This window comes from Topomyia yanbarensis, chromosome 3, assembly GCF_030247195.1.
Source record: "Topomyia yanbarensis strain Yona2022 chromosome 3, ASM3024719v1, whole genome shotgun sequence".
In the NCBI taxonomy this organism is placed as follows: Eukaryota; Metazoa; Arthropoda; class Insecta; order Diptera; family Culicidae; genus Topomyia; species Topomyia yanbarensis.
This window is the reverse complement of record NC_080672.1, coordinates 35,575,407-35,831,933: the sequence shown is the minus strand read 5'-3', so window position 1 is coordinate 35,831,933 and position 256,527 is coordinate 35,575,407. Positions and strand designations below refer to the sequence as shown.

The 256,527-nt window shown below is 38.7% G+C and overlaps 4 protein-coding genes across 12 annotated transcripts; 3 read left to right on the top strand and 1 right to left on the bottom strand.

Moving 5' to 3' along the window:
- Positions 1 to 20,483: 20,483 nt before the first annotated feature.
- Positions 20,484 to 157,570, top strand: LOC131690467 (gamma-aminobutyric acid receptor alpha-like). Of its 7 annotated transcripts, none has more exons than XR_009305583.1 (11): positions 20,484 to 21,068; positions 98,697 to 99,093; positions 107,737 to 107,978; positions 112,969 to 113,278; positions 113,494 to 113,561; positions 120,587 to 120,807; positions 127,571 to 127,653; positions 136,661 to 136,879; positions 156,138 to 156,279; positions 156,351 to 157,378; positions 157,433 to 157,570. XR_009305583.1 is itself a non-coding variant. In XM_058976259.1 (11 exons), exons 4-11 carry the CDS (start codon positions 107,967 to 107,969, stop codon positions 157,087 to 157,089), a joined length of 1,794 nt encoding a protein of 597 aa, XP_058832242.1. In that variant the 5' UTR covers positions 20,484 to 20,974; positions 21,052 to 21,068; positions 98,697 to 99,093; positions 107,737 to 107,966; the 3' UTR covers positions 157,090 to 157,570. The 7 variants fall into 7 exon arrangements, 6 of the variants coding, with proteins under 6 accessions (XP_058832242.1, XP_058832245.1, XP_058832241.1 ...); XM_058976259.1 differs by having other exon boundaries at positions 20,484 to 20,974; positions 21,052 to 21,068; positions 156,351 to 157,570; XM_058976262.1 differs by having other exon boundaries at positions 98,697 to 99,089; positions 107,829 to 107,978; positions 156,351 to 157,570.
- Positions 157,571 to 161,854: 4,284 nt separating this feature from the next.
- LOC131692044 (glycerol-3-phosphate phosphatase-like) lies at positions 161,855 to 163,248 on the bottom strand. The gene is made up of 4 exons (XM_058978880.1): positions 163,096 to 163,248; positions 162,926 to 163,041; positions 162,700 to 162,860; positions 161,855 to 162,630 (listed from the first exon to the last, which is right to left on the bottom strand). Exons 1-4 carry the CDS (start codon positions 163,113 to 163,115, stop codon positions 161,968 to 161,970), a joined length of 960 nt encoding a protein of 319 aa, XP_058834863.1. The 5' UTR covers positions 163,116 to 163,248; the 3' UTR covers positions 161,855 to 161,967.
- A 3,186-nt stretch (positions 163,249 to 166,434) lies between these two features.
- LOC131693815 (DENN domain-containing protein 5B) lies at positions 166,435 to 236,000 on the top strand. Of its 3 annotated transcripts, none has more exons than XM_058981959.1 (13): positions 166,435 to 167,553; positions 217,584 to 218,109; positions 218,172 to 219,189; positions 219,251 to 219,504; positions 219,566 to 219,775; positions 225,505 to 225,700; positions 225,760 to 226,027; positions 232,592 to 232,930; positions 233,153 to 233,285; positions 233,347 to 233,743; positions 233,804 to 233,922; positions 233,981 to 234,625; positions 234,683 to 236,000. In XM_058981959.1, exons 1-13 carry the CDS (start codon positions 167,316 to 167,318, stop codon positions 234,870 to 234,872), a joined length of 4,533 nt encoding a protein of 1,510 aa, XP_058837942.1. In that variant the 5' UTR covers positions 166,435 to 167,315; the 3' UTR covers positions 234,873 to 236,000. The 3 variants fall into 3 exon arrangements, with proteins under 3 accessions (XP_058837942.1, XP_058837943.1, XP_058837944.1); XM_058981960.1 differs by lacking the exon at positions 232,592 to 232,930 and adding an exon at positions 232,432 to 232,467 and having other exon boundaries at positions 166,436 to 167,553; XM_058981961.1 differs by lacking the exon at positions 232,592 to 232,930 and having other exon boundaries at positions 166,436 to 167,553.
- Positions 236,001 to 244,336: 8,336 nt separating this feature from the next.
- Positions 244,337 to 247,977, top strand: LOC131689281 (glutamine--fructose-6-phosphate aminotransferase [isomerizing] 2-like). The gene has a single exon (XM_058974260.1). The coding sequence runs from the start codon at positions 245,275 to 245,277 to the stop codon at positions 247,300 to 247,302; it is 2,028 nt and encodes a 675-aa protein (XP_058830243.1). The 5' UTR covers positions 244,337 to 245,274; the 3' UTR covers positions 247,303 to 247,977.
- Positions 247,978 to 256,527: the final 8,550 nt, after the last annotated feature.

Below are 256,527 nucleotides of genomic sequence, written 5' to 3'. Positions count from 1 at the left end.
GTTCAAGGTTGTGCCATGAATTTTGGACATCATCATTTTTCTAAAGCGTTCAGATCTTATAATTATCATCATCATTATTTCAGAGAGTCATTTCTAAAGATCGTTTAAGTGTTATATTCAATAGTGAATTATTTCCAAAGGTCGTTTAAGTTTTATATTCAAGTAGATTTAAAACCTGTGACCGCCGAACAAACATTTTTTTTTGTTGATGCTTTAGATCACTCACTCTCTGCCATTATTTTTTTTACTTCTTTACTCGCTGATTTTTAGATTGTTACTTCTTAGTATTAATCGAGTCCGTAAACAATTAGGGACAATACTATTTTTGTTACGTTGTGTTTCCAACTTCTGACGACGTCGGTAGACGCGCAAAAGTTTATCGTTTAATTTATTTCTATTTCTTCCATTATTGGGTACTACCACAGAAATTTTTATTGCACGTGCAATTTACAATTTCTGAAATTTCCACAACGTCTCTTTTTGCTTTATATAGTTCACTAACTAATTCCTCGTAGACTATTTTGGGAGAGCCAAACACCTCACTAAGTTTGTCCATAATTTCTTCTACATTTTCTGGGTCCAACATAAGCTGTGCCTCGATTGGTTGGTTTTTTGCCCAGCTTTCCCAGCGCATAAGTGTACGTCGGTAGACATCCATGATTGGGTACTACCACAGAAATTTTTATTACACGTGAAATTTGCACAATGTTTAATGGTGTTACTTTCCGCCTGAAAAAACTTGCCAAGGTCCAGAAAACTCTTGAGGGTATAATTTAATTCTTGGAGAAGTTGAGGAAGCAGCAACTTAAAATCTGAAATGGAGGATTCCATTTTGCCTATCATACACAATAAGTTGGTCTCGTTTCAGCACCAGTACTATAAGTATCCTATCCTCGCTCTCTGCTACTGCGGTAGACAATTGTGCCTACCCGTGACTTGCTGTCAAATCACCTTTTGTCGAGAATTACTGCTTTCTTCACGGTTTTTATGTGATTACGACTAGGTTAGCCGTTCTGACGTTACCATTACTAAGACAAATCCCTCGATTAGTTTTTGACCAGCTTTCCCAACGCATAAGTGGCCGCCTGGATTATCTAATTTATTGTTGCTTCTTAATAAACAATTGGCTATGTCGATCCTTTACCGCCTTGTCTGACACTACAGGTGCCCAATTTCTTTACTTCTTTAATCGCTCCTTTTTGAATTTATATCCCATCCATAGTTGGGTACTACCACAGAAATTTTTATTACACGTGAAATTTGCACAATGTTTAGTGGTTTTACTTTTCGCCTGAAATTTTTTTTCCAAGGTCCAAGGAAAGGATAAAATAAGAAATATTGATTATAAGATAAAGATAAAGTATCTTTTAAAGTATTTTAGATAAAGTATCTTTTGATCAGTTTCTAACAGTGTTTCCAATTCTAGAGAATGAAACGAAATCATTTTGACATATAGTTGAAAACTATTTCAAATTCTGTTAAACAATTTTTTTAAGATTGTGCTCTGCTCCTCTCTGGAGCCACCAAAATGTCGATGCGATTTAAGACCTTCTTGACCTAGCTTTGCAACGACGTGTTACTGAGCTTCGCACTACTTCTATGCTCTTCTTATTGATTTTTTCTCGTTTCATCATAAGTACGATTATCCTCATTCTCTGCCACAGAGGTAAACAATTGTGCTTATCTTTGGCCTGCTGTCAAAGCACCTTTTGTCTAGCGTTACTTCATGTTGGAGGTACAATTTGTTTTATATTGTTATGGCTAAATTAGTCTTTCTGACCTATAACGGTTTTTGGCAAGCATTTTTCGTTTAGTTGATTGGTTACTACCACAGAAATTTTTATTACATCTGAAATAGAGGATTCCATTTTGCCTATCATACACAATAAGTTGGTTTAAAACTAACACTAGCAAAATTATTCTATAAATTTAGCTGTTCGATACAAACTGGCGACTAACGCGTTGCAGTTTCACGCTGTCTCCCTCTCTCTTACGCTCGGGCTGAACGTGCCAACCATTTCGTTTCGTTATTCTTAGTCTGTTCAAGGTTGTGCCATGAATCTTGGACATCATCATTTTTCACCTTTTGTCTAGAGTTACTTCTTCACGTTGGAGGTATAACTTATTTTATATTGTTATGGCTAAATTAGTCTTTATGACCTATAACGGTTTTTTGGCAAGCATCTAAGCGTCCAAATTAATTTATCCTTTTCTTCTTCTAAACTTTTCTTCTTCCTGGAATACTATTCCATTCTTTAATTATAATAGAATTTAAATTCACTACAGATGTAGATGACTCTCGTGTCGTGTTCGTTATGCGGTAGGTCATCTACCTGCGACCACTGAACAAATTATTTCTTGTTGATACTACTTGATTGGGTACTACCACAGAAATTTTTATTACATGTGCAGTTTGCACAATGTTTATTGGTTTTACATTCCACTTGAAAATAACTTGCCAAGGTCCAGAAAACCCTATAGAGTATAATTTTATTCTTGGGGAAGTTGAGGAAGCAAAATCTGAAATATGTTTCTCCTCTCAAATGGAGGATTCCATCTCACCTATCATACACAATAAATTGGATTATAACTAACACTAGCAAAATTGTTCTAAAAATTTACCTGTTCCTTCAAAACGAGTTGGTGTCGTCTAACTAACTTAGAAAAATTACACCGCATATGTTTTCCGGTCAGGCAGCAGAAGCAAAGGCGGTTCCTTTTGATGATGTTTTGCTTCTCTTCCATTGGCATCCTCTGGAACTCTTTGCAGCCTATTTGTGAGACTCTCCGCATTGCTCACATTCTGGTCTTGGTGGTGTTCTCCTTTTTGGTGTTTCTTCAACCTCAGAGTGTGCGTTGATCCTATCGTCCTCTTTTTTCGTAAAGTGCCGCTGAATTCATGACTCTGTTCACCTTTCCATGTGGCTCAATCCACCTGCTGAGGATTTCCAAAGTTAGCGAACGTCTGTTTGTTTGGCGGGTTTCTACCCATTTTTTTGTAGGCGGAACGATGCGAACTTTTGTGTGTCCGTGGAGCCGACACACAAAAGTTCATAGTTTAGTCTATTCATATATCTTCCATGATTCCATGGTACAACCACAGAAATTTTTATTACAAGTGCAATTTGCACAATGTTTAGTGGCTTTACTTTCCGCCTGAAAAAAATTTGCCAAGGTCCAGAAAACCCTAGAGGGTACAATTTAATTCTTGGGGAAGCAGAGGTGCAGTTTCACGCTGTCTCTCTCTCTCTCTCTCTCTCTCTCGTATGCTCGGGCTGAACGCACCTTACCCACCACTACCAAGGTGGAGCCACCATTTACCTGTAATCTGCTGCCTCTGATGTGATGATCGTGAACACCGATGGCACTCGTGGTTCTAACCTACATTTTAATTCTAACAGAATTTAGACAGGAAAGCTTCATTTCGTTTCATTATTTTGAGTCTGCTGAACAACAATTGCATTGTTTTTATGGCGATGGGCTCGTGTATTTTTTTCTGACACATTTTTCTTCGCCAGCGCTGACATCAACGGAACTAAGGCCGTTCGATGTGTTTCCGAGAGGCCATTCTGATACTTTTCAACTGTATTCTTATCTAGTTTATCCAGAACCGCTGTTGCATGGTGCCGATTACAGTATTTTCCGTATAGTGGCAGTAAATCACACCTCTCAGGTAAAGCCTTATTTTTAGATAAACAATCCATTTCGTTTGGATAGTACTACTTATATGTAAAGCACATTTTCAATTAACTTCCAGCTTGCTAGAACTTGATTTCTTGTCCCATAATATTTTTTTGCCTGATCTTGATGCAGATGAACTCTCTTCTCGTCACTGAATGATCTCGGTTTCGCCTGTGACGCCGCTCTACATACTTTGGCCGTAGACTTTAACCAATTGCTCAGATCTGTTACAGTGCGCATACAATTTTTCAGAGCATTTGACTGTGAAGTCTTTACACACTTTAATCGTAGATTGAACGGTAATTTTTTAACCGTAACGTTGCTTCTAACGTAGTCATATTATTGACTAAATTTTCAAGGGCGTCTGAGATTTCCACAACGTCTCTTTCTTCTTCATATAGTTCGTTACCTAATTCCTCGTAGACTATTTTCGGAGAGCCACCTCACCAAGTTTGTCCATAATTTCTTCTGCATTTTCTGAGTCCAACATAAGTTGTTGAACACACTTTAATGCTTTATTTTTCAGTACTGTCTTGAGCCTGGTTAGATTTTCTATGTTATTAAATTGACCTTCTCTTGTGGTCTCTTCTAAAATCTTTCTAAACTTAGACCATTCTCTGGTATTTCCACTAAACTTGGGCAAGGCTACTAGCGCCTGCCTTTTTAAATATATACTCCAGTCAGACGAGTTTGCTATCATACTCGCATTATGGAAGGAATTCACAAAAGACGACATTGTCCTCTCGTGCATTTGCATTAGCTTAATCAGTACTCCGCTATTGCCATCTTGTGCTTGGAGTGCTTTATTTACGCAATTCTAAGATTCTGGGCGTGCTAGTCGCTTATCCATCTTTACGCAAGATAGATGGAACCATCTGTCGCAGTCGGAGCAGGTTACCATCTCGACCATTGCACGATCTTTTTTTTGTGCAAAGCCGACAATGGTTGTTAGGATTCGACACGAATTCCATATTAATAGAAGTATCTTTTAATCAGTCTCTAGCAATCTTTCCAATTATAGAGAAAGAAACTAAATCATTTTGACAAAAAAAAACTATTTCAAATTCTTTTAAACAAAAATTTAAGGAAGATTGTGCTCCGCTCCTCTCTGGAGCCACCAAAATGTCGATGCAAATAAACTGCTGCACAGTGGCACGACTCAGAACACAATGTGGACTAAAGTCCAAACTTTTCCGTATCGGTTCATATAGGACATTTTTATATAATTTTGGTACGCTGAATTCGTTTTCGATATCAAAGCATTTCAAAAATAAACATTTACTATTCATTAGGGTGTCTCAAAAATATTTTTTTTTCTAAATCGTTCTAAAAATTTGTGTATATTAATTTTCGTGTGCTAAATCGTTTTTTATATTTGTAAAAAAAAATCATTATACATTAGGGTGGCTCAAAAATAATTATTTTGTTGTGAAGGTTCAAAAAAAATTTAAACACATTTTTGTGCGCTGAATTCCTATGTTGGTTATAAAATAGAAATTAACTTTATTTCTTATTAGAGTGGCTCAAAAGTAAATATTTTGTCTTCTATAATGATTTATTTCAATTGTAATTTTGGAATTTTTTTTCCGTATTGAAACGAATTGATTGACATCTCATTATGGGGCTTCAGAAATGACTATATTATTTTTAAGGATCAAATAAGATGTGATTGACTAATTTTGGAACGTTTAATTCATTATTGGGTTACTTGGTATGAAAACCAAATTTTCTTTCGTTTTCAAAATAAACATTTTGAGCGTCTTAGTGGAATACTGATTTACATTCACTAATCAACAAGATGGTTAACGATTTTGTTTTCGCAGGTGTGTTTTAAGTTACTTAGATTGCTTATTTCATATCTTAAATAAAAATAAATCCAAAATCCTTTTTTCGCGTATATGGTTCATTTAAAAATGGTCTTATTTTATTTGGATAATATCGCATACCCTTAAGGTTGCACAGAGAATGCGCAAAATTCGCAAACGAAAAAAGCAGTTATTTTCCACACCGTATGTCAGATCTTCATAAAAATCAATCAGCAGTACTGTAACAACATTCTATATACGCTGATTGATTTTTATGAAGATCTGACATACGGTGTGGAAAAAAACTGCTTTTTTCGTTTGCGAATTTTGCGCATTCTCTGTGCAACCTTAAGCTATATGAGTGATATGCAAACTCGGATAAAATAGTCTCACCAATGACTAGAACTCTACTGTGTTCACTCAATTTGACAGTTATTGCGTAAGTTAGCAAAAATAGTTTATGAAACATTTTATGACACATATCAGATGGTTGAAAATATTTACTGAATTTTAAACATTCTTAATTCCTTTACCACTTAAAAACCATACTTCCCACTCGGCTCCTTACTCTTGATCACTACTAAAACCCTGGTAGATCATGCTCTAAATGCTATTTGAAAGTTGTGCATAAATTAGTGTCATTATTCTAGTTATAAAGTGAATATTCAAATTAAATGTCAGTAATAACCATGCGTCTCCATTCACAGTTTTTTCAAATTTTGACTACTTATCGCAAGTTTTCGCAAAACTAGCATAGGTTCATTTTAAAGAGAAAATGAAAAGCTTTCAAATGAGCATAGTGTGATCGCGGGCATTCATGGGCGTCGTTGTTGTTTTCGCTTTAGAAGTTCGAATTTAATAAAAATTCATGACAAACAGTTATCTAAACACTAACTAAACCAACTAGTGACTTATTTTTAGCGATTTTACGATGTAATTTTAACACATGGATAATTTTGGTGAAGTAATGCAATTCATAAAATCAACGGTTTCTTTGAAAAACGAGAATAACCGTATGTAGTACCTATGGTCAAATAATGCAAAAAACACTTGAGTTATGCCCTTCAAAAAGCTGTCAAAAATTCATTTTGCATTCAAATCACCTAAAATCTCGCGAAAATGTCTCTGATGGCTCAGCTGATACGAGAAAAATACTAATGAGAATATCGCATAACCTTCATATATGGACTTAAGTCCGGGCTCGTCCCACTGTGTGCTGCCGTAAACGGTTTATCTGATGCATTCACAAATCTGTGTAGTTCTATTTTTTTTCTACGTTTCCAGGTGTTATGCATCTTGGAATTGATAGATTTTTGCTTCTTTGATAGTCTTCATTTATGTTTTCCAACGATCATGGAAGTGAATTGGTATCATGTAATCCCATTTAGTAGTAGCTTTATGAAGTTCTTGCATCAAAATTCTTCCATGGCTCGACAGGTTGGATAACAGTCCCGACGGATCGTAAATACTCATTATGTCGACTAACACTTTTCTCATAGATGTGGTTACATCTTTCAACAACTTGTCTACGTTTTTATTCCACTTGATTTGATTTGCGAAGCAATCGTGAACATTTTGCTCCAATTGACATAACTTGCAGAATATATACGTCGGTTTTTTGGCCTTGTTTAGCATTCTTGCCAAAAAATCTATTGTGAGCCTGGATCATCTTTCATAATCTCAACTCTGTGGAACATCTCTTGTATATAAAGGATATTCGCTTAATTTTTGCAACTTCATGAAACACTAGACGTGGTTTTGCTTTGTTTGGATTTTCAACTACGAAATGAGGTAAGTAGAATGTCCTTGGTGATGTTCTTCTAATTTCAGTAGGCGTAAGTTTGCGTATGCATCCTTGGATTCGTATTCCTTGAATGTTTGTTTAGTCCTATCTTTGAGTGTAGGGTCTTTTTCTAACTTGTTCTCCGTTATCTCGAGACATTTCTTTGCTGTTGGGTAACTTTCGGGAAAAATCATGTTGTTGATTTCCAAAGAAGTCCAACTTCATATCTGCCATTTGCATATTTCAATATTTGTTCGATGTTTGTTTCCATTCTTTTGTTCTCCTTTGATATTTGTTGATTTTTGCTGATATTGACGTCTTCTGTCGAAAAATTCAAATTTACACGTAATCATATTAGTCATTTCTTCTTCTTGTTGGATCATTGAGAAGTGGTTTTGAGTTGATGTAGATATGTTCCCAAAGATGATCCATCGCAATTTCGATCTGATGACTATCTGTTCATTAAGTTTAACAACTCGCCTTTTCCAGTGGGATTAACAAATGACTGTGTTCAATTCCAATCAAAATTATAGGTTTTGCATCTTGGTAACCAGTGTTGGTTACATCATTCAGATATGCAAACTTTTTTTTGTAAATCGTTGAACTCTAATCATTGTATTGGTAGCTGCAGATTTTTTATCGTTCTTACTCCGTTTAGGGTGCAATTTCTTATCGCTGGCTCACAGATTCCTATTTAGACTGTAGTTTTCATATTGGCTGACGTCTTGAGTCCATTTGAGATGAAGTGGATCGCTTACGCTTTTTAGGGACAGTTTGCTTGCGACACTTTCATCTATTAATAATCCTGCATCTTTGAATGCATATGTTTCGACGTATTTTGAATCATTTTTCAAGACAGCCGGTGTTGTTGGATTAGTTTTAGTTTCTTGAAGCGTTTCGTGAAGTCATGAATGGTATGTCTTTTTACAACCGTTGATTGTACATTATCGAGCTCGTATACAGTTTTTAAGAAAATGAGGAAAAATGAAAATGTCTTGAACATTCTGTTATCTAGTCTAATCTAATTTGCAGCTTCTCTTGTTTTACAGAGTATAAATGCGTATTAGATATAGTTGTGTAAATTGCGTTAAATTTGCCTCCGATATTGTGTCTATCGTTTGCCAAGGTTTTATTAACGATACCTTCGTATAATACTTCAAATTCGGTGTCTTCACATTTTTCTTTAAAATTTACATCCCTTGTTTTTTTTCGGAATCTAAACATCTCTAAACTGAAAGTGCTTACAAACCGTTTATTAGATTTAGTTCATCGCTTTCAATGTCAATTGTTGCTGCATAGTCGTACAACGTAATTTCATATTCGTAATACACTAAAGCATTAGTCCAGGTGTAGAGCTACGTTCTATAAACTCCGCCTTCACATGTACTTCCCTTCACACTACCAATAATAAGTGCTTCTGCTCGCGTAGTTCCATTCCGTATCAACTCTCTTAAATTAAAATCAAGGCCCTTGATTCATTTGATTCATTTAATTCATTTGATTCACTTGATTCATTTGATACATTTGATACATTTGATACATTTGATTCATTTGATTCATTTGATTCATTTGATTCATTTGATTCATTTGATTCATTTGATTCATTTGATTCATTTGATTCATTTGATTCATTTGATTCATTTGATTCATTTGATTCATTTGATTCATTTGATTCATTTGATTCATTTGATTCATTTGATTCATTTGATTCATTTGATTCATTTGATTCATTTGATTCATTTGATTCATATCTTTAATTTTATGCATTTCATGTTCAGTCATTCGTTTTATTTCATTCAATTTGTTAGTATGAGTCAATTTATTCTATTAATCTTATAACTATTTCTAAATATAATCTTAATTTTTATTTAATAACCTAATCTAATTTGATTCGTGTATTTTATAATTTTGATTTACATTAATTTTTCTACTCATTTTATGAATTTAAAAACCTATTATTTCATTTTTTGCTTTACTTTTTTATTTCGGTCGTTTTGTTGATTTCTATGATTTATTCAGTTTATTCGAGATTTTATTCGTGCACGACTAGAAACTGTTTTCATCCCACCTCTAGTAGGGTGCCTACTTCTCGTGAGTTCTTCAAACTAATGCAATGTAAGAAATGTCTCATCTCACTGCTAGGTGGATTAAATCGGTTTTTCAAATGAAAATCTGAGTCTATTTTGATTTTTGAAAACAGAAAACATCTATGAATATTGTTTTTCTAAATATTTTAATGTAAGGACGCATGCAACATAACTGATAAGATTAAAGAAGAAACAATCATGGATATCTCAGATCAACTAATATTTATAAATTTTCATTTATTTTCACTTGAAATTGTAAACAACCATTAGTCATTAAATTGTAGATTACAAAAATCATCATTCAGGTTGTGAGAGAAAAAAATTCTCATAGAGCAGCTAGGTATCATTCGACAGACACTTCGTTTGTCGAACCATTTACAAACTTGTTAATAAAAGGCCATTTTTATGTTTGATAATCAGAAAGGAATAGAAAGTAAAGATCAAGATACTCGTAAGGACACTCGCTACTGATACATATGCAAAATTAAGACAGTGCTTCCCAATTAAACCTTTCTTTAGTAAAACAAGCAAAAATATCAAAAAATCTACCGAACAGAATAAAGAAATATTAGTGTAAATTATACAAAAACATAGGACACTAAAGTTTACTTTAACAAATAGCTAGAAGAATTAAACCTGTGAAATCATTTTTTAGGATTCTTTATGAATCATAATAATGAAACTATCCATGCATAATTCAATTTTTCAATAGCCCTGATTTATTTAGTAAAAAACCTACTAGCAGTACGAAGGTAAATAACATAATTGTACAACACAACAACTAGAACTATCACCAACCACATCACTAACATCGATCATCAGCACGACACTGCTTTAAGAACAGATTAACTCACATCACATCACACAGAGATGAATTTGCCATAACATCTCTTTCGGCGAATTTACTGTCAACGATTTCCGACGCTATCATCATAAAACACTAGATCGCATTGGCCAACCTGCACCCACTTCGAAACCAGCGGCCAAATTATGCATCCAAACCGAATTGTCTTGTTCATAAAAACTCCTATACAATAAATCTTTCGTTTCGAGATGCGCAATGTCAATGTAGAACAAATTGGCTCAATCGGCACGAATACACCTGTACTATGTTGCCATGGCCGCACCATAGTATATCGAAGAAAAGGTAGCCAGCAAAGGGTTGTGCGCAATTTTTATCTTCTGTTTTAACTTCGCAGACGATTTTAAGCGCACAGGACAATTGCTGGGCAAATGGTACGACTACTACTAACACAAAGAAGATTCCGATGAGAACGTACGGCGTCTTGGACTGTTAGTTGAGTGTGACATAGTAAAAAAAAGTATGACTTACAGTGCGATCGTATGTTCCGGCTCGATTGTAAAAACAGTTTGTGGATCGTCCATTGTAAAGTTGGAAGCTAGCTCTTCAATCGAATTATATTGGGAACTTTTGAAAAAACGTCATGATTTTCATACCAAGAATTTTAACATCGTTTTGCTCGGCGGCACTGCTCTTCTGAAGAGTGTAGCTATTGGACGAATCCTCTAATACTGCTAGGTGATCCGTAATTTACACTTCAGCGTAGTGATTGTTGGACGACACCTTGTAATTCAGATTGAAGTCTGTGGTCTACACTGTTAAGCCAAACAGATCAGCAAACAACGAATGCTGAACCTGCCTTTCTTTCGAAGGAACAAGTTGGTCAAGAACAGTATCCAGTTAAACGGTTTTTTGGAGCACACATCTAACAGAGATCTGACAAAATATGAACGGATAATCGGTGCAACCAATTATAAAACTCTGGCGGACTTCTTGTATACTGTCATCGAAGGGAGATTATTATTGGTAAGCCGTGAGGAATCGTTTTTGGAAAAACTGCTGACACCTTGGTGTTTAAATAATATAAGAAATCAACAAGTGAATTTTGGTCATACGTCTCCCAACCTTTGAACGGAACGGATCGTTATATTTCACAGTGGTGTTCGGTGTGTAAATTTTAGTGAATCAAGGTCATCCTTTGTTCGTTCGTTAGCTGCCGTTCTGCTGGTGCCGACAGTAAATCCAGTACATTGTTTTCGCTGGTGCGGAACAATCGACGTTGTTTGCAGATAAGTTTTGCTTTATTTTTTTTCCTCGTTTGCTTTCTTTCCTTTTCCCTACTTTACTCAAATCAAATAATAAGACACATTCCCGTTTATATAACGCTCTGCCCTCGTGCTTAAATGGCCGAGGGCGAAATACCATCTGATGTAATCATGGAAGTCCCTGATCCCCCTAATACTCGCATTGCTCCCCGTATAAAGCAGTACCCAGAAGGTTCCTCTGGGCCATGGGTGGTATATTTTCGGACCGGAGAGAAACCGGTTAATATATTAAAACTTTCTCGAGATCTGACTGCTAATTACCCGGCCGTAACTCAGATAACACGTGTTCGGGCAAACAAGATACGTGTTCTAGTGAGTGATCTCGGCCAGGCAAACGCGATTGCTTGCTGTGAGCGCTTTACGCGGGAATTTAAAGCGTACGTGCCTTGTGTGGCCTGTGAAATCGATGGGGTAGTGTCCGAACCGGGCCTGAAATGCGAAGAACTGTTGGAGCACGGGGTTGGCTGCTTTAAGGACCCCTCTCTTGAACAGATTAAGATCTTAGAATGCAAACAATTGTATACCGCAAACACCGAGGGAGGTAAGACTACCTACTCTCTATCAGGCTCGCTTCGGGTGACATTCGCCGGGTCCTCTCTTCCCAACTACATCCTCCTTGACAGGGTTCGCCTACCAGTTCGCCTGTTTGTACCGCGGGTCATGAGCTGCAGCAATTGCAAGCAGTTGGGCCACACAGCCACATATTGTGGAAATAAGAAACGATGCGGCAAATGCGAAGGAGAGCATGAGGATGACTCTTGCGACAAAGAAACTGAAAAGTGTATTTGCTGCGGGGGCCCTTCACATGCTGTTAAATCGTGCCCTGCGTACAAGCAGCGCGGGGATAAAATTAAGCGCTCCCTTAAAGAACGCTCAAGGCGTTCTTATGCAGAAATGCTAAAGAATGCTTCGCCATCTGTCCTGTCCGAAAATCCCTATGCTGGTTTGGCTAACGTTGAGCAAGAATCTGACGACCCACGAGAGGGAACATCTTTGGTTAACCCAGGGGAATCCAGGAAGAGGAGAAATCCAGCCTCCCCTACATTGCCTCGTAAGGGTGCCAAGGTGTCGTCCACTCAGAGTGCGCCATCTACAACCAATAAATCCAACGGAAGTGATGCACAAAAGCCGAAGCAATTTGCTCCAGGACTTGGAAATATTAATTCTAACAAGGAGTACCCACCACTTCCAGGGACATCCAAAACCCCAAGTGTCCCCTTTTTTCAAACAGATACTCAGTCCAGTAGCGGACTAATGAAATTTTCTGACATAGTGGACTTAATTTTCACAGCTTTCAATGTTACTGATCCTCTTAAAAGCCTTCTGATACGTTTTCTCCCTATAGTGCAAACATTTTTGAAGCAGTTGACTACTAAATGGCCCCTCCTTGCAGCGATCGTATCCTTCGATGGCTAAGTCATCGAACGAGGTCACCGATTCGATCACTGTTCTACAGTGGAACAGCAGAAGTATCCTCCCGAAAATCGATTCCTTTAAATTTTTACTAAATTGTTTAAAATGTGATGCTTTCGCATTATGTGAAACTTGGTTAACTTCCGATATAAATCTCAACTTCCACGACTTTAATATAATTCGTCTGGATCGAGAAAACCCCTATGGAGGAGTACTTTTGGGGATCAAAAAGTGCTATTCTTTCAACCGAATTAACCTCCCTTCGACACCAGGCATTGAAATTGTCGCTTGTCAAGTTTTAATCAAAGGTAAAGACCTTTGCATTGCTTCCATCTACATTCCTCCTAGAGCCTCGGTAGGGCACCGAACGCTTTGTAATATCACGGAATCCTTACCGGCACCGCGGCTAGTTCTGGGAGACTTTAACTCGCACGGTACGGTATGGGGCTGTCTTCATGATGATAATAGATCAACATTAATCCAAGATCTTTGCGATAATTTCAACATGACCATCTTAAACACGGGAGAAATGACGCGGATTCCTACACCACCAGCACGCGCAAGCGCGTTGGATTTGTCGCTTTGCTCGACATCGCTACAGTTAGATTGCATGTGGAAGGTGATCCCTGATCCCCACGGTAGCGATCATTTGCCTATCGTGATTTCAATTGCTAACGGTTCAAGACCATCGAAAACAATCAATGTCTCATATGACCTCACACGGAACATTGATTGGAAGAGTTACGCGACCGCGATATCCGTTAAAATCGAATCCACTCAAGAACTTCCTCCGGAGGAAGAGTACAGGTTTTTGGCTGGCTTGATTCTCGACAGTGCGAATCAAGCTCAGACTAAACCAGTACCCAGCGCGAATACCCATGGACGGTCTCCCACCCTGTGGTGGGATAAAGAGTGCTCAGAGCTGTACGCGGAAAAGTCCACTGCATATAAGGCCTTCCGGGAAGACGGGTTACCCGCTAGCTATCAACAGTACGCGTCGTTAGAAAGGCGAATGAAGAGTCTAATGAAAGCCAAAAAACGCAGTTATTGGCGCCGGTTCGTCGACGGGTTAACGAGAGAAACAGCGATGAGCACTCTTTGGGGTACGGCTCGACGTATGCGTAATCATAATAGTACCAACGAGAACGTGGAATATTCAAACCGTTGGATATTCGCTTTCGCCAAGAAGATCTGTCCGGACTCTGTCCCGGTACAGAAAACGTACCGCGCCGCGTCTTCTCACGATACCGCGAACGAAACACCGTTTTCGATGGTGGAGTTCTCACTTGCTCTCTTATCGTGCAACAATAACGCCCCAGGGTTAGACAGAATCAAATTCAACTTGCTGAAGAATCTGCCTGACACTGCAAAAAGGCGCCTGTTGAATTTATTTAACAAGTTTCTTGAGGGTAACATTGTCCCTTATGAATGGAGGCAAGTGAAGGTCATCGCCATCCAAAAACCAGGAAAACCAGCCTCCGACCACAACTCGTATCGGCCGATTGCAATGCTGTCCTGTATTCGGAAGTTGTTCGAGAAAATGATCATGTTTCGCCTCGACAATTGGGTTGAAGCAAATGGCTTACTGTCAGATACACAATTTGGCTTCCGCAAAGGCAAAGGGACGAACGATTGCCTTGCGTTGCTTTCTACAGAAATCCAAATGGCCTATGCTAACAAAGAGCAGATGGCATCAGTCTTCTTGGATATTAAGGGGGCTTTTGACTCAGTTTCTATCAACATTCTGTCAGAGAAGCTGCACCAGCATGGTCTTTCACCAATTTTAAATAACTTTTTGCTAAACCTGTTGTCTGAAAAGCACATGCATTTTTCGCATGGCGATTTAACAACATCGCGATTTAGCTACATGGGTCTTCCCCAGGGCTCATGTCTAAGTCCCCTGCTCTACAATTTTTACGTGAATGACATTGACGATTGTCTTGCCAATTCATGCACGCTAAGGCAACTTGCAGACGACGGGGTGGTCTCTGTTACAGGGCCCAAAGCTGCCGACTTGCAAGGACCATTACAAAATACCTTGGACAATTTGTCTGCTTGGGCTCTGCAGCTGGGTATTGAGTTCTCCACGGAGAAAACTGAGTTGGTTGTTTTTTCTAGGAAGCGTGAGCCGGCGCAACTCCAGCTTTTATTAATGGGTGCAACGATCAACCAGGTTTTCACATTTAAATATCTCGGGGTCTGGTTCGACTCTAAAGGTACCTGGGGATGTCACATTAGGTATCTGAAACAGAAATGCCAACAAAGGATCAATTTTCTCCGAACAATAACTGGAACATGGTGGGGTGCTCACCCAGGAGACCTGATCAGGTTGTACCAAACAACGATATTGTCGGTGATGGAGTACGGGTGTTTCTGTTTCCGCTCCGCTGCGAACATACACTTCATCAAACTGGAGAGAATCCAGTATCGTTGCTTGCGCATTGCCTTGGGTTGCATGCACTCGACCCATACGATGAGTCTCGAAGTGCTGGCGGGCGTTCTTCCGCTAAAAAATCGATTTTGGGAACTCTCATATCGATTGCTCATCCGATGCGACATTCTGAACCCGTTGGTAATTCAAAATTTCGAGAGGCTCGTCGAGCTTAATTCTCAAACCCGTTTTATGTCCTTGTACTTCGACTACATGGCACAGAGCATCAATCCTTCTTCGTACAATCCCAACCGTGTCCGTTTCCTAGATACTTCTGATTCTACTGTATTCTTCGACACATCCATGAAGGAAGAGATTCGTGGAATCCCGGACCATATACGCCCGCAGGTGATCCCCAATATATTTTATAATAAATTCCGAGAAGTCGACTGCGACAAAATGTTTTACACTGACGGATCAAATCTCGATGGGTCCACTGGCTTCGGTATTTTCAACAATACTATCACCGCTTCATTCAAGCTGAATGATCCCGCTTCAGTTTACGTCGCAGAGTTAGCTGCAATTCAGTACACCCTTGGGATCATCGACACTCTGCCCACAGATCACTACTTCATCGTTTCGGACAGCCTCAGCTCTATCGAGGCTCTTCGTGCGGTGAAGCCTAAAAAGCAATTACCGTATTTTCTGGGGAAGATACAGGAGTCCTTGTGTACGTTATCTGAAAAATCTTATCAGATTACCTTTGTTTGGGTCCCCTCTCATTGTTCTATCCCGGGCAATGAAAAGGCCGACTCATTAGCAAAGGTGGGCGCATTAAATGGTGACATATACGAAAGACCAATCTGCTTCAACGAATTTTTTAGTACTTGTCGTCAGAGGACGCTCAACAGTTGGCAAACCTCGTGGAGCAATGGGGAACTTGGACGATGGCTACATTCGATTATCCCAAAGGTATCAACGAAGCCTTGGTTCGGGGGGATGGATGTGGGTCGGGATTTTATTCGTGTAATGTCCCGACTTATGTCCAATCACTACACCATGGATGCGCATTTGCGGCGTATTGGGCTTGCGGAGAGTAGTCTGTGCGCTTGTGACGAGGGCTATCACGACATCGAACACGTTGTCTGGGTGTGCGCCGGGTATTGTGACGCCAGGTCTCAGTTAAAGGAATCCCTTCGGGCCCGTGGTAGACCACCCAATGTACCAGTCCGAGATATGCTGGCAACTCGTGATTTCCCCTATATGTCCCTTATTTATACCTTCATAAAAACGATAAATATCCCAATTTAGCCCCTCTCTTTTATTTCTCGTTTTTAGAGTTTCCTCCTGCCTTGTGGAACCGATCAGCTCCAGAGTGCCACTATGTAACCGCCATCGCCCTTACCACTACGCCTGCATAGAAGGAAACTGAAGCGAGAGCGACTCGAGGTCCGATGACTTTTGAAAGATTCCCCGCGGGTCCGAAGAATACCATCCGCCAATCCGGTACTCGACGACTTACTATACTGAGGCGCAAATTTGATACGCTGATCCCCCTCCCCCCCCCCCCGCTGTTCGAGCGAAAGTTGCAAGTTTTGCTCTTCTTTCCCTGTCTCTCCCCTGTCCTTGATACAACTGCTGCTACACTGATGCGGAAATAAGCCACCCTTTGAATATCTTGACCAAGCATAAGTTTTAGTTAAAAAATTCAAATTAGTATTCTGTATTCCTAGTTTTAAGATAGCTATAATTTTTACTCTTTATTGAAACTCTTGTCCTCCATCTTGTAAATAGAATTGAATCCCTAGTTTTAAGATTTCTGTGAAATTTCTCATAAATATTTGTTCCCCCTTTTGTGTACTAAACTATATTGTTAGTTTTAAGATAACCGTAAAATATTTCGTAAAATACTATTACTCCCCCTCTTGTATATCAAAGTGAATCCCTTGTTTTAAATTTTTTCATAAAAAAATCTTTTGGACCTCTTTTGTATATTGAATCTTATTTCTAGTCTTAAGATAGCTGTAAACTTTCTTTTCCTTTGTAAAAAAATATTTCAACATTGTAACCTCCTAGTTTTAAGATATCCAAAATGTAAAAACAAAAGCATTTGGCACCGCCAAGCTAACGCATTTGTGCCTATCAAATAAACGAAATGAATAAAAAAAAAAAAGTGAATTTTGGAATAAAAGATAAGTTTGTTTATTAAAATAAAAATTATTTACTAATATTTGACTACTACATCTATTATTAAACAAGGTATCACAACTCGAATATCCAGAAATGATTGCAACAGACATACTGCCCATTAAAGTATAAGAGTCCAGTGGCGGATCCAGGAGGAGGGTCTTGGGGGCACGTACCCCACCCCCCCCCCAAATTTTTTAATTTCTTGAGAAATTTTAAAATAGTTTCTATTTTAAAATTATTCTAAGTTCAAAATCATTCCAAATCAGATTCGATTACCAAAACTGATTTTAATTAAATGAGGGTAATACGTATTGTACAATGAACATTTTAAAGTCGAAATTGTGGACCCCCGAAATTTTTTCTGGATCTGCTCCTGTAAGAGTCCCATAGTGAAAAACATCAAGCCGAGAAAAACGCTGTTCAAGATTTGCATTTTCATTGAGCCTTATGGATGGGACAACCATGTTTTGGTTTTTTTTCTCGATATTTTCTAAACAAATCTGGTAATCTTATTTGTGCATTGCGATTCAGTGACATAAATCTATAGGGGACTATTATGCTTTTATGGGTAGCATAGATGCAATGTAATAACTATTATAACAGGTAAGTAGGCTTCTATGCTTGAACATTTGTCGAAAAACGAAAAGGTGAGTAATAAAGTGGCTCGTAATGGCCCATTTTCAGCTCCGCGCTTTTCGATTTCCTTCTGAACAGGGCCGTCGGATGACGTGGGTTGTAAGAGTAGTACTACCTATTCGGAAATATTCGAGTGGGTAATTTCCCACTCGAAACATTGGGATATGTCTGTAGTCTTGGATGGCCAGGCGGTCATTCTGATATTTAGTTTTCGGTGTACGGATTACATTCTGACAGGGTGTGAGTTACTCCATATCACCAGAGTTCCCGGTCATGTCGCCATAGAATGTGTTGTCCAGTGGATATGAGAGCTTTCTTTTTAATTGATTCAATTGAAGGCATGGACCTAGACTTCTGGAATCGAGGATAGAGACTTCCGACCTTGACCGATCCATGATTGCGCGAGTGTGAGGAACTGCAAGTTAACGCTTGAGACCGCGTTTGAATGTTTATAAGTGCTGAGACGTTTATATTACCACCGGGATGTTATCATGTCTGCGAGAGCGCGTGTGTAGGTTGCGTGGATGATCGCGAACGGTTCAAGCATTTGTATGTTTGTTTGTCGCGTGTATGTGACTTTTTGTGTATAAATTCGATTTTTATGTCGCAATGGAACGTGTAGTTTAGTGGATATGAGCATCATCTTTTTGATTGGCCCACCTGTAGGCATTGGACTTATGCTACTAGGGCCACGAATAGCGGTTTCTGGGCGAAACCGATTCATGATCGCGCGAACACGGGCATTTGGAGGTTCACTCTTGAGACCGCGTTTGGCAATTTATAAGTGCTAAACCGTTCACTTAGTCGCCAGGGTGTTATTCTGTTTGCGAGAACGTGGGTGTGGTTGTGCATTAGGACATTGCAAAATATTTTTTTTTTAATTCTCGAAGACCCCTCTCATATTGTGACAAATGTCAAAGTAAGCTCAGATGCCAAATTTCACATCATTTGGACAATTCTAGACTCCCGCCCATTTCGCTTGAAATTTTTGAAATTCTTACTATAGGAAAATATGGAGGAAAAATATATTAAATGCTATAACTTTTAAAATAGCAATCAGAAAGTTAAAATTTATACTTTTTTAAAGGAAATAACCTTAGTATTTGAATGGAGATGTTTCTGTTTCTAGAAATATACAGGAAAGTGGGGTAATTCATATTAAATTTTATCATTTTCTCGTGCATATACCTCTACTATTCTTCACTCAATTTTAATAAATTGTACCTTGTTTAACTTGAAAAATCCTTAGGAACAAAATAAAAATAGATTCGTTACCTGTAAAACTCTGAAACATTAGGTTATCTGACATGTAGTCTCTATTTCACATTTTTATCATAAAATCTCACATAATAACTTCATTTAACAACAAAATTCTTATTTAATTTACTACTTTTAATGTAAAATACGCTCACTTCAATTGCAGATGAGACGGGAAATGTCACCCATTAAAAACTGCACATCGCGAAAGACCCTTTGTACGTTAATGTATTCGATCATGTGTGCGTTTGTATGTCACGTGTGCTAACGTGTATGTCACTTCATGTGTATAAATTCTATTTTATAGTTTTGATTTGCTTAAAACCCGAACCCTAAAATTCCCAATTTGAAAAACCCAGATCTGACCCGAACCCGTGAAACTTGAATGTATAGAACCCGAACACGACCCGGTTTTCGGTTTTCCAAAAACCCAACCATCTCTACTTCACTGTACACATTTATATTCAATTTAATTAGAAATGAAGAAGCCTTATCGGTTTTAAACGGTGCGTCATTGATCAAGCATAAATGAAAAAACTTGCAAATCGGCTAACATATTTTAATTCTATAGCTCATAATGTGCTACTAGGTCTGAATTGGGCTTTATTGTTTTCATAATTGTTTTCAAACTACCATACCATTCCACGTGTTGCACCAGAAACGCCGCCGCATCAAAATACAAAACAAACATCTTCGGGTATCTTCGTTTTCCGTTTGCCACGTGCAAAAGCGCGCGCATCAGTTCCCAGTATCCTTATTATGGCGCCTTTTCACACAACCAGCACGCAGCCATTCTAACCGGCATATGAGCAGCATCTGTGGATGTTCATCCACTCACCCACCACCCACCAGATTCACTTCACATCATGTTCGGTGCCTTTGTACGCTCTGAACTGCCGGTGTGCTTCGTCGCCTTGCCTACACGTGACTGTATAGCTGCCACAATGATGAAGGGGACGATGCACGCAACGTGGAAAGCATTTTTCCCACCCCTTTCATTCATGCTGGTTGGTTGCTGTTGTTGTTGCTGCTGCTGCTGCTGCTTTTGCTACCGCGCTGTAGGACAAGTTTCACACGTTGTGAGCTTCTGAGTGGTGTTTCGTGGAAAGCGTTCTTCAGTTGCTGTTGTGATTTCCTCGCGGTCGAACGCGGTTTCGGGAAGCTTAACAGTTACCCCACAGACTCTTGGACTCTGGAAGGATTAATGAAAGTTGGTGACTGACATTGGCTGGTGGAAAATTGAAGTGTCTGCTCTTTAATCTTTTTTTGCCTCTTGAAGAAAGGAGGAGTTTTCCCGGCAGGCAAGAATGATGACAAGGTAATGTGCACATAATGAGTTTTAGCCCGCGGGAAGATTATGGGGAATTCAATTATAAACAATTAAGTGAAAAAGTGGTACGTTTTGTTCGCGTATTTCTTTGTCGTCGGCATTAAACAAATATAGTTACGTTAGAAGTGCATTTTTGACCCTTTCAACATTTACTAAGTTGTGGTATAGGAGAAAAAAAGTCTTCGACCCGTCGGTCACGTGCGGTTTGAAAGGGGAATGTTACCCAAAAGTTCAAGAGTTGGTTTATTTTGACTCCCACCACGATGTAAGCAAAACCGAAAGCCCGAAACTCAGGTATTTTACTGCAACCCTTGCTACCGTTGGATAGAAACGAATTTAATCGAAAGATAAATTAATTTAACGGGCAACAGGAAGGATCAAAGTGCAGGTAAGTTGGAAGTTGTCGAGATATTAAATTAAACAAAAATATTGCTTTTGATCAAATTGGTTTGAAATATGGACAGTTATGAACATGCATTTTTATTTTTTTTGTGAATGCACAATCTATCTAGTGTTGATTTCTTGTTGATTCCTGTATCGGAATGAATTAAAGATCAGGACCAATAATTATCCCAAAAATATTTATTTGGGCGAATCTTTCGATATCTGGCTGTTTGGCTGTTAATCTAGATCATTCTAAAACATTCCAGATAATGTATGCAGGGCCGGCGGAAAGCGTGGGTAGTATGGGTAGTACTACCCACTCGAAAATAACCGAGTGGGTAATTACCCACTCGAAATTTTGAACCATTTCAAAAAATTTAGATGTGCAACGCATGTATCTCGCACTACACATTTGAAAACATTGATGTACCTTAAATCCATTTGCATAAACGAACGTGATTTAATGTGAATGTAATGTAATTACGCTATGCTTTCTACCCACTCGGGCGTAAAGTGTTTCGCCGCCCCTGCATGTATGTGCTCGAAAAGTAACTTGTGAAATAAGTAAACAAATCAGAAATTGACGCCAAAACATACTATTGATAGTTTTAAAACGACTGACAATAATGAACCAAAGTTTTGGGAAATTTAAAAAAAAATTTAGGTGAAATTGGACATCTTTGATCAAATTTTCTCAATTCGATCAAAAATGCTCATCTCTCATGCTCTCTTTTGAAATTTCACAAAACTTTGGTTTTAAGCTGTGAAGTCCCGTTTTAATTTTTTTTGACATTAAAAATGTCTTACTCCACTATCTGGGGCTAGGTGTCATTCTAAAATCTAAACTATCTCCCATGTAACGAAACTATGTAAGGTTTGCACGCTTATAATTCCGATATTACTAGATGGATTTTAATCATTCATCCACCAACCGATTCAGAAACACCTAACTTAAATATTGGTAATAATTTAATATCTCCCCAATAAAAGTAGACTTTTGGAAATTGGTAAAATTAAAAAGTTCACAAAAAACGGGAAAAATACCATTCGTGAGGCAGATTTCTCAGACACAGCCGTCAAAAGAGGGCAGCTTAGTTGCTCAATGAAACACGAAAAGTCATAAATAGAAGCAACGCATGTCCGTTTAAATCAGTTGTTGCTCTTATCCCACACGAGCAACGTCGTCTCCGGGCGATGCAATAAGCGCTATCGATTTTCGGTAACGTTGGCATTTGCACACACTCGCACCTAAGTGACTAAACCATATACGGTTAGTTTATAAATAGAGGTGACGCGTACCCGTTTGAATCAGTTTTTGTTCTTATGTCGAACGGGTAAGATCATGGCTGCAGCGTCTGGGCACTACAATAAGCGGTAGACGCTATGCATTTTCGGCAGCGGTGGCCGTGTGCGGATTTGTCGGGTACCAGCATGGTGTCACAGAATGATTTGCAAAGTGGGTGGGCGGGGTGGTTTGGATTTAATTCAATACGGTGTGTGCTGCTTAAGGTTGCACAGAGAAAGCGCAAAATTCGCAAACGAAAAAAGCAGTTTTTTTCCACACCGTATGTCAGATCTTCATAAAAATCAATCAGCAGTACTGTAACAACATTCTACATACGCTGATTGATTTTTATGAAGATCTGACATACGGTGTGGAAAAAAACTGTTTTTTTCGTTTGCGAATTTTGCGCTTTCTCTGTGCAACCTTGAGTGTTGCGTTTGAAAAAAATATATTTATTTTTACGCATGCGTGTGCGTTGTAACTTGTTAATCCATGTTTACGGCGCTTTGTAGCTGCGTAGGGTAAAGAGCCAATTGGTTTTCATGTTTCATATTTCGGTAATATGTTTTTTATCAGTAAGGCATCTGACAACGTGCTTCTGTAGTTATTGCACTGCTCAGCAGCGTAGTATTTTATGTAGGAGAGTACACTCAGGTTTTTTACGCGGATTTTGAAATTTACGCGGTTTTCATTAACGCGTTTTTTGACATTGCACTATCTGGGGCAGGGTGTCATTCTAAAATCTAAAATCAAACGATGTCACGTTTTTGCGTCACTATTTTGAACGCTAATAACTTGCTTATTTATGAACGGATTTCCGTCTGGTTATCACTAAACAATTCAGAATTAACTGAAATTATGTTTTATTGCTATAGTGTTTTTGTATTTCAATAGTACACTATTGAAAAACAAGCAAAAATGAACAGATCTCGAAAACGTGAAAACTCTCATACATCAGTCAATCTATCCCCGGCAACGCCGTCGAAAGGGAGCAGCTTAGTGATTCAAACGAACACGAAAAGTTATAAATAAATGTGCCGTGTGCCTGTTTGAATCAGTTGTTGCTCTTTTGCCAGCCAAATAACATCGTATCTATAGCGTCTCGTACGACAGATTTGAGCACCTAGCACACTACGCTTCTATGAATGAATGAATCATCCTCGACTATTTAAAGAATATCATTTCTCGAGCGACTTCATTCTCCCGTCGATCGTCGGGCCGTAAAGAACAGCAGTAGCAATCATGCATGTTGACAATGCACTGCGTAGAGTGCTGCATTTGATCACTGCTACCGCTGGGGGTGATCCGATGTAAAAAGCGCGCGGCTGGAAGAGTTGCCCAACCTCAGTTGAAGCCGACTAATTGTTCCATTCTGCATGTTATTGGTAAATTAAAAACCCTTTTAAGGGCTATAACAAACAATGAAGAACAAATTTGAATATTTCCAATCATTGACAGCGATAATTCAATTGCGCAGTTTATATTCGTTATTTGTTGCTTGCACACGCGCAAGCAATCTGAAATTTGCAACAATCTGTTATTTGTTTAAATTTATCCTTCCGAAACAATACAAAAATGGGCAGCTACTTAAAGTACATTTAGAGGCTGAAATTGGTGAAAACCTGCGATTTATTAAAAAATAATCTTTCGGAAACATAATCCAAAATTCTGCAACGTTTCAGAAAATTGGAGAATGTAGCAACACTGCCAACTAGCGAAAGCCGTACCAAAAAGAATCCGCAAATTTTTGTTCGTTATTCTGCATGAAGGCAGTCCTTCCATCAACAATGCGAAAGTGATAAAAGCCGATGTCACGTTTCGAACTATCAGTATTTCAAATTATCTGTTGAAGGGGAAGGTTGTTTGTTTCTATCCAATTTTAATTATTTATCCGATGTAAGTAGCGCGTGGCTGGAAGAGACGGCAAACCGTTATTGCGGCTGACTGTTGGTTCCATTTCGCATGTTATTTTTGTAAATTAAAAGCCCTTTTCAGGGCTATAACCAACAATGAAGAACAAGTTTGAAAAATTCTTGACGATGACAACGATAACCTAATTCCGCCGTTTATATTCGTTACTTGTTGCTTGCGCGTACATTGACAATCTGAAATTTACAACAATCTGTGATTTGTTTAAAATTATCCTTCCGAAACAATACAAAAATGTACAGTTATTTAAAAGTATATTGTCATGCTGAAATTGGCGAAAATCAAGCCAAATCCAAAAGTCTACAATATTATAGAAATCGGAGGATGTGAAAAATCCGCAAATATTTTTTCGTCATTCTCGTGAAGGTAGTCCTTCCATCATCAGTGCGAAAGAGATAAAAGCCGATGTCACGTTCCAAGCTATCAGTATTTCATATTAGATTCTGAAGGGAAGGGTTGTTTCTTGTTATTTCGAAATATTTATCTGATGTAAGTAGCGTGAGAAGGCAGACCTTGTTTTGCAGCTGACTAATTGTTCCATTCTGCATGTGATTTTTGTTAAACCAAAAGCCCTTAGTTAGTTTAGTACTTTTCATTCCATAGCACGCGTGTTTGTGGATTCCACAAATAGTCCTTTTCAGGATTCCACCAATGGACTCCAAATATAGAACATTTCAGAGTTAATGTTAATTATACTACCGAATATATAAAGATACATATGTTAAACTTTCTTTGTTTACGAATAGTTTGAGTTATGACCAGTTAATTTTCTATCATGCTTGCAAACATTTAATTTGATAGCAGGTATTTAAAGATAGATGTAAGGTTTTGTTTGTGAGCATCATTAATTGATGTTCCCATTTCATGGATTTGAATAAAACTTTTTTAAAACTTGAATTTATCACACTATAGGTTATCGATTTTAATTTAAAAATTCAACAATTATCTCTAGTGAAGAATAGCATGCCTGTGTGTAGTTCTAAAACAGTCTATGGAATTAAGGGGTTTTAATTTGGCCACGGATAATATTGATTGCTTATAAAACTGGCTACATTTTTAATGTCATCGTGGTCGTGTCTTGTACACAACCCTTAAATTTTTTACAATGATTTAGTTGGAACCCTAAATTCCTTTCATATTTTGATTTAATTTGCTTCCAAGCCCAGTTCGTTGGGAAAATTCGATCAAAGCTGCCCGTTTTCACCTAAAAGATGTTATTTTTAAAAATTTCACAAAACTTTGGTGTTAAACTGTGAAGTCCCGTTCCATTTTTTTTTGTTCAAAAAGTTCTTCACAATGATTTAGTTGTAACCCTAAATCCCTGCCATCTTTTCATTTGTTCTGCTCCCATGCCCAGTTCGCTGGCATCAAAATAATTTTTTTGGAGCTAAAAATATTTAAATTTGTTTTTAGCTGTTTTCGTTTGTTTTGACACTAGATGCTTTTATGGTACTGTTATGTCGTTTTATGGTACTGTTATGTCGTTTTCGTTTTTGACTGTGCACTACACCGGTGTAGTCGGTGCTACACTCATTCAAACTTGGGTGTAATCAGTCTGTCTCTTTTTTTGCACTACACCGGTGTAGCACCAGGAAAAAAACGAAAACGCCGTTAGAAATATTTCGACAAAATAAATGAGATTTTCAACATTTCATGTACTCCCTCCCCCTTCAGAAATCAGAAATCAGTAGCGTCTGGCTCAAATGGCACGTTCCCCAGGTTGATCGCCGATTCGTGCCTTGCCAAAAATCGTCTTTTCATCGTTTTCTGATGGGAAGGATTGAAGTGGTATGCTTAGGGGAAGGAAAATAACGACACAGAACCATTAAAACAGAGCATTCTGACCCCCGGAGGGATGCTGAACGATCTGTAGGTGTTACAATAGCAGAAATCAAACTTCCAACCCCCGCAAGGATTTGGAGTTTTTATTTAGGCAGTGGGCGTATATACACCCCCGAGATAACAGAATGATCCCCGAAGAGATATTGTCATTCAAAAGCGGTTAGGCACAATAGCATATCCTTCAGTTTCACCCCTCCCCCCTTTGGATTTTTTCGAATATTATGAAATCAATATTTATGTAATTATGCATTTTATGTAAGACTTTATGCGAAAATTTAAGATGGCCATTTTTCTTCATATCTTCCCTCTTGAACACCCCTAGTTCTCCATACAAACTTTTGTTTTAAATTGTGAAGCCCTGTTCCATTTTTTTTTTTTCAAAAATTTCTTCACCCAAACATTCGTCATTTATTTTTAGTTCTGCTCCCCGATCGTTTGTTGTGTAATTGCAGAAGGTCCGCGTTTCGGGCATATTCCAGAACTAAAACCACTTCGGTGATTACTGAACCAATTTTCACTAACCCAGTCTCAAATGAAAGGTATGCAGTTCGGTGTTCGACCCCCATCTATTGCTCCTCTTCCTTCCTTTCACACCCCTCCCACCACTCTCTCTCTCACCCCCACCCCATAGACACCTTATGAAATCTACTTGTTAGGAGTCTGGAAATTCTTCTTATTACTTTTTTGAGATACGGTGAAAAGTGCCAGATTGGTGTGGAGTTTTTTGAAAAAAATACGGCGATCTTGAAAAACGAAAAAAGTACTATGCTATATTTCACCCTAAGGAGGAAAATTTGGTAAAAACCAAAATTTCTCACTAGGGTGAAAATTTGTTGGTAAAAACCAGTCTTTGTACAGGAGGGCACAAATCCTTATTTCATACTATGTTGCGTTTCGGCTTCGCCTCTTCAGAAACCGACACTAACGTATTGTCGGAATAGATTAGCGCCGGCTTGACGCAAATCCCTTAAAACTAAAACACACTATGTGTTTCAATCAAACGACTGATCAAACGTGATGTCCCGTTCGAGCAGAAGTTCTGTTTATGCCACACATAGTGTGTTTTAGTTTGAAGGGATTTGCGTCAAGCCGGCGCTAATCTATTCCGACAATACGTTAGTGTCGGTTTCTGAAGAGGCGAAGCCGAAACGCAACATAGTATGAAATAAGGATTTGTGCCCTCCTGTACAAAGACTGGTTTTTACCAACAAATTTTCACCCTAGTGAGAAATTTTGGTTTTTACCAAATTTTCCTCCTTAGGGTGAAATATAGCATAGTGCTTTCGCATAGGCCTGCTAAGCCAAGACAAGTTTCGGCTTCACTTGTGTCTCATCGGCATAAACAGAACTTCTGCTCGAACGGGACATCACGTTTGATCAGTCGTTTGATTGAAACACATAGTGTATTTTAGTTTTAAGGGATTTGCGTCAAGCCGGCGCTAATCTATTCCGACAATACGTTAGTGTCGGTTTCTGAAGAGGCGAAGCCGAAACGCAACATAGTATGAAATAAGGATTTGTGCCCTCCTGTACAAAGATTGGTTTTTACCAACAAATTTTCACCCTAGTGAGAAATTTTGGTTTTTACCAAATTTTCCTCCTTAGGGTGAAATATAGCATAGTGCTTTCGCATAGGCCTGCTAAGCCAAGACAAGTTTCGGCTTCACTTGTGTCTCATCGGCATAAACAGAACTTCTGCTCGAACGGGACATCACGTTTGATCAGTCGTTTGATTGAAACACATAGTGTGTTTTAGTTTTAAGGGATTTGCGTCAAGCCGGCGCTAATCTATTCCGACAATACGTTAGTGTCGGTTTCTGAAGAGGCGAAGCCGAAACGCAACATAGTATGAAATAAGGATTTGTGCCCTCCTGTACAAAGATTGGTTTTTACCAACAAATTTTCACCCTAGTGAGAAATTTTGGTTTTTACCAAATTTTCCTCCTTAGGGTGAAATATAGCATAGTGCTTTCGCATAGGCCTGCTAAGCCAAGACAAGTTTCGGCTTCACTTGTGTCTCATCGGCATAAACAGAACTTCTGCTCGAACGGGACATCACGTTTGATCAGTCGTTTGATTGAAACACATAGTGTGTTTTTAGTTTTAAGGGATTTGCGTCAAGCCGGCGCTATTCTATTCCGACAATACGTTAGTGTCGGTTTCTGAAGAGGCGAAGCCGAAACGCAACATAGTATGAAATAAGGATTTGTGCCCTCCTGTACAAAGACTGGTTTTTACCAACAAATTTTCACCCTAGTGAGAAATTTTGGTTTTTACCAAATTTTCCTCCTTAGGGTGAAATATAGCATAGTGCTTTCGCATAGGCCTGCTAAGCCAAGACAAGTTTCGGCTTCACTTGTGTCTCATCGGCATAAACAGAACTTCTGCTCGAACGGGACATCACGTTTGATCAGTCGTTTGATTGAAACACATAGTGTATTTTAGTTTTAAGGGATTTGCGTCAAGCCGGCGCTATTCTATTCCGACAATACGTTAGTGTCGGTTTCTGAAGAGGCGAAGCCGAAACGCAACATAGTATGAAATAAGGATTTGTGCCCTCCTGTACAAAGACTGGTTTTTACCAACAAATTTTCACCCTAGTGAGAAATTTTGGTTTTTACCAAATTTTCCTCCTTAGGGTGAAATATAGCATAGTGCTTTCGCATAGGCCTGCTAAGCCAAGACAAGTTTCGGCTTCACTTGTGTCTCATCGGCATAAACAGAACTTCTGCTCGAACGGGACATCACGTTTGATCAGTCGTTTGATTGAAACACATAGTGTATTTTAGTTTTAAGGGATTTGCGTCAAGCCGGCGCTAATCTATTCCGACAATACGTTAGTGTCGGTTTCTGAAGAGGCGAAGCCGAAACGCAACATAGTATGAAATAAGGATTTGTGCCCTACTGTACAAAGATTGGTTTTTACCAACAAATTTTCACCCTAGTGAGAAATTTTGGTTTTTACCAAATTTTCCTCCTTAGGGTGAAATATAGCATAGTGCTTTCGCATAGGCCTGCTAAGCCAAGACAAGTTTCGGCTTCACTTGTGTCTCATCGGCATAAACAGAACTTCTGCTCGAACGGGACATCACGTTTGATCAGTCGTTTGATTGAAACACATAGTGTGTTTTAGTTTTAAGGGATTTGCGTCAAGCCGGCGCTAATCTATTCCGACAATACGTTAGTGTCGGTTTCTGAAGAGGCGAAGCCGAAACGCAACATAGTATGAAATAAGGATTTGTGCCCTCCTGTACAAAGATTGGTTTTTACCAACAAATTTTCACCCTAGTGAGAAATTTTGGTTTTTACCAAATTTTCCTCCTTAGGGTGAAATATAGCATAGTGCTTTCGCATAGGCCTGCTAAGCCAAGACAAGTTTCGGCTTCACTTGTGTCTCATCGGCATAAACAGAACTTCTGCTCGAACGGGACATCACGTTTGATCAGTCGTTTGATTGAAACACATAGTGTGTTTTAGTTTGAAGGGATTTGCGTCAAGCCGGCGCTATTCTATTCCGACAATACGTTAGTGTCGGTTTCTGAAGAGGCGAAGCCGAAACGCAACATAGTATGAAATAAGGATTTGTGCCCTCCTGTACAAAGATTGGTTTTTACCAACAAATTTTCACCCTAGTGAGAAATTTTGGTTTTTACCAAATTTTCCTCCTTAGGGTGAAATATAGCATAGTGCTTTCGCATAGGCCTGCTAAGCCAAGACAAGTTTCGGCTTCACTTGTGTCTCATCGGCATAAACAGAACTTCTGCTCGAACGGGACATCACGTTTGATCAGTCGTTTGATTGAAACACATAGTGTGTTTTAGTTTTAAGGGATTTGCGTCAAGCCGGCGCTAATCTATTCCGACAATACGTTAGTGTCGGTTTCTGAAGAGGCGAAGCCGAAACGCAACATAGTATGAAATAAGGATTTGTGCCCTCCTGTACAAAGATTGGTTTTTACCAACAAATTTTCACCCTAGTGAGAAATTTTGGTTTTTACCAAATTTTCCTCCTTAGGGTGAAATATAGCATAGTGCTTTCGCATAGGCCTGCTAAGCCAAGACAAGTTTCGGCTTCACTTGTGTCTCATCGGCATAAACAGAACTTCTGCTCGAACGGGACATCACGTTTGATCAGTCGTTTGATTGAAACACATAGTGTGTTTTAGTTTTAAGGGATTTGCGTCAAGCCGGCGCTAATCTATTCCGACAATACGTTAGTGTCGGTTTCTGAAGAGGCGAAGCCGAAACGCAACATAGTACGAAAAAAGTAGTTTTTTTCCCACACCGTTGGAAAAATCTTCATGAAAATGAATTAATGTATTCGGGGCATTGATAAAGTACCATTGGTTACAGACAACTCAGCAATTGCCACAAAAATGGGGTGCTGACCACCGATTTTAGTAACCATTTTGATAACTGAATAAAAAAAAATGTGGCAAACATTTCGGTGGCATTCCATTTTTGAAACTCAAATAGCATTAATTCTTTTCATAAATTCATAAATAATACGCGCGTACTTTTTTGATCGATTTACTTCTTTCTATAACACAAATCAAATGATCAAAAAAAAAATTAAGTCGATTTTCGCTTGTTCAAACAATATTTTGGTTTTAGAATAGAACATACGAGTCTTTTTGCTCGGCACAAAAAGAACGTGCTTATATGACACAAAAAATATTATTTGTCAGAATGACCATGTCAGTTTTCTGTCAAAAGTTACGTCGGGGTGCCAACAACCGATCACGTTCCCCTACGACGAATTTCGCTTAAAATCGTATTCAGAGTTGGCAGCACCCTCTCAGATTTTAATAAAACTTTCTGTACATGAGAACCTTGTCACAAAAAGCCACTTTGCGTACTTTGTTTTTCCAAAAATGATCTAGACTGTCTTTTGAAAAGGGTCAAACTTTTTTAACCATTTTTTTTCAAATGGCTCTAGTCTAAAAATGACAAATCCTACAAAAATATATTCTGGGAGTGATTTCCACAAAATTAGTTCAATTTTTGAATGAAAATGTTGAAAAAATTCTTCATCGACTCCTACACTGAAAAAAGCGATTTTAAAAATTTAAAGTCGATTTACAAAAATCCCCATCTTTGATTTGGATGAAATTTTGTTCCAAGATAGGTTATGTTCCCTACCTACCGTCAAAAATTCAAGTTGGACACTCAAGGAAAGGAAAGGAAAGGAAAAAAAAAATATTTGAAGAACACTTTTCCTTGTCCAAACTGAATTTATTTTTTCTGTGTATTTTTATCGAAAACTAAACCAATGAAAGTCATAATCATCTTAGAATTCAATTTCCCAACTGCTAGTTGCCTGATGTATGTTAGAAGTATCAGTAACAAATTTGGTATATAGGGGAGACCGGGGCTAGTTGGCGGTGTTTTCAGTTTTCAATTTTTACCGCTTTGATGTAGGAAGATCTTGGCTGTTGGCAACATCTCTGATTTTTTTAAGGGTTTGATGCATTGTCTCCATTTTTAGAGAGAAAAATATGTGACGCGGAAAACCCGCCAACTTACCCCGGCCCAGGGGTAAGTTGTCGGTATGTGTGGATACGCCATAAACTAAGCAATCAAATGGAGATTCAATTACTTCAAGGGTCCTTTTGGAACGTGCTGAATGTCTTTTCGAGAAAACTGTATATTAACCGACATTTGCTATTATATTTCAGCTTTAATACCCCGACATTTTGAATTTGACGCGTACTCCCTATTCAAAAGCAAATTTTCGAAATTCTTCATGCAATTGGCCGCAATAAATGTCTCCTACATTTGCGAGTTACACAAGAAAAGATTTTCTTACTTTGGAGTGAATTCCAGAAATAAAATTTTTTGATGACTCTTTTGCACTGTAAATAGTACCGCCAACTTGCCCCGCGTGCAGCACCGCCAACTTACCCCAACCGCATATTTTATAAAAAACTATTTAAAAAATAACTTTTGTTTGTGGATAGATGCAATATCTATACGGATACTGAAAGCTCCTTTCACACGCTATCGAAAAATATAATCATTCGGGAAACAGATTGAAAATCACCCTAAATAACGCTAAGTATTTAAAATTTAGAAAATTTACTTGGCATGCTCGAAAACACAATATCACCCACAACTTCCACCAAACAAATCGTTTTGCAACAAAAACACATTGGATAACGGGTTTCACATAACTTGAGGTACACAAGAAGAAGCACCGCTATATGTTTAATGGAAAGGGAGAAAAAGGGATTCCGCCAACTTACCCCAACCACCAACTAGCCCCGGGCTCCCCTACTCATAACAAATTTAAATGAAGACAAGGATAAGCCATTAAGCATCATCGATATATGCGAGATTTAACTAAATACCACTTGGTCGGTGTTAAGTCAGACCGGACTAAGTGATAAAATATTCATTTCGAGAAAAACGAGTTAAAAGTTTGAATCGCAGCATCCTTTACAGTATAATTGAAAATTGTTTCCATAACTCTTGTTTATTATTACATATTTCAAATCTGCCAAAAGTCGAATGTAGCTGACGAAATTCTTTATCCAGTGATATCATTATCTCATTTTTTGATGTTTTGCGACTTAGTCCAGTCTGACTTAACACCGACCACTTGGCCGTGTACGAAGAAGTATCATGTCTATGTACCCGCCCGAGAAATAGAGAATGATGGTGTAGTCTCCAACAGGAGCTTAATTGCGAAATATGGGGTTCGCTCCTTCAAGAACCCTTTGCTTCGGTAAGTGAAAATTCTGGTTCGTGAGTAATTGTGTTCAGGAAAAATCAAGGAGTATATGAAAACAACTTATTTTCCAGCAGTCTCATTTCGAACCTTTCGCCGAATCTTCTCTTTCAAACTTCGATCTTTTGGACATGGCTAGTCTACCTGTTCGCCTTTCTGTGCCGCGAGGCATGAACTGCCGTTGTTACAAACAATTGGGCCTACAGCGACTTATTGTAGAAACAAGGCACGCTGTGGAAAATGCAGAGAGAATTATCAAAATTTTCCTACTGCGGAGAGACTCCGCATGATCTCTCGACATATCCCGCATATAAATTATGTGGGGACAAAATGAAACATTCTTTTTAGGAACGCTCCGATAATGCAAAAGAGCGCTACGCCACCGACAACGACTAATTTCTACATTTCCTGTACACTAAAGAGCGAGAGTCTGACCATCCCATTGTGGGAACAACTTCTAATGTGCCTATAAATTTCCGAAAGAGGAAAATCAGTTTTCTCTCCTAAGCTTCCTCGTAAAGGCTTGAGAGTGTCCCTTGAAAGGTGCTGCTACAAAACCGAAGTAAGTGGTTCCTAGTCTCGGCAATCTTAAAAACTAGCAGGAATTTCCACATAGTACATCAAAAACCTTAAGTGTCCCTATATTGCACTCCCTACATTTTCCCCTAGGTTTTTCACAATGCATTTGCACTACGATCAAACATCAGACGAAACGAGTACTCGACGCGAAGAACCGTGGTGGGCAGAAATTGCTTAAAATTATACGCGAAAGGGACTTTTGAACGTCGGATCGCCCGAATTTTTCCCAATATATGCGACGCTACAAATGGAAATAAAAAACTTGATGAAAGCTGAAAAACGCGATTATTGGCACGGGTCTGTTGAGGGATTAACGGACAGCTCATCAGAGAAACAATGTTTCGTCTGGTGGCTAGGACCTACGTTGTGTATTCGATTCATCTTGTGATTGGAATACATGGAATGTTCGTCGTATGATGACAGCTATGCATCGCTTTTATGCTAATTATTATGACATTAGTGGTGAGTGCAATCATAAAAGAGGCTGTGCTGCCAACATTCTTCCCACAAAATTGATGGTTTTGTATGTACCTATCAACGACCATGCCCACATCGTTACAGTTACAGGAGGCTCTCCGTTTGATGGATCATGGAAAACTCTCTTTGTATTTCCTGGGGAAAGCATTGGAGTTATTGAGTACTTTATCTGAAAAATCATAGCATATTACCTTAATTTGAATTCTGATATGATATTCATGAAAGACTGCGTAACTGCGAGTTTGAAATATTTCTTCTAAGAGGATGCTCGTAAATTGACAAATTTCGTGGATCGATGAAAGTTCAGAAGTCCCAAAGGTATCAACAAACCTTGGTCCAAGAAAATGGATGGGGTCATGTACAATCATTATACGTAGAAGGCCCATCTCCGGCGTACTGAGATCGTGGAGAGCGGTCTCTGCGCTTGTGGTGGCGGTTATCGTGATATTAAACATGTTGTCTGGTCGTGCGCTAAGTGCTCTAGTACCAAATCTCCGTTAAACGAATCCCTTCTGCCTCGTTCCAGTCCAGTCCGAGATGCTATACCGAATTCGTTACTGATACTTTTTGCATGTATTAGGCAACTAGCAGTTGGGAAATTGGATTCTGAGATGATTATGACTTTCATTGGTTCAGTTTTCAATAAAAATACACTAAGAAAAAAAAATCAGTTTCTACAAGGAAAAGTTTTTTTCAAATAACTTTTTTTCCTTGAAAGTTCCCAACTTGAATTTTGACGGTAGGTAGGGAAAATAATTACCTATCTTGGAACAAAATTTCATCCAAATCAAAGATGTCTTTTTTTGTAAATCGACTTTAAAATTTTTAACTTCGATTTTTTTCAGTGTAGAAGTTGATGAATAATTTCTTCAATATTTTTATTCGAAAATTTAACTAATTTTGTGAAAATCACTCCTACAACATTTTTCTATAGGATTTGTCATTTTTAGACAATAGCCATTTGAAAAAAATGATTCAAAAAGTTTTACCCTAGACTGTGATCATTTTTGGAAAAACAAAGCATGCAAAGTGGCTTTCTGTGACAAAGTTCTCATGTACAGAAAGTTTCATTAAAATCTGAGAGGGTGCTGTCAAGATTTGTTCGAGTTGGCGCGAAATTCGTCCTACATTATAATGTACAAAAGTTTAGATCAATTCGCTTCACCCAATTTCTAAAAAAAATCTTTTAATATTTTTTTACGTTGAAATCCTTACCCCTCCCTTAATTAAACGACACTATGTTATACACATCACTCCGCATAATCTAAATTATCGTGATTCAATTTGCCAACAAATTGAATATTTAATGGAACTTCTAGAAAAAGGCCAATGTTTCTATGTGCAGCGTACTATGTTATTGTTCCTAATTTTAATAGGAATAAAAGCTCTATCCGCCAAAGTTACCAGGTGTCTAATTAAGCCAAACTCAATAAAATAAGGACCGGTCAACCTCCACTCGACCCCAGCAACGAAAGATTCTGATGAAACAATAAAAATCAATGCCTTCCTTGTCGCTTTAGCTTCCGTCATTGCCCCCTCTTTTTTCCGTTCCGGTTTTCAGTCAGCTGTTCACCGTCAAATGATAGGGATACGCACCCAAATTAGTTTACTACCGAGTGAACATTTTTTACATCGTTTTTCTTTTCTTCTCCTAATAGGATTTTGTAGGCGTACTGATTTTACCATCTATTATTGAAAATAAGTCTTCCTCATTCTACAGGATGTGCCGTAAATAAATGTAAAAAAGCTACCATCATGTTTTAAGCGTACTTTTTGACGGGTTCGCGACGTTGGGCATAAATACGTTAGGCGTAAAGTATGTTAGACATAGTGGACGATAGGTATAATTTACAATTTTTATTAAAGAAATTTTACCCTTGGGCTCGTTTTGGTTAGGTTAGTAAAATCTATGCTATGCTACACCATTTTTCGAGTGGCTTTAACGAGAGTTTGAAAAATGAAAATTACGATGAAGTTTTTTCACCCTTAGAAGCGTAAGTTTTTTTCTTTGTTCCATGCTATTATACAAGTTGTGCTCTTCTTTTGGCAATAGTGTGAACAGCTTTTGTCAAAAAACAATTCAAGGTTTTTGGGTATATTATCGTTGATAAATAGTGAGCAACAAAAATGTTATTTTCGTACACTCAGGTTTTTTTTACGCGGGGGATACGAGCCGCGTAAATGAAAACCGCGTAAATGAACACCGCGTAAATTTCAAAATCCGCGTAAATGAAAACCGTGTAAATTTCAAAATCCGCGTAAATGAAGACCACTTAAATTTAAGAATCCGCGATAAAGGGAACCTCATTGATGGATACCGCGTAAATTTCAAAATCCGCGTAAATGAAAACCGCGTAAATTTCAAAAACCGCGTAAATGAAAACCGCGTAAATTTTAAAAACCGCGTAAATGAAAACCGCGTAAATTTCAAAATCCGCGTAAATGAAAACCGCGTAAATTTCAAAATCCGCGTAAAAAAACCGCGTAAAAAAATACCGCGCAAAAAAACCACGTAAAAAAAACTTGAGTGTATTTATTTTAGAGACTTCAATTTTAAACTGGTTCGGCTATAAACAACTTGCAGTGTTTTGGATATGCTAAGCATTAGGTTACTTTCGCAACATGTTTGTTTTTGAAACTCGTCACAGTACATGGAAAAATTCTCTCTGTCTCGCATCAGATAGTTTGCATAGTTTTATCTTGGCAAAAATAACATAATCATTGAATTTAATAATATGAGGAGAAATCACTGAAAAAGCAGCAATATTTGAATAGTCGTTGAATGAATAATAATAAAATGGATCATTCTTCAATTCATGAGCTGTTCTTCAAATCAAATATTGTCTATATGTTGGTAACTCATAAAATGAAGACGAAGATTTTACATTTTATTATGGCGCATACTGTACATATCTCCGTTTTCATTCCCATCATTATTGTGAATGCACTTCATGTGATACACTGGTTAGCTTTGTTGCCCCTCTCACTGTCTCCACTTCGCCTCGGGGAGTGAATTGCTTAGATTGTAAACGAATGAAAAGCTGCTTATGCTGACAAAGATTTTTCTCGGTTACGGTTTATTGCTTTCATTGAAGTAAAATCTGTTTAGCACCTACTGGCGTCCTCCCACCTTCCATCGATAAAGATAGGACGGCAGACAGCATGAAATCGAATCCTTTTTTCTCTACTTTGGAATAAGATCCAGTGCCGGGGAAAGTCTGCAACCTACGAGCTGTACGGATGGAGGATTAAGTATCTTATTGGAGTTTTTTTTCCGCAAACAATTTGATTTGGTGCCTCATTTTTTTTCTCGCGATCTTCGAGTTGGGTGAACCTTATGTGCGTTGCATGCTTCAGTTCATTTTTCGCATTTCCTGTCATAGTGGTTTTATCAACAGCGGTCAGTCACGACTTTGCGAGACGGTTGGTGAAAGGAAGGCACTAAGATATTTGACACTGTCGGCAATAGATGAACGATAATTTGTTATTCGCTTTATCATATCGTCACAGCGTCCGTTCCAATAATGAAAATCTCGATTTAAAAAATATTAATAAAATGTCGCGAACTGCAATGAGTCAACCACTCCACAATTCCGTCCTTCAGAATCCACAGGAATCATTTCACATTCCAGTTGTGATTGCAGCTGAAACATGTTCAAGAGCATTCAGCAAGTATAGCCCAAGCCTGACGGGGCCATATCACAATCACTCGCAGGACAAAAAGTGAACACAATGAGGCTCGGTCCACCCGCTATTGAAACATTGTTATACCTACTGACTGCTGAGATATGGTCTTGTCTGTTTCAGTCAGATGCTCGGTCAAGTCTAATGGTGGAGCGATAAAAATAACAATATGCTGCTGCTCCCCGTGGGTAGGTAGGTAGGCATGTGCGTCTACTTTCTGCTGCCACAGCACAACCAACAGCTGACCTTAGAAACAGATCCACTGCCGTAGTGCCCATTACCGAGGCAGCTTTTCTATTGACATCGGGGGAACAAGATATTAATTGAAAACATTTCCTACTTATCTTGTTAGACTGGTGGAGCAGTACAACACTTGGGGGACCTTTCGTGATAGTGCAGAGCAAAGAGCCGTTTATGTTATATATTTTCAGTGTTCTAAAAGCTGTGCGAAGGTTTTCATGTATAGTTGATAATTATCCCAGGATTAGTTCTAGATGTTGTGCACCATCCGAACGGTGCATGAATGCACGCTTGCAACTACGTTGATGTTGATTGCAATCGCAGGACGCTTTAGATAACGAGTGCCACGAGCTTCTTGCGTCCGTAGTCTATTATATTACGCGACATTCATCTTGCAGGCGCCATCGCTGGTTTAGATTTTAAAGTACATCCAATGTTATGTCGGTGAAACTTATAATTAACGTCAATTAGCAGCACAAGTGTTGCGACACGGATCGGAACCGGCGAAAGGACATATGATTAATCAATGTTGAACTTATTATTTTTTTATTTCTTTTTGGTACTGACACCGCACCTTATGTAAGACTAATTCGGAAGGCCATTAGTGCTAAAATGCAGGGTAACTCACATCACTGACAAAGAAGAGGATGAAAAAACATCGCTAGATTGCATTCCACCCCCTCGTTATGTAGGAAATTTAATTTCCGTTTAATTATAGTAGACAAATTAAATCAGAATTGCACATTTGGCAATCTTTCGCTACTCTTCTAGCAGTTTGTTCAACAAGTGAAGCTTATGAATAAGCATGAAGATATTATGATTAATTTAAGGGTCCGATATTTTCTAAAGTAAAACTTAAGGGAAGGGTAAGGTTCATTCGGTAAGAAAGGTATATTTAAGAAAATATATGGCGTCATATAGAGTGCTATATGTGTTCATTCGATTTACATATAATAATGCCACAATTGAAGAATCTTTGCATTTTGAGTTATGAAACAAATTTTCGATGAGGCGTCTGAGGTACAATAGTTTTGAATTTTGGCACAGTTCTTCTTCACATCATTCCTCGGGTATCTTCTTGAGTAGTCCCAAACAGTAGTGACTGGTTCTGACAGCTAGAATTTTATTAGACTTAGTGCTACAATCTTATTATCATTGTAAACACATCCTGTACGGGGAACGAATATACGATGACCGGTTGATCAAAACAGTGCAAGAGATACAACCAAATTAAGAAAAAAATGAATTGATTTGAAACTAATAGTTATTAAACGTTTTCAAATTGCTTTGATATGCAAGCCTCACTTTTTGATTTGACCTAAGTCAATGATGGCCAGAAAAGATTCTCCTTAAGCAGAGCCCTCTTAAGACCACTCGGGACCCCTGATCGTTATTGAACTAAGGGACCCCATCATTGAACAGGTGTAAATAGATGTATATTAGTATGGTTCTTCATGCCAATCTAAGACTTCCAAATTTGAACAAATTAGTCCAACAAACCATCAAAATGAATGTAGTAAATACAAAGTTATAGATTCCACCGCTAGGTGGTATCATACACGCAAGATGGTGTGAGTTGATCTGAAAATTTATTAGCAAATGACTCTATTATGCGCAGAATTTCCAAAAAAGCAAAATCCCGGACACTCGGAGATAATAGCGTTTATAATGATAAAGCAGAATATAGCAGAGAAGAATCGTGTTTCAATCCAAGAATTCCCTAAAAGAGACATTTTGCGAAAACCACCTGAAAGATAAAAGGTCATTTGAAGGACAGAAATAAAGAAATATTGTGTGGCGTTTCTCTTAATAGTAGTTGCAAAATATAACAGAAACCTGACAGAATTAACATGTGGTAATCCGACCTTCATAGTTGCATGACATTGTTTGAGAATGAAGAGTGTTTTTGCCAAGGAAGAATGCTGAAGTATGGCGAGTTTACCGTTCACCATTTGAACGTTGGCTTGACCAGTAAAAAATCTGTGTATTCCTTGATGAGTTTAGGTGGCTTTCGTAAACAAAGCGCGAAATTTCCTATTTATTGGTTAATGTTCATGTTCAATCTGAACATTTTAACATCGAGACTACAGTTGCCAAACGTCGTATTGAACGTTGATATTTTACGTTGCGTTGCGTTACGTAAGCACGGTATGCTTCGTAGATTGCAGACTGATAACTCTCATTTCCACCCAGACTACTAGAGGAGCATTGTTTGGGAATAACAATTGATCTAGTCCAAGGAAGAATTTCGCCTGAGAACCACCATTGCGGGCCACGACCATCTTTACCGTAACTTGGGATACGAGAAAGGAAGTGTTGATGTGGTACTTACTTAACGGAAGGCCCCGACTCAGTGACACTCCCATAAATACCACGGATTGGGTAGTGCGTGAGTTGTTAGTCAGGATTCGCCTCAAGCAAGCGATGCGACTGAGAATATATTTACGTGCATACCAAGTTTGAATAGTTTATTGACTGTAGTGTACATAAATGTTCTGGATGTGAAGGCGGTTAAACTCTGGGTAACCGTTTATCGAAACTCATTAGAATTATTTGTAACTTCGAACTTCAAATGACGATATCTCAAGAACCACAAGACCGATTGGAGTAGTTTTGAGTTCTTTGGGAAAAAATGAATATGTTAAACTGTAGATGTGAGCGTTTTGGTCAGAAATGAATTACGCTTATACTGCATCAAGAAAAAGCAATTAAGAAATTCAATGTCATATCAATAATATATCTTATGCGTTTTCCAATTTTTGAGATGAGCTCCCATGAGTCACTTATCATAAATCTGACTCAAGGTTTAGTGTAGTTTCAAGATATATAGGTCTCATCTTTCGCATTTTTGCGCCGGAGTTGTTATATCTTTGTTTTTGAAAATACCCTATGGACACAGCAAAGTTCCGTTGTCCCCAACTGCAAGTGAAATGAGTAAAGCTATATTTCGCCCATTACGGGAGAACACAATCGCGGTTGTAATTGATCAAGGTCAAGATGGAACTTGGAAGTTTCACACATACATCTACATCATACAAGAGAAGTTGTACTAATAACGTTCAACTCGTTAGCCGAGACAGAAAGATTCGTAGCGAATAACAACATGCAACACGACGTCGAATAAGAAAACGCTAAAACTAAGATCCCCGTGTATATGGACCTTGATCTAAACGTAAATTCGTCTCCACGATTAGGCACCTCGTGTTAACACGGATTATATAAAAGGATCCGTATCCAACAAAACTTGATGTAACCTTTTCTCTGGCCTTCTCAACGGTGTTCCGGTGGTGCGAATGTGACTGAGTCAAGCTATACCGTTTTACTTGGCTTTCGAGGGCAAGGTGTCATGTCAAGGTGTTAACTACATACAAAAAATCCTATGCACATACCATGGGCAGACGCCCACGTGCCAATTCCGTAACCAGACGGCACACTACGGTGAGCCATGCTCCAAAACAACTAAAGGAAACTCGTCTACTACAACCAACACTATCAAACAACCTTCGACTCTGTTGATACACCACGCTAGTGCTGGACACCCAGCGCTGTAAGCAAAGCAGTAACACGATAAAAAAATACTGCCCCCAAAACAGCCACCAGACGCGAGCGGTACAACTTCTCTTTCCTAATTTTACGCTTTTAATATTTTTGATCTATTCAATATTTTTAATCACAAACGACGACAATGAATGCGGTTCATTTACGCCACGACCGGCATCAACGCTTTCGTGTGTGAGCCTCTCTCTTTGACTATGCAGAGAAAAGTGTACAAAGCGAGAGCAAACTTTACTACACCACACTCTCACCGAGCAGTCGGAGTACAGCAGCAAAACAAAAATGTAGTTTACCGGTACCGTTCGCATCCCTGGTCACAACATGTCTCATTTTGTCATGCTCACCCCCTGCCCCTAAAAGTGTTACGTAATTTATGAATGGTCCCTTACGAAAGAATGCGTAACCGGTGATTTTTCACCAACGACCTCGACTAATAATAAACCCAGTCACAATGAGAAGAAAAGCAGTCAGCCTTACAATTCAACTATCGGCGGCGTCTTAAAAATGAGAGTGGGGAGAGTAGTAATATCACCGGTCGTAACAAACAAGAGCACAAAACTAGGACTTTAGTCTATCTAGTCTGTCTTTAGTCTGTCTTCTGACCTCGCACAAAGAAGAAGCAAAAAATCGGTATGCTATAGGCACCAGTGAAGCAAGCCAGCGCTTTGTTCTATATTCAATGCACAAACAGTATTGTATCGTTATCCCCCGGCTGCGCACTGAAATGAGTTTGCCAAAGGAAACAAAAGTGCCCGTGCTACGAAAAGAGAAAACGAGGGCTATATTTGTATATTGATTGTTTCCAGGAAATGTCAGATGAGGGACATATAGGGAAAATCGCGGCCTGCTATTACATCCCGAACTGGAACATTAGGTGATCTCGCTCGGGCCTGAAAGGAATCCAATAACTGAGATCTGGCAATATTCAGCGCACGTCCGTGAGTCTGATCGAGACGCTCATAGAACCCAACTTTCACATCATCGGATTTGTAGTTTGTAAGTCCTTTGACCTTGATCAAGATATCGTTGAAGAACTAGCCCTATATCCTCAACACGCAGATTTTATCACTACAAAACCTATTCCATGTTCTACCTTCTTGCCGCCACTGTATTAGATGTGTGTATTTAGATTGTAAATAAAGGTTAAGAAGCTAAAATGATTAAAGCCCACAATACCGAATGAAAGGGATATTTTATTATTCGTTTAGATCGAGGCGCTCGAAATGTAAAAAAAAATAACGGGACTGATACTTACAATACAACAGTCCTTTTTGTCTTTTCCATATAGAAAGGATATGCAATCACTCTAAAAATCGTCAACCTAATCCCGGACCTATTTTTTTACTGACATAAGGTTTCAGGATTTTAACAGGAGCGTAGCTAGTGGTGTACGGAGAGAGACTACACCCCTCTCCCTTCACTGGCCACCACCCATGTAAATTTCCCTTAGATCACCCCTCATTGCACCCCCTATCAGACCAACACCCCATCCATTACTCACACCCTCCTCCCCTTCTCAACCCCATCATCTTTATACCATCGCTGCATAACAAGGCATCCCAAATTAAGCTGGGCAGTGGTTCGTTCGTGAGTTTATCACCCTCCTCACACACCCATGACGTATGACAAATGTAGTTAGCAAGAAGACAACATTGAACTAATGCTGATTAGGCTAATCAAGTGTGATATTTTTTTGTTTCAAGTGTTTCACCGTCGACACGTAGCTCATCAGGTTCGTGGCTGTTGAGCCATTGTGTGTAGTGTACTAAGAATGTATTAAATATTTCCATAATTGAAACGAACATAACCAGCCGTAGTTTGGAGAAATGAGAAAGGCACAATTGCACCACTAGGTGGATTAAAACAGGTTTGTAGTTTGCATGTACAATTATTTTCTTTAATTCTGCAGTGATGTGGCCAACCAATTTTCGGGATAATCCGACCGCGTCGAGTTTCATTTCACTCTTCAACATAGCAAGATAATAAATTTGTAGAACATCCTAAGCAACCCATTAAAATGCTAACCTTACTAATCGGTTAGCTCAATCCGATCAAAATAATTCTGGCCCATACCTGCGGGTGGCTGAACCCTTCATTGTGTATCTAACCTCCTGCCTGGCAGCAAATGGACCACTTAGCATCAAATGAAGCAGCGCGAATAAAAGATCTGCTGAACTATAAATAACGTTATCTTTCCGAATATCCAAAGATGCCTAAAGGAGGTGAAAACGATCGACCCAAATGTTTGTCCCTGCGTCCAACTAGTTCGGGACTTGTCATTTTCTTTACCCATCATCCATTGGGGGTAAGGTGAACGGAAAAGGACCTTGGCCACAAGCAACAGATACTATCCACCGAAAGGCAGTCTAGCTGGAGAGAGTATGTTAATTTTGCGTTTGCTGAACCACCCACCATATCCGTTTCGGTACGGCTCACCAAAGCGGAAACGTGCCGGGGAAGAAATCCATCACATGAAGCAGCCAAAGTGGCGCCGAAAGACATACGTACGCAGACTAATGGAAAAGTGATAACGAGGTGCTTATTTATGGGATGAGTCCGAAACTTGTTCGGCGTGTAAATTTATGGGGGAGTTCGGGGAAAAAAATGGTAAAGTGTTGACCTTTTCTTTCTTTCAAGTCGTTGAGCCACTACAAGACTCTCTAATCGTATGATCCGGGAACATATGGTACTTCACCTGCCCACTGAACTTGAAACTTCAAAGTGAGGGCGTTCCAGCGTAAATGGCTTTGAATATGTAGAACAGACTTCCGTTTATTTCATGATGGCACGAAAGTATAACAATTCTCAAGCCATTTACTCTCGCTGGCTGTTAGTTAGCAGTAAGATAGCAGTGAGCATAGAAGTCCTTTTCTTCTTTTTCCTTATTGAGATGGGGACCAGGTCGTGATGGAGAGGGAAATGTAACAGACGGATGGGCAAATCGCTCGAAGCGATTTCAGCTGATAATAACCTTAGAATAGAGGAAAAGGAAGAGGTTATGCTTTCCTCGTTTTATCACCCGGTGTCATTGGATGAATGTGACCGAGAAAGGTTGTTGGGAGCGTGGAAGTTTTCTCTAAGTTATGACGTGATTAATTGGGATGTAATCGAGAATTGCTATCGCTAATCTTTTGTTAGAATCGTATAATAGTGTCAATAGAAATTAAAATCCACACAAGTCGACACAGAACGGAAGGAAAAGAAAACGTTCCTTTTCTGATGATTACTGGTCATCGACAAGAATGCATGCATTCTTTCGCTTTATTTAGCACTGCAGTGTAGTATTAGCGGATGCATAAATCGCTTTTTCAGACTGTTGTGTTTACCAAATGCATTCGGCGGTTAGTCTTAAATTTTTGAGTGGTATAATCTATCAGCATTGGTTGAAGGGTAAGACTCTTCAATAGATAAGGCTAAGGTAAGACTCCTCAATAAATAACAATAAATATATTATGGTTCGAAGGTCTATGTCAACACGTAGTAAATTATAGAATGAACAGGCATAGCGTAGTTGGTAAACCGTGTAGCGATTCTGCTGGGAAGAATCGATGAAACTTCCAATTTCATTCATCCTTGTGTTCGGACAACCGACTCACTCTGGGATGAACTCGATGAGGAGGCGATCAGCAGGCGATGATGATCCGATCCCTAACGCTCACGAATCCTATCCCATCCCACTGTTAGTCCCAAATACGGTTTCGTAAACCCTATCCTACCAACAGCGCTAATAGTGGTTCATGGCTCTCCATCGAGCTTTTCGCCCCACCATGCGATAGTGTCAACCACTGTCATTTGACGCATAATGGGATCCGATCGACAATAGCGGCTTGGAAGAAGCCGCTGCAAAGGATTTCTTTAGGTTCTTCATGAGTGAGCTGTGAGCGAGTCAACACCGGTTTATGTGCCTGGAAACTAAGTCCGTTTTACATTTCTTATAAAAGAAATGTATAGAATTCGCTCAAACTTTCAAGATTTTTTCCGAGGCCCGGAGGGCCGAGTCTTATATACCAATCGACTCAGCTCGACGATTTGGGACAATGTCTGTGTGTGTGTGTGTGTGTGTGTCTGTGTGTGTGTGTGTATGTAACGGACAAATTCTCATTCGTGTTTCTCAGCAATGGCTGAACCGATCTTATCCAAACCAATTTTAAATGAAAGAACTAAAAAACAGTATGAACGCTATTAATTTGTTTTTGATTCTGATGTTTAGTTTCCAAGATATGAATGTTTGAATGCGCAAAAATGGATTTTTTTGCAGTTTTTTTGAATTATCTGCCGAAACTGACATGACAGAATAACAATTTATATGTTTTTAGACAGCTTTAACGAATACCTTTCGAACAAGCTATAGATTGTTGAAATCGGACTATTATCAAAAGAGATATTAAACATTAAATACGGACGAAAGATTTTTATCATTTCCCATTGCCAGAAATATGACCAAAAACATGTAATCTATTATTAACGCCAAAACGGCTTATTTTAGGTCAATAGTATCTTCCGAGAATTTAATGGAGGTAATATGCCCTTTCTTTTGGTATTGTACTGTTGCTGATTAATCTCCCTATGAGTGAGATATTTTCACAAATTTTCTTGGAAGTGATTATATCGAAATGATGCCTTCAGCAAATTTGTAGCTCTTACTTTTGCGAATAACTTTACTGAACACTTCAAATATCTATTTTGAATACTTTAAAAGTTATGGCTTGTTGTTTGTTGCTTACTCTTTGTTGGCTATTTATTGTTCAATATAGTAATAATCCATTGAAATAAGCTAAACATTATTTCGATAAAACGAATTTTGTACTTCATTTTTCTATCTACAACCGCTAGAAATAATCACCGAACACTTCCAAGTTGTCTGGAAGGAACTTGATAACTTATCAGTGTAAAAATGTTCATTTGTGCGAACCTTCTGACTGCAATTTTTCTAACTTATAACCATCGGATCGATCTGAAACATATCGAAAAAAGAAAAGCGAAATAAATAACCCCAAGCAACGGCATAGCCAAGAGAAGGTTTTGGAGTTTAACGCCATACAACCCCCCCCCCCCCACCACACCCAAAAAAAATATTGGATTGAAGTTGAAAATTTATTGATGCAGACTGATTTAATTCAATAATACAATAACAATTATCTGATCCGTAGATTGATAACCTGTTGTTGTAAACATCATGAGGACTTTTGATAAATTGTCGGAATGGGGTCCTGATATGTAACTGATCTATTGGTCTTGATTTCACAGTTGTCTAATAGCATCAATATCAAATTCATGCCTGAAAACATTCCAATAGAAAATTCCAGAGTTCTGTAATCAATCATAATCCTCAGATTTCTTTTCAAATTGAGCTCGCTTTTGTAGAGATGTACTGTAATAAGGGTCTTTATTTAATAGAAAGCGAAGTTAAAATTGATTTAATGTCTATGAAACATAGAACTGCTCACCAAAACATTGCATAACTTTCAACATTTGCTAAAAATGTTCTTGCCTTTCTCATTCACTCTAAAATTCGTCAATCTAATCCCGACCCGGAGGGCCGAGTGTCATATGCCAATCGACTCAGTTCGTCGAGATCGGAAAATGTCTGTGTGTATGTATATGTCTGTATGCGTGTATGTGTATATGTGGAAAAAAAATTTGACCTCTGTTTCTCAGAGATGGCCAGACCGATTTGCACAAAGTTAGTCTCAAATGAAAGGTACAACCTTCCCATCGGCTGCTATTGAATTTTCTATTGATTGAACTTCCGGTTCCGGAGTTACGAGTTGAAGATTGCAATCACACAGCAAATTCCCATATAAACTGAAATGAAAATTTTTCAAAATCAAATTTGTATTTTGGATGCCAAATGGCTTTAAAATGCATGAAACATTAAAATGCATGACAAAAATTGACTTCTTTGGACTTTGGTACATTTTTGCCTTTCTCATATAGAAAGATTATGCAATCACTCTAAAAATCGTCAATCATACCGGCCCGGAGAGAATATGCAGTGAGGGGTTGCTACTTTAAAATTAAAACTAGTTTAAAATTTGTTAACAAGTTGAAAATTTTCGGCAGGACCCGGATCTCCCGGATCTTTCTCCATAATCCGCCGCTGGTTTCAAGCGATGTTTCAGTATCACATAGTATCTCAAGATCGTAGCTGTCGATCCGTTGTATGTATGTGCAAATCGTACTGAACATGTAATATTCATTTCCACCATTGTATTGAACATAACCAGCCAAGGAATCGTAGTCTGGACAAATGAGAAAAGCACAATTGCACCACTAGGTGGATTAAAACAGGTTTTTATTTTGGGAATGCGTCGAGTTGAGACGCAAACGTAATATGATTAATAACGAGGATAACACTTTCCGAATGTAGAGAGAAATTTATGAAAAATGACGATTTCCATTCGACTCTAGCAGGTTCTGATCGATTTTGATGAGCATTTGATTTTTGTTGTATGACCAATTATATGTATAGGTCAAATGTTCAAAAACAGTAATTTAAGGTCAAGATAGCATCATTTTGAAACCGCCAATTTCGGAGGTTTAGTATCTTCAATGAGTTTTACAAACGTTAAACAGCGCATCATTTGATAAAATAATTTTGACGGTATATCGTCCAAGAAGTATTTATGGCGAATTTTCTCGGGTTAATATTCATGACAAGTCTCAACAAATTCGTTAAAGACACGAACTCTGTTACTATTTTCTGAAAAATTAATTCTGCATAATTTTATAACTTCAAAAATTACGGTTTCGGAATTATGCCGTTTGGACAGTAAGATCGATTTTCACCAAACCCCCACCAAACCGAATTTCTGGCTACGCCGCTGACTTCCAGTAAGTAAAAACAAAGTCGTTCTACACTCGTTCACAAGAAACGTCTTCGAATGCTGAATATCTATTATAATACATTAAAACCCCGATTTTATCAGCCAAATATGAACATCTGTTTGATGGGCTCTAGCAGACGAACAAGACAGAATTCGAGTAAATCCTTTCTTGAGCACGTTTTCCTTATCATGGAGATGGAAATATGTAAAGTAAAAAGTTCATCATAATCAGAAATAGTTTTCAGACTACATCAAGGGACGGGAAGAATATTTTAACAGCTTCAGTTTATTATAAAGAAAAAATTGCCCGATTTAGTCAATGTCCCCATTTCGTCAGCCTAAAATACACCATGAGACTGATAAAAATGGGTCTTTATTGCATGTATTATTCACTGTGTTTCACATTAATAGGTATATTTCACTTTTGGGGATTTTTTATTGCATCGAACTACAACAATTTTTAGGTAGTTTTCAAGGGGTTCTTCCAAAATTTGGCGAACCTATTCCAATTCGTATACCAATTAATCGGTATACTTAAGGGTTTATATGTTGCAGATAGAGAAAATACTGAAATTTTCAGCTTTTTCCTACACAATATTACGAAAGCAATGTTTCCTAATAAGTTTGTGAAAATTATAAACTATTTGAAATTTTTAAATAGTTTTATTTTTTATTTAACCGTGATTTTTTAATAAATAGTGACCATCGCTTCACAACGTAGTCTATTTTTCATGGCTTACGGTGAGCACGATCTCTCGAATTGCTGAACTGAAAATTATGGAATAGAAATTAATTTTTAGTATTCTTTACAGATTTAACTCGCTGCGCAGATAGCTCTGAATTAGACCCGCTGGTGCCCTAAGACGGTTTCGCTAGTTTTTCAGAGCACTGTGCAGTGTGCACCCAGTGCATTAACGCAAGTGACGGAAGGTTATCGAAAAGTTTCGTGAAAATGAAAATTTCAGTAATGATGATGATTTTCCCAAACGGTTCGTTTTCGAGAGGTTTTTATTTGTTCTTTGGCATTAGGATTAGCGATAATAATTCAAATCAAGGATACTACTGGGAAGTCACCTTTAGAAAAAGTCGATGTCGAAGTAAAATTTGGAACTATGCACGCATGCACTTCAGAGATAGCGTGATATCAGGAGCTGCGATTTCATTAAATTTTCTTAGTTCTCAGTCGCGTTGGAAATTTGAGTAAAGTATAAACTTCAAATCGATTCAAAAAAAATTCGATTTTTTTGGCTCAGTACAATATATAAATTCAGTTTTCCCACCACAATTTAGATATTTAGATATTTTATGGGCCATTTTTTCGCTTTCCCATTGATTTGGTTTGAGATTTCTAGCACTGATGTTGTCCTATGCTGATTTGAGCGATTCTCTGAGTCCTGCCACTATCCCATGTAATATGTGTTATCAAAAACATCGCGAAGCATCACGTTCTAAATGTTCTCAAACGATATAATATCCGAAGAGAGTGATAAGAGTTATAAGAAATGTCTCATCACACTGTTAGGTGGATTAAAAGCGTTTTTTTATTGAGTTTAGCTTTCCGCGTGTGCTACAAGTGTGTTCGATAAAACCAGAGGGTTTACCGGAATCCGCCCGTTGACCGCAGCAGTCGAGCCAGCCACTCGGAAGTGAACGTGGGCAGAAGCCGTGGATAACCTCCAAGGAGTCGGCGGTGAACCACGAGTCAAAGGCAGCATCCATCACGACGAGTCCTGTACCGACGAGAGAGGTCGGAGGAGGTGAGTCTGATACCGGCTGCAATCCGAATCAGCGTCTTCTCCACGAGTGAGAAGAGCGATTGGATGTACCGCACTAAGTGCTTATTGAGTGAATGTAGATTCATCGGCTTCTCTCCCTCCATTTTGTTGCAGACCTGCCCTAACCTCATAGCTCTACCGACACCACCAGCTGCAGTCAACGGGAGAGGAGCCCACATGAGCCCTCGTACTTAAGGTAATTGTCCCTTTAAATACCATCACACCCAGTAAGGGTGCTCGGACCGGAAAATCTAGTTACAACCGATTGCCTTGTACGTAGCTCACCTGGGTTCGATTCTTCCCAACACCGCATATAGGATTAGAGATTTTTCATAGGAGATTTTTACAATCCGATAAAGAGACGAATGACCATAAGGTATAAACTTATCAAATCGAAACAAAGGAAATAAAAGGCAATAAATTTCAACTATTGATAACTTATTCAAAAGTTAGCAAAATAGCTCTGTCGAAAGTTCATCTGTTTTTCTGACAACAAGATGTGCAAAAAACTGTTCAAATTTCGTGTGACTCCGTATTGATCAAGTTTACTAGAGATAACGTCAATTTACACCAAATAAAATGTAAGATTCGGCCAGTACTCGACCAATACGGACTGAGAGTGAAGGCTGGATATCCCAACTATTTGGTGGCAATCAGTCTCACTTGTACGTGAAATAATATGGTTTTATGGTTTATCCGTAAAATTCCTCTCCCGTAGGTTGATTTGTTTGGGCGTATTGCAAACATCATTAAGCATATTCCGTGCATCAGTTCTAGGGAACCTTTGACAGACAATTGCTTTAAGATGGTTATTACATTACGAATCGATAGTGATGCATCAAGGAGACCGAGAGGGCTTATAGGCCTTTTTGTGTTTTGTTCACACTTTGCACAAGCCCAAACAACCATTAAAGCAATGTAAAAGTAGAAGCACATTAGTATTAGTGTAGTAATAGTTGTATTTTTAGTACTCGTGTATGTTTAACAGCTGGGTCAGGAAATGGATGCAGAACTGGCGTATATGGTAGAATAGTGGGTAATTTATTGTCGCTCGTGCAATTTTTTCCCTCCTAGGTTTTGTTGGTCACTTTTTTCGGGTGTTCAATTCGAGAATTCGATTCGATTCGTTCGGCAAGAACGGACTGGATAAAATAAGGTAGAATAAACACATACTGTGATGTGTTTATTCTACCTTATTATCCATTCCCGGTCAGCACAGTATGACAAAATCCTAACAGAATTAAATTGCCATTATTGTTAAATACATATCACTTGCTGGCATTTAAATGAGTTCAAGTAGTTTGATTGTATGCTACATATGTTCCTTTCTTCTATTTCATTAGTCTACTTTTATTGTACTTCTACACTGGAACCACCATTTACCGCTTTTAATGAAAAATAGTTTTGAAAGCCTACAAGCACTAGAAAAAGTTGGACATGAAAGGGTTAACAGCGACTTCCGGCTGAGTAATATTCTTGATAACCCTAACAATATGGGTATTTTTGGAACGTGCTGGATCCGGTTGAGCAATAGTCTCGATAATCTTAACAATATGAGTATTTTTTAAATGGACTTGATGAGTAGATGTTGAAAATGGATGTTTGAACCTATGTTGAAATGCAACGTGGCTACTTCCGGTTGAGTAATATTCTCGATAACTCTAACAATATGGGTATTTTTGGAACGTGTTTGACTAGTGTCCCACATCAAATTGGAAATCGGAAAACACGCTGTTGAAAATAACCCTGGATATTTTAGAAGTAGCCTAGTGTGTATTGTTTACTTTGTAGTATTATCGCAATTGATTTTGTGTAAGCACCTGGAAAATCCTTATCACTCTCACGAGGGCCATACGATCTTCTGCCAAATCTAGTCTCGGGCCATTATTCAGATATTGCCCTGGAGTGGTACGAAGCCAACTGGGTCACTTTCCTACCCAAGGACATGAATTCCCCCAACGCACCGGAACTAAAGCTCATCGAAAAATGCTGGGCAATTATAAAGCAGACACTACTGAAGCATCCTAAGGAGGTCAAATCTGAGGAAGACATGAAGAAAAAGTGGGTTTCCGTACAGAAGAAGCTGTAGCCAGATATTGTACAGAACCTAATGAGTAGAGTTAAACGGATGGTGCGAGCGTACGATTATGGTATTTAAGTTGAATGAAATGAATGTGCCAAAAGCTTACTAATAGGTTAGATTTTATTGTCTGAATGTTTGAAAAGGATTGATCCATTAAGTACAGCGTTTTTTCCGTGATGCAATTTGATGTAGGCACCATTTAAATGATAGAATGGCGCCATCCTCAACCAAGTTGGCGATTTCCGGGTTTAACAAAATTCTCTTTAAGATAACCATTTTATCACTATATCAATCCATATAGAATAGCTTTATAATTATCCCATTCAGCAAAAAGTTAAGGTTATAAATAATTTATCTAAACCGGAAGCTTTATAATTATCCCATTCAGCAAAAAGTTAAGGTTATAAATAATTTATCTAAACCGGAAGTTGCCATCTTGGTTTACAAGATGGCTTCCGATATCGATTTCCGTCATCTACTCATCACCCCATTCCGAAAATACACTTATTATTATAGAAAATTCATTCAGATCGAAAGTAGCCATCTTGGTTTCCAAAATGGCTTCCGAAAACGATTTCCTATATCTACTTGTCCGCCCCATTTCTAAAATACCCATATTGTTGAGGTAATAAAGAATTCATCCGAACCGAAAGCTAGCTTCCGAAATCGATATGCGCTCGTTAATCTCATTCGGAAAATCACATACTGTCAAGGTTATAGAAAATGTATCTAATCCGGAAGTCGCCATTTTGATTTTCCAAATGGCTTTCGACATTGATTTCCGTCATCTACTCGTCAACCTCATTCCGACAATACCAATTTATTTATTTATTTTCGTCAAGCATATGTAGACTACATAGAATGGTTTTACAATATTTACTTATATACTATACATTATTTCTACGGTTTAGTTCAGTTTTGATTTGTTTTCTAGACATGGAAAGGTCAATTATTACACAATTTTCATTATAATGACGCATCATTCTATTGATGGGGCTATTTTAGCATAGTTTGTCCTAAAAGATTGTTCTTGGAATAAATTACGAGTTCTTAGTTGTCGGCTAGGTACATAAAATTTTATATGCGAAAGTAATGATGCGGATTGTACACGTTGAGAAATAATGTCGTTGATAAAGTAAAGCATGGCAAATTCGCGGCGTTCTTTGAGTGTTTGTATATTAATGAGCATGCAACGTGCTTTATACGATGGAAGAGGAAATGTCGTCCAGTTTAGTTTACGAAGTGCGTACAAAATAAATTGTTTTTGGACTGATTCGATGCGTTCTTCGTACAGGACAGTGTATGGGTTCCATACTATGCTGCAATATTCCAAAATTGGCCTGACATATGTATTGTATAATGATTTTATTGTGTAAGGGTCTTCAAAATTGTAGGTGAAACGTTTAATAAAGCCCAGCATACTATTTGCTTTATTTATTATTGTATTATAATGTTCAACAAATGTGAGCTTGGAGTCTAAGATTACGCCTAAATCTCGTATAATTTTGCATTTTTCTACAAGTTGGTTGCCTAAGTGTATGTCTATGGGAACATTTGAAATTTTTCTGCTGAAGGTTATTGAGTTGCATTTCTTTACATTAAGTTGGAGTAGACTTTTGCTACACCACGTGTGGAATATATTTATTTCGTTTTGGAATATTTCAGTGTCTTTGACATTTCTTATTTCCATGAAAAGTTTCATGTCATCTGCATATATAAGCACTTTAAGATGTTTCAGTATAAAGGTAATGTCATTAACGTACAAAATAAAAAGAAGAGGGCCTAAGTGGGAACCCTGGGGTACGCCAGAGGTGACAGAAATTGGTTCCGAGAGTATATTCTGAAAGCGAACTGTTTGTTGACGGTTCGTTAAATATGATTCGAGCCATTTCAATAGTTTATTTTCTATGCCATATTTTTGCAGTTTGAAGAGTAATAAAGGTATGTCAATACGGTCGAATGCTTTACTAAAGTCAGTGTAGAGTGTTTCCACATGGTTGCCATTGTCCATTGCATTTACAGTAAATGTTACAAATTCTAAAAGGTTTGATGTTGTTGAGCGGCCTTTATAAAAGCCATGCTGCTTGCTTGTTATTTGATTTTTGATTTGCTGAAATATTTTGTCATTTACTAGTTTTTCGAATAATTTTGGAATGCATGATATAATGGCAATCCCACGATGGTTTCGGATGTCCGATTTAGCGCCTGATTTAAAAATTGGCACTAAAAAGGATGATTTCCATATTTCTGGGAATGTTCCATTTTTCAGTGACATGTTGAAAATATGTAGTAGTGGTAGAGTGAATTCTTCTGCTAGATTTTTTAAAAATATTGGTGCTATTCCGTCCGGTCCAGGTCCTTTTGATGCGTCTAAGTTTTTTAGTGCAGTGGTAATTTCGTGTTCAGATAGTTCGTGGACGGCAATGTCATTTGAAAATTGAGGTATAAATGAAAAGTAGTCGCGGTCGCGGTCTGTTTCGGAATATGAAGTATAGACTTCTTGAAAGAATTTTCCAAATAAATTGCAAATTTCAGTATTGTTATTTCCTACATGTCCGTCAAAATGCATTTGGGATGGAAAGTTGCTACTTTTCAATTTCGTTTTCACGTAATTGAAGAAATTCTTTGGATAGGTCTTGATTTCAGTCTCGATTTTACGATTATATTCTTCATGCGCAGTGTTAATGGCTATGTCGAGTTGGGAGCAAATATCCAGATAATTTTGCCGATTTGTAATGCTATGTTCTTTCTTGTAAATTTTATGTGCTTTTTGCTTTCTATTTTTTAAATTTTTCAGATGTTGGTTGAACCATACAGGCTGCTGGCCGCCATGAGTTCTTCTTCTTCTTTTTACTGGTACTGTTCCAGAGATTAAATTCGTTACAATTGAATAGAATTTAGTCACTGCTTCGTTGACATTTCCTTCTATACGCAATACAGTTTGCCAATTCATTCTACATAGTCTACGTTTGACTTCTTCGAAGTCAGTTTTATGGTATTCCGGCACTTCCTCATACTCCAAGTCGTTCGGGGAAGAGTTTTGATGAATAAAAATTGAATATTCGATTGCTGTGTGAAATACTTCATTTTTCCATAATGGAGTTAAAGATGCATTCACACAGAAGTCTTCAGTGCAATTCGTGAATAAGAGGTCTAAATATGAATTTTGTCTATTTTTTACATGGTTGATTTGGTGCAGGCCAAATTCAGATATTTTGTCAAAGAAGTATTGAAGTGTTTCATTTTCGCCTACGACAGGGAGTAAGATAGATTCGTTTTCAATGTCTACGATGAAGTTGGTGTTACGTTGATTAAAGTCGCCATAAATATGCAGTTTTACTTCAGGTTCCATGTTTGACATGATAGATTCTACAGTTTGAAAAAATAGTTCAAATGATTTTTTGTGAGCATTTTCAGGTGGAAAGTACACAGAGGAGAATATGTGCACTTCTCCTGATATTACTGCTTTTGCCCATATATGTTCAAATTCTATATGTTTAATGGTTTCTATTTCTTCTGAAGGAAAGTCTGCGTTTATGGCTATAATGACTCCTCCTCCAGACTTTTTATTACAAAGAGACAAATTACGGTCATGCCGAAATACATTAAATTGATTTCCAAAAATTTCTTCGCTTCTTACGCTTTCATCCCAGCTACTTTCTGTTCCAAGAATTATATTAAAAGAAGATGAAATTAGTTTTTGTTGGATTTCTTTCATTTTGGCTGGGCTTTTCATTCGATTAAAGTTTTGGCAATAGACCAAAATTTCAGTCGAATTCTGTTGTGGATGCGAAGAAGTTTTTGGAATATTTAAATTACTTACAGTTATATTTTCTTCCTCTATAGAGGGCGTCGTTACTTCCGAAAATTCGACGTTCCAAATTTATGCGTAGCTTCGCGGAGTTGTTGAAGGCGCCTGGTTCTTTCGCTTGATAAAAATTTTCCATAAGAGTCGAGGTCTGCTGCTGCTTCGTCTGGGTTTAGCCCATATTCCTGATAGACTTCGATGAAAATGCGCAGGAGATGGTCAGGAGTGGTCGGTAGTCCTTCGGATGCGAGCGTCATTTTGATGCTGGTCGGCGTCATTCCTTCCACGCAAATAGATGGATGTTGGTCCTTCATATAGGCCAGGTATAGGCGTACAATGTTCATTATTTTTGGTTCGCGAAGTCTGGCCTTTAAAAAACGACCGTCGCCATTCGTTGATTGTGACGTGAGGCGTACGATTGGAGGGTGCAAGGGGTCCAGTTCAAATTGGCTGTCTGTGTTCGAATGTTGAGATGTGGTTGCCAATGTGTTTAAACTATTTTCGCCGCTGGTAGGTGTCACTTTCATTTGTTTGGGTTGAATGTTTTCGTTAGCTGAACGGTACGGGTTGATGGTGTCACCTTTTTTAAAGTTTATGAAATTTGTTTTTACTGCTGGTATTGCAAGACCTGCAATCGGATGTTCGGTGGTTGTGGGAGGAACGGAAAATTGTTTTTTCGCCGTGGCAAGTAGTAATTTGTCTGACGTATTACCACTGTCGTTATGATGATGATTGTTAGCGCGATCGTTGTCACGTTGACTTGCCTGCTTACGACGTTTTCGGTTGCTCCTTGCCTTATCAGCAGTTTTCTCCTGAAATCGTCAAATGCGTTGTTTGGCGTCGTATTTTGTCCAATCCTGCTTCCATTGCCATTTATCGCCCAAAAATCGCCAGCCTGGAGACGTATGATCTATTTTCTGTTGGATTACTGTAGCGTGTGATTTTTCCGCTAATTCTTCAGCCAGGGATTTTGATTGATTCATGCCATTTTCTGGTATTGTCATGTTGGAGATTGCAATGGAAATAGCTTTCACTTCTTCCTTCAATTCCTCCAATAGGTCGGAATTGAGGAGAGGGTACGGCTCAGAACATTTAGTGGAAATCAGTTCGTTCTCGAGGTGTGATAGCCGTTCGTCAATTTTATGATTCATATTGTCCGATATTGTTTTGGTCGATTTGCTGATGGTGTCGATTGAATTTTGCAACAAATTGTCACAAGAATGAAAATGCTGACCTAGTTTACTGCATATGTTTTCGTTTTTTTTTATGGACGACTTGCATTGACTGCTTTACGTCGTTAAGTAATTGTTCGATGCTACCGAACAATTCAAGACTGTGGCTCTTTAGGTCAGCTGTGGTTCGATGTTGTGTGTCCGTATGCGACTTCATCATTTTTAGCAGCTGATCTTGTAGATAGATCATTTTGCGTGTGTCGACCTCTGTCCTAACAATGTGCTGGCAGTCCGCACACACAGGCACCATAAATGCCCGGATAAAATTTTCCTGATTACGCTGCACACCTACACAGGCAGCATGGTACGATCTGCTGCAAAATTCACACTTCCAGAGGAAGCGGTCGTCGTTTATGTTGCAAGTTTTTACACCGCACTGCATTATTTTACTATTACTTGAAGTTCAATAGCACTGTAACTTACGAGGCACGCGCGCGATGTTTGTTTACGTAGGTAAAAAAAATACTAATTAATAAATTACTTGCGGAGCGCTTGAAGAGGCGTCCGCACTCGTTGACGGTTCGAGCGAAAAAAAAATTTCGCTGAGGTTATAGATAATTTATCTAATCCGAATATCGCCTTCTTCCCAAGCAACATATGTAATAAATATAAGAGCACTTTTCTCCCTATTTAGTTGAATATCAGTTGTAGAAAAGTGTAAAAGCATTTTTCAGACCATCATTAGTTCTATGCTATTTCATTATATTACATCATTAGTTGCTAATAGACCACAAACAAGTTTATTGCTGCTAATCTAATCGTAAAATGTGGTTTTGTTTACTAAAAGAATTATATTCGAATTAACACCACCGTCTCTAAATGATACTTAGTAATCGGAGCCTATTATGTTTGATAATTGTTAGTTGAATGTAACTCAATTCTATAGTGGATAGCAGCTGTCAGTGTTTATTTGCAATAAGTATAATATAAAGAGCAAAATACTTGCAAACTTGTGAAATACTTGCCGACACTTTAACAAAACCAATTTGCAACAACGAGAAGGCATCATCGATGCATTTGTATTCGTTGTTTTTCTTTTGTCAACGAATCAGCCAATTTTTTCGCTATATTTGAATTGCATATTGGTCCGCGCAATCGAAAACTGCGTCATTTGCCTGGAGTTCTCTATCTAATTGTTATATTTTCATCTATTTCTGATTTTATTTGAGAGCGCATCGAAAATATAAACGTAAAAAATAAAAGAATAAAAAAAGAAAAATATTTGCTTCCAAAAGTTCAATATTATCTGGCGAAAAATAACGTCGTATTACTCCAACACTGCAAATTTTCCAAACATAATTGAACTCAATTTGAAACTATGCCGCAAAATTGATTTGCAAACTACCGCGTTTGTTCTAGATTATCATGATGTCGTTCCAAATAGAGTCCGCCTTGGGGCTTTTTTGGTAATGAAACAGTTGAGAACATGTTCACCGCAGCTGAATTATTACACGTGCTATGGGTAACATTTTTTTCTCACTTCAAAATATGCTAACTTGGGTTGGATTTCAAAATGGCTTCCGACATCGATTGCTGTCATCTACTCGTCAACCCTATTCCGAAAAATGTAACGCAAATCGAATATTACGTAAAGAGTTCGTGAATGGAGCTTTCAGTGTATTAGTTTGCATTTCCAATATTCATATATACCAAAAATAATATCGGTCAATTTATATGCTTCTACTTAATCTCTTTGCATCTTTTTTATATTCACTCGGCATGTTATTTTTCCTTATTTTTACTATATTTTAAATAAGATTCATACTACCACTCACTAACACAATCAATTGCATTCTCTCATATGGCCGGTGTTAAGTCAGACCGGACCAAGTCGCAAAACATAAAAAAATGAGTTAATGATAGCACTGGATAAAGAATTTCTTCATCTACATTCCACTTTTACCAGATTTGAAATATGAAACAATAAACAAGAATTGTGGTAAAAATTATTTTCCAATTATAATGTAAAGGATGCTGCGATTCAAACTTTAAACGCGTTTTTCTCGAAATCAATGCACTATCACTTAGTCCGGTCTGACCTAACACCGACCATATACACTTACAATCTCTCTCATTCCAAACGTACAAACGCTCATGACCTTCGCGATAACACAAACCAGGACCTGCAATTGCAAGTATCTTCACATACCGATGATTAAGTGAACATTTTAGCACTTATAAATTTACCGACACAGTCTCAATAGCACAACACATTCCATGGCGACATGACTGGAAACTTTTGTGATACTAGGAATCTCACTCGCTTCTAGAATTTAGCACGTTATTATACAAACACTTAGGACCTTCGCGATCATCCATGCACACAAAAGTCCGCGGTCTCGGAAACATGAAAACACAGGGGGTGTTTTTTAGTGCTTAAACAATGACTTAACCAGGGGGGGGGGGGTGATTAAGTCATTGTTTAAGCCATAAAAAAATTATAAACGCATTCTCAAGCGGGAACCTACAAACGCATATGTTTGCGCGATAATGAATCGGTCATTAGCAAATGAATATAAAATAGCTGGAATCGATGCAAATTTTTACTATTTCCAAAAGTATATGCAAGTTCATTATCGGTATATTCTTTGCTGTTGTTCTAGTTGGTGATGATTTAGTGCACTAAAAACTTCAGAAGAGAGATGTGACACCACTACAAAGCAGCACTAGCTGGTCGGCCTCCCTAAAGTTCGTGAAAGTTCATGAAAATAAATTAAGAGTACTTTAGAAAGTTCAAAAGAAATTTATACAACTTTAAGGAATATCTACAAATTTCACAAAAGTCCTACAAAAACGTTTTAGAACTGGACAAAAAATTTTGGGAATGAAAAAAAATCGTACGAAAGTTTATGTTAGGAAGAGTTTCCTGTATATTTCAGAGCAGGATATTATTCAGACTTTTACACCAGATTTTGTTGAAAATGGGAACATAATTCTGTCAGCATCTTGAATAAATCATAATTTTCTTAGAATTCTATCTTGAGAAGGATTTCACCAGGACGGCATCAAAATACAGAGAAAAAAATCCTTAAAAAACGGATAAGGATTCAATCGAAATTCTGAAATAGATTCCATTGGAATGCTAAGAAAGCTTCGATCGAAATCATGGAAAGTATCCAAACAGAATCCTGAAAGCATGTCATCATTATCCCAAGAGTGTGCCAGAAACCGATCGAGCAAAGTAGATATAATGACATTTTATGAGTGAAAAACGCTTGCAGCAACTGATATGTGTATTACAAGAAAAAATTATTTTTAGTTTAAAGCTAAAAAGTTGCAAATTTGGCAACAGCCATTAAAAACTAGTATAATTCGAAGGAAAACAATTTTTTTTAATTAAGAGTTCCTATGGACTAAGGGGTGGTTCAAACGAACCCAATAGTTTAGGTTATTATATATTGGCTCTAGATGAACAATTTCTTCAAAGCTGGTTCCAATCCATGAAGGTCGATTCTGTGTTATGATTTTTTTTGTCCCTTTGCGCTGAATAACCCATATTTAAGTTATTTTTGAGGAGGTTAAAATTTGAGAGAAGGTTAACCCTAGACCCCCCATTGCCGAAAAATTGTCTATTGACTGTAATGATCGAATTAGCACTATAATCAAACATTCTAGCTCAAATTTAATTTTTTTTTTTCGAAACACCCGAATAATCGAATCATTTTCCCCGGATAATCGAGTCCGTCCTGTAGTTATTTTAGAGCTATTTAAGCTCAGAAGTACAAATGAACCACGACAAACCGGTTACGTATTGAAAAAGTCACGAAACTGTTGTAGAGATAATAATATCAAATTCATTAGCATTACATGTACCTTGATATGTTTGTATTCGAGTTTGTGTAAATATGGGATTTGCAAAATTATTCCCATAAACCAAATCGCTGATATTTGTGCGGGTTGTTGTCTTGTAGCTTTTCTAAAAGTAGTTACTGAGCTGTCATCGTTTCTAAACTTCTGATGGTATGTGAATAACCTTTCGCTATCTAAACATTTTAGATCCTTCTTTTTCATCTAAACGAGTAAAAAGCTCATCTTCCTCGACTACATACCGTCTACAATCTGCGGAAATCCGATTTCATACAAAAAGTTTTAACACGAAAAACATGTGTTTGACTTTCTGGTAGGAACCCCCTGCCACCAATCATAAAACCAAAATCTCTCGCACCTTCTGGGCAACGTTTCGCCTACTCTTTTCCATTTGAACTGAACCAATCGGCAGACCTACTGCCGCCGCAGCCACCCCCGACGACGACGACAAGATCAGAACAACGTTTGGTGGTAATGTATCCTTCCCTATCGATATCTTGGATAGGAAAGGACAAAACACGAACTGAACACCTGTCAGCGAACTTTTAACAGCTCACTTGGAAGGAATCCAGCATCGGGTCGGTCGGTGCCGTTTTGATTTAAAATTCCTTTCAAGTAAATATTTATTCGATTTAAAAGTTAGAAAAATTCGACAAGAGTTGACAGTTATTTAAAACGGTGTTGCTGTTACTCATCATTTCCTCATGCATGAAAAATACTAAAGATGGTCCCGAACGCAATTCTGATTGGTTGTGGCGATTAACTGAAGCGGACGAGAAATGTCACTGAAGTTAATTTTCAATCGTTCATCGATTTTCTGGTCAGAAGTTGGATAGTAAAAACTATACGGTTGCTCCATTTGACCAGAAAGAATTCGTGAAAAATGGATAAAGTGCTTGCAAAAAAATCGGTAACAACTTCAGCGAATATTTAAAGATCCGAATGTTCTCAGATTGTCTCCACTTATTCAGCAATGAGATAATTAAGCAACATTCCCACCCCAACAGACAGCTGACAAACACGAACCCTCCAATGCAACGACGCCGATCCAATTTGACTGTCAATATTTAACCAATTCGTTTAGTAAACAGCTGTCGTAGATAAACATCAGCTTCAATTTGAATTTCCCGCCTTAGACACGCCACCCCCTACTCATAACAGGTCCACAAGTTGTTGATGATGCTAGCTTACAACTACCAAAATACCACCCCGCAACTTCCCATTTAACATTCAACGCAGTTTCCTAGTGCTCCGATAGCAACAATGCTCTGCAACAGTTAGTCAATTTACCCTGTTTCGTCGTCGTCATCGTTCCGCTTTTTGCATCCGCAACCAAAGCGTCCAATCCAGTCGGTCGGTGTTGCCCAAATTGAATTCAAGCGAAAATTGCGAGAAATAAGTATATCTCGTAGAAGAAAATGATGCATAACAAGAAAAATTTACAGTTTGCTTGCTTCTGCCGTCAGACCAGATACGATTGATTATGGCCTGCCTGGTGCGGCAGTCCTTCGACGCCGGATTATTCCTTCCAGCTGCTGATCCAGCGACGAACGCTGCGAAACGATCCAACTTTTCTGTTATCGAGTTATGCTGATGCTGTGATAGTTTGTATCAGTTGGTGCCATAAATAAAATCATTCTACTTTCATGCTTGGCTTTCCGATTGGGTGAGTGGAAACGGTAGAGCATCCCAAGTCGTTTGAAAGTGGTTTCTAATTGAGCGTTGAAAACTACATAGAATAGAAAGCATTCAGCGGAAAGAAAGCAATTGTCGCGTGTCTGTGAATACGTCCTAAAATGAATCGCTGAAACGGAAGCGATATTTGAGGAGTACATGGAATTGAATCGTTTGTATTTTCATGATTTTTTCACCACGATACAATTGTGAAAATAGGGCTGATAAGCTTACATGATTGCTTCCAGCGTTCCGCAATCCGAATACGTTAATGGTCAGGTATGCGATTGTTGTTCTGGTTAGAAACCATTCATAAGTTACGTATTGCTTTTAGGGGAGATGGCGGGGGTACGGTCAACTGTGACATGTTTTACTTAAGAAATTTTTTTAAGGATTTGTTACGTAATAGGGGTTGGGGAATAAAGGAACTTGTGACACTTTGTTACATGGGCAGAGGGAGGAGCCACTTTTTGCGTTACGTAATTTATGTTGTCCCTTATGGCAGGCTCCAGACATAGAATTGTTTCCCTCTGTGACCTTGGTTATTTTTGTGCAATAACTTTCCTGCAATATAGAGTGAACAAAAATACTTGACGTTAAAGAAGAAGCGGTTTACTTGATATCCATCCCGTAGATTTTGCGTTGGGCCAACTAAAATATGATTTATCCCTACGAAAAGAGGATATTATTCTACCTTTTCCTCAATTTATTTATTTGGCATGACTTTATTGTTTTTATTATTTTACTGAGCACTCGGTTTTATGTTTATGAGAACTATTTACTAAAATCTAATTATCATTACGAATCCGTTGAGCATGAAGACATTCCTTATGGGTTGTAAAGAGTTCCCAACATCAGATAATTTGCTTGTTGAAGGGATGTTTGTTCGCCCATGCCGGCGTCGCTTCAGAAGTTTTGCTGCTTATGGTCAGTTGCCGTCAACACTCAACGTCGCTTAAATACGGAGGCCAGTATTGCCATTACTGCGTTTTGTACAATGCTTTCACAATTGTAGATTTATTCTTAAAACTTTTTAGTTTTTAATTGAGGCACACTTAACTAGGTAGATGCTATTGTTATCATTTTCGATCATCCCAACTGGTTGTATGTTGAATGATTTCGAAATATGACTACTACTTAAAGAGCTGAAGCGAACTCTTTACACCCAAGTGCCGTTTTTTACTACCTTGACAGTGTCATTAATTGTTAAAATCTTTTTGGGAAGCATAGAAATCGAACATGCACGGATAGTGCAGTTGGTATAGAGAAATATGAAGCATACGTAAATGATACAAATGATTATTTTTTTAAATGCCAAAGCTGTACAAAATACGTTATACGAATCAAATACTAACTTCTAGTTAGTTTATCAAGGCTGCAGTAGAGAGAGGTACAGAGTATAGAGGAAAAAAACACCAAAAATATATGTAGATCCGGGCAGACTTTCTGCTGCTAGCCAAGCAAGCGCCAACAGTTACATATGTCCAGGATTTTTAATGTTGTAACGACATTTAATGAGCAAGAGACTGGAAGGTGCGAAATATTTATCAATATTAAGAGACCTAGTACTCAAGGAAGAGCAAGAAGTTGAAGGAAGAAAGTTTAGAAAAGCGTGAAATAGGGTCATATGAGCTTAGAGTTTCCCGATGACTTAACCCTTTGCCTTCTACCACAGGAGCCAGGATATTTTGGTATTTTTAAATGTGAACCACCTAAGTCTGTGGCAAGTCCGGACAAGCGTGAATTGACTTAGAGACTTATGCTGTAGGAACCGACTTATTTCTTGTGTGCATAGAGCACACGGAAAAAGATTCGTTCATAAATTCATGAAAATAAACCACGGTTTCGTGAACTGAACGACTTACGAAAAACATGACCAAGTTTCTAAAATTATGAGTAATAAACCTCGTAACCATGAAACTATTTGTGTTTCCAAAGAACAAATTAGCGCCAAAAATATGCATAGTATTACATTCCAATTTTTGTTGGATTATTTTGTTGTTTCCTGAATATGATTACTTTTTGTTATGATTCTTGCTCATAATTAAGAGATACACTGGTTTGTATAAAGTATATCCACTAAAAGAACCGACATTTAGACGACGATAACGATTTTAGGAAATTTGTGTGATTTTCGTAATTTCTTATCACGTTACCATGATATTTAATTCATAAGATTACTTGGTTTTGCCTTTCTCATATAAAGAAAGGCTATGCAATCACTGTAAAAATCGACTTTTTAACCGAGGCCCGGAGGGCCGAGTGTCATACACCATTCGATTCAGTTCGTCGAGATCGGCAAATGTCTGTGTGTGTATGTATGTGTGTGTATGTGTGTGTGTATGTGTGTGTGTCATTTAAACTCACACAATTTTCTCAGAGATGGCTGAGCCGATTTTCGCAAACTTAGTTTCATCTGAAAGGTATAACGCTCCCATAAGCTGCTATTGAATTTTTAGTTGATCCGACTTCCGGTTCCGGAGTTACGGGTTGAAGAGTGCGGTCACACAGCAAATTCCCATATAAACTGGTACCACCATGATGTTCAAACGATGTAAAACATATTAAAATTGATGTAATATTACTCTAGTTTGCGGGTCTGGATCACTAATGATCAATCAAAGCAGCTTTGACCACATTGGCCACCTATGACGGTTCATGACGCCCCCGGGGAACCCGCCAAGTTCCTAAGCTAATATCACACCCATTCCACAACGAATTCTCTACCGATTTTTACAAACTTGATTTCAAATGAAAGATACAGTAATACCATTGACTGCTGCTGAATTTCATTCGGTTCTGACTTTTGCTTCCGGAGTTACAGAGGTGTTAGTAAGGATACACTGGAATTTCCTATATAAATCGGTACAATCGTAATACCTCAAAGGCTAAAAACTTTTGAAATGGTCACCAAATTACTTCTAATCGCAGATCTAGATCACTGATTTCCAATCAAACATTCTTTGAATACATTGTCCACTATCGACGATTCCGGAAGTCCGGAATTCCGGGCATATTCCACAATTAAAGTCACATCGGTTCTTCGGTGATGACTGAACCGATTTTCTCAAACCAAGTCTCAAATGGAAGGCAAAATATGCAGTTGAGTATTGCATCGCCGCCCCTCCCCCCCGCCTTGCCCTTACACCTCCCTCCTTCATCGCTCCCCTCCCCTTGGACCACCCACACGCCCGCATTTCCTTCATCCACTCCCTCCGTATACCGAAATAAGATGTAGGATTTCTGACTCATCCTCCACTCCCACTCTACTAACCCCCCATTCCCTCCACTTTCATACCCATTCTACCAACATTTCAAAATATAATCACATGAAGATAGCATTGAACTCATGCTGATTAAGCTAATTAAATATTATTCTTTTGCCTTTCTCATACAGAAAGGTTATGCAATTGCTCCAAAAACCGACTTTCTAATCGAGGCCCGGAGGGCCGAGTCTCTACAACATTCGACTCAGTTCGCCGAGATCGCAAAATATATGTGTGTATGTATGTGTGTATGTATGTGTGTATGTATGTGTGTGTATGTGCGGATTTGTTAACAAAATGTCCACATCGGTTTCTCGGAGATGGCTGAATCGATTTTTACAAACTAAGATTCAAATGAAAGGTATAATATTCCCATAGGTTGTTATTGAATTTCATTTTCAACCGACATCTTGTTCCGGATTACAAAACAAAATTTGTTGATTTGTCCACATCGGTTTCTCGGAATTTTCTGGACCGATTTTGACAAACTTGATTTTAAATGAAAGGTCCATAAGCTGCTGTTGAATTTTGTGTGGATCCGAGTTCTGGTTCCTGAATTACAGGGTGATACGCACGATCACGCAGCAAATCCCGATTCTAACGAATTCTGCAATGAATCTAAAAAGGTGATTTTTTTCCAAAATATAAACATAACTATTGAATTTGTAGATCTAGGTCACCAACAGTCAAAGTCTCTTTGGCCACACTGGCCACCATCGACGGATCCGGAAGCATCCAAATTCAGAATAACGGTTATATTGGTTTCTCGAAAATGGCTGGACCGATTTGATCAACTTAGTCTCAAATGAAAGGTATTGCGTCCCCGGAAACTGATATTAAATTCCATCTCCATCCGACTTCCGGCTCCGGAGTTACGGGTTGTGGAGTGCGATCACATAGAAAACTCCGATTCAAACCGATACCGCGATGAATGCAAAAAGGTGCTCTTATATATACTTACCAAGTGTAATAAGAATGAAAGACATTTCCATAATGTTATATTGTACGAACCAGCTATTAAATCATAGTTTGGATAAATGAGAAAGGCACAATTGCACCTCTAGGTGGATTAAAACAGGTTTTTTCTGGAAGAGTAGCAAATTTTTTGTTAATGATTTCTAATGTATATTCACGTCATCGTGATATTTTATTCACGAGTTGCGTTTCGGATTTTCCAGGCAGAGTAGTGTGATTAATGTTTCATAATTCCAGGAAGTTAGTCACAATTTTCGTAATATAAATTCACATTATCGTGATATTGTGTTCGGGGTTCCAGGGTCTTAGTCGCGATTTTTGACGAGTAGTGTGGTTTATGTTCATTATTTCAGGATCTCAGTCACGATTGTCGTAATTTGTGTAGTGTATGTTTGATGCTCAGCATAGTTTTCGTTTTCTGTCCGGAGATCACATGAATAACGATGTTCGAGGTCCTAATAGCTTTCCTGTATTTGCTACTCGCACCAATCACTAGTCGCTAGCAGCTCAACATAACTAAACGAAAAAATCCAAATTTTGTGAAATAGTTCACGCAAAAATTTCACGACCATGGTTCAGAGTTACATGAAAATGATTAGGAATATCTTCTAAATATCACAAGCAGTAAGATAGATCGTGAATCATGTACTAGGAATCATGAACTAGTTCACGAATCCATGAACAATATTTTATGATTTTGTGAACTATTTCACGAGCACAAATGTCAGTCGTGACAATTATGCAAGAAATTTTGTGAACTATTTCACGAACACGAATGATGTGTCGTGACTAATTCACTAGGAATCATGAATCAGTTTACGTATACATGAATATTATTTTATGATTTCATGGAGTATTGCACCGTGACTAATGTATTAGGAATCATAAATAAGTTCACGATAATTAAAAGGAGTCATGAATAATATTCCGAGTTTTGTAAAATAATTCACCAGAAAATATGTTAATTCCCCATCACGAAAACCAAATCATATTCAAAATGTAATAAATCTTAAATGAATTCAAGTAGTATACGCGGACTCGGAATAATGTTCCTTAATCTCTGAATAACATCGCGAGTCAACCTTTGATTTTATGAATAATATTTATAAAGTTGTAAACTAGTTCACGTACAGAAAATCGATTTGGTAACGACATGGCAGAAACCGTGACTGAAGTTCACAAAACGCAAATAAATATTTCCGCTAATAAAAGCGTTAGCCAGGTGTTACTGAAGGAAAATTGAACCTAATTATAAGACACATGGTTTTCGTTCGTGGTCCTGTTTTCAAAAAGTAAAAGCATGATTGCTCCACAATTTATGGCACTTTTTCCACGAATTTGGGAACAATTTTTTCCTTGCATGAGCACGAACATGATTGACCAGAATAAGCGAAATTGCACAAAAAATCAACGAATCGGGCCTGTGAATAGCGATCCACCCTCAATGTGCACGTTTCGAAAGACATTTCTTTGAACTGATCAAACTATTTTTTTGTTTGTTTAGTGTTTATTTGACTAACAAGGAAACTATTTCACTGGGCATTTAATGTGCGTGGGGAATACGCATGGTCTTGTCTGAGTGAAATGAAGACTATTCAATCATGTATAAAGGTTGAGAATAGGCAGTTCGCGAGGAGAATCAGAAGCCTGTTACCAATTTGCAGCAGTCATAGGACGCAGAATATATGTTTCATTGTCATATTCATTGGATTATTTTTAGGTCAATAAATCACTTCAATTAAATCGACTAAATTAAATGAATTGAATTCATTGTTCTCATTATATTGAATGTTTTTATTTGATCTGAAGTAGTGCATGCACTATATCATTGATTGTCCTGTTAATCATATTTCTTCACGAGTTTAGAAATATTCTAGCTTGATTATTGACGTAAAAGGTGACAAGTTAGTTTCATTTCGTTTATATTGTCTCCAATCTTGTACTAGTAATTAGTGTAAAAATTATATTTGACATACACAGAAAGTCATTTCAAATATTTCGGTAGTGCATATTTTATACCCTTTAAAATGCGCTTTAGTTTACCTATCCACGCGCGGGAATAATGATAACATAATGATTATTCAATTGTTCGCGGAGAAAGAAACCAATATATAATTGTCATTTATTTTTGCTATACAGATACTTGAACATACTGGTATAACGAAATCTTCAATTACATAGGTATTACCATATCTGTTTAGACAAATGCCTCGAGACGCTAAAGGTAATCATCACTTTTCATGATATTGTATTGTTTTAAGAATGTCGTGTTTTACCCGAATAAATAAACAAGGTATAATAAAATCGTTCACATATCGTTTGATTCAACTAAAAATAAGCCCCGACTGTCGACAGTCTGAAACTGAAGTTGCTTTTTTACAAACCGAACATTTCCAAATAAATTTAACAAACGAAAAATTATTATAAATTCTCGGCAGCCGGCTGCCCAGAGCAATAAACGCATGATAACACTTTTAGAGTTGCATAGATCGTATTACTTATCAAGGTCAATCAATTTGTGTAACTCTTTACCCCATCCTACTAACAAAAACTCCTTCTCCTGGCAAACGTGGAGATGCAGAGGTATACACGGTCTCCATAACGACGTTTGTTACACTAACATTCCTTTCCTTCCTCGATGACTGTAAGGACGTGGTCGGCGCCGTTATTGGCATTTCAACGTATATAACTATCTGTGCAATTTCGCTTGTTTTGGTCAATCATGGAGTAGTAACTACGAATTATTCGGTCATCATGCTCATGCAAATACAACATATTTCAAAATGATTACTAATTTGAATTGACTTTTGTTTCACCAACCGACGCACAATGGTCGGAAATATTTTAATCCACCTAGTGGTGCAATTGTGCCTTTTCCATTTATCTAAACTATGATTCCATGGCAGGTTACTCGCCATCCACAAACTTGATGAGCTACGTGCTTGCTAACTTATTTCGGCATGCAGAGGTTGTGTGAGGGGGATGGAAAACCCACAAACCACAGCCACCACCACCCAGCTTATTTTGGTATGTCTGGTGGGTGAAGGTGATGGGAATGAGAGAATTATGGGTCTGTAAGAGGTAGGATGGGGTGGTAATCTGAGGGAAGTGCGATGGAGAGGGATCTGAGGAGGGCTTGAGGAGATGGTTGTGCGGTATGTGGGAGAGCAACCCCCCGCCACAGGTTCACCGGGCCTTACGTGATCTTCTTCCGGGACAAAGACAAAAAGTGGTTGGGGTCGTCTCCGATTCGACTTTGAATTGCAAGGATCTACTGATACATGGGGTTGTTTGATTTAAAGACCCCATACTCCAGCCAGTGAAGAGTGCAAACGTTTGCATTCAGCATCAGTCGCAGCTGAGGGATAGAGGTGTTCAAATGCAGCTCGTATTGCAGTGCTTTGGCTAAACATGCCTAGCTGCTGCTGCTGCAGTTTCCGTTCTGGCGTTCTACGGGATAATGAGCTCGTCCGAGCAATGCTATTCCTTAAACAGGCAAGGACGACGCGTTCAAAACCTAACCACTTTCCGGTAGACATCAGTTTTGATGAATTTGCAAATTGCACCCTCATATCGAGAACGAAAACGTAGTTCTACGTTAAGGTGGTTCAATAATGGTGACGATTTTCAGGCATTGAGAGCTTGCTAATTTGTTTTTGACATAAGGATTAGTTATGGTTCAAATCAAAATGATTTGTTCGATCACTAGGTATTGTGAGTATTGGAAATATGTTGGTCACACTTTTAGAAATAGTCGCGTTGAAGTAGCGTGTTATCAAGAGCAATTTCAGTTCTTGTTCTCAGATCGCGCAGTGGTTTTTATCGCCAAAAACATGCGAAAAATTATTCACGCGAAAGCTGTCCGGCGTACAGTAATGATGCCTTATAGAATGTTTTATGATGATCGAAGACCTTCATTTTGATGATACAGATATAGTGATTAATCTCCCTTGAAGTGTAATATTTGCTACATTACATGTCAAAGTATGAAAAACAAGATACAGTCTTCAGAAATGTTAAAGAACTTGTTTTTGTTAACATCTCTATTGAAGACCAAAGATTCACAGTGCACTCGAAGTTATTACGCTGAAAAGTTTTTTTCGACATAACTTCTTGAATATAGTAGATAAAGCTTCAGTATGTTCCAGAAAGTTGTTAGCCCAATCAAAATATATATCTTTTTAGAAGAGATCATCGGTCTATCTCTTGCGACTTAGAAGTTATTGGTTTTTTTTGATAAAATTAGCAAAAGTTTTTAAAATAATAAATTTTGAACGGGCAAAAATGAACAGCCAGCTCTAGCTACAATTAGAAATGCTATATGAACACTACAAACTCAACAAAGTTCATTTGTCTCTCGTTGTCTCCAGTAAACTTCTAGATGATTTGAAAAAACTGTTGTTTTAAAAAAAAACCAATATCTTCGAAAATGCTCCAGATAAGAAAAATTATGTATTAATAAAAATTGTGCATTTTGACGATTGAAATAACTTCGTATGAAATCCATTGAAATAGTAATTGAAAACATGTTTAAAAAATATTTTCGGGTGACATTCACATATAAAAAGCTATAACTTTTTGGGCATTTAAAGAAGAGACTTCGTTGTATTCAGAAAAGTTATTCGTGAAAACAATCTCCACAAGTTTACCAAAGACGATAGTTCATTTCTTTTACCAGAATAAATAGTTGAAAAATTTCACTCATAGGAGGATTAATCACAAAAATCATAGTAGCAAATGATAGATATTTTAATTTTTGATAAGAATCCCGAAAAACAATTGACGGAAACTCAATCGTTTCATCGTAAACAACTAATCATCTATTTGAAATACAGTGAAGACCCGATTTTATCAGCCACCGACTTTGTCTACCCCCGATTTTGTCAGCTTTCTGACGAATGTGAAGTAAAATTACATGATTAGCGAAATTCAACGTCATGTAAAATTGCAATCGAACGTAAAACTATGTCATTTTTGATGCTCGTATATGTCAGGGTTAGGAGACGTAAATTTACACGATTTTTTTAGGTGTGATATAAGAAATGACTCATCACAATGTTAGTTGAATTAAATGCGATTTTTTGTGAATTCATAAACAGTGTGTGGAAAACCATGTAAACAACAAATTGAATATTTATGAAAGCAGTCTGAAATACGTATGACAACCAGCCAACCAAATCATATCTGGATTGACTACAACATTTTTTGAACGCAGCTTCACCATAACCCTCAATCATACATAAAAGCTACCGAGATTGACAGGTTTGGGAACAATCCATCATTAACGACGGACGGTGTGAACTAGCCCAAGTACATTTGGATCTATTTGAAATAACCTGAAATCCTTCGTCATCTGTTTCATGACATAAAAAAAACAAAAAGGCGCCGCCATCAACGATTCCATACCCTGCATAATAAGGATACGAATTTCACTTTCACTGAACCTTTTTTGCGTCACATACGCGAAACGCTAGCGTGACCTGACGTGAGGGATGGTGGCGCAAACGTGCCGAGTGGCTCCACTCAGCTTCTGAGCATAATCTATTTGCATATGAGAGGAAAACGATTTAAAAAATTTACACCATAAAAGTGTCATTTCCCGCTCCTCCCCTGTCCTTACCAAGGTCGGTTAAACGGTTTGAATAACCAGCTGGGAACATGTGATTTATTGTTTGACTTCATATTTTATGTAGGTATTCTTTTTCATTAGAATGAAATCAATAATAACTGGAAAACTCTGTACATCTGTACTGACACTGATAAAACTGTCATGATGAACATCAATTGATAATGAAGTTCCCACGGATGCTTGGTTAAATTTTCAACAACAGTTGCCGCATCAATAAACAATAATGGGACTCAGTACAAAGAAAAAAATGTTTTCAGATTTAAATTGTTTAGTTTCGATAATCCATAGTTTGAATGAATGACACTTTTCATATTCTGCCAAACAAAATGTAACAAAAGATTATGATACTACCCCATGGTTCAACGTCTGTAGAGCGTGAGAAATTATCACTTGTGAGTTCGTTTTCGTTACAGGCATTAAAAATCAATCAAATCTATTCGAACGTAAAATGCTATTATTTGTAATTATTCAGTTGTACTTTATTTGACTGTGCTCCAGTTCCCAGCAGAGCACGCGAACCAATTGCAATGGAAGGTGTTCTGTGCGGGGTGAAAATTGTGGCTCACAGTTCTCCCCTAGTATTGCCACACCGATCTGTAGTCCCGCGAGGGAAGGAAGTGACATTTCCTGCAGCTGCAAATGACTTAGTCATTCGAAGTCACGCTGCAACTGGCAGCTGCTGATCGGTCCTCACCGAGCGAGCTCTCACAGGAGTTACTGATGCAACTTGCACTACCCGAACCACCAAGCTTTAGCTGTCGAGCACACCGGTGGAGGGAGTTTGCGCGTCAATTAAACTAATGGGAATGAGTGTAGATTAATCGACCTGTAATTGAATTGTCACCGTGGTGGTTTGTGGAACTCAATTTCATTTTTTTCCCGTTTCCTCCGGTAAAGTTATTCAAAGATGGTAATCGACGCGGGAACAGATTGCGTCTGAGATGTGTCACTTTACTTTAGAATGTTATCCTGAGCCTCTACTGACAGACTTCCGAAACTACTGCAGCGTTACTCGGAAATAACTAATTTTGCTACGGTGACGCTAACTAAAATCAAGTTTGGATGGCACCAATTCATTATCAATTCCTTTTCAACATTTAAAACATGGGAAAAATCACCAATGACACAAAAGCACTCCTTGTGTGGGATCGGTTACAAAACTGTTTACCGAACACGACGGAGGTTGCACTGCGCTTGGACCAGCTATCGAAGGACATGCTTTGTATGGCCCTCTCTCTGACGTAGCTCAGCGACACCAAGAGGGCACAGACAAACTTCAAGGGGTTAGATCAATGACAGCACTTTAGTTGGCTCCTTTGCGTGCTTGCTCGTTTCTCGCTGACGATGGTTTTCCGCTCCTACATAGTAGATTGAGTGGCTTTGTGCTCGAAGGTCAAGATTTCCCTTGGAAAGACGGTAAAAATCAGACAGAAATCGATTACACATTGGCTTTAATCCGGTGAAATTTAATGCTTTGATATCTGGGCGAGACAAAGAGCAAGAACCGGGTACCGGGGAAAAGATGTTGATCCTGTTACTTAATCTTTATCGACTTGTGGAGTGCTGAGACTGCAGTGATTACCTCGGTGCGAAAGCGTCTACTAAATGGTGAGAGCAGATAATTTTTATTAGCTGTCAACGTGTCTCCATTTCATCCTGTTCGGGAGGCACTTGTCGGGCGGGTTCATCCAACAGTAGCAGGGTAGCGGGTTCTGCATCACTGCAAAATTCCGTAAGCCGGTGTAGCTTTCCATTCCGGCACAGGCGGAGTAAAGGAAGGGAGACATATTCAAGCGTCTGCACAGCAGGAAACACCACCTGAGAGCAATCTGCTTGTATTTAATTCTGGTTTCTATAGAAGCATGTAGTCTGCCGAAATGAGATTTTCGAATAGCATAGCATTTGGCTCCATTGAATACCGAGGAAGAGTGTAACAAACTCGAATGTGGTATTCAGGTGCCATAATCCTACCTTCAAATAGTGGTTACGAAACGAGTTTATGTGAACATCGAAATGAGCAAACCAAAACTCTACGGGAAACTTGTGGAATTTAAACATTTGCGCCATATGCGGCATTCTAATGTGTGATAGATATAAAACATAATAAAATTCACCGAAAAATAACCGATGACACACATTATAATGACTAGTTTCACAATTCTAAATGAAATAAATACACTGGAACCTCCATTTACGAACCAAACCGGTGGTTCGTAAATTGATTTAGTTCGTAAAAAAAGCTTCACATTTTTATTAAAATTCGTTGGTTGAGCAATATTCATGATAACCCTAACAATATGGGTATTTTTAGATTGGTCTTGACAAGTAAATGATGAAAATGGACAATTCTCGACAAGTATATGATAAGGGCTTATAGGCCAACTGTTAAAATTTATTTTGAGTGAAAATTGTGGACAAACGGTTACTCTCTAATCACAGATGTTGATAGTAAACAAAAGAGAATTTTTTTCTATTTTTTTTCGCATAAGCATAAGAGATCGCCCGTGGTTGCTACTCCGCTATTAACCTGAATCAATTGAGATTGCAAAACGATCATTTGAAACATCATGCTTGGGAGTAACATGAAGTTTCACATTGTGCAATCTTTATGGATCGCTGCATACTGATCAAAATCGGCGCCGGCCACGTCCGAATGCAGATCTGTTAGGAAACGAAGGGATGTTAGACCGGTACATGTCGCTGCTAGAGACCGAGGAATCCTCTGCATTTCCACATGCACCACGGGAGGGGGATAGTAAATATGCTAAAAGCGTTATAATGTAATTATTGCTCTGGGCAGCCGGCTGCCGAGAAATTGGACGATTTATCGTTTGTTGTGTTACTAGGAAAATTTCCGTTTCGCGAAATGGGTAACTTAATTTTCATATAGCAGGCTATGAGGAGTGTTGCATACATTAAATTCATTCAAATATTGTTCTAACTACGAGTAATCATTAGGGTGGGGCAAAATGATCGCTTTTTCAGCACATCACTTTTTTGGTTCCATTTGGGGTCCCAAACAACTGTGCAAAATTTGGGGTCGATTGGTTTTGACCCGGCATAGCGCATTGCGTTTGAAATTTGTATGGAAATTAGTATGGGAAAACCTACTTTTGCATTTTCAATTTTGCAGACTACAATTCTTCCTGCAGAATACCAACAATTAGATAGAAGTGTAGTCCAGGATATGCTGAACAACTTTGCCGAAAGATGCATGGTGCTAAAATGTCTCTAAAACAAGTTATAGCTGTTCAAAGTTCGATAGATCGAATTAATTGCCAAAAATCATTTTTATTGCCAACACTGCGGGTATACCAATGATATTTCATATAGGATACCAAAATAAAATCATATACTTTAGATTTACCCCATTGGTATGTTTGGATGAATTATTCAAAAGCCTTAACTCAATTTCATGGGCATAGGTAGTTTAGCAATGGGACGTAGTGAGGGGGGAGGGGGGAGGCTTTTAAATATGGAAATTTGAACTGAAATAAATGAAATCTTGTCGAGTTGGAATGTTCAGATGAATTATTTTAAAACATTTACACAATCCACTAGAGCCCCAGTTCAACAGCAATTTTTACTTCAGGTGACCGATCAGCATCGAAAAGAGCATCCTATCAAATCATAGTGCGTATTAAACTGAAATATAATCAGTGCATTCCTCTTACATATCAACTCTACATCAGTTGATTCAGTCTGCAACATTACTTCCATTGATATAAAGTCAATGCAGAGGGATACAGTATGTTTCATTTCATCGTTACTATTATGAATAGGAAATTGTGTAAATGTTTTAAAATAATTCATCTGAACATTTCAACTCGACAAGATTTCAGTTATTTCAGTTAGAATTTCTATATGTTGAAACCTCCCTCCCCCTTCCCGTCACTACGCCCCATTGCTAAACTACCTATGCCCATGAAATTGAGCTAAGGCTTTTGAATAATTCATCTCAACATACCAATGTGGTAAATCTAAAATCGATAATATTATTTTAGTATGTTAAATGAAATATCATTGGTACACCCGCAGTGTTGGCAATAAAAATGATTTTTAGCAATTAATTCGATCTATCGAACTTTGAACAGCTATAACTTGTTTTAGAGACATTCTAGCACCATGAATCTCTCGGCAAAGTTGTTCAGCATATCCTGGACTACACTTCTATCTAATTGTTGGTATACTGCAGGAAGAATTGTAGTCTGAAAAATTGAAAATGTAAAAAAGTAGGTTTTCCCATACTAATTTCCATACAAATTTCAAACGCAATGCGCTACGCCGGGTCAAAACCAATCGACCCCAAATTTTGCACAGTTGTTTAGGACCCCAAATGGAACCAAAAAAGTGCTGTGCTCGGTTGATGAGGTTATGATTACGTTTTTCCATATAAGAATACCCCACGCTAGTAATCATATTCTTTCTGTTAATCCATTCCAGCGAAACACGATACTGTTTGAACAACAAAGTAAAAGATAACATATTTTTATTCCCTACTAACTAATACCCGTCGCGTTACTGCGTCTTTCATCGAAATAGGAGTAAAACACAATTTGTTCCGAAGCGCCATCTGACGAGCAGATAATTCCCAACCAATAGCACACAAACACGCTCTATAACAAATGTCTACTACGTATAAATTTTTACGGCAATCGGTTAAGCCGGTTAAGGGTGTCGTAACTAGTTTCGCAATGGATGATATGATAACTAGTTTACCATTTTCATAAAAAACCTGATTATTTTTTACAAAGGTGTGCATAACATGCCGATTTCTATGCAATGAAATTTGTTTGTTGTTTTATTGGATTACCACACACAACTGATTTTTTCCTTGTAAAATACTACCTCCGGAGATTAATGTGTAAAATAGAACGGAAAGCTTTTGTCCTATTGAATGGCCATGTAAAAAGGATGCTAATCCTTTGCGATCGTGCCAGCGCACGAATTAATTGTCGTAAAAAACTACTGATTTTGGTAAGTCAGTGCTAGGATTAGTAAATAACAATACAATGCAATTCTGAATTAATTATTATACTGGAGAATTTTGAGTAATGCTGGAGAGATGGCGCGTAATGAATTTTAGGCCCGCTGGGAAGAGCAAGCTTTGCATAATTTTCAGTTTCAAATGTTATAAGTTATAGATCCAGAACTAAATCATTACCAAGCATGACCTTAAAGCGCCACCTACACTCCTCACATCCGTCTCAGTGACGACTCCACACTATTCACGGACACCAATACTCCTTCATACACTATACATACACGCCTTCACTTGTTCTGAATGCGGGCATATGAAGTATACGGAAGACAACCGACGCCCGCGCACGCACTGAGCCGCCACAGAAACAGACTCAAAGATGCAAACAGCGAATCAAGTACAATTTACACGACACACAAAGCTTCCGTCACCAGTACTGCTTATCAAAATTAGTTACATACAATTAAACGGAAATATTCATTTGTCATTCGTCTCCGATGACGGAGGCCGACGCATCGTCTGAATTGGGTTTTAAGTCAACTTCTCCTTCAACTTGTGCGAAAGAGCGAAGAACAAGTGCATGAATGCCACGTAGTGTCGCTCATGAGTGCGTGTACGTGTGTATACATTGAAAATTTCGAGCGCTTCGCACTCATACATTTTCCAAGCACATCGAAAGACTATGATGGTAGCTAGCACATTATGCAAAAAGTTGGGGAACCAACGCCAAAGGCACCGAGTTTATCAAACGGAGAGAAAACAAAAACAGAGAGGCTCCTATCCACAACCAGGCTGCTACTGTATTGAGATCTTATCGACCGATCTCACGAACACCAACGCAGTCTCTTGGTTGAAAACAATCCCCTCAGCCCTTACCGTCTTTGTCTATTACCCTCCACCTGAGACGAGGCATGCGAATAGCAAAAAAACGAACGTCAAATACTGCCAGGGAGCAGCGTTGCCAATGTTCTAGATTTATCCGGAATCTTCCAGATTTTTCCCATCTGAACACACATTCGTTCAGGTCAGACATTTCGCCAGATTTTTTAAATTTTGCCAGATTTTGCAGATATTTTGAATTCTACGTTACACCCCAACGGGGACGCGATTATGCGAGATTTATCTGGCACAGCCAGAGTTTTTTAGGCTTCCAGCAAAACGTCAAACCTCTTATTCTATCAGATTTTTAAATTATAGAAGTTGTTACACACAAATTTCGGAAATCTGGGTCATATTTTTCCAAACAAAAATCGATTAATACACGTTCTATGAACACCATAATGTATGCTAAACTTCGATTACTTGGAGGTCGCTGCCAAGTGACAGATTTTGCCAGACATTTTAAATTAAAATGCCAGATTTTCTTTGAAAAAAAGTGCAAAACCTGCCAGGGGGTACAGGCCATATTCGATTATCCATAGTCTCGATTATCCGTAGACTCGATTATCCGTAGAAAATGATTCGATTATCCGTAGTACGACAATCCAAACAAATTGTTTCGATTATCGGCACATTATTTTTTCTCAAGCTACATTACACATTTATAATTTATTATTTGCTACCAACTACAGTTTCTGAAAGAATCGGTATTTTCTAAAAAATAATGAAAACTTTTTTACATTTTAACGACATTCACTTAGCTGGAGATTACTGGGTAGGGAAAGTTATGAAGATTAGAGCCATAGTACTCAAGTGAGAGCAAGGATGTGAACTAAACAGATCGGATAACTAGAAGTAGTAGGGTCATTAGATCAGGCTTAACATAGCACGGGCTTAATTTTTGTCTTCTGCTAATGAGGGTCGAGCTTAGGCAGCATAACTACGAATCACCCAATTTCACTAGCATGTGTCCTGGTATAGAGAGACAAGTCCATACTTTACCGGTTGTCACGGTAAAGTTGGACTTGTTTCTCTATACCAGGACACATGCTAGTGAACTCGGGTGATTCGCAGTTATGCTGCATAAGCTCGACGCTCATTAGCAGAAGACAAAAATTAAGCCTGTTCTAATGACCCTGCCACTTCCAGTTTTCCGATCTGTTTACTTCACATCCTTGCTCTTACTTCAGTACTATGGCTCTAATCTTCATAACTTTCCCTAGCCAGTAATCTCTAGCTAAGTGAATGTCGTTAAAATGTAAAAAAGAAAATGTGACTAACATAGTCGAAATAAAAAAGGAAAAAAAATAATAAAAACTTCGTAGAAATACAGAAACTTTTATTATTTAACATATAATTTTAAATTCGATGCGATGACTTACATATTTTCGTAATCCAATCAATTACAATTGATACTAGCTACAGTTTCTGGAAGACCAGAATTTTATGTTCTCAAAAAATATTCACAAAAATACGTAGAAATACAGAAATATCGCATTTTCCACAAAAAACTTTTTTATCCCAATATATAAATACAAAAATCGATAGAAATGGATATCAGCTACAATTCCTGGAAGCACAAAATTTTAAACTCTCGTAAAAATTACAGTAATTTGGGAAATAAAGAAATTTCATATAATCAACAAATATTTCAATTCAGTCCAGTGTCCTATAAAATTTTATGCACCTAATAGATTGGCTACAAACTATAATTTCCTGTAGATGCCAGCTACAATTACAAAAAGAACAAAATTTTAAAATCTGTGATTTTTTCTGTAACTTTTAGAATGAATATAATGACCGATTTTGACAGCCCCATTATATATTGAAGATTGACAAAATCTGAACATATTTGTTTCATATTGATTGGGACTATCTAAAGTATGATATAAAACCCCACTCAACTCTTCGGAATCAGTCTATTATCGCATCAGTTAAAAAAATCGAAACCTTTTTATCACTTTAAGAACATCGACATTTTGAATTCTTAGCACACTTAAGTAAAAGACTTTTGTTTTAATCGCAACATGTAACATAGGAGAATCAAACTACAAGACTTTGTCTTAAATGTGGCTGACAAAATCGGATCAAAAAGCTGACAAATTCGGAGGCGGACAAACACGGGGACCAATAAAATAGGATCTTCACTTTAGAACAGCGCTAATAATTCGTTACGAAGTAGATGCACTGAACATCCTTTAAGTGACTCGGCTACGTAGAACGCCGAACAATGGCCAAATGAAGATTCTGGTTGAACAAAGGAAAAAAGTTCACTGTGCGACGATGTATAACAAACTGAATCACTCAATGCGTATACATATTTATAGCTAAAAACTTCCAAGAACCAAGAATCAGCTAGTTTCTGAGTGGCTCTCCAAAGCCCTAGAGCGCATGACGACGATTATAATACTGCTGCTGATTGAACAACGCACGATCCTAGGTATCCAATGCTGGTCTTTCGTTGAACCAACGTTAAGCGACGTCCAGCAGACCGTTCAGCAGGCGTCCATTTTTGGACATGTTTTTGACGGTTTTGAAACAAATTTTTGGGCTTCTCAGTGGAATCTAGCGTGAAGTTTCTCTAAGGGCCGATTTCTTCACCTTCGACTTACGCTTAAGCCGGGTTTAAACGTACTGGTGAACCTGGTTTAAACGTTAAGCGAGGGTGAAGAAATTGGCCCTTAGAGGATTCCTAAAGTTTTGTTGTTATATACAAACCAGTAGTGCGTAATCAAAATTCAGTTGTTATTTCTGTCTGAATTTGCCGAAACCAGTATTAAGATAACAGTAGCTTCATGCAGAGAATTTAGTTTTATGCATCATGATTATTAGACCAAACATAAGTATCCCAATCAATCGAAAACAATACTGTAAAATAAAATAACTTGGATATATAACTTATTTTTCTTACATGTCTTGCTATCACTTTATAGAATATAAAGTGATAGATATTCGTTGTTAAAACGGTTTGATCAAAAAAATGTTCCATGAGTCAAACATTGATGTATGTACTTTAGATACTGTTTTTCAACATATAACAAATATATTTCATGAAGAAAAAAACATTTTTTTTGATTCGATTATCCGGATGATTCGATTATCCGAAACGAAATTTTTCTGCACCCTACGGATAATCGAATCTGGCCTGTATACAGATGTAAATCTAGATGACCTATCACCTCCTGAGCAAATTGCAAAATGTATGTGGCAATACGGAGAAGTAGAATCCGTTACACCACATACTTGGAGAAACATTTTCCCGGGTACCACTAGCGGCGTTTTTGTAGTGAGGATGCGGATCGAAAGACTTGTGCCCTCCTACTTGAATGTAGATCTCAAAACCCCCGGAACTACAATTAAACAAACTTTGCTATGCACCCATGCTAGGCCATCTTCTACGTGCAAGTACTGTTATCATACAGCACATCATGGACAATCATGTGCTGAAGCTGTTGAGGAGAATGCATCTCAACCGATTTATCTAAAGCAAACCAAACCATAACAGAGTTTGCAATACTGATGGCTGAACCACGAACGGTGGACAAATTTTTAGCCACTGTTCAAACCGTACTAACTACCGCAAAGAATGCTTTCACAATGCAGCATCTCAAAATCAACGGTAAGCAACATCGGAAAGCAAGGTAAAATCAATGACGACGGGCTTACACTGATTAACCGGAAATGCAAGAAGCAGGGAAGAACATTTGATCGCGGCATCAAGATAGCTTCAACGATGATTAACTGTACGTGAAAAACAAGAGAGAATTAAATAACCTATTTATTTTTTTACATTTTGTAAACATATAAAAGCTCCACGGGTCCGTCACGCTATTGCTATGAACCGTGTCAAATAAACTAAATCACAACAATGACATTTAGTACTTAGCCAGATGTTCTGTTGATATCTAGCTAGAAGTCTATTTTAAATCTATTTTAATTTTGAAATCAAATTCAAATATACCTATTTACTTTCATTTCAACGCGTAAAATTCGCATATTTATTTCAACAATAACAAACCCATTTTTATCAGTCATCGTCCTCGATAATCTCATGTATATCTACTTTCAGTAAAGGTGGTGAGGGTATAGTGGACATCCTAACCACTGTGCAGATTTGAGGTTATTTATTTAATTTTATTTTTTTATCATGACAATTTTCCCTAAAAAAATATTTACATCTTTAAGGGTTAACTTACTGAAAACCTTACTTTGTATGACGTACATTCACGTGCACATACTTTATTATTATTTAACTATTAGAAAGAGATGCAAGCAGGTTGATCACGAATAGATCAGTTATGTTTTGCTGTTTCTTACGACATGGGAGCAGGAATTTAGTGGATCAATTCATGGCTTCTGTCGCCGGCCTCTAGGCTGGATTTGTTCGATGCAAGATAATAATGATTTGAACCTCCTAGTGGACAACAGCCTCTTCTTTTGATGTTTGTAGTATTTACACAGTTACTTCTGCAAATCTGCCATCACTGCCAATAAGTCATATTTGGAAACTTTAAAAAATACAGAAAATTGCAAGACAAACATATCATATTACCAAGAATGCGTTGGCAATAGTTAGATGTTGCATCTAGTTGATAAAATGTGATGAATAGTTTATACGAATAATTTGTTCTGATAAAGTTATCTAAAAGTTAATATCCAGTCGGCAAACCAATAAGCATTTTTTGTTGTTGATAACTAATAAAATCAGTTCCCATTGTCCACTTGTATCTCCTGTTCACCATACCCCGACTATCCCTACGTACTTTTCGGTTGTCAACTGGCAACGAGCAGGAATCAATTCTCCGCCGTCGGCATCCAGGACACCAGGCGGCTGCAACAACAATAATTGTTTATCGGTTTACCGCGCACGACGGCCATGCATTATCAATAGTAATCACGATTATGCTCTGGCGTTCGGTTTCCAATCTACATACTCACACATCAGCCCCCTGGCTCTCCACCATATACGAAGCGCCTTAAAGCTAGCCCCGTTAGCTGCATGCTGATATGGAAGGTAAAAAGCTATGTTTCAATCGTTTAATCTCTTCTATCAGTGGCAACATGAAAGCTTGATTCAGGTAAAAAAAAGTTCCGATTCTAAATAACTGAGCATAGTTAACAAGTTTTGTTTGAATTCTTAAAGCGTGATATAGTCGAGGGTAAGTATAAACGAGTATTTATAAATTTAAATGCATAGTGATTTAATCGATACTTTAGAAAAAATTAATTGCTAAATGGTGTGGGTTCGATTTTAGTTTTCATTGCTTTTGGTTAACCCTTGAAGATGCAAACCATTTTTTTTTTTTTCAAAATGAAAATTGTCTCACTGCTTTAACATGTTACGGTACTAATTGTGAGACTATACTTCGCAAAGTTGTTTTAAAACAACATTGCACATTTAAGGATTAAAGATACAAATCGTTCACATAAACCATGCATCGAAAATCTCGAAGTGTCAAGATTGAATTTTTAACAGTTTTGTACATGCAAAACACAAAAATGAGTTCTCCACGGCTCTGGTGCGATTGCCAATGCCTATGACATTACCTGAATGGAATCAACAGCTATAGCATAAGATAGCACGATTTGCGGGTGGTTGGTGCCAGCCACTTTTTGGCGAACTGCCATCGGCCTCGATATTGAAAGTTAGACCTGAACCGCTGGGAGCTTATTGGAGCTTTGGGACTCTCCTGTCCGATGTGCATGTGTTTGTGTGTGTAATATGTACTGGACAATGAATGTCCACCGAGGATAAGCCACATGTGTGCACGAGATTAGCGGTTTTTGGACCGAGATGAATAGTTGATAGTGATTGATTGTTTCTTTTTTTTACTTCTCAAACTAGTCCACATGGCTACTCAATGTGGGCCGTTGCATTCCTGATTACTGTTTGAAGTGGTGACATACTGTTCAAGCAAGCTGCAAGATATTTTCTTTTCAATTGCTATTTTCACTTGAATGCACATAAATTGTTCATGCACTCAAGAAACAGATGATTCGTTTCCGAACACTTACAGGCACCAAAAATCTCCTTAGCAAATGCCCATATTTTCCGCTGGAATTCGTCATGCAGTGACAAGTATACGCGAGAGCAGAAGCCTTCTGCATTTCCAAACTACTGTTTTGATACAAATTCCGGCTAGCCTTAAAATTCGGATACTATCAAGCGTACTGTTTTATAGGGTAACATTATCTGTATAACATGAAATATTTAAACTGTATTTATACGTACAAACTTGTCGGTTCTAATGGTAAAGAGGGGCAAGTCCGTCTTTGTCGCGAGACATGTTGGTAGACTTGAGTGATTCGTAGTAACACTGCCTAAGCTCGACCCCTGTCAGCAGAAGACAAAAGATTAATCTGTAGGAATGTAAGCCTGTTTTTAATGACCCTAGCAATTCTAGTTTTCCGACCTGTTTATTTTACAACCTTGCTCTCACTAGAATACTCTGAATTTTTCATGACTTTCCCTATTTAGTAATCTCTAGCTAATTGAATGTCGTTAAAAGATAAAAAAGAAAGTCGAAATAAAAAAAAACGAAAACATGAAATTGAGTGTGAATTGAAATACGATTGCAATAAAAAGGTACGAAATAAAAACTGTCTTTTTTGCTATAGTGTTATCAGCACATTGAAATGTTTTTGCCTAGCACGCTTGAGTGATATGCTTGGTGTTTATACTAAGCGTACAGTGCCTATTATTATTGACATTTTATAGACATTCAATTAGCATATAGATTAACTGACTTTATTCTGGACAATATATAGCATCTCAGTTTTGTTTTTGTGTTCAGTTTTCTCTAGAACTTTTTTATCATATAATTAGTTTATTCGATTCGTTTCAATGCATTTGCTAAACGGAGCTGTGGGTTTTTTATATTTCCATGATGCAAAACAATAAAAAATATAAATGGTTGTTAATGGTTGTCCAACAGATCTCGTGCGAGCGACTAGCGATTGCGAGTGGATACCTGTTTACCAAGCTGGGAAATATTTTTCCTAACGAACAGAGACTTGGTGGTCGTACACTTCCGTGTTATCATCGTGGTTACTGCCATGTTCATATTCGCGGACATCAGATTTCATCCTTGTTTCATACCCTTACGGGTCACAAGTGTGAAATTCCTCAATGATGGTGTAGGCTGTTAATTTCGAGATACTTGACTCAGCTGTTCCTGTTAATATTACCTGAACAGCAAACAAAAATTTGGTAATTGTTTGTGGTTCAGATAATGGCATTGGAGACTATGGATATGAAAAAATATACTGTGTGTAGTGATATTATCGCATTATGTTTTGTATGTGAAGGTTCAGATAGGAGGTAATGGGTCCACCTAGATTGTCACCACAAAAACACCATTTCAAATACAGGGAAACACTTCCTTGATTTACAATGAATTCCATTTCTTCCAAATTTGATATGAATCTCTTAATAGTCCCGGTGCAAGTAAGTGGTATCAGTTCTTGAAGTTGAACGTTGATGATCTTGTCGCCCATATATATTTGTCTTGATTATAACGGCCTCACAGAAACCACGTGCTACAATTTATTATGCAAAATGATTGTTTTCACCTGGGCTAATTGATTGAACGCTATCAGCATTGGATTGCTAGAAGTTAATAACCTCCGTATTTGGCTGGAGCACTACTTCTTACTTCTGCGACTCACTCATCTCGAAAGATCACGAGAGCAAGAATTAAAATAACAGTTTCTTTTGTCCTTCTGACTTGTCACACAATATAAAAGAAACTGTTTTTGTCACACTCACCATACTGAGTAGGTATCGTGACTGATGTCTTCGGTGGTTCTAAATAACGATCTTCCTCAACATTCTCTCATTAATTTGATCAAACCCAACAAGATACAAATTTATTTATTTATTTACTAGTCTTTGATATTATATCATACAGACTACTCTTAGATTAACTTAAATTCCTAATTCTGTTCTTAAAAATAGATTTTGTATTGTCGTAGTCAAAGGCAAAATCAACATTATTGAATGCTCTAACACATGAGCTAAGCGGTTGGTTGTACCCGTAGGCTGTCGGTTGGAAAGGTATGAAAATAAAGACGTGGTTGCGCAGCGGACGACTAGCAACACTGATGTTTATACACCCAAAACGTACCCGGTAAGATTCGCTTACATTAATGCAATAAATACGAGCGAAAATTGCAAGCGTTCTGGTAATGTGCGAAAATTGCAAGAAGCTTCCTTGCATGCAATGCAAGAAACAGAAAAACCGAATTTTGCCTATGTATTAGCGATGTATGTGTATTGGTGACCAATATGCGTTAGAAAAAAAAATGTTGGCATTGAAAAATGAACCCCGCACAAACAGATCGCTAAGCAATGCTTTATCCACCCAACCATACTACCATATAGTAATAAGTGGATAAAAGTCATATATAAACACTTAGATGATTTCACGATTAATGAAAAAAGTGAAACACGCAGCCAGATTTGAACTCAGGCCCTTGCGCATCATAGCACTAACTATAAGCACTGATCTGTCCTTACGCATAAAGGCAGGACGTTAAAACTCGTACAATTGTCACATCCGTAATTTGATGCCGTCTCATGTGTAATGAATAAACCACAAAACTGCGTTTGATGATGTTGGTGAGGAATGAATAAAAAGTAGACGGAAAATAAAAACTCGCCGTGCATTGCTATACCAACCAGCATAGGTATGTGAATGTGGTGGTAATCCTTTGACAGTGTGTTGAAGAAACGTATGTACGTATAGCGAGAGATGAAGTGATTTTATATGCTTGCAACAATTGCAAGCGGCTTTAACTGCAAAATTGCAAGCGATGCTAACATTATTTGCAAGTGATTGCCGCTTGCAATTATTGCAAGAGATTTTTGTTTTGGGTGTAGTTTGCAACAACATCGAGCAATTTATGTTGCATACCAATAAATCGAATACCAGTAGTTGGAAGCTGATTCGTCGAGAAAACAATGTTTGAAGGTCAATGAGTCGGCATCGGCTCTCGTAATCAGATAAATGGTGCGGATCTCTCCATGGAAGCTGCCTCAAGGCGTGAAGTGGCACCTAAAAACATGTTTTTTTTAAATTTATTTTTGAAAAGTTTCGGGGAGGAGTTTTAGCCCCCTAGTCTGGTTACGTGCCTGGTTGAGCTCCGGGAAGCCTAATGGCTCACGGAAACGTGCATCGTAATCAGGAGAAATTCCGCTTACGGGGAACTCTCAGTCGGAGTACTTTAGACTCATCGCCAAGGACTATTCGATTGCATCGCAGCAAAGCATGGAGCTAAATGTCTCACGGTAACGGGAAGTAATGGCTCATGTAAATTCACCGCCGATGACTATCCGACTAGATGTTTGGAGTTGAGCGGTTTTGGGTTCAGGTGATATAAGCGATCCAATGCATGCCGAGAATGATGGAATACAGAAGAAAAGTCGGGAGTTAAATGGACATGTCCTGCTTTTTGACTAACTGAAATCTAAATAGTTCTCTCATTGAGTCTTTAACTATTCACTCTGCTCCATGTTGCAGTTACGGCCGATTGCAACCATAATAGCAACGAAAACTCACTCTTAAGCAGAGTACGAATTCTTCCAACTATGACGAGTAGATTTGCCGCATTGATTCACTTTCGTTTTTCTTGTTTGAATTTCACTATGTATACGTTTTAGATGTAGAGTTTCACAGAGTTAAAAAACACAAGTAGACAATTCGATTTATATTCAAAAATGGTAAGGAGTTCAAAAATTTATATTTCTGATTACTACAGCCATGTTTCTATTGTAACATTTCTACACAAAGAAAATTGTATGAAAAAAAAATCAACTAGTTCCAGTTCTAGGCCAAATTCAAGACGCTAGCGATGTCGATGACGCATTGGTTTCCAGAGCTTCTCCCGGGCATAATTCGCTTTTTAATCCGGGATCCGATGGATTACTTTTGATGCTCTTGAAAAGGCGCATCGACGTAACGGTGAATCCGCTTCTTCACATCTTTCGAAAACATCTTCCTAAATGTATTTTTCATCTTGCTGGTGATCCGCGGTGATAGAGTGGACGATATGACAACCGCTAAAGTAAATAAATTTGGAATCAACGGTAGTTTTTGCAGTTGCTTCGATCCTAGCTCACAGATAGAGAGATAATGGTTTACTGGATGTTGCAAGGCACCCACATTCACTTCTACGTCAGGAATAGCCCCAAAAAGCTACTTGGGATCGTTACTGTTTCTGCTTTACTTCAATAACGTAAATTCAATGCTGAGGATTAGAGCATAAGGATGAACCATTTAATTTAAAAATTCCATATAATTATTTTTTTCCATTTTGACATCCGGAGAAAAACTGTCAAAATAAAGTTTATTATTTTGAAAAGGCTACCAAAAGTTTCCGACATTCGAGTCGAAACAGTAACAGCTGGAAGCAACATTACAACCGTACGAATATTGAAGGATGAATGGAAATATGTGCTGTTTGGTATTTGTCCCATCCCATCGCTGTCTTTCTTCCCCAGTTGCCAGGCAAGGGATTTCCGGTTGCTCTTCTTCGCATCACATTCGCTCCAGTAAGCTCTCGTTACACCTGGATTAAGATCCCGATAGGCGAGTTACAAGATAAATCAGAACGTGTGAAGCATTCTCGCGTGACTTTTCAGCAGCGAGAAGGCGTTTGCATCAAGAAGATATAACACGTGAGATATTCCATTGATTCACAACCCTACCGGCACGACCACCCCACCCGGTTAGCAAGCAGTTGGCAGGTGTCTGCGTTCCTATCTGTACTCACACACACACAACCTGATAGGATTGTTGCTGACGACGAAGGTTAGATCAAATATAGGGACGGCATTGCAATTTTATCAGCTCTACCGCAAAGGTTTCAGCTATTTGGCGTACACCTACCTTCTCCTAGTGAAATCACCTCGAAATGGTGTGATTCGAACTAGAAAAATGCTTCGAAGAGTGGCTTTTTAAACGACATCTCGTTTGTCGCCGGTTAACGAGTTCAATCGTGTTTTATTCACAAAATAGTGACTTTGGGACGGTGTACAGAGTTCGGATTTGTTTGAAAGGTGTATCGTAGTCATCTACATCAATTGAATTTTATAGAAATTGTTTTCAAAAATGAACATTTGGTTCAATAGATTCTGTTGGTAATACTCATGCAGTATTTGGCCGGAACTGAGCTGTATCAAGTCATTGATTAAAATATTGAAAACGTTTTTCAAAAGCACTTCCATGCGAAACATTCCGTTTGAGAAATGCTCAGTAAATTCGCAATCACCTTCGATGCACCTTCATCACCAGCGGGGATGTGATGCCGGAGATAACACCATTTCATCCAACACCCATTGGAAATGTTATTGAACACATCACGAACCGCATGTTATATAGCTTTTTCGGTTAAACAGTAGTATGGCATAAGAGGCAGCAACAGCAGCTTTTGATCTGATTTTGGTGACAAGATTGTGGGTACCTCCTATGGCTTGTGGGTTCGCTGTATGTACGAGCATACTACATACCGTTTTCGCTCGTTATCGGGGATTCGAAAGTGATGAAGCGTATGGATTGTGTTTTACTTTCAGGACAAGACGGTGGAGCTCATCAGCAAACTCGATATTAAAAGCTTTGATTGGTGGAGTATTTATTTATATCAAGAGCACATTCACAATTTATTGATTTTAATAAATTTAATTCCATTTGTAAATAGCGATCGTTCAGTAAAGCACGTAAAAATTTTTTTATCGCGCAATTTTTTAATGAGCAAATTTGTGTCAATTTTTAACACATTTTCGCAATTTTTCTATTAAAAGGCTATTACCTATTAACATTTGGCGAAAACCCAAAATATCGAAAAAAATCCTACGCATATCGCTGCTTCCGTTCCAAGGAACCGAAAAAAAAACTCAGCAATATTTCAGTTCGAATTTCTACATTGTAAAGAGGGGATCTGTTGGGAGGCTTGATGGAGGGAGAGCGCCCCTGTCAAAATACAGAAAACCTATCTTAGTCAAAAAATTAGCAAGGATTAGGTCGGCGACGTTCAGAATGCTTACATAACCTTTCTATATTAGACAGGCCAAAAAAGGCCAAAGTCCAAAAATGTCAATCCTCGTCAATTTTTTTTGATATTTATCAAATCATGCATTTTTAAGATATTTGGCACAAAAATACAATTTCGATTTTGAAATTTTCCTTTACTCGATGCTTTGAGCGTTTTTCAGATCCTGCTTATATAGAATCAAGATCCGTCATAAGTGGCTATTGTGGCCAAAACGGCTTTGGTTAGTCATTATTGATCTAAACTAGCAAATCCAACTAATTTTTCACTCATTTTAACAAATTTTGCATAATTTTAATATCATGGTGGTACCAGTTTATATGGGAATTGAGTAATCGCAATCTTCAACAAGTAACTCCGGAACTGGAAGTCCGATCGATAAAAAAAATTATATAGAGGTTATATTTCAGACTAAGTTTGTGGATATGGTGAGATTTGGATTGGGCTTTGCTAGACCTCTAAAAAAGCCATAACTCTGAAAGTAGCCCCGACGAAGCCAGTCAGTGACGCTTCTGCTAAGATCCTCGATTTCAGTAATCAAAGATCTTAACAACAAAAGCACTCTAGCCCAACCGGCACATCAGGATCGACGTAGGTAACACCCTGAATACGGTATACTGGCCATGGCGAATGTCAACGGACAGGACACGGATCCCGAATTGGACGGCGACTTTGGACTGATAGGCGTACTGTTCTGCTGCTGTTGAGTAAGAAAGGATAACGCCGACTTGAAATGGCGAGTAGGCTAACAGCATGACTGCCTCCGTCCCACCAAAACCTTAGCAAGTCTCGCGGGTACGTTCAAAACTCGTCACCATTTAGTTGGTGGCACTAGATTCGGATGGACCATTCCCGATTCTACGCCGATTCGGCTCTGAACACTAGTCCCCATGAAGGATAGTGTCAACCGGAGCATGACCTCCCTGCTCGCATAGTGAACTATGGGGCCACAAAAGGCGACTACGTACAACGAGTGGAGATAGCGGTCCGGAGTTGGGACCCACCAGAATGGAGAGATAAAAAACAAATGAGTTTGGAAAGGCAAGCGGAGCAAAGGAGGACGCGATTGTGTTTGCAAGGAGCGGTAAGCTGCAGAGATCACTGGTTACGCCACCGGTAGCCAAAGCGAGTACCAGCAGCTGCTTGATACAGAGTGAGCCACGAGGAAACCATGGTGAGATAGGTTTACTGAGCCGAGTGTTCACCCCAAGATCAGGTTGCGACACTATCCAGAATGGCTCACATCTTGGGAAGTTGTCCTTGACGGAGGTGAGGAAAAACAGCGACGAGCTCTATGAGTTCATGAAGGACAAGCACAATGTGCACACCAAAGTGATGCAGCTAGAGACGAGTATTAAATCTGGCGTAACAGGTACAAACGCAAGCAGAAGACGCTCTTGATGAAACCTGAATCAGTGGAAAAAGCTCTGATGGGAGCAGCAGAACACGTGTGACAGAAACTGAGATGACACCGAAGAGTCACCACAATACTCGCTCGGAGAAAAGAGTTAGGGACACCCTGGGGGAGCAAAAGAGCCCGACAAAGTAGAGAGCGAGCTGGAGGGCTCCAGCGATCAGAGGAACGTTGGAAAAGATCGTGGCTAGCGCATCGTGAGAAGAAAGGAACAAGAGAAGAAAGAGAAACGTAAGCCTCCTCTGAAAATGTACAAGGGCGATGCACTGATCATCGAAGCGAACGATAAGACGTCCTACGAAGCTATTCTCAAAAAGTGAGAGAGAACCCGCAGCTGAACCAGTTGGGAGAGAATGTTGTTAAAACGAGGCGCACTCAGAAAGGCGAGATGATCTTCGAGCCGAAGAAGGATCCTTCCGTCAAGAGCTCGACCTATCGCACGCTCGTTGCTAAGTCCTTGGGCAGCGAAGCAAACGTGAGAGCCCTGTCGCAGGAAGTCATAGTCGAGTGTAAGGGTCTAGACGAGATAACGACAGTAGAAGAACTGAAAGGTACACTGATCGAGCAGTGCAAACTGGACGTACCGGCGACTATTCGGATTTGGAAATGGAATGCACTCAAACAGCGGCGATTGGACAACCAGTGGTCGTTGCCAACAAACTGGCGGTGACCGGCAAGACAAAAGTCTGATGGTCGGTGTGCTCGCTGAGATTCACTCCGCGAATTATCAAGCAGTTGGAGCGACGCTGCAGGTGCTTGGCCCTTGAACATCAGACGAGAAACTGCGAGGGCCCGGACAGGTGCACTGTGTACAAAATGCGAGGGAAAGGAGCACTTTGCTAGAGACTACACGAAGCAACCAAGGTGCATGATCTGCAAACCGGAGGATGGAAATGAAGACATAACGGGCGGCTGCGCCTGCCCTGCGTACAAACAATGATGATACCAGCAATGATGGAGATAATGACGAAATGAGTGCAACGTTATTGCAGAGCCGTATTGTGTTCCTCCCGATAACGGTAACTGGACGGTAGATAGTGCAGGGATGGCGGCAATCCGGTGGTGGATAGCACAAACGAAGGCTTCGTGATCGCTAGGATCAACGGCGTATTTGTTTGTAGCTGTTATGCTCCTCAGAGATGGACACCAGAGCAGTACGATCAGATGCTGGACGCACCAACCGACTCGTTAGTCGGACGAACGTCGGTTGTTATAGGAGGAGACTAACGCTTGGGCCGTGTAGTGGGGCAGCAAAAGGTTATAGCCTGTTGGAATCCCTGACGAAGCTGGATGTAAGACTGTGCAACGAAGGTTCTGGTAGCACATTCCGTAACGACGGTCGAGAATCCATCATAGACGTAACATTCGGTAGTCCTTCGTTGACGGATTACAAGAATTGGCAAGTTGGTGATCAGTACACACATAGCGACCACCAAGCGATCCACTACACCATTGGTCGGCGAAATTGTACTGGGACGCAGAGAGTGATAGCTGGCGGGCGGAAGTGGAAAATAAAGGACTTCGACGAGTACCTTTTTCTGGAAGCACTTCGTGTGGACAGCGTCATTCCGATTCCAAGTGCCGATAAACAGTAGCGAGAGCATGTGATGTAACAATGCAAAAGAAAATGGAGCCGACGAATTACCGGCGTACTGGTGAAACGAAAGGCTCAGCATCCTTTGGGCTGCCTGCCTAAAAGCCAGAAGACGCATTCAGAGAGCAAGATCTGAGGCAGTCAGAGAAGAGTGTAAGGTAACATTCCAGGCAGCCAGGGCCGCTTTTAAACGCGAGATAGTGCTAAGCAAGGCCACCTGCCACTAGGAGCTGTGCAAAGAAGTAGACGGTTTCCAGAAGCACGACCGAACCGCATACGTCAATGTAGCCAGTGGAAATGTTGGTGACCATCGAGTCTCCAATGAAGAGCACCGTATAATGGAAAAAGAACTGAGAGTGAGAAAAGCTCCCGGACTGGACGGTATCCCCAACTGAACTGAAGACCGCAATCTTGGTGTTTCCGGAGATATTCAGGATAGTCCTACAGAAATGCCTGGATAATGGCTACTTCCCGGATAGATGGAAGATCCAGAAGCTGGTGTTGCTGCCAAAAGCAAGGAAACCACCAGGAGATCCAGCATCGTTTCAGCCTATATGCCTGCTGGATACTCTTGGTAAGTTTCTGGAAAGGGTCATGCTCAACAGGCTGACGACCTACGCTGAAAGTGAGAACGGACTATCGCAGAGGCAGTCTGGGTTCTGAAAAGGAATATCGACGGTGATCGCCATCCGTACAGTCATCGCGAGCACGGAGAAAGCATTGAAGCAAAAGAGAAGGGGTGATCGCTACTGCGATCGACGTGAAGTGTGTCAGCTGGGAGGCGATCGCCATAGCGCTGCACAAAATGCGGGTTCCGGACTATCTGTGCAAAGTTATGAAAAGTTACTTCAAGAACCGAGTACTGGTCTACAAAACGAACATGGTGCAGAGGTCGATTAGGGTCACGGCGGGAGTACCTCCGGGCTCTATACTCGGCTCAACGCTCTGGAATATAATGTACAACGGAGTGTTAACACGAGAACTGCCGAGGGGAGTTGAGATCGTCGGCTTCGCAGATGATGTTGTCCTAACGATAACCGACGAAACCCTTGGGGAGATGGAGATGTTGACGGCAGAGACAATAGGCATCGTGGAAACCTGGAAGACTGACGTCAAGTTGCAGGTCACTCATCACAAGACTGAGGTAGTGCTAATCAGCAACCGTAGTAAAATCCAGCGTGTAGAGATCAACGTCGATGGACAATCCATCCCATCCCATCACACCAGGGTGTGATGGTCTACGATCGGTTAAATTACAACAGCTATATCGACTATGTATCCGAAAAGGCTGCGAGGAAAACTAACGCATAGGCAGGGATCATGCCAAATCACGGGGGCAGCACGAGACGTCTCCTGGTGGCTGTCTCATCCTCAATACTGAGGTATGGCGTAACGACCGGGGCTGCTTCGCTAAACCTAAAGTGGAATCGGACGAAGTTGACAAACACTTTTCGCCTAATGACTGTTCGTGTCGCGAGTGCGTACAGAATGATATCGTCGGAGGCGGTATGCGCCATTGCCGATATGATTGCCATCTGCATCACTCTGAGGACGTGGAATACTACCAGCGGAGAAATACACTGGCTAAGTGGCAGAAAGAGTGGGACAACGCGGAGAGAGGAAGTTTTACCCACCGACTCATCCCAAATGTGTCGGCTTGGGGGCATAGGAAACATGGAGGGGTGAACTTCTATTTGACGCAATTTTTATCCGGGCACGGATGCTTCCGGAAGCACTTGCATCGGTTTGGACATGCTTCGTCACTCCTTTGCCCGGAGTGTGTGAACGTGCCAGAGACACCGGAACACGTGGTCTTCGAATGTGCTAGGTTAGAAGAAGTTCGAAGGGGTATGCCTAGTGTTATAGTTGGCAATATCGTCGAAGAGATATGCTGTCTGGGATGCTGTCAACAGACTGGCTACGAGCATACTCTCCGAGCTGCAGAGAGAGTGGCGAAGGGACCAACAAAATAGCGCCATTAGCTAGAAAACCGCCGTGAAACCACCAATCGGGTTTCGGGAGAAATTCCGCTGCCACTCTCCGTTGGTGTAGACTAGGTCCGCCACCGGGACCAGTTAAGTAATACGCGAAGTAGCACCGGGATTCGGGTCGTCGGGGCTGTAGGGCCGCCCTCAAGAACCATTTTCACCGGGTCGTCGTCCGACATTCTTACGACGTGTCCAGCCCACCGCAAACGTCCTATTTTTGCGGTATGCGTGATGGATGGTTTTTCCAGCAGCTGATGCAACTCATGGTTCATTAGCCTGCGCCACGTTCCGTCTTCCACCTGCACACCACCATAGATGGTACGCAACACCTTTCGTTCAAAAACTCCAAGGGTGCGTTTGTCCTCCACGAGCATAGTCCAGGTCTCGTGGCCGTAGAGGACCACCGGTCTAACCAGCGTCTTGTAGATAATCAACTTCGTGCGGCAGCGAATTTTGTTCGACCGAAGCGTCCTCCGGAGTCCAAAGTAGGCACAATTTCCCGCCAAAATCCGTCTCTGAATTTCTCTGCTGGTATCATTGTCGGCGATTACCGGTGAGCCCAAATACACGAATTCGTCGACCATCTCGATTTCATCACCGTCAATCCGAACTCGGGATGGGAGGCTCACATTGTCGTCTCTAGAATCTGACGTCAGCCTTCACCGGAATCGCCGGACCGACCTCGACACCCTACCGGGTAGCTCGTACGTAGGCTAGATCCACCGTCGGGGATTAGAGCGAGTTGATCACATCGAATAACTAGCAGTGGGTCGTTGGGGCACCAGTGAACCGAAAGCTACGCTCCACACGGAATCGCTGAATGGACCCCATACTGGCTAGCCCGTTGAGTAGACTAGGGCCACTACCGGAGACTAGATCGAGGAGATTGGGGAGCTAAATGACTCACGGAAACGAACATCGGTGTCGGGAGAAATCTATCGCCGGGGAATTCACAGTAGAATAGATTCATCGCCGTTGCTTATCTGACAATATCGTGATAGAAATAGGAGCTAATTGGCTAACGAAACAGACATCGGTACCAAGAGAAATTCCGCTCCCCGGGAACTCTCAGTAGGAGTAGGGTAGCCGGGTAATATCCGAGCCGATCTCGTTAAAGTTGCGAGCCAAATGGCTCAAGGAAGCGGGTATCGGTGTTGGGAGAAATTCTTGCTTCGAGGAACTCTCAGTCGGGGTAGAATGAGTTAACCGGATATATCATGATAAGGCCGGGAGCTGAGTGGCTCACGGACACAGGAGATAAATGGCTCATGTAATCAGCATCTAAACGTCTCACGAGCAGAGTTAAAAATAATCGAAGCTCTTTTCTGACGGCTGAAAATGAACCTGATGCGACTCGCGGTGAATAGAAAAAATATTCATTCGAATATCCATGCTATTCATTCAGTTGAATATCGTACAATATATTCATTTCACTAATTATCTAGGAAAATGTTTTCAAATGCCGGTAAAGCATACAAAACAACAATCATCGTCGCTTACATTGTGCCACGACCTACTTTGATGCGTTTGATTCGTTGTTTTACGGTCGCTTCGTGTAATAATCGGAAACGAATGAAAATCTGCATGGATGAATGGGCGGTATGTTCGTTTGACGTTTTCAGCTGCGTCACTGAATATTGAAAATGAATGCGGCTGAATATGATGAATTTTCATTCAATGAATTTGAATATGTTTAACTCTGCTCACGAGGATGACATAATAGAAGAAATTAAAAGAATCGAGAGTTAAATCAAAGCTCAAAGGTCGAGCAATTTCATAAACCAAGTGAGGCCCAGAGATAGAGTAGAGCGGAACTGCTGTCGAGTAAGACTTTTCATAAAAGTATTAGTCCGATTTAAATATTCTTTTTAAATTATTCAGTAAACGTACTGTTTCCGCTAGGATCCTCTTAAGTGCATACAATTGATTGTATGCCAAGAAATCAAAGCATTAGTGTATATTAAACTCCACTTGAGAACCATCCTAGAAGTTTACCGTCTGTAAACTGTAAAGTGCATGCTCCCACGCTGTAGTAAAAACACAACCAAACTATCACTGCTATACATCACAATTTCTCATCGGGAGTCAACTTTATTTATTTCGTTACGAACAGTTGAGCAAACCCGTTTTGTTAACTTGAACTTTTCCTTTGGCTCTGCCGCGCGATGTGGCAAGGGGTCCCGATAAGTATTTTTGCTGCATGTCATTTCAACAAACGCAGTATCCCTCGCCTCGCGTGCAGCTCGCAGTTAGCTGAAATTAAACGCGTCATCAAAATTGCATTCAATATTTACACGTCAAATTCACTTACTTTAGTTGAGCATGTTGACCAGGTTTTTACTGAAATAAATTGTACGAAAATTTCTCTTGAAGGATGCTTTCATCCTTTTTGTGTTTTCAGGTTCAATTAGTGTCGAATCCTTTTAAAATGTTGTTAATTCCTCCCAGTTTACGTTGAAAACCATCGATGCAACAATCACTATCGATAACCGATTTCTGATAGGTTATCATTATTGGTTAAGACTTGCCGATAAAAAACGTCCCATTCAATTTTGCAAAAACCACTATTGTCATAAATGAATTGACGTTGGCACATGGCCAACTCTGTCACCAAGTACGGATAATAAAAGTAATCGATCTGACACGACTTTCAATTATATTTTGGTATCCTTGTCCAACTACATTTGAAGGATATGACTATAAATCATAAACGTAGACCTCTGTTCACGTTCAACTGAAATGGGAGTCGAACATGCAACGCAAGAAATTCAATCAATCGTGTTATTGCCTATCCAAAACGTCAGACATTGTCGTTTAGGTGCGATTCTCAATTTGAAGTATTCATGAAGCTCGATTCTTACGACTCTGCTTGATATTTAAAATGGATACAAATGTATGAATCGCGAAAGTACTTGGGATAATCCTTGAAAATTGAATTAGTGCAAATCATTTTAATTTCCATTACACAAGCAATCAAGAGATGCCAAATAATTTTAGCAATTTAATTTTTTCCAAGAAAAAAGTTATGTCAGAGTGCCATAAATCATACTCTATTTGTAAAACGTGAATTAGCGAACGAAAACTTCGCGCAACAAACAATTAAACTGACTGTTGCAAATAGTTGGCTTTGCAAATACTTACTATCTCTTAAGTACGCCTTCAGCTGGTACTGGGGCAGTGCTTCGGAAGAACAGAAACTTTAAAACCAAAACAAAACTTTTAAAAAAAAATATGGCAAACACTTGTTACCGGGAGCTTATCCCCTTTGTATCTCAAGTAAACTTTCCTTTCACAACATCCCCCTCTGATTATCACCACCTTTCTCTCCACAGATACGAAACGGTAATCGGCTAAGAGATCCTGCTGAACATCGGCTAATCGGTTTTACTGGCCTACGACGGAACAACAATGGATGCGAGAGTGAAAATTGTTCCACAAGCTGCCTCAACGAACCAAAACCCCACTTCCGGTTAGAGACAAACAGATGAAATGATCAAAAGTACTGCCAGCAACGACAACTGTCCCTGAACGAGTGGGTCCCACTAGTGAACAGAGAGTGAGAGAAAGAGGAAGCAAAAAGTCCTTCTTTGTGCGCTACTTTTTTTGGTGGGCTGCCAGGAAAACCACCAACCGGCAAAGCCAGACAACCGGAAACAAACGTGTTTTTCAACACTTCTCGCCGCCTGGTGACGACCGAACGACGACGACGAGGGATAACCGGGATAGTAGGTATACTGACTCGGTACAACACCGACCGGCAATCACATCCAGCAATTTAGCAGAAATGTAAGTGGAATCGGGGGCAAAAAATAAACGAGTAGGGGGACCCCAATGAGCATGTTCAGCAAGTTACCGATGCTTCACAGGGAATAATGGTGTTGTCTCTGGATAGGAGATAAGACGGCATTTGATATATGGGAATCCAAAACGGGCTCTAATGGATATTGGAATGTGCATACTGAAAGATAATTAAGTGTCACTGTTCGATATTACTAAGCGAATTATGAGCACTGCTTTAGCTAATGTATTAAAATTAATGGGCTACTTATATATTTGCAGTTTAGAAAAATATCTTTCAGGGGCTGAATGCCTAGTAAAAGTACTATTTCATTATTTGGCATATTTGTAGTGGCAAGACTGGACATCATATACAATGGACTTAAAAACAAAAAAAAAATTAACTTCGAAATATTTTATGTTGCAGCTTCTTTTGGAAAAACTCGCGGATGTACACATTTTCTCTTTTAAGGTTCAACTGAGAAAGATTCGAAGAACGGCCATCTTTAAAAACGCTACCCTTTACACAATCTTCTTGAAATTCAATCGATCTATTCGGTAAATTGCAAGAATATCACTGATTGATTTTCATGAAAATTGGTCAACGGTGTGCAAAATCTACTCTTTTCGTTTTTAAAGATGATAGCTTTTCGAGGCTTAACTATTTAATGGAATGATTTTAGAACTTAAATCCAAAAATGTTTATAAACAAATATTTCAACTATACTTCACTCGACAGATACCCAGTTAGTGAGTCATTGAATAATAGAAGCCATAACCCTTCGCCCAAGCAAATAATATGGTACGTTGTTGTGCTATGGATCGCTGAAATGCTGTGGATTTTGGAGTGACTTGTAGTTACCTCGCCTTCGATGTCGGTGGGAGCTTCGCGTCACTGATGGACCGCAGATAACCTTCCCTACACCCGGACGTCTCAGTCGAAGTGACTATAGGGTTTCTATAGATTCTCAAGGAGCTCAACATCTCTCAAGTATAAAATAAGTATCTCCTCACATGTTGTGTCGTCAGCCAGTATTTCTCGAATTGATGACACTAAGAACAACCAACCAGAAAACGTTGCACGGTAATCTTGGTTCGATATAACAAGCAGGCAGGGGGTCAGTCCGAGTAATCCTATATGCGTGGGTGGATGTGTCCAACGCGTAAACGGGAGACTCTGCTTGGTCCATCCTCCCTTATATTATCGTTGGTTATTCCAGCGGCTAATGAAGTGAGCCATGGCTTTTACTTTGAAGTCAGAGACCTATCTCCCGCCAGTTCCTCATAAAAATCCGCGTGAAATTTCGTGCGAAATTCCGCGCGAAATTGTGTGCGATTTTCCACGCGAAATTTAGCGTGAAATTCCGCGCGAAATTCTGCGTGAAATTCTGCATGAAACTCGAAAATTCCACACGAAACTCGAAAATTCCCCGCGAAGTGCCGTGTGAAATTCCGCGTGTAACTCCGTGTGAAATTTCATACGAAATTCCGCGTGAAACTCCAAGTAAAATCCGCCCGAAATTGCGCGTGGAATTCCCTATGAAATTCCGCATGAAATTTGGCGCTCAATTCCATGTAAAATTTTGCTGAATTCCTTGTGGAATTCAGCGCGAAATTCAACGTAGAATTGCACGGGAAACTTTTTTTTCGGTTTTTTAATTTGACACGGTTCAATGCGTTAGCAGAACTGAGCCGTGGGACTTTTTTGCTTTTACAATAGGTAAAAAATAAAAGTTAATTTTCACTAATGCTATCCATCGGGTCTTGTTGGCGCAGCTTGCTGCTACGTGTTGAGATCATCTTCCTTAGCGGTGAAACAGCTGCGTTGTCTGCCGCAAATAGAGGGTTCGCTTTCTCTCGCGTTTTCGTTTACATCCATGTCGTCATCGGTACTGCATTCATGTTGCTCACGGTCGGATTTTCTTTTTTTTTGTTTTTACGGGTCGCTGTTGTTGATCAAGGCCGATCGGCATCTGATTCATTTTGGTGGAAGCCTTTGGGGTAATCGTTGTTCATAACGGTAGTTGGTTTAGTGGTCCTGGGCCATATCGTTGAGTTAGTGTTTGTTAATGCGCGGTCCGCAGTCGTTGGTTTAACAACCGGTTGTGGTTTAGCATACGACGCCTGAGCACCAGTCTTGGTCGTAGCAGATGTACTTTCTTTAGTAGCCTCCGAGCAAGGTTTTCATTGATGTAGCGGTTTGGCACGTAGGAATCTGCCCTGGGTACGTGACCAATGTTCGCTGATTGCATGTAACACCTTGTGCTGTGCCATAAATGGTCACATATGAGAGGATAGGTTTTGTCGGCCGCATTCTCACCACAAGTACTCTATTGCGGAGACCTGGGAAGAAGTTCTTCCATGTGTCTTCCGTAATGGTTTCCACTTCACCGTATTTTGGCATGAGTTGTTTGATAACAGCGGGATTAGTACGCGGTGCCAAGTCATGTAGCTTAACTTCAATAGTGTCACGGTCTACGTATGTTGGGATGCTGCATAAAATGTCATTACATTCGAAAACGTGCTTCAAGCTGTTCTGCGTAGCAAATAATTCTGCTAGTTTAATGTTTTGGAACCTAATCAGTACCTCATTGACTTCTGCTATGTTGAGCTTCATATTCACCTTTAACAATCCGCGTGAAATTCCGTGTGAAATGAAATTCCGCGCCAAACTCTACGCAAAACTCCTAGTGGATTTCAGCATCAAATTCCTTGGAAAATTCCGCGCAAAATTCCGGGCGAATATCGGCGCGAAATTATTTCACACAGAATTTTTCGTGGAATTCCACGCGAAATTCAGCGTAAAATTTCGCGTGAAATTCCGTGCCAAATTCCGTGTGAAATTACGCGTGAAACTCAGTGTAAAAATCCGCGCGAAATTACTCGCAAAATTACTTGTAGAATACAGCGCGGAATTCCGCGTGAAATTCCGCGTAAAATTCTGCGCAAAATTTCGCGTGAAATTTCAAATGAATTTCTGTGTAAAATTCCACGCAAAATACCCCTTTGCGTGAAGTTGTGCGCAAAATTGCGCCCAAAATTCTTCCGGTAATTCCGCGCCAAATTCCTTGTGAAATTTCGCGCGAAATTATTTTCACACGGAATTCATTGCAAAGAGAATTTCCACGTGAATTCCACGAAAATCCCCGTGACAGTCCGCGTGAAATTTCACGTGCGAAATTCCGCGTGAAATTCCGTGTGAAATTCCGTGTGAAATTCCACGCGAAATTCCGCATGAAATTCCGTTCGAAATTCCGCGTCCACCATAAATTATCATCCCACTACGAATGAACTCAATAAATTTTAGAAAATCAATAACAAAAAAAAATTAAAAAATGATGATTTATTCCAGTATATCCAAAAATAACAGATTGTTCATTTTGGTAATACTTAAGAGAAAAACGAAAATTTAATCCAACCAGCAGTGAGATGAAACCTTTCTTATATCAATTTGATCAGTGTGCGAAATCTCAAATTCAAATTTCGCGGTAATTTACCACAACCTCAACGCTTCCCTCATTCACTCATTTCCAAACTTATTAGAGAACAATATTTAAATGGTTGTACAACGAAATTTCAATGCGTACACTACGGATTCTTTTTACACGATCTACACAATAAACTGGTTCTGAAGATATAAGGAAACCTCAGAAAAGAAATGGGGAACCTTGGTGCAGTAAGCGGAGCTAACCGAAAAGGAGTTGTCGATAGCCAAGAAATCTTTGGAAATAAGGCAAACGGTGGCACCACCAAACGCGAGGCAAACTTATTGGTTGCAAGACAAACCCCAGGGAACGGCAACCGTGTCCCACTCAACGCCAAGGAGACCAAGAGCTTCACCAGGTGATGTGAGACCAGCAGGTTCCATGAAGCACAAGGAGGTTCTCGTCGCCGTGGTAACCGTAGCGACCGAAGCAGCCCCTAACGCTGAATGGGAAGTCGTCGGCAGCACAAAACGGAAGGCGAAACAACAAGCATACGTCCGAAAAGCGAAAACTCTTCAAGGGACGACTCGTACGAGAAGATACTGATCGCAATGCGGATAAACCCAGCATTCAAGGAGCTGGGCTCAGACGTTAAGAAAATCAGACGCACCCGCACCGAAGAGATAATCCTGGAATTGAACGAGAAATCGAAGTCAAACAGCTCTGCTTATAAAAAGCTCACCGAAAAAGCCATGGGTGAAGCAGTGGAAGTATGTATGGACTTGGATGAAGTATCCTCGGAAGAAGAGCTAAGAGAAACTTTCGGTACGCAAGCGGCTTCGGTTAGGCTTCCAGTCAAAGCAGCTAACGAGGTACTAGAAACCGGGAAGATCAAAGTTGGCTGGTCGGTATGTTCACTAATGGCCAGGTATCTGCTACGCCGCCATGATTTCTATGCCAACATCTAAAACGTCGCGTTAGGGTCGATCCACAACAAACAGAATCAATTTCATTCGACACAATTTTGTTCGTTTCATTTGTTGGTGCACCATGGTGTAAAGTTTTTGTTATTCACCGACATGTCCAAAACAACACATTTCTTCAATTAGCTATCCAATATCTTCGCTTTTCAACAAATGTCTGCAAATTTCGTCATGCCTTACGGTATCTGACTAGTGAAAATCGAGCTTCGCTCAAAACAAGCCGAACAATTTGAACTGTCAGTGGGGCCCATAATTTCTGTGCCCGCTGAGATGTTGACTTATGTCAGATCAATACAAATGGGATAGGGGTGCCATATACGTGCTAATGGCATATTCGTTTTTGACAGTGCACTATACCAGTGTAGTCGGTGCTACACTCATTCAAACTTGGGTGTAATCAGTCTATCTCTTTCTTTGTATTACACCGATGTAGCACAAAAAAAAACGAAAACGCTATAAGTGTTTCTAAGCGACCGCAAATGTGCTTCGAGTGTCCAGATATCGGCCACCTGACAAGAACCTGCAGTGAACCCAACGGGAGCAAATTATACAGAAAGTGCGGTGTAGAATGCCACAAGCCAAAAGACAGCCGACAGGCTCCGAGATTCTGATCTTTGCAAACGAATAAGGTAACAACTACGCTACGGAAAAACCTTCGATTTCTAGCCTTCAAACAGGCAACTGAAACGAAGTCACAGTGTAGGTAAAGCAAAGCAACCTTAACCACTGAGGCATACCGTATCCCGGCCAACGATGGAAACTGGATATCAGATAATGCAAAATCAGCGACGATTTGGACGACGGGCTGTCAGGAAGTTTAAATTGGAGAGTGTGCGAGGAGTACACCCACATCGACCACCAAGCGAACCGAAATTTTTGCCTGCGCACTGACTTGGATACACTGTCGGAAGCAATAGACACTTGGAAGAGCAGATGTGGAAAACAAGGCACTTCGACGAAATATTGCTGCGCTGAGTCGTGAGGGTAATCACCTGTACTTCAATGCAGATTGCTGACCTACGTGCATGTTAACACCGAGCCCGGAGGAAAATGCAGAGAGCCCGCAACGTCGCTGAAAGAGCAGTAAGAAAGCTTGCTTACAGGAGCTCTACGCCAATTCAAATCCGTGGGGCGACGCCTATACAGTTGCCACGGCGAATATAAGAGGACCGGAAGTACCAACGGATAGGTGCCCGGAGAGGATGCGAGTATTCGTAGAAGCGCTATTTCCATAGCATGAACCGACGGCCTGGCCTCCCATGCCGGAAAGGATGTCTACGAAAAAGAAGCTCGGGTAACCAACGAGGAGCTGAAAGTGGTGGAAAAGGCCTTGACAAGCAAAAAGGTTCAGGGACCAGATGGTATCCCCGATGTGGCTCCAAAACAGCAATCCTAACAAATCCGGATATGTTTAGGGTTGCGTTGCAAAAGTGTATCGACGATGGTAACTTCCCTGACATCTAGAAACGATGAAAGCAGGTGTTGTTGCCGAAGCCAGGTAAACCCTCTTCAGCATACAGGCTGATATGCCTGTTGGATACAGTCGCAAGGTACTTGTAAGAGTAATCCAGGCTTACAATATACATGAAGGGAGAGAATGACCTATCCAGTATGCAATTTGGCTTCCGGAACGCTATATCCACTGTGAATGCCATACGAGCGGTCGTGGAAACTATGGAGGCTGCGCAGAAGCAAAAGAGAAGAGGAAACCGTTCCTGCGTAGTGGTTAAGCTGGATGTAAAAACGCCTTCAACAGCGCTAGTTAGGCTGCAATAGCCGATTCTCTGCACAGACTGAGAGTTCCCAACTACCTCTAAAGGATTGTGAGGAGCTACTTACAGAACTGGCAACCGATCTACGAAACTGTCGCCGGAAAAAGAAAGTGTAACCGTAACAGCGGGCGTTCCACAGGGTTCCAAACTCGGCCCAACTCTTTGGAATGTTATGGACGAAGGAGTGTTGAAACTGAGCCTCCCCAGGGGCGTGAAGATTATCGGTTTTGTGGACGACGTGGTGCTACTAGTGATTGTCGAATTACTGGAGAAAGTAGAAGTACTCGCAACGGAGGCGATAGATGTTGTGGAAGATTGGATGCGCGAGAAGAAGATGACGTTAGCTCACCACAAAACCGAGATGGTTTTGATAAGCAACCGCAAGGCAGTGCGCAGGCAAGAATATCGGTCGGAGAGTGTATTATCAACTCAACGCGGGAAGTTAGACAACTGGGAGTGATAATAGACGTCCGGCTAAGCTTTAATAGCCACATCGTCGACGCATGGGAGAGCGCCGTAAAAGTAATCTAGGCACTATCTCGGATCATGCCCAAGAATTCGGCGATCACTAGCAGTAAAAAGCGACTACTGGCGAGTGTCTGAACATCGATACTAAAACACGAAGGACCTGCTTGGGTGACGGCATTGCAGACGAAGAGGAGCACATCTCGGCTGAACAGCATGTTCAGGCTGATGGCTATACGGCTGTGTAGCGCGCATCGAACTATCTCGTCAGATGCAGCCTACGTGATAGCTGGAACAATTCCCAATCTACTCGAAGCAGATAACTAGTGTTATAGGGATCGAGGCACGATAGGAGCCCGTAAACGAACCTGAGTGGCAACATCAGTGGGATAACGCTGTAAACGGTAGATGAGCCCATCGACTAATTCCATGCCTGTCGGTGTGGGTGAACAGAGCGCACGGTGAAGCGAGCTTCCATATGACGTAGTTCTTGTCTGGTCATGGCTGTTTCAAGAAATATCTGAACACCTTTGGCGGCGCGAGATCGACGTTCTGCATCGCGAGCGGTGATGCAGACGGAACGACTGGGCACGTTGTCTTCGAATGCCCGTGATTCAAGCACGCACAAAACGAAATGAGAACGATTGTCGATGAGAAGGTCAACTTGAACAATATTGTCCAAAGAATGTTTGCGGACAAAAAAAGTCATTTAGTTCATGTCAGTGTTGCAACGAAGAAGGCTAGAGAAGCAACGACTAGCAACGTAGTGGTACAGAGCACCGGGTCGTTGAGGCACCGATGAACCGGAAGACATACTTCAACCGGAATCGTCGGACCGACCTTGGCACTTGACACGTCAGTCTTCTTAAGAGAGATAAAGGACACGACTGGACTAGGCTAGATCCACTGCCGGGACTAAACTGAGTGCAAGTACAATTCATGCCGTGCAGGACTGATATGGTAGTGATGAGACCAGCGAACTAGCATGACCAGTTAGACCTGGAATATCCCCCCCCCCCCAACCGCAGTAGTCATTTCAAACGGAATTCGGGGGATCACCCAAATGTCGGACTCCATGGTAGAGGTTAGAGGAGTCGAGTTCAGAGTTATCTTCTCTGTTCAGAGTCCCCAACTCTCGCATACTGTGGACCAAATCGGTAGTACGGTCTAATTGCTGAACGTGTGCTGGATCGGCGTAAAAGCTTTACTGCCAAGAAAAAAACATATGCGGACATTGTCCCAAATCGTTGTGCTGAGTCCATTAGCATATAAGAATCGACAAAACACTGTGAAGTGTTCTCTTTTCGTACTGCACAAAGCGCTTGACATCGATGCAATTACATAAGATGTGTTCGCAGTGCTTCTCAAATCACAATAAAAAAAACTCCATTCGATCAGCTTTTTTTAGGGTAAACTTTGCCACTGCGACCACTATTCAGGTTATCTTTTGTGGCTGAACCCAATTAGCTTACTTGGCAACATAATTCAAATCATTGTTGTATACGAAATGTATAATGATCATATTGTCAGCTTCTTCCCCAGCCTCGGGTCGCACTCGAATGATTGTCTCTTGAGTACGAATATTTTAGTTTACTAATGAACTTTTGAAACAAGCCAAGTAAGCTGCAATTGTCTGTTGCCAAAATTCTCATTAAAGGTAGATCCGAAACATGCAGTAATAAGAATATCAAGTTTCTCAACCATCCACTGCATATATTTCAATTGAAAATGTATTTATAAAATTTGTACACGCACTGTTTGTCGTTTCCATTTTTGATATTAATAAATATGTTTGGCAAATACCATTTCTATGAAAATAACGAAACGCTCATATCTGGACGAAAACATTTAAACGACAACAATCAAATAAATAGCATTGCCCTTACTTCTATTTACATTTCTGTTAGTTTTTATATAGATAAGTATCCTCTACTTTTTCTCACTAAACAGCCCATTATTGGATAAAGATAAATTCGCCTCATCAGCATCAATTACGTTTCCCCTCTCGCGGCTTTGTGACGTTCTTGACCGCGAACCATCAGAACCCTGACCGCCAGCGGCTGCCGCCGCCGCCACAGCCTCCAACGACGACGCTGCTGATAAAGTTAATCAGAAAAAAGTGCAAAATTTCTCTCACGCTGGAAGGGAAAGACACTGCACCATAGTGCACACTAGTGGGCATGGCAGCATTGCACAGTGGTCCAGATCGCTAATTTAGCAGGAATTTTTACTTTCTGACAAACCTGTATAATTTAGCCGTATCATGTCTTAGGATGAATTTGTGTACTTTAGAAGATGCTTCTTTTTATTGGAATAGTTATTAGGGTGGTTCTAATTTATCTAAAATACGAAAATAAACTTTTTACTGATGAAAGATAGAGCTCCACAGTCTTCCACAAAGTTGTAAAGTAACTTATTTTGAATAAATTTGTTGAACGTATTAAAGCTCTATCTCTTTTAGTTTTTGTTATACAAGAAATTTAAAAAAAAAGATTAGGGTGTTCCTGAAAAAAACGTTTTTTTAGTATAACTTTCGTATCTTTTACTTTTTGTTAACACAACCTTTGAACAGCTTATTGAAAACTTCAAGCCGAGTATTTTTCTCCAAGACACCGAAGGTCTAACTTTTTTCTTTAAAAAGTTATGGACACTTTTCGTTAAAAAAATAGCCTATTTCAAGGCTCAATATCGCTGATGCGGGCACCTAAAATTGAATTCTGTTTCCACCACATGAAAGACCATACTTATTAGTATATTTGAGCAAAAATTGGCGAATACGATATTTTTTTAAAATTTGCAATTTAGATTTAAAGTTTGTAGTTTTGCAGGTTCAACGCATTAAAGCATTTACACACATATCGTTGTATTATGAAAAAAGCCACTTTCAAATATCATTCTCTCATCGCAGCAAGCTTTGCATAAGTGAAACGACTGTCAAAAAAGGTTTCTGATTTTATTCGTTTTAAATAAAACTAGTAAATATGGATATTAGTCGAAGAGAGTTGGCGAATTTGCTTATTGCTGGTAAAAAGACAGATGAACTGCTTAAGTTCATTACAAGTAGTAATCCAAATGTAAAATTGAGACTTGTTAGTGCTCGGAAGAAAATAAAAATCTTCATGTTGGAATTTAGAAGGTTGTGGATTCGGAGTAAGCGCACGCAAATTCGGTTTGAGCTGGAAAATTTTGTGTGGCTTGAAGGAAAGCTAAGATTCGAAGTCGAAGGTAAAGGTAAAGGCCGAAAGAGGAAACCATTTTCCGAAATATGTCGCAGAGCCAAAATAAAAAGATTAGGAAAGTTGCGCGATAAGTATTCCACGGAAGAACTTGGTTTAGCGTCAGCCGTCAACGCTAATTCTACTGGTTTCCGTTTAGTTGGCAGACAAATCGAACGATTGTCGAAAAGTCCCGTCAGATCTACCGTAGAGAATTTAGGATCTATGGCTGTCCCGATTGCAGAAGCGTTTACTGCGGAGGAGGCACTTAGATTTATTTGTGAAAATGATTTTTCTAAGGCGCAGTACCAAAACATACGCAGCTCAGTTATGCAGAAGGGTTTGGACATTTATCCCGCGTATAATAAAATAGTAGAAGAAAAGAAACTATGCTATCCGATCGGTATGTACTATTCTCAAAGATTCGTCCCTGAATCAACAATTTTTTTCAGGAATTTCTGTTCAGCCTTCTTGTGCGTATGTTCCCCTTCAAGCTCTTGTTAACCATACCGTGGAACGACTCATCTCGTTTCTGAATATTGGAGTTCTACCACTGCATCCTGAGGATAATACGTTTGTTATCTTTAAGTGGGGCTGCGATGGAAGCAGCAACCATTCCCGGTAGGCAACATTATTTTTCTTCTAAACTTTGACTGACAGTCTCTTTTCCACTTGAACATAGATACAAGCAAATGTGCGTTGACGAAGATGAAAATGGAGAACTATTCGAGTATAACGATTCGCATATATTTGCTCTATCTATAGTACCTTTACGTGTAGTTAGTCGCCGGAAAGATGAGTCAAGAGATTGCATTCTTTGGAATAATGATTTTCCATCTTCAGTATCCCTGTGCCGACCAGTAAAATTAATTTTCAAGAAGGAAAATCCTGAACTAACAAAGGATGAAGTTGCCGCGATGAACAAGCAAATCGATGAATTAGTCCCGACTATAGTAAATGTTAATATGCGCAAGATTCCGATTAGTTCAAGCTTCATATTTTCCATGGTTGATACGAAGGTAGTGAATGACGTAACAGGCACACCGTCTCAAGCGTGTTATATATGCAAACGCTCCGGAAAGCGATTGAATGATCCTTTACTGGAAGCCAGCGATCCACCGGATAGTTTATATGTTTTTTCACCTTTACATGCATTAATACGAGCAATGGAGTTACTATTGAATATTGCTTACCGTTTAGCTCTAGCAAAACCGCGTTGGCGCGTAGGCAAAAATACCAGCGAGCTTAAGGAACGACGAATAAAAATTCGACAAGCGTTACGTGACCGTTTAGGTCTTCGTATTAGCGAACCTTTGCCAGGTGGCGGAAATTCTAACGATGGTAACACAGCTCGAAAATTTTTCAGAAACCGAGATGTCGTTGCAGAAGAAACCGGGTTGGACGAAATGTTGCTAGAACGTATGTATGTGCTATTAACAATCATCAACAGCAAATTGGGAATTAACGCGGATGCTTACCGGAGTTACGCCGAAGATACACGATTGCTTTATGTACGCCTGTATGGTTGGTACGCTCTCTCACCAACCGTGCATAAACTCCTGGTCCATGGAGGAAGCATTATTCAACATAACATGCTGCCAGTAGGTATGTGCAGTGAAGAAGTTCAAGAAACCAGGAATAAAAGTATTCGCAGATTCCGAGAATTCCACGCACGCAAATTCGATCGACTCGTCAATCTTGATGACGTTTTCAAGAGACTTCTTGTTTCATCAGATCCTATAATTTCTCTTAAATGTAAACGTCGAATTCAACGAGCACCGCTGGATATACCTGAAAATGCAATGCATCTATTTTTGAATTAATTGGCATTGAATAAATTCTCCTTAGGGGCCATGCATAAATGACGTAGCATTTTGGGGGGTAGGGAGGGTATGCCAAATTTGTGACGAAGTGTGACGAGGGGGAGGGTAGGGTCAGAAGTTGTGCGACGTAGCATTAAGTTTAAAACCCATTGTTTAGAGAAAACAATTTAATGATCATCCATTCCCAAGAGAAATAAATTTAAATTCAAACAAGTTACTTTTGATGCGGTTTTTCATGAGGTAAATTTTACGATTTGCGGAATTGCATGTTCGCGAAAATACAAAAAGATTTTGTATGCGGATTTAACTAGCTACATTAGTTAGCTAATGTTGCTAATTAGTAGACTTAGTTTGAAAGCTGAATTAAATTTTCACTTCGGATTCAACCAAACAAAATTTAGTAATTTAGATGAACGTATGCTTCTTACAATCATTGGCGGCTGCACGATTGTGAACTGAGAGAACTTCTCTTCATGCTCCCTTTGACTTATAAAATTCAAAACAAAACTATCAACACTATATTTGTCATGAAATGGGCTTATTTTACACGCAATTTGCTGTTATAATGAAAATGTTGATAAAAGTCGTCAAACATTTTGAAAGGACATGTAGGTATTTAAAATAATTGAAAAACATATGCATTTTTTTTCATCTCCCGGGCGCTTTGCATGGGAAGAGGGGGAGGGGGTAGGTAAATGCTACGTTATTTATGAGGGGGAGGTTAGAATTTTGTGACCAAATGCTACGTGGGGGGAGGGAGGGGTCAAAAATCGCCGAAAAAAAGCTACGTCATTTGTGTACGGCCCCTTATATAAATCATAAATTGTTGTCATAGCCAAATTATTTTTAATGAACACATTCTGTATTGTTGATATGTAAGCAAAACAGAAAAGGAAATACAAAGGCTTTAGGCAATTTCTTTTATGTCGCTATGCGATAAAATTTAAAACTTTGTTTAGTAAATTTAAAATTACATGCTTAAAAAAAATAATATTTTCCAATTTTTGCTCAAATATACTTAAAAGTATGTTCTTTTCTATGGTTCAATCCGAACTTACTTTTATTTGCCCCAATCAGAGATAATGACATTTGAAAAAGGGCTATTTATGAGCGAAAAGTTTCCATAACTTTTGAAAGTATAAAGTTAGACTTTCAGAGTTATGAAAAAACGTGGATTGAAGTTTTCTAAAAGCTGTTCAAAGGTTGTTTTAACAAAATATAAAATTTCTTTCGAACATTAACAAGTCTCAATTTTACATTTGGATTACTACTTGTAATGAACTTAAGCAGTTCATCTGTCTTTTTACCAGCAATAAGCAAATTCGCCAACTCTCTTCGACTAATATCCATATTTACTAGTTTTATTTAAAACGAATAAAATCAGAAACCTTTTTTGACAGTCGTTTCACTTATGCAAAGCTTGCTGCGATGAGAGAATGATATTTGAAAGTGGCTTTTTTCATAATACAACGATATGTGTGTAAATGCTTTAATGCGTTGAACCTGCAAAACTACAAACTTTAAATCTAAATTGCAAATTTTAAAAAAATATCGTATTCGCCAATTTTTGCTCAAATATACTAATAAGTATGGTCTTTCATGTGGTGGAAACAGAATTCAATTTTAGGTGCCCGCATCAGCGATATTGAGCCTTGAAATAGGCTATTTTTTTAACGAAAAGTGTCCATAACTTTTTAAAGAAAAAAGTTAGACCTTCAGTGTCTTGGAGAAAAATACTCGGCTTGAAGTTTTCAATAAGCTGTTCAAAGGTTGTGTTAACAAAAAGTAAAAGATACGAAAGTTATACTAAAAAAACGTTTTTTTCAGGAACACCCTAATCTTTTTTTTTAAATTTCTTGTATAACAAAAACTAAAAGAGATAGAGCTTTAATATGTTCAACAAATTTATTCAAAATAAGTTACTTTACAACTTTGTGGAAGACTGTGGAGCTCTATCTTTCATCAGTAAAAAGTTTATTTTCGTATTTTAGATAAATTAGAACCACCCTAATAACTATTCCAATAAAAAGAAGCATCTTCTAAAGTACACAAATTCATCCTAAGATATGATACGGCTAAATTATACAGGTTTGTCAGAAAGTAAAAATTCCTCCTAAATTAGCGATCTGGACCACTGTGCATTGGCACCAGCACCATCACCACCACCTCCACTATCGTTCAGAATGGCCACGCCGATGACGAGCGGCTTAATGAAAGCAAATTTATTCATTGCCATCAACCGAATCATCTTCAGTTCCTTCAGCAGTGCCGTGTTCGGAATAGGGACATCCTTTCTCTGGGCTTCTGCGCCGCCGGCCGGATCCGGGGGCTCCAGCTTCATCGTGGTGGACTGTGCCATTCGGCTGACGCAGCGTAACAATCACGGGAACATTTCCGAGCTGTTGGATAACTTACTACGGGGATATGATAATAGCATACGACCGGATTTTGGCGGTAAGTGTGTGTATGTGTGTGCGTGGATCTGTTTGCTGAGTGGTCTCATTATTGGACGAAAAAATTCAAGTGATCCTAAGAATTGCATGATAAAACTGTCATACATCAATTTATATTGTCACAGTCACGAAATACTAATTGTACGATAATTCCTAACATTTCCATGCTAACTATCGGCATAAACAACGGCACTTTGATGTGATGTAACCTTCCAGGACCACCAGCTGTAATCGAAGTTGACATCATGGTGCGAAGTATGGGACCGATTTCGGAAGTTGACATGGTAAGTTTGCTGACGATCTCAAATAATCCTAGGAATCAATTAGAGCCTATCAAGTGTACCTTTTTATTGGATCATTCGATAAACAAATTGCAGACTCGTTATCAGTGGTTTAGCACTTGCAATCTGTGGAACTATTTTATTCCCATCTCGAGCTCTTCATATACTTCTTCAAAGTACCACACATAATGACCAATAAAGCCAGACCCGCAAACAGAATCTCTAACTCGGCTTCCCGAGCAACCGGTAAAACGGGGGAAACCACATTAAAAGTATCGAGATGCCATCGCCACCACCACTTGAGGGTATTTACCAACCACCGTATTGCCTGCCGGGCCTGCCTTTTTCATTATATCGAAACCAGCCCCTAAAAACGATTGCGGTTTTGTTGTTGAACTTTCAACAAGCGTGTAGTGGAGTATACAACTTTATTATTATATTTTTCTGATCCTTCGTGTTTTCTCCGTCCACTATATACTGCGTGAAAAGATACGCACAGTTATCTTCGTGATTATTTCGAACGCTTTATGAGCGTGTGAAAGCCGTAGTACCAGTAGCCCATAAACGTATTATAGATTTAACTATTAATTTACTAATTTATAACAAAATTTTCTTTCCCTTTCGTATTTAGAAGACTGTTATGAAACTGCACTAGGATGAAAAAATACATACGCGTAAATGGGGGCATAGTCTATAAGTCAATTGCCTTATATTTCCTTTCCTAATACGAAAAAATGCGAATAACCCGTAAATTTTTAATGTGTCTCTTACATACATCGTTAAATACAGGGTGGCGATAGAAAGTTGGATTACTTGCACTTAGTTCGCATGTAAGAGTGGACTGTTCCACAGGAATATTATTATTTGTGTGAATTCAAGAAACAATTAAAACTCAATTGTCCGATCCACATATTTATGGCGATTTTTAAATATTGCAATTTTTGCCAATTTGAGATACATCGAAATGCAGCAGGCCCAAATATTATGTTTGGAAAAATGTATATCTGTGAACATGTGCACACGCGTCTTTTCCCAGCTCCCTTTTTCACTGATCATCTGAACTGAAAAAACAAATGTATTTACTCAGATCATTTCAAAATTACTAGTAATCCAAAGGATATATAAAATCGACCTCTGTACTGGTAGGTGGATAGATGCTAAATTGTTCCTAAAACTGATAAATGTCTTTTTAGTCCAAATTAAGGCATAATTACAGCAAGCAGTAAACACTTTCGCCAGGATTTAACCCCTGTTACTCCTCTGTGCGAGGGGAATACAAGTTCGAAAATCCTTGAGTTCCAACATTTGGCTCGATTTGAACATTCTAGTCAATCTTTAATCAAACACATGCACATCGTAGAAGAATGTCGCTTGTATACAGAACAATTAATTCTGGGGTCGTGAACCCGTGAAAAAATGATCTTAATGGATTCTCGGGTTGGATACATGTACAGTCCACAGATTTTAGGATTGATGTCAGGAAATTGGCTGTATCACGAAATAATAGACATAGTAATATCCCGAAATCATTTATTCACATACTTCGATGTGTGTTTTTCGGATCAATATATTGCTGAAATTGCCATATAATGCAGGCACGTAGCCAGAGGGGCTCTAGGAGCAACCCCTACCCCCTCTAGAAATTTTTCAGAAATAAATAAAAGAAAATACATGTTTTTCGTTAACCCCTAACACATGTGTGTCTCTTTTGGTTTGAACAAATTAATGAGATATTGGTAAAATAGATTGCTATTTTGAACCACCAAAGATAACTGCCACGATACTCAGTATGCTTCCCGCTTCTGGTCGAGCCAGAACGCAGAGAATGACTAAAAACAGTACTTTTCATATCGTGTGCTTCATCTGAAGGACAAAAGAAATTGTTACTTTAATTCTTGTCGTGGTAATCTGTCGAGCTGAGAGAGAAGAAGTAGTGCTCTGGCCAAATACGAATTCTATTGACTTCCGGTCTTTTCGCATAAGATCGAGCATTCCTGATATGAAACAATTGCTGAAGGTAAAAATGGAGGTTAGGCTAACGGCAGTCGTTGTTACCGAGGCATTCAGTGCTTTACCCAGGTGAAACCAGTCATTTAGTATAACAACTTAAAACACGTGATTGAGTGTTACGGCGCAATAATCAAACCCTCATATATATGGACGATGAGAAAATGAATGTCCGGTTACAAAATCTGACACTACCTACTTGCACCGTGGCCATTATAAAATTCATGTCATATTTTGAAGAAATTGAATTAATTAAAAAGCACACATCTAGAAGCTACTTCACGATATTGCGAAAGAGGGTTTTGTGGTGAAAACCCAAGTGGACCGACCCATTTCCTACGAACATGATAACAGAAATCACGATGATGATACGAAATAGAAATGAACGACCGTCAAGATGCCGTTGAAAAGTACAAAATATTTTCACGGCTAGTGTAGTATATAGTATAGGTTTCCACGTGCAATGGTAGTCGCTCATACAAGATCTGCCAAACAACCATTAAAGGGTGCCCCATATCAAATTGCATAACTGAGAAAAACGTTGTAAAAAATAACCCATTTGGTATTTTCTCTTGAACATCTGGGTAGAGGTAGTTTAAAGTGTATTGTTTACACTACATTTTTATCGCTGTCAGTTTTTCGAAAATTGGAAAAAATGGTTTCACTCAAAAAGCAACGTCGCGAATTGATTTTGCGCATGCACATGGAAAATCCTTAACTATCTCATCGGTATATCGGAAAAACAGCTCAGAATCGTGCTGTCAATGGTGAGTCGTGTGATTAAACGTTACTACCAAACTTTGAGCATCGAACGGAAGGAGAAATTTGGTCTGAATGGATGTTTTATTAGTGATCACAAGCGTGTAGTGAAAGCGTTGAATATGTCCAAGTCTTTCGTTCAGAGAGCCAAGGACCGGGAGGGGCTTCATACGTACAAAGTGCAGAAGGATCCAAATCGTGACGAACGGCAAAATACAATGGGAAAGCTACGGGCCCGGAAACTGACGAAACCTCATTATCTCATGACTGATGAAGCCTCTTTGTCTCATGACTGACGAAGCCTCGTTGTCTCATCATTGGTGATTACGTTAAGGCGGACTTCCGGGGTTGCTGTTCTTCACCGCCCAGCACAAATTTGCTGTTCCGGAGGAAGTAAAGAAGCAGAAACTTTCAAAGTGTGCCAATAAATACATGATTTGGCAAGCGATTTGCTCATGTGGCAAACGGAGTTCACCGTTCGTGACTACCGTGACTGTAAACGGGTAAATCTACCTCAAGGAGCGTCTACAGAAGCGTCTGCTTCCTCTGTTGAAGCAAAACGAAGGCCCTACGATCTTCTGGCCGGATCTAGCTTCATGCCATTATTCAAATGTTGTCCTGGAGTGGTGTGAAGTCAAGTGGTCACTTCCGTAACGAAGAAACCCCCCCTCCCCCCCCCCCACCCAGTGCACCGGAACTAAGGCCCATAAAAAATACAGGGCGATTATGAAGCAGGTACTACGGAAGCATCCCAAGGAGTTCAAATCCGAGAAAGACAGACAGAAAAAGTTGGTTTCCGCCCAGAAGAAGCTGCAGCCAGATGTTGTACAGAACCTAATGAGTAGAGTTAAACGGAAGGTGCGAGCGGATGGTTATAGTATTGAGGTTGAATGAAAAAATATACCAAATGCTTACTAATGGGTTATGTTTTATTGTCTGAAAGTTTGAAAAGGATCGGTCGACCAAGTAATTTTCTACAGCCTTTTTTCTATGATGCAATGTGATGTGGACACCCTTTAAAACTCGTTTTTTATTATTATTGATTACATCATGGAAAGGCACACGGATCCGTTTAGCTAACACATTGAGCCGAGTCAACAAACGAGTAATATAATAAAAAGTAGAAGTATAGAAGACAGATCTTAAACTATCCAGAAATGAGCACTTTATCGTTAGTGACTACCATGTTTAACGAAAGCCGGATATAATACTAGATATTGGCCACAAAGAGCTAGTTATTTAAATGAAAAGTTTTTAAGTTATACGCAATTTAAATTTCTGTATTATGTCCGTGCAATGTACACTTAGTACAAACATAAGGCATCTCAATGAAGTATGCTAGGAAAAAAGAAAAAAAATATTTCAATTTGCTGAGAACGATATATTGCAACCAGCATCAGCGTTTTAGTTGCTTTCTATGATTTCCAATTAATGTCCATGTAAGTTTAAAAAACGATGTGACGATACAGCGAACATAAATCAATAGACAATCACGTAGAGCGATTAAAATATTGTGACTAATTGAATCTTTGCATCTTTGAATAAGTTAGGATTATTGTTTCAATTTAATGTTTACAGTATGCGACACTCTTTCATTCGTTGCGGAATAAAATGAGATAGATTACCAGAAAACAAGGAGAAAAGAAAGAAAAAATAATCAACTGATATATACTCAACTCGAGTGCTTTCGGATTTGCGCTCAGATCATCTCCTTTTCTAAAAAGCTATTCGTGCGACGTGTAAAAACTTTAATCAAACTGTTTCTCGAATTGTGCTAAAACAAACCTGTAATCAAGCTGATATCACTGATTTCTTCAAGTAGCCGAACATTTCTTTCACTATTTATGGTGATAGTGAGAAAAGAACGAGAGCGTATTATTTCTATTCAAAAAACCAACCAAATACTGAGCAGATTATTGTCAATATATTCCCATATTCCTCCTTAGTGGAGAAAAAATTAGGTGAAAACTATTTTTTCGCCACTAAGAAGAAAATTGTTTAAAAACATATTTGCGCGTGAAGGGCGCAAAACCTGAAACTAAATTAGAATGTGCGTTTCGACTTCGTCTCATCAGAATCCGACACTAACTTAGTGACAGCGCTAAACCAGCGCCGGATTGACGCTGGCTCCAAAAAATTAAAATAGTGAAACGTTTTTCGAAGTTATTTTAAAACAACATTGCGCATTTAAGGATTAAATAGATAAATGAATTGTTGTTCTCAGCTATCTGACAATATTGCCGAACATATTGGGTGACAGCACACAGAAGTTTTGAATGAAAAGAATCGAAGCAAAGCTTTCGTACTACATTCCGTAGTGGAAAATGGAAATCAAGAAAATTAAAGTTGAGCCGTTTCTTCACATCTACAAATTGCCTGCAAGATTGGAAGATTTAAAACAAATCTCGACATTTTCTTCGTTCGAACATTCTCGGGACATTTTAATACTCAATCCAATTTAAAAGTTTAAAATTTTGCATGTGCTGTGCTAGGAACCAAAAAATGTAATATAACAATTTTATTTGTCAACAATGTGAAGTTTCGACATGAATACGACGCCTTTTAAAGGTTATACGATTGCAAAGCTGTTCATTCTACAGTGAACCAGTGTCATCGAGGAAATGACAATTACTACTCTATCTTGAGATAACTTTGTAATAATCACCCTCACTGGCCTTCAATTATGGGGGTCAATGTTACCTTCAATTAACTCTTCGAATAAATTCAACATGCTTTCGTAGATTTTTTAATTGTTCGCGGCGAGTATAATTAAGGTACCAAATAAAACTTCAAAATGTTGTCACACTAAACACACCGCAAATACCTAAATAATTGTAGGAAAACACAACAACCGGGTACACGATAGAAGCAATAATAAAATGACACCAACCCAGACAGCGTTAAATATTTTATCATCAAACAACAACAAAATCGTAGATTTTTTCCTACTTTCAGGCTTCAACGTGAAAAAAAAACAAATTTTTCTGTGATTTTTTTAAAACTTTGCGTGCAGAGATTTGATCAAAACTTTTGTACATTATAGTATTTCATTTCAATAACATGCAGTAGTTTTTATATGCAAAAATATCGACAAACGATTCGGTGACAAAACTTATTGTAGAACGTCTCTGGAAAAACATGATTTGCGGTATTACCTGCCATTCCAAAACTACTTAACCGACTTCTTTCAAATTTTGCATACACATTCTATGTTAAAAATACCAAACCCTACGTTGAGTTTTTGAGAAATGCTCAATTAAGGAGGTTTTTTTACCACAATAGATCTAAATATTGGTCGCAGTGGTCCGTCTCCAACAAAAAAAGGATGTTTTTTACTCAATTTAAATAAAAATTACTATTTTTGACGAAAAAATTCGCCTTTTTATGAGTAAAAACCCCCTTAAATGAAAAGTTATATCAAAAACTCAACGTCCCCTTGGTATTTTTCACATAGAATGTGTGTTTTGTTGATATGTTTGCATAGAAAAATTAAAGCATGTCATTGAAATGATAGACTATAATGTACGAAAATTTTCATAAATTTGCTTCACGCAAATGTCTAAAAAAAATAGAAAATAAGTGTTTTTTCCGCTGAAACCTTCACCCAGCAGTGTTTTCAAGTACGACGGACATCAATCAAATATAGTTGAATTCGCTTGAGACAGTAGATTTATAATACTGTAAAAAGGATAGTCTTGAAACTATTTATCTATTACAAGCTGAATAAACTGCATTTCAAGCCACGGTGTTGTAAAACTACAAGCTGAGAAAAATGATTACATACGCCTCATGGTTTGCGATAGTACCAGGAAAACTTTATCTGGTAAAGTGAAAGAGTCAAGAAACAATCTTCAAAACAAAATTCCTTTCGCGGGTAATCAAGTTTCTAGTGCCAAAGTCGTAAACAGGACCTATTCAAGTGATAAAAAGTTTTGCTATTATTGATACATCATAAGGATCGTAGGTCGATTTTTTATCCTTTTATTGAACTGAAACCCCGCCGGATTGCGTTGACATGTCTGTAGAGTCTGCTAAACATATTATATGTGATGGAAACAAAATGAAATTTAAACGGCCGACAACATTTGCCTTCACCATTTTTTGCAATCTTTGTTTAGCAGAGTCAAGCGAAAATTTAATGAATTTGATAAGCTCAGCCTGATTTATTGAATTTTTACTGCCAATTTAAAATTAATAACCAACACTTCATAGAACTTTTTGAACCTATTTATTATGTAACAACGTACCATTTCTATTCGCAGACTTACTCAATGGACTGCTACTTCCGGCAGTCCTGGGTCGATCGACGGTTGGAGTTCAGCGGTACACAGGATACGCTTGCACTAAGTATTTCGATGCTGGGTCGAATCTGGAAACCGGATACGTACTTCTACAACGGTAAACAGAGCTACTTGCATACCATTACCACGCCGAACAAGTTCGTACGATTACACCAGGACGGTCGGGTGCTCTATTCTAGTCGGTAAGTAAAGCACTGTGTGCACTTGGGTTGTTTTGGGGTAGTGAGATTGAGCCCTATTTGATCACTATGCTATTTCAACCGACACATTTACGGAATTAAACTCCAATTAAATGAAGCAATTAGTGGAACAAAAGGAGTAAAGGTTTACTCTTAACAGACAATCAACCGATTATTACTTACAATAAATTCAACGATGATATAGATCATTCCGCCCAAAAATTTTGAAATATTCAGGAACAGAAAACAAAACTAAACTTGATAAGAAGACCTTACAGAGGAATCCCTTGAGCAATTCCAGAAATTGATCATCGTCTGCTGGTACAGTTCAGGTCCTGTCATGCTATTTATGTGACAAAGAAAACATTCCGAAAATTGAATTGCTCGCTTGCATTTCGGCAACCATCATCTAGTTGCTAAGCAGTGCTGTCAGATTTTTTTTCTTTTGAAATAAAAGCTAGTATTGACAACATTTTTTTAATTTTCATTATAGCGGGTTTTACGTTAGGGTCATTCGCCTCATTTCGGGTTAGAGAAATCTCTTTTGGAAAAAACTATAACCCAATGTACGGGGTTTGGAATCGAGCCCAGAATCACCTGTTTGTATTAAAGCTTCCCATAGTGAAACAATGGGTCTCAAATCGGTCGTGCAACTTTCCACTTGTCTGTATTTTGTTTGGTGGTGATGTTTGCTGCTACCGGAGTACTAGATATAGTCGTTATGGATTATTTAATTTTTTTTCCATTAATTGATTTTATCTACATTAATTAATTAAATCACTTATTTTCTTTTTTCGTTTATTTTATTTTCTTTTAATTTATCAGTTTCATCTACTTCTTTTGTTTTGTTTCGTTTAGAGGTTTTAATCTTGAAATCAATTACCTCGTTTTCGGGTTAGAGAAATCTCTTTTTGAAATATCTCTAAACCAATATTCGGGCTTGGGAATCGAACCCAGGTGACCTGCATAAAATGTTATCGATTTACCAAATACGCTACGCCCGCCCCTATCCATTCCATTCATTTCTTGCGACTTATTCATTTCATTCATTTTATCTATTTTAGTGATTTTATTCATTTTACTAATTTAATTATTTTATAAATCTATTTTATTAATTAATTATTTATTAATCGTTTTATTTATTTTATTCATAATTTTATTTTTTTCTTGTTTTGTTAACGGCTGAGAGTGATTCAATTTTTTCCTTCTATTATATTATAACGACAATTAATTAGCAAGGGAATGGGATGAGTGAAATATTCTTTCAATATTAAGAGTCATAGCTCTCCAAGAAGTGCATAAAGTTGAAGGAAGAAAGTTTAGAAAAGCGTGAAATAGGGTCATATGAGCAAGCTTAGAGTTTCTCGGCGATTTAACCCTCTATCCTCTACACGCAGGAGTCAGAATATTGCATATCCATTCCGTTTGTTTTATCGCACCTTTTCGGTAAATTGTTATAGAAAATAATAAACCCGTTGCGAGGCAAGTGATTTTCCAAAATAAGAAATGTAAATTTCAATTCAAATTCTTACGAGAATGGTTTGTGATCCTACTAAGGATCGTTTGCTGTGGATTTTTTAACAGCTCACCGTTTCCTTGCCAGAAACAGTGCGGCTTCTTAACACACGAGGGTCGTTTAATAAATCTATAGAAAATCCGGGAGGTGGCGCTCGTAGTGTCGGTAAAGATTTTTTTTTTTTGTAAGTATCACTATCGATAGGACAGCTGTCAAAATTTCAGCTCGATCCATAGCGTTGGTCAATTCATATTGTCGATCAAAGTCAACAACATTTGTTTGTTGATAACAATGGAAAAATCCGAGTTCACGGCTATCATCTAGCATCTCCATTTTAAAGGCTTAAGCCCGGAAAAAGTCAAAGCCGAGTTGGATGCGCGGTGTTAATCCACAAAAGATGAACATCGTTCAGGACGCCCAGTTGAGGTGTCTACTCCTGAAATCATCGATAAAAACCACGGTCTGATTTTGAGCGATCGGCGAATCGTAGAGCGGAAATTATTTGAGGCCACAAGCATATCACAAGGTATAGTCGTATCGATTTTGCATGAATAATTGCCCGTGAAAAAAATTTCGCCAAGATGGGTGTCGCGTTTGCTTTCAGAGGAGAATAAGCTCAATCGTGTAGTGGTTATGTTGATGCTCTTCTATCGCAATCCTACCGAATTCCTTCATCGATATGTCGCTGTGGACGAAACCTGGATGCACTACTACAGCCCACAAACGAAGAGACAGGCTTGGCAGAGGAAGGTTCACTTCCAAGGAGGACGTCATTGCTCAAACGAATGAGTATTTTGCAGAACTTCCGAGACCCTATTTTTTAAACGGGATAAAAATTTTGGGAGAACGGTTGTAAAAATGTGTAGAGCTGAAAGGAGATTGTTGAGAAATAAAAAAGAAAAATCTCCAAAAATCGGTGTTTTTTTTTCAACTTTTTCGAATAACTTATTGAACGACCCTCGTATCTCGTGGCGTATTTCGTTGGCTACTGCTAGCCGGGAGTGTTCCTTCTAGGAACTAGCAAAGCGAGTCACCGGCGGCAAAATCCTTGCAGCTTCTACGACAATAAAACGCAAACTGAGAAAATTGCCCTAAAGACAAAGTCTCAAAGATACTTCATCGTCAAATGAGAGGCGCAAACAATCAAATAAAATGTATGTTCGCTAGTTGAACACTAGATCACCAGTCAAATTACAGTTAATAGCTGTTTTTACAAAATCCTTTTGTCGTAATTTATGGTAAGCGTATCCCCTACCGAATCTGTTACACAATTGTTTAGAATATTCCATAACACATTACGCAAAAAAACTAGTTATCCTGTGCAGCACAGCGGTAGAAGTTGACGTCGAAAAACCAGAGGTGGGTAATGTCCGGGGCACAGTGTTGACGTAGGACTATTCGGTGATGTATCATATTATTAAAATTCTGCTTATAGCTCTTCCAAACGGCAAAATTTACACATTAATTTTGATTCACCGGATTCAGTAAAAAAAATTTCTGGGGATTTAAATAGTTCGGCAATCAAGTAAGTAAAACAATTTTATTATCTAGTTCTCCGGATAAAATATACGTATATAAAAAGCTGTCAATAAGATTCGATAGCTTTCGGTAAATTTCAGCTGATAAAATTTAAGGAATGCTGACTAGTTCAATTATTCGAAAATTATATTTGGTTAATTACCAGTAAAAGTAGCATGTTTTAGTCAGGATTTATGGGGTTGTACAGAAAACTCACACAAAATATGATTCCTCTAGTTTTTTATTCATTTCAATCATTTCGTTTATTCTTTCGTTCTATTTATTTTATTCAATTCATTCATTTATTTCATTCTATTCATTTAATTATTCACATTCATTCGATTCGTATTCTTCATTTTATTAATATTAATATTTTTTTTTAATTTCATTGCTTTTATTAATTTAATAATTTCATAAATTTTGATTAATTTTATTTATTATATTTTTTATTTTAGTTATATAGGTTTTAACCTTATAATCATTTGCCTCTATTCGGGTTAGAGAAATCTCTTTTCGAAAAATCTCTAACCCTATGTGCGGGGTTGGGAATTGAACCCAGGTGAGCTGCGTACAAGGCAATCGATTTACCAACTGGGCATAGCGTAGTCTCCGATTTTTACTATATTAATTTTATTAATTTAATTCGTTAACTTATTTAATTAAAATGATTAATTTATTTAATTTCAAAGTCATTTAAATCAGATAATTAATTTACTTAATACTTTTAATTAGTTTAATAAATTTAATGCATTTAAGCCATTTCATACATTTTATTCATTTCGTCCATTTTATTTGTGTTATTTATTTCATTTAATTTGTTAATTTGCTTCAAATTAATTTATTATATTAATTCGGTAACTTTTGAACTTAAGCTGAACTCATTTAATTTATTTATTGCATTAATTTGATTTAAATTGATCATTGTACTAATTTTATGGATTTAAAACGCTTTTTGTTTCTTTTTGCTTTATTTTTTTTTTAATTTCATTCGTTTTATTGATTTTCAGTTTCTTCGTCGTACAGGACCAAAATTGTGTTCATCACACCTCTGCTTGGCTGCCTATTTCGCATGAGTTCTGCAAACGAATGAATAATGCACAATCTTCTTGAAAATCAATCAATGCAACAACGAACTGCTTTTTACGTTTTCAAAGATATTCACTACCCGAGACTTTCTCAGTTGATCCTTCGCAGATATTTTTTCAGGTCGAAGGAAAACAAAAAATTTGAAACTGCTTATTTTTTCGTAATTGTTTTTTGTAGGTATTACCCCGAATTAAGTACATTCGCGCCTAAAATTATCATGACAGAGGTTTTGGGCATACATTCAGTAATAGTTTTTATCGGATTATAAGTTTTGGCATCACTGCTAGCTTCCAACTACAATCCATCCATCGTCCATCAATGATTCAATGATAAACTCAGGAACGAAAGGAATTTCCCTGCGGAACATAAACACAATCGTCAGCTAGCGATTATCAGACAACCGAAAATGGGCTGACAGAGACTAAATTGTGTTTATCTATGCTCCTACAGACACATACGTGACCAGAGTCGCACGTGTCAATGGAAGTAGTTACCGTCGAAGGTTTGTCACCTTTTTGCGTTGCAATGGGACTTGTTTGTTTCGTTACGATCATTCTGCAAACGATAGACAATATGTCATTCAATTGGAGTAAATTTTCTGCAATTTTCTGGGTCGTGGTAAAATCGAATGCTTGCTGAATCTAGGGAGTTGCTGTACCCTAGAGGTAAGGAAACGGTGAACTTAAAATTCGTAGCTAATAACAAAGTTTTGAGAATAACACCTGAATAAGTTGTAGAAAAAATCGATCCTAGAATCAATTAATCATGTTCTTCTAGTTATATTCCCGTGAGTTTCAGTCAATGGCTGCATACATGACAAAATTCTGTTAATCTTCCACACCCGGTACACGTCAATGACACATCTAAATTACATGGTTTTCATACACACTCAATTCAACTGGGCGATTTTCACACATTCGTGTAATCAGATAAAGTGTAGTCAGTAAAGTGAAATTTTCAAAAATATTATAATAAAAAAAAAATTGTTGAACGAATAACTATTAAGCTTCCAGCACAAGAAGAGAACCATGGTGGTGTTTGGCATGCAAAACTAAACGTGCAGATACGGAAAGATTTTTAATTTAGTTGCGAATAACCTTAAGGTTTCAACCTCTCTTATTGAAACAAACAAAATAGTCATTTCCGCAATGACATTGTAATTTTCATGATTAGGAAAGGCACAATTGCACCACTAGGTGGACGAACCATACGACATGAAAGCCTTTCAAAAATGTATGCAATTAAAAAGAATGGACTCATATTAGCAAAACCATGAATCCGAACAATAACGAGGGGTGATTTCAAACAGATATGTATATCAAAAAGGATTAAATGGTATAATGCGTCAAAATGCAAACCTACATCCACAAACGAGATTACATGGTTAATCGCGCTGCATGTAGTCTAAATATAACTTGTTGAAAATTTTAAAGTGAAAAAAATCGGTGATCGCTTCCATCGCAACGTCCTTCAGACTCCATTGGCATAAACTATTCAAACCCACTCCCTGTCACAACAGCTTCCCACAACCGCATGATGCCACACGTGGACACTCGGCGATTAGCGCCAACTACGACCACCAACAACAACAACAACAACAGTGCGGCTGCAACTGTACTTAAACCTGCCACAGTTCCACTCCGGCAAGGCAATAATAATTGCGGTTAGAAGCTATCAAATCCTGTGCAACACTGTTTTCAAGCTACCCGCTGGGACCTGTACTAGTTTATAACAAAACCCGTGATTGTCCAGCTGAGCAGCCCACTCAAACAAGCAATTATCGGAATGGAACCCTCAAACGCCCCTCTGCACTGTCGGGTGAGGGTTCCAACTGGATAGTGTTGTTTCGATCCGGTTGAAGCTGGCGTCCTGCTACTGCAACTGGTTGCCACCGCAATGGGAGTAATTTGTAAATTTGCTTGCTATTTGGTGAATCGACTGCCTCATTCTGATGGATTTTAAATGACCCGCTTGGGCTCGGGTAGTACACCGATCGAACGGACTGAATCTCCGGTAATTGAATTTAATAGCTACAGCGCACAGCACCGGGAGGAGCTCGAGCTGGATAAACTTTGGCATAGATGTAAATGAAAAAGTAGTCAGTATACAAAGGCTGTAACACGGTCAATAGAAAAGGTAAATAACGAACTTTTCAATTTCCAATTCAATTTTTACCTTCAATCTGGCATGCCACTATCAGATAGTTTCCAGTTGAGCATGTGAAAGGCAAATTGGAAAAATCAACTTCATATGTGCTGTTTATTCGAGAGCTGTTCGTCCTTTTAGCTGCTCGCTCGATTTATCAAATCTCGACAAGACACATCATAATTGATGAATTTTCGGAGCACCCCCATCGGAAGTAGAATCGATTTTCCTTATCTGCAAACGCCTCCCTTCCAGCTTCATACATTATTCACTCTCGCCGGTCTCAAAGCAAACACATTCCACTAAACCGATGCAGCTAACAAATTGCCAATTATCTCGTCATTATGGGACAAAAAACGACACGAAAAACTCACGTATGTGTGGCAGGGGAGATCGTCATGAAATTTGAGATGCGCAGCATCAGACTAGATTATAATCATGGCTTGTGTGGCAACGAACGGCTAATGATAGCTTTTTTCCTCAAATCCCTTTTTCTTTCAGGCTAACGATCAAAGCGGGCTGTCCCATGAATCTGGAGGATTTTCCTATGGATATTCAGCGGTGTCCGCTTAAGTTTGGATCCTGTAAGTACATAGAGAATTTTGAATTTATTTGTTAAATTTTGTATATAATATGTTATGTATTGAATACGTTTGTTACATTTTGTATATAATAATTAAGATAGAATAGAATTAAAAGCTGGAAGCCATAAAATGGGATTAGGAATTATTTTATAAATCTGTGGGCAAAGATTTCCTGTAATCTATGTATTCCATCTTCTACTGACAATGTTTATAATGTTGTAATTTGGAACAGATGTACGAAACTTGCGGTCGTAACAAGAACTAAGAAAATTGGCGGCCCAATTCGTAAAAATGTGTCGTCCAGATGAGCCATATCGCGAAGAGGAGCTGCTACTTAATCAGATGGTGTGATTTTCAGGAAAATTTACATTTCCCAGCAGTAGGCAACTTGAAATCTGTGCATCTTCCCCGAGCAAAACCAAACATAAAAATTACAGCAAGTAGACATCAAATTTTGATATCAGCCATCAAATTGAAATCTTATTTTGATATAGGTTTAAACTTTTTCAGAGATGACATCATATTTTGATCTTATTTTGATGTGCTTACATGCTTTGCGTTTTTTAGAAAAAAAATTGTTTCTATTTATTTTTCTATTTTTCAAGTTCGTGCGCGCCAAGTACATTTAGAAAATTGCTTGATTTAGTTTGAACGGCCGCTACTACTCCACCTAAAAAGCATTAAATGTAAGTTACCTACTACATTAATTCATTAATAGGGCATTTTCGGCAAAATTTTTATATCTCGCTAACCTTGAACCAATAACCAATAAATTTTATAACACGGAATAAAACTGATGCAAGAATAATATTTCAAATTTTGTGAAATAGTTTACGTGAAAATTTCAAGTAAAAATGATTCACAAGCACATTAGATCGTGAATAATATACACTACCCGTCAAAAGTTTGGTATCGCTTCCATAAGTATTCCAACTCCCATCATACTGAATATTGCAACACCACAAAATGTTTAGCATCACCTCAAAAGGGTAAACTCACGATGCTGTAGGGTAATATGGGGAGAGATGCCGCAAATTTCTAAAAATCGATTCTGAATCAAAGTAAACCATTCAATATTTGATGGAATCATCTGTATCAATTACGACAAGTTTCTAAAATACTAGGGGAATGGTTTCTGCTATGAAACTTTTTTATCAATTTTCCATGAACATTTTAAAAAAAGGTCATTGCGGGAGAGATACCGCTGAAAAATGGTGAACAATAGTATTTTTTAGCTCTCGTTGATGTCTTTTTGGTTAGATGAATTCATCTGAGTTTCATGAAGTTTGATTACACCTATAAATCGGCAAGCACCTTCACTTTTCTTAAGGGGGTACTACCATTTCTAAAAACATTTTTTTATTCAACATTTTAAAAATATTTTTCTTTCGCAATCTTGTGTAACGGTGAAGTTGGAGTAGCTTAAATAATGGTACTATTTATTTATATGTTTGTACGAGAAATAATATCTGTGTGTTGGTAGGGGTTCCTTAAAAGCTGTTTTTGGTTGTTTTTCCCAACAATGAATTTATATAACCTAGCTTTGTTTTTGAAAGATTCATTTTAAAAAAGCATCAATTCGTTGTAATTTTCGATTTTATCCCAGTATTGACATCACTACAAATCAATGCGCTCGCGAAAATTAGTGCCTGCAGCTTTAAAGAATAAACCGAAGTAACTAATACTTAGATACATATCGCCCGTTTAAATATATAGATAAATAGACTCATATTCCTATGTCACTGTGATAGGTCCGTTAGTTTGTGGATATACTTTATTAATAACCTATACTTGAGGCAAATGATCATTTAATGACATTCCGAGGTGAAAAAAAATACATTTTAGCTAAGTATCCACCGCCATCGAATGCGGCATCTCACCCGTAATTTTGATGCGGCATCTCTCTCAATTGTATGGGAGAGATGCCGCACGACGACATTTTCCTCTGAAATTATGGATCACCGTGTTCACAATCAGAATGCCTTCTAAATTGTCCCAACTATTCAACCGAAACATGATTTACTCGAAAAAATCAAACAATTTAAAAAAATGAAATTTTATTGTGGTTCTGAAAAATTTTCGGCACTCCGTGATGCAACTGGACGCACACCAACGTTGATAAAATTGTCGTGAGTTAATAATAAGGATTATTTTACATCTCCAGTGTTGTAATTCTTCGAAAGACAAACTCACAATATCATATTACCGTATAAAAGTGACCCTATATACGAGATATAGAAAGGGTGGCATCTTACCCGACGCGGCATCTCTCCCGAAATTACCCTATATGACGTGTGCTGATCCATGATTTATTACATATTGATAACGATCTAATTTTCGTGCTTGTGAATTAGTTCACAAAATCAAAGCTTAAGACTGCTATTTAACGAGATACGAAATATTATTCATGAATACATTCATGCCTCGTGAACTGGTTCATGATTCTTAGTGTATGATAAAATACACAATTTCCATCATGTTCCTGTCTTACATTTGTTTTGTTATCTCAAGTTTTATGTTCAAAAAGCATCATTTTAGTATAAAAATGTATATTTCGCAAATTTCCGCAGACAAATCCGCTATTAAATTCACTATTTGTACCATGTCGTCTATTGCGTGTTCGCAAATAAATATATGAATGTTCTGAATGGATTCCATGACACACCGGTCGACCGCAAAATATGACCATCATCGATTCGAACGAAACTTTGCAGTTGTGTTCGGTTTATGAATTTCCATGATTCTCTCTGGCAAATGCAATATTTTGATACAAGAGCAATTTTTCAAAAGGGCCTAGACGTTTCTACGTGCATTAATTTCAAAAGATTTTTGTTCGATTACTGTATTGTATACAGCAAAACTATCTGAGAACGAGTATATTCAGTTTAGGTTGATTGAATCATTCGTAAAATTTTGTCTACTTTCCGAATCTGTAATAAGTTTTGATGTAGGCGTTCATTTGATAAAGTTATAACATATTTGTCGAATGAAGATTCGTCAAATCGTTGTAAATGTCACGAAAGAATGTGTCATTTTGATTTAAAATGATACTTAGTATTATATTCTGTAATAAAATTACAGTTTTCTATGTCAATTAGTATGAAATGTTTAAATCTGAAACGAGTGAAAAATAATCCCAATGATGAAAACCTCAAAGCACTTCTGCAACACATAAATAAAAAAGTTAATGTAATGAAAAAGCGGTGCAAAAAGGCGTACTTTGAAAACCTTCTATCCAACATACCTCATTCGAAACTTTGGAAAAATAATAATACCATTTTTGGTCGTTCAAAGTCGGATGTTCTCATCAGCCTAATTTGCAATGATATCAGAGTAACTGAGACTAAAGAAGTATGTGATGTTTTCAATGAATATTTCTCTAGTATTGGCAAAAATTTGGCTGACAATATTCCCACGAGTCCCAACGCAAATCCTATTGAAAATATACAACACGTCCAAGAAAGAATCTTCTTGCGTCCTGCAACCATAAACGAAGATCTTCGCTTGTATTCTTAAGAGTAACTGTACCACTTTTGCAAACATCCTAACCAAAGCTTTTAATTTAATAATTCAAACCGGTAGGCACCCATACTATTTAAAAATAGCCCGATTAATGCCAATTTTCAAAACTGGTGATCCAAACCCACCTTGCAACTATAGACCAATTTCAACATTGTGCGTTTTCAATAAAATTCTTGAGAAATTGCTCAACACTCGACTACTCGAGTTTTTTAACAAACACAACATAATTTAAAACTACCAGTATGGGTTCAGACAGGGCTGCAACACTTTAATTGCAATGGCCGAACTAATTGACTTTATCATTAGTCAAATTGATAGTAGAAGAATTGTTGGTGCTCTTTTTCTGCTTCTGCTTCCTGCTTAACCCTCCGGAAGTCGCGCTTATGACTCACTGAACGAGCAGCCGCTGGTGTCCTAAGACGATTTCGCTAGATTTTCAGAGCAGCGTGCACTCAGTGCACTAGCGCGACTGCAGGAAGGTTAAGAAGTTAGAATGCTATGGTATCAGGGGATTAGCAAATCATATTATTCGAAGATATCTGTCGTATAGCAATCAATTCGTATCTATTGGAGAATCTTGTAGCTCTTATAGACCAACAGAAAAAGGAGTGCCCCAAGGCTAATATTGGGCCACTGTTATTTTTATTATATATAAATGACCTAGTTGGACTCGTGTTAAAAGGGACTCCTTGTATTTTCGCTGATGACACAGCGTTGTTTTACTCGAGCAATAACTGCGCGACATTGAATCGGATTTAAAAACACTAACGACGTATTTCAACGAAAACCTTCTTTCCTTGAACCTATCCAAAACAAAATATATGCTGTTTCGTTTATCTAGAAGAGCTATCGGCATGCATCCGTACCCAAGAATGCGACAGTCGGTAGTTCAGGAAACTAACTGCTTCAAATATTTAGGATTTCACTTAGATCTCACACTCTCCTGGATTGAGCGTATAAAATCTATAGAGAGAAAAGTTGCATCGTTATGTAGGTTATGCGTAAAGTATGCTCTTTTGTTCCCAAGCATGTACTTCTAAATTTTATTTTGCGCACATCCACTCATTGCTGAACTACCTTGTATCTGTGTGGGGCCGTGCCAGCATTTCGACTCTGAAAAACCTACAAACACTTCAAAACAGATGTCTTAAAATTATTTATAACAAAACCAATTTTGTATCCTACTATTTTATTATACAATAATAATAATCCCCATAACATTTTGCCTTTGCTTGGGTTGACTAACTTCCAAACAATAATATACATCCACAATGCTTTGCATAATACAACTGCTCATAAAAATTTAGAATTTACAAGAGGCATTCGAGCTCACAGCACTAGACAAGCCAATCATTTATTATACTACGGAATATTCACGAACCTTGGTCAAAGACGCATTTCTTTCGTCGGACCTAAGCTATTCAACCAGCTTCCTACTGATTCAAAACAAATAAAATGTCGCACTCGTTTCCAAGAAAAATTGAATCTAATTTTTAAAAACAAAATAGGAGAATTTTTAATTTAAACTCCGTTACCACCAATCGAACTTATTCCGTTTTTAATAAATGGTTAACATTTATTAAAAATAATTGATAAATGCTTTTTTTCTAGTAATAATTAATAAATAAATTTAAATTATTAAAAACTTCCTGCAAAGCTACAATGGGACCCTTAAAAAGAATTTTTTTTCCGCTGAGTACTCGTAGCTACTTCTTGTCAAATTATGTGTTTTGTTTGTCTCGCATTGTTTTTTTTTGTTCTCCGCATTTCCGCGATCCGTAACTTTGTTTTGTTGTGCTGACCTTTTTTGTACGCTGAGAACTGATGTGTCCACAACCAGGGGGCTCCGTTTATGAGCTTTTTGGTGTGGGGATAAGAGGTGGGCTATTAAAAAAAAAAATTAAAAAAAACATGTATAAAGTTATTGTTAGAATAACTACTCCATCATGCAATCACATTCAAAATATTTCTTATCTCTTTAGATTTTTGCTGAGAAAATATAAAAAATTAAAAAATGGCTTCTTTGTAATCTAAATTTTTAACATAAATTTTTGTTTTTGTGAAAAATGATAACATTTTTTTCACTGTATATTTTTTCGTACACAAGTATTCATCGGAATCTAAGAGTAACGGTCCGATTTTGAAGATTTTCGGACGGATCTTCGTGGGATTTCTCATTTTCGACAAACGTAAATTTAAAGAATAGAGTACAGTCAACAGTGTAATGAAACTTTTGTACAAGATTAAACCAATATTTGTTCCCTCTGAAATACCGATCTAATGTAAACATCGAATTGAAATAGTGAATTTAACCTGCAACCATTGTATTGCCATGTCGTCACTGTAGTGCTATCTTGTGCCAAACGTCATTTTAGGGTCAACTGTGTTTGATATATCACCTTATTCGACTTGAAAATAACTTCAAAGCGGTCAAATAAAAAAATGAAATACTACTTCTTACTGATTGGAATATTTTTTAAATTTTTTTATTCTATTTCATTCGTCACAATTGACTGGAATATGACGTAGCACAAACGTGGCCTGCGTTAAATGCCCAAATGCTCGAACCAATTCGTACTATCTTGTGACAGTTTCCACTACAGACTAGCGAAGTGTTGAAAATTGCAGCAAAACGCACTGTCAAAAAGTGCAGCCAAACGAGCATGAGGGTTTTGTGAGGGCAAGAAGAGGAGGAAACCCACGCAAAGCTTATGGGATCTCCCGTGATGCCAGTTTACATCCATGGTTGCTAGTTTTACTGTTTTTGTCTCCGCAAGTCTGTGTATACAGTGTCTGTTGTTTCCACTTTCTTAGCAGCAAATCAGAGCTTCTATGTTTGGCTGCCCGGGACTAGAACTGTTTGAATTTAGCTTCCAACTTATTGTTATTTGGATTTGTCGTCTAATTGTCTCTATGTTGCTGTAAGTTGTTGATGAGTGCAGTACGAAACACAAAATCCAATTTCAAAAATCGTCATTATCACAATAAATCTTATGTGCACAATTATGACACGTCATACGGATCTTGTTATCACTTCATACTAGTGACACATATGAATAAAAACTTTAATTGTAGAAAATATAAAAGTAAGATTGTCTTCCCCGACATGTATCTACGGTTTATAATTTTCAAGATATACAATCTCAAACCATAAAAATCAGTTTTATTGAGAAGTGCTAAATGGCACTTGTCAAAAGATAGCACAACAGCGACGATGTGTCATGTTGACCAGTTCCATTAAACGAATTGATAAACTTTCGGCAAAACAAACAACCACGACACCGAGATGCACCTGCACAATTTTTATCTATTCCACTTTAACCTACCTTGGAGACCGAAAAGCTACAGAAAAGTACCGTGCATTTCAACTAGGCGATATGTATGAAATACTGATTACAAGATTTGATAAAACGGTAACGATTGACGCTCACTTGTATAGCGGTGCAACTCCAGCGAGGAACACGAGGTGAGGTTAGGTAGCAAAAAAAGTTCCGACGATCTCAGAACAGACGGAAGCCAATATATTTCAGTCCGGATGCAGTTCCTTCAGCGTGTTGTAGAATGCTGGGACGGCGTGTAACGATGGTCGAACAATGGGTGATAGAAAGAAGCGAGAAAAAAGAACATACAAAATAGTACAAGCTATATTTTTACGTGTTCACGAATAGATGGGTGGCGAGAGTCTCCTTGGTTTAGGTGCAATACTCATAACTCTTCAGATTCTTTGCCGCTTGACTCGACTTGCCTTGCTCATGGGCATTACAAAAGGGCAACGAATCGTGGGTTGTTACATATGTGCTAACTGTGGTGAAGACATACTTAGGAGGAGCAAAAAAATGGAGGTCAAGTTTTGGATAGTTTGGTGGTAAACGTCTATCTGACTCCAGGGGATGTGGACGAGATTGGAACACAATAGCACTTTGCCTGCATTCTGGATACGTGAAAATCCACTCGAATGGGGAGGAAGAACTTTTTCCCAGCAATGAATAGGCGAATATGGAAAGAGAAAGATAAATTAACAGCAACAATGTGTGAACAAGGCTCTCATAATAGATCGTATATAATTGAAATATTCGTCCATAAGAAAATGATGTTGCAAAAATTTGATTTTTTTAAAGAAGAGTTTAAATAAAATTCGATTCATACCTCGATTCGTGATCTTTTATTGGAGTTTTCACTTTTTATTTTTTCTTATTACTATATTTGGCCACTTATTAAATTATTAAAACGGCACCGAATATATACAGTTGAAACAATAAAAAGAGAAAACTTCAATAAATGTCAACCTTACATCATACATCGAAGAAAGTAAGTAATGCAGTTCTGCCCGCTCGTGCATTAGAAATCTTCTCTCTGCTCTAGCCATCATCAAGTTTAATCCTATATTTCATTTGTATGCAAATCTGTCTACAAACGGGAAAAGACGTCCGGAGTGATAACATTTGGAAGCCCCCAGCTGTCCCGTAAAACAGAACAAATCTCCCACATGGAAGACTAATTTCTCCGCGTCACTTTACCAACCAACTTTGAGTAGGGAAACTTATTCCCCATTCAGTCCTTTTGCATGCCCGTAGAAGATCGTCGTACAATTGCATCGCGTGGCAGACAAACTGAATAAAATTAATTTCTCCCCAAAAATCCGGTCGCATTCCGAAGCGTGGCGAAATATCAAAAGCTCTGGGGCGAAATCACCAACTGGAAGCAGAATGCACACACGAATTGAAGTAGTTTGCTTGTTTGTTTGCCGACAGGAAATCCGCCGAGCATCACAATGGTGTTGAAATCGCTTCATTATAAGTTACTTACATCCCTGAAAATCCTCGTCTCTCTCTCGCTGGTTGAATCATCTAGAAGGGAAAGACACGATGCATGCTCTGCCTGCACAGCTCAGATGCTCAGATCCAAGCCTGTCTGATGTATGCGTACGTGAAGCATCTCGTGGAACATACATAAATGGAGATTATCCTCCGACTGGTCCATTCGTCTTTCGCTAATGCGCCGAGCAAAATTTTAATTATTCATAAGTCTACAACCGTTTAGTGCGACCATGAGTTGCTTCTAAAACGCTGCCAAGCGTCACGTTAGCATCGGATCCCACTCGACGCCGGATCTTCCGAACTGGTTCAAGGACACCATTTGAAGCTAGTCCAAAGTCACGACAGAAATGACATCCAGATGTGCCGCCAGGAATCAGTGCGAAACGGAGTTCTTAGTTTGCTACTGTGGCGTGCAGCTTCCTCCCGTTAGGGTTCTCAACCTTACCAACGCTTTACTTAATTACATTAAACATGTACAAGTAAAATGAACTTTCTCGGCCTAGGCCTGTTATTTGCTAACACAATTCTGGCAACGATGTCTTTGCGCAATTAAATTCATTACTGGTCACTTCTCAGCTTGTCTTGCCATAAGAAACGTTCAACAGCCTACGTGTTATCGCATTGTCGTTGTTCAAATTTAACCTTTCCTTTCCTTCTTCTTCTTTCAGTTGGCTACTCCTCGCATGACGTGCTGTACCGATGGAATAGTGACCGTTCGGCAGTGGCCATCGCGGAAGACATGAAGCTTTCCCAGTTCGATCTGGTGGACTGTCCGGCGGGAAACGTGACGGACCGGGTTGTTCACAGTACTGCCTCGATGGGAGCGGCTGTGCTGAGCAACGTGGATGATGTTGATGGGTTGGATCCTAACGCGAAGCTCTATGTTTGTAAGTGTTGGTTATTCGTTCGTGGTATAATTCGCTGTAATCGAGTGCAGCTCTTCTGGCGACTATCCAAGATATTGTTTAAGGCTCGTAAACATGGCTCATTGCACATTTTTGCATTTTCGATGTAAGCTTTTTCAAAACTCAGAGATCATGAATTATGATTATACTGTTTTTATCAATTTGTTGATTTGATACTGAACCAAAACATGAGCTTAGCGGAGCCTGTAGGTACTTTTATTTACAAAAAGTGTGGATCTATTGAATTTACTCACGCAGTGTTTGTAGAGGTCACCGTTTGATAACGAATTAAGGATCATTTTGTTTACTACCGAGATCTGCGATTATTTGCCATTCATTTTCGTTAATATACATTTATGATTCTCTGTTGCAGCTGAAAACTTTTGGTTATCTTCGATTATACTTTTGATGATGTTTTGGACCTTATCCGTTTGCTTGAACCCAGTGAGGATACTGGTGAGCAAACGATTGCAGTCAGTATTAATCGCAACCAGGCCCGATGAGAGGGGGAGGCTGCCAGGGCAATTGCCTTGGGGCCCGGATGGTATTTGGGGGCCCGCGATCTTACCCGAAAGATTGGCGAACACGTCCGGTATTCATAGAAGATCAAAAAATAGCAATAGTATTTTTTTTGTAATCATTCGCCTTTATAAATTGTTATATGATGAAAGCGTATAAAAATGAAAACTTTATTTGATAGTTGACATTTGTTAAAACAAACGTTCTTAAGGGAGTTGTCTACTTTGTGTACAAGTTTAAAAAACGAGTTTTATTGCTTGAAACGACGGAATAAACTACGAAATAGTGAGAAGCCAATTTGAAGTATTTTCCAGTGTTTCAAAAATCACTCCAATCAGCATGCGTCGAAGAAACCATAATTTGACAAATCATTAAAATCCATAATTTCATCACTCATGGTTTTTTTGGCTCCTGAGGAGTGAAAACCGCCAAGGAGTGAAAACAGGTTACTAGATTATAATTGCAGCATACAGTTTAAAAGCCCGAGCTCAATTTAGATTTTCTATTTTCATTTTATCAAGCACAAAAGCAAAACATATCCTTGGCACAATCCATGGCGAAAGCTTCTTTTCGATAGACCTCGAAGGTCAGCATTCAATGGTTAGCGTACTAGGCTAGGCTTAGGCCATTACAGTAATAAATAGTACACCTATTTTACATCCTTCCACTATGCATTTGAACTTTCGGATTTCATCACTTCATGATTATTGTTATAATAATATATTTGTTAAAGAAAATTAAATTGAAAACAAATGATTTGCTTCAATATATACAGGGTGCGCCATCTGGATGTATCCTATTTCAACATTGAACAACTCCGCCATTTTCCAGTCGATTTTGACAGATACACACAATTCTGAAACATCATTTAGTGCCATTTTAGCTATAAGTCGATGTACACCAAAAGAACGCGCTGAAATCGTAGCGCATTACATGGAAAACGATCGTTCAATAGTGAAAACTGTGCGTGCTTATCGTAAAAAATATGGCAGGCTCACTTCAGCCTTTCCGGCGGAGTAAACAAACAAAATTGTCGAATTCGGGGGACACACGTCAAACACCACTGCACGACCAGAAAGTAACTGTTTGGGCCGGATTTTGCTCCAAAACAATCATCCGGTCCTTATTTTTTCAAAGAGGTAGAGACCATCGACACTTTGTCTGTCCACAAATGCAAAAAAGGTCTGAAAAACGTCTATTTTCAACAAGACATTAGCGAGTTTGAAATTAAATTCGGTCTCTAAGCGAACACAGAACAATAATCACAAACCGGAGTGGACAGGAGGAGCCAAAACCAGGAGTGAAAACCTAAGAGTCAAAACCCACTTGGATTGCTTTGATTTTTTACTCACTCCCAGAAATATGCATAACAATGATTGGTTTCCACCGCTCCTTTGGAAACAGGTTTCTTGGTGTGAAATGTGTGGTTTATTTGAAACACTGGTATTTTCAAAGAAAGCAATAGTGCGTCAAACAGAAATGCGAGCGCACGGACAAACGCATCCGTCCTCTTCTACATTCGCTTCTTTGCTGGTTGTGCCGGTTGTTGACTTGGAGACACTGGGCGTGATTGTTGTTGAGTGAATATTTGTTCCTGTCAGATCCGTAGAATTGGTTTTGTAGCCGTTCGTGGTTTGACATAAGATAACAGTGTGCTGTTTACGGTTATAGTAGATGTGCTTTTCTTAGCTGCTGTTGCACAAAGTTTTCCGTGGTGCAGTGTCTTTTTGTAGAATTCGCGCATATGAATATACCATGGTTGCATAACCAGAATTGTCTGATGAAACGTACCATTTTTGGTTGATCCGCATATAATGGTTACGTATGAAAAGTTGGTTTGTACGGAAGCATTCTCACCACAAGAACAAAGTTAGGGATACCCGGGAAAATGCGAAGTTGCAGCTCTTATGGAAGTCACTTCTCCGTATCTTGACATGAATTTGTTAATCACGATGTCAGAGGCGTGTGGAGATAATTCGTGTAAGCACATCTCTCTAGAGCCCTTGCCTATGTATACGGGGATGATGTTGTTAACGTGGCAGCTTTCGTTGGTGTGCAGCACGTTGTTCCGCGAATGTTTCTTAATGTTTGATATGGTGCATTTGCAGGGCGTTAACTTCTCCCGGGTTGAGCACAATCTGCACATTTAGTAATTATTTCACTTCCCGAGTAGCTGGTCTTACAGGACATTTCCAAAAATCAATAGCAACACAATTCGTCTGCAGCCGTTTTTGCCGTGTGTATATAGCGGAACGATTTTTAGTTTCTACTCTGGGCGAGATGAGAAGGTAGACTGATCTTAATTAACAGGATAAAAAAAATGGAAAACCTTTTTCTATTTATGTATTTTTATAGCACGTTAAGTTCAGTTCATCCATCAGCAGCGGTACTCGGTTGCCCACTGTACTCGCAGTTGTTTAATTTGCGTCTTCTTATTTCTTTCTGTGTTTATATTGTTGTCGGGTCCTACATATTCTCACAGCATATCAAAACCGGCTCCTACGTTAGCTATATCACATTGTCCTGCATAAAATCTACGATTAGAAAAGGTTTTCTTAGATTCAATATGAGATAAACTTATATAAATGGAAAATATTTTTGATGTAATAATTTTAAAAGAGAATTTCGAACTGCATCTTCTACCTTTTCATATTGCTTACAATAAAAGCTAAAAACTGCTCAATTGCAACCAGCAAATAAATCAATCCGTGTATCGCTTTATCTGTACAGTAGAAGCCAAATGTCGTGTTTCAAACCACTATAGCCAATGTTTACACCCTACAATTTCACCATGTAAGATATAGCGTGCTGATTATATTCCAGACCATCAATCAAACAGAAGTGTTTGTTTCGCGAAATTAAATATATCCGCTCACTGTTAAAATACAAAATTTCAAATTCCTCCGGGGGTTGGAAGAATTATTCCCTGCTATTGTAACACCTGCAGATCGTTCAGAGGCGCAGAATGCTCTGCTTTAATTGCTTTGTGTAGTAACCATAAGCACTAATTTAAAATTATAAGTTAGCATTTCCATTGCCTTCATGTAATAAATGATGATGCAATAAATTTATAATCAAAATGCAAATTCTGCACGATTTTTCGAAAAAAAATACAATTGCAAATATAATCCACAATAGACGTTTGCGTTATATCAACCAACATCTGGGTAGAGTTTGGATTAAACCAAGTATACATGAAAATTTTCTCACAGATCAGTGATCAAATGCGTATACCAAATTGAGACGAGGTTTTCGACTGCGACTCGAATCTCATTTGTATAGGCACTAATTCGTCTATTTAAACAGTCGGTTTGTCAAACAAAAGAAGAGAGGAAGGGTGGGTGGGGATTCATGGCAAGGCACAATTCTCCGATCAACGTGGGGAACATGCCATTTGAGCTAGACGCTACTGCTTCCTGAGTACACGCAAAATTGAAAAACTCGTAGCGATGGCAATGTTACCCGATTTGGATACCACGGAATAAAAAGCTGTCGAAATTCACCTGTCTGGCACGCTATCTGTGGATGTGGCAATATGAGTCAACCGGAGACTAATAAAACCACGGACTCACGAGTTTCCCATGGCTGAAGAGGAACTAACTCATACTGAACTAGAGGGCTTTGGTTTAAAAGGGCCCGGCAGTAATACAAGCATTGGGGCCCGACGCGGCTCTCGACGGCCCTGGTCGCAACTGGCAAGAAGTGAACCCATTTCCCCTTAGACTCATATCGCTTGACCTTAGCCTGCTCGGCATTACCTAACTATCTTCCCTTTCACAAGGTTTGATTACCAGTTCGTCTTTCTGTACTCGGGTCATCAACTGCATAAGGGCCCCCTCCATCATTGTAGATTTTTCGAACAAAGAAACGGTTATGTTCGAAACATTTTGGCAAAAACAGCTCTCTGCTAGCGTTTATACTGCACAGACTCTTTTGTGGAGAATTATAGTAGAATACTGGGGGGTGTTTGTTTTTTTCGCTTGTTTCCCTTCGGTCTCTGTCCGCACTGTGTGCCAGAGAGGTGACTCCATCATGCGCCCTATTCTCACAGTCACGTTACTTAATGACTAGAAGAAAATTTCGTTCTAGTCACTAGATGATGTGACTATGAGAATAGAGCCCCAGATATCGGTTTATGAACACATGGACCGGGACCAACGGCTCTACTTCCCTTGAGAAGGAAGACGTGACACAAAGCTTTCACCTCAGAAAATTTCGGAGACTTTGGCTGGCATTGAAACTAAACCCACTGGGCTGAATGGCAGTCACGCTTACCACTCAACCACCAGCGCCGCCTAGCATCCAAATTTGGTCAGACAAGAATGTATGTACAGCGATTAAATTTGTGGGTAATAAATCATTTTTTTCATAAACTCAATTACTATAAAATACAGAAAAATATTCAACTATTTGGGTTGAGCGTCTTCTAGGGCCATCAAACCAGCACCTCGTCCACTTTATTCATAACAGCCAATTTACTTAAACAGTTTCGGGTCTTCTTTAGGTTCCGCTAGACGATCGACCAATATTTCTCGTTTGGGCCGAACTTTAGTGTGTTGGGAGGGTTTTTATCCTTTGGCGCCACCTGAACGTTGTTAGCGTCATTCTACTACATGTGCTTTTATCCGTAATGGCAGGATTCAAAATCCGGCCAAATAGCATGGCACAATTGTGTTGCTTCATGAGAGGTAGCAGACGTTTTTTCGTGTACTCTTTCAAGTAAATTTCCTGACCAACCGTCTCAGTTGCAATGAAAATATCGCTTTTCAAACCACAGGTACAGAAAGACTGCCAAACCAGATATTTCTTCGTAAACTTCGACAGCTTCATATGATTGAAAATATCGACCACTTCTCTAATCAGCTTGCCATTACGCTGGTGATAGTTGATATGGCCACTTTAAACGATTTCGCTAACTGGGCGTGCAAGTAGTTGCCCTTTTGCTTGGACAACACATTCATAAGTGAAGGTCAAATGTCAAAACCAAAAAGAAGCATCGAATGAGGTTTTTTTTTCAGATTTTACAGAATATTGTGCAAAGAAATGCGTCAAGTTAAAGTCGACCAATTTTTTATCGTAAAATTTTAAATATCTCTACCAAATCTTTAAGGACTTTGAAACGAGCAGATTTATCAACAATCCCAGGTTTATATTTATCCAGATGTCGGTATTACATGGATTTGTTCGAATCGTTGTCTGGTTTCACCTAGAATTCGTTAAAGAAAAAACCGATTTAATCCACCTAGCAGTGAGATGAGACATTTCTTACACATTTCACTATTGGATTAGTTTGCAGAACTCACGAGAAGTAGGCACCCAACTAGAGGTGTATGTAAACAGTTTCTAGTCTTGCACGAATAAAATCTCGAATAAACTGAATAAATTATAGAAATCAACAAAACGACCGAAATAAAAAAGTAAAGCAAAAAATGAAACAATAGGTTTTTAAATTCATAAAATGAGTAGAAAAATTAATGAACATCAAAATTATAATATACACGAATCAAATTAGATTAGGTTATTACATAAAAATTAAGATTAAATTTAAAAATAGTTATAAGATTAATAGAATAAATTAACTCATACTCACAAATTGAATGAAATAAAACGAATGACTGAACATGAAATGCATAAAATTAAAGATATGAATAAAATGAATCAAATGAATCAAATGAATCAAATGAATCAAATGAATCAAATGAATCAAATGAATCAAATGAATCAAATGAATCAAATGAATCAAATGAATCAAATGTATCAAATGAATCAAATGAATCAAATGAATCAAATGAATCAAATGAGTCAAATCAATCAAATCAATCAAATCAATCAAATCAATCAAATCAATCAAATCAATCAAATCAATCAAATCAATCAAATCAATCAAATCAATCAAATCAATCAAATCAATCAAATCAATCAAATCAATCAAATCAATCAAATCAATCAAATCAATCAAATCAATCAAATCAATCAAATCAATCAAATCAATCAAATCAATCAAATCAATCAAATCAATCAAATCAATCAAATCAATCAAATCAATCAAATCAATCAAATCAATCAAATCAATCAAATCAATCAAATCAATCAAATCAATCAAATCAATCAAATCAATCAAATCAATCAAATCAATCAAATCAATCAAATCAATCAAATCAATCAAATCAATCAAATCAATCAAATCAATCAAATCAATCAAATCAATCAAATCAATCAAATCAATCAAATCAATCAAATCAATCAAATCAATCAAATCAATCAAATCAATCAAATCAATCAAATCAATCAAATGAATCAAATGAATCAAATGAATCAAATGAATCAAATGAATCAAATGAATCAAATGAATCAAATGAATCAAATGAATCAAATGAATCAAATGAATCAAATGAATCAAATGAATCAAATGAATCAAATGAATCATATGAATCAAATGAATCAAAAGATTCAAATGAATCAAATGAATCAAATGAATCAAATGAATCAAATGAATCAAATGAATCAAATGAATCAAATGAATCAAATGAATCAAATGAATCAAATGAATCAAATGAATCAAATAAATCAAATCAATCAAATCAATCAAATCAATCGATTCAATCAAATCAATCAAATCAATCAAATCAATCAAATCAATCAAATCAATCAAATCAATCAAATCAATCAAATCAATCAAATCAATCAAATCAATCAAATCAATCAAATCAATCAAATCAATCAAATCAATCAAATCAATCAAATCAATCAAATCAATCAAATCAATCAAATCAATCAAATCAATCAAATCAATCAAATCAATCAAATCAATCAAATCAATCAAATCAATCAAATCAATCAAATCAATCAAATCAATCAAATCAATCAAATCAATCAAATCAATCAAATCAATCAAATCAATCAAATCAATCAAATCAATCAAATCAATCAAATCAATCAAATCAATCAAATCAATCAAATCAATCAAATCAATCAAATCAATCAAATCAATCAAATCAATCAAATCAATCAAATCAATCAAATCAATCAAATCAATCAAATCAATCAAATCAATCAAATCAATCAAATCAATCAAATCAATCAAATCAATCAAATCAATCAAATCAATCAAATCAATCAAATCAATCAAATCAATCAAATCAATCAAATCAATCAAATCAATCAAATCAATCAAATCAATCAAATCAATCAAATCAATCAAATCAATCAAATCAATCAAATCAATCAAATCAATCAAATCAATCAAATCAATCAAATCAATCAAATCAATCAAATCAATCAAATCAATCAAATCAATCAAATCAATCAAATCAATCAAATCAATCAAATCAATCAAATCAATCAAATCAATCAAATCAATCAAATCAATCAAATCAATCAAATCAATCAAATCAATCAAATCAATCAAATCAATCAAATCAATCAAATCAATCAAATCAATCAAATCAATCAAATCAATCAAATCAATCAAATCAATCACATGAATCAAATGAATTAAATGAATCAAATTGATTTAATTCATCCAGTGAATACAATGAATCAAATTAATGAAATGGATCAAATAAATAAAAAATAATGGATGAACAAAATGAATAAAGTAAAAAATAAATGAAAAGCATAAATAAAACAAACGAATCAAATAAACAAAATGAGCTGAAGAGATAAAATGAACAAAATGAGCAGAATTAAATGCATTGATTAAAATGAAAAATTGAACAATGGTAAAAGGTTATAAATTAATATAAAGAAATAAATTGAATCAAATAAATTATTTGGATGAAATGATTAAAACTGAAAAAGTAGTCAGATTATAAAAATGAAAAAACTGAACAAAATGAATAAACTGGAAAAATGAACAAAATGCATACAATGAAAACAATGAATGATATGAGTAAAATGCACAAAAGGAATAAACTGATCAGAGTGATTCCAAAGAATGAAACGAATATAATAAGTAAAATGAACGCAGATGAACAAAACGAATAAAAAGATGCGGAATGCAATAATTAATTAAAATGAAAAGGTCATATATTTGAAGCCAAAAACATTTTTGAATAAAGAAAATGAATAAACCGGATTGTACGAATTTGAGAACCATTGCATCAGAAAGTTTTGAAATGTTTTTGAAAATCCCATCTTCTTAGAAAAGGCTAATAAATATGCAATGGACTTTCTACGGCTTCCATCTTTTTTTGGTTTTAATCTTTTTGTTTTCATGCTTCTTTACTTGACGAATTCGAAGTTTACTTTTTGGCTACATATTCCCGAAAAAAAAGATTTATATTCAGAATAGAATTTACTGGTCCAGTATTTTAACGTGCAATTGAATATAGTAAAATGAGACAAGGTCACATGTGCTTTCAAGCCCCTTAAACAGAGAACGACAGGGAGAATGCGATTCGTGAATGAGACAGGTAGATATTTCAAAGTTTTTATTTGCATTGAAATAAATAGTGTGAAATGTCTAGGCTATGTTGATAGCATAAAAGCCGTGCATTCAGTTGATTGCAATGCAGTCTCTTTCCATTCATCCTTATAGCTTTCATATTGTTTCGTTTGGAATTCTCGTGCAGGAAATATGGATAAATAAGTCCTATACAGACCAATACTGTGAAAAAGAAATGGTTCCAACTACTTAGTATATCCAAATATGGACGACGATAAGTTAGAAGATACATTGTAGTTGCATCCCCCATCGAGAGTGGGTACTTTGGGAGACTTCTTTTCCTGGATCTAATTTGTGGATATTTTTGGTCTTTGATCCGTTTTTTCTCATGAAAGTTCGTACCAATACAACGAATGTGCAGCTGATACAACTCATGGTACATTCGCCTGCGCAACGTTCCGTCTTCCATCTGCACGCCTCCATAGATGGTACGCAACACCTTTCGTTCGAAAACTCCAAGGGCGCGTTGGTCCTCCACGAGCATAGTCCAGATCTCGTGGCCGTAGAGGACCACCGATCTAATCAGCGTCTTGAAGATAATCAACTTCGTGCGGCGGCGAATTTTGTTCGACCGGAGCGTCCTCTGGAGTCCAAAGTTGGCACGATTTCCCGCTAAGATCCGTCTCTGAATTTCTCTGCTGTTATCATTGTCGTCGGTTACCAGTGAGCCCAAATACATGAATTCGTCGACCATCTCGATTTCTTCACCGTCAATCCGAACTCGGGTGGGGGCTTCACATTGTCGTCTCTAGAACCTCTTCCTCTCATGTATTTTGTCTTCTAAACGTTGATGGCAATTCCAATCCTGCTGGCTTCAGCTTTCAGTCTTTGAGCATATATTTCATTCAAAATTCAATAGAGATACGAATAGCTTAAATATTGCACGTGGAATGTCTCTTTTGAAAATTTTCATCGTCGAACTTTCATATTACACAGTTAAGCCAAATATTTTTCTGATATAACCATGAATAGATACAGGTTTTGAATACAATTGAATTAAAGTTGAGTTGATGTAGCAGCAGACAAAAAAAAAGTTTTGTTTTCTCAAACCTTCGCAATTACAATTAATAAATATTTCAGATTGGCAGAAGATCTTATCACACAACTTAGAAATGGATACATAAATAGCTAGATAGATGCGATAGAAGAGAGAAAGAGAGAGAGAGAGAAAGAGAGAGAGAGAGAGAGAGAGAGAGAGAGAAAGAGAGAGAGAGAAAGAGAGAGTGAGAGAGAGATGGGGGGGGGGGGGGGGGGTGCGTGTGAGGAATGACAAATGATGGTTAATGCAGTGACATTATTTTTATAGTATATTATTATGATATATGGAGTCTTACTTTCTTATCATAAATAATGTAAGCAGTAATTTTTGTGCCATAGCCAGTATAACCTAAATCTTGCAAAAGAGCTAAATTTTCGCTAGATTTTTGGGCTTCAAACATACAGTTGCTTCGGTGACGCCACAAGTATAATTATATTAGAAATCTTTTATCTCACTACTAGATGAATTACTTGTTGATCTGTATTGGTATTGATATACCATCCAACATTTACCTCATGATTGAACGCAATGCCTAATCCAAGGAATAAATACTAGAACTCGCTGTTTCTTTATCAACACATTATTTTGTCTTTGATGTGAACTTATACATTGATTTTTGAGAAATAGTTCATTTATTATAAAGGTAATTCACAAAATGTTCTCAACATCGAATTCCTTGAATCACGTAGATGTATTTTCATACCCCGATATTCAAAATCGGTTTAGTTTTGCCCCTAAAACACCAGTCAAGCAATACTCTGTATGAAACAATCTCATTTTTAATTGGTGTAAATTGGTAAGCGAGGACTAAAAATACAAAATGTTTAATATCTCCGCCGCTCGTGCACGGATTTTGACAATCTATAGCTTGTTAGAAAGGTATTTTTACAAGCTTTCTATTTGTGTGCAGTTTGTGGGACTATATTGTATTGTTCGAAAGTTATTTGCAAAAAAACCGGCTGTGTTTTGACAAAATCGCCCATATCTCAAAAAGTAAACAACATATCAAAAATCAAAAATAATAGTGTCAAATGGCATTGTCAGGCCTTTCATTAGAAACTAATTTCATTAAGATCGGTTCAGCCATTGCTGAGATAATTACATGACATTTTGTACATACATACATACACACATACACACACACATACAGACATTGTCTCAATTTGTCGAGCTGAGTCGATTGGTATATGAAACTCGGCCCTCCGGGCCTCGGAAAAAGTTTTCAAAATTTGAGCGAATCCTATACATTTCTTTTGTAAGAAATGTAAAACACATTCGATCATGTCGGTGCACTACAACATAGCCAGCCTTTGAAAATACATCTCATTTGTTCGATAGTGTAGCTTTCTTTTGTTTCGGGGAAAACTGATTCAGGTGATATTTGCAAGACCTTCATTTATATATTTGATACACTGAAAAATTCAAATGGAATTCATGCGATTATTGCGTGAAAAGAACATCAACTTCATAAGAAATACATTTTACTAAAATTTTCAAATCAATTACACGTGAATAGAACAAAAAGAGTATTCAATAGAGGTAGAATTTATAGAACATATAACAAAGCAAATAAATAGCGAGGAAACATTTATAAACTAATAAATAAATAAATAAAACGGAGCAAAACAAAATAGCTGATAGAATGAGATTTTGAATGCTAAAAAAAGATTAATAATATGCAAATAGCAGATACCAATATCAAAAATAAAAGAAAAAATACAGTGGAGAAACAACAACAAAAATGGCCAAATTAACACAAAAGAAATGTAAAATTTGAAAGCATGCAAAACTTAACGAAATGGCAAAATAAAACAAATTCAATAATTGAAACAATCGAATTAAACGAAGGAAATGAAAATCAAAATTTTCACGATAACGCGAAAAATTACGAAAATCGTGACTAAGCATGAACATAAATCGCACTACTCGTGACTAAAATATCAAAAATCGTGTCAAAAATGCTGGAATCATGAGCACGATAACGTGAACAGAAATTACAAAAATCGTAACTAAGATCTTGAAATTATTTGTTTGTGAACAAGGACACAAAACCTAACATAAAGTATTGTTTTTATTAGTGTATCGGATTCGCAATACCAGGCGTTTGGTTCTTATACCAAAAGACGGTTTCGGATCACAGTCCTCGTCGGAAAACAGAACCTCTGTGCTTACTAACGAGCCATCACTCGGTACCACCCAGTTGTTTAGCGTTCACGCCAGACGTGTGAATTTTTGGATTTTGGTGTCTGACTAGTGTCAATTTCAGTAGCGTCTGGCTCAAATGGCAGTGTCAATTTGGTGCTGGTTTGGAATTTTCTAACTAGCATTAAGTTGTTGTTAGTTATTGACGCGGAGAGTCCGAGACATTAAAAACCATACTCTATTTATACTATACGTGAGAACGAATTAATAACTCAGTGAGATGTGGAAATATTTCATTGATAACATAATTGGTAATAAAATTTAGGTTTTGACAAAAAAATATAACCAACATTTTCTTTCTAAAAAACGCAAAAAGAAGGAAAAAGCAAAATGAGATTAAAATATGACCTCATTTCTGAAAAAGTTTAAACCGATTTCAATTTGATGCTATCATCAAAATAGGATGACTACTTGCTGTAATTTAGATGTTTGACTTTGCTCGGGAACACCATGGTATTCGTAGAACATTTTTATTCGATTATGCATTGAAACGATAGCAAATAAATTTCAAGTGCAACGGGTGATAGTTTGTGTATAGTAGTTTGTTAGTAACAAATGCTTTTTAATCCAATGCCACTTCTCCCACGACCAAGCACTGCATTATTCAAGGGCTACGAGAATGATAGAAAGCGATGCACAATGACAAACTTTCATCAACCAGCCGCGCCTTGAAGGTTACGTAGTAGCAACAGCTTACTACAATAACGCAGGGGAATAATCAATGTCAAGTTTTTCTTCTCCGACCAAGACATTTTCTCTACACAGCGAGACATAGATCCGGAACGGGAAAGACTTTACCTACTGTAACACTGTTCGCGGTGAACGCGAGAAGCGTGCAATGTTCTATTCCCATTCTGCGTTTCATTGTGGTTCGCGGAATTTCCATATTGTACATGCAGAAGGAGAGGTACAGAATGGAACAGATGCTTGTTTAAATTCAGCAAGTTTCACTGAGTCTGCCTACGATGAGTATGCAGCAGGTATGTAAAGATGTGAGTAAAGGAAAATATTTTTGAACAAAAATATTTTGCACTGCATTAGACGATGAACTTAATTTTTGGTTTGTAGTAGGTTTAGCAAGTACAGTATTGCAGTGTACTGTACAGCAAGGTATTATGATCATTTGAGTCTTGTTTCAGTAAATAATCGGTAGGACGAATCCATTCGACAAAATCATCGGTACAAAAAATCAATCATCTCCTTAATATGTTCAAATTACATAATCCCCGATTGTCATTAAATATGCACTTTCGGAATTTTTGACAAGTCATTTACAATTTTAATCTCTTCCGGGATGTCACAAAGCTGGGCTTTGAATCGCCTGAAATTATGCAAATAATATGTTTTCGGTATGATATTTCTAAGGTTATGTCTATTTTCGATGCAAAGATTTTAATGATTTAAGCTACCCCTGATTTCAAGTAAAATATTTCACAAGAAAATTCCAAGAACATTTTTTCCAAGAATATTAAGTTTAATAATCGTGGTGAATCTTCTGAGTAATTATAATCTATTGGTATCAGTATTTGATTAAATTATAAAATATAACTTCTGTTCTATTTCAAGAAAACTGTTTGAAAATTTTTACAAAAACACTGATCAATGTAGTATGTAGTACGGTACATGAAATAAAGCGGTGCCGTCTTATCATTGAGCAATCTCTTCAAACCATGCTGATACTTTTTTCAATATCTATGAATTGCATGTGATCAGAATTTTAACTCCACTTACATCTGAAACGTACACTTGAAGTTTCTGGCTGCCACATGCAGTCTGCACAGCTCATCAAGTATAATCAACTAACAACTGTTTGCATTCAGTTATTGCTGACACCGAGCTCATGATTTTGATACCGATTAATTACACTCAATCGAAAGTGCTCTCTGGAAAACCAAGTGGTAACTCTCTTCGAATAGCAAAACTACGCCAAATTACATGCCTAGATGTAAACAAGCAGGAGCGTTCTCAATTCGTGGGTACCACATCATCGAACACTTGATTGCCAAATTCGGTATATCCTGATGATGTCGATGGCAGTGCTGTTCTAGGCAGCATACCATCCGGCACTGCATTCCCGTGTTGATCTAGAGGCAATCGAACAAATTTCAAAGCAAACAAAAATCTCAAATCGCATACTTTGACGCGCGAGCGAAAAAGGCTTCGAATGAGCTGGAATTGCAAATTGTAGGAAATGTGGAAAAGGTACACCGAAAAGATTAGCCGATCCGGGGTGAGTGTGGTGAATTTGATTGATATTCCTCGTATTCCTCCCAGAAGCGTAAGGCTTCGAACTTGACCACTTAGCTTTATATGGGAATCGATTCCGGTCGGTGTAGTTTGAGAACGACGAGCAAGTTCCACCAGCGAACTGCCTTCCAGCGATAGCAGCATGTTTGATGTTGTTACATTTATCTTCGTACAGTTAGGGTGTTGTCTGAATCTAACATAGAAGATAATATGTATGGGAAAGTGCCATGGCCTACAGTCGCTGAGTGAAGTTAGTTGATCCTGAAAGGGTGCCACAACCAGTCTCCATCAGGTTATGAGGCTTTGTTATGGAAGAATATTACACTTCCTTGGCGGGATGAACCATAGCTGGGATATGACTTTTTTCAGGATGATATACAATATGATTCAAAAGTAGAACTAATCGAGAGTTTTGGAAATTTCTTTTACAATTTATATTAAATTTGGTTACCGCATAAATATTATACCGAATCATCTTTCCAAGCGTCTCGTTCAGAGACTATTTTAACCGTTGTGTGTACGATAGGGTATCAGGCTACCTTTTGAGATTTCAACTCAAGAAATTCTAATGTTCTTATAGCGGGAATCGACACTTAGTTACATTTTAGAACATCACCAGGGATATCTTTTGGAGGAATAAAATTGATGGTACATTAAGGGTGACGGTCTTATGAGAGGTTTCTGAATCTTTCACCCCTAAATAGACTGTGTCAGTAACATAGTAACAAACAGCAGGTAACTTAAACTCACAAGTAGTTTAAACCGCCTGTGAGAGAGCCTAAAGCTCTTTACCGCGTTGGATAAGGAATAGAGCATTGCAATTTTTTTTTAACTTCTCGAAGGCCCCCCTCCTCTCATATTGTGACAAATGTCAAAGTAAGCTCAGATGTCAAATTTCACATCATACATTAAATGCTATACCTTTTGTCGCAAGTCGCAATCAGAATTACAATTTATACCTCCTTTGGAAGGAAATAATCTTAGTATTTGAATGGAGATATTTTTGTTTCTAGGAAAATGCGGGAAAGTGGGGTACTGGGTCATTTTGGTCCCAAAATCCCCTATTTTTAATGATTTTCTGCTCCGTGATGCAAATCGTACATATTTTATAGTTTTTCTAAAGTGAAAAAATCTCAAAAATCGATCGGAGCCTTTTTGACCTTAGTCAGAATATGAGAAGTTAGGGTTATAGTGCTTTTTGTCAATCATATTGGATGGAGTACAAAACTACATGTGAGTGTAATATCGATGGGAGCAAGAATATCTTCACCCCATATAACCATTTGTGGTCACAGTCGTCGATTACTGGTAGCAAGATCAACATGGTTACTGTTCCAAATCCCAGTAACCTGCAGTCTGTAGGCACATGATAGTGCTTCTTGTTTGAGGTGTATGTGTAATGGTTTGATATTTGTGATGGCTTTAAGTCCAGAATCATCCCAGAATAACCGCAGAATAATCCTAGAATCATCCCAGAACCCTAGGGTCCCAGAATCTCAGAATTCCAGAAACATTACAGAAACATGCCAGAATCATCTCAGAATCACCCAGAAATATCCCGGAAAAATCCCAGAATCGTTCCAGAATCGTCCCAGAATCATCCCAGAATCACCCCAGAATCATCCCAGAATCACCCCAGAATCATCCGAGAATAATCCCACAATCAATCCAGAATCATCACAGAATTAAACCATAATCATCCCAGAATTATCCCAGAATCGTCCCAGAATCATCTCAGAATCATCCCAGAATCATTCCAGAATTATCCGAGAATCATCCCATAATCACCCCAAATATTCCCAGAATCAACCCAGATGTATTCCAGAATCATCCCAGAATCATCTCAGAATTTTACCAGAATTCCAGAACTTCAGGATCACAAGACTCTAGATTTCCAGAATCTCAGAAGCTCTGAATCTCAATATCCCAGAATCTCAGAATTTCAACAATCCTAGAATCCCATAATTTCAGAATACCAGACTCCCAAAATTCCAGAACCACAAGAGAATTCCGAAGTTGCAGATTCCCAGAGACTCAAAATCTCAATATCCCAAAATGTCGGAATCCTAAAATCCAAGAGTCGCAGAATCCCGGATTCCCAGAATCCCAGAATTTTAGAAATCCCAGAATCACCTAATCCCAGAACCCCAAAATCCCAGAATTCCAGAATCCTAAAATCCCGGTACCTAAAAATCTCAGAATTTTGGAATTCCAGCATCTCAGAATCCCAAAATTCAGGAATCCAAAAATTCAGGAATCCAAAAATTCAGGAATCCAAAAATTCCTGTTTGGAATCCCAAAATCCAGGAATTCATGAATGCTAGAATTCGAATATTTAAGAATCCGGTGCTCCAAATACTTAAGTCCGAGTCATCGAATTATTGAGTCGACGAATCGTCGGATTTTGAATCATCGGATTCTTGAATTGTCGGATTCCTGAATCTCGAGATTCTAGGATTTTTGGATCGTCCAGGAAATCCGACGATTCAAGATTCCATCGATCCAAGAATGCGACAGTCTGACAAACTAAGAAACCGACGATTCAAAACAAGAACGATTCCAGAATCCCACGATCCAAGAGTCCTATGAATCCATTGACCCAAGAATCTGACGATTTCAGCATGCGACGATTCAATAATCTGAATAACCAAGAATCCGAAGATCCAACAATCTGACGATCCAAAAATGCAACGATCCAAGAATCCATCGATCCAAGAAACCGACGTTCGAAAAATCTTACGTTCCAAAAATCCGAATAACAAAAAAATCATCGATCTAAGAATCTCACGGTGCAAGTATCCGTTGATTCAGGAATTCAGAAGTCCAAAGATCCAACGAGCCATTAATCCGGAGAAGCAACGATGCGAGAATCCGACGATCAAAGTTTCTGACGATTCAAGAATCTGACGATCCAAGTTAACGACTGACGATCCCAGAATCCGATGATCCAAAAATAGGACGATACAGAAATCTTTCGATTCAAGAATTCGTTGATCCAAGAATCCGCCGATCGAAGAATCTGACGCTCCAAGAATCCGTCGATCCCGAACGTTACGATGCAAAAATTCGTCAATTCATGAATCCAAAGGTCCAAAAATTCGACGATTGCAACAATACAAAAAAAAATCGATCTAAGGATCCGCCGATCGAAGAATCTGACGCTTCAAGAATCCGTCGATTTCAGAATCTTACGATGCAAGAATCCGTCAATTCAGGAATCCAATGGTCCAACAATTCGATGATTCAAGAATCCGATGATTCAAGAATCCAACGATCCAAGAATGCAACGATCCAAAAATCCGACGATCCAAGAATCCCATCATTCAAGAATCCTTCTATCCATGTATCGGACGATCTAAGAGACCGATGATCCTAGAAACCGAGGATCCGATCATCCAAGAATCTAACGATCCAAAAATTAATGCAAAAACAATCCAACGATCCAGAAGTCTAATGATCTAAGTATCCAACGTTGCAAAAATCTGTCGGTCCAATAAACTAACGATACAAGAACCCGAAGAACTCGACTCGACAATCCAAGATTTCGTCGACTGAAGAACTCGACGATTCAAAAATTCGACCTCTTTTGAATGCGACGATCCGAAAATCAGACGATCGAAAAATCCGATGATCCAAAAACCTGATGATCCAAAAACCCGATTATCCAAGAATCTGTGGATACAAGAATCCGACGATTCAAGAATTCGACAATTCAAGAATCTGATGATCTTAGAACCTGGCGTTTAATTTAATTTAATCAGTAATTTAATTGTCGGTGTTGTGATCTTCATGCGCAAAAGTGGTTTTACTTAATTTTCTCCTCATGGAGAATTATAGCCTTAGCACACATTACATTGGCTTGCTGAGCCGAATCAAGTTTCGATTTCAGTAGTTTTTATCAGCTTAATAGGACTTTTTCTTGCGGGCATTACGCTTGGTCAGTAATACGGATTATGTCTCCATTTTTGAAACTAACATCAATGCAGTTCTAACTTAGTCCTGGCGCCAAGTTAGTGTCGGATTCTGATGAGTGCTGCTGATTTATTTTCTTAAAGATATAACAAACATCTTGGAAAACAGTAAGCCGATTACCGTGGCTTATTCTATAGAGCCTTAATCGCAGAAATTTCTCTGGTGTCCTGCAAGAGTTCGAGTATGTTTTGACGAGAACCGGTACAGCGGTGCTAAAACACTTAGTACAGATTATACCTGTAAAATACAGGCATATGGAGATTGTTCCAAAAAATGTAACAAAAACTTCAAAGTGTGAAATATCTATGCTTCAAACCTATCCCGGTTAACATAAAAGTCGTCTCTAATTTTAATGGGTTTATAAAAACATTACAACCGGTATATAAACTAACTTGATATTGTTTATAATTTACACTCAATACCGCGAGAAAATCCCCTTTTTTATCAAACGTTACTATTTAAATCCTACATGAAAAACCTAAAATGAATTGCACACAAAAATATCACGCAGTGCAAATTTAAAATCTTTAGAAAGCATACTAATATGACACTGACAATATCGATTTAAGAAAGATTTTTCGGAGCACATGTACTTAATGCACCGGAACGACGACTGGCGGAAGTGCTTTAACTCTTCCGTAACGAACAAAAGCATCATTTACTAGATAGAATTTTTTTCCTAGTGCATATCCGGGCCCAACTACGAGCACCCAAAATGATGAACCCAAGTAAATTACATGTTCTCGAAAACCTTGATCGTTTCACAGCTGCTAACAATATTCATAGAATGCATAAATTCTTGCCTCTTTTCGCAGCGGAATATTCAATGCTGTTAGTGAGCTTCCATCTTCAGCGTCACATGGGAAACTTTTTGATACAGGTATACGGTCCGTGTGTGCTGCTGGTCGTCCTCTCGTGGGTTTCGTTCTGGCTAAACCGTGAAGCAACGGCGGATCGGTAAAAAAATTACCCAACCCTACACATTTGCATAATCAAAAAATAACTATTTATAATCCGTTCTATTTCAGTGTTTCTCTGGGCATTACAACCGTACTCACGATGACCTTTCTGGGGCTGGAAGCTCGCACCGATCTGCCGAAGGTTCCCTATCCCACTGCGCTGGACTTTTTTGTGTTTCTATCGTTTGCGTTCATTTTCGCGACCATCCTTCAGTTCGCGGTGGTGCACTATTTCACCAAGTATGGCTCCGGGGAGTGCTACTTTAACACCGAGGAACAAACCTCCAGTTCGGACGACGAAAGCGACCTGGATTGCGACAACATACATCTGCATTCAATCAAAATTTCCACCGGCTCGTCGAAGCACTGTTCCACGGTAACTTCGATCAGTGGAAGCGGAAGGGCCGATTCCAATCTAATAGAAGTGATTCCACTATCGATGTGTTCGATCCCGATAACTCCCATTCGAAAATCGTCCAAAACGTCCTGGGCAGATTTGTCCTGTTTTGGCGGCAAGGATCAGGATTCCCCAAATTTTGCAAGCTCCTCGCTTTCTACACCGACGGCGACCATCAAACGTAATTCCATGCAGCTGAGCGGTGGTGTTTGCGGCGGTGCCAACGGTGCACAACCCATCCATCATCGCCGACGGAAACGGAGGAAACGTACGCCACGTTTCAACTCGGTGTCGAAAATTGATAGAGCTTCACGAATATTTTTCCCATTATTGTTCCTAGCGATAAACCTGTTCTACTGGTACTTGTATCTTTCGCGAAGCGCACGATTGCTGAAGCAGCAAAAGTTGTAATAGGGAGGGTTAAGATGTGTTCATTATCTTGAAACAAAAATGCAGTTCCAGTTTATGCCAAATAGCTGGTACAATCGGTGACATGTATACGAGAAAATTGAAAATTAGAGCCAAATATTACGCGAAAATAAGCTATAATGAATGTTACTAATTTAGACACAGAGCTTTAGGCAACTAGAAACACTATAGACAATTATCGTGAGCTGCTAGCTGCAGCTGCTGGCGGTAGCAAAAACAGGCTAGTGTAGATTTCAGTGGGACCATAAACGCTTATTTATTGATAATGGTGGTGGTGATCAAATCAAATGGCGCGGAGATGACCGCTTATTTATTGATAATGAAGGAGGTGATCGAATCGAAACAAGAGCCGAGAATGCTAAGATATTTTAAATACGACTTTGGAACCCCACTGCGAGAATTCGAATAACCACCCACACAAATACAAATTAATGATATTAGACAAGTAGTACGTTTCGAAATATTTAAATGTGTTGTGTTGCTTTTTCCTGATGACTGACCTTTAGGAATTTTACATTTGCTTATATAGTATATCAAATGCTACTCTGGAACCCCACTACGAGAATATCAATAACAACGCACAAGTTAAGGAAGCATAAGTCAAAATACTGGTGCTGATGCCACAATTGTGTAAATCCAGCTGTAGCAGATTCATGAAAAAACTTATATATCACGAAAAGACATCCTTTTGTTCCAGCATCAATAGTTCACAAAATGGACTTTACACTAACTGCTTGCAGCCCATGAAATCGTTTCCTGTGAATTTTTGCGACGTCGGTGTTATATAATGTTTTGGAAAATGCGCTTTTTTAAGTTTTAAATTTAAAACTAGTATTTTTGCCAGAAAAGGATAGTTGTATTAAAAAAGCTTAGTTTGACTTTACTGTAACTATATGAAAAATTGAAAGTTCATTTTATTGACAGTAATTTAAAAGAGTTGAAAAGAAAACTGTTTTTAAAACAATTTTATTCAATAACTCTGTATCTTGAAAACAGTATACATACCTTGAATTTTTTATGCATTCATCAGATATTCACGTCACATTTTGCACTCTCTGTTGAAATCGGGAATATAGAGAGGTTATGCAATCGGTCGGAATTTCGACTTTTTAACCAAAAACCGCAGGACCGAGTCCGTTATGCCATTCGATTCAGTTCGTCGAGATCGGAAAAAATGCGTATGTGTGTATGTATGTGTCAAACAATCTTACCCATTTTTCTCAACTGGAACAAATTTAGTCTCAAATGGAAGGTACAACTTTACCATCGGCCGTTGTCGATTTTTTTATTGCTCGGACTTACGGTTCCGGAGGTACGGGTTGAATAGTACGATCACACAATTAATTCCCATAGAAACTCGTAGCGCCATGATGTCCGAATGAGGCAATACATATTAAAATATGTGCAGCATTACTTGGATTTACAGGTCTAGATCATTAATGACCCATCGAAGTCGCTTTGACCACTTTGGCCACCTATAACGGTTCTTGATACCCTCTTGATACAATTGAAATTCTAGGTTACTGACTGCCCATCGAAGTCCTTTTGACCACATTGACCACCATAGACAGTTCTGAAAGTGCCCAGAGAAAGTGGAAAGTTGGGCCGATTTTTACAAACTTAATCTCACAGGAAAAGTATATTATCCCTATAGACTGCTTTAAATCGTACGGATCGGTTATATAGTTCCGGAAATATAAAAAGAATCATACTGTCACATAAGAAATTCCCATGTAAGCCGGAACTAAAATTTTTATTTCAATGGTGAGACCCCATGAAATTTCAGAAATCGAATACGTATTTTTGATGCCAAATCGTCGTTGTTGTGCTATCTTATGACAAGCGCCATTTTGCACATTTCGAGAAAAACGATTTTTAAAGTTTGAGATTGAATATCTTGAAACTTATAAATGGTATCAACAATTCAAAGAAGACAATTGATGCTTTTATCTATTCTGTTTTAATCTCTCAAATATTACGAAGATCAGTTGACTATGTTGCGAGTTTTGACTATAAATGTGAACGAAAGTCGTGCTCACACGTGTCATAGGTGTGTATTGATGACAAAATTTGTATGGCGTGTCATAATCGTGCATGGAAAATTTTCCATAGAAAAAAATCATCAATTATTAACTTTTATTCATATCTTTGGCTTCATTTTGTCTATAAACAATCGTGAGATGCATTTTGAAGGAAATGAGTCAGGGAATCTAGAAAAAATAGTTATTTTTGGTTGCAGTGTTGCCAAATATGCTATATTTCCAGTTTAAAACTTAAATCGCATTTTTCTCACAATTCGTGTCTTTTTGTTTTGAAAATGATTATGCCATTGTGTTTTTCAGATAGTGTTACATATAAAAACATCTTATACATTAAGATAATTTGAGCCAATCCCCAGACACAGTCATTTGAAGCAAAAAATTAAAAATTTCTCAGCACGTTTCTCGCTATATCTCAGTAACCAAGCAAAACGTCAAAATTCTGTAAACGCCATTTTGTAGAGATTTTTTAGACAAGTAATGTGGCATATCTAGCTCAGTTTACCTCAAAATGGCGTTTGTCATAAGATAGCACAACAGCGACGAAATGTCTTTAAAATGCATAAAACATCGCGGTTTAAAATGTTACCCCCAATGTTTAGTTTTCGAGATAATTTTTCAATTAAGGGGGTAATTGCTCATAAAATGACGGAATTTTTCGTGAAATATAGCATTTTTTATTTCAAATGTGTAAAAACTCCCTTAATTGAAATATTATTTCGAAATCTCAACGTAGGGGTTAGGTATTTTTAATATAGAATGTGTATGCAAAGTTTGAAAAAATCGCCTGTGCAGCCTACAAAATGAAGATGATTCAAAATTATACGACAATCAAATTACTCATTTAATGAATGATTTAAACAACGAATTATTTTGAACCTTGAATAAGGAAGAAACGAGGACAACCGTACCGACCGTTTCAATTTGATGGGGGTTTGGTAAATCGTTGGGAGTGACTAGGCTAAGAGAGTTAATGTCACTCCTTTGGTCTTAAGGTCCTGGTATGGGGCAGAGGTTATTAGCCCTTGCCTGGCTAATGAGGCAAGGTTACAGCGCCTTTACTCGCTCTCTGAAATAATGATAGAGAAAATTGGGCCGCTTAAACGAGTGAATCTGAAGGAAAACAAACGACTTCTAGACCCGATGGTAGAAACGTATTGAGATCCTGCAAAAATGCAGGATCTCAATACGTATGTAATAGCTGTGCTATCTAGAGATGGGCGAAACAGTTCACTTCGAAGAACCATTCCCGACTGAACAGTTCTGTAAAAAGAACTAGTTCAGATGAACCGTTCTTCCGTTCAGCTGATAATTTACTTGTATCTAGCGAATGTCTCTCAAAACATTCGATTCTTGGAGAGGAACCAAACAGATGCTGCCAAACTATTATACCCCTGTATGGTTAACAAGTTCATCAAGGGTAGCGATTTCTTCATGATGTATAACTAGAGAAATAGAGAATGTGATGAGTCGTTCTTCGCCGGTTCCATTCTGGGAGAGCACAGAGAGCGGTTTGTGGGACGGCAAGTCGGTTCATTTTCATTCGTTCGCCTAAAAATCGGTCCGAGAAATTCGCCAAACGGCTTTAGGTCAGGTTCAGTTCATTCGCTTTGAAGAGAATTGAGAACTACCGTTCTTTTAAAAAGAACTTCCGTTCGCTCATTCTCTTCGAAGAACCAGTTCACTTGAACCGTTCGCGAACGAATGGCCCATCTCTAGTGCTATCTATCCTACCTATCTCAATATTGCAAAGAACGATCTCAGCAGTGTCCAGAACGCCAAACTGTTCCATTAACCAACGTTACTGAAATGTTTTCAGATAGTTTAACATACTGATTTTGTTTGATTTGATTTGGTTTTGTTTGCGGTTGAAACTGATGTTTTTCTTAGTGCCGCTTTAAAAACAATTAAATAATGAGAGCATACAATTATAGTGTTCTATCAAGCTTGAGCTGGAATCATCGTGCAAACTTTCTTTTTCATAATGCAATTGAAAAAGACTTTGTCCCTGTAAAGCGCGCACTTTTCATTTGATTTTGTGCAGTGGAGAAATTTATATCACAACAAAACCGGATTCAGAACACCAAGATTTCATTTTATCGAAAAACAATCATAGAATGTTCGAATTATATAGAAACCACAATGACGAGGAAATTAAAATTTTTGACGATGATGATGATAATATGATTGTCACTCGTCATGTTCAGCCTTGTCTTAAGGGCCAAAAGGGAAATGAGTGGACCCGTAAGCAGATACGCGCATTCCACGGGCATTATAAAGATTAACCTTACTACAATATGTTACGGTATCAACCAGTCAAGTTATCGAAGCATATTTATTAGCGAACAGATAACAAATGTTTGAGTACGTTGCACGTGAGATGGTAAGCCATCTAATGCGTAATACCGTCGGAGGAGAGAGTTAGATCTAACACATCTTCCCACCCAGATCGTGCAAATCTAGTACGATTTTGTACATTGAGTATATGCAAATACGTTCTACCTAGGCATTCTCTTAACTCAAAATTTTCCAAATTGATATCTGAGCTGCCCAAAATTGTGATGAGCAATGGCATCATTGATTTCTGATATTTTAGACAAATTACCGCATCCTGAATCCATGTCAATCATGCGGGACTATATCTACAAAACGACAATGATTAAAAATGTACGTAAGGATGTTCACCAATTTGTATTGAACCAATAAAATGACACAAACACAACATTGACTTTATTGTCTATTAAACTATACGCGCGTACAAATTCATTTACCCGCTGAACCAAGCGGAAGATAAATTGTCTATAAACTTGTCTATAGTCACCTAAAGGTAAGGTAGCAGATCTCCCAGCATACCGGAGTAAACATCAGGCACCAGTTTTCTAGTTTCCGGATCGTCGGACTGTGCAAATTTCGCCACATCCTCCGCCTTGTGAATCCCTGTCTCAACCAGCAATGTCTGAAAGCCACAATTCTTTCCCAGCAGTATATCGGTATTGCACCGATCACCAATCATTAGCGTGCGCTCCGGATTCACCTTGTACTGCTGCTCCAAAATATCACAAATGTACTTGTTCGGTTTGCCCATCACCGTCGGTGGCCGCTCGGTGCAAGTCGTCACGGCATTAACGATACTACCCGTCCCGGGAATAACCCTATCCGGCAGCGGAAAGCGTTCATCGGTGTTCGTTCCGATGAAAATCACCTCCGGATCGTTGAGATACGTGGCAGCTTTCATCATCTTAACGAAGCTGAAGTGCTCATCAAAGCCGACAATTACCGCCCCAACTTCGGGATCCGGACTGAAGCCATGCACTGCATCGACCAGTGTCCCTTGCAGATTGTCTGGACCGACACCGATGTGTTCGATGCCTACCGCTTCCAGCTCTCTGGTGATACCCGTCGTACCAATGACGTAAACCTTTTTGTTGAATTTTTTCGCCTTTAGGTATTGAGCAGCCAGATATGCAGTGGAGATAATGTTGTCCTTCGAAAATAGATGAGTTGGGAGTTATTTTGCTTGTATTTTTTTTGGAAATTATATAGATCAACTTACAACGCCGACATTGAAGCCTAAGTTCACGGCTTTGGTTACGAATTCGGGTCGTGTCTTAGTAGAGTTATTAGTTACGAAAAACAACTTTTTCCCATTATCGATAAATTTATTAATTACGTCGGTTGCATGCGACAATGGCTCGTTGTCCACCCAGATGACACCTACAATAGTTTAAACATATGATTAATGAAACAGTGAGATTTGTCTAAACTCGAATGAATAATACCATCGCAGTCGGTCAGCACTGTATCGAACGAGTCGAGCCAGGTTTTAATCTGCGCCGGACTGAGGGAGGCTAAATTTGTTCCGGAATCCCGATACATAGTCGACAGTAGACGGGAGCTAAAGGGTATTTGTTAATCGAGAGTGCAATATAAATAGATTATTATTACTTACGCAGCACGACCAATATTCATATGCTTATTAGTAGCATCTGCAACCACATATAAATATATTTGATACTATAAATTTATGCTTTAATTAAAACTATTACTATCGCCGATAAGTAGCATACCTACTTGACATTGAAAAGACACAAAGTCAACTGCTCTGTCAACTCGAATGTCAAATGTGACAACTGATTAACACCAAGAGAAAGAGAGTGAGATCATTCCGATGGAATTGTAAACTTTCGCGAATTGTATGAAACCTTCCATGCAAGATTATATGGAAGAATAGTTACAATAAGCACCCGCCATCTTTTTTGCATATCTAACACAGATTTATTTGATGCAGTACGAGTAAAAAGTACATCAGCATTAGGGTGTCCCAAAATGACATCATGTTAAAAAAGTCATCGGGCTCACTTCTTAAATGAAAGGTTAGGGTATTGGGACCACTTTCTTCTTCGGAGTGAGTTTGCTAAAACGCTTCCTACTGGTGGCGACTTTTGATTTTTTGAAAAATGGGCCGATTTTGGATAAAATTTCAAATTTATGCCTGTTGAAGTGGTCCTGAACTGTCTTAGATTTTTTTTCAGCATTTTTTATTTTTCTGGAGATCCAAACGGAGAAGTTTGGTTAGTTAGTTTATACAAATTTGGAATTATAAGAGCGGCAAGGCCATTAAAACTTAGTAAAATGTAAAATTTTTGGAGTTTTTCAGTATTTTTTCTTCAAAACTGGGTATCTACAAAATTTTAAAAGTACAGAAAACACTTTATATAGTTGAGCCGAATTCAGGGGCGTAATTTTGCTGAAGAAAGTGTATAGCTACGGCCAATGGGGTATAAGTTATTTACGTTTTTGTTAAATATCCTTTTGACATTTTATGATATTCATAAAAAATAACACTGTTCTACAAAATAAAACAACTTAAGTGGGCTTAGTCCGCATATTATTTTTCGGAAAATAAAAGGAAAATGATGAAAAATGGCGTTTTTCGCTTGTCTTTAGTACATCAGAATCGGTTTTTATAGGCATTTGACGATTTTTTTTAAAAATATTTTCGATACTAATAGCCACCTAGCGGGTTTGAAAATCACTAAAATTAAACAAATATGTCGAGTTAATGGCAAGTTATGGCGTATATTTGAAGGCTGAATTGATTAACGTACTTACATTTTGTATATAAAGTCTTATTTTCATGTTAGGAACTTTAAAGTGGAGAAAAATGCAGAAGAGTGAGGTGAGTGTTGAAAAACTGATATTTACTGTTTAGATCACATAATTCCGAAATTTGGGGCAAATATCCTCGAAAAAGTTTTACAACAGAATACAGCGCATCTTCTGACACAATCGTTTTGTTGAAGATGCCTCCTAGAAGTAATTATGGAGAATTAACTCTTCAAAAAATAATTAGGCGTCATTAGAAAAGTTATTATTTTTATAATTTAAGTTACAAAAAAAATCATCAGATGCTCATTAAGCCTCGTCCGGACATACTGAAGACGTACAGAAAACGTCATTTTTCATGATTTCTACTTTTGGAAAAACAATGTGTGGTCAAAGCACATTTGAACTGATTTACTTTTTGGAACAGCATTATTTTGATAAATTGCTAAAAATATCAAAGGTTATCTAACAAAAACTTAAATAACTCACACCCCATTAGCCATAGCTATACACTTTCTTCAGCAAAATTACGCCCCTGAATTCGTCTCAACTATATAAAGTGTTTTCTGTACTTTTAAAATTTTGTAGATACCCAGTTTTGAAGAAAAAATACTGAAAAGCACCAAAAATTTCACTTTTTACTAAGTTTTAATGGCCCTGCCGCTCTTATAATTCCAAATTTGTGCAAACTAACTAACCAAACTTCTCCGTTTGGATCCTCAGAAAAATAAAAAATGCTGAAAAAAAATCTAAGACAGTTCAGGACCACTTCAACAGGCATAAATTTGAAATTTTATCCAAAATCGGCCCATTTTTCAAAAAATCAAAAGTCGCCACCAGTAGGAAGCGTTTTAGCAAACTCACTCCGAAGAAGCAAATGGTCCCAATACCCTAACCTTTCATTTAAGAAGTGAGCCCGATGACTTTTTTAACATGATGTCATTTTGGGACACCCTAATCAGCATGCATACATAGCTAGATAAAGCATTGATAAAGCATATCCAGAACATACTTGCAATATAGAAGGAATCTGAAAACAGCTAGTATTCTAAAGGCAAAAAAATGTAAAAATCGATAGTAACTATGTACTGATACCGATCGAAATAATACTTTTAACAGTCATTTAAATAAACCATGAAAATACTAATTTTAATTTCACATGTTTGCATCTCTCTTTAATTGACACAACTTATAGCGATAAATACAGATATAAGAATATTTGATGTGTTTTTATCCACAAGCAACACAAAGGCAAAACACATTTTTCCTCCATACAAATTTCGGTGGCAGTTGAAACTAATTCATTTGAACTTTTCGATTAAATATTTATATTTTTATAGAATAAGTTATTTCGCAGAATTAGTTACCAATCATAATTTTTTTTTGTTTTTTCTTGAACTCAACTAATTATGTTGATTTTTTTCACCGAACGGCTTTCCGTGTAATATTATCTAGGGATTTTTTTCTCTTCATTTTCATCTTCATTGAAAGCTTGTGTTTTCGGCTAAAGCGAGAGAAGCTTTAGCCCAAAATACATTATGACGTGTTCATCGTAATCAGCCCTTTTGATATTTCAATTAGTATAAAACAAACCGCATGTACGGAAAAACGACGTTCGAATTTTAAAGTAGGTACAAAAATCGGGTTATAAAAATGCGTTTATTCCACTCAAGTTTTATTTGAGCCTATCGCTGATTTTTAAACGATGATTCTTTGATGTAAAGACTCAACATCTCAATATTTTGTTTAACATTAATCTGTCAATGTCATTCCGATCGAGTACGAGACCTGTCAATGATCAGTGACACTGACAGATAAATGGTAAACAAGCGATGGCTTATTTGTATGCAGAGATTCGGCGCCTTTAATTGAACTGAAACGATGTTAAGCTCAACTTAGATATTTTTTATGTTTGTTTATTCCGGTTTTAATCTGACCGGTCATTCACTCGTTTTAGACAAATTGCCGGTCATCAGTAACATAACTCCTATCTCAAACCTACCACTCTGAACAAAACATGAGGCTAACTTCACTCCACTTCGCTCGATGACACCAACACATGCGCATTTGGCAACCTGTCAAACACAGGACGCTAGTCGGTTGAGACTGTATGTGTGTGCACCATTCGCGTGTCCGTCCACGAGAGTGGGTTGTTTCTCTTCATGGGCATAGCTTCGACTTCAGTACATCTTTGTCTTTCCTCTACTATTGACGTACGTGGATGGATGACAAACGTTACGCAGTTCGATTTACAGTAGTAAAAGTGGGAGTGTAGAGTTCAAAAATATTCCAAATATTCATGCAATTCAGTGCATAACATCGCGTTAATATTTTCGCTAACGTTCCAGATTCAAGGATCTATCAGTAGGCGGTAGTTTGCACTACTGGGTAACAAAGGATTCGGTTGATTCGAACGGAGTCGTGGTATCGATTGTCGAAGTGCAAGTTATCGAGGAAAATATCAAATAAATGGAAAATTAAACCAGTACACAAAGGAATGGAACGCCGTGCCAAAGGCGATCAAACGAGTGTGATATAAGAGTTAGGAAAGCAGAAATACCAGTCCAAATGATGCTGCAAAGATGAAGTGGTAACAGAAAGGAGGAAAAATAAGAAGGAAAGAAAATCGATCTCGCAGCAATCAAAAATCTTTCTTTCTCACTGATTTCAGTGACGGCAGAGGATTTCGTATGTTTAAGTGATATATTTTACATGCAGTCAAGAAATAGTGCATGTGTGAGTGGTGTTCCCATGGCTCTCGAAAGTCAGGCATTTAACGTGTAGAGGAATCGTATAGGAGTGTGTTTTGGTCAAGAAGGTCATCAGATTGTGTTGTTGTTTTGTGTGTTCGCGAGCAGAGCGTGCATTATTTACTCGCTGTCAGCTCCTCGGGTCAGAGGAGTTGCTATCTATTTGAAAAGTGATGTGTTGTGCGAAATGGTTCTGTGAAATTTGTATATAACGTAAAAAATCAGCCTAATTGCCAAAATAAGCGCTCGGCGTCACACAGACCATACGGTCGCTATTAGTCTCCTGTAGCTTGCCCCCTTACCGTCCGCTAGTATGAGCGATAAATCCAATGGCCTCAGCAGCAATGGTCACCCTAACGAGCAGCAAGATCCCAGCGAATCTGCTGGACGAGCTTCCAGTAGTCTGGGAGAATCCACCACCAGCCTGGATCCCGCTGGCAAACCGAAAGGACTGAACGAAAGTGTACAGCAGCAATTTAGCCGTTTTGCAGATTATTTTGTAATATGTGGCCTAGATCTGGACTCTGGCCTTGAACCTGATCTATTTGCAGGTAAGCCAGAGTAGTGGTGTAGGATTGACACTGGCCGTGAGATGAAGGGACAGACGATGAGTTTATGTATTTACTTTGAAGGAAAAGGTAAACGAACGGTGCCTGCTGAAGGGAAAGTACAAGAGGATCAAGGACAATTAATAGAGCTACATGCTTAGATTTTTACGGAGCTCTGTTATTTTTTACTGATTTTTACTCTTCTCATCCGAGACTTATCAGTAATGTGTAATATTGTAATTTGTAACGAATAGAATTGCTCTTTTCAATTTACATCGAAAACGATAGTTTCCTAGTATGGAAAAACCCCAAGACCTAAATTTTGGCCTATTCTACACAAGTTTTATTGAGTATTTTACCGTAAAATTGCAAATTACTAGTCCCCAAAAATATTTGTAAAATGAATTTTATACACGCAAAAGTTTGGTTGATTAAAAGATCGTTTGGAATATATTTTGACAATGTATCAATTGCCCACGTGAAAAACTGTAGCACCAAAATTCAAACACAATACTTCAGTTTGCAAAGTTATAGTCGATGCGAAAATAAAACGGATTCGTGAATTTCACCTAATATTTCATTTCACATTTCTGTAGATAGTCATAAGATTGCATTTTAAGTGTCATCAGGATCTGACACCGACTTAGCGCCATATTGACACTAGATTCGGACAAGACGAAGTCGAAAGGCAATCCTTATGGCTTATGTTTGTCTAAAGAAGGACACATCGCGCACAAAAATGGGTTTACCCAATTTTCTCCGGAGAATGAATAATTTTTTTTCACCCATTTTTCTTCTTACAAAAAATATATATTAATCTACACTCTAAAAGTTTAATTGGAATCGGTAAAAATCGACATGGAAAATGCTAAAGAACGACCACAAAAAGTCTTGAAAATAAATTCTAAATTGATTCAAATCATCCAGAAGAATGTCGCACATAACAATGTGTTTAAAACAGGTTCTAAACTAGTTGATATCTACGAGGAATATGTACACGAGGAGTTCTACCGAATATCGCTAATTTACCTCAATTTTTTAACAAATCAACAATTTAGAAAACAGCGAAATTTTTCACCAAAAAAACAGATTTTTGATTTTCCGTGTTGGTAAACAGGCAAAAACGAAATTCACACAGAGAGGCTAGAAGGGCCTTTTCCAAGCAACAATCCAAATGCTAATTGGTTTTATTTGAGTTTTATGACAGTTTTATCAAAGCATGACTGAGTAAATCTGGTTATGACGTATTTTTATGGCCCGCACCTCAACAATAAAAAGTACATCAACATGGACACATATCTATAAACCATTGATAAAGCATATCCAGAACACACTTGCAATATATGAGGAAGCTGAAAACAGCTAGTATTCCAAAGGCAGAAAATTGTGAAAACCTGGGTTCATATTGATATTTTCGGAATGGTCTTAACGAGTAGGTGCTAGAAATTTATGTTTGACGCCATTTTGAAATCCAAGATGGCGACTTCCGGATTAGCGAAATTCGCTATAACCCAATCAATATGGATATTTTCGGAATGGTCTTGAAGAGTAAGTGCCAGAAATTGATTTTTGACGCCATTTTGAAACTAGAGATGGCGACTTCTGGTTAGCGAAATTCTCTATAACCCAATCAATATGGGTATTTTCGGAATGGACTTGACGAGTAGGTGCTAGAAATTGCTGGTTGACGCTATTTTGAAATCCAAGATGGCGACTTCCTGTTTCAAGAAATTCGCTATAACCTAATCAATGTATGCAATATGGGTAATTTCGGAATGGTCTTGACGAGTAGGTGCTAGAAATTGCTGATTGACACAATTTTGAAATTCAAGATGGCGACTTCCGGTTTAGCTGAAATTCTCTACAACTCATACAATATGGGTATTGTCGGAATGGTCCTCATAAGTAGGTGCTAGAAATATATGTTTCATATATATGTTTCGCCATTTTGAAACCCAAGGGTGAAATCCGGTTTAGTGAAATTCGCTATAACCCAATCAATGTGGGTATTTTCGGAATGGTCTAGACGAGTAAGAGACAAAGGTCGATGTTTGACGCCATGTTGAATTCCAAGATGGCGACTTCCGGCTTCGCCTCATTCGCTATAACCCAGTCAAGATGGGTATTTTCGGAATGATCTTAACCAGTAGGTTCCAAAAATTGATTTTTGACGCCATTTCGAAATCCAAGATGGCGGTTTCTGGTTTAGCGAAATTCGCTATAACCAAATCAATATGGGTATTTTTAGAAGTTGAAGTTGTAGTACAAATAGTTTTAATTAAACAGTTGAATTTACTTGAATTTTGGCAATGTGTTTAATTTGAATCAATTCAAACCCCCAATTCACACCATATACGCCTCTTTCTTCTCTCACTTCCATTCTTACCGCACTCTTCTGGATGAACACATATAAATGTTTTGTATTTCGCTAGTTTATGATTAGATCTCATATTCGAGGATGTTTTGGATGATTGCCCATATTTTTCATGCGGGAATTTCGGTGAATCGAAAGTCGTCATGAATTTCAAAATGACATCGACCATCGACATTTGTCTCCTACCCGTCAAGATCATTTCGAACATACCCATATCGCATGGGTTATAATGAATTCCGCTAAACCGGAAGTCGCCATCTTGGATTTCAAAATGGTGTCAAAAATCAATGTCTCGTCAAGACTATTCCGAAAATACCCATATTGTTTGGGTTATAGTGAATTTCGCTAAACCGGAACCATATTGGATTTCAAAATAGCGTCAAAAATCAATTTCTGACACCTACTCTTCAAGACTATTCCGAAAATATCCACATTGTTGAGGTGCGGGCCATAAGGAGTCCACATCCGTCTGTTCCATCTTTCCGAAAATCTACTAGGTCTTTTGCATTCAAAAGCAATATTTTTACTAAAACCGTGTTAATTGCGAAATCCGCGCAAAAAATTACCAAGTTGTTTGCATTTAAAAGGAATTTTTTTCAGGAAAAAGTCAAAATCTTTTGCATTCAAAAGTACTTAGAATATTATTGCAAAAACCGTGTTAATTGCGAAATCCGTGCAAAAAATATCTTCCAAAGATATTCTAAGTTTTTGCTGTGTTATTTTTACGCGGATTTTCGAAATTACGCGGTTTTCACGCGGATTTTCGAATTAAAGCGGTTTTTTACGCTGATTTTCCAATTAACGAGGTTTTTTACGCGGTACGTATCCCCCGCGTATAAAACCTGGGTGTATATAGTGTTCATGGATCACGATTCATTACGTGTTCCGATGTAGAAGCATTTTATCTTATTCCATACTCAAAACAACACTAAAGCACAATAGGTACCACACAAATTAAAACTGCGTAATAGTCTTAGCTTTTTAGCGCTTCGGATTCTTCTCATTAGTAACTAGGACCATCTTGATGCCAGTTAGATGATAAATCTAAACTAACTTAGTTTAGCTTTTTTAGAATAAAATGCAACTTTTTGAAGTGAATAAATTCCAAAAAAAACAAATTTTTCACTTGCTGCCTAGTGCCAAAAATTGAAGTACTCAGGTTTAGTGACTTTCCTTGAAACAGAATACATATATTCGCTGTTCTGCTATCTTATGACAAGCGCCATTTAGCACATTTCGAGAAAAACGATTTTTAAAGTTAGAAGTTGAATATCTTGAAACTTATAAATTTTAGAAACAATTCAAAGAAGACAATTGATGCTTCTATCTATTTTGTATTAATCTCTTAAATATTACGAAGATCAGTTGACTATGCTGAGAGTTTTTATTATAAATATAAACAGAAGTCCCGCTCACACGTGTCATAGGTGGCGTGGCGTGACATAATCGAGCACGGAAAATTTTCCATAGAAAAAATCATCAATTATAAACTTTTATTTATATCTTTGGCTTCATTTAGTCTATAAACAATCGGTGAAATGCATTGTGAAGGAAATTAGTCAAGGAATCTAGAAAAAGAACTTATTTTTGGTTGCAGTGTTGCCAAATATGCTATATTTCCAGAGTAAAACTTAAACTGCATTTTTCTCACAATTCGCTTATTATTATTTTAAAAATGAGTATGCCATTGTATTCCTCAGATAATTTTACACATAAAACCATGATGTATAATCAAGATAACTTGAATCAATCCCCAGACACAGTCAATTGAAGCAAAAAGTTAAAACTTTCTCAGCACGTTTCTCGATATATCTCAGTAACCAAGCAGAATGTCAAAATTCTGAAAACGTCTCTTTTTAGAGATTTTTTAAACAAGTGATGTGGCATATCTAACGCAGTTTACCCCAAAATGGCGTTTAGAATAAGATAGCACAACAGCGACGATATAGTAGGGGACGGTGGGGAGTTGTGAACACTGTCAATTCAAAAATTTGGTTGAACCTTTAGTGTTTCGATGGAGACACGTATTTTTCGAAAATATGTAAAATGGGGAGTTATGAACCACCATTAGTGGGGAGTTGTGAACCATACATTTCACTGGGTTATAGTTTTTTTTTAAAAAGAACAGTATCATAATTCGAAAATCAGGGATATATCATACATATTATGATATAAAAATGTTCAATTTTATGCGAAGAACAGAATTCTGCCACAATTTTAATTTCCCCGTGCCACAACCGCGAATTCAGGTGACTTGGCGCGAATCATGTTGTCACCGACTCATTGCGAATCAGATCACTTTTCCATCTCATTTTTAGTTTAGTAATATCTTAAAATTTACCTTCTATAACCCTAATAAAAATAAATCGCAAAAATATTCCATCTCTTCTACTTTTTGCGATGGTTCACAACTCACCACCAAACTAAAAATGCCGATTCCACGCAATGACAATTTTGAATTGCTTCAGCCTGTGGATGTATTAAGGGGTCCTTAACAAATACCAGCTCAAATATTGAAAATCGACTAATATTTTTGGAAGTTATGCCTCGAAAACAAAACTATGTTCACAACTCCCCACCGTCCGCTAGTGGAAAGTGACTAGCGACCACTCATAAGTTGGAGCAGCAGATATAAAATAACTATTAGGACCTCGAAGATCGTTGAAAAGGTTCAGTATGATGACCGGAAACAAAACGGAAACTGTATACGATGCCAAAATACGTTAAAGATTTACAGTAGAGGACAAAATTATAAGACTACTGCAGAGATAAAGGGTGTCCCACATCAAATTGCATCACGGAAAAACTCTGCAGAAAATTAGTTAGTATATCGATCCGGTTCAGACAATAAAATATAACTTATTAGTGAGCTTTTGACATATTTTTTTCATTCAACTTCAATACCATAACCGCACGCGCGCAGCTTACGCTTAACTCAACTTATTAGGTTATGTAAAACATCTGGCGGCAGCTTCTCCTGTGCGAAAACCCACTTTTTCTTCATGTCATGTCCTCAGATTTGACCTCCTGCTTCAAAATTTCCCAGTATTTTTCGATGGGCCGGCTGGTCCGTTGAGGGAGTCCATGTCCTTGAGTACAAAAGTGACCCCGTTGACATCATACTACTCCAGGACAACATTTGAATCTTGGCACGAAGCTAAATCCGGCCAGAAGATCGTAGGGCCCTCGTGTTGCTTCAACAGAAGAAGCAGACGCTTCTGTAGACACTCCTTGAGGTAGATCTCCCCGTTTACAGTCCCGGTAGTCATGAACGGCGAACTCCGTTTGCCACATGAGCGGCTCACTTGCCAAATCAAGCATTCACTGGAAAACTTTGAAAGTTTCTGCTTGCTTGCTTCCCCCAGAACATCAAACTTGTGCTGGACGGTGAAGAACAGTAGCTCCGGGAGCTGTTGGAAGCCATTATGAGATACTGAGGCTTCCTCAGCAGTACAGTTTCCGGACCCGTGATTTTCCCAACGTATTTTGCTGTCCGTCACCATTTGGATCCTTCTGCACAAAACAAAAGACCGAACAAAATACTTGGACAGATTCAACTTTTTGATCACATCCCTGACCGAAGCATTGGGAATCCGATTAAACGCTTTCACTACACGCTTGTGATTCTGATCACTAATAGAACATCTATTCTGACCCCATTTCTGCTTCCGTTCGATGCTGAGCTTCGTAGTAACGTTTAATCACACGACTCACCGTCGACTGCACGATTCCGAGTTGTTTTCCGATGTCCCGATGAGAGAGTTGAGGATTCTACAGGTGCTTGTGCAAAATCTATTCCCGACGTTGCTTTTCGGATGACACCATTTTTCTAATTTTCGAAAAACTGACTGCTATAAAAATATAGTGCAAACAATACACTCTACACTACTTCTATCCAAATCTTCAAGAGAAAATGGCTTATTTTCCACAGCGTTTTTTTTCGTGATGTGGGACACTCTTTAGCAATGAACTGTGATGTGATTTCCCCATTAGATAACTTTATGAGCACGCCAATAGTCATACTATACCTCAGTATCAGCAGATGCTCAACCCGGCGAAAGGCCTTTCACCACTGCTGTGTTAATGTACCCCAGTCACAGGATTTTGTTCCTTGAATTCGTTCATTTCTATAGAAGCACTAGTGGCATAACAAGACTCTGATCAACAGAAACAGCAACAGGTCCAACATATTTTGATGTGAACGTTTGAATGCATACAATTTCTCTAATCAAGATTCAAATAAGTAAGTTTAAAAGAGCCCGGCAGAACACCAAGCCTTGGGGGCTGAATCCCACTGTGTCAGAGATTCGCGTAACACAGAAAGGGTAAGACCCACGACACTACGTGAGCGACTGGCATATTTTAGTCCTGCCAGCTATTCAATCCCCGGCACGGAGAAACACCTTGACTTGAGGACTCCTGTTTTCAGTCGCCTCTTACGACATGGGAGTAGTGGAGCAATTCTTGGTTGAGACACTTCAACCCGCCGGATGCCACACAGTCTCTAGGCTGGTTTTGACCAGAGAAAGTTAATAGACTGTTATCAACTTCCTAGTGGACACCAGCCACAGCAAGTGACAAGTTGCTACTTGTCGATAGCATATTTTCAAATTGACGGTTTGATTTCATACACACATTGGAAGCGTCATTAGAGGAATCCTACCGGACGAAAAATAAAATTCAATTCACTATCCCAACGCTTCCAACTTTGCATGTATCGAGAACGGACTGAGCTCGTGAATGCCATCATCACTAGTCAGACACAAACCAAATGTTGATTAATCTCTATCCATACCTCTCATCCCACTTTATTCTTTCGAAATAGTTTTCATCATCGCACCTTTTATGGTTTGAGAAAACCATCATTCCAGTCGTAAAATCGGATGAATGTTGAATACCGATCTGGGACCGAATCCGCTTGGTTCTATATTTTTTTGCTGATAACAATACATCAATATTTGAGTAGGATGAGTATAAAACTTCACAAGTATTTAAGCAAACATTGCTCGATAAGTGGGTACTCTACTGGGAATTGGTCCAAATGAAACAGATATTGACTGCATGAAACCATGAAACGACGGAGTTTCAATTATGGTATGTTTTGTGGAAACATATTTTAAACCCACACAGCGCAGTTCATAGCCATTCTCGTTCATCGTTCCGAAATTCTCACCGCATGCAGCGGAAGACACATTCAAACAAATCCTCTCCAGAATGATGGATGCGCTGTTTTGCTCCGGATGATATTGTACCACAAAGTGGAGAAGCTGTTTATAGTACGCTTCCTGAATGAAACCATCCTCTCAGCTGTACGTCAGTGAAACGTCTAACCATTATATGGGACTAATGGCTGATACAGCAGAATCGCCTAGAGACATTCCCAGCGAAAGACGGATCGTTTACCAGTGGGTTCATTATTATTTCAGATAATATGCCTGTTCTCGAGTGTAGTACCCAGTATCGTACCGACCATGCATATTTTTTGAAAACATGACGGTTGCGTCAGTTTCGCGGCATAACGTTGGACTAGTATACATCTACACGAACCGCTTTGCGATGCAGCAGGATGTTAAGCGAAAGATTGTTTCTACACGTTCGGCTCGGTCGGTGAAACCCAAACGGAAAAAGGCCGATAAATAAATTGTAAAAACAGACCTCAGACGGACCGCGAAGCTGCAGCTCAGCGGTTGTTGAACGGCGTGGATTTGTTATGAGCCAGCCACAGTGTACGGTGTACAGTGGACACGGCGGACAGCGGCGATCGGTATGGTATGTGGCGAATACTGCACAAATGTTGCATCAATGCAAACGACCCAGTTAAATTCATTGCTGTAATAATAGGAAGAATGAACACGCGGAGTCGTCAATTATGGTAATCCTCGAGTGAGCATATATGAGGGACGGATTTGCTTGTTGGCTGTGATAGTGATTACTGTTATTTTCTTCTTGACAGGGGGAAATTGTCAATTTAACAGCAGGCTCGTTATGGGAAGTGTCGTACGATTTGCTGTTGTTTGAATGTAAGTAATGACTACTTGCAACTTTCGCTTGTTTGACACGGTACCTGATTTTTATAGTTTTACTTGATGATGGGATTGTTCAATCCTAATCAAACGACAAAACAGTCTCTATAGGTCATAAATGATGTCGTTGATACAGATACGAAATATTACAGGGCCCAAATATCTCACCTGCGGTATACTGGAGATCCACCAAGTGACCCAGATACTCAGAGTTTTGGATTTTTTTTTTGAGAAATTTGCGCATCACGGAATCGCCCCAAGACTCTGTTCTAATTTTTGACAAATTAATCAATATTTCCTTATTTGTAAAGCAGATTGAAATTTGAGTAGAAAAATTTACAAAATATCTGAAGAAACACAATGATTTCAGATTTTAACCGCTGGATGACGTTATAAGTCTCAAAGTATCGACAAGTATGTGATTTTTATAGTGATTTATTTAATGTTTAGGCCAAACAACAATCAAACAACGTAATATGATCTGAGTTCCATGCTACCATTAGATTTCCAATTGGCTCCAACTGACGAGCAGAACCCGAAACATTATACAACTGTACGTGCTCACTCTATTTGTGGAGACGGGAAATTTGGTGACTCATCTTACCCTGGAAAAAATGAGCATTGGATAAGCTCCTTTCCGCGTGAAAGAGTGAGAATTCAATGCCTGCTTCTCATCGCCAACGAAACCTATGCCAAGTTGGATTTCAAGCTGGTTTCTCGGACAAAAGTTTTATCTGCGGTGATGTGTCCAGGAAGCGCAACTTTGTTTTAAACGATAAATTCGTTCGAAAAGTGATGATCTGACAATGAATTTGCAGTTGCGGAATCAACATTAAGCTTTTCACTGGCACCAAAACGGTGAACTAGAAACTACATTAGCAAGAGTGCCTTGAAAGATCTATACTACCTTCCAGTAAAGCTCACAAAGGTGCAGTGAAGCTCTGACCAGATTTGTGAAGCTACCACTACAGTCGGGAGGTGCTACAGTGCACGGAAAATCCGTTCATAAATAGTCACGATTTCGTGAACTGAACGATTTACGAGAATAGTGACCAAACTCCTGAAATTGTGAATAATAAACCTCGTATTCATGAGCTTATTTGTGTTACAAAGAACTAGTTCGCACGAACAATATACATGGGGTTGCATTCGAATGTTTGGTAGGGTTACTGCTGTTGTTCCCTGGACCAGTTAGTTTTTTTTTATGAATCTTGTTCATAATTTGGAGATACACTGGTTTGTATACACTAGTACAACTAAAACAGCCGACAGTTAAACGATGTTCATGGTTTCAGGTCCTATGTCGTGATTTCTGCAATTTCTCATCACGTTACCATGACATTTTATGCATGAGTTCAATATCGGATTTTTATAGCAGACAAGCGTGATTTATGTTCATAATTTCAGGATCTTAGTCACGATTTTCGTTATTTTTATTCACGCTATAGGGTTATTTTATTCACGATATTCGTCTTGCATAGGCAGGGTAGTGTAATGTTTGTTCATGATTTCAGGATCTTGGTCACGATAGTCATAATTGATATGTTTGTTATCACGATCTTTTAATCACGAAGTTTGTATCGGGTTTTTCTGGCAGAGTAGCGTGATTTATGTTCATGATTTCAGGATCTTCGCCACGATTTTCGTAATTCATATGCATGCCATCAAGATAGTTCATGATATCATCATTTTTAACATGATATTCGTAATTCCCATCCCTTCCCACGTTGTGACCTGTTATTTTTAGTAACTATCGGATTTTTAACGGAGAACTGGATCCTAAAAGTGTGACTAATTTACGGTGTCTTGTTTTGTGAACTATATCACGAACACGATTTGTGGCTTTAACAACGGCGATTTGAAATGCTTATAACAGCGCTGGCCACGTCCTTACAGTCATCGCGGAGGGGAGCAATGTTAGTGTAACAAACGTTGTTATGGAGACCGTGTATACCTCTACATCTCCATTTTGGCCACGGGAAGAAGTTTTTGTTAATAGGATGGGGTAAAGACTTACACAAATCTGGATTCACCATGATGAGTTATACGATCTATGCAACTCTCAGTAGTGTTATCATGTGTTTATTGATCTGGGCAGCTGGATGCTGAGAATTTATGATAGATTTATCGTTTATTGAAATGTTCGGTTTGTAAAAAAGCAACTTCAGCTCCAGACAGTCGGGAGTGCTGCATATGTTTAATTGAATCAAACGACAGGTGAACGATTTTATTATTCCTTACTCCTTCATGCCGGTGAAACACGGCATTTCAAAGACAATACAATATAATGAAAAGCGATTACTTTTAGTGTCTCGAGACATTTATCGATATATCTTAGAAATTAAAGGTTTCGTATTACACGCATTGTTTATCATGTATAAATTTTGGTATTATTTTAAATCACAATTATGTATTGGCTTCTTTCTCCGCAGACGATTGATTCTTCCCTCGGCATGATACTGCACCTTGACGTGGTCCGGGGGCTTTTCCACCAAAGCAGTATTACAGTGATGATATCACATAGAAACTTAGGATACGATTCTTTTATTTTTAGTTAAGCTACATTGTGATCAAATTTTGTACTTAACTTGACGACCGTTATTACCCACTTATGCCATGGTCGAAATAATGTACAATGTGGGTTTAGGGCCAAGTACTCTCTGGAGGCACCTTCGGATTAGCGACGAGCCCCGACCTGGGACTCTCCTAAATTTGGACTGTACCATGTCAGGGCTCCCGAAGATAACAATATACCAAACAATCTTTGAGAGCCCTACGCGATAAATCATGCAAACCTTCGCCCGCGATCTCCAAAGCACGATAGTACTTCGTTGATAAAATGATCGTGATAGAATTCACAACTTTACAAACGCTAACCCACAGGCGTCCGTGTTCGCGCGGTCACGGGTCGATCACGTTCGGAAGTCTGCTACATGGCCGCACGACTACAGAACCGTAACTATATTCACGAAGCTGCGTACATGCCATCATACATAGGCCCACGCGATCGAATACGCTACCATACAAATGTCTGAGTCCCTCGTCATGAATTGGCAGGAGCGAACATGCAAATGCGATCGTCCACCAATACATCCATAATCTCGAATACGCGAAAGTGATATGGAAGAACGCACTCTCTTTTAGCATCCGAGCCATATTGCGAAAATTGAGTATCAGATTCACGGTCCGCGCGCGCTTATCTAAGAACACCCGCGAATATGCGAATGGAAACACGGTTATAGAATCGAATTTATACATGCGAAGTTACATACACGCGAGCACACGCGACATGCAAATGCCCACGCGATCGAACACGTTAACGGACAAACGCTCGAGCCCCTCGTGATGATGCACGCGATCGTGACGTCCCTGTATTTGCACATGTCTGCACCGTACAACAAATGTCATTTAGAAGCACGACCCGCTGCAATTGATCTCGTCTGCAGTTGTAGCAAGTGATTCTGACGGGTAGCTCTTCCGACACCCTAGCTCTACAGCTCCAGTAGAACAACTCTCGAAAAAACATCTACACACTCTTACGCAAATAGTGAGCATCCACGCCAACTCAGACAAGTATGCACCCCTGGACTCGAACGCTAAAACTTACACATTCCACACACAAACTACCACAGTAGGACTCACAATTAGACATATACATACAAAATCACACGTAATAATTACAGGTATTCGTCTGGCAACCGGGTGAAGTACATCTCAAACGCAGAACTTATCATTTCAATGATGGCCTTGGATCTGCATTGCCTGTATTCAAGGCACCATACCCGAGCAGAGTCTGATATCAAATTGAGAACTAAACTTGATGTTGTGATGTAGTAGATAATGATTGCTCAGGTTGTTATCGTTTTGGTCGTTTTAAAAGCCTTTTTTCATAAAGATAGGTGCTTCCCTAGCAGTGCTAGAACCTTTCCAATTTATACATCCAAATGCTCAATACAATGCACCTAGAATTGTCCACTTGCTTGGAAAATGTAGCCAAACACAGTCTAAATTGATAAGTTTTATCAGCTTTCAATAATATTGCAACATAACGAAGATACATGAAAAATTCATTTTTCGTTGTTAACGTAAACCGTCCCTGGCAGCACTGCTCCATCGGAATCCAATCAGACCTGGTAACTGTTAATATTTAAATGAAAGACAATAGTCACATTTATCGGCCTTACTTGTTTTTGTGAACAAATCTTACCTAAACTAAAAATTATAGCTGTTCAAAAACGTTGTTGTCCACAAATAACATGGACATGAATGGGTTAAAGTACGGTTGTAACCAGAGATGCCAGATACTTTTTCCAAATGTCTGCAATAAAATTTTTAAAAGTCTGGGAGTACCAAAACTGTCAGTCAAACTATTCTCGACCAAAAATGACGTCATAATGATGCGTTATATCAAAGGAAAATAGTGTATTTATAGCCCAAGATAAATAGATAGAAATAGCTTATGGAGGAAAAATCGAAAGTAGATAAAGCTGTAATTTGAGACTAGTGTAATCAAAAGCCTTTATTTTCAAAAATCTGTAAATATCTGCAACCAATCTAAAAATCATCGAATATATGTTTCATCTAAAAAATCTGCAGCTAAAATTAAAAGTCTGCGAATTTGCAGACATGTGATTTTCGATTTACGAATATACATACCATTGGATTTATCAGATACTTTAGGACTAGCCGATAGTCACTGGTTCTTAGACACATGAAAGTCTTGAGTTTTGTGACGAGAATTCATCGCTTTTATTTTATTCCAATTCTGACGGCCCATGCTGGTTGTAAATGGAATAAAAAAATCAAACTAGGCTTCCAAATTGACCAGCTTTTTGGGTTAAATACTCCTCTGTGCAACGGAACATATCTTCCCCGGGATGCCGCTAGTGAATTCAAGTTGGCCATCTATGTATCCAGAAAATTATGAAACTTTCTTGACTACATCTCTAAAAGGTGCAGATAGCAACAAAACAAAATGGGAAGCCATATTTCTTCGGAAAACCACGTATTCAATACTGGGACTGGGAGCGGTCACTGTGCATGGTTTACCCTATTCCGATCATAGCACAGGCACATATGGATTTGTCCTGGATATGTGCTAAGCGTGCCTTGAGTTTTGTATTGTAGAACTAGGTATAAAGAAATAGATAGGGCTCACCACAATCATTGGAATTACCTGAGGAAGAAATGCATTTATGTATCATATAAAACGGTTCCATTTGTCCGTAATGTAACGTGAATTTTTCATTGGCTTCATCGCATGAACGCAATTTCAAATCATGTAAATGTACTTTGATTTCGTAACCGGCAGCATACTCCTTCATCTCAAACTGTTGTACGCATCGATATATTGTAGGTTGCTTTGCATAACCTTTCTTGACCTGAGCTATTATCTTGAACTTTATATGATGGATTTGGAGAAAGGTTACTTTCGTAAGCTTGAGCTCCATTTTCTCCTTCAGTAAATGTTTCATATGGGGAATCCACAAATCTTACAAGCAAAGCGACTAGCTTAGTTTTATCGGGGACAACTGTAGACAAATTTCCAGGGTCTTACAACTTTGTTAGTTGTTGGTCCAAAATGTAACGGAGACAACGTTTGTGCGGTTCTTTTTTTACTTAAAAATTTGATAAGGTATTAATAACAAAAATATCGATAAAACCCTACGTGGTCCACTAGCCTATATATGTATAAAGATATTTATCTTTATCGGTTCGCCCATTTTGAGAAACGATGTTTTGATAAAAACTTGTTTCAAGTTTGTAACACGCTTCCGCAAACTGTCGCAAACCGCTGGTTCGATGCTGAGCATGAGAATTTTTTTACTTATTGGCAAGGATTTGAAGAAACGTTTTAAGCTTATAACAATCAATTATTCAGAAGTAACCTTACCGACCAGTTTATTTTTGAAAGATTTGCAGTTTACCCAATTCTAGATAATGTTTCAAAAAGTTGCCCCAATCTTACGAATATTATGTTATCCCCTCTTGTATATGTATAAGTTAACTGTAAAGTTTTTTTTAGTTTCATTATATAAAACAAAATAATATTGAAATGTGTAACCCCCTAGTTTTAAGAAATTCAAAATGTAAAACAATGAAAAAATGACACCTTTAAGCTAACGCAAATTGGAAAATGTTTCAAAAAGTCTGATCGTTTCTAAGTTGATGACAGAAGGCCAATGACTAGGTCTTTTATGAGGGCAATCTAAATTCTATTTAAGGTGCATTGATTTAAATTGCTTAAATAAAAATAATCTAAATGCTATGTGAAGCGCTCAGCATAGATACAACCGCTGTGAGAAATTAAATTTGCGTAAGGTGCCCTATCCATTGTCTTAAATCATGTCACCACAATCTCCTTCGGATGATACGTTGTTTCGAAATTTAACTCCCACACAAATTTAAATTTAACACAAAATAATTAACTTTTCTATTCAGCGGGATGCATTAATTCTGCACTTTCGGTTTTGCCCATCAAAAAAACTAACCAACCAGCCAGCCAGCCTTGAAACAAATGCTGCTATACCTGTCTAGTGAAATAGCATCCATTGCAACAGCGCTAGAGAAATCCTACGACTTGAAGAAGCAAAATAAAAGCTGCTGTGATGGCCTGTGTCATACCCTGCCTGCACGGTGTGAACATCTTGGCTATCTTACATTCACTTTCGAAACACTTACCGAGAGCAACTTCCGACCGACCACGACGATAGGATGCCACGCTATATGTATACATAGAGGCAGTAAAGTGCAACAGCACAATGCACTTCCAACCCGAGTTATTAGCGAAGCCATTGTGCTGTTGTCGGCTCCGCGCTAGACTCTTTTGAATTCGATTCAATTAGGAAAAGCTCGTGTTTCCATGGTAGCAAAATACAATACACCTTAATAAACAGTCAACGGACCTAAACAGGGCGAGGCGGCTTGCTATGAGAGCCAACGAAAACTAGAAGAGGTGTGGAAAATGCACGCGGTTATGTGAGGGGTTGTTTGGTGCGCGTAAAAATAAGTACACACAAAACAACTGAGGCACTCATTTGCAACGGTTGATGAGAGCGACAGTTGGTGGCAGTATATTTTAAACATTAATGTTCACCCCGTCAAGCACATAAATTGCCAACCGGTGAAAGTTTAGTTGACTGTGAACCGAGTAGTAGTGGCGGCAGCAGCCAGCAATCGGTTAGTGTGAAATCACTACATAGTTGCTTTGGTTTTAATTTGGGCGAGCTATTTGCGGAAAAGTGCTTTCAGTGCATGGGCATGGGTTCTTTTCGATGTTTGTATTTTTTATTCAGTCTGTTTATTTGAGACGGCACGGTACCATTACAGCTTGAAGGTGCCAATTTTTGCATTTTATACATTTTAAATGTCCTAAAACTAGGGGATTACAATAAGGGATTTTTAATGACAGTCTTGGATTACCAGGTCAGCACGCAGCGGGACGTCAGGTGATCCTCGTCGGATCCGTAGGGAATAGGTCAGAACGTCGGCTCGTTTTCGGCTTCAATTATGGTTTATGCAGCAGATTGGTGAGTGAAGACGATCACGTAGTAGTGCTCTAGTACGAGTTGGCGCCACAAAGGCAGTTGAGGGGACTTCTGAGAATGAGGAAAAGAGTAAGAGAGAGGCGAAATTCTTATATTGATTCATTTTAGGAAGAGATAGATACGAGACAAATAAAGGAGATCGCGGCTTGCCATAACATCTCTAACTGGGATGTTGGGTAGTCTTCCTCGAGCCCGAAGGGTATCCATTAACTGAGACCTGGCGGTGCACGCCCAGACAATGTGTTCGATATCGTGATAGCCGTCACCACAACCGCAGATACCACTATCCACGAGTTCACTCCACTGAAGATGTGCATCCAGCGTGTAATGGTTTGCCATGAGTCGGGACATCACACGAATGAAGTCACGACCCACATCCATCCCCTTGAACCAAGGTTTCGTCGATACCTTAGAGACTATCGAATGTAGCCACCTTTCTAGTTGACCATTGCTCTACGAAGTTTGCCAACTTTCGAGGGTTCTCTGATGAGTAATACTGAAAAATTCGTTGAAGCAAATTGGTTTTTCATAAATGTCACCTTCCAAAGCACCCAAATTAGCTAAGGAGTCCATCTTCGCATTGCCCAAAATACAGCAATGAGAAGGTTATCTGGAAAGATTTGCCAGTTAAAGCATTCAGTAGCGCTCGCATTTTCGCCAAAAAATAGGAGAATTGCTTTCCATGAAGTAATGGTCTGCGGATAATTTGTCAATGACCCAAGGGTATACTGAATAGCAGCTAGTTCTGCGGCGTAAACTGAAGTAGGGTCACTGAGTTTGTAGAATGCGGTGAGCTTTTGATTGAAAATACCGAAGCCAGTGGACACTTCGAGGTTCGATCCGTCAGTATAAAACAGATCAGTAAACCTTACGAAATTTTCAATCACCACTGGGTTCAAAATATCACATCGATATGAGAATTTCCAAAATCTATTTTTCACCGGAAGAACGCCATCTTTTGAGTTAGATGAAATGCATATTCGCCGCGGAACGATCCGTATACCATTACCAACAGCATCGAGAAAATTGACCCTTTGTTGGCACTTCTGTTTCAGATACCTAATGTGGCATCTTCAGGTGCCTTTTGAGTCGAATCAGACCCCTGTTTGACCCATTAATAGAAACTGTAGTTGTGCTGGTTCACGCTTCCATATAAACACGACTAGCTCAGTTTTCTCCGCAGATAAGTCGATACCCAGCGTACAAGTCCAATGGTCCTTGTAGGTCGACAACTTTGGGTCCCATAACAGAAACCACTCCGTAGCCTGCAGGTTTCCTTAACGTGCAGAAATTGTCAAGACATTCATCGATGGCATTGACGTAAAAATTGAATAGAAGAGGATGTCTAAGCCCTGGGGTAAACCCATGTAGCTGAATCTCAACGTTGACGAATCGCCATGCGAGAAGTACGTGTGCTTTTCCGACAAAAAATCAGAAAAAAATTGTTCAAAGCGGTTGAAAGACCATGCTGGTGCAACTTCTCAGAAAGAGTGTTGATGGAAACTGAATCAAAAATCCCCTCAATATCCAAGAAAACTTATACCATTTGCTCTTTACGAGAATAGACCATTTGAATTTCTGTTGTCAACAAGGCAAGGAAGAAGTTCGTCCCTTTGCCTTTTCGGAAGCCAATTTCTGTATCTGACAGTAAGCCATTTGCTTCGACCCAATTGTCGAAGCGGAATAGAATTTTTTTTCTCAAACAACCTCCGGATGCAGGACAGCATTACAATCGGTCGATATGAGTTGTGGTCGGAGGCTGATTTTCCTGGTTTTAGAATGGCGATGACCTTCACTTGCATCCAGTCATTAGGGGCAGTGTAACACTCAACAAACTTATTAAATAAATTCAACAAGCGTCTCTTGGCAGAGTATGGCAGATCCTTAACCCATTATTGCCCAACTTATTTTTCACGCGCATCACAAATTGTGTTTTCCGATCGAAGAAAAATGTGGTCATTCCAGTAAAATTATTTTTGTACTCAAAGCAGCTGAAATGATAAGGAACAACCAGTGAAAATTAAAGATTGATCGGTTAATCGGTTCCTGAGATGTCGTGATCGCCGCGGATGAACTTTTCAACAAAATACAACTCCGAGATAATCGAGTTTTACTGTCAGTGCAGCGAGTCAACGGTCGAGCATATCAAACACTACGCACCGCCTACGAGTGGTCAAATGGGTAGCGGTCTATGAATAGCTGTAACTCAAGTTGTAGTATTCCGATCTTAATGAAACTTTGAGAAAATTTTCCTCAGCGTATGTAGTTTCAGAATATCTAATTTACAAAAATTCGATTTTTTTCATCCAAACAATAATGTGTAACTCCTTAAGGGAAAATTGATTAAAAACAAAACATAAACACCGATTTTACAACTCTAACTTCTCTAAACATATTCTGCAAGAGTATATAAACAATATTAACTCGTTGATAATGCCTGTTCTGCGTTATTAATTGAGTAATAGGAGTTATTCTTAGCACCTACTATATATAGTAGGTTGGGCAATAATGGGTTAAACAAGTTGAATTTGATTCTGTCTGGCTCTGGGGCTTTATTGTTACATGATAAGACAGCAAGTGAGAACTCCATGTTCGCGGTATCGGGGATAGATGCGACGCGATAGGTCTTCTGTGCCGAAGCGGAATCCGGACAAATCTTCTTGGCGAAATCGAATATCCAATGGTTTAAATAGTCCACGCTTTCGTTAGTACTGTTTCGGTTTCGCATACATCGGGCCGTGTCCCAAAGAGTGCTCATCGATGTTTCTGTCGTTAGTTCGTCAATGAACCGGCGCCAATAACCACGTTTCTTGGCTTTCATCAAACCTGTCATCCCGGAAGGTTTTATATGCGGAGGCCTTTTCCGTGTACACGTCTGAGCACTCTGTCCCACAATGGATTGGGAGAACGTTTTTGAATGTTTGTGCCGGGTAATGGGTGTTCAATAAAAAATGAGAATTTTTTCAGTCATGTAGTTAAAAAACAAAAAAAAATCACCGAATTCAGTTAAATAAATATTGATTCTTCCAAAAAACCTCAATGAATATTGGAGAAGGGGCCCTGGTCAGCCTTACGACGCAACTTAATCGTGATACTCTCACAAGAGCGCTGGACGGCACTGATGTCCATCTTCCGGATATAATTCCGGATCCAGGTGGTCAGCTGCTTTGTATCCTTGACCCGCCAATTATTTTTTTACATTAGGGCATTGAGGGAGCCGAAAAAATCCTCAATGGGACGCACTGGGGCAAGTTGGTCTGGTTCCTTTCATTAGGTACGTGTGGTATCTTTTTCTGCTCAAGATACTCCAGCGTCTTCTTGTCGTAATGAGAAGACTGCTTGTCCGGCCTGAAGACGTACTTCCCATGCGCATGATGCTCCTTTAAGAACGGTAGACGATTTTTTTCAAGACACTCCTCTTGGTACACTTGTTGATTGATGGCCAGACCGCTCGCCTTCAAACACGGCTCTGAAATCCCTCTATCTGATATGGCAATGTACAGCATAACTTTTTTTTTATTTATGCTTAAACTTATATTTACTTCGGGGGGTGTGACCGACTTGTCGCTGGAATAGTAGCTGTCATTCCCTTGAATGTGGGGCTTCGAGAGCGGAAAGTGACTTTCTTCGTCCAGCACGAACGACGTCTTGCGGTAGTTCTTCGTCATCCACCAGTACAGCGATTTCACGATCGCTATCTGCTCGTCCGTGTACACGGGGACCGAGCTTTCTTCCGACAGATGATCATCTTGAGGGTTCGGCGAATCAAGGTATGGAAGCAGTGATATTTTCAGCCGGCGTCACGCAAACTCGTTCAGTCCTTGTTGTCGAACAGCTTCCAACGCTTCTTTCATTTTCTTCGTCATTATCTACGCCGGACGGCCGCTACTGACCTTTCGCTTCACGCTTAGGGATGCCAGGATCCGGTAAACTGTACTCACGGGCACGTTTTCGTCTCGAAAGTAGTCTACCGCAAACTTTTTCTTCCACGATGACCATGCGTTTCGTAAAACCGTGCAACAAGTTCGCGGAGTGCTTGCTGTTTCGACGCCATCTTCGATTGTACTGACAGCACCCGAGCGAAAAGAAACATGGCACCCATTTCTGGAGAGAAAAAAAAATTACGCTCTTTACGAGAGCATAGCGGTTTGTTGAGGATGGTGGTGTAGCTTTCTTTAGCATTTCTGTAAAAAAAACGTTTGGAACGTCCAGCAAGGGAACGTTTCAGTTCATCTCCGCGTAGTTTGCAAGCGGGGCATGCCGAGAGATCATTCAGATTCTACACAGTAAGGACACTTCTCAGCATTCTTACTGCACATTATCTAGGTAATTTTAACGGCTTTTTCACGGCAGGCCTTATTGCTATAATGGGTGGCTGTGTAACCCAATTGTTTACACTTTGTGCAATTCATGACCCGCGGTACGAACAGACGGACAGGTACAAGGGCTTTGTGCAAGAGAATGTAGTTCGGCAAAGCGGTACATGCGAGGGTCACCCGATAAGAGTTTGATTGGGGGTACGTTTTTGAACCATTCCCCGTGACTACTACTGATTACAAATGCTTGCACTAAAGTATTTTCACCGGATGAAGTAAGTGATCTCTAAAACAGCCAACCCCGTACTGCAGCAGACCCTCACATGTCAAACTCTCATCGTTTACGACGCCCTCCAGCTCTACGCTTACCGCTGGAATATATACATTATATTTCCGTGTAAAGTGCTCACAGCAAGCAATATCGTTTACATGCTTTGATTTAGCTAACAACACTTTTATCTTTTCCAAGCGGACCTTTGAAATTTCGGTCACAGCCGATCACATTTCTGTCAGGTCTTTAGAAATCTGGAGAAAATTCAACGATTTAGTCTTGGACCGAAAGAAGACCACAAATGGATCAGTTGAGAGTTCTGGGTAGCGTTTGGACCGGGGGAGAGCCTTAGGAGTTGAACCGGATTAAACTTCCATTTGACCATCCAGAGAGGAAATCGTCGAAAATGTCAACGCACGGGGTCAGCGCCCGAGCAGACGAGAGACGACAATAAATGAGTTGAGAAAGATAAAAATGACTTTACTTTAAACTGGTTTCTAACGTCGAACGCCAGCTTATACAATTGGCTATTGTTTAATCCTCACGCACCAACAAAAGACTAAGGAATGTGGCGGTAAGAATAAGACACAAAGCAACACCGAGACAAAGCGTCGAATCGCACACCGCACAGAAATAAACAAACACCCGAACTGACTAATAGTTACGGTACGAATGACACTTCTTTACGATTTTGAATGATGTAAAGTGAGAGTTCAAGGGGTTAAATTGATCACAGAAATGAAAAAATGGAATTTGTACCAGGAATATGCAAAGTATACTTTTCCTTTAGTAACTATCGACAGAAAAGAGAGTATGTAGTCCGATTATTACTAAATGGTGACTGCACCTTTAAACAAAATGACTCTCATTCTTGTTTATGTCTGTCGTTTTTTTATTTTTATTTTCGTAATACGAACCCCAATAAACATCGTATAATTTGAGAGCCCAACGACCTGTTCAGGGTATCATCCAAGCAATATGTGGAATCGTTGGACTATATGGGTTAAAGTTCGTATATATATTTTTTATTAGGTGATTTATAATCCCACCCAAATGCATTTTCCAAAAATTTACATTATCTTGTTCACCGAATGCATTTTCTGGTAAATTTCGCCATTCATAGGCTCACGTTTAATTAAAAATGCAGAGCTTCAAGAACACACCTATCGTAATTACTGATTCGAACCAAGTTTTTTTTCCCGTCAGTATCAACTTAGAGGCAAGGCTGGAACTTCGTATTTTTCATGGTATTACCCACTCAGGAGGTTCATTATTCTGGACATCAGTTGGCTAACTGCTGTCTACCATGAAAAAAAAAGTCAAGGGGACGGGCGATGATGGGGTTTGCTACTTTGTTTCGTTTTCAGTTGTTGAACACCATAATAGCAGGACACAGTTTGACAGAAAAAGATACGAAACAAGGAGTGTGTGTAATTTATTCGTTTGAAAAGGTGAAAAAGATCGATAGCGGTCAACCGAATGAATTGCAAATTATTTGATGTTTGTGACAACAGTATTAAAAATGAACATTGAAAACGTATTAAACTGTGCAGATATGCACTAAACCATTTTTCAGATCTTACTTTCCTTATCCAATGCTCGACCGCAAGAGAAATTCAAATCATTAAATCATCCTTAATTGGCCGGTGCGTTATCGAAGCATCTCTCTCTTCCTCCGGCTATGTTATCGTTTTTTTTTTCGAAACTGATGAATATGCAATGAATCAAGAAAATTAAATAATACCATCAGACATGGAAAGCGGAGTTGTGCGAGGGGGGTGAGTTGGAATTTCGTGTACCTCCCACAAGAAACAAAAGCTCGCCAGCACACGTTCAACTGCTTATTTACTCTACTTCCTCGAATGAATCATTCCATTTTCCGCATCGACATCATCGTCGCACCCAAACCGGTGCGCAATGAACAAGCAAAAAAAATCAACATCGGAAGTGCATGTCGACTTTTGCTTTCGGAACTATTTGAAAAAAAAAAACGAAAAAAAAGCGAGCAGTTTCTCCCGACCGAGGTTTGGGAGGCCGAGGACAAGCAAGAAGTGAATGGAACCTTGACATGCAATACTATTCGCCAATCGCTTTTTTCCCGGACAATTTATTAAATTGGGATGGTCCTTGCAAAACAGAAAAACCATTTTTGGGGGATCAATTTTTATTTTTGGTCTGTTTATTCGAACACGCTTTGAGAAACAACCAAGCAAAAATCAGCTATAATGGGACCATTCATAAATTACGTAACGCAAAAATTGCCCAAAATTGACTCTCCCCTTCCCCCATGTAACAAATTGTCACAAATTTCTCTATACCCCCCCCTCCCCTATTACGTAACAAATTCTTCGAAATTTTTTTTTGTTCAGTGAAAACATGTTACGTTACGGTCTAGATTACTCCCCCTCCCCATATGTCACAACATGTCACACCTTCTTTGATCTCCTTCCCCCCCCCCTAAACGCGTTACGTAATTTATGAATGGTCCACAATCAAAAAACGACTGCATACAGTTTTTGGGCACCCTGGCACACACTGGATGATCACATTCCGAAAACCAACCCCATTATGTCACTTCAATAACACTAACCTGCTATTGGTGGCACTTAACGCTAAATCAGTTTCCAATATTTATTGGCATCATCGCAATAGTCTTCGGTGAAAGTAGTCGTCGGGGTGGCGGTTGCAGTCTCGCGAGACGACTTTCGTTTCCTGCGCGGCCCAAAAGCGAGCGTTGAGACCCTAAATGAACAAACTGAACATCACCTGACTGAATTATAATTGCGGCAGATTCGTTCGGTATGCGAGGGGGTAATGGGTTTGAAAATGTTAGTAGTTTTTTCTTTCGAGTTCACATTAAGCTGTTGTATAAGTACCTCTATAAATGTATGGCAGAGCTGCCGCTCATAAAATATGCCAATAAATAAATGAAATGCACTTCGTGCAATTTTTAATTAGGAACACGGAGATAGGGAGGGAGTAAAGTTGCGAAAACTTAACGTTAGGAAATAGCGAGTTAGGGTGCTGATTTAGGCATGAATAATATACCAAATATTTTGGTTGATATTTATTTGAAAACTAGGTAACACTATGATGAGCTACTTGATGACTTCAGCTAGAACATGCTTCAATACTAAATCTTTTTTTATAAAAACGAAGGAAATAAAAGATGCGATTTACTTGTTTAACTTCTTCATACCCATGTTTTTATAAACGACGTTTTAAAACATCTATAACTTTTGATTTAGACAAGATTTGCCCACAAAGCCAAGTGAGGCTAATAACTGACTATTAACTATCATTTGAGCACCAACAGTAGTAGGCATTATCCATAGAACAGAAGTTATTGCAATTAGTTCGACTAAATTCCTACGGAGCAGTGTTGCTAGGGACAGTATTAGTTAGCGGTGAGAAATGAATTTTTAATATATCTTCGATTTTTTTAAAAATATTGTTGAAAAGTGATAAAACCTATCAATTTTGACTATTTTTGACTACCTTTTCTAAGCAATTGGATTATTCTAAAAATTCTAGCAGAACTGTATTGAGCATCGCAGGTAAAAATTGAACAGTTTTCAGTTCTGCAAGTAAAGCACTTATCTTGATCAAATTTGGTGCTTCCCGTTTCCCGTTCCCAACCGTTTTAAGGTAAAAGGTTAAGGTTTGGTCTTAAAGAATTTTCGTTTCGGTTTTCGGTTTGTCCTTAAAGAATTTTCGTTTCGACTTCGTCTCATCAGAACCGACACTAACTTAGTTATAGGACTAAGTAAGCGCCACTAGCGCTAGTCCTGTCACTAAGTTAGTGTAGGATTCTAAAAAAGATGAAGTCGAAACGCAAACTCCGTAACTAATTTAGTTATAGATTTTGTGATCTTCATGCGCAAAGATAGTTTTAAACAATTTGCTCCTCAATGAAGCAAAATAGTTTTTACCTAAATTGTTCTCCATTAAAGAAAAATGTAGCATGGTGCTATTTTTCTTATTTTCACTTGCAGTGCTAATATGATGCCACATGGCAGTGAAAATGTGAACTAGTGGGTTTTATTTATTTATTTTCCTCAAGCAAATGTAGACTACATAGAATGGTATTATAATATCTACATACACAGTGTATATGTAGATATTGTAATACCATTCTATGTAGTCCACATTTGCTTGAGGAAAATAAATAAATAAAACCCACTAGTTCACATTTTCACTGCTATGTGGCACTGTATGCATCATATTACCACTGTAAATGAAAATAAGAAAAATAGCACCATGCTACATTTCTCCTTAGTGGAGAACAATTTAGGTAAAAATTGTTTTTTATTTTGTACACTATACATTATTTCTACGGTTTAGTTCAAATTTAATTTGTTTCTTAAGCGTGGAAAGGTTAATAATTTCACAATTTTCATTGTAATGACGCATCATACTATTGACATTACATTATTTTTAGCATTTTCCATGTGAATTGCCGAAAAAACCCATATAAACTTCAGGCACGTTGGTCCGGTAGCTAGACTTGCACGGTTTGCTTCAAATTTTTAGCAAGCGCTACTAAGGGCTCTAGGAATGCACTCAGGTGTGGGCCGGATGAGTTTTCAAAAACTCATTATTTTTCTGGACAGTTTAATGTTTATTTTATCATATAAAGAATACTAGGAAATGTTTTGCAAGGTAAATCTTCGGAGGTGCCTTGTCGAAAACTGGTTTCGCTAAATAAAATCGAGAAACATATTACTGTATCATCGCGAAGGAATTGAGCGTATATATGTTAACGTTTTCGTGAACGTTTGTATGTCGCGTGTGCTAGCGTGTATGTAACTTCGTATGTATATATTCGATGTATATAACCATGTAGCCATACACATATTCGCGAGGAAGCTTCAATATTTGCGCGGACCGCAACTCTGATGTTTAAGTTTTGAGTGTACCGCTCAGGCTTTAAAGCTGAAGGTATGGACCAAGGGTGCTAAGATCATAGGTAGAGGCTTCTGAACCAGACCAATTCATGATTGCGTGGATGCGCGCTTGTGTATAATCGCACTTGAGACCTCGTTTATACATTATAGGCGTTAAAGTGTTCACTAGACTGCCCAGAAAAAAATATGAATTTTTGAAAACTCAATCGGCTCCGAGTCGATTCCTAGTCCCACCAGGAGTATTTGCTCCAAATTTGAAGCAAATCGGAAAGGCCTAGCTACCGTGCCCAACGTGCCTGGAGTTTGTATGGGATTTTTCGACAATTTACATGGAGAAAACCCACTAGCTCGCATTTCCACCGCTATGTTGCACTATATGCACTCTAGGTGAAAATAAGAAAGATAATTTAATGGTCTACAACTTTGTCGAAGTCTGCTAGTCAATCCGGCTTTGTTGAAAAAAGTTATTAAACTTTTGACAAAGTGATGTCTGAGTCAGTTTTGCATGGGGCCTAGCAGTGCATGGTTATGTATCAGTACTCGATTCTCACGAACTAAACAATTTCGTGAAATAATGGTTAGGTTTAGTTCAATAGCATGAAAAACCCCATACAAGCTTGAGGCACGTTGGAAGCTAGACTTGTCCGATTTGCTTCAAATTTGCAGCAAATACTCCTGGTGGGACTAGAAATCGACTCAGGGGTGAGCCGATAGGGGTCGTTTTTTTTCTTGTCACTCTTGTGTTCACTTGATCACAAGGGCGCTTTTATGCTTGAAGGATCGCGAGGATTGTTTTGTGTGGATGATTGCAAATACATGTTCAAGTTTGTGTATTATCGTAAAGGGACTCGAGCGTTTGTACGTTAACGGGTTTGATCACGCGGGAGTGTGCGTCGCGTGTATGTAACTTCAATGCTTACATATTAGCGTTGAATGTTCTCGCTAACCGCGAATTTCAGAGTACGATGCAGATCTAGCAGGGAGTGTGTTCCTCCATATCAGTAGAGTATCCGGCCTTGGTGGCTTGAGACTTGTAGTGTATGTCAGTTTGTTTTTGTAATCAATATTGAAGACATGGACATACCCGAGCAAATTCTTAAGGGTTCAAACACCATTCAACCCCATAAAAATACCGTGAACATGGCCCGCGCCAAGTTTTACAACCATCAAAACACTATAAAATGGTATCCAAAACCCATAGATACACTAGAATATGGATTTTAGATGGGATCTTCCGGACATTGGTGATGGTCTCATCATGGGTTGAACACATTCCAAGCACTAACAAAACAGGTAGACTGCTAGGACCAGAGATAGAGGCTTCCAGACGAACCCGATTCATGTTTGCGTTAGAACGAGCGTTGGTGTAGTTGCACTATATAAACACGACCATATTTGTATCATCGCGTAGAAAACAAGCGTTTCTGTGTTCGATCGCGTAGTCTCTTTTATATTGCGTAGGCTAGCGTGTCTATAACTTTGTGGGTTTGAATTCGTTTATATAACGGTGTGGGCTTTTGAATGTTCTTGCAAGCCGTTATTATGTCGTTTAATTATGAGTGTACACTTCAAGTGAGGAAGAAAGTGAGCTACATCACCACAAAGGCGCACTGAGAGTTGTGTCTAATGTATATAAGTTCCGTATTTTAGAGTGAGAGCTACCGGAAGGATACGTTTCATGATCGCGCGAGAGCGAGCGTTTGTATGTTGTCACATTATAGCGCCGTTATAAATTCGTAAGTACTACCACGTTAATTTAAACACCAGGACGTTTAAATGATTGCAAGATCGTGGGCGTAGGTATGTGTAAATAATCGCGTTTTCAACCGGGATTGTATAATCGTGAAAATCTTGAACGTTTGTATGTTATTATGTGCATTTTTATAATCGCGTTGGCATTTGTACTGTATTTCGATTGCATATTTCATTACTCTTTAGAGTGTCACCGAGAAAGAACCAATAAATGAAGAAACAAATTAGGAATTCATTTAATCAAGGGCGCAAATAATAGAAATAAAAGGATAGCAAGGCAAAAAATCATCAGCACATGAAAAGAAGAACGTTAACATTCCGAACAATACACGAATAATAGAAACACTAAATAATGGCTGAACTTTGGTTTGGACTGGCAAGAGTAGGAAAAAGTTTGCAACATAAAAAAGCCCAATAAGTCCTCGGCCTCCTCAATGCACCAATATCCAGGAATATGGCAACACCACTTATTTAAATCCCTTTCATCCATTAGCAGAAGCGAAATCTACGATTTGTTCATATGCCACTGAAATTGGTAGATCTATGATATATAGAAAATAAAGCAACTCAAATAGTAGGTTCTTTAATCTTAAATTTAGCTGGTTTCGAGTTTTGCTCTTCACTCGCACCTATTAAGGTATTCGAAAAACAGGAGATACGCTTGAATCTTTTCATGTATATTCAAACTTATCAAAACTCAAATTGAATCCTTACAGCATGACACCCGCAAACTAGAGTCAAAAGAATTCAATTATGCGCACTTTTTCGTATCTGTGTTGAAATTACCTCACCTGTTTTGAAAGGCGTGCATGAAATTTTTTGAAAACCTTGTTCCCGTTCTTTTATTAATTTCGATTACTGACACTCGTTAACTGAAGTTTATGCACACTCTATTCAGCTTGGTAGTTTCCATGCAACCCACAGTCGTTTCATTATCTACATTAAGGCATCCGCAGAAATCTATAAGACGATTTCGACTAAACTTCAGAACGTTGTGGTGCACTCTATGCACTGCGCCGACTTCCGAAGTGTTAAAATTGGTTTTGTTTATTGAAATAACAAGTGCTTGATCGTGTAGGTGGTCGATTGATCCTTTCGTCTATACACGGAGATCCTAATCCAAAAGTCGTAACACGCAGCGAATTACACAATATAAAATTGCAATTGCATTCAAGTCGTCGTTACAGTTCGGTCGCGTTTCCATTTGCGTCGTTTAAAGTTTAACCGTGCGTGTTTTAATTTGTATTGTTTTCATTTATCATTGCTGCGTAAGTAAAACATGCCGTGCGCGATTAATAATTGTACAGTGAGTGACGACAAACATGTGTGGTACTGCCATGGAGTTCATTTTAAATCGTTCGGATTCCAAAATCCGAAATCAATCGAACACCTGCCTAACATATCGGGATAGCTTTCGGCGTGTTAGCGTACTATACCGGGAATATGTTGTCAAAATTTTGATTTTATTTGTTCGCAGTTCACTTGCTGTAAATTTTTCTACAATAAACATGAACAGTTATCATTGCCTTCTCATTAATTTACTATTATTAGAGACGATCAGTAGTTTGGCGAGCTTACTAGTTATAAAAATTTAAATACTATATGACATTAGGAAATATCTGAGACTGAAACAAGGTACAACGAACTGGATTTTCTGGATTTTAACAAGTTGAATTTATATATTGCTCTGGAATGAAAAAAATAACAATTTTTTGAAGATCTTATGGTCTCTAAATAAAATTGGAGACCGTGGAAAAATGTTACAAAACATGTTAATTTTAAACATAGCAATAGGTTTTAAGAGACAATCTTTGATATCCTGCTATGAAAATATTCCAGCTGAAGTTTGAATTCTAATTTGAAGTTGTCTGATTAAGACAATTTTAAATAGTACTTTAACAAATTGCTCTGCTATTTAGGATTGCATAGATTTTGATACGTGCATTGTGTTGACTACACATACTGACAGGAAAGTATATTGAAAATTAATTTTATTTTTTATATTCTACATTCCTTATTGATTCAATCCAGGTTGAAGGTTAAGTATAAGAGAAGAGATATGTTTTCTTAGGGTCGCTTCAGATATTATAAATCAATAATACTTTATTTTCTACCATATCGACGCATCGAGATTCGAGAAGAGTTGCTCCGAGAGTCGAATCAACCTTCAGAAGTGTTATCCTGGACTGGAATGGAACTTAGAGTTCAGAATGTTTGGAAAAATCTTATGAAATCAAAAAATGAGGAAAAATGTCTGGCTATCGGATGTTTGTTCAACTACTAAAAATCATGAAGGTTCCAGATTGGTAACGCTGACTATAGGCTAAAACGTGATTGCTTAAAGTCAGTCGAAATTGTGTTTTCTCATAGTACGGATACCTTTATTTTTTGTGGCTGGTTCATTTCACTGTGCATCCGAAGGCAACGATACCGTACTCTTTGTGCAGTGGGTAAGTAACAAAGCGATAATTTAATTGATTGCTTGCTTTACTGATATAGCTCTAGCGGGGCAATTTTTGGCTGCTGTTATGAGCGAAATGGTAAGGTAGACCATTCATTCATTCCACGTGAGTTTTCTGCACTTTCAGTATGCTACTTCATTTGCGATTCTGATTCATTCTGTACTGATGTACACTATACAACATATTTATAGTATATCATGAAAGTGATTGAGGTAGTAAGTCTCGATACATTAAAATAAAAAAACAATTGAGATTTCTTTGTAGTTTCGCCGGACCTTGACGATGCGCCCTGGTATTTCAACTCGTCGAACTTGGAGTGTCCTAAACCAAGGTACCTAAAGATCACAATAGAACAGTTGATCTTTGGCAGTTCAAGGGCAAACCTCCATTTTTAGCGTGAGCATTTTGCAAGCGCTGTGAAACGCAGCGTCACATTTTACCAAAGCTAGCTTTTGAGTACACTCCGAACCGCAAACATCTCTTCAGATGTTCGGAGCTGAAAACAGGGTTTTTAATAATCAAACCAAGAATGATTTTCCAAATTTCAATTTGGAACAGATTGATTTTTTAACCGTAAAATTATTGAAAGATGGTAAATAAAAGATGGATAAACTAAGTGTTAGATATGTAGGTTGTCGTACAGAAAAAGACTAGACGGTTTCTGGACGGATACTCCGAAATGATTCTTGGTACAAAGTTGAAACTTCAAAATTATATTTTCGAAAAGTATAGCAATCGATTAAATGAAATAAAGAAAAATCGATTTTTCGGCATAATATTCATATATTATCACGCCAATCTCTGTGAAACAATGAGAATATTTTGGTATTCCGTTTGAAAGTCTCCCAATTTTCCGAGCAATGGCGTTAGAGCATTAAACTACTTCCTATCTCTTTTACACCCGAGTTTCATTTATTTTACATAACATGTGACAAAGTTTTTTAAGTATTACAATAAAATTTAAATTCTTGAATTTCATTGTAATCCCATCGCTATTTTTCCTGTTGCCTTCTTAATTTATTTGATTTTCTTTATTTATAGTTTTTGAACTAACTGTTGACTGACTTTAAGCAAGGAATTTCATTTATTAGTAGCAGTCTTTCTATTTTTACATTTGTTTACAATGTTTCTATTATTACGTTCGACAAAAATTTCTTGAACCTTAAGTCAAGCCCCTATGGTTAGAAATATATGGAACTCGGAAGTCCCTGTCAGCCAATAAAAGACGCAAAACATACACTCCTAAAACTATTTAGATAGTCATATTATTATGCCAAAAGATTGGTCCGAATTCTGATAAAATAATGTAAACATATTCTAGAATAGGCAATTCCACCCCTTCCAACATTCCTTTGATTACACCATCAATCATAGGAATGGAAAAGCACTTGCTCGACCCTTTTAACATTTCGACAACAGCGTCATACCTGTCCAAGTGAACTCAACTACTAGACAGCGTAATCATAACAAACACCCGTCACGAATAAGTTTTCCGTCATTTGGAGCTGCGGCCGACGCACACACTCTGTTCACGGTAATTTTCTCGTTAACGAGACTCCAATTGACTGAGCGCCGCCGTGCCCGGCCCGACGTAAGAGTTCAACAGCCTTCCTCACGGCTGTGTCCATTTCACTCTGACCATTCGAATACGTACGCGTACGTGTACATGAACTCTGTCAGCTATAGTCGGCCGGTAGATGCAATGAATAGTTGCTTTTCCCTTCAATGGCATTGTGCTCGAAAACCTGCTTACTCAAAAGACACAAGCTTTTACACAAAAAAACTAATATGAATGCTCGTAGTGCAGCAGCCAATTCACTCTCGCAAAGAGATCAATTCGACATGAAACTAGACATCTCCGATCCATGAACGAGTTACAATTTTCCGCCGCATCCGGTGGACTTGAATTGAAATATTGCCCGTCGTCGCGGGTTGCTTCATCCATCAGTCGACGAATCAGACCACAACATGAAGAAATGTACATAATTTTGGAATTAATTCACCAGTAATGAGTTATAATTGTTATTACCGCATCTTGATAGCGAGCAAGCGAAGAATCTGCGGGACGGAAAAAGACACACGTGCGAATAGATCTACGTCAGAATGAGACAGGAATTCTGCGAAGAAAGTGCAATCCTCTGCCGTAACTAAACGAAAACAAATGGTGGCCGCACAGCTGGCGAACACCGGCTTCGCTGATGGACGACAAATGCTATAAGGCAGAAATAGCAATGAATGTCTAATTTAATTAAACTCAATAACTCCATTCTCACTGTTTTCGTTTCCGCAAATGTGACGGTTGAATTGTCACCGTTCGTTGTGTTGATCTTTCGACGGCACGCAAACTGTGACCGGGAGGGAAAGTCGAAAGTTTTCAACAGTTGCGCTTACTATTGTTGTTTCATTGGCGTCGTGTGAAAAGTTATCCCCAGGGAACCGGCCGCGCTTGACAATTGGGTGAATATGTTTTCCTGTCTGACCTACACCGAACGTCGTTTCTGATGAGTTTAGATGAGACCGAATTGACTCTCAATTGGATCTAATGAGTTCTAATTGCGTGAGGTTGCCACCCCCAGGGGAATGAACAAATGTCTTCAACTGTTTGGGAGGCTGATTCATTCTTTCAGAAACCGCTTCGTTAATGTTTGCTGCGTGGAATGATGATTCGGTAGAATCTGTTGAAGATATATGATGAAATATTTTTCTTATGCTCCATCCATTGAAATGAAACAATGCCCGTTTTCTTGATGCGGTAGATATTCTGAATAGCCGCAATGCCTAGGCATAATTTGTTCCCGCTTCATTGGGTTCGTATATTGTATGCCAGAACAAGCTAAGCGAGGAGAGTTAATTTTCAAATACTTTGCATTGGAAAAGAATAAATTTGAAGATTGATGTGGAAGACGACGCCAGAAGATGATGGCACAAATTATAGTAGTTGGCCTGAAAATGATTTCCACCTCGATCCAACATGAATCGAAAGAGTAAAGTTACGTCTAACTATTTATTTGCAAATCAAATATTAACGTAAAGTTCACCGAACTTAGACATCGAATGCAGAGTGAGTGTGGAAAAGTGTGATGTAATTTCAATGCACTATTTATTAACTTGGTAAATATTGTAAATCAATGAAATATTCGCGCTGATTGCACTGCTTCGCTTTTCGCAAAAATTTATATTAGGAACACTGCAAATTTCGAATTTTTTTGTTTCGTATTTTTGCCAAAGATTTCTGTCTAATTGAATATTATCGTTGCAGTTGAAAACTGGAAAAGCCAACCAGGGGCCATCGTTTTATATCTTGTTCTATGTAAGCGTGTCACGTCGGAACTAGTGTGCATCATTCGCACGACGTCCGACGTGATTTACTTGCATAGAACAAGAAAACTGGTTTTCAACTGAAACGAAATTTTGAGCCTATACACTGCAAATGGCAATATTACATGATCAGAGTAGTTTCAGATTCAATGTAAAGAGGAATAATTGTGTTGAAATCTGCATTCATATTGTTTTTTCTAAAGGAAAGGCATATTCAAAACCAAAGGTTATTTATTATTATTTTATATCTGGTTTATATTTCAGTTTCACGATATATAATCTTAGAAAGGGGTTTCGAAGTTGCCTTGAAGGAAGTGCTATTGTAATACACCTACGGACCGCTTGTTGACCGAGATGACATGAAATGAAATAAAACCCGCAGTAATAACGGATATCAAAGCAGTGCGCGCGCTACTGATATAGCAATACTTTAAAAATAGACCACTCATAGTATGAACACTTCGGGTAATGAGTCTATTTTCGCCCTGTTATCATTATCACGCTACCCATTCGAAGCCGTTGGTTAGAGCGGTGGTTTTTGCCATATTTGTTTGACGTATCGACTCAAATAATAGTGTGTTAATTGGGGCACTCGATTCGAGCTCTCCGTACGACCAAACATGAGTGATTCACCATTTTCGGGACGTTTAGTGCTTATTCAATTTTTGGGCTAACATCAATCTGGGGCCTTAGTCGAGTACCAGTTTCTGAAGAGACGAAGTCGATACACAAATTCCCTGAGATATAGTTAAGTTTTGTGTCCACTGTCCTTAACGCATAAAATGTTTTGAAACTATTTTTTTCCTTTGGAAGGAATATACTATTATACGGTCTTAATAGGCTGTTCATTTTTTTACGAATGTACAAAAATAAAACACTATTACGAAGCTCATGAATCGAGTTGTATTATACCCAAAACAGCACTGTCTCATTTTATGTTTGTGCGCGCACAATCTCATGCCCAAAAGCCATCTTTTTTAACATGGAGCTATTCGCGCACTCTCACACGAAAATAGGGGAAGATGGGGTAAAACGCACCCCCTAAGGAAATATGATCATAACTAAGCTATAGAACATCAATTGGGAGAATTTAATTAATGATATCGTTTAGCCAACATTTTCCTCTGTAATCAAAATCATAACGCTTTGCAAAATATTCAAAAACATAAAAATAATTCAATTCTTCAAAACCATTAAAAATCACCTTTTGAAAAATAAGCGGGGCAAAACGCACCTGTGCGGTGGCAAAATGCACCACAACAACGGGGCATAATGCACTACAACAACGGGGTAGAATGCACCGCAACAGCGGGGTATAATGCTCGGCGAACAAGCAAGTAGTTTTGTTTTCTGACGAGATTTCACAAAAGTGTGCCATTAAATAGCCTTAGGTTATGCAATTGGTAGGTTTTCAGAACGATTTTTCTGTTTTCGATTAAAAAACAGCAAAATCAGAGAAGAGGGCATTTTGCCCCCGATGGAGCAGAGATATTAATTTAGCAAAAAGTGAATTATTTAGTAGAAAGATTCCCTTTCTTCTACACCTTATATTCCCATTGCCCTATACATAGATTAAATGTTTATCATTGCTAGACTGCATTTTGTTTTGTTCCTTTGTCTTCTCCGTTGCTATAAATAACTCATGACCTGAAACTTCTAGAAAAAAAAAAATCGTTCATCAGATTCCTAGATTAGAGCCGGCAAACATCTATTCGCTAAAACACCTCTTTACTATCCGTGCTATGGTGACACACAGTCATTGAGTCCTAATAAGGCTTATATAAGCTTAACACTTATGATGAGTGTGATGAGTTTGTTTGCCTCCCTGCTGCCGATCTTTCAGCATCGTCATTGACGCATTTTCTTTGTACCATTTTCGCACTGTTATTAATATTGCGTTTGTATATTGGTTGGGAATAAAACCCTTCTAGACAAAAAGCGACAAACATCTAATCGTTAAAAATGCCTCGTTACACCCTAGGCCAAACTAAACATGATTACTAGCTCATAGAATGAGTTACATAAACTTCTCATCATTCCAACAGCGATAACAAGAGGGACAGCATGGAAACAACCAACGAATCATTTGGGAGTTTTTCGCTCACAGCTCGAGTGCGAAAAAAACAGATGCATTTACGCTCCCGATGATTCGCTTTGGGTGTAGAAAATGAATTGCAAAGGTAGCTAATTATGAGTTCTTGTCGAAAATTGGTTTTTCGTTTTCATTAGCTGTCCAATTAGTGCTGAAGAGTTTGGTTCTCAGAAGGGCTCCCCATCAAAATCACGTAAATGATCACGATTGCGTGTTCGCCGTTGTGTATCATCGCGAAGGACTGTATTGTTTGTATGGAAACGTGTTCGATCACGTGAGCGTTTGTATGTCGCGTGTGCTGGCGTGTGTGTCATTCGCGTGTGCAAATTCGGTTTTATAACCGTGTGGATCGTTAGCATATTCGCGTGTGTTCTTGAATGATCGCGCAGACTGTGAATCTGATGCTCAAGTCTTAGTTAATAGTTCAGATGCTAGAAGAGGGTCGCTACATCGCTGCAGTTCCAAATCATGTCACCATGTTGTATTGTGCATATTAGCGCCATTTTCCTTTTTGTTTTGTTAGACTGAGGGTAGCTTCTTCTGAAAGTGATAGATTCATGATCACACGAACACGGGTGTTTGTAGGTTTGCGCGTTAGACGACGTTTAAAACATTGCGTGCTGAAACGTTCACTTAATTACCGGAGCGTTTTCATGTTTGCGAGATCACGAATCTAGGTGTGCGAGAATGATCGCGAAGGTTTCGAGTGATTGTATGTATGTATGTTAACGTGTTTTAATTTAATTTAATTTTGAGTGTAAGGCTCAGATATTAGAACTGAAAGCATTGACCTAGAGTGCTAAGGGCTACCGAACGTTACCGCTTCGTGATCGCGTGGGCACGCGCATTTGTATAATCGCACTTACGACCGCGTTTATAAATTGTAGGTGTTAAAACTTGATCACAAAGTAATCTCTGTTAGCCAGATCGCAGGTGTAGTTTGGCGTGCATAACCGCAATTGCCTGTTCGAGTTTGTGACCGGGGATGTCGCACTGGAATCGAGTGTTTGTACATTCGCTTGAACTTTTGAATGTTTACGTGGGCTGTCATTCTGACGTTTAAATTTCAGTGGATGGTTCAAATGAAAGAAGAAAATGAGCTCACTGGGGTTCACAACTACGGCGCCCTGAGACTGGTGTTTAGTGTATATCGGTTCCGTATTTTAGAGTGGGAGCTCCCGAATGAGTTTGTTTAATGACCGCGCGAGACTAGGCGTTTGTATGTTGGCACATGAGACCGCGTTAATAAATTCGTCAGTACTACCAGGTGGACTTAATCGTCAGTACGTTTCTAAGATTGCGAGGTCGTGGGCATATGTATACGCGAATGATCGCGTTTGTGATCGAGTTTGTATTATGGCGAAGGACCCGAGCGTTCGCATGTTATTGTGCGTGCTCTTTTAATCGCGTGAGCGTTTGTAGTGCAATTAATGTATTTCTATGGTCGATGAAACTTACGTAAATACGTGCAGATAAATTTGCTCATAAGTTGATGATTCGGCAAGGAATTTGCAGTTGCGGGAAAAAGACCAGCATTTTTATCACTGAAGTGACTATGGATGTAATATTTTACAAGGAGCACTGCTTTCAAAAGTAAATTTTGCCATTCATTTGAACATACAATAATACATTAATCCATAAATTTTATTCGATTTTCGACCCATCGAAATATTTTGGACAGTTGTCAAATGAAAATTGAAGAAAATTGGCAAACCATCCAAACCATTTGGTTTAGAGAAAAGCTGGCAGATATAGTTGATAGTACTTCTGGGCTTGAAATGACGGAATATATTCAGCTAAAAATTCAAAAATTCATCCGAAAACATGTCAAATATTTGTTCTTGTGCATTTTGCTTGAAGCCAAACAAAAAAGATATCTTTAGCGTTTCTGTTCGACATATCTTTTTAAAGAATTGACTACGTTATTGCCTTTTATGCGTCCGAATTTCAAATGAAGCAGTCCATTGAAAAATTCATCGGCGGAAAAGCGGAAATTTTCCATACATTAGTCAACATTTCCCAACTAGAGCCACCAATGGTGGCCGAAAGCCATTAGGCCGAAGATCACTAGGTTGACAGTCATTTGGCCAAATGGATAGTAGACCGAATGGACATTTGACCGAATGAAGATTAGGCCAAATGGATATTGGAGCGAATGATGGACATTAAACCGAATGGTCATTAGCCAGAATGTGCAATAGAGGAACAAGCTGAATCTTGTCTTGCGAAGCTTTCGAAACTCCTCCTTTATACTGTATGTGTAATTACCACACGTGTCAAACTACTTGAGACGAAAACTTCTCGACAAACATGTCAAATGGTGCTAAGTGCATATGAGAGCCTCTCTTTGTTTACTTTTTCTTTCGATTATTACGGCGTCAGCATAAAACTTTTCAATATTGTTTCAGGATGTATCGAAAAACGCAGATTTCGACTAGCATATTATGCTAAGAATTAATGAACAATCGTATAAACGGACGAGTTATTAGCGAAAGAGAAAGTAAACAAAAAGAAACTGACATTTTCACTTAGGACCATTTGACATGTTTGGCTAGACTTGGTGACTTTTTCCTTTCCGAACCGCGGACCGTGACCGCGGTCCGTGACCGCGGACTCTGCACCGTACAAAGATCAAGCTTTTGATTTATGTTCCTTGGGCAGCTTTGCACTACAACTGCAATTTTATGCGGCTGAGGTTTCGTCATAGTGCACAGTGTTTCAAAATAGGCTAAAACGTGATCGAAATAATGTTGATCACGAAAAAACGATTTTGAAGCTATGGTGTCTTCAGCAAAGTTTGTGTATAATATATTTCCCATTTTATAGAAGTATTAGTTAGGTGATTAATCTACATAAAGTGGAGAAGTAAATTTTTGTTTGGTCATTCATAAAAAAACTGTAGGGAATATATTAAGAAACAACTTTGCTGAAGAGACCATATATCTATCTGTTTGGTTTAATAGACATCTGCAGAGTTTTCTATGATAAACCCATGAAAATCACTTTTTTCGAAATAACTTTTCTTGGATGTTGTTCCAAGTGTATATGATCGAGACACTATGTCTTGGATCCGCCATCGAGCCTAGTTTGCATACCGTGCATAGCTAGACTCACTGTTCTCCGTTCACCCACAAATAATTCTATCCGGGGAGTAGGCAGAAATCTGTTTTGTCGTATTCAACACCAAGCACGTCGATTTGAAGAATAACTGCCTATAAGGATTCCGGAAATGAGCTTTGGCGATGACAATGCGGTTTATTGTTTCCTGCACCTTTTAAACAGGAAACAAATTTATGGCAAAATAACGAATTTATCATTTATACTTATTTTTTTAGTTTGTGTTTATTTCGGAATTGTTTCCATCGGGAATATTTTTTTCAAAATATTATTCAGTTTCCAGTGATTATTTTGGCGGCCATATCAAGTCATTGAGACTAATTAATTTACTTATTTGATGGGCTACAGCTGCTCCTCGATGCGCCTACGCCGAATGGAGTATCCTCCTCCATTGGACTCGATCCAGAGTCAATCGTTTCCAGAGGCCCTGAACGTTGAGCGCCCTCAGGATCTTCTCAACCGCACGAAGCCATCCTGTACGCGGCCTGCCACGAAGTCAACGGCATCTTCTAGGCTCCCCGTTGAATATTGTCTTCGCTTGACGCTCATCCGGCATTCGTACCACATGTCCAGCCCACCGCAGTAGCTACCCCCGAAGCGAAATCCTAACCCCGGGCGTGGTGAACCTCACTTGTCTCTAAAACTGTATTGCAAGACTTGTCGAACATGCCCTGAGAATATGCAAATCTGCTTGAGAAAAAGTTATTGGAGAAAATGGAAATTACTGTGATACCCAGTAAGATTTAACCAATACAAATAATTAAAAATTCAAGACAACGAAGAAAGAATATTGAAAGTTGTAATGTTCGTATGGCTAACTCTCTACCTTGATCTGGTGGGACAGCTATAATACGCTAAGCTCATAAAACCAGTCGACAAACTCCGACCAAGAGGGACCGTTAGAGTTAGTGGGATCGATGCACATATCCCGAGAATTGCTCTGTGCGGTAGAATTTTTTAAAATCAGGAAAAACATTGCTGGAAATATGTTTGAAAGAAAAACAGAAATTTGCTTACGCATTACATTTTACGAACCCAGGTGGGCTGCGTACAAGACAATCGGTTTACCAAACTATGCTATGCCATCACCTGCGTTACAGAAGAAAAGCGGATCCCAATTGTAAAATACATTATTTTATTTGGTCATGATCAAATTTAAAAATCAAATCATAACGTAAAGACACGACTGATCCAGATTTTCAACTGGACAAATTTTTTTTTCAAAACCTAATGAGTCACAAGCTTGGGAACATATTTTGTCCGTAATCTATTATTTTGAAGTCGTACAAGTATTCCATAAACATGCATTTTGGATAATCCACCCATTTCCTTCTCTATTATACCATATGTATCAAAATATAACACTACCTACAACGTCAATGTAAACATATATCGAAGTTCATATTTAGGTGCACAACAGCTACCGTAAACCGGGGTGACATTGATCACTTTTCGAAGTAATCATTACATATTTCTAGACGCAACACATTTTTTTCAAGTTCAATATTTTTAAACCATGTACTGATGTATGGAGAATAAGATTGGATGGTTTTACCTAAAATCGTCCGCTTACAGCTATTTTTCCAAAAATGATTTCAAGTTGAAGTCCTTTTTCGTATTCCGGGGTGACTTTGATAACCTGCATGTTCACCCACATTAAGTTATCATTGTCAATGTTTTTCATTGAAATGCTTGTTTAAACTGATTCTGGAAAGATATTCATTGTTAAATAGATGTTAATTAGTATTATACAAAGTATTTCAATGTACTGTTAAATTCGAGTAACCAAAATTCCTATAATTCGTGTTCAACTAGAATAAAAGATTCTAAAAACCTTTAAAACTGCTAAAGTTGTTTTATTTCAGTGCTTTATCGATGTACAAAAAGTTTCATCCATTCTAACACGTTGGAATATTGAACAATAAAAAAATGTTGCGAATTTTAGCTTAAAATTTTTTTAAATAATTGCCAACTAGTTTTACAAAAAATGTATTTAAAATAAACAAACTCTTAAAACTAAAGTTGGTACATCCCAATCTAAAGGAAAATAAAAACTCGCTTGTAATTTATTACTTTTGCTCAAATCTGAGATTTGTTTGTTTTATAAAAAATAGACACTTTACGAAGCTTGGTAAAAATAAGGTAAAGTATAATTTCGGTTTTTTGTAGTTTTTGTACCCAAAAACCGAACAACATACTCAAAAAGTATAACAAATCAGTATTTTATAAGTTTAGAGTAAAAATCAGTTCAAATTAAAATGATTCGGTAGATTATTCTGGTTTAATAAGCGATCTAGGAAAAAAGTTTCGAGTGATCAAAGTCACCCCGCTGATCAAAGTCACCCCGGTTTACGGTACCCCATTATCATACACATGGAACAATGTCAACACGATTCTCAAGCGACAAAAAAGCCTGCGGTCACCACGTTTTCAACTAGTCACTCTACTGGGGAACATATACCATTTACGTCAGAGATAATTGCTACCAACTCGTGACACATCGCACTTTCTTTGCCCGATTCGCAACGCGAACCTTGACATCATCGGTCGCCTGTTTGTAAAATGCTAAAAACACGTAACTTTACTAATTAAAATCGATGTGACAGACCGACCGACTATGGCGCCATTTAGTCTCGCTCACATAACACTTGTATCTTTCCTTCCTTGCAAAGACCTTCCGATGTGTCATGTTCCCGGTGCACAGTGGGTTGAAGGTGAACTACGGTGGACAGCATGCTTATTCGCGTTATCTTATCTCACTAATATTTGTGAATTGTACTTGCTTGGTTACGCAGGAAAAGAAAATCGATTTAAAAAATGCTGCATGGGCCTTGATTTAAATTGTTTCCAGGAAATACTGGGCTCATAAACGATAATGTGGATTGGCAAACAAAAATACTAAAATTTTGAACAATATTTGTCTCGATGCTGGTCAATTGACATCAATATGTTCAGCATAAAGATGACGTGCTAGCTTCTGTCACTAGAAAAAAAACCTAAATTCAGTGTTATTTTTGTTAGTAAAGCAGAAAGATAAGATTTCTGATTGCTTAATTATTTACGTATGGACCACAAATATTAAAACAAATGTACCGGATGTTGATAATGTATAAATAGCTTTTTTGAAAATACAGGCGATGACTAATTTCGCATAGTGCGCTATTTGTACATATACGTTGAACGAGTTACAACTCATTCTAAGGTACATGACAATACATTTTTTTTTGAAAACAAGCAGTTCAACAATCGAGACTTTCCTGCTAGTTGGATGCCTACCAACTTTCGCTTTGTGACTTTCCGTCTATTCGCAGCATCACAAAAGCACAACTTTTTTTGGCATTGATACCACTTAACACGGATGGGGAGCCCTGTATGAACAAAAAAAAACTCAAGCGCCCTGGCGACGGCAGTGAAGGGTTTATCGCTCACTACCACTAGCTATTCGGCAAGAATAGATTTCCTCTGCTGGGAAAAGTCCACTAGACATCGAAAACAACCGCTCGAGTGGTTTGGGGTTATTCCTGTTTGACTTCTTATCGCGCTGGCACAATACACAGTTCAAAGTTCAGCTTCGTTGATGCAAAGTCTAGACAGAATAACAAAGGGAGTAAGTTTAGTAGAAAACAGGAAGCAATTGTAGAGACCATACAGCATATTCGCAGCTGAGCATGTACTTACCTAAATTTATTGGAGAATAAACTGAAAGCTAAGGGATAAAAACTGCGACAAGTCGCTTGGCAACTAAACACACGTTCAATATGTTTTGGATTGTTGACGTAATTTTCGATCTTCTGTTCGGTAGTTATAGTTCTGGCATGCTAATTGAACCACTGCAGCGCGCAACTGCGACAAATTTTATTACGACATGTTTTCTCGGCATGACCGCTGCCGTCCGTAGCCATACACCGTAGGAAGGCCGAAGGTTTTACCCGATTTTCTCCGGTTCTTATAATACATTATTTACACTGATGAATTCATTATGAGGGTGCTGATCTAGGAGGCAAAAAGTTTAGAAATGTATACCCTATTTTTGATAAGATTCCTGTTGACTGAGTTGGCTTTTCAAACTACACCTGAAATAATACTTCATAGGGATGATCCATAAATGACGTAGCATTTTTTGAGTGATTTTTAACACCCCCCTCCCCCATCGTAGCATTTCGTCACAAAATTCCATATACCCCCCCCTGATAATTACGTAGCTTGACGGTAACCCTCACCTCCCTCGTTGTCCCCGTAAAAATTTAAAAAAAAATCAAAAGCGATGTTAGTTAGATGAAACGGGTAAGATTGTCGTGACATCAGGTCAACTCCTATTCCCCTTTAAAAAAGCTACGTAGCATGACATGACCCCCTACCCCCCCCCCCTGTCGTCACACATCATCACAAAATACAAAACTCCCCCCTCCCCCATATAATGCTACGTCATTTATGGATGGTCCCAAATCGTACATGAAATAAAATAATCAACAAATGTTCTAATAGGACGGCGAAAAATAGGAAGAGCGCGAAGAATAGTCTTCACCCTTAGCATGGAAAAATCCAGTTGTTTACTGCAATTATCGTTTTTATCACAATCATGATTCACGTGTATAAATTTGATTTTATAACCCATTCGCATATTCGCGTATATTCTTGGATGATCCCACGCGGATCGTGAAGCTGATACTTAATTTTCAGTATGTGGTTCAGATACTAGATGAGAGTGAGTTCATCCACATCACTAGAGTTTCCGGTCATGCCACCATGGAACGTGTTGTCTAGTGGATATGAGTGCAATTTTTATTGGTTCAACTAAAAGCACAGACCTAGGCTGCTAAGGCCGAGAGTAGGGACTTCCGGACGTAACCGATTTATGATCACGGGCGTTTGTAGGCTCACTCTTGGGATTGCGTTTGTAAATTTATAAGTGCTAAAACGTTCACTTAGTCACCGGAGTTTTATCCCGTTTGCGAGATCGCAGGCGTAGGCGTACGTGAACGATCGCGAAGAGCTCGAACATTATCGCGCGAATATGGGCGTTTGTAGGTTCTTAATCACCGGGGTGTTTTCATATTTGCGAGGTGTTCGTGGATGATCGCGAAAGCTTAAGTGTTTGTATGTAAACGTGTTGAATGATAGAAGAGAGTGGGATTCCCCTTATCACTAAAGTTCCCGATCATATCGCCATGGAACGTGTTGTTTAGTGGATATGAGCGCCATTTTTACGATTGGTTCAACTGAAAGCTACTATGGCTGTGGGTAAGGAGCTGTCGTACGTAATTTATGATCGCACGAACACATGTGTTTGGAGGTCCGCGTTTGAGATCGCGTTTATAAGTTTTGAAGGTTATAAGTGTTAAAACGTTCACTCAATCACCGAGGTGTTTTCATGATTGTGAGATCGCTGGCGTTGTGGTTTATGTTAAAGTTTATTACCTTCATCAGCCGACCCCTTGGCCCCAATGGTGGTTGCTTAAACTAACTACATTTCAGAATAGACATTATTTTAACTTTTATCGAATTTATCGTCAGGTTGAAGTTAACAACCGTCGTCACACTGTAAAAAACACGCTGAAGTCCGGTAACGGCGCTCTGACGCCCATACTTGGCGCTCCTGAACGGGACTCGCAGAAGAGAGTTATAGCGTATAGCTCGAACGCGGGCTTGAAGATCCAGGCGTCCGAGGATCGTAGGGCAATCCACCTTGGCAGACAGTAAGTCCGAGACGAACAGGGCTCGAGAGCAGTCCCTCCGGATGTCTAGAGTGTAGAGCTATATCAGCTGACAACGGCTTTCGTAGCTCGGCAGCTGAAATATGTTTTGCCAAGGAAGATGTCGGAGTGCAAAGCGTATGACCGACGTCAGACGGCCTCGATTCTGTCAATCCCGTTCTGGTAGTATGGATTCCAAACAGCAGTACAATATTCTAGCGTTAAGAAAAACAGTGCGCAATAGTGTGATTTTAAACAGTATACGTTTCTAAAGTTTTTCGCTATTTGGAAGATGAACCCATGATGCCTTATCCACGGTGTATGAAGGATGTGGTTTGAATGTTAGCGACAAATCCATGATGACTCCGAGATCCTTGACGTGAGAGTGTCTTGGATTTCTGGAGTAGAAGAAATGGTACTTAAACTGAATCGGATGACGTTTCCGCGTGTACGTAACAATTGGGCATTTACTCGGGTTTAAAACAATTCTGTTTAGATAACACCACGTACTAAAGCTCTACAGTTCACTCTTTCCCGAAAAAATTTCATGTCGTCGGCGAAAGAAAAGCGGGGTCCTTGTAATTTGATATTGACGTCATTCAAGAAGAGGAGGAATATTACTGGACTGGGATGACTTCCTTGTGGGATGCCGGATGTAGCGAAGAATGGTGAAGATAGACAGTCTTTAACGCTGAATTGGAGTTACCTTCCATCGAGTTAGGAGAGAAACCATTTACCTACTACAATCAAAATTCAAATTAGAAATCTGATACGACTAAGAGATAAAACCTGTAATTTCACTAACAAAACCTACTTTGGTTACTACATTGTCCTAGTGTGTATGACGAAGCCAGTTTGATGCGGTTTGGCCGCATAATCGAGGCTACGGAACCGAAGCGACTCAAGGATCTGCTGGACTAGCCGAAAGGCCCCTCGCAAGCAAATATGTGATTCACTCATTTGCCCGACTTATTAAAACTTAAGGGCTATGAATTAGTTTAGGTCCTACTGAGCGGAGCGACGTCGGACAGCACACAAATAAAAGCGGCGATACTGTTTATTTGTATATTTCAATAAATTAACTACAATTATCCTTTGAAAATTCTGAACTAACTACGTTTGGTTTGCGGCATGTTTAACAATCTTATATTGTTAAACAATATCTTTATTGTATTAAAATACGCACCGAAAAAGATAATTCTAAATATACTAAAAATTATTTATCTAGGTTTCGATTATATTTTCAAAAATACAAATTAACCCTACTTTGAAAACTGTTCATTCTTAAAACTGCCATTATATGCATAATTGTCTCATGTTCAATGGAATTCCCTATATACATAAGAAGACTATGCGTGGAATGACGGTAGAGTCTCAATTCCAATTTGAAAATAATTAAATGTTTTGAAGCTTTGAACTCAGTACATGAAAATATTAGCAATACTATTTTGTTGAATGTCTAATTTATGGTACTTTCAAAAGCACTTTTTCAAAAAATAAGCTTAAATTTTGATTGCGACCTTTCACTTCTTCGGTCTTTTGTCCATTCGATCTTTCGTCTTTCGACTTTTTTTCCTCCTACCTTTTGTCATTGGACCCGTAGTCTTTTGTTTTTCCACAGAAAATTCTCAAATATTGCTTGATTTTCCGCCGAATCCAAGAGAAGGTGGAAAAAGGGCTAAAAAACGATCTCAAATTTGAGATCGCACCATTACGTCAAATTTGAGGTTTTTTACCCGCTCTAAGGTCATTCCTCCAATAAATTTAGTTTACTTTAGAGCTTTATTATTAGTTTTGAGTTTCAGATCGATCCTGCGGCAGCAGGCTTTACGCAATGTTGGAATTCCGCGCGCACCTAACCTTAGACAGAACGTCAGCACGGGCGCCATTTTGCTTTTTCGTCTTGAAAAAAATTGTAAATGAAGACAAAAATAAAATCCTAAAACTTTTTCCTTCTATGTTTTTTCATCGGCCCACAAAAATCCAAATTTTGCTTACTTTTTGATCATTTGAATGAGAACCTCCCCTTGAAGAACAGCTCATGAAATAAAGAATGGAAAATTGTATATATGATTCGACGAACGTAGTTGATTCTACTGATTCTATGGTATCCTCCCATATTTTTCAGCATAATGATTATGAAGATGTTTCCGCCTAAGTGAAAGTTGTGCTTATGCGAGGGACACTTTTTCTGATATTTTTGGCAAGTAACTTAAACAAGTTTACATTCGCAAATTTAACATCAGTATCTCAATACTTATACTGTCCGAAATGTTACAAGTTCTTGAGAAACAAATTATTTGTTTGACACGGCTCGGTGCGTGAACTTAGTGGAGCCTTGTGTCTTTTATATATATAAAACAAATAAGTAATGAAATATACATATTTAACATGTGTTATTTGAATTCTTCGCACACAATTTACCAGTACATGCGAAATTCTACTCCGCGTGGAGGAACTTCAGCATCAGCTAGCGCCTGAGGGTCATGCGGTCCACTTCCTTGGTTGTCGCTTTCGTCCAAACTATCGTAACTGCTGGTTTCGCTTTGCGGATTATGGTAGTGGAACCATCTTTATTGTTTTCTGTCATTACGCTTTCGGAGCTGGTAGTTTTGAACCTTCTTTATTTTTTTTTAATTCGTTTATTTGACACGGCTCATAGCGGTAGCTTAACGGAGCCGTGGATCATTTATGTGTTTAGAATATGTAAAAATAAAAATGAAAACAAATATTACTATACAAATATTGAATCTAAAAAAAATTGCCTAGAAAAATTTGCCTGTTGGCATACTGCGTCAAGGGAGTCCAGGTCGAAGCTGGCTTAGTGCCCGCGATCAGTTGTTCTTCCATGCTTCTTGCACTTATTGTTGACCAGTGTAAATACGTCGTCATTGTTATTACCTTCATTGCCGACGTTAATTACAGTTGATGTCGGGGTGCTGGATGCTTCTTTTGCGATTGTCATTATGGCCCGAACAGCTGTCACAAATTTGGCGACCGTTTATGGTTCAGGCATTGGTTTGTCGTAGATAAGTTGGCAATCGGTTGAGATTCATTCTGTCTGATTGCAATACTTACACGTAGACGTTTGCCCCTCATGGGTGCATAGCGTAGTTTGTTTAATTGTAGTTCTGAGTTTTGAGTTTTATGGTCAAGTAGGAGGGGTACATGCCTTTCAACCCGCATCCTCGCTACAAAAACTCCAAAGTTCTCAAACCGAATGTTATTTTGTTTTACGATTTTGAAGGCAAGGCAACAATCGACCTTATGTGCAATGTTAAGATTTATTTATACATTCATTGTGCACAAAAAAAATATTTTCAGTCACGCAGAGCCACACATGCGAGCATTCCAAGAGTAGACCATTTCTACGTCGAGGAGTGCAGCGACGAACAAGATAACTCTTGATGAAATTGTCTGACACGGGAAATTCAATAAGATATGTAAAGTTTAGACTTGTAATTACTCCCAAAAACCAAAAAATAGAAAAAAGTTCGAGTTTTGGAAAATGGCTTCTTGAAAAACGAAAAATCTCAATATTTTATTGTAAAATTCGCTCACTTTTCTTCAAAATAATAGGGGAAAAAATTATCTCAGTTCTCTGAGATTCAACGACAGGCTACACATATTGCGCATTCTCATAAAAAAAATCAAGTCAATTCGTTGATTAGTTTTTGAGTTATCGTGTTCGCCAATTTAAAAAAAAATGCGGTTTCGATTATGAAAACGCTATTAAAGGATGTCTCACATCAAATTGTATCACGGAAAAACGCTGTATAAAGTAACCCGTTGGGTATTTTCTCTTGAATATTTGAGTAAAAGTAGTTTAGAGTACACAGTATTTTCATCGCTGTCAGTTTTTTGAAAATTGTTGCCGATAGATTGCAATGCATAGCTGTTTAAAACAAAAGTTCAGTGTGGCCACCGAGATTGCGGGAGACTATTCTAGAGGTTGAATACTAACAATTAAGCGGATAAAAAGGAAGTCGATTTTTTGCTCATTACGCTGAATTGTTCTGTAAAACAAAATGCTCGGCTTGTGCTAACGTTTTAAATGATATTAACACTGCATTGCGAAGATGATTATACTGAAAGTACAAGACTTCCGTAAGTCTAAGTTGCGTTTCTACCTTCAGAAGGTATTCCACTTCACAAAAACTCGGTCGTATTGACTTATTTAACTAGGACACCAACACAGTTGCAATGTGTATAGACATATATGTATACGCGATGTTTACGATTCGCCATCTGATTTAACCTCATTTGGCAAAAATTCCACCCGATTTAACCTCAATATTGCACTAACACAACTGCACATGGATTAGTTAACTGAACAAAATTTAAAATCAATGACCGCGGCGTTGGGTCGGAGTAGAGCTTTTTCGTCAACTTTACTCAAGACAAGAATAATCCTATGTTTCCTTTGTTATCGAGACAATGTACACTCGTTGCTGTTGTGCTATCTTATGACAAACGCCATTTTGGGGTAAACTGAGTTAGATATGCCACATCACTTGTATAAAAAATCTCTACAAAGTGGCGTTTTCAGAATTTTGACATTCTGCTTGATTGCTGAGCTATAGCGAAAAACGATCTACGAAATTTTATAATTTTTGCTTCGAATGACCGTGTCTGGGTATTGGCTCAAGTTATCTTGATGTATAAGATGTTTTTATGTGCAAAACTATCTGAGGAATACAATGGCATAATCATTTTTAAAACAAAAATAAACTAATAGTGAGAAATATGCAATTTAAGTTTTAAACTGGAGTTTTATACCATATTTGGCAACACTGTAACCAGAAATAACTATTTTTTATAGATTCCCTGACTCATTTTCTTCAAAATGCATGTCACCGATTGTCTATAGATCAAATGAAACCAAAGATATGAATAAAAGTTAATAATTGATGATTTTTTTCTATGGAAAATTTTCCATGCACGATTATGACACGCCATACACATTTTGTTATCAATACACACCTATGACACGTGTGAGTGCGACTTTTGTTTACATTTATAGTCAAAACTCGCAACTTAGTCAACGGATCTTCGTAATATTTGAAAGATTAATACAGAATAGATAGACGCATCGATTGTCTTCTTTGAATTGTTTATACCATTTATAAGTTTTAAGATATTCAATCTCAAACTTTAAAAAAAATCGTTTTTCTCGAAATGTGCAAAATCGCGCTCGTCATAAGATAGCACAACATCGACGCACTAGATCGAAAGGCGTGTCGTTCACTTGGCTCGATTGTAGGTCTGACTGCGGTAGAAGTAAAGGTTTCTTTATTTGTTTTTATTGTGGTAATGTTATTTTTCGTTGTTTATTGAAGAAAATAATATTTATGCATAATGTCCGTTATACTAAATGATCTTCTGTATAATCACTTTTAAAAATATACGTCCATTGCAAAATGACTTTGTGCCTAATTGCCAGCTCGCTAATACAATAATGAAAGTGTAATAGTACAATAGTAGTATATCATAAATTGAGCATTTTTAGATCACAACAGTTGGAATCAAAAACCAGTTTTCAAGTCAATATCAAATAACACTAATCGTGTTACGTACCCATTTATAAGTTTCGATTCGATCGAGTGCACATGCATTGACCTTTAAAGAAAATACAAACCCATTAAATCCGCTTACCACCAGTTTCAAAGGTACAATCGAATAGTATGTACATTCCACGTGGAAGCATACTGTTAGCAGGTGCTACATAACAATTAAATTAATTCATCACCTCACTTACTGCTTCTTTGCAAAAAGTTCTGCAAGTTCTTCACTCAATAAATATTACGGTTTGTACTTGCTATTGCCAAGTGATAGAGCTCGCAACTAGACGCCAGAACCGTACTAAGCTACCCACCCAAAGGTTGCATTTACCCCCCGCAGGCCACCTTACAAACAACTTACCAAACGCCCGCTGGCAAACACGACCATACGGAAAAACTATCAATGGCTTGCTGTTTATACCCCTTATACCTACAAACAAACATCTGTATTGTACGTTAGAACTTGTTGCTGCTGCTGTTGCTGCCAACTCACCCGACAAAATATCAAATTACTGTCAACACAGTAGTGCTCCATAGAGAGCAATGATTATTGCACATTACCTTCATTTTCTCTTTTTTGTCTTACTTTTCCATTTGCAGGTGACAGTCTGCACTGCTCCCCCCTAGATCGGGCGTACAAGAGCAAACCGTTGGCACACTATCCGGAGAATGTCGCCTGGAATCCGTTCGATTCACATGGCATCTGTATGCTTTCGCTGCCACAGGGGTTACGTTTTCGAACGCAGAAACACAACATCGAGCCCCGGTTTCACGCGTTTGCCACCACGCGGGAGGATGGTAAGCGGTGCTACGGTTTCAGCTTAGTGTTCTACGAGGAGGTACGCAACCGACAGATTTGCAGTGCCATGCATACCCTTCAGTCGATGTTCATCACGGAGATATCCAGCTCGCAGCAGCCTCCTCCCGCGACGTTGCGACGGGTGAAGGAAAACCCCGTGAGTCGATCCTTGCCGAGGCACTTTAAGATTGCCGCACAAGCTCCCGCATCCGCTCTGAGCTATTACGATATTACTAAGGATAAGTTGTTTGTTGCGAAAAGTCTTTCGCTTGTCTGTCAGGTGCCGTATGCTCACGTCGCTGAGCTGTTTCTTAAGAATCTCTTCAAGTAAGTATATTAAAATATTTCTTCGTTAGAATAGGTACAAATGCTCGATCTGAATTTTGCAGGTGTCTTCCCCGCCATCCCGGTTCTCGTCTGAGTCTCGAGAGCTACGTGTACAATATTCTCTATGAAGTATCCACACCCCCTCCAGGGAAGTCCATCCGAATATATATACCACCAGAAGAACCTCATCTACCTCCGATTGCCACAATTCTACAACGACCCGCACTCAAAGACGAACTTCCCTTCATGGATTTTCCGCTCAGACTACTGTTCACCTATCTGAGCGTGGATTGTGCAATACAATTGTTCACCTGCGTGCTGCTCGAGAACCAAGTGCTGTTGCGATCTTCCGACTACCAGAAGCTCACCATCATAGCGGAATGCATCACGTCGCTTCTGTTCCCCTTCCAGTGGCAGCATGTCTACGCACCAATCCTACCCGCATCCCTGCATCACTTCCTGGACGCTCCGGTACCTTTCGTGATGGGTCTCCACTCGGATTCCGACAGTAGCGTGCGCATCGCTAGCGAAGCTAATCTCTGCTACGTTGACGTCGACAAGAAATCCGTTCAGCTTCCCGAAGAACTGCCCGCCTTCCCGCATCGCCATGACTTCATCGCGGAAATAACCGCCGTTCTTGATAAGTACCAAGTACCTCGTGATAGATCGCTGGATCCACCATCCATTCTCAGTCCAAAGAATCTCCTCAAAGATCACGATATGATGACGACGAGTTGCACCCTGCCTTCGGGGTTGCACATTCGAAGGAAGCACTCACTGCATGACGTGCTCGATTGGGACCGGCCGAACTCACCGGATCTGCCATTGCCGGCGGCGGCAGTACCCTCAAGACCGGACGTTCGTCAGCGGATCGTAGACATAGTTCGACGCAGTGGCGGAGATGAGGTCGATTCCGGAACCAACGAAGTTATGCCGAGCGCCAAGCAGAAACAACCTCTCAGCACTCTGGAGCAATACTACGAAGATCTGAGACTGAACAATTCCATTAGGGAGATTTTCCTTAACCGATTCGTACAGATGTTTGCCGCGTACGAGCAGTTTGTGATTTTACCAAATCAGGTGAGATTTTTCGGTTAATTTTTCTGGACATTGTTTTATAAGTTGACCATTTTTTTCGCAGGATAAAGAAGACTGGCTCAGCAATCGCGAATCTCTGCACAACTTCGATAAGGCTTCGTTTCTTTCGGATCAACCGCAGCATCATCGACCGTTTCTTTCGCAGTTTCTCGAGAGCCAAATGTTTGTGACGTTGATCGACAACAAGATTATGCTCTCCTGGGGCGATGACGGAGGGAACGGTAGTTCACTCGACAGTCTGAACGGTGACGTAGAATATAACCTGAAGCTGTTCGACAATCGCATTAAGATTTTAAGGTAACTCATTAAAGTGTTCAGAAAATAGCCGAGTCTAAATGTGTTCCATCTCGCTGAACAGGAAACGCTATGGTGGCGAGAGTATGATCCGCACCGCCAATTACGAGCCCTGTCTGCTAGCACGGGAAAGCCAGAAGCTGCTGGACAAGCGACTGGCCAGTGTTGACATGGAGGTATCCCCGCCCAGTGAGATTCTGGACAAGCGACCGCCATACTACCGGAGCTTTCCGCTGCTGGAAAAGACCGCCCTGAACCAGGAGTGCGCCTCGAGGTACGCAAAGGGCGTTTTTGAGTGTGTTGAAAAGCGGGGTTAGAACCAATTTTTTGGCGGGACGAAAACAAATTGCTTTGCATCGTTCAATACTTTTACGTTACATTAGAGCGGCGGCGGTGCTTGCTTTTGCGAGGTAGCGGAAAGGGAGCGCTGCTGGCATAGAAAAAGGGTTACATCTTGTTGCTAACGGGACGAAGCTCGCGGCTTGTTTTCGGGTGTTTGTGTTAAATTATTTTTTTTTCTCCTTCACATGTCTTTAGTAGTGCGCGTTTTGTGATAGAGTTTTTGAACTAAGTATTTTCGTTTCATTTTGTGTTGTATGTTGTGATCATGTTTTGTAAGTTGTATATTGAAAGTATATTGAATAGAATTAGCATTTCAAACGGCTGTACGACGATTCGCTACTGGAAATGTACAGAAAAAAATATTGCAGAACTTCAAAAGTATGCGTAGATTTTGCAATACGAGCCACAACCAGTCAGCGTTTACTAATACAAGCCAACCATGATGAGGCAGGTATGTTGATTCCAATCGCTTTTGGTGTATGGTAGCAATACATATATTTCTATGGTTATGGTTCACCGATTTCATTCGATCGGTTCTGTGATCCAATACTACCTTTGTACTAATTATATACCGGCCAGCTAGCGCACGGTGATGGCAGCTGCGTCAAAACTGGCCAACCAAAACGATCTACAGTCAACCTGCTTGGCTCATTAGGTAAACAAATCGTAAAATTAAACCAACAACTACTTCCTTTCCAGTATCGAATGTTGCAGAGCAAATAGCAAAGAGCCAAATTGTTGAAAAATGAAACACGCATGACTGCATGACCATATAGCGTAGTTGCCCACAATTGATAGTCACGAACTTTGAATGAATCGCGAAAAGTTGCTATTAATGAGCGTACTAAACCGTAGACTACTAACTTTCAAACGATTCAGACACTATGCGAAAGATACGGTATAGGGAAAAGGCAACAGTCACATGCGATTGGTGAAAACAAACCCGTGTTCACATAATATATGCATTGCAACTGCTCATGAGAAACGAAAGACAAACGCTTTTAGGAAGACACGCAAACATAAATAAAAATCCTTATTAACTATTAATTAGTGTAGCTTCTGTTTAACATACCTACGGAAAAGCCGAGCCTGACTGGCTTCGTCGTTCTCTCAGACGTGATTATCGTGATTTATAGTTTTGCTCGTTATATCTAACATGGATTTTTATCGATTAGCAATATTAGTCGTTTATTTGCTAGATTTTAATATCGATTATTTTCGAAATACACGATATTTTTATTTACATTTGAATGTAGTGTTTGAATTTGTTCAATCCTTGTTTAAAAGTTTACATCGAACCGCCTCGAAACGTTACAGAAAATGCGAAATTATCGTACTTATCTTAGAAGGAACAGTCAGCAAACAAGAGAGCTCAAAAATTGAACGAAACGCAGTTAGCGTATATCTGATTATTCAACGGAACTATACTATTTGGGAACCAGAAAGGGTTTTGGAAAGGTTTTATAAATTGGTAAATTGGAAAATCGAAACAACGAAATCACTCGAACCTATTAATAAAATCCTAGCAAATTATTTCACAATCAGAGTAGTTCCGTGAATAAACGAACGAAGGCAAAATTCGACCATCTCCGATTCAGAAAAGGCTTTGCACATATATTTGATATAGAAATCTCTACCAGTTACACTGATGAGTTGACGATTCCCGCTCGGCAGTAATTTGAAAAAAGGGCATACTACGGGCGCTACGGAATCCAATGTAAAAACCAAAGGGGAGCAAAATCGAGATTTCAAGGCTAGAGAAGACTACGCTACCGCGCATAGTGGGGCCAATCCAAAAAGAAGGACAAAACCTATGTTCACAATATTATTCTGCAACTTTTTTTTCGAGAATTTTGCTACTAGAGCTGTAGAGCTAGGTTCTCGGAAGGGCTTCACGTCAGAATCACACACTACAATTCCAGACAAGACAGGCATTGTCGCCCACTAAAACCATGCTTAAGACCAATTGCAGCGGGCCGTGATCCCGAATGTGATATTCATTATACGGTTCAGATATGTGCGGGCGTAGGGACTTCGCGATGACGTGTATCATCGCGAAGGACTCGAGCATTTGTACGCTAACGTGTTCGATTGCATGTGGGTTTGTATGTCGCGTGTGCTACGTATATGTAACTTCGCGTGTATAAAATCTTTAACCGTGAGCCTTTTTTTGATGATAGTGTGCGGACCGTGAATCATTATACTTAATATTCGGTGTACGGTTCAGGTGCTAGAAGAAAGTTCTATATCACTAGAGTTTCCGGTCCATGTCGCCATGGAACATGTTCCCTAGTGGATATGAACGTTATTTTTAATTTATCGAACTGAACGTATTGGCCTTGCTAGGACGGAGGGTAAAGATTTCCGAACGTGACTGATTCATGATCACACGAACACGGACGTTTGTGGGTTCACGTTTAAGACAGCGTTTTCAAATTTATAATTACTAAAACATTCACCTTATTATCGGGGTGTTACCAAGTTTACGCGATCGCGGGCGGGTGTACGTGTATTATCGCGAAAGACTTAAGCGTTTGTATATCAACGTGTTTGTCGCGTGTGTTCGCGTATATGTGACTTCGGGGGTACAAATTTGATTTTGTAACCTTGTGGTCATTCACATATTCACCTGTGTTCGTAAATGATCACGCGCACCGTCATTCTGATACTTAGTTTTCGGTGTACGGATCAAATTCTGACAGGGAGTGAGTCACCCCATATCACTAGAGCTCCCGGTCATGTCGCCATGGAACGTGTAGTCCAGTGGATAGCTTTCTTTTTTTTAATTGGTCCAATTGGGCCTAGACTGTTGCTACCGCGGATATACTTCAAGAAATAATCGATTTATAATCGCGCGAGCGCGGGAGTATGTAGGTTCACGCTTGAGACAGCGTTTGAAAATGAAAAGTGCTGATACATTCACCTTATCACCGGGATGTTATCATGTAGGCGAGATCGCGGGTGTAGGTTGCGTGGGTGATCGCGAAGGGCTCAAGCATTTGTATATTAACGTGTTTATCACATGCATGTGACTTCGCGTGTGTAAATTCGATTTTGTAACCCTGTGTTATACTCAATTTTTAGTATACGGTTCAGATGCTAGAAGAGAGTGAGTTCTTCCATATCACTAGAGTTCACGGTCATGTCGCCATGGAACGGATCTACGACTTCCGGACGGGACCGATCCATGATCGCGTGAGCGGTGGGTTAATGCTTGAGACCGTTTTTGTAAATTTATAAATGACGAAACATTCACTTAATTACCGGGTTGTTTTAATTTGGCAAGAACGCGAATGTATGTATGTGTGGATGATAGTAATTGCATATTTCAATTTGTAAATGTACATGGGAGAGATTGTACGATTAGAATGGGAGAGAATATGCAATTTATTGTGTTAGTGAGTTATTATGAATCTGATTTAAGATATAGAAATAAAAGATAAATAAGTCAAGCAAAGAATGATGGAGTTAGAACACAAATATAGATTATTTTTAGCATGCATGGATAATGTTAAAGCAGAGTAAATTGATCTATAAAGCGGGAAATATAGAGATTTTCTATACTATTGAGTAAATTAAAATATATTAGCCACAGAGAAAAAAAATTACATGCATATAACCTACTTTTAGGTGTTTGATGATGTGGCTAACGAGGATTTGGTTTCTTCAAAACTACATGTTTCAGTTTATTATGTTGGGTTAGTTAAGCAATAACTAGTGACTGAGTGTTAAGAAAGAAGTTCCATCCATAAGAGATTGTACTCCCCGTTTTTGAAATCATCGAATCCGATTCGTTTTTTACGAGTGTTACTCGCCATCTTCACGAGCCACCACAGAGACAGTTCAAGCGAGTTAAGAGATAAAAAACGCCCACCTTCAGTATGATCGTCTCTTGTACATGATCAGACTGAAGGTGGGTTTCATTTGTTCCCATTTGAGATCGTGTTTGGTATGTATTGATGCTAAAACATTCACTTAATCATCGAGGTGTTTTCATGTTTGCAAAACCGCGGGCTTTGGTGTCCGTGGGTGATCGTGAAGGTCTTCGGCGTTTGTATGTTGACGTGTTGAATGCTAGAAGAGAGTGAGATTCCCATTATCACTAGAATTCCCGGTCAACGCAATAAGACAAACAACGCGTGAATATGAGCGTCATTTTTTGTTTGGGTCAACTTAAGGCATAGACCTACCCAAGTAATAATTGAAGTTTTATAGCACGCTACCTACCTACCTACCTGTAATGTGAAAAAATCCCCCAGAGGCGGAATTCGAACCTGCAACCCTTGGCACTCAAGCCAAATAAATAAATCATTTCTCATTGATATGGCCGTATGTATGTTCTACCAAATAATACATAATTCATTGATGTGTAAAAGGCGCTTTCAAAAATAGCGTCGCTCTAATATTTACAATATCCATACAAAAATGACAGCTCCGAGCGAACCTAGAGCAACTCTGATATAAAAACGAAATCAGCATTAAATTATTCTATCGTTCAGAATTTCTTTGTTACATCAATTCGTTGCATGGCAGTATAAACAAAACTGCCACGAAGCTAATTGAATATCTTCTACGTCCTAAGTTTATCAATTTAGTCAAATATCAACGAAAACATTGTTTAACACTCACATTCGGCCTATCACTATGGTACGGAAACGTCACTACCTTGCAGTGATGCAAATTTTCATTTTCAAATGACAACTTTCAGTTCAATTCAACCTCAACCACGATTCAAAAATGACTTTAAAAATTCAGTCGATTTATATGCAACAATGCAACATTTGAACAATATTTTCCCAAATCTTCATTGCAAAATATTGGAAATTGGACGAGCGACCATGAATTTTCAGGAGACGCCTCGAAAAAATGCGGTGTGCGCCTTAACTCAAAATCTCCTGGACCGATCATTTTGAAATTTCGCACAAATTTTCTTCACATCAATGTCCAGGTAACTACGGGGGCGTTTTATAAAATTATTCTTTTCATTTTTAAAATAACGTTCAAACAAACTATTATGATACAATTGCACACGTCATGTCTGGTGATGGCATACGGCATCCCGCGCAGGGAATGGGGTAAGTGTCCCAAAAAACAGTTTAAAGCGAAGTTCTTAAAAAGTAAACCTGTTAAACTACATCACACTAATATAGGTAGACAGACCAGCCATATCCTTTCTCGTAGTATAATTATGAGCTGTCATCAGCTGTCTTAGATATGAACAAAGGTTCCAAAATGCTATCCATTCTATCGATCCCCGCCGTACATATAATACCGAATATCATTGAATCTATAATCGGTTTTGCTGACGTTCTTCTATTTACAAAAAACATTAATTCGCGTGGAATATTTCGCATTTTCTGTAAAAACTAGTTGTTACTAGGGGACGAACATCCCCCCGTACCTGTATAAACTATTCAAAATTACTACTCCCAAGGGACAGGTAAGGATTTTTATTTGCTTGTAAATACACCCACTAGGCACGCCCACAACAGCAGATCAGTTGCATGGAGAGTGGCATTCTTTGTTGTTTTTGTTTGGATTACATATACACTAAAAGTTGGTTGGCTTACGTAAAAAAAGAACAAATAACTATGAGACCACGATAGCTAGCTAATGGGAAACGTGGACGCCCACGAACCGCTCTGCACTTATCTATTTTAGGGGAAACAGCTTACGGCGAGTTAAGAACGGTTCCAAGTGGAAGGTGAAGGAGATTTCGCTGGACGGTGGCGGCAATAAGGAGAACGATGGCGGTGGAAATAAATCGAACCGAAATTCGGCCAACCTTTCCGGAACGGAAATCAGTCCGGCACTAATGGCACAGGCGAACTGGACGTTTGTGGAGAAATTGCTGAAGGTTTGTTTGACAAAGTGAATTCAAAATCATAAGCGTTATTTGACTAAACTTTACCATAGGACTGCAAGAGTAAAACTAAGCGCATGCTGCTGGAGAAAATGGGAACCGAAGCAATCGAGTTGGGTCTCAGTGGAGAGGCGTCGGTTACCGGAGTGGAGGAAAACACGATGATCGCCTCGCTGTGTGATTTGCTCGAGAAGGTGTGGTCACACGGATTGGTGAACAAGCAGGGTAAATCGGCGCTCTGGACGCACCTGACGGCCTACCTGGAGATAAAAGACTGTCAGAACCCAAGCAAGCAGATCGATACCAACTATCTGACACCTGGTAAGTGGCGAATATTCGGTTGTAGCACTACGGCGCAAGATGTTTCCAAAAGTGCTTCTTTCTGTGACATGAGCGCCGCTGCATTATTATTTCGAGCGTGAGACTGAATTTACGCAGTAAATTCAGAAACTAAATTTACATTTGCAAAGGACTAAAAAAGTGAGGCTACAAGCAACTACTCCTACGCGCAGTTTATAGGTCTTTTCGGCCAGGGACTTCAATCGGTACAGCAAACAATTTTTGTGAAGATGTTTTCACCGTATTTTCAACGAATTGTTCACAATTAGGAACAGGTGCTCCGACTTCCAAATCCCCAGCTGATGGGATATCTCCTTCCCAATTTTTTTTATAGCTTTACTGAAGATGTGAGATTTTGATTTGTTGTATATTTTTGTATACTAAAATCTGTAGGTTGCTGTTACGACTAAATAAACTTCTTCTTGTCTACAATTATGTTGACACCATAAAAATGCAAATTTGGATGAAAACTGAGCTTTTTACTGAAACTAAATAATTTAAGGAATGTTTTCGTGATTACGTATTCTTGGGAGAACTTCGTCGACGATAGAGGAAAAATCGACGTATTTTGTAACTTTAACTTCACTCACCCTGGAATACTGAATATCTTAGCTATAATAATAATTTTCGGAAAGCTTTTATGGAACGTTTTACTTGCAGCTAGGATGGTTCTAATTTCAACAAAAAATACTTTTCAATAGTTCAGAATAGAATTAAACTATATACCAGAAGTAAAAGATGAATAACACACTTTAGAAAAGATTACTGACATGATTCAAACTCTATCTTTAATAATTTTCATTTTACAAAAACTCCAAAATCAACGAGTTCAAGATATTGTATCGAATGAGCAATCGATGTGGGTTTTCCGTGATATATGACGACCGACAGAACTTATAGTATTGGTCGAGTACACGGAACCCAAACAACGCTTCTGGATTCTCTCCAGTTTGATGAAGAATATGAGCTCCATCACCGACAATATTGTTATCTGGTACAATCTGCTTTCCTAGGATGGCACCACCGAAGTGGCACTCTGTGTTACTACATTATATTTGAAACTCTCTTGGTAACAACCATGTTATGGAAAAAGCTCACTCCATATGTTGTGCAACATGTTTCTAATTTCAGCAGGTTATTGAGAATTATATCTGTGCATTTTATCAAACACTTGATCATTGAACAGTTTAGTTTGATGATGAAATGGCAAACAAAGAGGCATTGCAACTTGTTGAACTGATAGTGCAAGTTAAGTTTCACAATCGTTATTGATATTCGCATACTTTCCATCATTGGCCATCTATACAATAACACAGTAGCACAATCAGTGAAACCCGTGAAAATTCTTTTCAAATGTTGTGTAGCTATTGTGCAACATTTCAAACTTTAAACAAGTTGCAATTGCTACTTGAGCAGTTATTGTCCGAAAAAGTTAATTCTTGGTTAGGATTTCTATTCCAGATACCGAGGAATTTAAAGACCACACCTAAGCAATAGCCTGACTCATTAGTAGAAGCTCTAATTGGGCCGGAAAGCGTTTCCTAGAACAAAACGACTAGCTCAACTTTCTCCGTGGAAAATTCGATACTCAGCTGATGATTACAGGTGGACAAATTGTCCAAAGTATCTTGAAATGGTCCTTGAATATCGGGAGCTTTGGGTCTTGTAACAGAGACCACCCCGTCATTTACAAGTTGTCTCAGTGTGCAGAAATTGATAAATCATTCGTCGATGCCATTTACATAAACAATGTGTATTAGGGGTCTCAGAATGACTCAAATAGCTTAATGTGCTTTTACAACCACAAATTTAATAAAAATTTCTTTAAAATCGGTGAAAAACTGTATTGGTTCTCTGATAAAACGTTGATAGAAACTGAGTCGCAAGCCCCCGTAATATACTAGAACACTGATGCCATTTGCCCCTCAGTATAGGCCATTAGAATGTTCACCGTAAACAACGAAACGCTTCGCTCTCTTGCTTTGGCGAAAACCAAATTGTATATATTACAGCAAGTCATTTGCTTCGACTTAATTTTCGAGACGGAATAGGATCACTTTCTTGAACAACTTTCGGATAATTACAAAACAGCATATCAATCGACCGATACGAATTGTGATCAGAGATTGGTTTTCCCGATTTTGGGAAGGCGACGCCCCTCACTTCAAATCATCCACTCTTGAGGGAAAATGTTACACTCAAGGAACTTGTTGAAACAATTCAACAAACGCGTTTTCGCAGAGTCAGGCATATTCTTCAACAAGTTGAATTTTATTTTGTCTAACTCTGGGGTTTTATTTTTGGATGACAAGAGAGCAAGTGTGATTTCCATCATCCACCACAGTTCTTGCGTGGTATCGCAAGGAAACGTGACAGAGCATATCCTCTGGACTGGGGTAGATTCTGGTCCGACCATTTTGGCAAAACTCAATATTCAATGATTTGAACGCTTTCGTTAGTAGCCAAAGAGGCAAAAGTTTTTGCCATTTATTCAGATTTGATAACTTCAATAGCTAATACCGAAGAGAAGTTTATGCTGTGTCCAAGAGCTGCTGGGAACTGCTTTTTTAACTCTATTTTTCAGGACCAGAAGCTTGTTTCGGCGCTGTGGCAGCGTTTTCATGAACTATTATATATGGAACCCGTTCAAGGGAATCTCAAGTGAAAAAATGTTCTTCTCTCTCCTATAGCTTCTCGGCACTGCAAAAGAGAGGATCGTTTGAGTTACATTTTTCTTGAGCAAGAAAGTATAATGATTTGTGGACAGGGTCAGGGACATTTTCAGTATTTCTGCAAAGAGGGCTTAGAGCGTGCCTGAAAAAATGCTCCAGTATCTTCGCGCTGTTTTGTGCTGGATATATCGAGAAATCATGTGGACGATCTCCACAGTATGAACAATTTTCGGGTCATTCCTACTACAAGAATCTATCACATCGGTCCCTATTGCTGCATTGGATAACTGTATAGCCGAATCAACAAAAAGACGAACAGGCAGAATCAGCTTGCCGTAGAGAACATCAACCAACCGGAAAGAAGACCCGGCGAAAGACACACGATACGAATTAGAATGAACATAGGATTTATTCCTGATCAGTACTATTGATGCAAAAAGCACTCATTTGCAATCCAGCTTCTTCACAGACTGAAGCAAGAGCGCCTTAAAACAACAAACCCCGTGCTAAAGTCGGTTTTCGCAAGTCAAACTCGCATCGGTAACCACACCATCTACCTCGACATCACGAGACCGGACATAAACGTCGTTATTCTGCACAGGGTTGAATTATGTCCTCATCAACCTGTGCGCTTAAGATAGTTTCCAATTTGAAACTGGAAAGCATTCTACTACTCGCTACAAAGAATCATCTATAGAGAGTCTGACCGTACACATAACTGAACAAACAGTACTCTCTATCCACATAAATTCACACAGTTTCCTTAAGGCAACGCAATAAGTACATTTGCCATATCGTCGCTGTTGTGCTATCTTATGACAAGCGCCATTTTGCACATTTCGAGAAAAACGATTTTTAAAGTTTGAGATTGAATATCTTGAAACTTATAAATGGTATAAAAAATTCAAAGAAAACAAATGATGCTTCTATCTATTCTGCATTAATCTCTCAGATATTACGAAAATCGGTTAACTACATTGCGAGTTTTCTTTAAAAATATAAACAAAAGTCGGTCTCACACGTGTCATTGGTGTGTATTGATGACAAAATTTGTATGGCGTGTCATAATCGTGCATGGAAAATTTTCCATATGAAAAAATCATCAATTATTAACTTTTATTCATATCTTTGGCCTATAATCGGTGAGATGCATTTTGAAGGAAATGAGTCAGGGAATCTAGAAAAAATAGTTATTTTTGGTTGCAGTGTTGCCAAATATGCTATATTTCAAGTTTAAAACTTAAATTGCATTTTTCTCACAGTTCGTGCATTTTTGTTTCGAAAATGATTAGGCCATTGTGTGTATCAGATAGTTTAACATATAAAAACATCTCATACATAAAGATAATTTGAGCCAATCCCCAGACATAGTCACTTGAAGCAAAAAATTAAAAATTTCTCAGCACGTTTCTAGCTATATCTCAGTAACCAAGCAGAATGTCAAAATTCTGTAAACGCCACTTTGTAGAGATTTTTTAGACAAGTAATGTGGCATATCTAACTCAGTTTACCCCAAAATGGCGTTTGTCATAAGATAGCACAACAGCGACGATATGTGAATGTGTCATTGTTCCAAAGTTGCACTCCCGGCACAACATATCCCATACGAACGGCGTGTCGATCCTGAGTGTCTTGTGTATGAATATTTCAGAGTATCCAGCGCGGATTAGAAAATCAGAAATAAATAAGAATAACTTTACTGTCGCGACTTGCGTTTGCTTATGCTGTGTCATTTCACGCATTAATCTCTCATTTGACTTTCGTTTTCACAAAATAAATTTGTGAAGACATTTTTGTTCTAGTCAAGTTCTTGTGGTGTACCCGAACAATTTCAGCTCTGATCATGCGTAAAAAGCACTTTGCGAAAAATATCATTCACCTGCGTTAGGCTGCTCACCAATACCCCGAGGTGACTGAATAAAATTTCAATCGGGGAGTATTGGCCTTGTCAGTGATTTTTTGGAGTCAATTACAGTTCGACCTTCATTTTACCATCAAGAGAAAAGCCGTATTCACTGGAAGCCATCTACGCACTGGATCGGAGTCCTGCTTCAGTAAGACATGTATTGGAATACAGAAATGGGGAAGGCACAGACTGAAAAAAATAATCACGGTACTCAACGTTGCTCTACTAAATCCAAACTGCAATGCAAAAGTTCTTTTCACTTGATGCACTACGCGAAACAACAAACAGCAATAGTTGTTGTTGTTATTGAGAATGCCAATCACATTCGTTCGATAATGTGATCCGTCATAATGCAGAATAAGGCTGATTAACAAAAATAACGTGCCAAAAAATATATGGGCGATTAAAATTCAGATTAAGTGCTTGCAAAAATTTAAATTGCCTTCTTCTCACGTGCGTTTGTTCGTGCATCAACATGCTTCTCATTCGACTAGCGAACGATGAATGAAGTAAAAAAATACGCGCGGGACTTATACAATTTCCCAATGCTCAATTAGGACTCCTAGGTGATCCATAATGATGACTCTGCCTTAATACAAAACAAGTGAACATTTTTTCAAACTTATGAGTGTAGCCGTACTGTAATTCCGTTCAGTACAATGAAAGTTACTAGCGTTCAAAACCTTCCACTTCTGTTTTATCCGATTAAATGGGCTCCCATATTGAAAGGTAAGTCGTAGTCACGACAAAAGATACCAATCACTTCACCTGTCCAACACGACACAAAACGGTATTGACGTCCTTACGTCACAAGACGACTGAACGGTTCTCTTAGATGACTTTTAAAGACATCCATTTTGTCGGAAAATTTAGCTTCTGTTATTGATATAAGTACTATCATTGAAAAATAGGTGAGACAGGTAAAAATGACGTTTTTAATTAACGTCGTAAAACTATGAAAAAGGCGTCGCATTTTTCCTAAAGTGACATAGCAATGTTATTAAATCGATTGCCATGTCCGTAGCTCACCTATAAATGAAGCAAAAAAGTGAAGCACTTACTATATTGTATTTCAATCCAAAAATGATATTCTCCATAAAATCAGCTAGAAGTAAGATAATAGGTCTATTTTGCCCTACTAAGGAAGGTATTATTTACGCGGCCTTCAATCGAAAGAAAGATTCGAAGTTGCTCCAAACTGAAACATTGAAACAATGTAATCTTGTTTGAAGATTCTAAAATTCTGGAGTGTATATAGTTTATGTGTGGGTCATTTGGTATAAAATCATTTGGCATAAAGTCATTTAACATAACGGACATTAGGCCTAACGGTTATTTGGCATAATGGTCATTTGGCATAATTTTGCGAATTGATCAGACTGAAGGATAACGGCCATTTAGAATAAATCCATTTAGCATAACGGACGTTTGGCATAACGAACATTTGGTGTAATTTTGCTAAGTGATCTCACTGAAGGTCAAGTAACCGTTTTTCCCAGAACTTAAAAATAATTATGCCAAATGTCCGTTATGCCAAATAACCTTCAGAATGATCACTTCTTTAAAGTATGCCAAACATCGTTATGCCAAATGAGCAACAAGATCACTTCTCAAAATTATGTCAAATGTCCGTTATGCTAAAAGTTCATAATGCCAAATGACTTTATGCCAAATGGCCCATGCAGTGTTATAATTACTCAAAATAAGCAATAATTGCTATTCAATTCTGCAAAACGAAGGGTGGCGGCGCTCATGTCAACTACTATCGAAAATCATTCTAAATATCCTAAATAACTTTTAACATGCAGCATTGGCGTGGACGGTTATGAGAAAGCGGATGGACTGTACGTCTATATATGTAACTTCTATTACGTGATCTGTTCTTTCTGCTTCTTTCGATGTTTATTTCCTGTTTCTAATTGTGTACTACTCTTTATTTTCCTTACTCCTCCGTTTATTCGTTTGTAGCAAGTTGCACTAGTCCAAAAACAAGCTTCACTAGCAATGACAAAAACACAAAACTCACCATTAGTCCTACTGCAACGCCCAAGAGCAATAACGGTGGTAGTTCCAATAATAGCAATAGTAGAACCAGATTTAACAATATGATTCGCCTTAAACGTAATGTCAGCAAACCTCCCAGGGTGGCGAACCGCAACGAACCCATTTCGTTGTCTTCGCCGGAAATGTCCCCCACCTCCGCTAGTCGGTTGAGTAATTTTGTTTTGCCCAGCATTATTGCCAATTTGGTGGGGACAAAGTACACTAGTGTACCCACGAGCGATAAAATTCACGGTAGCGTCAATGGTAAGTGCGGGTCTCTCTGACAGGCATGAACTAACCACATAACAGCATTTAATGGATACTAAACAGCAGTGATGGGATTGCACGCGAACTAATGATGAGACTGACCCTTTTGTAATGCTTGGCTTTAATTACTAATACGCTAATATACGTGAAAAAATTTGACAATATTTTGGTTCCACGATATGCTCTATAAACTCTAATCGTTGGTTACTCCGAAAATAGATTTATCATCCCTCGCTATCGAACCGGAGATTCCTTTGTCACCGACTAGAGGTCGCTCGAAGTCACGCGACCGTAAAAGTTTAGGACCTGAGCAGCTACGACCGCTACCTGAATCCCTTGAATTCGACATAAGGTAAGTCGCATACTCCTTAAATCCTGTACTCTCCGAAGCTAATCATTTTGTCTGTCTGCAGAAACATTCTCGCTATGACGGACATCAAAACCCACATCGGATACGCACGGGCCTGGGTACGCCTAGCACTGGAAAAGAAACTCCTCTCTCGCCATCTTCGTTCGCTTCTCTCCGACACGCCTCTGTTACGGCAATTGTACAAGCGTTCCGGTTTCGTCCGCTGTGACGATGAGGTGGAACAGTTTCTCTACCACCTGCTGACACTGAACGCAGTCGACTATTTTTGTTTCACTAACACCTATCCCACGACCAAGCTACCGTACCGAGTTGTGATATTTCCTTCGAAGAAAGGCTCTGCCGCAACCACTTCCTCCAATGTTTGGATTGCCATTTCGGGAACTCTAGGGGAAACTCAGCAAATCAGTGTCCCGCGACATTCGCTGGAGTTCGTATTTCATGTGAGTCAAACGATTCAGTTGAACATTGTACCAAATTTAACGGATTAACTTTAATTACAGCACAAAACATTGGGCATACTGACATCCCTGAGAATAGGCCATGATGATACGGGTATGTCGTCGAAATGGCTAGTTGAACATGTCGTCGTCAGAAATGAAGTTACCGGTCATACCTATAAGTATGTGTGCAGCTGTAATTTTAGAAGCCAATATACTAATTATTTCTATTTTTTGCAGATTCCCATGCGGTCGATGGCTCGGACGAGGAATTGACGATGGATCGATCGAGCGGCTACTGATCGGTCAGTTGGTGCCACGAACCGTGGATAGTGAGGAACTAGTTGAAGCTTGCCGGACACCTCCACGAACACGAAGTCCCAGTATCCAGCGTCCGGAGATACGACCGTCGGACATTCAGCACATGTTGGGAGACTGCGTGAACGCAATCGTCAAATGGCACTATCGACCGAGTCGCGAACGGGATGCCAGCTCGTTGACGAATCTGCTCTGCGGAGAAAACGGTCTAGTCAAATGCTTGGAACAGGCATTCCTTTGCGGTTTCCGTTCACAGCGGCTGTTCGGACGAAACCTTTATCTTTGGGACTACTTCGTGCGAGTTAAGGAACAGTTCGAGACTAGCTTGGTGGAGGAATCGGTCGACATGGTTCGAGGTGGAGGCTCAGCCAGCAATTCACCTCCTACGAGTGGATCTAGTCCGGAATCTCCGCCACAGTGTTCGACAACGGTGCATCCTCCGGTGGCAAGACAGGAGCTGTCCGCTGTATGGCGATGCTACTGTCATCTAATGGATGAAATCAACAATGTCAAACAAACACTCGGCAAAGACGGCCGTTTCCAACTGTTCATCTGCTTAAGTATACGGTAAATAATCGAAGATATTTCCACATGGCAGGAAGATTTTAAATCGCTTAATTTCAGGGAACATCTCCTCCATCGTATGCTGGTACCGATGGCCTACACTCGGGTCACTACCGAAATGTACGAGGAGCAAAGCTTTATGCGCAAAAAGGGTCTACTAACATTCCTACGGCAGATACTGGAACCACTGGACGAGTTCCACATAGTGTTAGAGAACTCGATCACCCAAGGTATTGGATCTCACTGTTAGGTTGCATTGGTGCAGGGGTACCCCTCAAGCCATCCCTCGAAAACCGCTGGAAACATAATACTCAACTAATGCTGTGTTCTCATTTGTGAAACTCATTTTCCAATTAAAATCAGTAGTTGGACAGGTTCGTAGGACATATTTTTACATTTATTCTTGTTTAACTATTTGTGAATGGATGAGTAAACAAGTGATCGAAATCAATGGCCAAAGATTATGAAAAAAAAATCGCTGAGATGTTAGTTTTACTTTTTTCTGTTTCGTTTGTTTTATGTTGTAGTTATATGGGAATTGATTTTTAGTTTGATTTGTTAATGTTTCGTCACTTTTGATAGTGTATACGGGTTATGTTTAGTGTCCTCGTTATGGTGAAATCATTTTTCGTTAAAATAAAATTTGTGCCAAAATTAAACTGGAATAGGAAAAGTAGTCAAAGAGTGACAAGCTTTTCACCTCATGTATAGCTTGGCTATAGATATTAAGGCAAACAATCGAATCAGTACACATAGATGTATTAGTTTGATAAAAAAAACTAACTACCAGCGAAAAATCTCAATTGTTTATTGTACGATAATTACTTCCAACGGAACTGGCACACTCACAAAAAACATTAGATTACGTATTAACCAGGTGTAGCTTATTTCAATCTGAAACAGTAATTTAACGCTATTCAACAAAACATGTTTCCGAACCTGCAGAAATATACTCAAACGCAGCATCGATATTAGTCAACATTAAAATTTTGTAGATATAGTGCGGTTCCTATGTTTAGGCAGGAAAAAAACACTTGATTCGCTATACATGTTCCCACAGGCAAAACTATTCCGTCTTTCGAACTGAAAATATCAGACAAAATAAATATTCCAACTGCACCCAAATGACAACATCCCAGTGAAATTAAACTTCTGTTGAGTAAAACATGAACTGCATAGGGAAATTGCACTGCTTACATTTAGCATTCGTTCATCGAAACCCAGAATATCTCAGCCTGGGATTGTAGCATCCGCACCTTCATTGATATGATTGTATATGTTCGATGTTGCTGACAGTGAAATATAGGTTTACGTTTCTGTAGAAGAAAACAATGAATGGATCAGATGGACGCAAAAATAAAATCTGGAATTACTTGATTGAACCTACAACAGATTCCGTTATTTTTGTCAAATGTTGTTAACGATCACAATTTGTTCTATTCCACACGTAGTTTGGGAGGGGTTTGTTGCTACTTTCGACCATAATTGAAGAACAAAATCCATTGAAATTGAACGTAAATTCATTTTTTACTTTCAAATCATTCTTGAACATTCTTTTTTTCGAGAGTTGTCCTACTGGAGGTGTAGAGCTATGTTCTCAGAAGGGCTCCCCGTCAGAATCACTCACTACAATTGCAGACGAGACAGGCAATATAGCCCGCTAAAACTCTGCTTAAGGCCAATTGCAGCGGGCTGTGACTCTGAATATCATATTTATTGTATGGTTCAGATATGTGCGGGCGTAGGGACCTTGCGATCGCGTGTGTCACCGCGAAGGGCTCGAGCATTTGAAAGTTAACTTGTTCGATCGCGTGGGTGTTTGTGGGTCGCCTATGCTAGCGTGTATGTAACTTCGTGAAATATCGTGCGCGGGTCGTGAATGTGATAACTAATGTTTGGTGTACGGTTAAGATCCTAGAAGCAAGTGGGTCCTATTATATCACTAGAGTTACCCGTCATGTCGTTATGGAACGTGTTGTCTAGTGGATATGAGGTTTATTTTTTGATTGGTTCAACAGAATGCATGAACCTAAGTTGCTAGGATGGCGGATAAAGATTTCCCGACATGACCGATTCATGACCGCGCGAACATGGACGTTTGTGGGTTCGCATTTGAGACCGCCTCTGTAACTGCGTAAGTACTATAACGTTCACCTTATTACCGGAGTGTTATCACATTCTGACAGGGAATGAGTTACCCCATATCACTAGAGTTCCCGATCATGTCGCCACGTTCGTCCAGTGGATATGAGAGCTTTCTTTTTTTCAATTGGTCCAATTGAAGGCATGGACCTAGGCAGCTGGTACCGAGAATAGAGACTTTCGGAAGTGACCAATTCATGATCGCGCGAGCGCAGGAGATTGTAGGTTCACGCTTACTTTCACTAATTTTACCAAACATTAACAAAAAATTCTAAGTCGCAAGAGATATACCGATGATTTCTTCTGCAAAGATATGTATCTTAATATGAAGAATAACTTTCTGGAACACGCTGAACTTATTTAAATGTCGTAGATAAACGACATTTAAGTATATAGTTATGCTGAAAAACATTTTTAAAGGGATCATTCACAAGTCAGTATTTCGAAATTCAAAATGGCCAATCCTATATGGCGGACCCCTACTTTAAAAATAAGTGGTGTTTCAGTCAAAATCGAGAAAAAAAGGTTTTGTGATATATAAACACGAATTCGAGTTAATATGCATCAAAATAAAAAAATAAAACTGGCGATTCCAATATGGCGGACTGCCTAGTATGGCCCTAAGAGAAGAGACGACAACAGGCCTCTTACTCTTCTTATTTTTCTCGTCTTGGTCCTGCCGTAAATCTGAAGACAACAAGCGGTCATCGTTGCCAGATTCTCTTTGAATGCTTTTTACAATTGCCGAAAATAATTGTACCTAAAAGATCGCACCTCTACCAAGGATTTACAATGCTAGCTGCATTTAAAAATTAAATTAAATTTGTATACATGTCTCTCTTAACAATACACGTAACTATATCGTCATTCAGGTCTTTTATTCAATTTGCACGAAATGTTGATGTGTATGAAAAATAGTCAGAATAGATCCAGCAGCACTGTTTTCCATCCCGATTCTAAATATAATGAACGCTCATGACTGGCAAAATGACCAATCAGAAGCTGGTTCAATATTGAGGTTAGGACTGGATCAAATTAGCTACGCGATTGTCTTCTCTTCTCTTAGGTATAGAGTACTTGACAATCTAAAACCGTATTAGTGTGGTCAACGGTTTGTTTTCCTCCACCTGTCATAGATGGAGGAAAACAAATCGACAATAACTTTTCGGTCGGATTATTTTCATGATGTAATATGATCAACCGGAATTGTACGTTTCCCGAATAAGTATTACAGCGACATAGAACATTTCAACACCATTATAAATACTTTACGAGGGCTAATTCAAATGTTTAAATTGGTTGACAGTTTTATATATGACAGCTGGAGGAAAACAAACCCTCAAGTAGTGTGAGTGAAATCATTTGCATAGAACTCTATGGCCATGCGTAAATGACGTAGAGGGTAGGGGGCTATACCAAATTTGTGACGAAGTGTGATGATGGGGAGGGTAGGGTTAGAAGTTGTACGACGTAGTATAAAGTTTAAATTTTTTGACTAGCTTAAAAATCCATTGATTAGAGAAAACAATTTAATGTTTCTTCATTCCTTAAGGAATAAAATTTAAATTCACACAAGCTACTTTTCACGTGGTAAGTGTTTTGATTCGCGAAATTGCAAGCTCGCAAAAAAACGAAAAGATTTTGTATGCGGATTTAATTTGTTACATTAGTTAGCTAATCTTGCTAACTAGTAGACTTAGTTTGGTAGATGAATTAAATTTTCTCTTCTGATTCAACCAAACAAAATTTAGAAATATAAATGAAAATAGCCAAATATAAATATAAATGAAAATAGCCAACAAAATCGATACAGTAGAACCTTGCGGCAATTAAAACATAGTAACAAATATAAATGAACGTATGCTTTATAGCAGCGGTTCTCAACCTATTTCGTGCCACCTATTATAAATCGACCTGGGTTGCAGTGGACCCCCATGGATAAACATCGATTTTGTATGCTATCAATATGTTATACTCAGTTTGTTAGGAAACAAGACTTGAAATTTCAAACTGCGCTCGGAAAATATATTTTTCTTCGCGAACCCCCACCAACAACTTCGCGGCCCCCTACGGGTCCGCAGACCCAGGTTGAGAATCACTGCTTAATAAAATCATTGCAGGATTGTGAACTGAGAGAACTTCCTTTCATTCAATATGACACATAAAATTCAAAACAAAGCTATCAACAATATATTCGACATGGAAAAGGATTATTTTGCGGCTCCAGAAAAAGGTGTTTTGATAGCCGACCTCATCTGCGGGCACGATACAGTTCGCAATTCGTCGTCTACAAGCAGCAAACCAAAACGATCTCGAAGTTTACACTCCATAGAGGTGCCTCAACCTAAAAAACATGAATAATTTGATATAAAAACAAAATGGCGGCCACTTGAAAATAAAGTATCGTTTTTTCGTATGATTTTTCCTCTTTGGTCGGTTGTAAAAAATCGTTAATGATCAAAATATTGCGATTTTGTAGGTTACAGCGCCCGAGAATGTTGTCTTCTTTCAGGCGGGCAAAACCCGAAGTTGATTGGTTGAATGGTTCAAAAATGCTTGCAGATTCGAAAAATCTTGTTCCGAGAAAGCCGCCATTTTTGACACCTTACACTTGAAAAATTTTATTTTATAGATGATATCTTAATAAACATTTTGCAGAATAACGCAGTCATTTTACTGCTTCAAACAAAATTATTAAACATTAGGTATTTTTTGCCAGAATTATATCCCCTTAATTTATTTAATTTTTCTTGACGCAATAAGGAGATGGATCTAAATTGGAATCTAAAGTCTAAATGGGATTCATAACTTAAGTAATGAATCACAAAAATATTTCTCAAATAACTTCATCACAAGATGGTGACTGCGCAGCATTTTACCCCACGCGCGTTTTTTTGGAAGGGATACACGGCCGGAATTTTAGATATTTTTAAATTTTGGCGTACTTTTGAGTGCAAAAATGACAATGTTATGAAAATCGACCCAAAATTAATTATTTAAAAAAATTAAGCAATAAAAAAAATAAAAACCCCCGTACGTCGCTGGAGAAATCAATTTCGAATATACTGTGAAAAATCCAAAAAGATCAAAAATCATTAGTTTGAGTTACATTTCCGGCCAACTCCAAAAAGTGATTTCGAGAAATATTCGGTTAAAGTTTTCAGAGGTGTTGGAGCAGAATTGAAAATTTGAACTTTCATACATTGTTTTCGTTTTTCATTTTTTAAGATAACATTTTTAAGATCCTTAAGCACATTTTAGGCCAATAAATAAAATTCGATTTGTTTTTAAATTCTGAAGTCGTGTAACCCCTTTTTTAATCTAATGATTTGTTTGAAACGGCTCAATGTGTTAGCACAACTGAGCCGTGGGTCTTAATTTTTTTACAATAAGTAAAAATAAAAAAAAAATCTGAGAATGTCGGTCTGCCAGATCTTGTTGACGCAGTTTGCTGCTGCGTGTTGAGATCCTTTTCCTTGGCGGTGAAGCCGCTTGGGGGTCATTCAGTCTGCCTTTTCTCGCGTTATCGTTCCCGTCCATGTCATCATCGGTACTGCTTTCTTGCTGTTCACAATCAGCGGGTTCTTATTTGTTTCTTGTTCTTACGGGTCGCTGTTGTAAATCCGTCTTCATCGGTATTCGCTTCTTTATTGGCGATGCTAGTTGTTGGTTTGGGAGCGGTTGTCGTGATCGTTGTACCTGCATTATTGGTTAATTGGATCGTTGTTTTTGGTTTATCTGAAGGTGTCGGTGGCTGCTTGTTAGAGTTGGCTGTAATAGATGAGTTTTGACTAGTTGCTTCGGCACATGTTTTTCCGTAGTGGGCGTTGAGGTCTGCCCGGGATTGTTGCTTATAGGCCTTCCTTCGGTGACTTGCATTACATAGTCATGTAAGAAGGTATTGCTTTAGTCACTCGTATCCTCACAATACGAACGGGGTTGTTGGGAATGCAGGTGAAAAAATTTCTCCAGGTGTCATTCGTAATAGATTCTACTTCTCGATATTCGTTCATTCATGACATGATTCGTTTGATGTAATCTTCTTTAGTGCGTGGGGCCAAATCATGGATACGCACGTCTACCATGTCATTTTGCATATGCAAGGAGGTCGTGATTCTGGTGTTATTAAATTCGACCTCGTGTTGCATGTTGTTCTTTACAATGAAGTTCTCTGCCTGTGCTAAACTTCTAAACGTGATCAAAACACAGTTTTAACGTGGTGCAGCTGAATGTACGTAACTTTAGCGAGATTAAGCTCCATTTTAACCTTAAATAACTGTTCCACTTCCTTAACTGTGGGTCTAACACGAGTTTTATTAAAGTCGATCGAAATCGTGTTATCCCGTAGCACGGGCACTTTTGTTTCATTTGGCAAACTCATTTCACTCCGCAGCCGGGGGCAACGATACAATTTGTTTGTGCACTGATATAGAACAAAAGCTGACTTGATTCACTGGTTCCTATAGGCTGCTATAGCGTAGCGATTTTTTTGATTCTGCTTTGTGCGAGGTCAGAAGATAGACTGTGGTGTAACCCGTTAACACAATATAATAGACACTTTCAAAAAATTCAACGAAAAAAGTAATTTTTGAAAATTTTAAAGAAGAACGTCCCTTTAAATTAAAGTTTGTAAAGTTCATTTAGAGTACAGAGCAAAAGGTTTTCTCTCATGAATCCAAATAGGGAATGCAAATGCTACCTGTATTGAGCCCTTTAACTCTTGGTTGAAAACGAGGATAATTGTTTCGTTGCTAAACAAATTCATTAAATTAATCGAACCCTATAAACGAACTTCACTAAATTTCTGACGTTAATGTGACAGATCCTCGATTAACTCAACAGTTTATTCCCATCGGAAAAGTCGAAAAAGTTATACGACAGTAGACTGAGAAAGAAGGTTTTGTTCAAATTGGCCAATATATATTTTTGCTCGCGATTTCAACAATCTGAATGAATTATATTTTGTAATACGTTACTTAATCCAACGCCGAAAACTTTGAACCTGTTCGAAGAAGTTGTTAGAATATCTATATTGAGTAGCTAATTAGAGTCCGATTTTTATTCCGGAATCAGGTGCTTGGCATTCTGGGTTTTCAATATTGCACTCTTTACATGAATGCAAATCAATACAAAAAAGTAATAGCTCTCGATTGCAATAGTTGCTCCTTAAAAAATCAATTCGGGATTTTGAGAATACAAATTGGGATTTCTAAGCAGTGCACGATTCACCGCAATGTAATGAACTGTGATAATGCTAGAACATAGCTTTCCAACAACCTGCATAAGTTAAGTCAAAAACAAGCTACTGAATAGCCAAAAAGACATCTAACTCGTTGATTTAGGCACCGTTTGAGTCGATCGTAGAGCAGTGGAAGAGGCTTTTGTGCCTTTTAAAAGGGAGGTTGCCAAAATCCGACTGAATACAAACTGCGGCAAAATAAAGTAAATGGTAGTTGGTACAGAACCAGGTCGCTATCACGGTGTTGGCTCCGAGAAAGAAATGAACGCGGTAAGAGGTTGTCGACGAGTTTATATATCTTGGAAAACTAGTGACATTAGTGACATGTGATGACGAGGATAGCCGTGAGATAAAAATCGGTTTGCGGCTGTAATGGCATCTTTTATCAAGTAACATGGGATAACCAGCATTCGACCACAATTCGTATCGTCCAATTGAATTTTACTACGCCTAGATAATTTGATAAAGGTAAACGACTTGATATCAAAATTTAATTTGCATTTCGCAAACGAAAGGGTTCGAATGATTGTCTTGAGCTGCTTTCAACGAACTAATCAGCTAGCTATTTATTCGTACAATTTGTAGTCAGATACGCACACTATCTTTTCTTATAGCGATACGGCAACTTCTTGAAGCGGCTATATTGGTTTTCGACAAGGCTCTTGTTTAAGCCTACAGATTTACAAAAAAACAACGTAAGGTATCTTTCCATATTTTTGCACTCTGGCTGTAAATTCGCGTATCGAATTCTCCAAAAAGGAAATCGAGCTGATTTTCAATTAATTCTGGTCTAGCTCAACTTCCGCTTTTAATAGAAGATAGAATGCTGGCTGAAGTGTCGTATTTATGTACCTGAAGGTAAGTTCGACTCTTAATGATTTTAAAAAGGATACATCAGGTATCAATAGACTAATTTTTTCGAACATTGATTTGATCTTGGTAGGGTAGGGAAACTTTCAAGGTTTGTATCAAATAACTATACTCCCAGTAATTAAGTATTGAAGCTTTTGTTTCGGTTCTACTGCAAACACTCATGTTATTAACGTGGAACGAATACAGTATCGTTGTTTGCGTATTGCCCGAAATCGAAATACATTTCTGGGGTATCTCTTCTCGTATGATGCGAGGTTGTGAATCCATTGGTCATTGGAAATATTGTTGACCTGTCGAGTCTCAATCGAGTCACGTGCGCAAGATATTAATTCTTTTTCGTATGTTGCTCTAAGATTCAGATAACACGTTCTGCATAGAATACGCGTCCACGAAAGAAGGTCTTCGTAGTAGATCCGGATCAAATTCTTTGTATTCACTATTTTATGTTCACTGGCGATACACTAAAGGCACATTTCCTTCGTATTGGGATCACTGATAGTGAACTATCTATGTGTGACAAGGGTTACCAAGACATCAAGCATGTTGTTTGGTCAGAAGACTCCTTAAGAGTCCGAGCTATACCACGCAAAGCCCATATTTGTGATATCTTGGCCAGTCGGGATCCAGCCGTACATGTCGTTGATCTATTATTTTTAAAGATTGTAGAAATTCTTATTTTTTTAAAGTCAGTTACTTCTCAGGGCTGGAATCTTCATATTTTCGGTTTCTCGCATATACCAGCTAATTAAGACGAGATTTTGTTCAATTATTCACGATAATACAAAGATAATACACTGAACCTTTCAAGAAAAGATTTTAGCCATAATTTTGTTGTTTCATAACTTGGCAATTCCAATGAAAACCAGAAAAACTGATTGATTTTTTATAGGCAAAATATTAAGTGTTTCATGGTGTAAAACTGAAAAGTAAAAAAAAATGGGATCTGGTGCGTTAAATCCAAGCTCTACAGACCTTATCTTGCACAAAAGTGGCCACACATTCATGCCTTAGTTCGGTTCCACCAAACCAAGAACAAAGAGCTCCAAAATCATATTAAAACCCACTGAACGATGCAAAGATGCTGAAAGAGTTGAAGACATAATATAAAACATATAGTTTTAACCAAGGATGGTCTTTGAAGCCATAAGCGGTATTTCGGTTACAAGATACATGTCCACATAAATTAGCTATGAAAACTGGTGTAACGTTGAAAAATAACAATTTAATCATTTCATAATTCAACATTTTAATATATACCCTACATTCAATCTAACCGTTCATTCAAAAATTATCGTCTTCCACTCCGTCTCACTTTGATCGGTACTTCGTTTCCGTTACCCAAAGAGCCGTAGTACTCCGCGGCATAAGCGCATGCTCATTTTATGGCACGATTCGCAATTACCGTCATCAACCCACACAGTCTGACAGTCAGCTGACAGCAAACCGCTGTCCACGGTGTCAAGTTCGTGCGGGGATAGTAGTGTTATTTTTTGCACTAGAAACTATATACACATCCAGTCCGATTGGCGATTGTGGGTGAAATCACGCCTATATGTGTATTGTTTCTTGCAAGCAACCGAAAGAAAAAAAAAAAAGCTCATTTCGATACACGTCAACAGAAAGAAGTCATTGCTTGTGCACTCCAGAAGAGAACAGATTGGACACTCCCGGCTGCAAACGTTGAAAGATAAAACCTGTTTGTTTGCCTCGGAAAAGAAACAAGAATCGATAGCGGCGACGGTCAACGCTGCAGACTGCCAAAAGAACGTGAACCGCGAGTTTTAAAAATCCTGCCCCGCTGAGTTGTGTATATAAAGGTGTCGTTCGCCAGCGAAAGTTTTTCCAGTGTCGAGCCAATATCGATACAGAACGGTTACTGAGTGCGCGCGCGGATACACGTTCGGTTCAGGACCTCGTTGAAAGGTAAACTCCATTTAGCGAGATCCCCTCAAGAGCGAGAGTGTTGGCGCGGTTGGCGGTGAGAGCAAGTGTGTAAAACAACCGATCGCATTAGTGCCGAGTGAGAGGTGGACGGCCACCGAAGTACGTGTGCGGAAAAACTGGTACCAAGTCGTCATACGACAAGCCAGTTGGGCAAGTTCCCGAATGCGAGAGTAGGTTGGAGTAGCTCCAAAATCCCCAAAGAAATAAAGTGGCGATCCGTGGCAAACTGTTCAGTCGTCTGTGTTCCGCATTCGTTAGAGGTTCGTTGGCGGTAACGAAATTGGTGTCTGTTGCAGTAAGCTTATTGTACTCGCTAGCGTGATATTGAATCATTAGCTGAACACTTGAGTGCGTGTGTGCTTGGGCAATAAACATAGCAAGTGCCAGCGTGTGGTTTGTTGTCAGATAAAAACGAGCTTACCGAACAGTCTAGTTTGTGTTATCGGTTGATAAAATGTGCGGCATTTTCGCTTATTTGAATTATCTTACGCCAAAATCAAGGCGCGAAGTTCTGGACCTGCTGCTGACTGGATTGAAGCGTTTGGAATACCGCGGGTATGATTCAGCTGGTGTTGCTGTGGATACTGAAGACCAGAAGGGAATTATATTGTTTAAAAGTACGGGAAAAGTGAAGGTTTTGGAAGAAGCGATAACAGAGTCTCTCAAGGACAACAGTTTTAGCGACACGGTTGAGACGCATGTTGGCATTTCTCATACTCGTTGGGCTACTCATGGTGCACCTTGCGAGCTGAATTCTCATCCACAGCGTTCGGATGAAACTAACTCGTTCGTCGTTGTTCACAATGGTATTGTGACAAACTACAAGGACATCAAAAAATTCCTCGAACTTCGCGGGTACGTCTTCGAATCTGACACGGATACGGAAGTGATCGCCAAACTGGTTCATCATCTTTACCTTCAACATCCTAACTATTCCTTCAGAGAGTTGGTAGAACTAGTTGTTCAGCAGATTGAAGGAGCTTTTGCGCTTGCATTCAAGTCCAAACATTTCCCCGGTGAATGTGTTGTAACACGTCGTGGTTCACCGCTGCTTGTTGGTATCAAGGCTAAGACTAGTCTAGCCACTAACCACGTTCCTATCCTGTACGGAAAAGGACATCGTCACGGTTCGACTGGAAATATTCAGGTGGAACCTACACCGGACAACACTTCGGACTTCATTAACCCCGGTGAGGAAGTGGAATACTTCTTTGCTTCGGATGCATCTGCAGTTATCGAGCATACGAATCGCGTCATCTATCTAGAAGACGATGACGTCGCTGCAGTTAAGAATGGTGCACTAGGAATTCATCGCCTGAAGAAGAGCTTGGACGATCCGCATGCCCGTGAAATCACCACTCTAAAGATGGAGATCCAGCAGATCATGAAGGGAAACTATCGCTACTTTATGCAGAAGGAAATTTTCGAGCAACCGGAATCCGTTATCAACACTATGCGAGGACGAATGAATTTCGAAACAAAGAAGGTTACCCTTGGTGGTATCAAAGAGTACATTCCTGAGATCAAACGTTGCCGGCGTCTGATGCTGATTGGTTGTGGAACATCGTATCACAGTGCTGTAGCTACCCGGCAGCTGCTGGAGGAACTGACAGAACTTCCGGTGATGGTCGAACTGGCTTCGGACTTTTTGGATCGTAACACACCAATCTACCGAGACGATGTATGTTTCTTCATTTCGCAGTCAGGCGAAACGGCCGACACACTGATGGCCCTTCGCTATTGCAAGCAACGAGGAGCATTGATTGTTGGAATCACAAACACCGTTGGAAGCTCGATCTGTCGTGAATCACACTGCGGAGTGCACGTTAATGCTGGTCCTGAAATCGGTGTCGCCTCCACCAAGGCCTACACATCGCAGTTTATTTCGTTGGCTATGTTTGCTCTGGTAATGAGCGAGGACAGGCTTTCCTTGCAAAATCGACGAGAAGAGATTATCGAAGGACTCCGTCAGCTGGATACGCACATCAAACAGGTGCTTAAATTGGATCAAAAAGTTCTGGAAATCGCTCAGGATCTCTACCAGCAAAAGTCACTGCTGATTATGGGCCGAGGATATAATTTCGCCACTTGCATGGAGGGTGCGTTAAAAGTTAAAGAGTTGACCTACATGCACAGCGAGGGAATCATGGCGGGTGAACTGAAGCACGGTCCGCTGGCGCTGGTCGATGATACTATGCCCATCGTGATGATCATCATGCGAGACCCGGTGTACATCAAGTGTATAAACGCACTTCAGCAGGTCACAGCCCGCGAGGGACGACCGATTATCGTTTGCGAGGAAGGCGATTCCGAAACAATGAGTCTTGGCTCGAAAACACTGGAGATTCCACGCACTGTCGACTGTCTGCAGGGTATCCTCACCGTCATTCCAATGCAACTGCTGTCCTACCACATTGCTGTGCTACGAGGATGCAATGTAGATTGCCCACGGAATCTGGCCAAATCGGTCACGGTGGAGTAAGCTGACCTTCCATTCCAACATTCGCGCGCCCCCGTCGTGTTGCAGCCGGGCAGTATCAATTCGATTTTATTTTATTTTACAACGAAGACACCGTTACTTAAATCATCACCGTTCTGTCCAGTGGAAGTGTTCTTGATTGTACAACATTCCGAATGGTGGATGGCGGATAGTGTGGAGGGGTTGAAGGAGGCGAATGAAACAAACATCCACGTCTACGTGTTGATATTTTGTTTTATTGAACGAGAAAGTGCTGGAGTTCGCCAAAATGCAATACCACTACAATATCACACGACGAGTGAAACGGTCACTTATCAACAAGGATCAACAAATTCTTCTAATCTCTCTCTCTCGTTATTAACGTGGACAGCGAAACGGGCAACACAGGTGGTTCAAGTAGGAAGGTGGAACTTGTTGCAGCAATAAATTATATATGTAGAGATCGACATGAAATTGGCAATGATAGTTTTTCTCTTTCTGTCGGTCGTGATTAACGTATGTATTTGATTATCGAAACATTATGAAACAGTCGATTTAGTTGTTTTGATCGAAAATGGGGGAACCCCGATAAGCGTAGGAGTCAAATTATGTTCGTACTACTGTGAGAAGAATGTTCTTTTTATATATTATTTGAACAATAAAGTATTAGCGCATAGATCTTTACTCAAACAAAACAAACTTTCATTTTCCATGGCCAAAGGTGACACCGAGTTCCCATAAGTCAGACACGTTGCACCTATTACGTCTTCTATCGGAATGTATAGTTATAAAATTTGAATAGCATGCAACGCGTGCTCTCCGTCGACGATGTCTTTGATTAGTTTTTCTGCTCTACGTTTTTTGTCGTGTATGAATTACCTAATCGTTGCTTGATCGTTGGTTGGCCTCTTGCAAGGGGTCCTACACCGAACACCTTCCCAAAAGCAGATGAAAACGTGTTAATCACATTCACCGCATCATTGATTGCAATTTCAGGTCTGACACAGTTTCGCCGGCAGGGGCGATGATACAATATTGTTTATTCGAAATCAAATGATTCAAAATCACTGAAACACGCTTAAAACATACGGCGAAATTAAAATATAACCGGTTTTGGTCAGGTTTTTTCATCAAAATAAATCGATTAGCAGGGCTTCATCTAGAGGTAGAAATGCTTATGAGTTGACATGATTGTCATTAATAATTTGACAAGCTGCTAAGTTTTAATATAAAACCTTACCACTGCCTACCACAGGCACAAATTTGACAGTAAAAGCATGACGCATATACAAGTGCGATCTAAAGTTTCCTGAAGACACCAACAAAAAAGTAAAATTACGTGACTGCAAACCCGTATTAGGTTTCTGGGTTTGATCAGTATGGCGACCTGCAGCATGGCCGGCAGCAGGCGCAGTAAATGTTTTTAGGCTGCAGGTTCGACTGACGGAATACACAGTACCGTTATGAGCATGAAAGGTAAATTGAACTCGTGAGCACGGAGGTTGATGCAACAGTTTTAGTAGACAAATTAAAGCGGTGAGGAAAGTTCAATATGATCTGTCGTGAGACTAAAACTTCGAGAATGTGTTAGTAAGCATATTTAAATTGTAAATTCCAAACACGAAGCAGTTTTTCAGCTGTTCAAACTTCTAATGTGTTCGATAAAAAATTCTACTGCGTCTAAGAACATTGTATCGATGTTTGTACACAATAAAAAAGTTTAATTTTAAAATCGTTCGAATAATGAAGGTACGTCTTGCTGTTCATCTTCCGTTGGCCGATCGCATTATGGATATTAGAGGCTCCGCGATTTTTTTTTTGCTTCTCTCGTCGTTTATAGTTTTTTGGTACAATAAACTAGCTTTTGTTATATCCAATTTTTATTACTTTCCTTATTTATACCCCAATAAAGAGAGCTGCTCGCTAATCTAGTGTACTAATTTCATAAAGTGCTAATAATAATTTTGAAGAGGTACCAGTCAGATGCATCGTACTCGAAAAGAATAGCCACCGATGGAAGAATATTAATTTTTATGTAGGTACGCCTAAAATGTAACACGTAGAATGCGATACTGTCAGTATACAAATACATACCTCGACCGCATGCACACCCCTATTTCATTTGGTGTACGTACTTTCAAATTGAGAAATTAAATTTCAAAATATGTTTTAACTTCAAAAGCTATAAACATATTTATCGCTAAATAAATCCACATATTAGTGATAGGGTTATTAATTTAAAAAAAATCAGCAGGACTGTGATTCTGAATGTGATACTCATTGTACGATGTTTTCAGATATGTGCGGGCGTAGGGATTTCACGATCGCGTGTATCATCGCGAATGTACCCGAGCGCTTATGCGTTACCCGAGCAAATACTCATGGGTTCAAACACCACACAGCCCCTTGAAAAGACCTTGAACATGGTCCGTGCCAAAGTTCCCAACCATCAAGACACCATAAAATGGTCTCAACAACCTATAAATTCACCAACATATGGTATTTTATATGGGATCTACCGGACCATGGTAATGGTGTTTTCATGGGTTGAACCCATTTCAAACACCCATGTCAAGCCCCATGAGCATGGGGGTATTATGGGCTTTCCGTTTGCTCGGGTAACGTGTTCGATCGCGTGGGCGTTTGTATGTCGCATGTGCTAGCGTGTATGTAACTTTGCGTGTTTAAATTTGATTTTCTAACCGCGTGTCCAATTCGCATATTCGAGCGTGTTTTTGGATGATCGCACGCGGACCAAGAATCCGATACTTAATTTTCGGTGTACGTTCCAAATTCTAGAGAAGAATGAGTTCTCCCACATCATTAGGGTTACCGGTCATGTTGCCATGGAACGGGTGGTCTAGTGGATGAGCGTCATATTTTTTATTGGTTCAACTGAAGGCCTAGGCTACTAGATTGGCGAGAAAGGACTTCCAGACGTAACAGATTCATGATCCCGCGAACACGGGCGTTGATGGGTTCACTCATGAGACATTCACGTAGTCACTGGGGCGTGCGATCGCGGGCGCAGGTGTGCATGGATGCTCGCGAAGGGCTACAGCGTTTGTATGTTTACGTGTTTGGGGCGTATGCTAGCGTGTATGTAACCTTACGTGCACAAATTTGAATTTATGCCCGTGTGGCCATTCGCATATTCTTGGATGATCGAGCGCGGACCAAGAATCTGACACTTCATTTGTAGTGTAAGGTTCAGATTCTAGAAGAGAATAAGATTCCCCACATCACCAAGGTTCCCGGTCATGTCGCTATGGAACGTGTTGCTAGTGAATATGAGCGTCATTTATTATAATAATAATAATTATTATTATTATTATTTATTAATCTGCCTATTTTTGTAAATAATATAAAATTCATGAAATATCTAAGCAAAAAACCGAATGTTATTGCTGTCGTCTATTCTGGGCGCACTGCCTTCCATTTCTCGTACTCAAAGCCGTAGCGTGCGATTGGCCAGGTTGGTTCCCTGCTGCTCTTGATCTGCTTTAAAAATAAGTGAGGTTAGTCAGGATAAGAGTATCATTCCCAGGTACACACAAAGTTATTGTTTGAAAGTCGAACTGAAAAAGAAAGCCAAATCAGACAGCAAGTAGGCGCATAACTGAGACTCTGTTAAATGCGTCAGAAGACCACGCTACGGCCCTGAAACAACAAACAAGACAAAGACTTCAAATTTCAACAAAAATAGCGAAAAATATTGCACACTTTATCCGCTCGTTTTCTCAGTTTAATAGGAACAAGGGGAATGCCTTTTAACAGCTGTAGCAAAGATCTTAGAGTAAGCTAGATCAATTATCACCGAGAAGATAACCCCAGGCCGTACCATGAAAATTGCAGTCTCCTCGATGCCGGGAGGAGTTCCGTAATATCAAAAAGTTGCCGGTTCCCAACCTAGGTCTAACCAATGCTGCACTAAGTTGAATCTCTAGTTGAAATGTCACATGGTTTTTGGTATTCCTTTCCTGGAAGCGTTGAAAACTCTTTGTTTCTTCTGAATTGACCAGGTACTGTTTGCTTCGGATTCGGGGCAGAGCTTTAATTTCTGCTATATTTAGCGACCTTTCAGAAGAGAAAAAAATATTTTTACGAAGACTCATTTGGTTGTAATTAGTGCAATACTGCATGCATGACGCGTGGCACAAACAACCGATCATGCAAACGGTCCTTGTCGAAGAAGACGCAAAGCAGTCTCGCCAAAAGGTCACCCGACACTAGTTTGAAGGTTCGGTGCGATTGTGACTCAAAATCTTCGCTCACCGGAGTAAGCGGTCATGAAAACAGATAATACCAAGCTCAAATCGATAACTACACCATCGATCTCAACTTTGTCAGCGGGCATTTAAACGCGTTAGTTCTTCATGGAAGTTTTGTCGCCAGTAACGTCATTTAGACAAAATATCACAATCCTGAGCTTATCTTTAGAGATCTGGCACAACCGAATATTATTAGAATATTTCGCGGACTATCTTTGATCCGAAAGAAGATCGGATACGGTCGAACCTAGTTCATTATGTTTGATTTTAAATGAAAGCTCGGATCTTTGGCGACGAATCTTGTTCGAAATCCATTTTAGGATCATTTGGGTCAGTTGAAGAGTACACTTAATATATGGTAGAATTCCAATATTTATAGTCTTCCTGAAATTTCAAATCGGACACACCTCAGTATTGGTACCTCGAAAAAAGTCCCCACGCAAAATTTGAGCACAATCAAAAAACAATGTCATGAAACGTCGAGATCTAGTACAATGTTGAAAAAATGTTTTTGTGGTACAAGAAATATTTTTGAATTGAGATGGAGCTCGAGTTGGAAAATGCAGCTTTTATTATTTTTTTGTATGCCAAATGTTATAGAAATCAATGAATTGTCGAAATCTGGTGTCAATTCGAAAAGAAACCATTTTTATTATTTTTATTTGAAATCTCTGTTTAAAAATTAAAAGTACAAAAGAGGAAACTTTTGTCAAAACATTTTTTTGTATGAAGATGCAAGACATTTGGCATAGAAAATAAATTAAAAACAGGCCTTCTCAAACTCCAGTATCGACTCAAATCCAGAATTTTCCAAGATTCATAAAGGCTATCTTAAAACAAAATTCAGGGTGGCAGTAGATTTCGACGTTTCATTACATCCTAAGACATTTACCATAAACAATTCGATTTCAATTTTTGAATATTCTAAAGGTCCTTTTGTGTTTTGTGCTGTTAAATTCGATGATCACCTGTTTTCCATACATGCCATTGGCACTCTAATATACAGTTGCCTCATTGGATGCTCTCTCCGTCGCCTTGATACACCTAGCGTCAACTGATTTCCTAAATATAAAGTAAAAGATTTGTGGCAGGAATTTACATGACACGAACGACAGTCAAACACGAATTTAGGTGTGCCATTTCCATGTACACCAATTTTTCTTTTAAGGTCCAACTGTAAAAGAAAACCAAAGTAAGCACCAAAGGGGCTCAACACTGAGACCTCCGCCAAGGGCGCCAAAGGACCACGCCGCTCTGTTACGGCTCTGCTCGTACTATTTCTCCTTCTTTGTGGTGAGTAATGGTCAGATTTACCCTCTGCCGCTTGCTGATCATTCTGTCTGCCTTCTCCCTCGGTCGTGTTTAGGTCCAAGTTATCGTCACTAGAATAGCTCTGATTCTCGCTGTTAGAAGTTTGGTGCTTTTTGTGTTTTCAAATGACTTTGGTATAACCGCCTTATTTCATTGATCACTCGGACTTTCATACCATGGCGAACGGCGATAAGCACACCCCCCAGCTGATGTTTTTTGGCTGTTGAGGGCGTTGCAATCACAGCAGTAGACATCGAATGGTGAACCAAATACACGGCGAGACAGAGTACGGTTGTCGAGCCACATCTCGATCAAGGCGATGGCGTCATAACAGCAGCCCGTGGTCGCGATATAATAGCTGTTCGTTGATGAATTTAAGCCACCAACATTCTGGTAGTAAACCTCGATGTTGTTGGAGGACGGATCTGGTTCAGCATAGAGCGAAGCCATGTTGCCGTTTTGAGCGCATTCGAAGGTGCTTTCATCAATCCCACAAATAGTACCGGAGCGGCTGACGATCGCTTGGCCGACTGTGGTGGGGGATTCGAGGAATCTTGAATCAACTGCATCGCGCCCCTGAATACAACGATCGTCATCGGTGAGATACATGGTTGACATCTGGTAACAAGATGTCGGAGCAGAAGGCAAATTACTGGAAGCGAAGAATGCATCAGCGCTTGTAGTTTTCGGATCAGATGTGTACTTGCCATTGTGGCAGTGACCCATCCCACACACAGAACCGGGACGACTGATGATCACTGACTGCAGTTGCTCGACTGTGGCGGGAAGATCGAGAGCTTCCATAGTGCTAACTGCGGTGAGTCCCAGTATGCGTTGAACCCTGATGGCACGATGCGGAGAGCAAAAAACGGGACGGTAGTATCTTACGGCGAGAGTCAAACGATGAGAGAGAAGAGTGAATTGGTTCATCCGTTGTATCGTTAAAATTTGTATGATATTTATCGAGAAAGGCGGCTTGGAAGACCCCTTCTCCACCCACACATACCGGACCGGGACGACTGTTGAACACTGGCGGCAAGGGCTCGACTGTAGTGGAGGGAATGGTATAGTGGCATTGCCAATCGTTGCGGAGTCCTCTGCAGGGACGTTGATGGGCCGGATTGCATAGGCTGCTGCTTCTGGAGGCGGAAAAAAACAGTCGGCGGGCACCAAATGTTCTGGGTACTGCTATCCTCAAATTCCATGAACAGTACGCCCTGCGGTCATGTGTCGGGGTTAAGAGCTGCATCACGGTACTATGGGTGAACTCCAACTTTGAGAGAAGTTCAAAGTACTGACGTCTGTCATCTGAGTTTCTTAACAAGCGGAATAACCTTTATCTCCTCGTTTCAATTTAGTCCTTCTTTGGACATTTTTTCGACAGTTTCCTTGTTAGCGCTTGTCTTGTATGATGTAGCTGGATGTGTGAACCTTCTGTAAGAAGTTCCATTTTAAACTTGATCAACTGTTCTACCCCCGGGCATTGGCTACTAAGACCGAAAGTAGAGATTTTCGGACGTGACCGATTCATGATCGCGCGAACACGGGCGTTTGTAGGTTCCCGCTTGAAACCGCATTTATAAGTTCATTAGTACTAAAACGTTCATCGAGGTGTTTTCATGTTTGCGAGACCGCGGGCGTAGGGGTGCTTAGATGATCGCGAAGGTCATATGTATGTTAACGTACTGAATGCTTGAAGAGAGTAAGATTCCCCATATCATCAAAATTCCCGGTCATGTCGCCATGGAACGTTTTGTTTAGTGGCTTTGAACGTCATTTTTTGGATTGGTTCAACTGAAGGCATGAGACAAGGCTGCTAGGACCGAGGGGAAAGACATCTGGACGTTACCGATTCATGATCGCGTGAGGGGTAGATTAATGCTTGAGACTGCCTTTGTAAATTTATAGCTGCTAAAACGTTCATTTTATTACCAGGGTCTTTAATGCTGGAGAGATCTCGGGCGTAAGTACGTGTGGAAGATTCTTATTGCATGTTCGCGTTTGTGACCATGCTTATGTTATCGCGAAGTCCACGAGCGCTTGTACGTTTTGAATGGGAAAGATTGTGGGTGCCGATGAGAGAATATGCAATTGATTGTGTTAGTGAATGTAATTTAAGATATAGTAATAAAAGGAAAACTAATATTCCAACTAAAGAAAAAAAATATGAAACGATTTTATATAGCTATGAAGGCTAGTGCTGGCAAATAGCCAGCTCTGCCCGAAAGATGCGGAGAATTTTCACTTGTCCGCGTCGTTTTTGAGAAATCTTCTGTAAATCAGTTTTGTCGTTATTGATGCAAAACATACATACTTTGACATTTAATAAAAAATGTAAACATTTTTCGACCTACAGACCAAACGTACACACCAAAAAAATCTGAATATTATCGTTGACGTAATTGCAAACATGACACAATTCAACAACTAGTAATTCACGAAATGACGAAACATTACCGTGTTCCGTTTAATTTTACATGCTACATATACTTTACATGCGCAATGACATAAAATCACACTTCCTACCATTCAGAACAAACGCTGTATGTGGAGTAATTTTACATGATTTACGAAATTAAACTTCATGTAAACTTAAAATCAAACGTAAAACTAAGTCATTTTTGATGCTCGTATATGTCATGGTCAGGAGACGTAAATTTACACTATTTTTTCTAGGTGTGTAGAATAGTTGCAATCAGTACACAAAAGTTATAAATATTAGAATTGAGGCCCTTATATTGAACTTTTAGCAGTTTCCTATTTAAATGTGTTTACTATAATGTACCATGCTGAACTAACTGAACACTTTTGAGCTAGAAACAAAATAGTTTAGGTACTAGAATTCAGTTTACCCATGTTGAATTCAAACCCTTGATTTAAGTAAAACCCCAATCGTTATGGTCCACGGCGTTAAAAGCTTGAGGGTTATTATTCTGGCTATCACACACGATTGGCCTTGAAATGAGTTGTACCGCTTATATTTATAAATTTGAGAATTTTTTATGTTTGATGATTGAAAGTAATTTTCAACAAACTTTATCAACGAACTGTATTGAACATTCTTCTTTCGATTAGTAAGAAGTGGTTAGGTGTGGTTTGTTTATATAGTTTTATTACCCTTACTTTGACAAATTATTAACTTTCAGAGATTCACTCACTTAACAAATGCATGATAATTACTAACTCATTATCGTATTACTTCAAATTATAATTAACGTATGCACCGGAAAAATCTACCGCTGAGCAGTTTTGGGAAACATCTATACATCGATCAATTTAATATTTTTTTAAATCTGGTCCAATTAGAATCCTGGCATTTTATTTTTTCTGTACCAGCACCTCTAGTGGTCAGATTTAAAATGTTTAGACAGCAAGTGGGGCAAAACTATCAATGAGAGATTTGGTTTTGGTCCCATTTTGTGCTGATATTATTTATTTGTTTATTTATTTAGGAGTTTTAGCCGTTGTGATGATTCATTATGTGGTGTTATTCAAATAGGGTAAACCTTAGTTAGAATAACCTCATCGCGTGCCTTTTACCTGCAAGCTTCAGATTCTGATTGTCCCATTAATTTGTTATCTGGCAGTGGCAATGTAATAAACCAATTACGTCCGGGAATATGTATCGGTAAGTATCACGAGTCTCATTTGTGTCGAACGACTAGTT

What these genes read in the sequence shown, in the direction of transcription:
- LOC131690467 (XM_058976259.1), top strand. An exon ending in CGATTTCGGAAGTTGACATG is followed by an intron (nt 113,562 to 120,586) that starts GTAAGTTTGCTG and finishes TTCTATTCGCAG; the next exon opens with ACTTACTCAATGGACTGCTA. An exon ending in TCCGCTTAAGTTTGGATCCT is followed by an intron (nt 127,654 to 136,660) that starts GTAAGTACATAG and finishes TTCTTCTTTCAG; the next exon opens with TTGGCTACTCCTCGCATGAC.
- LOC131693815 (XM_058981959.1), top strand. Translation starts at nt 167,316, where the DNA reads ATGAGCGATAAATCCAATGGCCTCAGCAGCAATGGTCACCCTAACGAG. An exon ending in TTTCTTAAGAATCTCTTCAA is followed by an intron (nt 218,110 to 218,171) that starts GTAAGTATATTA and finishes TGAATTTTGCAG; the next exon opens with GTGTCTTCCCCGCCATCCCG. An exon ending in TTCATCTGCTTAAGTATACG is followed by an intron (nt 234,626 to 234,682) that starts GTAAATAATCGA and finishes GCTTAATTTCAG; the next exon opens with GGAACATCTCCTCCATCGTA.
- LOC131689281 (XM_058974260.1), top strand. Translation starts at nt 245,275, where the DNA reads ATGTGCGGCATTTTCGCTTATTTGAATTATCTTACGCCAAAATCAAGG.
- LOC131692044 (XM_058978880.1), bottom strand. Translation starts at nt 163,115, where the DNA reads ATGAATATTGGTCGTGCTGC. An exon ending in AGTGCTGACCGACTGCGATG is followed by an intron (nt 162,861 to 162,925) that starts GTATTATTCATT and finishes AAACTATTGTAG; the next exon opens with GTGTCATCTGGGTGGACAAC. An exon ending in TAGGCTTCAATGTCGGCGTT is followed by an intron (nt 162,631 to 162,699) that starts GTAAGTTGATCT and finishes CTATTTTCGAAG; the next exon opens with GACAACATTATCTCCACTGC.